The sequence below is a fragment of the Primulina eburnea genome, chromosome 4 (assembly GCF_022965805.1).
Source record: "Primulina eburnea isolate SZY01 chromosome 4, ASM2296580v1, whole genome shotgun sequence".
Taxonomy (NCBI): Eukaryota; Viridiplantae; Streptophyta; class Magnoliopsida; order Lamiales; family Gesneriaceae; genus Primulina; species Primulina eburnea.
In genome coordinates, this window is record NC_133104.1 from 41794797 (window position 1) to 42075385 (window position 280589).

General features: G+C 35.6%; 36 protein-coding genes, 3 long non-coding RNA genes, 1 other non-coding gene and 5 pseudogenes across 68 annotated transcripts in view; 25 read left to right on the top strand and 20 right to left on the bottom strand.

Annotated features, from left to right (window-relative positions):
* The first annotated feature begins 1155 nt into the window (after positions 1-1155).
* On the top strand, positions 1156-10491 carry LOC140829910 (uncharacterized). Of its 2 annotated transcripts, none has more exons than XM_073193196.1 (10): positions 1156-1429; positions 1576-1673; positions 2303-2409; positions 2511-2962; positions 3280-3328; positions 3412-3514; positions 8743-8792; positions 8902-9009; positions 9670-9814; positions 10198-10491. In XM_073193196.1, the coding sequence occupies exons 1-10, from the start codon at positions 1404-1406 to the stop codon at positions 10203-10205; spliced, it is 1146 nt and encodes a 381-aa protein (XP_073049297.1). In that variant the 5' UTR covers positions 1156-1403; the 3' UTR covers positions 10206-10491. The 2 variants fall into 2 exon arrangements, with proteins under 2 accessions (XP_073049297.1, XP_073049298.1); XM_073193197.1 differs by having other exon boundaries at positions 8905-9009.
* A 376-nt stretch (positions 10492-10867) lies between these two features.
* Positions 10868-12942, bottom strand: LOC140829088 (small ribosomal subunit protein uS5c). 2 transcript variants are annotated; one of them, XM_073192069.1, is made up of 2 exons: positions 12235-12942; positions 10868-11252 (listed from the first exon to the last, which is right to left on the bottom strand). In XM_073192069.1, the coding sequence occupies exons 1-2, from the start codon at positions 12900-12902 to the stop codon at positions 10991-10993; spliced, it is 930 nt and encodes a 309-aa protein (XP_073048170.1). In that variant the 5' UTR covers positions 12903-12942; the 3' UTR covers positions 10868-10990. The 2 variants fall into 2 exon arrangements, with proteins under 2 accessions (XP_073048170.1, XP_073048171.1); XM_073192070.1 differs by having other exon boundaries at positions 10868-11240; positions 12235-12941.
* A 1546-nt stretch (positions 12943-14488) lies between these two features.
* LOC140829911 (uncharacterized) lies at positions 14489-15958 on the top strand. The gene has a single exon (XM_073193198.1). The coding sequence runs from the start codon at positions 14908-14910 to the stop codon at positions 15784-15786; it is 879 nt and encodes a 292-aa protein (XP_073049299.1). The 5' UTR covers positions 14489-14907; the 3' UTR covers positions 15787-15958.
* A 4900-nt stretch (positions 15959-20858) lies between these two features.
* LOC140829089 (squamosa promoter-binding protein 1) lies at positions 20859-23145 on the top strand. Its single transcript, XM_073192071.1, has 2 exons — positions 20859-21805; positions 22818-23145. The coding sequence occupies exons 1-2, from the start codon at positions 21504-21506 to the stop codon at positions 22918-22920; spliced, it is 405 nt and encodes a 134-aa protein (XP_073048172.1). The 5' UTR covers positions 20859-21503; the 3' UTR covers positions 22921-23145.
* A 198-nt stretch (positions 23146-23343) lies between these two features.
* On the bottom strand, positions 23344-31230 carry LOC140830302 (glyoxysomal processing protease, glyoxysomal-like; annotated as a pseudogene).
* A 3723-nt stretch (positions 31231-34953) lies between these two features.
* On the bottom strand, positions 34954-37234 carry LOC140829090 (uncharacterized). The gene is made up of 2 exons (XR_012117387.1): positions 36924-37234; positions 34954-35363 (listed from the first exon to the last, which is right to left on the bottom strand). It is a non-coding gene; the product is annotated as an uncharacterized lncRNA (long non-coding RNA).
* A 2810-nt stretch (positions 37235-40044) lies between these two features.
* LOC140829091 (protein DEHYDRATION-INDUCED 19-like) lies at positions 40045-43134 on the bottom strand. 2 transcript variants are annotated; one of them, XM_073192073.1, is made up of 5 exons: positions 42681-43134; positions 42453-42592; positions 41447-41524; positions 41055-41344; positions 40045-40390 (listed from the first exon to the last, which is right to left on the bottom strand). In XM_073192073.1, exons 1-5 carry the CDS (start codon positions 42781-42783, stop codon positions 40282-40284), a joined length of 720 nt encoding a protein of 239 aa, XP_073048174.1. In that variant the 5' UTR covers positions 42784-43134; the 3' UTR covers positions 40045-40281. The 2 variants fall into 2 exon arrangements, with proteins under 2 accessions (XP_073048174.1, XP_073048173.1); XM_073192072.1 differs by having other exon boundaries at positions 40045-40393; positions 42681-43133.
* Positions 43135-43761: 627 nt separating this feature from the next.
* On the top strand, positions 43762-45356 carry LOC140829092 (uncharacterized protein At4g28440-like). Its single transcript, XM_073192074.1, has 2 exons — positions 43762-44136; positions 44934-45356. Exons 1-2 carry the CDS (start codon positions 43857-43859, stop codon positions 45122-45124), a joined length of 471 nt encoding a protein of 156 aa, XP_073048175.1. The 5' UTR covers positions 43762-43856; the 3' UTR covers positions 45125-45356.
* A 1823-nt stretch (positions 45357-47179) lies between these two features.
* On the bottom strand, positions 47180-48380 carry LOC140829093 (uncharacterized; annotated as a pseudogene).
* Positions 48381-53245: 4865 nt separating this feature from the next.
* Positions 53246-57577, bottom strand: LOC140829094 (uncharacterized). 8 transcript variants are annotated; one of them, XM_073192079.1, is made up of 8 exons: positions 57311-57577; positions 57052-57224; positions 56732-56860; positions 56263-56331; positions 56108-56164; positions 55781-55924; positions 53687-53767; positions 53246-53577 (listed from the first exon to the last, which is right to left on the bottom strand). In XM_073192079.1, the coding sequence occupies exons 1-8, from the start codon at positions 57465-57467 to the stop codon at positions 53512-53514; spliced, it is 876 nt and encodes a 291-aa protein (XP_073048180.1). In that variant the 5' UTR covers positions 57468-57577; the 3' UTR covers positions 53246-53511. The 8 variants fall into 8 exon arrangements, with proteins under 8 accessions (XP_073048180.1, XP_073048179.1, XP_073048177.1 ...); XM_073192078.1 differs by having other exon boundaries at positions 56732-56844; positions 57036-57224; XM_073192076.1 differs by having other exon boundaries at positions 57037-57224; positions 57311-57576.
* Positions 57578-62355: 4778 nt separating this feature from the next.
* On the bottom strand, positions 62356-63174 carry LOC140829912 (protein DMP6-like). The gene has a single exon (XM_073193199.1). The coding sequence runs from the start codon at positions 63104-63106 to the stop codon at positions 62474-62476; it is 633 nt and encodes a 210-aa protein (XP_073049300.1). The 5' UTR covers positions 63107-63174; the 3' UTR covers positions 62356-62473.
* A 1122-nt stretch (positions 63175-64296) lies between these two features.
* LOC140830303 (uncharacterized) lies at positions 64297-68708 on the top strand. Its single transcript, XM_073193586.1, is given in 11 exon segments — positions 64297-64785; positions 65006-65209; positions 65344-65790; positions 65792-65836; positions 66229-66339; positions 66548-66651; positions 66735-66800; positions 66902-66998; positions 67331-67561; positions 67909-68029; positions 68186-68708. Coding segments are annotated over 11 exon segments (1956 nt in total). The 5' UTR covers positions 64297-64374; the 3' UTR covers positions 68305-68708.
* Positions 68709-70620: 1912 nt separating this feature from the next.
* LOC140829095 (uncharacterized) lies at positions 70621-72302 on the top strand. The gene is made up of 2 exons (XM_073192084.1): positions 70621-71126; positions 71965-72302. Exon 1 carries the CDS (start codon positions 70732-70734, stop codon positions 71116-71118), a length of 387 nt encoding a protein of 128 aa, XP_073048185.1. The 5' UTR covers positions 70621-70731; the 3' UTR covers positions 71119-71126; positions 71965-72302.
* A 509-nt stretch (positions 72303-72811) lies between these two features.
* On the bottom strand, positions 72812-75571 carry LOC140829913 (peroxidase 19). Its single transcript, XM_073193200.1, has 3 exons — positions 75051-75571; positions 74174-74374; positions 72812-73538 (listed from the first exon to the last, which is right to left on the bottom strand). The coding sequence occupies exons 1-3, from the start codon at positions 75312-75314 to the stop codon at positions 72954-72956; spliced, it is 1050 nt and encodes a 349-aa protein (XP_073049301.1). The 5' UTR covers positions 75315-75571; the 3' UTR covers positions 72812-72953.
* Positions 75572-76936: 1365 nt separating this feature from the next.
* Positions 76937-83401, top strand: LOC140829915 (uncharacterized). The gene is made up of 5 exons (XM_073193202.1): positions 76937-77086; positions 81804-82129; positions 82280-82359; positions 82440-82498; positions 82831-83401. Exons 2-5 carry the CDS (start codon positions 81815-81817, stop codon positions 83133-83135), a joined length of 759 nt encoding a protein of 252 aa, XP_073049303.1. The 5' UTR covers positions 76937-77086; positions 81804-81814; the 3' UTR covers positions 83136-83401.
* Positions 79705-81334, bottom strand: LOC140829914 (uncharacterized). The gene is made up of 2 exons (XM_073193201.1): positions 80156-81334; positions 79705-79841 (listed from the first exon to the last, which is right to left on the bottom strand). Exons 1-2 carry the CDS (start codon positions 81324-81326, stop codon positions 79807-79809), a joined length of 1206 nt encoding a protein of 401 aa, XP_073049302.1. The 5' UTR covers positions 81327-81334; the 3' UTR covers positions 79705-79806.
* Positions 83402-84111: 710 nt separating the features above from the next.
* On the bottom strand, positions 84112-87518 carry LOC140829097 (protein IQ-DOMAIN 9-like). Its single transcript, XM_073192085.1, has 6 exons — positions 87173-87518; positions 86491-86596; positions 86162-86320; positions 85599-85826; positions 85384-85497; positions 84112-84765 (listed from the first exon to the last, which is right to left on the bottom strand). The coding sequence occupies exons 2-6, from the start codon at positions 86563-86565 to the stop codon at positions 84415-84417; spliced, it is 927 nt and encodes a 308-aa protein (XP_073048186.1). The 5' UTR covers positions 86566-86596; positions 87173-87518; the 3' UTR covers positions 84112-84414.
* Positions 87519-104541: 17023 nt separating this feature from the next.
* LOC140829916 (GDSL esterase/lipase At5g45920-like) lies at positions 104542-106700 on the bottom strand. The gene is made up of 5 exons (XM_073193203.1): positions 106552-106700; positions 106246-106467; positions 105320-105387; positions 105066-105230; positions 104542-104868 (listed from the first exon to the last, which is right to left on the bottom strand). Exons 1-5 carry the CDS (start codon positions 106648-106650, stop codon positions 104646-104648), a joined length of 777 nt encoding a protein of 258 aa, XP_073049304.1. The 5' UTR covers positions 106651-106700; the 3' UTR covers positions 104542-104645.
* A 5228-nt stretch (positions 106701-111928) lies between these two features.
* Positions 111929-115685, top strand: LOC140829098 (protein INCREASED PETAL GROWTH ANISOTROPY 1-like). Its single transcript, XM_073192086.1, has 6 exons — positions 111929-113456; positions 113816-113947; positions 114051-114232; positions 114319-114430; positions 115052-115186; positions 115325-115685. The coding sequence occupies exons 1-6, from the start codon at positions 112158-112160 to the stop codon at positions 115454-115456; spliced, it is 1992 nt and encodes a 663-aa protein (XP_073048187.1). The 5' UTR covers positions 111929-112157; the 3' UTR covers positions 115457-115685.
* A 148-nt stretch (positions 115686-115833) lies between these two features.
* Positions 115834-118122, bottom strand: LOC140829099 (protein trichome birefringence-like 38). Its single transcript, XM_073192087.1, has 5 exons — positions 117757-118122; positions 117405-117576; positions 116829-117004; positions 116512-116670; positions 115834-116320 (listed from the first exon to the last, which is right to left on the bottom strand). The coding sequence occupies exons 1-5, from the start codon at positions 118059-118061 to the stop codon at positions 116029-116031; spliced, it is 1104 nt and encodes a 367-aa protein (XP_073048188.1). The 5' UTR covers positions 118062-118122; the 3' UTR covers positions 115834-116028.
* A 2111-nt stretch (positions 118123-120233) lies between these two features.
* Positions 120234-124247, bottom strand: LOC140829100 (UBP1-associated protein 2C-like; annotated as a pseudogene).
* A 2880-nt stretch (positions 124248-127127) lies between these two features.
* On the bottom strand, positions 127128-130431 carry LOC140829101 (trihelix transcription factor ENAP1-like). Its single transcript, XM_073192090.1, has 2 exons — positions 129296-130431; positions 127128-127509 (listed from the first exon to the last, which is right to left on the bottom strand). The coding sequence occupies exons 1-2, from the start codon at positions 130182-130184 to the stop codon at positions 127496-127498; spliced, it is 903 nt and encodes a 300-aa protein (XP_073048191.1). The 5' UTR covers positions 130185-130431; the 3' UTR covers positions 127128-127495.
* A 1144-nt stretch (positions 130432-131575) lies between these two features.
* Positions 131576-135616, bottom strand: LOC140829102 (uncharacterized). 2 transcript variants are annotated; one of them, XM_073192092.1, is made up of 4 exons: positions 134581-135614; positions 134200-134490; positions 132105-134099; positions 131576-132032 (listed from the first exon to the last, which is right to left on the bottom strand). In XM_073192092.1, exons 1-4 carry the CDS (start codon positions 135476-135478, stop codon positions 131686-131688), a joined length of 3531 nt encoding a protein of 1176 aa, XP_073048193.1. In that variant the 5' UTR covers positions 135479-135614; the 3' UTR covers positions 131576-131685. The 2 variants fall into 2 exon arrangements, with proteins under 2 accessions (XP_073048193.1, XP_073048192.1); XM_073192091.1 differs by having other exon boundaries at positions 131576-134099; positions 134581-135616.
* Positions 135617-137035: 1419 nt separating this feature from the next.
* On the top strand, positions 137036-137108 carry TRNAE-CUC (transfer RNA glutamic acid (anticodon CUC)). Its single transcript has one exon. It is a non-coding gene; the product is annotated as a tRNA-Glu (tRNA).
* A 42-nt stretch (positions 137109-137150) lies between these two features.
* On the top strand, positions 137151-138889 carry LOC140829917 (large ribosomal subunit protein uL5z-like). The gene is made up of 5 exons (XM_073193204.1): positions 137151-137289; positions 137381-137488; positions 137582-137624; positions 137721-137916; positions 138637-138889. The coding sequence occupies exons 1-5, from the start codon at positions 137287-137289 to the stop codon at positions 138833-138835; spliced, it is 549 nt and encodes a 182-aa protein (XP_073049305.1). The 5' UTR covers positions 137151-137286; the 3' UTR covers positions 138836-138889.
* Positions 138890-140219: 1330 nt separating this feature from the next.
* On the top strand, positions 140220-141035 carry LOC140829918 (uncharacterized). Its single transcript, XR_012117575.1, has 2 exons — positions 140220-140665; positions 140782-141035. It is a non-coding gene; the product is annotated as an uncharacterized lncRNA (long non-coding RNA).
* Positions 141036-149869: 8834 nt separating this feature from the next.
* LOC140829103 (U-box domain-containing protein 17-like) lies at positions 149870-152471 on the top strand. Its single transcript, XM_073192093.1, has 2 exons — positions 149870-150059; positions 150204-152471. Exons 1-2 carry the CDS (start codon positions 149988-149990, stop codon positions 152283-152285), a joined length of 2154 nt encoding a protein of 717 aa, XP_073048194.1. The 5' UTR covers positions 149870-149987; the 3' UTR covers positions 152286-152471.
* An 846-nt stretch (positions 152472-153317) lies between these two features.
* Positions 153318-158834, top strand: LOC140829104 (serine/threonine-protein kinase 12-like; annotated as a pseudogene).
* A 9309-nt stretch (positions 158835-168143) lies between these two features.
* Positions 168144-173504, top strand: LOC140829105 (floral homeotic protein AGAMOUS-like). Of its 2 annotated transcripts, none has more exons than XM_073192094.1 (8): positions 168144-168330; positions 168558-168796; positions 171894-172037; positions 172151-172250; positions 172377-172418; positions 172492-172536; positions 172709-172884; positions 173256-173504. In XM_073192094.1, the coding sequence occupies exons 2-8, from the start codon at positions 168564-168566 to the stop codon at positions 173257-173259; spliced, it is 744 nt and encodes a 247-aa protein (XP_073048195.1). In that variant the 5' UTR covers positions 168144-168330; positions 168558-168563; the 3' UTR covers positions 173260-173504. The 2 variants fall into 2 exon arrangements, with proteins under 2 accessions (XP_073048195.1, XP_073048196.1); XM_073192095.1 differs by having other exon boundaries at positions 172495-172536.
* A 385-nt stretch (positions 173505-173889) lies between these two features.
* Positions 173890-176062, bottom strand: LOC140829919 (GDSL esterase/lipase At5g45670-like). The gene is made up of 5 exons (XM_073193205.1): positions 175721-176062; positions 175288-175412; positions 174947-175192; positions 174624-174879; positions 173890-174167 (listed from the first exon to the last, which is right to left on the bottom strand). Exons 1-5 carry the CDS (start codon positions 175959-175961, stop codon positions 173938-173940), a joined length of 1098 nt encoding a protein of 365 aa, XP_073049306.1. The 5' UTR covers positions 175962-176062; the 3' UTR covers positions 173890-173937.
* Positions 176063-177182: 1120 nt separating this feature from the next.
* Positions 177183-181903, top strand: LOC140829107 (transcription factor GTE12-like). The gene is made up of 11 exons (XM_073192096.1): positions 177183-177382; positions 178353-179399; positions 179620-179680; positions 179825-179902; positions 179984-180033; positions 180109-180169; positions 180282-180335; positions 180748-180863; positions 180985-181051; positions 181334-181431; positions 181538-181903. Exons 2-11 carry the CDS (start codon positions 178446-178448, stop codon positions 181763-181765), a joined length of 1767 nt encoding a protein of 588 aa, XP_073048197.1. The 5' UTR covers positions 177183-177382; positions 178353-178445; the 3' UTR covers positions 181766-181903.
* A 419-nt stretch (positions 181904-182322) lies between these two features.
* Positions 182323-184400, bottom strand: LOC140829920 (codeine O-demethylase-like). Its single transcript, XM_073193206.1, has 4 exons — positions 184113-184400; positions 183794-184041; positions 182974-183298; positions 182323-182717 (listed from the first exon to the last, which is right to left on the bottom strand). Exons 1-4 carry the CDS (start codon positions 184332-184334, stop codon positions 182466-182468), a joined length of 1047 nt encoding a protein of 348 aa, XP_073049307.1. The 5' UTR covers positions 184335-184400; the 3' UTR covers positions 182323-182465.
* Positions 184401-195305: 10905 nt separating this feature from the next.
* On the top strand, positions 195306-198553 carry LOC140829109 (pentatricopeptide repeat-containing protein At5g46460, mitochondrial). 2 transcript variants are annotated; one of them, XM_073192100.1, is made up of 3 exons: positions 195306-197370; positions 197448-198177; positions 198398-198553. In XM_073192100.1, exon 1 carries the CDS (start codon positions 195513-195515, stop codon positions 197241-197243), a length of 1731 nt encoding a protein of 576 aa, XP_073048201.1. In that variant the 5' UTR covers positions 195306-195512; the 3' UTR covers positions 197244-197370; positions 197448-198177; positions 198398-198553. The 2 variants fall into 2 exon arrangements, with proteins under 2 accessions (XP_073048201.1, XP_073048202.1); XM_073192101.1 differs by having other exon boundaries at positions 197674-198177.
* On the bottom strand, positions 198237-203455 carry LOC140829108 (phytochrome E-like). Of its 2 annotated transcripts, none has more exons than XM_073192098.1 (4): positions 201200-203455; positions 199509-200304; positions 199119-199412; positions 198237-198690 (listed from the first exon to the last, which is right to left on the bottom strand). In XM_073192098.1, the coding sequence occupies exons 1-4, from the start codon at positions 203151-203153 to the stop codon at positions 198612-198614; spliced, it is 3123 nt and encodes a 1040-aa protein (XP_073048199.1). In that variant the 5' UTR covers positions 203154-203455; the 3' UTR covers positions 198237-198611. The 2 variants fall into 2 exon arrangements, with proteins under 2 accessions (XP_073048199.1, XP_073048198.1); XM_073192097.1 differs by having other exon boundaries at positions 198237-198670; positions 201200-203448.
* A 5537-nt stretch (positions 203456-208992) lies between these two features.
* On the top strand, positions 208993-214819 carry LOC140829110 (uncharacterized protein C2F7.02c-like). 7 transcript variants are annotated; one of them, XM_073192102.1, is made up of 7 exons: positions 208993-209144; positions 210214-210523; positions 211021-211154; positions 211354-211438; positions 211546-212070; positions 212406-212743; positions 213555-214819. In XM_073192102.1, the coding sequence occupies exons 2-7, from the start codon at positions 210355-210357 to the stop codon at positions 213711-213713; spliced, it is 1410 nt and encodes a 469-aa protein (XP_073048203.1). In that variant the 5' UTR covers positions 208993-209144; positions 210214-210354; the 3' UTR covers positions 213714-214819. The 7 variants fall into 7 exon arrangements, with proteins under 7 accessions (XP_073048203.1, XP_073048208.1, XP_073048209.1 ...); XM_073192107.1 differs by having other exon boundaries at positions 211039-211154; XM_073192108.1 differs by having other exon boundaries at positions 211060-211154.
* Positions 214820-224537: 9718 nt separating this feature from the next.
* On the top strand, positions 224538-228156 carry LOC140829112 (uncharacterized). Of its 5 annotated transcripts, XM_073192111.1 has the most exons (11): positions 224540-224754; positions 225017-225125; positions 225218-225476; positions 225609-225675; positions 225923-225951; positions 226030-226238; positions 226402-226520; positions 226759-226854; positions 226932-227007; positions 227451-227604; positions 227829-228156. In XM_073192111.1, exons 3-11 carry the CDS (start codon positions 225252-225254, stop codon positions 227964-227966), a joined length of 1113 nt encoding a protein of 370 aa, XP_073048212.1. In that variant the 5' UTR covers positions 224540-224754; positions 225017-225125; positions 225218-225251; the 3' UTR covers positions 227967-228156. The 5 variants fall into 5 exon arrangements, with proteins under 5 accessions (XP_073048213.1, XP_073048212.1, XP_073048210.1 ...); XM_073192112.1 differs by having other exon boundaries at positions 224538-224680; positions 225100-225476; XM_073192109.1 differs by having other exon boundaries at positions 224543-224754; positions 225017-225476.
* Positions 228157-229400: 1244 nt separating this feature from the next.
* On the top strand, positions 229401-231858 carry LOC140829113 (two-pore potassium channel 3-like). The gene is made up of 2 exons (XM_073192115.1): positions 229401-230748; positions 231419-231858. The coding sequence occupies exons 1-2, from the start codon at positions 229601-229603 to the stop codon at positions 231564-231566; spliced, it is 1296 nt and encodes a 431-aa protein (XP_073048216.1). The 5' UTR covers positions 229401-229600; the 3' UTR covers positions 231567-231858.
* A 5959-nt stretch (positions 231859-237817) lies between these two features.
* On the top strand, positions 237818-239511 carry LOC140829114 (WRKY transcription factor 71-like; annotated as a pseudogene).
* A 2203-nt stretch (positions 239512-241714) lies between these two features.
* Positions 241715-244584, top strand: LOC140830304 (protein FAR1-RELATED SEQUENCE 5-like). The gene is given in 5 exon segments (XM_073193587.1): positions 241715-243107; positions 243110-243955; positions 244029-244210; positions 244295-244372; positions 244446-244584. Coding segments are annotated over 5 exon segments (2520 nt in total). The 3' UTR covers positions 244467-244584.
* Positions 244585-247101: 2517 nt separating this feature from the next.
* Positions 247102-247988, top strand: LOC140829117 (glucan endo-1,3-beta-D-glucosidase-like). Its single transcript, XM_073192118.1, has 4 exons — positions 247102-247230; positions 247332-247369; positions 247461-247695; positions 247779-247988. The coding sequence occupies exons 1-4, from the start codon at positions 247140-247142 to the stop codon at positions 247811-247813; spliced, it is 399 nt and encodes a 132-aa protein (XP_073048219.1). The 5' UTR covers positions 247102-247139; the 3' UTR covers positions 247814-247988.
* Positions 247989-248129: 141 nt separating this feature from the next.
* Positions 248130-250460, bottom strand: LOC140829116 (transcription factor bHLH144-like). The gene is made up of 2 exons (XM_073192117.1): positions 249345-250460; positions 248130-249238 (listed from the first exon to the last, which is right to left on the bottom strand). The coding sequence occupies exon 2, from the start codon at positions 249043-249045 to the stop codon at positions 248338-248340; it is 708 nt and encodes a 235-aa protein (XP_073048218.1). The 5' UTR covers positions 249046-249238; positions 249345-250460; the 3' UTR covers positions 248130-248337.
* Positions 250461-250949: 489 nt separating this feature from the next.
* On the bottom strand, positions 250950-258279 carry LOC140829115 (tobamovirus multiplication protein 1-like). The gene is made up of 13 exons (XM_073192116.1): positions 257740-258279; positions 256597-256647; positions 256333-256366; positions 255037-255123; positions 254894-254945; positions 254041-254206; positions 253862-253957; positions 253693-253753; positions 252441-252505; positions 252013-252087; positions 251843-251918; positions 251408-251574; positions 250950-251324 (listed from the first exon to the last, which is right to left on the bottom strand). Exons 1-13 carry the CDS (start codon positions 257842-257844, stop codon positions 251301-251303), a joined length of 1059 nt encoding a protein of 352 aa, XP_073048217.1. The 5' UTR covers positions 257845-258279; the 3' UTR covers positions 250950-251300.
* Positions 258280-265890: 7611 nt separating this feature from the next.
* LOC140829921 (uncharacterized) lies at positions 265891-266949 on the top strand. Its single transcript, XR_012117576.1, has 3 exons — positions 265891-266184; positions 266258-266341; positions 266736-266949. It is a non-coding gene; the product is annotated as an uncharacterized lncRNA (long non-coding RNA).
* Positions 266950-268665: 1716 nt separating this feature from the next.
* LOC140829118 (3-oxoacyl-[acyl-carrier-protein] synthase I, chloroplastic-like) lies at positions 268666-277267 on the top strand. Its single transcript, XM_073192119.1, has 7 exons — positions 268666-269231; positions 274701-275132; positions 275710-275883; positions 276129-276242; positions 276513-276614; positions 276802-276868; positions 276980-277267. Exons 1-7 carry the CDS (start codon positions 268764-268766, stop codon positions 277045-277047), a joined length of 1425 nt encoding a protein of 474 aa, XP_073048220.1. The 5' UTR covers positions 268666-268763; the 3' UTR covers positions 277048-277267.
* Positions 277268-278680: 1413 nt separating this feature from the next.
* Positions 278681-280589, top strand: part of LOC140829119 (DNA replication licensing factor MCM3 homolog 2-like) — a 2639-nt gene continuing 730 nt past the window's right edge. For 3 of the 5 annotated variants that reach the window (XR_012117391.1, XR_012117390.1, XR_012117388.1), the window contains exons 1-8: positions 278681-278785; positions 278899-279101; positions 279299-279358; positions 279452-279541; positions 279766-279941; positions 280102-280164; positions 280258-280398; positions 280505-280589. The exon at positions 280505-280589 is cut by the window's right edge. Coding sequence is in view for 1 of the 5 variants with exons in the window: in XM_073192120.1 (XP_073048221.1) it covers positions 278749-278785; positions 278899-279101; positions 279299-279358; positions 279452-279541; positions 279766-279941; positions 280102-280164; positions 280258-280282 (654 nt within the window). In the remaining 4 variants the exon portion in view is untranslated. Of the gene's footprint in view, positions 278786-278898; positions 279102-279298; positions 279359-279451; positions 279542-279765; positions 279942-280101; positions 280165-280257; positions 280436-280504 lie in introns of those variants that run through there. The other 2 variants (XR_012117389.1, XM_073192120.1) reach the window with 2 other exon arrangements.

Here is a 280589-nt window from a genome sequence, read left to right on the forward strand (position 1 = left end):
CACTGTCTATAACGGAATTTTAATTCATCTGTTTTTTTAAGCGTATAGACCCTTGCCTCTGTGAAAAAAATATGTCAAATACTCATCGACGTTTTTTTCCTTGTGTTTTTCGTTCTTTTTTTTTCGCGTTCAATATATGATTAATTGATTCAATTAAATCAAAATAATTGTGAAAACTTTGATTTGTAGTAGAAGGACATTTATATAAATTAATTGGCAAAGATGTTTAACTAATATCTCATTTTTAATGATATTAGATCAACGAGAATTTGAAGTTAGTCAACATCTTAGCAAATTAATTCCAAAAAATTATGTTTTTCTACTACAAATCAAAGTTTCCCACAATTGTTTCAATTTAATTGTACCCATTAATCCTTTATTGAACGCAGAAAAAGAATGAAACACACGAAAAAAATATTGATGTTTATTTGTCGTAATTTTCTCATAGAGACAAGAGTTTAGGTCTGCATGTTCAAAAACATATAACAAAATGACTAAAATATTCAAATCTGTTATAGATGGGGTATATATTAGTTTAACAAAAATTTTCATAGGGGTGTTGACAAAATCTGCATATCAACGGAGAGACTGAAATGCTTAAATCTGTTATACAATGAGGTATTAGCTCAACAAAAATTTGTTATGATCAAACATTTACCACTAGGTCAAAAGTTATAGCTATAAATCAAGACGCAACCATATTTTCTTATACATGTGACAGAACAAAGTACACCTACTTGGGTGCTAATGGGTCGGGCTGTTAGGCTCACGAGTCTGGGGAGATGCGTATCTATCAGCTAGTCTTGTTTCATATCCTTTAGAGACCAGTCTTACCATTTCCCTACCGTTGATCATGTCCCCAATAGAGACAATATCTAGCGAAACAACGTCAGCAGCTTTGACGTACATGTCATTCATCATAGTACTATTCTAACTCATGCACATTTAATCCACCAGAATTCTAAGTATGGTTGATTCTAACTCATGCACATTTAATCCACCAGAATTCTAAGTATGGTTGATTCAATCAACGCGAAATAAAATCAAGTAAAAACACAAAAAAAAATACAAAACTCATTCAAAAAATGAATAAAAAAAAAGAAATATTTCATTATATTTTTCCTTTACATGTTCCACTGAGATAATTTGATGAAAAAGGCCATTTTTATGGAGAAATTAAAGAATTTGCTACTCTATTTTCTTTATTTAATGGGTGGCCCTCTTTCCTCCTCGGTTTCTTTTGCATGGCTTCGGCGCTGACTTCACTCGCATAAAGCACCGCCAAATCTCAGCCATCGCCCACTATTCATTCGCTCTCTACAAATCTCTCTCTCACTCGGTGTGAAATCCCAAGGGTTCTTCGATCTTCGTCCGCTCGAGACTTCTAGACATTGTTAATCATCATGGACGACTGGGATGCGCAGAAGATGTGAGCTTTACGCACGTTTTCGATGTTTTGCATAATTCTTCTTCAAAAAAATTTGTCTGTTTTTTTCCCTTTAATTTTATGCATTGGTCGTATTAAATGACTTTTGGGTTTGCGTTAGTTTGGATTTTGGGTTTGGGTTTTTGTAGGCTCGACAAATACATTCATGATTACATGATCAGGAAGAACTTGCACACGGCTGCTGAGATTTTCGCCAACGAGGCTGATATTTCCCCCGAACCTGCTGGTACATAGACCGATCTATAGTATACGCCACCCTTTTTTAAGATTCTTTGAATTTACTTGGAATTTTTTCTCTCTCTCATGATTGATATGACTATTAATGCAAGAAGTGAGCTTTCCGCAGATTTTTTTTGTTTTACTTGATTTCTCTTAATTTGTTTATTCACGTGCAGCAGCTTAATAGAAAATTTATATAATATATATGCAGTCACTATGATGAATCATGTCAAAATTGTTAATCTAATAAGTGAATGTCAAATCATTGGTAGATACAGTTGGTGGACAACGTAACAAAGCATATATATATATATATATAAAGTTTGTTCTTTTTACTGCTTTTAAGTAAAATTTTATGAAATGAGGTTATTGGAATTACTGATTGTTCTGATTCGTTGCTGTTGCATCAAAAATTAATTCATGACACTATTGGGAATTCGAGTCACTTTATCACAATACAAGGTATTATTTTTTTTAGCATTTTTGCATCTAATATTTTGTGATAGATTGCTGACAAAAGAATAATTGGGTTGTATTTCTCTATGATCATTGGAGTGGTTTGCTTTGTACTGGGAACATCTTGATTTCTTAGCCAAATCACCTGAAAGTGAGCTTTTATAGCAACATTTTTTTCAGCTGTCAATCCTCCTGAAGGATTTCTGACAGAATGGTGGTCCTTATTTTGGGATGTATACTCCGCCAAACTTCCAAATCCCGAGGAAACGAAAGACTCCTCTGACAAGGTCTTGTCTTACAAGCTTTGTTGAGATGTCGTTATATCACTGTCTTTTATGTCAGAATTAGGCACCAAGACTTAATCCATTATGAATACCATCTTATTCAGAACGTTGGTTCAGTGTCGCAAAGGCCAGATATGAATCATATGCTACCGAGTGTCTGTCCCCAACAGCCAACGCCGAGACTTCCTGATTTTCTACAAAATGTCTATTCAACAGTAATACCAAGGCTAGATATGGGGAATACGCTGCAAAGTGCTCCTCCAACAATGATATCAAGGCAAGAACTGAACTGGAATGGTCTTGGACTGCCTCCAGTGTTGGACACCACCATAGGCCAAGAGCAACCGGTAACAAATTGGATATCCGAAAATATGTCAGAGCAAAAGCGTCTCATGCTCTCTGCCAGGGACTTGAACTTTAACGCACGGCTTCTTAATGTTGATCGATTGTCAGAACAAGAGCGTCTCATGCTCTCTGCCGGGGACTTGAACTTTAACGCACGGCTTCTTAATGTTGATCAATTAGCAAGCTTGCCGCCATTTTCAATTAACTCCCGGTAACTTTTGTTGAGTTTATATTTGCCGCGAGATTTCAATTTTACTTATCTTTTTCCGCTTTATGCTTATTATTTTGTTTATCTAATTCAAATTAAGGAACCTATGTGGGGGAATCGTGTTAAGCTTTCTCTTAAATGATTAGACCGTGCTATTATGATATACGGAATTTATGATATAAAAACTTGTATGCTTTTTTATAATGTTTGTCATTCAATGACTTGTTCTAATTTATTTTACATGAAATTCTACGTAAACTTTGATGTGATACCCAGCAAGATAAAATAATATGTTATTTACTTTGCCATTCTGATTGCAGTTATCTCCAGAAGAGAGTACCACAGAAGCCTCAGCGCTCTGTTCTCACAGTAAGTAATTTCAAGAAATGGTCATGTAGGATCATAGGAACAAATAGTGAGGATTTTACAATATCATTCTAAATGTTTCGCAGAATGGCAGGTCTTGTACGTATGTGGGGGGCTCCTCAGCTGCAAAGGCAGTGCCTCATGGAGAGTTGAAACTGAAACGACCTAAAACCGAACCTGATGATGCTGGTTCGTTCATAACCTGGTCTTTTTTCCACTTTTATATTGCATTGGCTAATGAGCAGTATATTTGTTGTCTACTAATTGCTCAAATTCTTGTACAATTTTTGTTGTTTCCACTTTCCTCTATTAAACCTCTTGTTGGATTCTTGAGGCACCAACACACAACAGAGAATTAGAGGCCTCTAGACAGTAAATTGTTTGCATCTCTCATGTTTTTGTCAAAATGGTTTAAGAAGCTATGAAAAATTAGGCACCTTCATATTTTTTGAATATGAACCTTGTTCTGAAAGTGATATCTGAGTGTTGGCATTCATTTGAACTCTGACTCAAGGTCGTGTTTGAGATGCCAAACACCGAATGTGCAAGAAAACTCTTGCACAAATGACTATCTAAAAACGCCCTCTAGGAGCCCAGTATTGTGTCTTTCATACTGTAATGTCAAAAACATGTGAGGGACCAGTTTTGGCTTAATTCTTCCTGTAGGTCCACCAGCCTCCATATGGAGGTAGGTCTCTGCCTGTTGAATTTCCTGTAAATGTGATTCATTTTCAGGAACCTGTCTACAATGTTGGGATCCTGATACCATGCCTATGATTCATGATATTTTTTTGAAGCAAGATTTGTTACAAACATTCTCTTGCTATTTTCTTGAAGCAAGATTTGTTACAAACATTCTCTTGGCTCTTGCTAGAGATATTTCTCGTACACAAGTGAGTTGTTTCTAAGCTCAAATTCTCATATGATCATCACAGTATGATTACTCTAGGGGACAATACAGAGAACTCTTTTATCGTGGTTTAGGATTTTTCGGTTACTGAGTGTCCAAAAATTCTTGCTGCTGCCTCAAATTAGGCTCTTCAACAAGTTCCGAACTCTGCAACTTTTTCTACGGCTCCAGCTCCCAAGAACTTGATGCTGAATCATGAAGCAATACAAGTAGCTAATATTTCCTCAAGCATGGTGCAAAGGAACATGATCGCCTTTTGACACAAAGAAAGCTGTATAAACATTACTTGAAGAAGTTTTGTGTCAATCATACTATAGCGATATGGAAAGGGATCAATGGACATCGATACGAGGAAGACGATGACTTTTGATTCATCGTTTTTGGCTGAATGCTTGGATTTCATACACTTTGGTTTACAGTACATAAGTTGCAGATATTCAACTTTGGTAATCTAATTAAAGCAGTTGGGACTTGGATTTAGGTTTCAAAAGTTGTGACAGCTAAGCCAGGACTAATGCAGTCAATTATGACAAATAAGGGAAAACTTGAATGATTATAGGTTCTTGAAATTAGTTCTCGAACTTCGTCATCTCAATATATACTATAGTTTTGGTATGGGGTATATTTTTGGGATAAAATACTGTCAAATGGAGGTTGGACATACCCCTACAAGTGATATTTATATCGATTGTACAGTACAGAAAATGGCATTGCCTGATGACCTTTTCCAAATGGTGTCGGGAGGGTGCTACAGCATAGAAATGGAAAATATGTCAAATTCGGCAAGTCTATTCTTGTGCCTCACGTTTCCTAGCCTTTTTGTCCACCAAGATCCCTGAAAAAATAGCATGGCCAAGGTTTCTAAGGTTTATAAAGTGACGGGAACTCCTCAAAGCATATCAATGAAGAAGCAACAAGCCATCATTCAAATGACAGAAATGGGTGAATGTGTATTTGCGCAACAAAATATAACAAAGATGCAAATCATTTTGTCCACAAACACTTACAAGTTCGTATATTGAAATATAATGCTATTCGAAGTATCAAAACCATGTCATTGTAGCAATGAGCCAGTTATTATACCTGGTGGTAAATGTAGAACTCAAGCGCTGAATTTATATCGATATTCCATATAAGCAGCCACATAGAGCAGTATGAACAATTATTGTTCTTCAACAATCCTTCTTCTGTTGACTGAACAGATGAAAATTGGTGAAGTGAAATTAACTTTGATATCAATTGTAAGATCGAGTGTGTATCAATAGACGAAAAGCGTATAGCTGGTGTCAGCAATACAACTCAAGTCCCGTAAATGTCACAACAACGAAGACGCTATGCATGTGAAATTACTCTGGTATCACTTGTAAGATTGAGTGTGTATCGTTAGACAAAAAATGTATAGTTGGTGATGGACAATACAATTCAAATCCAGTAAATGGCACAACAACCAAGACGCCATGTTCATGACAATACTGATTCATTTGCTGAGACCCATGAATGATAATTCCATTTCCGACTTCACTTTGATACCGAGCAACGGAAAGGAATATCTATGCCATTCCATTCACACACTCATTCCGCTTTACGGCTAATTACATTGCCATGTTAGTTCATAACTACCTACCAAGCATGCGGGATCTTGGTAAGTCTTAAAGATTATTATGTGTGGCAAGACGTGAATAATGAGGATGGTGTTGCTAAGCTACCACAATTCACTTTATTGAATGAATTGAGAGTTCATTCATTTTTTTGGATCAATTAAATTTTTTATAGATTAAAGGAAAAAAATACAAATATTCTAGACATATCTAGGGATGAGTCCAGTTCATTAAAATAAAAGCCATAAAATTCTTGACTCAATACGTCAAAATGAATGTATAATGGAAACCTAGAGTATAATCGTCGAAGAACATAAGTTTATATCTTCTTAAAGATTTTGAGAACACGATATGTATTACTATTAAACAACCGGCTATTACGTTCATTCCAAACGCATTAAAATATACAAGAGATGGCCGAGAATGAACTTTCATGACCTGTGAGGAAACTTGATAAGCCTTTTTGAACCATTTCAAATATGCTCAAAGTCGACATAGTGAAGTTGATGTCAAGCCAATTGTGAACCCTCCACCAAAGATCTCTACTCAATGTGCATTCTAAATAAAAGTGGGTTATTTCATCGGCAAATGAACTTAAGACACAATATATTAGCGACAAGGCGAGTCGATCTAAAGTGAGAAGTTTACGAAGAGCTCTTGTCCATAGAGTAAATGAATGTTTTGGTGAAAGCCGGGGATTCTAGACTATAGATGCTCATGGAACACATGAGCAACCAAGACGGAAATAAAAATAATCATGATCAGCTCAGATATGAACTCATGGACCAGGAAGAAATAAGATATAAAGCACCATGCTGGGACCCATAGATGTAGTTTCTTGTCTCTAATACTCAAACTTTATGTGATGGTGATCCTCTCCAAAGGTTGATGAGCATCGACACCGATAGCTTTAATGCCAAAAAAGAGTTTGATATAATATTTTATATATGTGAGAACAATCAAGTGGATGATAGAGTCGCCAAAATAAGCAAGGTGATTTATTTGTTCATATTTCCCCTCGACAATTTCAAAATTTTCTTTTCATAACTTCTAGAAATCGTTGTCCCATAATTACTATTCAATAAATTCTATAGCATCATAAAACTATTACTATCATCACAGTTTTTGGGAAAGTTATGGTACACTAGAGTGTCAAAGTTATCTATTGCCCTGCCCGAAGCCTAGGCTCTCGCCAATGCGATGACACAATAACTTATGTATCAATTACTTTGTATCAATCATCGCCCTAAAAATTCTTAACTCAAGTTGTTATGGGAATCCATTGAAGCCAATTATTAATCATATCCAACATTCATTTCTAGCTCATATGGCATAAGAGCATCACATTTATGGTCATTAAAGATCATCAAAAATTGGAGCTGCTTAGCGAGTTCACCTTGATAAAAACATTTACAGCACTAATCATGGTTTTTACATCTGATTGGTGTTTCTTTATTTAGAATCAAAGTATGTTATTTGAAAAGTTTACTACCTTGTGTCACGACTACGAGAAATGGATCGAGTTATGGGTCGTTGCACTGGATAATCTTCAAGCTTCATGTCTCTACTCTTTTGTGTTTTTCTTCCTTGTTTGCCTATTTTGAACGAATATGTTGAGGCTCATTAAGAGAATCTCCGATCTTTGGAACAAGTAATTATGTTGAAATGAAGTTTGTTTATTGAATGCAGTCCAAGGGATATTTATACATGATTGCATTGTATCTTAATAAGGAGATAACAAACTAAAAAATCCTAAACGATAAAACATCTAAAACTTGAAAACAATCACCTAATAACTTGATAGAATCCTTACAGATAATGATCCATATTTTATTCAATTGACATAAAAGTAGACTTTTGATTTATTCAACTCCAGTAGCTTTATCCATTCGTACGGAACCGACCATGAGTGAATCTTCAATACTTGATATCTTTTTGGCTTGGTTCATTTGAAGTTCTTGGTTCGTCTGAATGTGGCGCGACACCTTGCTTGTGAGGCTGTCATGCTATTTCATAATCTGAATTTTGTTTATGTTGGCGTGTAAAATAGTGTATCATTACTATCAACCCGGTAAGCGGTGATGCATTTGAGCTTGCAGAATAGAGCCAATTGAAATATTGGGAATTCCCTGTTTTCTTTTTTTTTACGCGGTGGGAGTGGGGGTTGCGTTCACAGCAAACGTTAGTAAAGAAAGTGTATATTTTGAGTTTGCTAGGGAATTGAACAAAATATTTTTGCTACATTAACGAAATATTTCTGATAGGTAATCCGTTGTGTTTATATTATGGTATTGTAACATTAAATACAAAATGTTTTCTTACTCTTTTCTTTGAGCTTTTAATGAGCAATTTGTTGGTCAATTATGATGGCACAAGAGACATACTAGCATAGGTCATGCAATCATGCCTTTAACATACCCGTACGGTTTACAAAAGGTTCCACGTTAGCTTCATATAACGTGTAAATCTTGCGCATGAAGTCCATTTTAGAGAGGAGAAATATTACTGCTCTAACAGCCTCACGCTTATATACAAGGTCTTATTCAGTGTTTTTGAGTTTCTTAAATCTCTTTATCTGATCACATTTGTTTATTCAAATATTTGATGAACCAAAGGCTTGTATAAGTTAAAATCAAGCACGAGAGTTATATTATAACATTGCTCGGGAGCAGTTCACAAACGCATCCGGTACTAAGTTTAATAGGTATATATTTTTACCTTCAATAATATTTTGGAGCATCCATAGATTACAAATTAGACATAATATTTGTGGTTATGTAATGTCGACCTCCAATAAAGATGTGATATATTTCTCAATTTGGTCTATAATACTTGTGGAAGTTGTAAATCTTTGGGTGCTTGGCCTTTTTTGATGAGTTGTTTCATTGTTCCTTTTTAATTACCTTCAGGAAGGGACAATGAAAATGAACATGTTTCATCTGGTGGTTGGCCTTCCAGTGTAAGGACCTGCAAATTTAGTATCTCATTTAATTTCAGTAGTTTTTGCATTTGGTACTTAAAGGTTCCATTAACACCAGAAGGTTTCATCTTGTGCGACATGTGTGCAGCAGGATGATATATCTTACTCGGTGGAACAATCGGTGGGAAAGCATATATTTACCAATTTGGGTAGTTGTCCTCTTGTTGATGATGGCTTAAATGGAAAAGATTTGCAAGTAAGTTGAAAATAGGACAATCGGCAGGTCAAGTTTTACAGTATCTGTTTGTTTAAAAAATTGTTGTGCTTCATGGCAAATCTACCAGTCGGCTTCACAGTTCTACCTGACTAATTCTCCTTCAAATAAAATTCACTTGCTTATCATTTTAAATTGTTTCACTCTCTAGAAACTTTGTTTGATTTTTCACACGTTCACCTGCACTCTACGGTCTTTGCATCAGGTTTCTTTACTGCACTGCCTGGATCTCTCAACATCATATAGTAGTTTCCCAGAATGAAAATAAAGTTCTGCCTATTGACTCAATGATAAGAATATTTGCATAATCACTCTCTTTTGCTGGTCTTTTGAATGCTGCTTATCCTTGAAAAAAATTCCATGTTCTTGTATAAAAAGCACATGAGAGAAAATGACTTGCTCTTAAAGGGCTGCCAGGTTTCTTGGGAACATTAAATATTGGATATCATATCTCAGAGTTTGCATAAATGAGTATTGCCTACTTATATTTAACACATATATGCTACACTTTTAAGCAATGAACATCCACGCATTTCGATTCATGTGACATGTATTCTCTTAACTACACCTATTTTTTGTCGCAACAGATTTTGCTTGTTTCTACTCTTTCATCCAGCTTCGTCCTTATTATTTAATTTGTAGAGTCGTCAGATAGCAACAAGCATGGATCCTTTGGATAGTTACATCAAATCTTTTTTCTCAAATGAAGAAGTCCCGAATGACATAAGCTCTTCTTTTTGTACTTCGCAACGAAGTTCTCTATCTCGAGTAGAATTTCAGCCAAAAGGTTAGTATTATGTCATTAAAGTTATATATAGACTTGGAGTGATACACAGAAGGGTTTAAGAGGAATGATGCGTAGAAGTCGGACTAAATTTAATGAAAAATTACCACCCTGAGAAAAGGTTGCCTGTTTTATACAGATTCATGGCTCATCCTTAAGTGTTCTTGATTAATGAAATTAATAGTAACCTCTAGGCATTCCAGCAAAGAACACTAAGTGAAGGAAGATGTGAAGTTTTATGGCAACGTCAACAGCAACAAGGGAATGGAAAAGCTTAAGTTAGGATGAAATGATCTTATTTTGATCCTTGTGTGGTCTTTTAAAACTTTCGAGTTTCCATTTAGTTAAAAAAATTCTGTGATCCAAGTCTTTATTCGTTTCTGCAGCCAATTGAAATCTGGAAACCCTCTAGTTGGCCATTGCTGGATGTATCAAACCCAAGATTCTGCTTTTGCCATGGCAGTCAGCCATGATTAATATATATATATATATTTATGGAATACAGCTATTTTATAGAAACTACAGAGACTAGAGCTTTATGCACTCCTTATGTTGTGTGAATCGTATACATTTATGCACAGATTACTTGGCTCCTTTCCAGATGATTTCCTTTTTTCCTACAGAGCATGTAATATTATTATTGTAGTCTGTAGACTTGGGCAGAGTGGCAAAAGCTTGAAGAATATTTTCCAGTACTTCATTTTTTTTTTATATAAAATAATATAATTGTATAGCTGAAATTATACAATTTTAAAAATTTGTCGGGGCATATTTTTATTATTTTCATTTTTTTCTACAATTTTTTTTAAAAAAAATTTATTGATGAATTATACCATTTAAAAAAAATCCGATGGGGAAATGCACGGAGCCGCCCCATCAGAGCAACACCCCTGCTCGGCAAAAATGAGAGTAAAAGTTGGTTTAGCGTGTAAAAAGAACACAAGGCTATGATAAAGGACATAATTGCGGCAAAAATAAAGCGTGTGGTGACAAATTACTCCTAAAGAAACCATGTTGCAGAGAGTATGGAGTTATGATATGGAAACGATGAGGAGATCAACCAAAAAAGCACGAGTTAAAGGCATTAGTTTCTGAACAAAGTATTTATGGTGAAAATTTTACACGGGAAAATGTAGTGGCTACTTCAATGGTTTCATAAAGCAAGAACGATATATGTGATCACTTCCACAATTCTTCCATTGGGATGCCACGCTCTTCAGCGACTTCACTGAATTGTCTCATCTGTTGTACAGCAACAACCGTGGCTCTGGCATTGTTTAGAGCATTGTTGCTGCCAAGCTGCTTTCCCAGAGCGTTCTCAACACCAGCCATCTCTAAAACAATCCTCACCGAGCCTCCAGCAATGACACCTGTACCAGGGGAAGCAGGTCTAAGCATCACCTTAGCTGCCCCATAGTCTGCTTCTGATCTGCCATCGGAACTACAAGAGAATTAGACATTGTTTTGACGCAAACCCACTTGAGCTAAGATTATTTTAAAAAAGTCACAACATAGTGTGCTGCTGTAAACTTAGATAGAAACCCACCCAAAGTTCAACAAAATCTGATTATCCCAATACAAATTTGAAACTTGAATCTTATTTACTCGCTGATCACAAATATTTTTAAATGAGCAGAGGCAATATCTAGATTAACATATTCATATAACACGCTATGATGACTATGCCACTCATGCAAGTCACAATCAGGTTTATCTGCGTAAACAAGGCAGAACAAAAAATGCCATCTAGTTCAAATTAAAAGTCACTTTGGATTACATACCTAAGTTATTTTCATGTACCATTGAATATTGAGACAACTTATAAAATCTTACTGCATATTACCATCAAGATTCAGAGTGTCAGTAAAGTCCACATTCATACAGATGTAACAGAAAACGTAATTTACCAAACCACTAAAGAAATGACATTCACTGCGCTTGGATTTTATGGATTTCATTTTAAGTAAGGGACTTGATTGAGGATGAATTTCAATTGATACACATCTTGGGTTAATTCGAAATTGGAATTGCATAATTGATAAATCCACTCCAATTATAGGTTTTGATTTGAAAATTCCACTTCACTTTTGTCCGCCCAACCAAATCGAGGAATTTGAAATCTAAGCACAACCTTTATCAATCAAACTGCTAGTATATGTGATCTTGTGCAGCAAATTCTCAAATGCACACCTCGATAACAAAGTTTTGAAATTTCAAGGATAATTTTCCATAATGATTTCTATAAAGACGAGTACTGATCCAAAACTAGCTAACAAAGTGCATACGAACTTCTCAATAACTCAATCTTCTCCAATATAAAATCCCACAACATCAATACATACACATCAACCCAAAGCAAATTCTTGATCAAACAAAAAAACTCACTCCTATTTCATTATCTTTACTTGGAGTAAAGACATTACCTGTGAGGAAATGTCTTGTATTTGGTCATAGGCACTGTTATAATATTCCTGCGAGCATTAATAGCCGATTTCTGAACAGCAGCAACAACCTCCTTTGCCTTGCCCACACCAACTCCGACATTCCCTTGCTTATCGCCCACCACCACAACTGCCCTGAAATGCAGCTGTTTCCCTCCCTTGACCACCTTAGTCACCCTCCTAACCTGAACAACTCTCTCATCAAATCCATCTCTCACCTTCTCTTTCTTCGTCTGGGACCCGAGCCCAGTTCTTTTCTTCACCTTAGAGTCCATTACGTACACATCATTACCCAGGAACGTTTCGCCGCTATAAGCAGGCCCGTAAAGCTCCTCATAGGCTCTGGCGATGTCTTCTTCTGATTCGATGGGACCTTCATCAAATGAAGGTGGTGGTATGAAGCCTTCAGGGCGCTCGGGAGGACTGAATGTATAGACCCCGTCGGGATCATCGGTATCGAAGTACGTGGTTTCAGGGTCGGAGGCCTTGGGTGGAGTGAGGTTCTGAGATTTTGATTGGACGGAGAAAGATAGTTTTGAGGATTGGAAAAGAGGTCGTGAAAAAGAATCACGAGATGGAATTCGTTCACGATGGTAGTGGAGGGAGACAGAGGAGAGTGCGGCGGACAGGGAGGCCGCGGCGGCAGACATTGCGGGTGCTTTCAAGTTTGGATAATGGAGAAATGACGATGTCTAATGGAGTGGAGGTGAATTAATGTTGGAACGGGCCCCGGCCCATTTAATATTTTAATTGCCCAATTTTTTAAAAGCCTACTTAGAAAATGGGCTTAAAATTGAAGCCTGCCTATATTTATAATTAATTATTGGGCTTAAAACTACAGCATTATTTTCCCACATGTCCACATTCTATACACTACTAATAAAGCAGAAGTAACATAAAAATAAATAAATAAAATAAAGCAAAACTTTTTCTCAATACTACCTCAAAAATTAACTAAAATAAAAAAATTCAACTCATGATTTAATTTGAGTTTTTAAAGCTAAATTTAACATAGGTTATTAATTTTTTTTATAAATAGAAATATTTTCTAAGTTTATATAAATAACATATCGTATATGCTTTGACTGCTAAGTATATATAATATAATTATTGATACTAGTGGTTCATCATTTGGAAATTTATATGAAATAAATAACTAGATTTCATCTTTCAACCATAACAAGCCTTGTTTAAAAAATGTATAAACAACCTTTTCTATCCTACTATATTATTTGCAACATTTTTCATGATGCAGTAGATCTCGAATGAGATGATCTAAATGAAATATTTCCGTGAGACAGGATGACTCGGCTTACATTTGGTATGAAAAATAATATTTTTAACATAAAAATAGTATTTTTTCGTTGTTGAAATCAAATATGAGATATGTCTCATAAAATTGAACCGTACACGATCTCATTTGATTTTTTTTATTTACTGCTTGAATTATCATAATAGTGTGTTATAGAACAAAATTCACAATTCAACCCTATATTTTTTTATGTATGATTATAAGAACGGAATGGAATTATTTATTGGCCCTAAAAAATAAAAAAGTTTATAAAACCGAAACCAATTCGAACCGATTATCTAAATGGACCATTTTTTATTGCAATTGCCGATTGATATGTATATGAGAGAGTCTCATGTGAGACCGTCTGACGGATTCTAATCTGTGAGACGAGTCAACCCTACCAATATTCACAATAAAAAGTAATAATCTTGACATAAAAAGTAATACTTTTTCATGTATGATCCAAATTAAGATCTGTCTCACAAAATATGACCCGTTAGACCGTATCACACAAGTTTTTACTTATATATATATATATATATATATATATATATATATATATATAAAACAAAATTATTGATTTAAAATATTATGAAATACGTTCGCATGGTAGAAATTTTTTCTATTTTTTTAAAGAGTAAGTCTCATGTGAGACCGTCTCACGGATCATAATCGTGATACGGTTCAACCCTACTCATATTCACAATAAAAAGTAATACTCTTAGCATAAAAAATAATATATTTTCATGGGTAACCAAAATAAAAGATCTGTCTCACAAATATGGCCCAAGAGACCGTCTCACACAAGTTTTTGTCTTTTTTAAATATGAAATGTTTTAGGGCATACTGAAATTAATTATTTTCCTCACAAGGTTAATTAAACTAAATATAAGAAACAAGAAAATGGCAGGTGTGTGTGTCTTCTCCGTTCATACTCTTTCTGAGCTTTGACTTTTATTTTATCTCTTACTTCATTTAAGACAACACTAAAATCTGTTCAGATTTCTTAGGTTTCTACACCAGATTGCAACAAAGATTTTGGTCTTAAATTTTCTTTGCCCTTTTCAAGATTACAGTAAAATCGAATTATATCGGTTGCTTGAGTGATGTGGGTTGGTTAGGTGGAGAACAAATCAACTGTACTGTAAGATTTTCCTCATGAATATCCCACACTCAATTTCAGATTCTCGTAATCCCAACAAACATATCTTGATTACATACATATCCCTAGCATTGAATAATCTGTAAGTTAATCTCGAATGCAGTTAAAGCTTCTACACTCAAATCCCTTTGTTCGAAGCTTTGTACACGGATTGTATATATAGGCCTTGTTCTGCACTGGTTTCTTCGTTCATTCAGATATGGAGAAAAACAGTAGTGAAGGGGATTTGAAGCATGAGGAAGATCAGCAGCAGAATGATCCCAGGAGGCTTATGGCGGCGGTGAACCACCAAGAACACCCAACTCCATTGCCGCCCAAGAAATGCCCGCGGTGTGACTCGGGTAACACCAAGTTTTGTTATTACAACAATTACAGCCTCTCCCAGCCGCGCTATTTCTGCAAATCATGCAGGAGGTACTGGACAGACGGAGGGGCACTGAGGAATGTACCCGTCGGCGGTGGTTGCAGGAAGAACAAGCGCCCCAAGCCCTCTCACGCGGTTACGAGCAGCGGTGAGGCTCCAAGAACCGGATCTTCGTTGCCCTCGATATCGACCCATAATATGACTGGTATGATTTCGGGTCAACCTGTCAGGCCTTTCCCACCGGCACTTCCACCCATGAGTTCTTTCTACTCCGGGGGTCCGTTTTTGTCATCATTGGCTGCCATGCAATCCTTTATGCAGCAACCAATGATCGGGACCAGTCAAGGCCCGGGGGTGAATTTTGCTAGCAGCAGCCGATTCAGCGTAGGAGGCGGCCCTGCTGCTGGTTGCGGAAATGCTGCGCCTCTTCCAGGGATTTATCTTCCATCCTTGAAACCGCAGGCGCCGCAACAATTTAATGCACAAAATGGATTTTATCAATCGCATCAAAGCATGGTCAACCCTTCAAACCCTGTGCTGAATTCTTGGACCCAAGCCGTCACCCACAGAAAAGCAGGCAATATATCATCAGCGAGCCCCAGTTTCTGGGGTGGTGGTGCAGGAGACGTCACCGGAAATCTTATGGCCATTCCTTCCATGAATCCGAATCCTTGGTCTGAAAATGATCTTCCAGGCTACGATCCATCTCAATAAATTGAATAGCCATGCAAACGGATATTGTATGTATTTTCGAAGTTCTTCTACAGCAACAATAAATATATTATATATAGATTTTCATTTCAACTTTCCAAGTTTTTTGTATACAAACAATTTATGATCCTATATTTATATAATGTGATTAACAAATTTTAAACTTTGTTAGAAAAGATATTTGAAGAGTTTGGCTCGGTTATACATAATTGTTGTTGCAACTTGATGATCATTTAAAGATGATTAATGTAATTTTTAGTGTGATATACCTAGCTATATTGGTAAATTTTGATGTAAATTAAACATAAATACAAAATTTAATTAATAAGGTTGTACTATCAAGAGAGTATCAACTACTTTAATGAAAATGTAATTTTAATTTGACAAAAACTTGTTTGAGACGGTCTCACGGGTCGTATTTGTGAGACGAATCTCTTATTTGGGTCATCTATGAAAAAATACTACTTTTTATGCTAAGCGTATTACTTTTTATTGTGTATATCGGTAAGATTTACCCGTCTCACAGATTAGGATCCGTGAGATGGTCTCACATGATCAGACCCACTCTTTAATTTAACGTGTTATATGAGCAGAAATTAGTATACTTTTATTTTAAAAAATTTATATATAATATTTTATTTTTATTTATTAAAAAATGATATAATTTACGTAGCGGAAGGTGTGCATGAAACAAAAATGGATCCAAACGAGTTTAAATAATGCGAACTAATATCCACACGGATGTTTGGCCATTTCATTACAATAAAGATTGACAACAAAATTCCCCATATTTTTTATAAAGTAAGCGATTTTCTTGCATGATTTTTTTGGGTTGCAGCTAATTCATTTGACATTAAATTTGAAATTGAACAATGTTGTTCGATTTGCGAGGTTAAATCGGGTGGGTAACAATTACGACCCGTTTATATCGGTTTGGGCCAAACTTTGACTGGCCCAACTTAGGCTGTACAATTTAATATTGGGCCTAATGTTCATATGTACATCCCAACGAATAAGCTACGGCGTCCATCAGATGTTACGAGGAGTTCGATCTGAGATCGGAGTATTGATTCTTGATTTTTAATAATTTTTGTTAAATTTAAAAATTTAGAGTTATTTAATATAGATTTTTATATATTATAGAAAAGTTAAGTGATATTCAATATGAAGTTTAGTAGAGTTTTAAAAAGTCATGTGATATCCAAACTTGACTTTTAAAAATTCTACGAAAGTCTAAAAATATTAAAATGTCAATTAACTTTTAATGAATTCATGAAATTATATTAAATAAAAGAATTAAAGTTTATGATACAACTATAAAATGTAAAAAATGGTCTTTAATTCAACTTAAAAATTTGGATGGACAAACAACGACTTATTGTATTAAATCAAGTTGTCTTTGCATATAATACAAGTAATCGACTGTTCTATTGAACATTCAGAAGAAGTCATTCAACCAGGCTCAAGATACAAAGCTATCTAACCGTTTGATCTATTCAACCACTCGTGTTTACATGCCTGTGAAAAAGGATCACTCAATTGTTCACTCTATCAAAACATATTTGAAAATGATTGAGTAAGATATCTTCATATTCAAGTCATATATCTTACAAGGATTCTATTTACTTTGTCAGAAAAGTTAGCTGATTGATTATGTACTACAAATAAGACATAAGAAAATCAGAATATTTACCTTAAAAGACATAGCTCAGAGTCAATTACTTTTTGCTATGAACGAATGTTTCCTTATGCATTTGGAAAATGTCAAATTGCTCATTTATTGTATGTGTGCTATGAATCAAGAAAAGACAGAGACAACAGTGTTTTTGCATTAATGAGCTACAGTGGAACGTTGAAATTGTCAATATAAAGAGCACTACAAATAGCAAGAAAAGCTTTACAAGAAATTGATACAGATCCAGAGTAATTTTTCAAGCTTACATTTTCTGAAAGACTTCTGAGCACTCTTTATACTCACATAAACTATTGCTCAACAGTCATCGCTTCAAGAACATCTATCGGATTATCTAAAGCTTCTGTCAACTACTCAATCGTTTCTATCAGACCGTTTTAGGAGTTGCTCGAAAATTTGAATGTGATGATTTATTATTTTTGTATATTTGTGTTGGTTGTGAGATTTGTTGTCTCAATCTTTGGTGAAGGTTAAATGAGAGTTTCAACTTAAGTAGTTGATAAGTTCTAAAATTGAAATGAGTTGTTATAAAAAGTTGTAAAACTCAAATGAAGAATTGTAGACGTAGAAAGATATTGTCTTCGAACTTCCATATATCTTGTGTCATCTTGTTTAATACACTTATTTATCTTGTTGTCTTGTTATATTTGAATATAAAAGCTTCACAAGAACCCTTAGACCATTTTCCATACAATTTGTGATCTGACTATTTTTAAGTGATGGGAAAATTAGGTCTTGTAAAGCTAACCTATCAAAAATGGTTTATTATTTGTCAGTGTTTTAGGGAAAATATTAAAATTTTATTCACACTCTTCTAAACACATCACTGATTCTAACACTAATAATAATTTGAAATCAAAATTATTAACATCGTTAATTTTATTTTTTGAGTTGTGATTACACTACACAACAAAAAATTATAATATTTTATTGACTTATAAATTGAAAATAATAAATTATTTTTAATAATTAATTTTTTATTAATTATTATATAACATTATGTTTATTGTTTTTTTATAATTTTAGTTGATGTGCATCTTAATTTTGATTAAAACTTAAAATTCATATATATGAGTGAACAAAAAATTTATTCACTCGAATCCATGTATGTATGTATTTGTGCGCACGAGTGCATATATATGTGTGTGTGAATGTGATTGATTGATATCTTAAAATATTTTTAAATTTTTATGAACACACACGTATATAAGAATAATTGTCACGCCCCGAGTTCGAACCCGCGCCTGCGTGACTCGTCGCTTTTACGAAAATGATTAACCCAAGTTGCTATAGAAGTCCATTATAAGCTCATTATAAACTCATTTAAAATCTTTTATTTTTAAGATGTGAAACAAAGGTATCACAATAATTATATGAAATTAAATATATTAAAGTTTTATAAGGTTACACTAGTTTCAAATATTTTAAAATTATTATTGTATATTTCATGTACAAATAAATATTTTATTTATTTTGTTGTTAGACATATTGTCAAAAACAAAATTTGCATATTTTTTATATAAAAATTTATTTAAAATGAATGAAATTATTTTAAATTTGATTATTTATTATTATTAATTATTGTTACATATTAAAATCTATTAATTAATTAACTAAACATATTGAATTAACTTGAATAGTTGAAGATAATTATAATAAATTTAATATTGATTTATTTATGGTCCTTCGTAAATCAAATTATAAATAAAAACATATTTACATTGATATATAAATATTTTAAATAAATAAAAATTATCACGCTCAACTTCTAGTTCTAAAAATAATAATAAAAAAAATTCACAACCATAAATTACAAAATTCATATAGGCTTCTATGAAAGAGTTTGCAAATGTCTATAAAAGTTATGTAAAATAAATTTAAAAAATTCTGTGAAAATTTTTAGATATATTATGTAAAAGTCAGTATAAAGATATCAACTCTATAAAAGTCTATCATTTAAAAAAGTCAATAAATCTCTACAATGAATATACCCTTAAATGGGTCGCTAATTATCACTATTAAAAGAAATTATTTTATGCATAGTTTCTAAAAAAACAAAAAATTTAGATTGTGTTTTGAATCAGAAGATTTGACTTGAGAGAGTATCTGAATTAAGAATTTGAAATAGCTAACATTAGGTTGAACTTGAAACTCATCACAATGATTCAAAAAATAATTATTTAAGATTTCAATCTCATTGTAAAGTTGATTTACTAAAAAAAACGAATTCGAATATCTAACTTGACATCCATCAATTCGAATGTAACAATAGTTTATTTAAAACATTTCACAATGTGTCTAAAATTTTGAGATGTCTCGATAGACTTGCCACCCCACCACACTTAAATCAAAAAACCAATTTTATATATATACACACACACACACACACACACACACACACACACACATCATGCCAAAGTTCTATGTTTCATGGCACAATTTATGACAAAGATTTGTTACATCCCTAGTTTCTTGTAATGCGCTAATGATTAGTTCTTCATTAACTGATGATTTGTAATTCATGTTGTAAGCTGAAATATTATAAAGCTGAAATATAATAAAACAAGATCCGAGAACATACACATTTCAGTCATTCTTTAATTTGTATTATTCTTAATTAACAGTTGTAATTTTTTTTAACTATTTCTATAATAAATACATGTAAATATGTAATTTTCTATGACAAAATAATGTTACAGAAGATTTTTTCTCCGACCCAAGACATTCGTTAACGTAGAGTGTGGCTTCAGAATAATTAAAAGACCGGTGTCATAAATCAACGAAACAGCTGTCCTAGAACAAGCAGGGACCAAACAAGAAGTTAGGGAATATATTTAGCAATGTACGTACTGAGCTAAGGATTTGGATATGTGCACAAACCCATGTATTATGGGTGAAGATAAAACAGTTTCACAGCAAAAGCAAAGGTGCCCACTTTACCTCACATCCATTGGCTGCACTAAATCCAGCATAAAGAAGTTACTGTACTAGGGCAAATGGAGGTATACCAGGTGGCAATCCAAGATTGGTGCATGATTCTTTTATTTCTTGGCTTTCTTGCTTTCCAGCCATGCAGTCCCCCAAAAAAAGTTGAGCCGAACTTCCCACTTAGAAATCACAATGAAATAGTTACTGCATTAGTGCAAAAGTTGGGTGAAATCATGATGATCCCAATGTGGGCTACACATCTAGCATGGCTAGAACTCATAACTTTGCCCGGGAGATCATGACCATCTATCCATCATACCTTTTCAATCCCAGCGCTTTTTGGAATGGTAAGGTGATGTGTGCTAACTCCCAAGTTCCATGGTTGAGGAATAGTGTTGATGATCACAAGTAATCATCCTGGAGAGGGATCGAATTTGCATGGGAACGAGAACTTGGATCAAAATCTCTCCCAGCAACAGATTTGAACAGAGTATTTGCTAATGTTAAAAATGACTGATCTAACAGGAAATTTGTAGCAGGAAATTTGTAGCAACAGCAAAACCACCGAACTAGCATCGTATTGCCACTCTCAGAACAGAGTATTTGCTAATGTTAAAAAAGACTAATCCAACAGCCGCGCATGAACAGCCGCACATGCAGACATCATGACTGGCTGTTCTTCGTACATCTAAGAAGAATATTATAGTAAATTAAAGAAATGATATGTCATTATCTTGTGTTTGCGTTTGCCAATATTGATGTGAAAACCTGATCTCAACCACGTACAAAAGATAATGTGGGATCACAGCAGAGTTTTAAGTTTGATTCAAAAGCTAAGATTGGTTTCAATTGTTTTATGCACCCCACCAAATAATAAAATTATGGCACGTACTAACCTAACAATCCAACAACACATTATTAGACTAGACAATGAAGGAGGTGGGGGTGGGGCGGGAAGAATGGTACAGTGGTCCTATCATATTCTTTCTTTCATTTTCAACATCATTTCATGTTTCAATATCATCTTTTCTTCACCTAAAATCAACTGGTTCCACTTGGGCGAGCGTACGTTTCTCTCAACTTCTCCATCACCAAAAGAATGGAAACGAGCAGAGATGAAGGAAAGAGGATGATCAAAGTACCTGGATATGATGAGGAAGGTGAAGAAGAAATAGAAGCCGGCGATGATAACAAGAAAAAACGAGCTTCAAGTGCCTCAGGGAAAAAAGCATCGAGCTTGGGAGGATCATCACAGCGAACTTGTCAGGTCGAAGAGTGCACTTTTGACTTGACTAATGCCAAGTCTTACCATCGGCGGCATAAAGTTTGTGAATTTCATGCCAAGGCTCCAGTAGTTCTTATTTTTGGGCTTTATCAACGATTCTGCCAGCAGTGCAGCAGGTTCAAATCCTAAGATTTAAAATTCTTCATTTCATGTGGATTTGCTTATGCATTTCTAAATACGAGACTAGAAGGCTTGGATTTCATCATAAGACTGACCCAAATAAGTATAAATGTTCAGCAAATAGGAAATGACCACATTCAGTTTATCATAAGTAGCAAATGGAGAATGATGAAAAAATTAACATAGAAGCATAGATTTGATTAGGCAATTGCATTCCATTGATTACAGGGAGACACTAATAAGACAACAATTCATTTCTTTGAGCATCACACAAGGAGACATCACCTCACAATGATGTAAAAGATACAGGATTCTGACTTAATTTTGAGGAAAACCCATGATAAAACAGCAGTTTGGGAAGGTTGTTTTCTGCAAACATACTTCGTCGTAGTCCATCATGTGATATCGATTTATTATGCATCCGTATATATGACACAAATCCACAATCGTTTAAAATGTCTGTTCAGTAAAGAATGCATTGAGTTATCACGAAAACTAATTAGCATAACTGGTACGGCGTATGAAATCATCTCGACAATTTTAGCCGATCTCTACAGAGAAGTTGTCATTTTGTACGGATCATAATACTAATCAGCATATCAATTGATATCAGGACTTAATGAAACAGGACACTACATCCCCTTCTTAGCCACCTTTTTAGAGATAGAAAAGACAAACGATAACATCCTCGCAAGTGTCCTACCATATAGTCAGAAAATATTGAGATAACTAGATAATTACGATTGCTTATTTCTAAAGATGTCAATACTAAAATGATAGAGACTGATCCACTAATCTCACGCCATATTATTGGTGAAGATCTGAACTTAGCAATTTCTACAGCACTCTTTTCACTATGTGTATTTAAGCACTTCGAGTCGGTTATCTGAATTTTCAAAGGGTATTATTGCATGGAAACCAACTTAGCCAGGATAGGGCGAATCCATGATGCAGGGCATAGTGCATATTAATCGTTAACCTTCGTTTTGTGGCTGCCATCTTCTGCAGGTTCCACGAGCTGTCGGAGTTTGATGAAGCTAAAAGAAGTTGCCGCAGGCGTCTGGCAGGACATAATGAGCGCCGCCGCAAGAGCTCATTAGATTCTCACTGACAAAACTGACACTAAAAGGTCACTAGATTTGAAAGAAACCAGTGAATTTCATCAAAAGTGAACTATCTCTAAAGTCTTCAAGAATGCAGAACTCACGTTTTGATCACTTGAATGCTCTCTATCTTCTGTCAATTGCTGGATTTCTATTTCTATTTCTGAGTATAGCTACGTCTAACTTGAACAATTAATTACTTGAACAATGGATCTGATGGCCTATGTTTTACATTTTTATTTTTTCATTTGATCTTAGAGTTGTGGTAAGGACACAGCCATGAGGATCGATTCCACCAAAATTCCCGTAAAACTTTTCTTTGTGCTCATGTCTCGATCATCTGTCGTGATATCAAGGAACAGTTTTTGCAAATGTGAATAGCCCAAGATCACTCCACACCAAGTCAAGTCTTCACGGTTATGAGCAGTTCTTTCATCTTTGCATGCAGTTGTAACTTCGAAGTCGACATGCTAAAAAGAATAAACTCAAGTATGGCTTCCATCCTTACATCCCTTGCACAAGCACATGCCATGATCTAGAACCCAAACTAAGTCGAAGAAACCAAACACTCCCCCACTGAATGGCTAATAAATGAGGGGTTTTATTGCCGATGACTATTATAATTCGATTAACAAAAAAAGAACATACGATGCACTTCTATGATACATTAAAAAAAAGTTGAGTTTTTTAAGAGAATCACAGACGGTTGAATTAAATAACAATTACATTAGAAATAATTATTTGTAATAAAAATGTAGAAAATTATGTGAAAACATGTAGTTCATACCTCCAAAGCACAAAAACAAGGTTTTGAAAATGAAACGGAGCATAGCCATTGCTTTTGTATCCAAACTTCTCAGGCTCAGGAGGGCAATGTGTTTAGGACACAAAACCTGATGCAGTCCAACCTATTTGGAGCAAGTTTAGGCAAGTTAAATGGATATCAGAAAGAACAACAGGAATTGGTTTTCTTTATTTCAACGTGTTTCGGTCGGTAATGGGTTTTATGAAAGGCATATAAATGACAATCTATCATATCACACATTCTACTTTATCGCAATATATTAAATATCGTTTTAAATAGTTTCCATCATTCTTTTGTTATTACTTTATTATAGATAATTATCCAAACAGTTATCGATTTGTCCTATTGTATCAAAGCACTGAGATTACACTTGCATAAAGAAATATTTTATTTAAAAGGACGAATTTGAATAATAGATTTTATATGACATTGATGACTTGAAATTCCTTCAACATAAAGTTATCAAAACAAACAAATAGATATAAAATTCACGACTTCAAATCTCTGGTTCCAAGTTCATCCTAAGTTACCAGGAAAAGGATAGGAACGAGTTTACAATTTATCCAAAAAGACAAGCAGCAGAACACAAGTCATACAGAGCAATATGAGCTGCTTAACAGCAATGTATGATACACCGTATGAATGCAATAAAAGACAGGATTACCCTCATCAGAACACGAAATGTTGTTGATTCTTCAGCCTCTGAAGTATAGTAATCAGTTTATAGTATATTACCAGTCATTTGCTCAAACAGCGTTTACCCAGACCATCACAACTTACTGCACATGAGTTCACTGGAATAGCTGCTGGTTGTGCTGGGCAGCGCTATATTTTTCAACTTGTTTCTTTCTGCCACAAATTTGGAAAATCGAGAACCCTTTGTTATTTGCTATTGTCTTCTGTGAGGATTTGAGATGGCTCGTGTAATACGGGTGCCAGCTTTGGATACAGTGGTGGCATCAATGCCCATATAGAAGAAAGGTGTTCATTTGGCTTGTCAAGTTCTTCCAAAATCCAAAACTTCTGCAAATCATGAATCATGAGATCATAGATTATTACCAGAAACTTCATTCGCTTAGGAAGTCAATAATAAGACACTGAAATCTTTTACAGGAGCATCATTCAAGCGACACCCTTCTTATTACGCACACATTTCCTGGAATTTACTTGGTTGATCTATACCCGTTTCGCATTTTTGCCACCACTATTTTCTCAGATGCTAATTGGGTACTCAAGAAAGAGAGGATAACCTTCGGAGAACTTGAACACCAGCTCCAGAGCAGCACACGGCATGTTTAAGTTCAAATGTGGTACGACAGTCCCTCCACCGTGCTTAGCAGTTGCTATGTAACATGAACAACTAAAAGTTAGATATCAAGCTCCATCTATCTATAACAAGGAAACACTCAAGATGCACGGGTGCCAAAAACTCAGTGTACAAATATGCATGTGTGTATATTGTGTGTATTTATATAGATGGAGGAGGAAGAAAGATTTCGATAAAGGAATATTAAGTTCCCAAAATGATTGCAATCTAGAATGGATTTTTATATTTTACCAAGTAATGGTATACCAGGTGTTGCTCAAATTGATTACACATTTATCACATAAAATTATCATTACCTAGTGACAAGACCATGTGACCATCTGAATTGACAACAGCACCGCCACTACTGCCAGGATACAACGTAGCCGTTGATTCAAGCATAGCTGGAAAACGCTTTTGCATATTAGGTTCGTACGATCCATGCTTCCAAGCCCCCTTTGCTTCAATCACTTTGGCTATCACACCAAAGCAGACAGACGGCAGGAAGTCTAAACAACTCATAAAACGTGGAACCCTGTAAATAAACTGTAACTGAAATTACAATGATAAAAGAGAATGACATCAACATAGCTTGAAATATTTATCAAGCAGTGGAGTTGCAAAGAACACATCCAAGAGGTACATGAAAATGGTAATTGCTTCATAATAGAGCATTTCGCCCCTTATGTCGAAATGAAATTTTGATGTGGTGGCTCACATTATTAGTAACAAATTTAACACTAAACTTCCGATCTGTTTGCTATTGTAAAAAGGTAAAATAACTTGTTTTTGGTAACTACCAGTCTACCACAATGATTCTTCGAAATAAATATATTAGAATTCTCATTAAAAACACAATTGAAATAAACTAACTCAATCTTCTTTATCGCACAAGAGAAATGGTCAACTGAGAATGCTAACACCACCAACAAGACATGTATTAATAATAGATCTTACTTCAGAAGACCAAACCTCATTTAAAATGGTAATCAGTAAAAGAATTTCAAACAACGCCGTAAACTTTGCTAGCAACAACAATATCTATACTTGTATAAACAGGGTAACAATCCCATTGTAATTAACATCCAGATAGCAGGAAATGAGGAAAACATGAACCATCAAGTAACAGAACTGCCATGAAGACTAGATGGAACTTACCACATCGAGGCCCAAAAAGCCCGTGCCCAATTACATATGCCTTTGATCCAGGTGAAGGACAACTGAAGTCCATCACTATAGGACAGAGTTGATCAGAAGTAAACTCAATCTGCAGCAATGCAATATCTAAAGGCCCTTTCGATATACAAACTATGCTAGCATTAGTCCACAGCCAAGGGTCCATAAAATCTAATCGCGCACGTATGCCCCTTTGGCCTATGCCCGTCGAGCTGTGTCTAGATAACGTATTTTCGTTGGTAAGATAATTTGTTGGCAGCAGATTCTGATTGGACTTATAAAATGTTTTAAGCGTCCGTGACTTGGTCATATTTCTTTCACTATTTACAGAAGTCTTGCCAAACCTCCATGGCTCCAGGAGATGAGCATTGTAAGAACCAGACCTTTGTTATTAAGCACAATTCCAGAAGCCCATGATCCATCATCACTGGTAATCAGACAAATTGAAGCCATTGCCTTCTCAACACGAGATGGAATCTGGAAACCTGAATGGATAGATAATGCAAATTAGTTAAGAACTCAACTGAGCAACGTTCAAATGCCTTCTTCACTGTAGTATCCAGCTTACCATTGTTCAAGTTGATTCCATTATGTGGAAAAAGAGTCTCATCCTGCAGCAAGTCACTGCAAGAAATTGCAATTGCTTCCCATGGAATAACCAGCTGTCAATAAAAGCTACAGTTTTTGTAAAGCAGACATGAAGCAATCAAAGACAAAAAAGATTTCCTGGGAAACCTGATTATCTCTATGTATCATGTGAATAATCTTTGATGCAAAGAACACATTTAACATGTCTAGGAAAACACTCTTTACAAGACACGGAAGAAAGTTGCGCTTAGGGTACTTTAAAATATTAAAATAACAGATGCATAAATAAAGTTCACATTTAAAATCTCAAAAGGTCAATGATTTTACAGAAGACCAGCGTAAATTGACAGTGTCATAGATGATTCATCATTGTATATCAAACAATAGATTCAGTTTTTCCCAAAGACTACATTCAGTTTTCATCAGATCTCGTTCATATCAAATAAAACCAACACCAACATTTGAAAGTAATGTTTATCTGGCATACCTGAATCTCAGTACCACTAATTTTTTGTCGCAGTGGTCTAGTCAAAAGACCAACAAATTGAGCTTGTTCATCAAAAACTGGGCTACCTTCCTTTCCTGAGATACATAAAGCAACAAAGCTGTCATGAAAGACAGGACAAATAGAGCATAATAAGAACTTCAGAGTTCAGACTAGACACTCACCAGGAAGGCATCTAATATCAGCCATCAATAAAGATCTACTGAAGGAACTGGATGGATAGGTATTGGCAACTGACCCAATCGAAATACTGAATCCCAAAGAAACAAGATGAGAAAGAGCATCTCAAACACAAATGGGAATATATAAAGATATTATGATAATACGGCCCTAGGCTAGCAGTATGACAGTCTTTTAGTTCAAAGAAAGCAACCATAAGTAACTTGGGATTGCCTAAATTTAGATTATACAATCAATGCAGCAACAAAGAAAGCAGAAACCTTCATATCTGGTCAACAAATATATATGCATTTAGTCGTTCCCTTCTAAGTTGCATTACAGGAAAAATAAACAAGAATTGAGGAGAAAATCAAGCAAAGCAGCAGCAATTACTTGTCAAAGAAGTGAACAGGAGACAATATGCCAAAAGGAGAACCCAATACTAGAAGAAGATCTCCTCTCTTTGGGACAGATGTTAGAAACTTTGGCAAATTCTGAGGAAAAAAGAAGGCTTGCCATCATTTTCAGTGCTTCGGAATAGATTGTAGCAAAAAAAAAAAAGTAAATTTAATGACAATATATGGCAAACCTATAACTTGTTAAAGATATGTGATTCCACCAACATAAGGTACAAAATTAATACCACCATGGACTGTTTAAAAGGAAATGCTAGCAACGCAATCCTCGTAGCTGATTGTCCCATGAGACTTGGATTGCTTGAATCGGTCCCCAGCACAAGCCACTGACTCTGGAAGGATGAATTCTCAACCTGAAATGATCATTTGATAGTTCCTGTTACAATTGTGCCAGTATGGGTCCAGAATTTATCCAGATTGTAGGAGCAAAGTCATTCACATCAAGCAAACTTACATCCCAAAAGAAATTGAAATATAAATTCAAAGCATATCAGAACATAGCGGAATTAAATTTTAACGAACTATGCACACAAAAAACCTATAAATCTTGGCAATCTGTTGTTTACTTTTCTGCCGCCGTTATTTCTAAAACAATCTTATTTGAACCTTCATACTCTGACGTCCTTAAGATCTTCATCATCAGACTATAATTTCCATAAGAACCTTGCTAATGCATTTCTTAAAACTGTCTGTTGTAACTAAAAGAAAATACAGAAATTTCACATATTGACATTTAGCTAAAAATAATTGTACTGGTACGCAGTCTTCACATGCCAATGTAACTATGTCCATTCAAGGTTACGGACATGCATCAATAGCATATATATTTCGTTTTTATGCTACTATACAAATAGGAAAAGTAATAAACAATATCATAATCAGACAGGTAGGCAGATGTTGAGATGTGATTATACACCTGTGCATGGGAATTGCCAATAATATGTTGAGGACCGCGGCTATGAGATGCTAGAGACCAACCAACTTCCCAAGCATTTTCCATTAAACCACAAGAAGCTACAATTAGTGACTGAACGGCAGCAGATGATTGTGGAATGTCAACCTTCACAGAAAGTTATCATCAACCAAGTCACATTATTCATAATGCTTTAACCATGATTGAGCAGGAAGATACGCGTGATAGTATCCCAAATATGAAAGGATATAAATCATGAGAAGCCCAGCAGTATAATATGAAAGAAAGACTCATGCTATGTGCTTATAAGATTTAATGCTATTGTATTTGCTACCAGTGTGAAAAGGAATGATAAAAATGGTTAGCTTCACAATTCAGAGGCTCACTTAGGTTCTAATTCCACCAGTGTTGAATAAAATGCTTACTATTCATCAGTGTTCTAAAAGGTGCTAGGCGGCGCCTAGGCTGTGGGCGGTTGCCCACCGCCTCGATTTTTGGCTGGGCGACGGGGCTGGGCGCTGCCACATTAAGCGGCCGCCTAGGCGGCCCGGGCGCCGCCTAGGCGGGATGGTCGCCGCCTGGGCGGATAGCCTAGGCGGATCTGTTAATATCTATATATTTTGTCGGAAAAATGTTGAAGTATCATGGATGATACGAAGGTTGTAGCAAACATATGATAGTGATTGACCAATATTAGTAATATATAAAAACGTATTAATATCTATATACTAAATATTATTAATTTATTATTGCATAGAAAATCATAGTTTTAGACATAAAAGTTGTATTTTATAGTAAAACTCGTATATGTCACAAGATTTTTGGGCTTAAAAAAAAACCGCCTAAACGCTTAGGCGCTAGGCGGTAAGTGACCGCCCGCCTACCGCCTACCGCTTTTTAGAACACTGCTATTCATATGAGTTCAGCAGTCAGCCAAGGTAAAGACTCCTTGTCCGGACGGTCATCATTATCTTCTGCATCATATTTTCCCTAGTCATAAAAAAGTACGAAATCTTGAGATCTCGCATGCATCCATTCTCATTCACCATCGGTATAGGTGTTACAAAACTAAGAAATTTCTGAGAGCTAATCATACCTCCGCCAATATATCAATTTTAGCACCTTGTGTCAGATGAGCCTTGTCATAAAGAATTAAAGCACAAGAGTTAACAGGGGAAAGAGCATAGAAATGCCCATGAACCACCCCAAAGAAATATAATACATGCAATCTCTGGGTACATGAGAATAAGTAAAAAGACCCAACCTGTACTGCATTGTCCCTATATTGTGACGATAAAAATGGTTCAATCACAGATGCAACTGTCGAAACAAATACTGTCCCAGAATCTTTTGTCTCGGTGGGAACCCATAAAAAGCGGTTCATTCGACCCTATCCTGCGGGCACTGCCCGCAGAGGTCGATCAAACTGCTCGGATTTTTCCGAGTCAATTTTTTTTTTTTTACATGGAGGTGGGCCCAGATCACTCATGTGAAGTGATCCGAGCCGTTCATTGCCCGTGCAGGCACTACCTGCACGGGCAGGGTGAACAGAACCATAAAAAGCATTCCTGACGCTGAGAGTGTTGTCCTGCCTGAACTACAACAGCACAATAACAAGCTTTCAGTTCAATGAATACGTCAAAACACAAATCCATCACAACTTACTTGTAATGGTGAAATGCCTGATTTATCATTTTCAAACCCTTTGGGTCCTGATAGTCATGAAGAACAAAACATCCATTACCATAACGATATAAGCATCAACTTCCACACACACACAAAAAACTTCAAGAATCTTCACACGAGAAGTTAAAGAGTCCGAAAATCAAGTTAAAAGCACAACAATCTAGAATCTTCAAACAGAGATGAAATAGCATAAACAATTCGTGAAACGAAATATAAAACCTCGAGAATCTTGAAATCCGGATTACAATTCAAGAAATTATCAATAAATAAGCTTAATCGAGCTCTCGAAAGGGCAAAAAGACAATATAAGGGATGACTTACAGGGCCTTGAACGCGAACCATAACCGCGAAGTTTCGCGCAAAATCAGCAACCTCAGGAAGACCCATGAAGACATCTTTCAACGAAGTTCCACACTGTGATTGAATACCACAATATATATCCCCTTTATCAATTAAGGTTTGCTAGAAAATTAAATGGTTTTGCAGAGCATGGAAGCGTGATGACACAACAGACAGGATATCTGTTTCCGAATTAGGAGGTATCTAAAGATAAATTGAAGCCGTCACCCGGTCCGCCGCCACTACCATTCTTAAACACTTGTTCCACACTTCCGTTTTCGCCTTCTGGTGTCGAAATATTCTCCGTGGAATTAGAGTTAGGAACTCGGAATGTTGCAACGGCTGTCAGGTTGTGGTCTAATATTTCGAAGGTTTTTGCAATAATCTGAGAAAAATCCCACAAGTCGGTTGCTGACTTGTGTTGATTGAATTTTACACTGTTTTTGCTAAAAATTTGTGTGAGAAGATCTCATGAATCGACGGGTCTTTTATTTAGGTCATCCATAAAAAATTATTATTTTTTATTGTGAACATCAGTAGGATTGACCTGTCTCACAAATAAAGATTCGTGAAATCGTCTCACCATAAATCTACTCTTTCATTTAAATCCACGTACATGTCCAATGATTGAATTGTATACTTTACTCAAATATCGTATTACCACCTATAACTGTATTTTTCAAATTTGAATTATTTCGAATAAATTATATGTATTTACTAAGTTGATGAGAACAATAAGGAAAAATGTATAAAAATTAACAAATTAAACATTATACAAAAATAATAAAATATTAGAAACAATTATCTTGAGATCATATCCAACAAAAATATTATCAACTATATACTAATAATTTTCCTCATTTTATCCAACTAATATCATTAAAAAAACATATTAAAATTAACATCGTAGAAAAATCATATCTATATATATATATATTAATCTGCTCGAGTATTCATTTAAAATTAGACAAGTTAATTACTAAGAACAATGATGTGATGTTAATGGTGGTGAATGATATGGAGAAACAAAGTAAGACTTAAAAAAACAAGAGGAAACAAAATGGAGTAAAACCCGAAATATGAACGATTCATAAGGAAAAAAATAAGAAAACCATCGAAGAGATGAATCAACATCAAATCCGATGATAAAAAAGAAACATAAAAATTAGATGGGATTACGGAATTTAATCGAAAAATAAGCGAGAAACATGAAATAAAAAAGAAAAATATATTGAATGATTAAAAAAACAAAAAAAATATTTGAGAAATTAAATAATAGTTGTTTGAAATGATAGATAAATGTGGAATAATATTTTTTATTGAATAATTTGTGGAAAAAAAATTATGTGTTTATATTGATTCACAAATATAATAGAATACTCAAGTTCATGTAAGTACTTTGCTACAAGTACATAACAAAACTAGGAGATGGACGGATGAGATAAACTTTAAATTTATTTTATTATACTATACAAAACATTTGAAATCTTAAAAAAAATTGAAAAAGTAAAGACTATTTTTTTTATAAGAAGAAGGAGATTTTGTTCCACACCCCACCCTGCCCATCCATGCAAGACCACCGACTCCGGGTCGGTCCTACCGAAGCAAATGTTGTCGCACAAAACCAACACACAAATTACATTGGAATATTCATCATGATAGACTCGGCAAGTGTGTGTGTGTGTATAAAGTGAAAATGACATGGTCAACAAGTTCAAATGGGTGCACCAATACTTGATGTCCTTGTCTTGGAGTATCCGACAAGTTTAACCTTGAACGCATCGGCCAAATCCCTGTAAGCGGATCATTTATAACGAAGAGATGAACTTTAAGAGAATGATTCGGCCTTCTTGCAAAGTGGATCCATAAAAGAAATAGTGAGATAGGCATGTCAATGTCACAATGGCCGGTTGAGACTTTAGAATGAGTACAAATGCACAACAATCCATATAAAAGATAAGCATTTCACCCAATCACCATCTCCACGGTTCGCATATAAATTCTTGGAAATCCGGCAAGGCTTTCTGCGTACTTGCTACAAGTCTATACCAACATGCCAAAGAAAATGTCACCAGACGTGGCTGCCGAAGTCGCCTCCAGTGAGTCTCTGTCCTTCGCGGGGCTCGTATGCATTCAAGACCAGCCTTCGGACCCTGTAAAAGAAGGTTCCAAAGTGAAGAAACAACAGCCTGAGTTTGAATTTAAATCTATGGCTCAATACCCAAACGAGGAATACGAGAAGGGATCCCTGTTTCCCAATGGTCAGCATTTATCACATGAGGCAACTGCAGTTCTTTCAGATCAACCTCGATTTCTAAAGCGAATGGAATTAGAAGATTTCTTATCACCAATTCAGGGCAATCGGAGACGATCAGAAAAGAAAAACAAAACACGCACTGCGAGAAAAAGTTTTAGCCAGAAACTATTCCAGTCATTTGTCAAGCCATGCAATAACTGTCGGACTGTCCAGACAACACCATCAGTAAAAGTATGAGCATTACAACGAGGAAAAAAACGATCCCAGGCCTCAATCTACTTCATTTTATTACTGTCATTCATTTATTTTTCCAATATAGCCTATTGTTTGTTACGTCCAATCCTTCTAATTTTTCCAGCACAAATATGTTAGATTGAATTGAGCAGCGTACTTCGGCTTCAATTTTTCGAACAAGAACTTATATGAAACTTAAGATCTTCTAAATCTGTCTTCGCAAAACAATTAGCAATTAAACCGATGCGCATACATAATGTTTGATTGAAAAATATCACGAGTTCATTCAATACTCGTTTGTGAACAGAAATGTTTGTTAATATGCATTATTGAATAAATTTTGAATTTTTACAGATATTGTTGTGAGAAACTCTGGAGTATTTGCCATTACAAAGATCTAAATCTTGTGGCGTTAAATGAGAAATATGTCTTCGAGTTGTCGGAGAAATGGCAGCAAAAAGCAATCAATTTCCGGTGAAGTTTGGTCTACTTTACATTTGCGTATGCACAACGTCCTGGTTGGATTTCCAACACAAAAGACATCTAGTTTTTTTCTGCTCACGGAATAAATGTCAGTTTGGTGTAGTAATGTTTATGAATTAATTAAATACATCAAGAAGAACTTGTTATAATGTTACATGGTCCTTTCTGGATAGCATCTGGGTACTCACCAGGAGGTAAAGTGAATCGTTAGGTATATATGAAATGTGACAGTGAGATGTGAAAGTTCAACTTGTATGATTTTAGGTTGGTAATGTGCGTAAGCTTGAGCATCTCTATGATTCTAACGTGCTCTTGGGTGTTTCTTGGATGTGTTTGCCTAACCTGCACGGGTACACCTCATCTTGATTACACTCCTATGAGCTAATTATATGGGAGCGATTCCGACAACTTTCAAGAAATCTATTCTCGTTAGCTAGGTGATAATGAAATGAATTGGAATTGCAGAGAGATCCCTTTGTAGCAATATTTTGGGGTCAAAAGGCACCTCCTTTCATGTTCCGAAATAAGTGGGAGAATCGCAAAGGTTTTTTGGTGGAGGTGGATAAAAATTGGAACATTGATGTTTCCGGTCTTGGATTGGTCGAGCTTGCCCTGAAACTTAAGATACTGGATTCACATCTTAAACGGTAGAGTGATACCATTTTTGCGAATATCTTTGATGAAGTTAGAGCAACATCGTCCGAGGCTGCCAAGGTAATCTCGTCGAAGTGAACAAGAGATGCAGTTTCGAAAAAAAAATGTGCGTTTTGAAGAAGCATTTTGGGAACAAAAAGAAATTTGTAGGTGCTAGTGGACCAGGAACGCAACACTGAATTGTCGTGATAGTGATCAAGAAGCGACCAGTTTTGTCAACTATTTGGCCTCCTAGCTGCGGTGATGGATTTCTTTGGCGGTACTGAACTGCTTCAAGTACAAATCACGATAGAATAATTAAGAGAGAATGGGCCTTCAGACACATCTATCTTTACAAATCATATTTATGATGATTTATTCGTTGCGCTAAGACCTTTTAAATTAATATTCTTATCAACTATGCTCAAGCATACACCAGAACGAGTTAACAAGCATACATTAAGTATGCATGGCAAAAAAGCCTTGATATTGGTTACGTGCAAGTGATCAAACATCTAATTGAATAGCATGGACATCCATAAATCTTAAAAGATTTGAGTGCTTTCAACCTCTGATTCTTTTTTAGAGGTTGAAAACACTACTTAAATTCTTGAAATTGATTCATTAAAAATAAGTAACAGGTTTTACATGAGATGTAGTAGTACCCAAGTAAAAACTAGCTACAGTTTTCACCTGGGATCACTTTAGAAATTTAGAAAGGTGGTCGTTTTTGAATAATTATAACACTATACATTTATATAGAGTATAAACAACTCACAATTTACCTAGTAACATAGATAATACTAGTGGAAATAACTAAAATAAACGTAGACATGCAAACAAATACCCTCCCATTCCGTTAGCAAGCTTATCCTGTTTCCCCTGGATTGGATACTTCAAGAAATCAATTATCATCCTGCGACAATCTACCATGCAGCAAAACCCAAGAAACTGTTGCAAAACACCAACAAACGAATCAACAAGTTATGGCTTATCAGTAAGCTCAATAAAGAAACAATTAATTTTTCATAGCCAAGCTCGATTTCAAAGAAGTATATTTGACTATTCTTAATGGGGAAGATCCATTGACCTCATTGTGCCATTGTTGTTTTCACGACGAGACCCCTTAGACCTTTTCTATTTTGGTGCAACCTAGCATGTTAGTTATGGGGTTTTTTTGGATGACCTTTTCGCCAATCATAGCCATAAAGCTTCGAGTAACAGTACTTCAAATCAGATGTAATGTGGATAAGGGTCATATTAACGATATTGACTCGATGGTGGCCATTTATAGGTCGTCCCTTCCATTGTGTCGATTCTCCGTGAGCGCCCCAATGTTAGATAATAAGTTCAGCAGGAGAAATCGAATTGGAAAAGACTAGCTTCTTAGGGAAAAGAATCCTTCAGATTTATTAGCCACCCAGTATTTTATCACAAAGCCCATATGTACGTAATATATTATCATCGAGCCAAAATTCTTATTTACAGCTACTTCGTAAAAAAGATGCACTCCACAGTTAAACAAATCTAGCAATTCCATTGACGTTGATCAGGAGAATATCCAAGAATCGGGTCAAAATTATTTAAAAATCCATGTAATACACAGATACATATTATACATTTAGTTGATTTTATCTTATTCCGTTGCCGTTCGAAATGTAACAAAAAAAAGTGTGACAAACCATTAAACAAATGCAACCATGGAAAAGAAAAACGCTTAAATCGCTCGTGACAAATGACTGGGATTATTTGAGTTTCAGTTTCAATTAAATAATTGTTATTGCAGCATCGCTTCGTGACTTTGTCCAAACAAATTTAAATAGTGACTGGTTTGAGCTGAAAGACGAAGATTCTTCTATTTCTTATTAGAAATTATCAAAATGTATACGTAACTAATTATTTTTAGAAAATCAAAGCATTTGATGATGTAAAAAAGTTTGATAAGAAAGTAAGCGAGTGGACCAGGAACCACATACGGCTACTGACATATAATAAATACAAAAATAATTCCAAAACCACGAATCTTGTAAATTTTTACTTGGCCTTTTCCCCACAACAGATAGCGTAAAACGGTAAAAGGCGAACATTAAATTACACAATCTTGGCTCCTCCACTATGATTTATGTTCAAAATTAGAGATTGCTTTCTTACTAAAAATCAGAACTAAAGGCCTACTCAACCAAGTAAGCAGGATAGATGAAAAAAATGAATAAATAAATTTTACATGGTTTATGAAAAAGTACATATGCAATTTACCCACCAAACTAAACAATAATATACTCCACAGTTTTTCGTGATCCAAAAACAGGATTTCAAATCTTAAATTTAATTTATTTTAAAAGGACATGGATCAACCAAAAATTTACTAATCGACCGCCACAGAAAATTTGGTTTGCGCTGGAGAAGAAGATCAATGTGGAAGAAGTACCAATTAAAGCACAAGGCGATCAAAGTAAAATGGAGATGAAATTATCGTAAACATAAAATCGAAGCAAGGAGTCGAGATCATGCCTGATCGCACGGATGTTCATATGAGAAATAAGAGAATGGAAGAAGAAATTGGCTCCGTGAAGGAATACCACCAATCCCGTGCAACCCAACAGGAAAAGCTCCAGCATCTTCGATTCTTCCTCCTCAAAACAGTATGAGAATCCACGATTTATAATCCAAAATGTTCAATTATATGAAGACAGAGTGTGAACAAAAGGGGGAATATATTAATTTTTAGGGCATTCTTTAAAGCGAAGCTGCTGCGTATCCAAAACTGGGCTTTGCCGTTGGTTATATGGAATGAACTGAAAGCTAGCGACGGGAAAGAGGACTCAAAATTATATTAATTAATACACTTTGATATTTAATACACTTTGATTTGAATAAAAAAATTAATTTTTATAATAAATATATTGTTTTTTATTATAAATATAAATCAAATAAAATCTCATTAAAAAAAATTATATTTATAAAACTATTGCACAAGAAACCTTCTAAATTATCCTCTGACGAAACCTTCTTGTGTGACGCACCAACTTGATTTGTTTCGCTTCTATTGTGATTTATCTCTCTCCAATAATTAACTTTATTAAATTATTTTTAAGAGATTAATCTTAAAATAATATGTAAGAACTTATCTTATAAATTTTACTATATTATAAAAATATTTAAGATAAATTTAAGCACCGTACGTCCGTCATTTTGTAGTTTTTTAAATTTTATAAAAAAATTGTGCGACCATATCACATATCAGTTTTATAAAATTGATATTTTATTTAGGTTATTTATAAAAAAATATTATTTATAAATTAAAAATAAAAAAGATTAATTTATTTCATAAAAAAATACTTGAGATTGTCTTAAAAAAAAATATGTTATTTTATTTTTCACTTAATTTAATATAATATAATGCCCAATGTTTTCTCGCCATTAAGATGCTGATGTAACAATGCTGTCCTGCTACCGACCGCCACCAGCCGCCCAGTTGGCATTGTTAGGCCGTGCTTTATCAGGCGGTGCAATTCTCCGAGTCGATTATTTTATTTTGTTGGCCTCATTTTATCTCGTGGTTGCCACTTGAAAATATTTTGATAGCCAAAATTTTGAGATATTTAGTTCACATTTTAAATAAAATAGTAAAAACACATTAATTACATAAAATTTATTATCTTCATTATAAAAATTTCAATAAATAGAGTTTGACATTTTGATCTCTACCTTGATATTTTTTATCGGTTTTCTCAATAAATAGAGTTTGATATTTGACCTGGAATTTACAATAAAATTTACAAGCTACTAATTTGTTCATATATCATATCATATTGTGCATGTCACAATTTATTGATTATGTTGTATTGCATATTTGAATTTCAAGAATTGTTTGTTCTTGATTGGTTACGATCGCTATTATTGTTTGGGTGACTTTGATGAATGAATGAATGACTTGAGCCTCGACAACAATCTATTTGACGGACTGCTAGTCAACTGCACAATGCAGTCTTCGTCCCAGAAAACCAATCTAATGACCAACATGTTTAAAATCTGGTGTATAGTTTATTTGAACACGTGGCTTCGGTCCAAAAATATGAGTTCACTTTGGCTCGTAAATGATCGATTGTACAGATCTTATTTAAATACATGAGGAAAAGTGTTACACAAAATGTTGGTGTAGTCATCTCTTTAGCTTACAATATTTATTTCAAAGTCATGAATAGTCACTGCATGTCACTTGACATGATATTTTCATAATCATACGTCGTTACTGATATATGTCATTTCATATTGAATTATTTCACTCATATATTAACATTTGATTTGTTAACTATATATAAGCTCAATTTATTCTCTCACCAAGCCTCTAAAGACTTAGTTTCTATTTTCTTTCTATTTATTGTAAATTCCAGATATATGATTTCAGGACTCCGAATATGATGAAAATTGAGAATAAAATTGTTGGTTTAACAAGATCGTGACTGTTATATTGAATTTATATTTTTGTTATCTTTTATAAAATAAAAAATTATATACGCTTCCGCTACTATAAGTAAAAATAACGATGATATTACAATTTGGAACCACAACCAAAAACAATATTTAGATTTCCTGTACTCCTAGGGGTGTGTTTGGTTGAGTGGATTAAATAAGGATAGATTAATAGTCCAATATTTATCGTTAAAATTTTAAGTTGTTTTAATAATCATTTTGACCCGGTTTAAGATCCAATTTTATGGATAACTAATTGATTAATAAAATTGAATCTTAAACCGGGTCAAAATTATTATTAAAACATCTTAAAATTTTAACGATATATATTTGACTATTAATCTATCCTTATCTAATCCACTCAACCAAACACACCCTATAGTTTTTTCTTTTAACATAAGAATCGAAATCCCCCGCCTCACATTTGTTAAAATATCAGCATAATCCTGTGTAAAATCTTGAATATCATAGTTCTACAATCTATGTATGGTTTTTAGAAAACATAAATTCAAAATCCAAAATTATTTAGGAATTGTTTGCGATCACTGGAAAAATGATTATTGGCCATTTGTTTTAAAAAATCAGTTTTGTGAGTTTTTTATACCAAATTTTTCATTAATATCTGTTTGATTTAATTGCAATCTAGAAGATGGTGAAATGTTGTTTTTGGTTCTAGGAAAGTAATTCTCGTTAAACAACGTTAGAATCACTTATTTATCAAACATCATTTCTTCTAATTTTCAACATTTATCTTTTGTTTTCGAACATTACTTACATTTTTTTTCATAAATTACAAATTAATTACTTTCTTAAAAGCAATTTGCAGAAGTGGTTGCAAATACAACTTTAATATTCTTGCGATTTTTAAAAACTTTTGCAGTAAATAGAAGTGTAAGAGGATTCATATGCCCAGAAATCCTTTTTTTCTTTCTTTTCTTTTTAAAAAATAAGGAACCTAAATAAAAGTTTTCCTCTGTAGCTTTCTAAAGTTGAATTCAATTTCTATTATTGGACCTGTTTCTCAACCCCCGCTTCCGATGTTTATGATTGAAATGTAAATATTTCCCAGTACTGTTCTTGGATTGTATCCGTTCTCAATAATTGAACCGAATCAAACAGACAAATGGGGTGGGAACCGGGAAAGGTAAATAGCATCTGCTGTTCATAAGAAATTACTGTATAAAATTTAGGAGTAAATTCAAGTTTGCTGAGGCAATGTACAAACTCTATGAGTACAAAGACTACAATGTTAAAGCAACCTGATTAAATACTATACTATTCGTTATTAGAATCTTATACAACAACCATCAAACAAATCCAATATTGAGGCAAGGGAACCGGCTTAGTTCCCCAACCAGAACTAAACATAGTTTCGAGTGAGACTTTGCCCTTTTTGCTAATCAGAAGACAGAGCAGAGACAAGTAAATCTTGGAGAAAGACGGCTCTCCCTGCTGCCTGTCGCGTTCTTTCTTCACGTTCTTCGCGACTCAATGATGAATCCAAACTGCTGCAAGCAAGGAAAAGGGTTAGGATAGAAGTTGTAAATAACTTCGTTAAATGTTAACATCGGTATCAAATATCTCTTATCAAATGAAAGGACTTTGTAATCTCATGAAGTCATTTTTCAAGGTGTTGTCCCATCAGAATATGCCGGGTAGCCCCTTTCCCAGTGTTCCCGATTCTCTCAAGAGAACTTATAGTCCATATACTTCACCATTGTACAGGGTGACTTCTCTCATGTCTTCGTAACCATTTGACATGAATATTACCATGTTCCTGTACAATGTTCCTTTACATGTTTACACCCTCAACGTGATTCAATGTCTGAAAGCATGTATAATTTCTGCAGATCAAAGAACCAATTCCCGATCACTATGCTACAAACAGTTCTCAGGAAATGCAAAAATTTGGTTGAGTCTATACAAGCAACTGCGGAGGCAGAGACGATCCACAGGACAGTCGGTCTCCTACATTACCCTCTGTATATACATATTTTTTCTTTAGTGCAAATAGCAGAGTTTTTGCCTCCCTAATTGTAATTCTTTGTAGTTTCTCATTTCGCCTCCCATATTCAATTTTCGACTCAACAAGGACAGTTGACTCATCACAAAGAAAACTAAAAGAGTTAAAATGTTCAATTTCACAAAGGGAAAAAATTGGCTCTTTACCTCGACTTCCACATAGGTAGTGATGCATCACTTTTTGAGGAGATTTCCTCAATACTCGACATCACAGATTTTGAAATCTCCTCACTTTCAGAACCCGTAAAGTTCAAAACAAGAGATGACAGGAAAGGATCAGCAACAGCATTAGCATTGGATGAAGCTGCATTGTTGGATCGGTACGTACTGCTTCCAAGAAGCGCCTGAAGATGGGCTTCACGAAGATCCTTACCCAGCAGAGACAGCGCTTGATTGTTTGGAATGGGAACTCTACGCAATCTGCGCCGTCTCTGAAAGTGACTGTTAGTTAAAGAAATCATTGACATGGTTTGAATTGGAGTTGATAAAATAAAATCATGCAATAATATACTGGAATCTTCTTTTCACACAAAGGATATCTTGAATAGGTGTCCATGTTGTAGAGTTATGTGACTTAATACGTCTCGGATGACTTTAGCCGAACAAACGGGGCAGATCTGCATGAAAGGAATAATCAAGGTTAAGTCACTCATAATATTTACGACACCAATTATCAAAGCACATGTAGCTGGATTTTTATTAAGTGAATTGGCATTAAAGAGAGTTGGTGGCAACTCAAGCACACAGAAGTTTCAATTTTCTCATGGAACGGAAGAGCATGATCAAATGTGGAAATTGGGATGATTTTGCACCACCAAGTCAATCCAACTACAGCAATATAGGATTGCAGAACTATGACATCTAACCGAAGGCGCACGACGATCAAAATACAATAACAAACCTTACAATATCAATAAACAAACAAATATTGGTCAGAGCACGAAAAAGTTTCATCTTCTGAAATGTATTATGCCGTCCTCGAACAGATCACCCTCGAACCAAATGGGGTCTGCCACTGCGTCAGTTGCATAATTCCAAGTTCGTTCTAGTGAACACGGGCTCAATAATTAACTGGTCTAAATTATCAAATTTAGCTGTACAATCCATGTCAAGAAGAATACACTAAAAATCTTGAATTCTAATATCATTCAAATGGAGCAAAAAAGAATAGTTAAAAGATAAAAACTAGAAGTAAAACTTGAGAAAAATCTCAAAAATCTGAAAAAAGAAGTTTAAAGGTGGTGCCTCTCACCACCCCCACAAAACTAACACACGTCCTTTTCAATTCATTCACCAAACAATCCCTAAATCAGAAATGATAATGTGGACAAAGAAAATATAATTTTACAGAAAATCGAATTAACTATTTGCCGAAAAAAAAAAAATCAAACTTTCCACCAGATTAAGCAATTCTAGAACCAGTTATAAACAGAAAACATTATAAAATGGGATCAGAACCAAATATAACACACTTTATGCAACACAAAGCAATCGAAAGTATAAATTGAAATACATACACGTATGCAAATGCAAAGAGAATCTCACCGCGGGTTTGGATTCACAAGGATGTTCATCTTCAAGATGTTGGCAAAGGGACGCTATATCAAACTCCTCGAAACAATAGGGGCATGGGAAATCGGATCGGATTTCTTCTTCCAGCTCGAAACCATCCCTGCCAAATCGATCTACAAAACCCAGAAAAAAAACAAAAGAAAACTTGCAGATCAATCGAGAGAAGCACATACACAACAAATTATAGACAATGAAACGAACCAAATTGAGAGAAGCCATGGGTATGCGAGAGATGGCGGTGATGCTGCAGATTGAACTGCCTTTTCGCAGCGGGCAGGCGAGTGGTCCAGAAATCAGAATCCATGGATTATGATACCAGCGAAATCGATAAATTTGGGAAAAGAAAATATAGACGGATCGAAACAGTGAGGTTCAATCAAATTTAGAAGGCGCCGGTGGTTGTCTGATAAAATAAATTGGATATATTTCTTGTTTAGAATAATGAATCGATTTCGATTTGGCTTTACGGTTGAGTATTGGACTTTTCTTGATGGTTTTTAAATATGTGTCCGACGAACATGGATTCCCAAAATCAGACAAATGAAAAAAAATTCCCTGTTGTGATTCTTGTGAACGTGCGACAAATGGAGAGAAGCTCCGCAAAAACGTTGGTTCGTTCGGACATGCTGATCTGCTCTAAAACGGGTCGGGTAAATCGAATTCATATTTAGTTTTTAATGACTAACTGAATTCATATTTTGTTTTTATATTAATAAAAAATAATTTACAAATGGATAACTAGGCAGACCGGCTCTCATTGTCATATTTCTATGTAGAAAGTATTTTAAATTTATTTATCGTTCACAAATATAATTCTACCATACTTTGTATTTTATTGTTTTTAAAAATTTTCAATAAAACACATAAATGATTAAAATTAAAGAAGTAATGCATTTACATCATAAAAACTTTTCTAAAACCATATCACATATTTCATATCCGATCAAACTTATGAAAATTATCATTAGTATGTCAAAGATATTATTTTTTATTATATATATAAATCAGGTCGATTCATCTCATTAATATAAACAATTGGACTAATCCATTGCACCATCATTATATATACATTCATGAAACGCTGCAAAACGTGAAAGTAACAAAACGATCTTATATGTTTGGTTTTAGTTTCTTACAATGGAGATATAATGATGGTGCAGTGGATCAGTCCAATTGGGCCTTAGTTTCGTCTATCTTATTGGGCCTGAAATGAACCGGTAAACAGTAGGATAGAACTAAAAACCGAACCTAAACGGGCGGCGTCGTTTTAAATTCCACCACCAAGTCAACAATTAGGGTTCCCATTTCACACTACTGAGTACTAAAACCCCAGAACAAAATCTCATTTCTCCTCCTCCGTTTGGGAAATCTCAGCTAATGGCGACTAAGGCTCCTCCGAAAATATCGCAGCAAAGTGGAGCCGCCGCTGTAGAAAAGCCTGGACTTAGGAAGCCGGTGTTTGTCAAAGTCGATTCCTTGAAGCCGGGGACAACCGGGCATACAATCATTGTCAAAGTGGTGAACTCGACTACTGTCCTCAACAAGAAACCCCGGAACGCCAATTTCCGTGGGCCGCAGAACCAGAATACCAAAATCGCTGAATGCCTTATCGGGGATGAAACTGGGACTATACTATTCACTGCTCGTAACGAGCAAGGTACAACTCCCCCCACCCAATCCCCCATTTCTCATGGTGTTTACAGACTCTTATGTTCTAGGTGAATGGATTTTTAAAAATTCGCTGAAAAATGTTGGATCAGACTATTAAGCATTAATTTATGATTTAATTTACAAATACTGTTACTGAAATTAGAGGTCTGTTTGTTTAATCCTTTTGTTTGCATTTGCTTGCGTAATTTAAGTTCTTGGTCAAATTTCCACTTTAAGCTGTCCTATGCACAATGATGTCTGATCCCAAGGTCTATATTTGTTGTACGGGAACTCCCTTTTCATTATGATCCCAATATGAGTAACACTTGCGTTCCAAAACTTGAGAAGGGCTAATGTAACACCCCCCCCCCCCCCCTCTCTCTCTCTCTCATGCTTTGAAAGCTGTAGTTTTATTGTTCTTGTTTCTCTGAAGGAAGATGGGTGGAGACCGTTTTAGTTTTTTTATATATATTAATATTAATAATTTATGTTGGTTTGGTGGAGGCATCCCTGTACGTCTCTTTAAAGCTTACATGCATTGAATATATCTAGCTAGACTTTCTTACTTCCCTATCAGATTGCACCTTTTGATCGTGGTGCTTTCCATGCTCAGATTTTTTTCCCTGATGTCGGATCATTCAGAAATATGTTTGAAAACATTTTCAAGGTTTTTATTATCCATTTTTATTTCATATTATTTTATCTCTTTGAATTTGTAATTTTGTTTGGCTGTTTTATGTGGCCACAACTCTCTGCATATTGTGTACTTGTATTTCTAGATGAAAAGCTTTAATTTCTTTGCAGTTGAGCTGATGAAGCCAGGTAATACTGTGATTCTTCGGAATTCAAAGATCGACATGTTCAAAGGGTCCATGAGGCTGGCTGTTGATAAGTGGGGACTCGTCGAAGTTACTGAACCAGCAAATTTTGTGGTCAAAGAGGACAATAATCTGTCCCTAGTCGAATACGAGTTGGTTAATGTGGAAGAATCTTGAAAAGGATATATTTTGCCTGGATGGTGTTGGAGTTCAATTTAATTGTGACTATGGGGTTTTGGTATACAGGTTTATGGGATTAGGTGGTTTTATTTTTCATTTAAGTTAATTGGCATGTGATGGGACTAATCTAATTTTCGGTTCACGTACTGGTGTGTATAAAAGATTGTCTTTTAGCTCCACCGCGAATGGCTACAATCAAAATGTGGAAGAATGAAATTCTTAAGGTTTAGTGGTTGTGTCTGTACTCTACTCAATATGCTTCTGTTCGCTTGTTGTTTGCTTCTACTATATGAAGATGTGATAATCGTTTCTCATAAATTGTGAGATAATAGCTTCTGTATATTAAATGGGCCATACTGCAGCACAATTCCTATTGTTGTTTAAATGGGTAATAGCTTGTTTTGTGCCGATGGAATCTTAAGAGGGCAGCTTTATTTTCTTCTAACACTGCTGTTTTGGGGAGGGTGATTGTATCATTCAACTACAAGGGGAAGCCTGGTGTTTGTGTCGGCAAAAGAAGGCGGCTGATGAAGTATCGAGGCTGGACACGTCGTCGGTCGGATATTGTTTATAGTTGTCGGTAGTTGATTTGATTAGATTCGGATTCAAAAATAATTCATTTTGATTCATAAAATGACAGATAGTAAGTTAAAATAAGCGACTCTGAAATCTTGTCCCGCAAAGCCGACTGTAGTCTTGTTTGTGATTGACAGAGTTATCTGTACGGACGATGTAATAATTTGTTGTGTTATATGCATTTTGCGCCGAGGAAAATGAACGAAGAATTAATTATGTTAAAGGCTCACAAGACAGTTCAAGATAGGAATTGTCTCAAAAAACTCGCGAATCGGCTCAAACAATCACGTTTGATAACCAAGGTTTTCCATTAGTTTACTTGTAAACAATGAGTGATTTTTCTAGTTGGTGCAAAATAAACGAAGGAAGGGTGCCTATCACTCTCAAAAAAACTGTCATGAACAACCGTGGCACCTTTTTACCACTGGGGTTCCCCTGTACCGTCCAAGTTCTGCTCATCAACTTTCAATTTCTTAACCCCATCAAGATTCTCAAATCTCTTTGAAAAAACACCACACGTTGTATTTTTTAACTTTTTCATAAGCTTTTAGAAACGAACCCAAACACAAGGAACTATTTTTTTTAGTTGGGGGAGGGAGTTGGACAATTGAGTCTCGAACCGAAAACTTCGTCTCAAATTTGCATATTTTTGTAAAATAAAATCGGTTTATTGATCCAAGAAATAATTGGATATAGATTAAAATGATTTTTCAAACAGTATAACTTTAGGGCAAGAATTTGGTGAATAAAGCAGTAAGCGGTGGGGGCAGCTGCCGGCCAATTAATTACTCATACGAGAATGGAACTGTAATAATTATAATGAAAGTCATGTCGAGCCACCCGCAGAAACCACTCACTCGTTTTTACGTGTTTTGCTCCAAACACAATGAGTACCTCGCATTTCTTGATTCTATTTATAGAATCGCGATTTCATTTATGAAAATTGAAAACCCTTGCGAAATGGGCATCCATGCCCTCGGGACAAATTATTTCCACACCCTATAATTAATAATCATCATTTCATAAGATGATGGATTTGGCCAAATAGACGGATAACTTCCCCAAATCAAATTTTTATATAATTTTTTTCTTCAAGATCATTATTTATGTGCCTTTTTTTTTTTTTGTTATCACGGAGACAGACCTTGGGTTATAGCTCCTACTAGCACTAGAAAGACATCGAAGTAAGGGGGTTTTGATTTGTTCTCTTCAGACAGTTTTCTTGTGAGACGATCTCACGTATCTTTATTTGTAAGACAGGTCAGTTTTATCGATATTCATAATAAAAAATAATATTTTTTCATGTGTAACCCAAATAAGAGATCCGTCTCATAAAATACAACCCGTGAAATCGTCTCATACAAGTTTTTACCTTCTCTATTATGTAAATTATGTATCCGACTTTTGAACCTGACCAGATTTAAAGTAAGTTTGTATTGATTTTACAGCAAAGAAATATAGATATGAAATTGAATCTACACTGACTCAAAACCATAGACCTTAATATAAAATTTATAACGACTAATATACAATTTATTCAACTAAAGTCTTCAAGCCATTACAGAAATCAAAACCTCAAACTCCAAGAATTCATCCACGCATTTCAACTTTGGAGAATCAAAAGAAAAACAAGGAAAAATAAACTGAAAAACACATTTGTAGTTTCAATATGAATCAAACCTATACGTTTGAAACCCATTAATGGCGAGACTGTAAATTATCTATATATTATCATTTCACCCTCATCCATTCAAATTAATTTCAAGGTAAATTCTGCTCATTTGGGAATTCATACTTGTTCTGATAGCTGTTTCCGTAGTAATTCCTGTCATTGTATTCGTTCCTAGTTCGAGACCCCTTCAAGCTTTCGTACGGGTGGTTTTCGCTGAATTTCTCGTTGCTTACGTCGTAAAAATATTCACCATTTTCCAAGGATCTCGTGTCGCTCATTCCCTGCGGCCGGAAGCTGCTTTCTTCCTCGCCAGTTGTAGAAGTTATTCTCGCGTCCGCTGAACCTTGTGTCGGATAATCCTTGTGGGCCGCTGTTGAAACTGCTTCCACCGTTATAGTTGAAGTTGTTGTTTTTGTATCTGTTGTTTGCGGTGTAGCTTCTGTACTGCGGTTCTCCTGTCTGGTATTCTTGCTGCTGCGCCTGGTTGTCGTAGTAGTTTTGGGCATCATTGTAGTTGTTTCCGCGGTTGTTGAGGTTTTTGGTGTAAGTATCCTCTGAGAACGTCGAATCGCTGTCATCTACGTTTTCCGGCTCTGTTACATAGGCCACGGGGTTGTAGTTCTTTGGGAGGTGTTTATAGAGGGGTTCTTTGGAGACAGCAGTTGTGGAGGTGGTGGTAGGTTCGGCTGTTGTAGTGGCACTGGTGGTGGTGGTTGGTTCGGTGGCGGAAGTAGGAAGTCGGTCAGATTCTTGGCCGTAAAGGCCGTAGCCGTTGTCATTTTCCGGCAGGAAATTGGGTTCTTGTTGTTGGTGGTTGTTCAGAGGTTGCTCTTTGTTTGGAACAACAGTGGTGGTGGAGGACACTTTGTTAAAGAATTGGCTGTCTCTTGCTTGTGTTTTCATGGAGGAAAAGAGGGCCGTAAGGAGGAGGATGAATGAAAGTTTCATGGCCATTGAGGAAGCCATTGAAGAACAGGATGTTTTGTGTTATTAGCTCATTGAGTTGTGTTTTTATAGAGAGGTGTCTCTGTGTCGGATTTATTTGTTTTTAAAATTTGAAACTTATTTGGTCCAGACCTGGGTACTGTTGAAGATCAGGTTAAAGATAATTACATGAGACCGGAGTTTAGCCCTACTTGTCTCATCCCGAAGCGGCTCGAACTCGAACCGCTCGAAAAATAAAATCGTCTTATTTTAATATTTTTATTACATACTTCATCTATACATTTGAGTAGCTCGATCAAATCAAACTCAAGTCAAATTTTGATCGAGTCGATCACGAATTACTCACGAGTCTCACTTGCACTATCACCTCTCTCTCTTCATTTTTTTAACCTTGTTGCAGTTGAAAATGTTTAATTTAGGGAAAGGACGCAAATCTGATATTGCAACTGGTACGGTTACTGTTAAATCTGGTTGGGGTTGTTACGTGCAGTTAATGGAGTCACACTTACTTACTTACGCAAATCACAGAGGACAAAATCAATCTAAGTATTGCTAAAACATCTTTAAAATCCTCGGATATCAAACATATCTAATTCAATAAAATTCTTAATTTAAAATAATAATGTTCAGACATGTACACTAATACGAGGTAATGGAAAACAATTAAGCTAAATCCATTTAAAAATATATATCAGAAGAAGAATGGAGAAGGCCGGATTATGATGCGTGGATTGTGGATTGGGTGGGACATACAAAAACATGTGCCCTCTAAATTGGTACAATACATGGACCCTTTTTTGCTCTATGCCAATGGCATGCCTATCAAATACCATCCCCCCTTCCAATTTTAAATATATAATTTTTTTCTTTATCAAAATTAAAATTACCACCGCGATTCTTGGTTGGTTGGTTGGTTGGCTCTAAAAAAGTATTGTTTTATTCTAATATCCAATGTTGTACATAAAAAAAAATATAAATAAATAATAAGTCTGTTGAGAGAGATATCAATTCTAACCATATTTCCAATAACAAGTAATATTATTTTTCAATGGTGATTCAAATAAAATATCTATCTCACAAAATTGACCCGTGATACCGTCTCACAAAAATCTTTACTATGGTGTTTGATAAGTCAAGATTCTGGAAAATTGTGTGATTTTATATATTTTAATTCGAAACCATGCCTATAAAGTTTACTTCAAATAGCAATCCGATTTTCTTTTCTTTTTTTAAAAATAAAATAAATCCATGAAGTTAAATGTCATATATTTTTAGTATAACTAACATCTTTTTGAGTTTTATTTATTTATTATTTTATTAGGAAAAGCAAAAGAAGCTCCATCTCCTTTGTTCTTTCTTTCTTTTTTAATATTTTATTTGCCTTTTATTTTCTCTCAAAGCAAATATAATTAATTACATGGGGTGTGGCGGGGTTTGGGTCCGCCAGCAAGAAAGACAACTTGAGTAAATTCCAAATGATATATATATATATATATATATATATATATATATATATATATATATATATATATATATATATATATATATATATATATATATTGTGTTTCTTGATAAACGAAATGTTTTGATTAAAAAATAAAAAATATTTTTCTAACTTTAATTAATAATAAACTAAAAAACTAATTTATATTATTGGACATAAAACCGCAAGAAAATAAACGGCAGTTTTTCAGTTTATTTGGTTTAAAGAACCTGTTTTAGCTACCATCAATTTATTATTTCCATCCTGCTTTTTTTTTTTCATCCATCATATTTAATGTTTTTTTTTACTATCCATTATATTAAATGTTTGAGTAGGTTTTTTTGTGAGATGCTCTCACGAATCTTTATCTGTGAGACGGGTCAACCTTACCGATATTCACAATAAAAAGTAGTTGGATGACCCAAATAAGAGAGCTATCTCACAAATACTACTCGTGAGACCATCTCACACAAGTTTTGTCTAATCCTTTTATGTAAACATTTGGGGATTGAAATGCAGTAAAACCATTAAATTGGTAGGCAAAGTGGCTAACTCAATAATCTGTATTAAAATATTGCATGTGGTTTATTAAAATAGATATCAAAGTTATGGGGTTTCTTCGAAATTAATTCTACCATCTTGTTATGAATTATGATTGAAAATGATGATAGTTGACAAGGAAACAACATGATTAAAGGATATGAAGAATGAGCCATCATCATTGTATGTTATTTTGATTCAATGTATTTTGTCGCTTTGAGATTACTTTCTATTATCAAATTTCAGTCATATTTCAGTTATATATTTTTTTATTTCGACTCTAATCATTTTCTGACTTGTGTACTAACACATCAATATTAGATTTGAAAAATTACTAATACAAAAACCTGACTATATAAATGATAAAATCGCAAAGTAGGATAAATACATGACCAACTTTGTAACTTTTCTTGATTTTATTCATACACGCATTTTTTTCCCCTGAAAGGATAAAAAGAAAAGTATGTCTCTTATGAGACAGTCTCACGAATCTTTATCTATCAGACGGATCAACCCTACCGATATTTACAATAAAAAGTAATACTCTTAGCATAAAAAGTAATGGTTTATCACAGATGATCTGAAAAATTAAAATAGGATTGGCTGTGTTTAAATGTATGCCATTTACATTTAAAAAAAAATAACTATTTTATTTAATTTTATAACACGATTTTATGTATTTTATGAGATCCATTATCAGTAAAAGGGCAATGGTTTGTTCATCAAATCAAAGAAGTAAGACAATGGGTTGGTTAGCTTAGGGATTCCAATTATCTTTCCCTTTGTCAAACTCCTTTACCTTTGTCCTTTGTTGGGTTCCATAAAATTCTCACGTGATTGGCGGAAGAAAGCATGGTTTTCAAATTGTTGAATATTATATACCCTCTTTAATATTTTTGTATTGCTCATTAAATTTCGAATTCAAATAGTATCCGACCCCCCTTAGTTAACTATTCAGAAACTAAAGTGGCTTCTAAATGAATCTTTGTAAAAACTTGTTTGAGACAGTCTCACGGGTCGTATTTGTGAGATAGATCTTTTATTTGAGTCATCCATGAAAAATTATTACTTTTTATTGAAAATTTGACTCGTCTCACAGATTAAAATTCATGAGACGACGTGAGACCCACTCATGAATCTTCCATTCCAAACTTGAAACTTTCAAATAGTCCATATAAACTTTTCCACCGACATTTGAGTTTCCTAGAATATTATATATAAAGACTATTATCGATCGAAATATATGATTAGTTATTTTTTGTAATAGAATTATTTGTTTCACGTGGAAAAAGAAATTTACTAAATAACCCTCTCAACTACCACGATAAAATCTACTAAATTTGTATAACTGTGACGAAAATCATACGAAGTTTTGTCCTAAATGGAACATGTTTAAAGAGAGTGAATAGTTTTTTGTAATAAGGCTGGATTTAGTCGGAGTCAATTCACATCGTTTAATATTTGTCTTGACACCATTGAATACGGGCATGTGCATTTCTTGTTCTTTTTTCCAACTAAATCACATGACTCGCCCCCACTCTATACACTCCCATCACTGTAACAACAAGACATCAGAGGTCCACTTAGCCTTTCTCGAATCTTTCAATTAATAATATTTCTCGTGTTTTCCTTTTTCTCTTTGAATTGGTTCGAGTTAATTTAATCCACGGTCATTTTTATAGGAAAAAAAATAATAACTTAGTAGGAGTTTTTGATATGCTGTATATCTATCGTGGACTCTTATGTGAGCACCGATGATGTGTCACTCATCCATTTGATATGATGAAATATAGAAAAATTTGCATTGATCCAATGAGTGAGTGACAACTCATCGTTGCTCACATAGGTGTGCACGGTAGGTGTGCAGTATATCAAAACTAACAACTCATCGGTGCACACATAGGTGTGCACGGTAGGTGTGCAGTATATCAAAACTATATATATATATATAGTATATGATTGTAAGGGGCGAGTGGTGGTTGAAATGTTATTGGCACACTTAACTCTAGTTTTAAAGCGTGGGAGCACTTCATCAAGTTGCATGTACGTATATATGATCTACGATCAAGAAACATGTGAAAAGGGGACCAGTCATCTTTTTCTAAAGGGAAAAAAAATTCAAATTTGTAAAATTTAATTCGTCAAGTCTTTCTGGGACATGAACTCCCGATGTTCTATTACGCTTAATCATCTGTCGTCTACTAAGAATAGTGATTTATGTTAATGTGTTTCATTATTTTCATATATCTTTCCAGATTTCATATCTTTTATGTAAGTGAATTTTTATATCAAGTACCGATTAAAAGAGAAAATTTGAATCGGTTAGAGTGGCGATTCCGATCTTTGAAACGTCTCCACTCGAAATCTGACATTCGAAGCAATGTTCTAACATCAACAAGGATAAAAACCATTGCTCTAATCATATATATTTTTACATAATATTTTAGTTTCCAGTCTCGTGTACTTGAGTAACCCAAATTGCAATAGTTAAGCACGAGGAACTTATTGAATGGAAACAAGAGATTTTAGGGAGTGGCAAAGAAAGAAGGATGAATATTAACCGTACACAACAAGCGTCCAACCAATAAACGAGATAAAATGTACAAAATCACTAGGAAACAACATCGACCATATAATTTCCGGGGGATAGATTACTGTATTTGATTTCCAATCAAGGAGGCAGTATATTTGTTGGGTTAGTTTAGAGGTGGGCCAAGACATGGAAATGTGGCATCGAAAAATTCTTTGGCCTCAATAAATGACATGCATCAAGAAAAAAAATGTACTAAAAACCAAATGAAGATGGAAATAAAAGATAAAAAAAAAAGCCATTCACATAGTAGCTTGGGGAAGCAGCAGCTGACCAATAAATGGAATCGATGAATGAGAGAACCTGCTGTGCTATAGGATATCAAAATTTATTTTTGTAAAAAATTATATACAAAATCTGAAATCAAATTCAAGATAAGCCCACTTGAACCGCAATTGACATTGACGTCCCGAAATTAAAACGAGTCCCTTGAGAGCTCAGACCATTATAGCAAAGAGGAGCCGAACCGCTACCATGTTCATTACAGGTAACCACCAAAAGAGCTTTGATTAATCCTCGTAAGAGGTTTGGATGGGAACCATCTCCACCTCACGATGGATTAGGCTAATGACGTCCAGCTAACTAAAATGTGATAGGAGTAACATGCAGGCACTCATTATTGGAAAAGCAACAAGGACTGATGCCTGAAGGGTCACAGTTAGCTAAGAATTAGAGCAAGAGGAAGAAAAAAACGTTAAGGGTGTGTGAGCCCGGGAAGAAAACTGACAGTGAAAGACAAGGAATAGAACAAACCACAATAAAGATAAGCTCCTCATGAGCGAGAACAGCAGTAACTTCATTGCTTTCCATTGCCTGCTTGACGTGACCTTGCAGCTGTAAAACAAAACAGCATCAAATTTATGATAGTATTATAATTAAATGCTGGTTTTACCGAGGTCCAGGCAAAAAGGACTACAATGAACTGGAAATTTCTCACTACAGTAATGCTTCAAGGATTTAATTCAAATATTATTTTGGTTCCAAATTTTGTTAAGTACTAAAGGCAGAACTAATTTAATTGAAATGTTCACAAAAACTGTTAAAAAACAAAAACTCATGACAAATAACAGAATTCAACTTTAACCTTGGTCAAATCAGAAGAGGGTCGTCGTGTCTGCGGGTTTTCAAACCCATGACTTCTGTACCGATATTACAAAAGAAAATAATGGTTCCAACATTTATTATAAATGGGGGTTGACAATAATATTATAATGTAACAGAACTGATGTCATTGGGTGAATTCAAATTCATTTTAACCCATCGCAGTAAGAAAAATGAGCTCGGCAGAAAACAACCAATCGATATTCACCTTTCAGTTCTCTGCAAGTTTTGTTTCTTGAAAATAATGTAACATCGACACAACAGTGCTAGCATTACGAATCACCAAACCGAGTAGGTTGATAATTATGAAGCCCAAGTGAAGTTTTAAACATATTTAAGGAAAACAGACAGATCAGATTGCGTCTCCATTATCTGGTGGGCCAAGCAGGGAGCATTGGGGGGACATAAACACGATTTTGTCCCAAGTCCTAAGTGACTAGCATCTTCATCTGCATCCCTTAAACAAGATCTTTAGAAGGTTTTCAGCAAAAAGAACAGCCTTGAAGTCTGGTCCCATTTGATTACTCAATTAAAATGTAGAACTTATCCATCCAACAATGGGAAAAAAAAGCAAAAAGTGAAAGAAAACAATCTCCTCGGTTGAGCTATTATTGAATTATTAAATCAGCCAATACATCACATTCATGTAATTATTTACAATTGACCTTTTTGTTAGAACAGTTATATATTCATGTACTCACAACCATACTGGAAATTCGTGGATCCATCATCCAGGTCTCTTTATCCTTACTCTTTCATTTTGGAAACGCCTGTGACTCATCACTTTTCTACATAAATTCTTTCAATCCAATACACGTCGTGGGTTTTCAATTCTATTGAAACAGTATTAATCTATATTTGCAATATTATCCTACAAACTATGAATGAGCATAAGTTTGGTAGGGATGATGTTGGTGTTGTAACAATCGAAATTGTTCGTTTCAATTTATGTATTTCCCAAACAAAATCAAAATGACAATTGTGCTTTCCTTTTGATTTACAACGAATTATTTTTCTATTGTTGCCTAATACTTTCTTTATTTTAAGCCAATAACACACTGTATTAGAGAAATTCAAATAATCTTAACATGATGAGATAACAATTGAGTAAACTGCATATTCACATAGATCTTGGTCTTTAATAGCATAAAAATTGTATAAAATCTAATAAATTTATACAAAGCTCAAACACACACAGACATATATAAATGAAAATGAAAATGACATAGCTTAACCAGTTAAAAGGCATAAGGTTTGGTTTTTTAACTAATGGCATATACATGCATTCTTTTCTGTTAGAACTGGTGATAAAAAGAGTTGCAAACGGCAAACCAAACAATATTTCAAAATTCAGTAGGAAACTTGGAGATCAAGCACAATTTCAAAAAACAATCAACCTCAAAAAACAATCAACCTCATTACTTCTTTGTTTCAATAATTTAGTTTTGGATTTGTTTTGCAGTTTTTGGTCTATTATGTACATTGTAGCCCAAGTACGAAGTGTATGTGTAGTCCTGTTATTTTCTCAAGATTGTAGTCAATTTATCCATAATCTATCAACACAGAATCATATATTCTTCAGAGATGAAACTGGATCACCGCCGCCTCAGGACACAGAAGGAAAACCCAAATAAAAAAATAAAATTGAAGCAAGGGTGTTGAAAGCAGACACCATACAGCTTTGTGTCAGAAAGGCTTTTATAACTCAACATGCGACAGAGGGGGAAGTCGAATAATACATCTAACCTGGTGATGATAGCTCTTCGTGGCAGAGAATAGTTGCAAAGCTTGAGACTTGAAGAAAACTAACATAGACCCTGCTGCTGGAGCATAAGGATTCAGAATCCCCTCTAACTTGTTAAACCATTTGCCTAGCAGGATTTTAGAGGACTACGGAACAAAAAGTAACTTGGTCACCATTTTTTATTTCTGAAGAAATCCGTAGGAAATAAAAAATATTATGATTGTACAAGCTATGAAGCAGCTGTTTGTGAATTTAATTTCTAAAGTACCGCATAAAACGGAAAGAAATGGATCAACCTATACAGATCAAATGTTAAATGGGCACTGTACCTTTACCATCTGACATGTCATCCAGCCAGATTCCCTTTTAAGCTTCCATGTTCTAATCTGAAAAAAAATTCAAATTCATCCGAAGCTTAATCCAATCAAGGTTTTCATTTAGTATTTTGCAAATGTACCCCGCCAGAAAGGGAGCTTAAAAATACCTCTGCCATGTGAACAGCCTGCTCAAGTCGCTGAATTTGAATCCACTGTTCAGATACAACTTCGGCCAGCTACATGCCAAAAATGACAACGGAGAATATAAGACAAATACAGCGGGGCATTTTGCTACTAAAAGGGGATACTTGTTCCAACAAGTGGATCCTCTAATGGAGTCAAAAAACCTTTTTTGTTCACAATAAATTTATGTTATCCTTGTATCTCTTTTTTTTTCAACTGGCGATCACTCATTTCACGATAGAGAAGTCAATCAGGAAATTTTATGTCGTGAAAAGAAAAGTTTATCAAAGTGAATTACATGATAATAGAAAGTATTAAAGTTTCTTCTAGAAAGCAAATTGCAGCATTCACAGTCCCAGTGAAACAATCATGGTTCAGGAACTAACAATCTGAGATTTTGGTTACATGAAAGCTAGCGGTGAAATGAAATTTTGAATAAAATTAGTTAGTTACCCCTTCGACTTGATCGACAATTTCTCGTAATCTTCTTTCGGCATCAGCTGCCTTGTACTCCAACTCATGAATCTCAAAGTTATTCTTCCGGGAGGCTGCCCAAAGAAGTTGTGCGTACAGTTCCAGTATCTATATATTATCAGTAACAATCTGTAAGGGGTGATTTGTCACCGCTCCAAGATTAAAAACGTACTTTGTAATTTCAAGTCGATTTTTGAAAAATGATAGGATTGGCTACTCAAGCTGGACTAACTAAATCCTAAATGTGTAGCTCAAAGTTTCAAACAATTTTAACAGCAGTTTACCTCTTCATCAAGAACATCGAGCTTTTGATTTTCACTTGATGAATCGACCAGAAAACTCGACATTACCGCTCTGAGTCGATCGATCTCTACCTCCAACTCTTCAATTTTCCTCTGGCGTTCACTGACATACTTGTTTTTCGCATTTACATCTCGGATTCTTTCCTCCAGGATGGATTCTGCGGTCACAACTGAAGGAAATCAGCAAGTAGGCCAATCATTTCAACCATGAATTGACAAAATAGGGATTTTCACGCTATTGAAGCAAACAGAATACCAAGTCGAGAGATTCTGAGCTTGGCCTCTCCCAGCTCATACGCGACGCGATCGGAACAACAAGACGACATTTGACAACCAATAAGAGCATTCGATTGGGCGAGATAGACAGAGAGAAACAGGACTACGGGTAGAAGAAGAAACTCCGATACCGCCATTGCTAGCTCAGCCCACCGATCACTATCCTACGGCGACGTCTTTTTACCGGCTTTTCGGGTGATTTAATTCACTAATATAACAAATCAATCAAAATATTGTTTTTTCAGAGAATAAAAATTGAATTACAGGAGCCGGGACTTATTTTTTATTTCAGTCGCTACTTCCTATTATTATTATTCTTATTATAAATATTATTATTATTATAAATATTATTATATTGTTCCTATTTTCATTAATTTAGTTAATTTTATTTTTTTTCAACATTGTTGCCATTAATCTATTTCATATTATTTATTGTTAATATTTTTATCAATATTATTATTTAAAAAAAAACAATACAAAAATAATTATATTTATTAAAAAACTATATATATATATGATTTTTGCTAAATTAGTAGTTTCCCGCCTAAAATAATATGTTATAAAAAATAATAATATGCTATAAAATAAAAATTTATCAATATTAATATATTCACATTAAAATTTAAAATGACTTTCGAAATATAAAATACATTTAAATGTATGTATCGATTATGTCATTTCATTACATTTCGACTTTGGTTTTTTGTTTTTCTATTTGAGTGGGTCTCATGTTAGAACGTCTCACGAATCTAAATTGTGAGACGGGTTAGTCCTACCGATATTTGTAATAAAAATTAATATTCTTAGCATAAAAAATAATATTTTTTCATGGATGAGCCAAATAAGAGATTCGTCTCACAAATACTACCTGTAAGACCGTCTTACACAAGTTTCTGCCTTTTTACTTATATATTTAGCTCTGCATGATCTTTAATTCACATTAAGTCATGCATCATCTAATACATTTAGGCAATCAGAGACAGAAAATGGCTTATTTTTTGATAGGAAATGCATCTAGCTTTGCTTAAAGCCTTAAATCGAACATTTAATAGATAAATATGTATGATTTTTAATGTGTTGTCTCGCCATCTTGATTTTTATTTGAAAAACCATGTTAATCATTATACATTTTGCAAAGTTGAACTAAAAAAAATTAAGTTCCAGAAAAAAATAAAAAAATTTCGTGTTTTGATTAGATCGATTTTTTAAAAGAATTATTCATTGATAAAATTAATGCAAAAAGTTTAAAACTTTTTACAATCTATAAACGAACAATTCATTTGAATTTTTGATATGTTGAAACAACATAAAAGTAAATTATTATTTATATTAAGAATTTGAATTTGGGTATTTTGAAACAACATAAAATTGAATTATTTAAAGTTTGTACTCCTTTACACGAGGTTATTATATGAGGTTATTATGTAATAATATGTTTTATGTTTGAATAAAAGAACCATGACTTATTGTCTTCTCTCATATATTATTTCAAAACTAAAATTATTTGTATACACAACAAAGTAGGAAACAATATATGATTGTGCTTAGTACTGTTGAAAAGATCTACGTTATGAAGGGTTTTTTTTAAAACTAATTTAAATTTTAATTTTTTTTCAAAAATAATGCAAAAAAAAAAGTTTTGCAAAAATACGGCAAACCGTGCTTACAAAGCACGGACGCTGCACACGTGGAGCAGCGTCCGTGCTTTGTAAGCACGGAAAAAGTCCACGTTAGCTTATTAGCGGCGATTTTTATATCCGTCGCTCTTTGCGACGGTTAGAAACCGTCGCTACTTGCGACGGTTTATAAACCGTCGCCGATTCAAAGGTTGAGACAACTTTGTTGATACCGTCGCTATATAACAACTCCTTCGCCATTGCCGTGCATAATAACATTGACGGCGTGCGATTAATGTACGTCGTTAATGTCCAGACATGATGTTTTTAAAAATATTTTACTATTAACAGCACACATAAACATGCACGCTGTTATTAGTACTATTAAAGGCGTGTCTTTATTGTGCATTGCGAAAATTGCATATGTTATTAACAGCACACATAAATGAAAGCTGCAGATACTACTATCCGCAGCGTGCTTTTAATGCAACAATATTAACCGTGCTTTTAAATTGTTGCACTTGACAGAAATAACGTCGTGCATAAAAGCACGCTGCGCATAGTACTATCCGCGGCGTGCATTAAAAGGACGCTGCGGATAGTAATATTTACAGCATGCATTTATGTGTGTTGTTAATAACATATGCAATTTTCGCAGCACACAATAAAGACACGCCGTTCATAGTTTAATCAATGGCGTGCATGTTTATGTGTGCTGTTAATAGTAAAATATTTTTAAAAACATCATGTCTGGTACATTAATCGTACGCCGTCATTTATTATTCACGGCTAGGGCTACGAAAAAATACCGAAATATCGAAAAATCGTACCGAAAAAAATACCGAACTTATCGAAAAAATCGGTATACCGAAAATTTCGGTATCGGTATGAAATATATTTTTTTCGGTATTTCGATATATACCGAAATATCGAAAATAATTTTTTATTATTATTATTTTTTAAATTTAAGTTCGGTATACCGAAAATATTTCGGTATACCGACAAAATTTTCGGTGTCGGTATGGTACCGGTATAAAATTTTTTCACATTCGGTATACCGAATTTTCGGTATCGGTATGGAAAAATTACATACCGATATTTTCGGTACGGTATACGGTATCGTAGTTCGGTACCGGGTTGAGTAAGTCCCTTAGGCAAATATAGCGACGGTTTTACAACAACGGTCGCAACATTTGAATCGGCGACAGTTTTGTAAACCGTCGCTATTAGCGACAGAAGGTTAACCGTCGCTAACAGCGACGGAATGTTAAAACCGTCGCTAATAAGCCAACGTGGACTCAATCTGTCCTTACTAAGCACGGACGCTGCTCCACCTGTGCAGCGTCCGTGCTTTGTAATCACGGTTTGCCGTAATTTTGCAAATGTTTTTTTTTTTACATTATTTTTGAAAAAAAATTTAAAATTTAAAATAGTTAAAAAAAACCCCGTTATGAACCATCTGTTGCTACTGTATTATTTGGCTTTGAAAATAGTTGTAAAACCTGATAGATACAACCAGGGGCGGAGCCAGGATTCAAAATTACCTGGGGCTGGCTCCGTCCCATAGTGTATTTAATAAATTAAATAATTAACTAAAAAATTTAAATTAAAAATATGTAAACATTGATTTCATGAAAGCATAGAACACAAATATTTAATATTTAATATTTTCAAAACATGGAGCTAAAACACTATTGAAGTTGTGTTCTTCGATTTTTTTTAGAATAAAACTCCTTAATTATTAATTCAGTTCGATAAGTTATTTGGGTTGAAATCGATATTTTGTTCAACCATAGGCTGAATTGATGTATTGCCTTATCTTAATTCCAACAAAGATTTTTCAAATATTTTACTCTTAAGAATTATTGCGGTCAAAAGTCAAAGTTATTTCACATCATTTTTTGAAGCTCATGGTAAAAAAAAATAATGACATTGACAAACATCAAAGAATAATATGGACATTAATAGAAAATAAAAAGTTTGATACACAATTTAAGTCATTATGCACAAAATTTAAATCATTGATAAATCATATAATATCACATACTATGATTCATATGGAAAATATGCGCAATTTATCAAAATCATTACTTTATTTTTCTCTAAATCAATTATTATAAACATATACTAGTTTATATTAAAAAATTAAAATCCTATAAAACTTTTAGTATTAATAAAAATTAAATAAAGATATAATAAAATATGTAGCAACTGCATAATTCTATTATCATATTAGCTAAATTTAATATATTTTTGTGTTATTCTAATATAATCTAAAATTATATTTGAAACTTAAAGTTAATTTTAAAAATCAACTGACATCAAGTTCTTCAATCTTTTGAGCAAAATACGAAAAAAAGTCAAATTTGATTATATATATTTACATAAAATCATTTTAAAAAAGTAATCATGGTTAAATTTTTTTCAAATTTGCATCAATAAAATAAAGGAAAAAAACACTAAAATAAGACAAAAATAAAAAAATGTAGAAAAACTAAAAAAAAATTATAAAATTTAGGTGGGGCTGGAGCCCACCCTAGCCCAAGGGTGGCTCCGCCCTTGGATACAACCTCATGACATTCCGGTCAAAGAAGTAAAATGTTTAATTTATTATACGGAAGCATGATGAGCTCTCTTTCTATGTATATATAAATCTCTTCATATTCTTGGTATATAGATTGGAAACTTTGTGTAGTTTTATATTTTTGGATAGACTCGATAGGTATAACAACAGCATGTAAAAAAAAAAAAAAACTCAATGATATTTTGATTTTTTCAATAAAATAGGATGCTTAAACTAATTTTTATGGGTAAGAGAATAAAGTTAAAATGAAAATAAGATTTGAGAATTTATTTGAAATTTACTCTTATTTATATCATGATTTAATTGATTTATAATTTGTGGATGGAAATTGTTTTCTGCATGGTTAGGGAACAGTAACCCCATTTGTGACTTAGGGTATATATATAGGCATATAGCCCATTTTTTGATAGGGCAATATTTTGAAGTTAGACAACAACTTGTGTGAGACAGTTTTACTGATCGTATTTGTGAGAAAGATCTCTTATTTGGGTCATTCATTAAAAAATATTACTTTTTATGCTAAGAGTATTATTTTTTATTGTGATATTGATAGGGTTAACCGTCTCACAGATAAAGATCCGTGAGACCGTCTCACAAAATACCTACTCTTGAAGTTAAAGGCATGCGGAAAAAAAAGAACTAAGTGATCATATTTATAAAGTTATATTCAAAGCTTCCAATACAATTTTCCGAACACTTCTCAGTTTTTTTCTCTAATCCAACGATGAATAATCCATATATCAATTTTTTTTAAATACTTTCACGATAAATTAATAATTATAAATTGATCAATTTTGTTATAAATAAATCTACGAAATTGTTTCACAAATAACTATTCTTTACAAATATATTTTATTTGGAATTCTGAGATGTCCAAGAATATTGCTAATCCATTACAAATACAGATGCGATAATTAAAATCCACCATTAATACGTAAGTTACTCAACTTGGCGCGAGAGGGAAACCGATTCCATGTCGCCTCGTCGGGAAAACGACGAATAACATGCTGCAGATGATCCCAATCGCCACAGGCAGTGCGGTAACTATCTCTTGCATTTCAACCGAAGGATTCGGGTAAAAGCACCCCACCACATTCTGATCAAACAAAGCGATGGCTCCGAATACCAGCATCGACATCCACGCATGCACAAAATCGATAAACTCGAGCCTATACTTTGCCGCAACCTGGGGTTGTAAATTCATCGATCCATCGATGATCCAAAAGCCGTGAAACGTGGCCAAACCGTAGCACACGTTCCCCTTCTGATCCTTGATGCTATCCGTAAAACACAACAAGAAACAAGACAGCCCGCATAGGGAAACTAAGCCCGCTGTCAAGATACGGCTAACTGGATCACATTGGCCTTGGTTCGTGAATATTGGAGAAAGAAGTTGGAAAGCTAGGACAGTTCCTGTTGGTAGAAGGTTGGCTAAGTGAGCCGTGCTTTCAAACGTTTGGCTAATGGCTTGTTGAATGAGGTTTCTTTCGATTTCGGGTGGTCCTTTGTCGACGAGTAAAGGTAGTTCTTGCTCGTTACGATCGTGGGATGATTCGTTTTCGAGGTTAATCTCCATTTCTTGGGAGTTTTTAGCTGGTTTTGGCAGATTTTCTCGCTTCTTTGGGGGTATATATATGGGTGAAGGAGAGATTTGTTTGAGTGCAAGCGAAGGAAGTGTTTTATGCTAAGATAGTTTTTCCCTTTCAAGAAACGAAACGCTACATGCAAGGCTGCTTTAAGCAGAATTTTGGATTTGGGAGTTTCCTTTTTTCGGGTTGCGCTAATGAAAAGTGTGAGTTTTCTCAACTTGTAAATTTTGGGAAGGGTTCGATTAAAGCTCACTTACATTAATTTATATTTTTTTAATCAAATATAAAACTATCCGTGAAAAGAAATAAATATCTTATTACTAAATAACAATTTTGTACGTAATTGATAAAAAAAATTTGCACCAAAGTGTACGTCTAGCATTACTAAAAAATTTGATCGTGTGTTGCAATTTTTTCCCCAAAATCAAACGTATATATAAATAAAGCGAATTTCTCGAGGACTAATTTCTTAACGATTGAGATAGAGAATGGGGAGTTTCGGTGGTGTTTTCCTTGTTTTATAAGCAATAAGTTTTCTAGGCGGACAAAGTTGTAAATTTGCTATTTTTAGGAATGGCTGTTACCATTGCAACATCATGATACGTGGTTCAGATTTTATAAATCCACTTTTAGGGAATACAAATCCACTTTTTTAAATATAAAAATGAAATTGAAATAAGGTAAAAATTTGTGTGAGACGTTGTCACAGGTCGTATTTTATGAGACGAATCTCTTAATTGAGACATCCATGAAAAAATATTAACGAGTAGTTAATTTTTATTGTGAATATCGGTAGGATTGACACGTCTCACAAATAAAGATTCGCGAGACTTTATTTAGAGATCAAATATTTTTCACTTTTGAATCAAATCATACTTTTGTAAGGTTTTAATAGATGATGGTAAACTTTTTATATGAGTCAGAGATCTTTTAACACAAACAAGAGATAAAATCAAAGATTTGTGACGTTGAATGAATCGTTGTATGACTTAAAAAATAAACATTAGTCATACAAAAAGTTAATATAGTCTGAATTACTACTTTTTAATGAAATATAATTTCATGTTTAAATAATAATAATGTGAATATAAATTGTTATTTTTTTAATCTTATTTGTTCAAAATATTTGAACAACTCTAATAAACACAGAGGCATTTTTTTATCAAATAAAAATAAACACAGAAGCTTTACTTGCTCCCTTTTCGGGGGAGCTTATTCCTTCAACATAAACCCTACCGCGAGGATTTGAAATCCTATGGCATTTTCATCCCTTGGTTTCCCTCTTTCGTCCTTCTTCCCTTCTCATTCTTCCTCGTTGAAATTCTCAAATAAGCTGTACCCCAATTCGCTCCTCAAGCTGCAGGGAAATACCCTTCTCCTTTCATCATCTTCCAGTTCACAATTTTCGCCTGCTTCCGAGCAAGCACTTCTTGAAGCCGTAGTAGAATCCGACGCGAAATCGCTCCCAGCTGTAAGGACGTACGAGAACGACTTGGCTCGCCTGACGGTGGTTGGCTCTGTGGATTTACAGCAAGCCCTCACCGCCGCCGCTGCCGATGGAGGCGAAGCTGCCGATGAGCATATTTCGTCTGGAACCGCCGCCATGGTTGTGGAGACCATATTCCCGGGGCCATTTGACGAGCACAGTACCATCTCCACACGACTGGTTAGTTCGTAGTTTATACTTTGTTAAGTAAAGTTTATTTCTTGTGAGATGTGAAGTCTTCTGCTCTTCAAATTATGTCTAACTAACGTACGTTGTTTTCCCATTTTTGTAGCACCCGAGATGCTCTTTTCTTGGTCATTGGACCTTCTGACTTACTCTGTTTAAGCTTAACTCGTTCGTTTACTTTTAACTTCTGATGTTCTTGTTTATTTTTTTCCAGTTTTTACCCGCTAGGAAAGTTAAAGAGAAAGCTATAAAGCTGAAGAAATCTATGACGAAAGATATCTTTGCTAGCACAACTTCTAAGAACATACTTGCCATGACCTTCAGACAAGTAGTTCTGCAGCAACTTTGGAATTTTGAATTGGAAATTTTTAGCCCTGGAAGGGACAGAGATATGAACAACCTTGAAAATCCGAAAGAGGTAGATATGAGTTTTCTCTACCTGCACTAATTACATTAAGGTTTACCTGTCGTAATACTATATTTAATGTCTCTGATATGCAGGTGTCACACATATTGATGGGTTGAATTATCTTATCCATTTACTATCGGCAGGTACCTGCAATTTTAAACTTCAGCTCGTCGGACAAACAGATCATTTCTGTAATTGCAGAAGTTATTTGCCTTGCTGCCCTTGAAAACACTGAAAGAATTTTTCTTCGTGGCTCGACAAACAGAGCGTCAAATAAGCTTTTCCATTGGTTTAACAAACCCAAAGAGATGTCATCTAGAGATTCCTCTGTCATTCTGTATAATCTCCTGGACCATCATGTACTTGCAAATGCCAAGACTCTAGCAGAAAAATTTAATCTAGAAAGGTCAAATTACAAGCTTAAGGAGTCAAAATTGAAGAAAACTTGCTGGAGGTCCCTCACATTCTCAAAACTGGAAACGATTGGTGGTCCCGAGTTTTGTTCTTGGATAAGTGAATGCGTACCTTCCTACATTTTAAAAATTGATGCTTGTAAATTCAGCGATGTAAAGATTGATGGCTGGAAAAAACCAGAGGCAACCGAAGTGGGAAGTCTTTCTTACTCATTCCCAACTGGTAATCACATCTGTATTCTTACATTTATCTTTGGACTTGGTGGCTTGTGCGATCTCATTCATAAGGTTTTTTATTCTTGCAATGACAAATGCTGTTAGAAGTAGTTGTTTATTTGATGGTAGTTGCACTGAGCGATACAGGGGCATTCTTTAGGGCCGGGAATGAGATTTAAGAGCATATTCTTGTTAATTTCTTTGGATGTGGCATCTTTCTTGACTTGATGAGTTAAATAGTTTACTACTGTTGAGGTAGATTGACAACATTATTTCTAACTGCTTATTTTAATTTGGGTGTATGTTGATCAGGTACTTTCTTCTCCTCCTGTCTGGTGAAGTGCTTTCATGCCGGTTGAGTTATTTGCTCATGTTAATTTATTTCTGCCGTGTCCGCAGATTAGTTTGGCTGATACGCTTGATATGTACTACGAGGATGTGTTCACTCTGCCAAGCAAGAGATTATCATGTTCTGCAGTTGCAAGCCCTTCCAACTTGGCATTAAATAAGGCATTCTACTGAACTTTTATTCTTGGTCACATATTTTTCTTCATCTTCCATTATGTACCTGTACTTCTTTTACGATGATGTTTCAGGTAGGAAGCACATGAATTTACATATGTTGTCTGATAAAAATAAAACATATACCAATGTCAGTTTCAATTTGATTTGTTTCGAGCTCTAATGCTTATCTCCCACTGTGAATGTTTTCTTACAGAGAAGTTCTATGTTGAATTTGTTTTCCGTTGCACTTGCTAGCGGGATTTTTCTTGTCGCCATTAGTGTTGTGGCGAAGATCAATTTACCTCATCTGCCTAGCATGTAAGAGAGATTTTCTGAAGGAATCCCCACCCCAGTCAATTGATGTGGATTCTGTACCAGGCCATTCCATGGAATCTTTTAAGGTTCGCAGGCAATAAGAGTAATTCATTCTCTTGTTTGCAAATTGTTATGCAAAAGTCTTCCCTGGGGTAACATTTCTGTTGGTTGACACTTGACACAATTCAGAATTCTGTTTTCTGTTGGTTGACACAATTCAGAATTCTGTTTTCTGTTGGTTGACACAATTCAGAATTGATCGAGGGCTGAGATTTGTAGAGCCTCGTGTGATCTTACTATTCTATAGGAAGATGCCCGTTTTTTCATTCGTTTTCAAGATTAATCAAGAGGTTTTGAAAATAGTACATATTGCCCGAATGTCTGTCTCTGTTCTTTATTATGTTGAACTTGCGTAGTATTGGAAAATTTGTTATTGGCCTTCAATTTTGGCTTTCGATCATGCCATCAATGTTACTCTGGAGTCTGGATTAAGATGTTGAGCTGCCTTACTGTATATTGAGATGGAAAAAATTACGATCTTGAATTGTTTTTGCATCTTAGTGGGTTATGCTTGTCTAATGTCTATTACTATCTTCCTCACTATGGGAATTTGTGTGGTTGCTTGGGTTCTGTTGATACTCTCTGGTCCATGGTCTTATTTTTTTATAGTTTTCTGTATCAGGTAGAATCTTGTTGTGTTGAAATAATTAGAAGACTCAAGAATTATTTTGGTTGGCCTGGAGATGTGAGTTGGATGAACCATGGTCACTACGCATGGATCGGAAAACTCCCTTCATACTTGAGTGTAATGGATAATGTAGAATCCAATATAATTGGCACACCATCCATTTCTAAATCAGAAGAAGCAGGTAGTGGAGATATGAAAGCATTGCAAGATATTGCTAGCTATCAGGTAATTTTGCAAACTAGTGCATCCTGATCCGTTCGTTCTCTTTTGATTTAAACTGTTGAAGTTAAACCTTGCGGGCGTAACTTGTTTCCGACTTCATGAATATTGGATAACAACCTAATTACTCCTTTTGGTCTTCCTGCCCAAAAAAAATTGTGCTTTGGTTTTTCTTCGTTAACTCAGACTAAGGTGGTTTTTATAGGCAAAGCTTGATTTTTTCGTCTCCCCCTGTATTTCACATTGTTCTTTTTACAGTATTTCATAAATCATTTGGTCCACTATCGACTGCCTCTTGGTTTGATATGGACTATTTTCCTAATTTTTTGGCCTTTGGGCTCTGGAGTAATCAGGTGGTGTTGTCTCCCAATGGAAATATATTAGGATTTCAACCTACAAATCGAGTTGCTGTCAATAATTGGGCAGCAAACCCATTAGCCAAAGAGCTATATGGTGGAAAGAATCTTTCTCCGGGTAAATTTTACGCAACTCCTCTCTCTTTTTTTGGAGTCGTGTGGCATTATGTGCTACATGGGATAGACATAAACCTCGCATTTCACTTTATCCAACATAGCTGTTTAAGTCTTGCTATATGACTTGGCCATTGAGATGTAAGATATTGCAATGCAGGACTTTTTGAACCTGGGCTTCAGATCAGTTATCCAAATGATGTTCTGGTACTGAAGTTGCTGATGTCAGCAAATCCTGAATCGTGTTTTGCACTGGTCAGGACCGATGATAGTAGCTGAGAACATTAAACACTAATATAGTAGCCAAAAAAAAAAAAAACCAGCAGCTACTTGATTTTCTTATTCCGCCTCTCAAAATGGTTTGTCATCCACAGAACTCGCTGGTTTTGGTTGCCAAACATGTACTTTTTTTTTATGTAATCAAACTCGTACCGTTGTCACACATTCTCAATGAAGTCACGATTCCTTGTGCATTGTTTGTCTTTACCTATGTTTTCTCCAAATCTCCTTTTCTTTTATTTTTTTGTGGAATTTAAGATTATGCAATAAGATTACTCTAGCTCAACCCGAAATCTGTTGTAAAAATCGTCTAAATTGCACTTTTTGTTGGGCTTCCGACTTGTTTAGTTTTAACCCATGTATCTACGTCCCTCTGATGTTTTCAGGGACTTAATTATCAACTGAACCAATATAAAAATAGTCTCTAAAAAAGACAAAGGGGTGAAAGCAGCATAAAGTCTCTTGTATTCATTGTTCGCGCGTGCCATCTTCGTCCTCACTAGTTAACAAAAGCTGTCTGATGAATTATATTTTTCAAAATCCGATATTTATATACTATATTGTTTAATAATTTATTACGAGTTATTTCAAAAATGATAAAATAAGATTAACTTGCAAATATTTTCATCATCTTAGTTTGTGTTATTTCTGGATACTTTAAAGTTTAATCATTTTTGGCTAAAATTCTGATCAGTGAGAGTGTTTTTATGTTATTTTGAGTTTTTTTTTTGTTTCTGATGTAAAATAGAAACACAGGCGATTGGTTTCTGATGTACAATAGATTATTGTACGTTCCTTCTTTTGTTTCTCTTTTTTATGTCCAGTAAATATTAAAGATGTAATTATTAAGAAATAATTGACTAGAGACCATAACCAACTGCAACGCTGGTCGGCTTTTTACCACAATGGGAAATGCATGCTGCCATGATTGTTCCTTTTCTTTTAATGTGATTGCAGCTGGTGCTTATTACTCCTTGTGGTTGCTTCCCTGATATTAACTTTTTTAGAATTTTTTTTGTCCATTTCGTTTGAAATTAATTTCTGGGAAAGACTCTTTTATGTCCTTTTACTTGGTAGAGTGAGGGATCTTTAAGTTCCCCTTTCGCAGCAGCATGGATGAGTTTTGTTCTCCTTTTTAAATCTTGAAGTAAGAATAATGTTAAAGCTGATATATAACTTGTCTCGCAGAATGAACTGCAAATTCGGCCCCTAATAACTTGATCTAATCATGTGCTATTTTAAGATGAGCTACTCTCTACCTGTTATTGTTGTATTTCGGTTCTTATATATCGATTTTCATGCCTTTGGAGCAATATTCTTATCTCTATTACTTGCAGATCGTCTGGCTTTTATACGTGAACAAAGCTGGTAACTGTCTGAAACTATCTTGTTTATTTAATGATCAATTTACTCCCCCATTGCCGACCGCATTCGCATCTTATCTGATTTTTCTGAAGATTGAATGAGTTTGAAGTTTTAGAATAAGTGCATTTGGGTACATGGAAACCACTTCTAGCTACCAACAGTTTATTCTTGTGTTGGTGATTGTCTGCTCATGGATCTCCGTTTCTCATCTGTTACTTGTTATCGTGTTTCGAGAGAGCGTTTTATGTTCAAGCACTGCAAGCACGTATAATCGGTTCTCATTTTAGTTATGCTGAATCTTAATGAGAATATATAGTGATGATACTCGGTTAGGGGATTATGCTAGTTGCATTTTTTAACATGATTTTCGTACCAGTTTTTGACTCCGGAAAAATCCTTAGATTAGACAATCATGTTCGTTCATTATAGTTTTTTTTAGATAAATAGTTTTTTTTTTTTTTTTTTAAAGTTGGAGTTAAGGTTTTGTCACAATTGAGTTGGAGTTAAGGTTTGGTTCATTTGTCGATATTGGAATTATAATGATGTTGGATAGACTAGAAGTCATCGGTAATTTGATTTTAATTATGCAAACAATGTAGGCAAGTATATGAAAATTTGAGTTTAATTTGAAATATATATTGAAAAAAATTATTGAGAATATTTAAGTAATACTTTTTACTTTATCTTCAATTTTTTTATTTGACTCACATAATAACTTTGCTGTTAAAGTTGTGAACAACTCGTTGGCCTGTATAAACTGTTGATATTATAATTAACTGAATTTGTTGAAATTAAAACTATATTCATTTTTCTATTCAATTTTTAATTAATTATACACCAGAACAAATCTTAATTTAAAAAACCTCAATTAAAATAATAATAATAATAATAATAATAATAATAATAATAATAATAATAATAATAATAATAATAAGGAAGTAGAAGGAAAAAATTCAAGCGTTTCTTCTATATGCGACGCCGTATTGAGTAGTTCGAAGCAAGCAGTTGAGACTGACGGGAGAGGCACCGTAAACTTAGCTCGCCCAGTGAAAAGCCACACCGATGACCGACAAGAGAGTTAAAGATACCAAGCCCGCCGTGAAAGTGGTGCCTACGGCTGAGCCATCCAAAGTTCACGGCGGTGGAGAGCACTCACACAGACCTCACTATCCGAACCCTCCGGATTCGGTGAATCCGGACGTGGCGACACTGAGAGATCAGTGGCGTTTCGCGATTAGACAGTACAGCAGGTGGTACTCTCAAGCTTGGGGGTCAGCCATTCTCGCAGGTCTTTCCTTTTTCGCTCTCGGTTGGATTATCAAAGGTTCCAATCCTCTACCTTCCTTCAACGCGGGGACTACCTCTAGTAATAATAGAGAACAGGAGCCCGCCTCTTCCTCTAGTAGCGGCGGGGATAGAGTTGCCTCATCGGTCAATCGACCTGGATGATTACGATGGTTTTTCTTTCACAACCCCTTTCACTTGTATTTTTGCGATGCAATTGATGGATTCTACTTCTGTTTAAACTGTGTCTCCACGTCCCGTCATGGTTTTGAACACATTGGTATTTGATTATCGCATTGGCCGAACGTCTTCCTTTAACTCATCAGTTCGAAAAAGTTCAGATTTTAGGTTATCGATTGAATTATTTGCCTACACATAAAGAATAAATTTCATTAGCTTTGAATCTACATGGAAAAAATAACGATTAAGAAAGTGTCAGGAACAAAATATTTTAGCCACTTGTTAGCTTTAATATCTTCAGAAATCAGAATCTTGTTCCAATAGGAGGACGATGGAAATGGAACACTTTTTATAATGTTGTTCGGTTGAACGTGTTTTCGATGAACATTAGTTTCGCCCTCTTTCAAACTATCATGGCTTTCGTCCTGGCCGATTTCGTGTATGTCATATGGTAAATGTGGCATAATTTTTTATTTGCTAACTAGCAGAATTGTGTCATTGATGATTGACCTAATGCTTTCAAAATACTAGATTTATTGCCTTTATTTTTGAGAGACATCTGCATATATATGAATGAAAATAACTTGAAGTGTGAAGGCATTTTTGAAGCCGCTTGGTTTGGTTTTTTGGTCTTTTGTTCCTTGTTTCTGCATTCTAAGTAGCAGTGGATTGAAGGAAACTAGCAAGTGACCAAATTATGTTGGAGTCGGAAGAGTTTGTTTCTTCAAAGGGTCTTGGATGCCCGAGAGGAAATCAAAGAACTATAGTTTTATGGATTTACTAAGTTGATTTTGCAACATTTCTTAGCTTTTTTTATTTATATTCTTTTAGGTAATCACCAGAGGTTTGGAGCATGGTTCCTTGCCAATCAATATCTGAAGCAGCTGGAACTACGAATGGGAGTATGCCTAAGTGGGAGTATGCCTAACCATGTCTGAAGTGATTGTAGATGAGAGATACTCTATGGTCTTGTGGTTCCTTCTCTTGTGCCTTCAAAGTGATATTCACTTCTGTTTTCCTTTACGTCTTCTTTCGCATCAAAACAAACCACACAATTATATGGCATGGCAATGTATGATTTGTATTTAGTCCTCCCCCAACTTGTTTTCAGTGACAGTTAAATAGTGGTATAATATTTTGGGGAGGTGAGGATTTTGTTAGTTTGATCATTTGAATGCCATAAAATACCATCGATAAATAGGTAATTGGTTGCCAACGAACCACAGTTACTACCTAAGTGCACCCACTCGTGTGTAATTCTACGCCTCTGTTAGGCTTCTACATATCAAATAATATTTAAATTTTATAGTTTATATCTTAGTGTGTTTTGACCTTTACGAAAATTAGGCTCAATTGGTGACATCTATTTGAAATTGCAATATGTCCGGATTTTATGTGTCGTCGAGTGCAGGGATAACATGGGAGTGGACAAGGGAAGGATGTTTTGTTTGGCAGTGATGCTTCCTTGCAACATTAACGTATGCTCAATATATGTTATAGACCAAAAAAAAAAAAGATTCCCGCTACAACAAATAGCCAACATGAAGTTATTGATTAAACAAAAAGTTCTCAATAAACATATATCTGATATCACAGCATATGATTCCAACTCACGAAGAATCAAGACATTGCAACAAACAAACAATAACCAAACCTACAAGCATTAAATGCCAAAGAATTAAAAGGAAAGTATGCCCGCAAACCAGAAAGTAGCAATCTCAGTTAATTCTGTGTCACACGAATAATCATCCCAATTAGTTAAATGTGATTCTATATGTAATTCATTACCTACTGGCAATTAAAAAAAATAACTCGAGCGATCACAAATGTTCATGCATGCTGCAATCTATCCTTTTCTCCCCATGTCTTCTTCCTCTCTTAACTCCAATGGACCCCATTTTATCCATAGCCACCGCGAAATCTTGAAAAAACTTCTCTTTATCCTTAGCCAACGCCTGCACCAGAGGCTTTGTTCTTGGATCCAAAAACAGCGCTTGATCAGAAGCTAAAACTCCCAGTTGACTCTCCAAATTTCCATAATAAGCATTGTCAAACAAGAACGGTGTCGTCACATCACATGGTGCTACAATGTCAGTGTTCCCACCAAATCGCGGGCACGACATTGTTAAGGCCTTTAGGAGCCTTGGATCAATCAAAGGATCGGGTTTCATCGTGTTCTTGTAGTTGTACAGTCGTGTAAGAAAGTTCTTGCAGTGAGCAAAACCAATGGTGTGTGCACCTGAGAGGGTTACTAGGTCTTTAAATGACAGGCCTTTGGATTTGAAGAGCTGAATTAGGTCGTCTATGGTGGAGTTGGTGCGGGGGAGATTGGGGTTTACTCTAGTTGCCATTGATATTTTTCCATCCCATCTTCCTTTCTTTACTTGGTAGTATGGACCTCCAGCCTACGAAAAAAACAAACACTTCAATCTGATAATTACAAATTAATAAATAGTTTGTCTTTTTTTATCCATTCAAGTCTTTCCTAGAAACTAATCCATCTACAACTGATTTGACTTGTTAAATTTGTTTATTATGCGGTTTTACCTATATTTACCCGAAAGTTGGTTGAATCTTGTTCTGTAATTGACCAGCTGTTAATACGATTTTAATATGTCCTAAATCTACATCAGTTGGAATGTTGTTGGTTGTAAGTTCAATTATGGAGCCAGAAGTTTTGTCTTTAGTTTAGTATATAAGAAATATATAAATCTATAATAAAATTTAAGACAGAGGAATGCGATACCTCCTTTAGCTGCGAATCCCAAGTTCTTTATTGGGCAACTTAGCATATCAGACGAATAGAGTCAACTTTTGTAAGAATTATATTTAATATGCGTTTTATTAAAAAAATCCCAGAGAAAAAAATATATCAATTAGTATAAGTTGTTTATCTTGATATTAAATTTGAAGTTTACATGTCATTATCAAAGATTCAAAGAACATGTGAAGCACATATATTGCCAAGGCAAAAGATGAAGGAAAGGCAACAAATAATGGTGGGGAAAGGCAGTATTTTGGGAAAAAAAATTGTACATACCCAATGGATAAAGTCTCTAGCAGCAATTGCAAGGATATCTGCACATGATACGACTCCAGGGCACTTGCTCTCCACTAACATTTTGGCCTTATTTATGCTATCAAACGCTTCCACTGCCAGCTCCTTGTTGTCATCCGCATCCCTTTCTGCCAACTCTTTGCTTCCTTGTTTCGTCGAAATAAGTATGGATCCATCGCAACCCTTTTAGAAGCACCACAAAAAGAGAATATTCAAGGATGATTTATATTACATTGGATTAATTAGAAAATATTGTTCATGCAAACAATTCCAGACTCTTTCATGGTGCTCGTGTAAGTTTTGGCGAATTCGGGCACTTATTATCTCACGGGCTCTACGGTAGATGATTTGCAGAATTACTTATGATTATGGTGACGACAAGAGGCTAGACGTCGCAACTTCTTGGGCACATATCATGACAATATGCAGAATTATACTAAATATTATATCGACAATTTGGCAGTGAGCACCAAGAATCGATTAATCATATGCTATGTAAGTTGCAATAATATTCCTTCAAGGGCTTGTGGGCTTCAGGCATGGCAATTTCTGGAATCACCTCTGGTGGTGAGCCTGAGGAACAAATTAATCAAACGTTACATTTAAGCTGCCATATGCTTTAATAGGCTCGTCGGCTTGTAGCATGGCTCAAAATTGTTTTTAAGATTTTGGTAGTGAACCACCAAGGATGAACCATATGCTATCACAGGCTCATGACACGAAGTGAGATGTATCACTCAAAAGCATTCAATATTTTGGCAGTGAACCAACAAGAATGATCTGAGTAATGCAATATTCAGTAATTAAGGGATTACTTCATGGAAGATATTTCACTTTAATGCAGAAGTTAGGGGCTTACTTCGACAAAGCAATCATGGAAGAAGAGGCGAATTGTGGCAGGGCCGGAGATGGGGACCTCTTTGAACTGCTGCGAGGTTACGGATGCAACAAGCTGATCAACCTGAGGGCAAGTCTTGGAGTAATAATCTACCGAAATTTGGCGTTGCGGCCTGGGCCGGCTGGTTGAATTTGCTGTAATATTGGCTGAAGAGTGTGTGGCCAATTGGTGGAGGAAAATAATGGTGAAAGAAATGGCAGCAACAGTAGGGGAGAGGAAAGACATGAGAACTTGTTATTGGTTATAGTTTGTGGGATGTAGAAGTTGCTAAGGGACAAATTGCGTGACAGTAAATGCAGAGAACTTGCTCATAGTCAATGCTACATTATATATATTGCCTTTAAATAGCAGAAGTGACCATATTAAAAAGGGAGAATCAACACCCGTGAAGTCTACATTAATGAAAATTTATAGGCGTATTTTCTTTTATTCAACCTTTTTCCCCAACAAAAAGCTATGAGTTTCCTCACATGCTGCTGCTACACACCTTGTGTAGTGTGACTGAGCGTAAATCGAGCTCAAGCACTGCTTGATTTCTAATAGTACTATCCAAATTCGAATTATGTATGCATCGACTTTGCGAGACTTGTAGAAATTTTGATAAACTTGAAAGCAAGTTTCATACGTTCAAAGCCTTGATCAAATTCTATAAGCCCACTCGACTTTAAGCTTTCTCTTGCGTCGTACTCGTTATCCCCTTTCCCATGCTAGAGCTTGCAACAACATAATTTAATACACGCATGTGCAGTTAATTCGTATCATATTTAGCACATACCAATAAAGTTCATGAGTCCTTTTACCATTCATTTCGAGCAATAGTCATTAATAAGTCTTGTCTCAGAATTCAGAGCCCCCTCAAACAATACACACAGCTTATCTTTTTTCTAAAGAAATTGTCGATATCATGATAGGAATATGAGTTAAATAATTTCGTTAACACTTCCCTAATATGTGTACATGCATGAATTCTAACATTGCTCCCCACCAAATCCCATTCATGATCGCAACACAAGTTGCTTTCTCTGCAAAATATGCTCATTCAATTGCCTTTCTGGTTTCTCTTTGCCTAAAAGACAAAAACTTGTGTGAGACGGTATCACGTGTCATGTTTTGTAAGACGAATGATCTCTTATTTGGGTCATCCATGAAAATGTATTACTTTTTATGATAAGAATATTACTTTTTATTGTGAATATCGGTATAGTTGACTTGTCTCACAGATAAAGATTCGTGAGATCGTAGAGACCTACTATGCCTAAAAAGAGTTGCATTTTGTAAAAGATACACGTGGACCAACTCCATTCGTCTCCAAATTTTTATTTGGGACTGCCACATTCTATGGTCATGGAAAATGGACCTTTTATCTTTTATTTTTCTAGATCCAAAACGTCATAATTCATTTGACATCAAAGTTTTAAATTTAGGACGAAATCCTCACTCTTAAATCAAAAAACAATTTAAAACATAGTTTAATCCACATCTTTATTTGTTCTAGGTTGAGCAGAACTCCAATTCAGCAGGATTATTCCATATGGTGAAATTAATGGAGTTATTAATTCTTAAAAACATGGATTAGTTTTGGTATAAATTGATTATTTTCTCTCAGGATCAAATTAATCAAATGTTATGAAAATGAAATTCTTTTGTTGTATATTTCAGCTTTGACGATTAAGTTATTTTGACTATAGTAATTTGGAAGGTCTCATGTTTATATTTTTTTTCCTTTGGATGGGTTAGAAAAAAAAGGTTTTGTTTTCGTACTTTTTTTCCTTCATTAAAAAAAAAATTACATATAAATTGCATGCTGGATTGTAAGCCCAAACAGCCAGTGGTCAATCTAGAAATGGGCTTACGCCCGTTAAGTTTGGGCTTTACATACTTTTGGGCCTTTTGTACACGCACTTTCGACGACGATCGATCGATCTCTATATCGGCGAACAATATTTCTGGTCCACAATTTTCAGGATTCACGTTCTTGATCTTCGCCTTAATTGCAGGTCAGTTGATTGTATTATCTTGAAATGCAAGAAAATTAAGTAATGCAATTGCATTGGTTCGGTGGATGGTGCATATGGTTCGGTGAAAAGCACGATTTTTTTATAGCTATTTCATCCATCAAATGTTTGATGAAAAGTCCTCTTGAAAGTCCCAGATTAGCTAGCTTACCCCCTGTCATGATTTGATTTATTCGACCTATTTGTATGTAGTGATTCTTAACAGAAGCTAAGAAAATAATGGCGGAAGCTAAAAGAAATGGGACTTCATTCAATACTCAAAATGGAAGTCTCGAAGAAGTAAAAGTACAATAACCGTAATGTGCTGCTTTTATATCAATACAAAATAGAAATGAAGAAACACGCTTATGCTTAAAGGAAGAAATAAAGGAAACGTGTTTTGCTTGTTAATACACCCCCTCAAGATGGAGCATGGATGTTGTGAATCCCCATCTTGGACAATAACATGCGGAAGCGAGTCGGTAGTAGCGACTTGGTAAACAAATCAGCAAGCTGCAAATGTGTTGAAAGATGCAGGATCTTGATGAGTCCACTGTGAAGTTTTTCTCGAACAATATGGCAATCTATTTCAATATGCTTCGTTCGCTCATGAAAAACAGGGTTGGATGCAATGTGAATAGCCGATTGACTGTCACAGAACAACACAGCAGGTTCATCGCAAGAAATGCAGAGGTCATTCAACAATGATAACAGCCAAATCACCTCACAAGTAGCATTGGCCATCGACCTGTATTCTGCTTCAGCGGATGACCTGGAAACGGTTTGTTGTTTCTTGGATTTCCACGATATTAAGGACTCACCAAGAAGGACACAATATCCAGAAATTGATCGCCGAGTGTCTTGACAAGCTGCCCAATCCGAGTCAGAAAAGAAACTAAGTTTGAGTGGGGTTGACTGTCCATAAAAGAGACCTTGACCAACCGTGCCTTTCACATACTTGAGCACTGAATATACGGCTTGAAGATGTGGAGTTCGAGGCTTGGACACGAACTGACTTAGCTTGTTGACTGAATAAGCAAGATCAGGTCTTGTGATGGTTAAATACAAGAGGTTTCCCATCAACCTTCGATATAGAGAGGGATCACTTAATAAGTCACCATCTTCATTGTTTAGCTTTGAATTGACATCCAACGGTGTTGTGCGAGGCTTGCATCCTAAGAGACCCGCCTCAGTAAGTAGTTGAAGTGCATAGTGTCGTTGACAAATGGAGATGCCACGAGAAGATCTTGCAACTTCTATTCCCAGAAAATACTTCAAACTACCCAAATCTTTCAATTTAAAATGACTATTCAAGAACAGCTTCAAATCTAAGGCGTCCTGCTCATTATTCGTGGCAATAACAATGTCGTCCACATAATCCAATAAAGCCAAAAAACATCACCCCGTGTTCGAATAAACAAAGAGCTATCAGCATGTGACTGATGAAAACCAATGATGAGCAACGTAGATGAAAATTTGGAAAACCATTGACGTAAAGCATGTTTAAGGCCATACAAAGATTTGTGGAGCTTGCAAACTGCATTCATGGGAAGATTTACCCCCTTTTGTTGATATCCCGGAGGCAATGACATGTACACCTCCTCATCTAAATCACCATGTAGGAAGGCATTATTGACATCAAGTTGGGTAAGAGACCAACCACGGATGGCAGCCAACGCCATCAATGTTCTGACCGTGACAATCTTGGCCACAGGTGAGAATGTTTCAAAATAGTCCACCCCCTCCTGTTGTGTGTATCCCTTAGCAACCAACCGTGCTTTATATCTTTCTAGTGTGCCATCAGCTCGAAACTTAGCCTTATATACCCAACGACATCCCACAGTACTCTTCCCATGTGGTAAGGAAACAATAGACCAAGTTCGATTGCTTTCCAGAGCTTGCAATTCAGCATCCATGGCTTCACGCCACTCTGGTTTCACAACAGCTTGGGAGAAAGTATTTGGTTCAACAATGGAAGATATGTTGTGAACAAGGGCTTGGTAAGGAATATAAAGTTTATGGTTGCTAAGAACAGAAGATAAAGGGTTAGTTGTGGAGGCATGAGAAGAAGATGCAGTGGCATAACATTGATAATCAGTCAACCATGTAGGTTTAGTTGGAACTCGATGTGGACGGGCAGCAACATCATTATTGGAGCTTGCAGCCGGAGTGTTTAAAGGCTGTGAAGGGGCCTGGGTTGGTAGAACAGAATCAGAGAAGAAGGTAGTGTCCATAGAAGAAGATTCACATTGGAAAGAGAAAATATTCTCATGAAATATTACATCTCGAGATATATAAATCTCATTTGTGAGAAGATTAAGCAATTTATATGCTTTGTAGCCAGGGGGGTAACCAAGGAAAACATATTTGATTGCACGGGGAGAGAATTTGGTACGATGACTAAGGAGAGTTGAACCATAGCACAGGCAACCAAACACCTTTAAATGAGAGAATGAGGGACTTTTATGAAAAAGTAGATCAAAGGGAGATTTATTTGACAAAAGGGATGTAGGTGTGCGGTTAATAAGATATACGGAAGTGAGAATGCAATCACTCCAGTATAATAAAGGAATATGGGATTGATATCCAAAGCCTTTCCCAAAACAGATAACTTGGGAAAAGAAGCATGTCCAAATCTATAATGCCAAAGTTGAGACTTGGAAAGGGAAACATTACAAATTGTAGCTGGAAAATGACATAGAATGTATAGGTCGCCCACTCTTCTACCCATCCCAATCATCTTGTCCTGGTTGAGAACCTGGATTTGACAAGAATCATGAAGAAAAGATACTGAGCAAGGAATTTGTTTGGTTAAAGAACTGATGGACAGCAAGTTAAATTTGAAATGAGGGACATAAAGAACATCTTTCAGGATTAGTTCACGTGACAACTTAACTGTCCCTATGTGGGTAACCGATGCAATTGAATTATTAGGCAATGTGACACTAGAATGAAACGGTTTGAAGGCATGGTAAGACTTCAAGGAACAACAAATATGGTGTGTGGCACCTGTGTCTATGATCCAAGATAAGGTAAGAGCAGAAGTAGAGGTAGTGAATAATGAGGATGTACCGGTGAAACAAAGTGTAGTATCAGGTTGGTGTTGTGAAACCAAAGTGTTGCCACCAAGCTGAAGTTGCGAGCTTAAAAATGCAATAAGCTGTCGGCAATGTTCTGGATTCAGATTTTCAGTAGTTGGCATTGGCGCATCAGAATAGCTGCGAGTATGATTAACATGGACTCTTCCTTCACTCTCTGCACCAATAGTTGGCAGTGGCACATCAGAATAACTACGAGCATGATTAACATGGACTTTTCCGTCACTCTGTTTCTGCTTATATCTTGGATGACTTGGAGGATATCTGTGCAATTTGTAACATTTATCAACAGTGTGATTGGGAAAATGGCAATGTGAACAAACAGAAACAGGCCTATCAAACTTGGTTCCCTTAATGATAGGAGCACCTCTTACAGCTGCAACGTTCGGAGTATTGAATTGATCAGGTAGATTTACAGAAGCATCATGATGTATCGATCTTTGCCTCTCCTCCTGAACAACCAAAGAGAAAGTCTTCGAAATCACTGGCAGTGGCTCCATCATCAAGATCTGAGCACGGATTTGAGCATATGACTCATTTAAACCCATTAAGAACTGCATCACACACTCCTGATTATGATAATCCAGCCATTCCTTTATCGAACCACAGTGACACACGGAAATCGGCTGGAAATCTTTCAATTCGTCCCACAAAGTTCTCATTCTAGTGTAATATGAACTAATATCCATCGAGCCTTGGTGTAATCCAGTCAAGAGTTTCTTAATTTGAAAAACTCTTGGAGCATTACTTTGATGAAATCTATCTCTTAGATCATTCCAAATTTCATATGCCGTGGACATGTATAATAAGCTATCCGCAATCTCTCGGCTGACAGAATTCAAAATCCACGAGATCACCATGCTATTACATCGAATCCACGCAGCATACAACAAATCACCAGATGCAGGGCGTAATTGCGTACCATCAACAAACAAAAGCTTATTCTTAGCAGTCAAAGCCATTGACATTGCTCTGCTCCAGGTATTATAATTGTTACCTGCAAGTAAATGAGAAACCAAGACCAAACCAGGATGATCGCCATTTTGCAGATAGAATGGGCTACTCGAATCTTCGTAAGATACTCGGCCACCTGAGTTGTTTGAGCTTGTAGCTTGAGAAATTGGTACTGGATTTCCTCTCGCCATTGAAGATAATCAGAGTTTCAGCTTAGAAAATATGCTCTGATACCATAACAGAAGCTAAGAAAATAATGGCGGAAGCTAAAAGAAATGGGACTTCATTCAATACTCAAAATGGAAGTCTCGAAGAAGTAAAAGTACAATAACCGTAATGTGCTGCTTTTATATCAATACAAAATAGAAATGAAGAAACACGCTTATGCTTAAAGGAAGAGATAAAGGAAACGTGTTTTGCTTGTTAATAATTCTGCTGGCTGAAACAGTGTCTCAACAGAAGTTACTGGAGAGAGACTGTGGAATTTTGTATTCGATATTGTATGTATGTGCGTGCTTGTTTGTGTTTGGATGAGCTAGTTATAAAGTTCTTCAACGTTTCTCAAATCAAGATTCACCTGGGAAGAGAAATGGACTCTCCCTTCTCTTTGTGTGTTTTCCCATTTGACTGAATGAAAACATTGAAAGTTTTAGATTGTTATGCTGCAGATAAACATACCATGTGGTTTGTGACGTCCAAGGTTGCAAGGAGGGTATGTTCTTCAGTGGCGGCTCTCTGTGGCAATGCTTCATGTTCTTTTATATCCCCTGAACATACTTATATTTCCATCTCAACTACGGGAAGATTATTTGAGAATATGCACAAGCCTGCGATTTCAGATGATTTCTTGAAGTGGGGTTCACTTGGCTTCCATAGGACATTGAGCTTCGCGACTGGATTTACCCCATTACAATTAAAGCCTTTGGAGGAAATTATTGATGTCCAGAGGGTAAAGAATAAATCATCTGAGGAAATTGCCGCAATTTGGGACGATGTAATTTCCTTAAACCGTTAGTATTTTGCTTCCACTCAATAAAATTAGTCACTTTTTTTCTGCATCGGTTAGATTATGAAAAACACCTTTCTGTGTGGAATATCCAAATGTTGTTAATAGTTTGCCAACGTTGATTTTTTGTTGTACAAGTATCACTTGGGAAGGGGCCATATTGGTGCATCAATGAAAGCAAAAGTGTACCATTTGGTGGAGCACAGAGCAGTAGATTGGTAAGTAGTAATCTACTTTATTTTTGTTCATAAACATTTATTCTTCAAGTTGACGATTGTAATTTTTCACTTTTTTGCAGCCGTTATTTTGTAATTCCCTTGTGGAAAGGAAGCGGCTATACAACAATGTTTGTGCAAGGTCATTTCTGAATTTTCCATTTTTTTATCATGTATGACATGGGCGTGAATAAAGACAGAGGAGGATTTCACAGAACTGTGAACTATTTAACCTGATATAATCTCCATACAAATTGGTGGAAGCATAATCTTTACTTGCACAAAACATAATGAAGGATTGGATTGCTTAATATAAGTTGAAGCCTTTAATAATGTTAACTTTTGAAGAGTACGTGAAGGGACTTAGCTAGGCTACTTTTTAAAAATGCACGATTATTCGAAAAGGGCTGATTATTACTATTACAAGAATATATATCTCATGTTGCTTGATTGTGTATCAAACTTGTGGTGCAGTTCAAATGCCACACATGCTTTTCACTGGTCTTGAAGATTATAAAGCGAGAGGAACCCAAGCCGCTCCGTACTTTACCGTTTCATGCTACACAGAATTTGCAGACAGCAAAGACCTGGTGCTTACTCGTGGCAATGTAGTGCTTCCTAGCAAGCTGAGTGACTCAGAGGCAAAATGGCTTTTGGAAACTGCTCATTCTTTTTACCTTAACGATCAAAGGTATAAACTGGTGGAGCGATTCAACAAAGAAACTCGTGAATTCGAGTTCAAAGATGTTTTGAAAGCATTAGATATGCCCATCATGTAGCTAAATAAACGTAATGGGATTTTTGAAGCTATATATAGATGCAGAAGATGAATGAAGTGCGTGATCAGTTCAAACAGATGATCTTCCATTGTGTTGTTAATCTTTTGTATACATACATTGGTTTGGTTTCGTAACAATATTTTCTTCGTTTTGTATGCATGGCAGAGTTCAATAGGATCAATAAATGTCGGCCTCTCCAACTAGCTTTTGTGTTCGGTTGGGTTGGACAAATAACTAATATAAGCAAATTAACTCTTTTTTCGTTATCTTGTCGGAATTTATGGATGAATGTTAAGCGATTGTCACAATTGTTAAGCCTATATACACGCTAGTGCTGCCATTTTCAGCGGACAGATTTTTTCTCCACGATCCTGACTTTCTCTCAGACAGCCAATATTTTTAAAAATTATCATGGTTTTAGGTATTCAAATTTTGCGAAATTTTCGGGGTTCACACAAGATTTTTGTTTAGAAAGAGAGAATATCTGACTATGAATCGAACTAAAAACTAGACTTGAATGCGAGAAGACAATTTTTTGCAGATTTGATAACTTTGAGCTTTTGATTTTTTCTGAAAATTGTGTAGAGCTTCTACGTTGAATGATTCCGATCCCTTCATTTATAGACGATTTCCATATTACCTGGTACATCCTCCCCACTCTACGTTCTTCAACTGCTCGTCTGCTCCCCCATTATTTGCAGGTACTTTGGTACTTTATAACTTTCCTCCATGTTTGCTCTTCACTTGCTCAACTTCCATCTCCATTCTCATGAAAAATCTGGAATAATGGCGTAGGCTATTTGTGTTTATAATTGGCATTTTGGCTTATTTATCTTTAAAGACACTTCTTGACATGTTTGTTTACTCCATTTCTTCTTAGAAATAGAATTATTTTTTATCCAATTTTTTTGGAGATGGAATGACCCATTTTCTGTGTTTTCAACTTGTGTTTGCTTTACCTGTTACTCCATTGAAATAAATCCACGCAACTCTTTGAACTTGACTAAAATTTTGGAAAGTAGGAGTACAGAACAGTGACTTTATACAAACCAGAAATAGCAGAATACCAGGTCCACCATATACTTTACAGAATACTCCGATGATAAATTACACTCTTCCAAATGTACAGTAAATCCAGAATCACACCCAAATCCAAATGTTCTTTGCTGCTGATAAGCACAGTTGCTCAAGCTCAACGGGCAAAGAATGCCAAGGCCGAATGGCTAATTTTTTCAGCACTTTGATGCTGCACACTCTTCTTTAATCTGAAAAATTGACTTTAGGATCCATCCTGTTCATTCTTGGCCTCATCATTTTCCGCTTTGGCATTCACTTTCAGAATAGTTGTTTTCTCGGAATCCTCATAAGACAGTTTTCGGGATCTTCTAGCAGCCTTTCCATTAGAAGAAACTAACTTGACTTTAACTGATGCTTTGATCATGAGAGGAGTATTGCTTCTAGGATTCTTGCTTGCCTGGCTACTCGATGCTTTCTTTGGACTTGCTGATGTTGGAACTCGGCTCTCCCAAGGTCGAGCAGCAATCCACCTGTCCATCCAGCTCCAGCCCCAATTTTCTTTGCCAAGTTCATAGTTTCCTGATCCAAAATTCGGATTGGAGTTGGCCCTCCACTGAAAAAAAAAATGGTTTCAGTCATCACTCTTGGATAGCAAAGACAACATGCAACACGACACAGGATTTATGTGCTTACTATTCGAGCTCGACTCGATTAAAATTTTATAAGCTCACTCGATCTAATATTTATTTTTTAAACTCAAGCTCGACTCGGGAAAATGTCGATTTACTCGAGCTCGAAAAGCTCGATAGTGTTTGTAGCATAATTTTAGGATTTAAATTTTGTATTTACTACTCGAGTAAAAAACAATTAAAACTCGAACTTCACTCGAGTGAACGGTCGAGTTACTCGAACTCGACTTGGGCTCGATCAAATCAAGCTCGAGTTGAGTTTTGACCGAGCTGCTCACGAGCTACTTTCGAGTAACTTGACTTGCTTGCATGACTAGATTCGGCTACAAAGGCCCACATCCATGACACAATGCCCAAATGACTAAAACTTTTATTAATTTAGAATATAATAATCACCCACCATTTTCATGGGAAGAATATGGTTGGAAATATTTCATAAAACTAAATTAAAAAATAGAATAAAAGAACCATATATAAAAAGATATATTGTAATCAGAATAACATCTAATCTGATTCAAGATGTTATTTTTCGTTTTTCACACCTGATGAGAAAAGGCATATGCCATTGCTCGCTCTCGCCTAACTGCTGCTTCTTCTCTTTGATGTATTCTTGCAAGAGCTTCATCCATTGTCTCAGAACCTCCACTCCAGTCCACCTGTCAGGTAATCCATCCACGAAGATATAGCAGAGTCAAGTTCAATATACAATTTTGAAACATTTAAATGCAGGCCACATAGAGGAAGCGCGCAGTCTTACCTCGAGGTCATGAAGCTTTGCTTCTAGCTTCATCTTATTCTCGAGGTTCTTCTGTCTGAGACGACCTTCAGCAACCATATAAACTCTTCGAGCTCTAACCTGGGCTTGAATTCTGCTCCATGAGTGGAGATGATGTAGTGTAGTTGATGCTTGCTTCTTGACAGAATCACGTTGCACCAGATCCTTGAACCTTGTCATTTCTTTCATTTGGCGATACTTTTTCCGAGCCTAAAACAAATGTTGTGTTTAAAATAGAGAGATATATATTGACCATTGCGTTGTTCGACCATAAAGAGCTTCATCCATGACAAAATAACCACGAGACCGAAGTCCGTTTTTGTCCCGCCACTTCAGAATATAACATCCTCTTTATATAGATGAAATACATTGGAATAAATACACATGGAAGCTTTTCTTATAGCTAAATCACAATAAAATCATATTAACAATTACATCTCCATTTTATTATTCGATTTTTTACAATATGATAAAAATACACATCTGTGAATAAACAAGAGTAAGATTAACAAGTAGGTTACTCAGAACATTGAGGTATCTCATACCCTGTATGCTCGATACGCAGTCTGAATTCGAGCTGCTGCCATATTCTCAACACGGATCCGTATATGGTCTCCCTCAGAATCCCCATTGGCCAATAGAGGACAATTTTTCCCAAAGACTTTCTCATTATGGCCATTTGACTTGTCAGATGCCGAATGTTTCTGCTCATTAGTGAAAACAATAACTCAAAATGCATTAAATTCAGATATCCAGAATCCAGGCAGCTACATGTCAAAAGTCAAAAAAGGAAAATGATTGAATAATCTTTGAGTTCTAAATGCCCACTTATAATTGCAAATAAGTAAAAGAAGACAGATCCAGAACTTCTAACCTGCAATTTTTGTGATTTACCATCCTTGGCTTTCTTTCTAGTGATTATATTCTTAAACCAAACCCCTGAACCCATTCCAGATACTTACTGTAGACAACAAAAGTACCTGCAGATGGCCGTATCCCATGAATATCGTTGAAGACATATCTAGCATTCACGGGATTAAAAATAACTAAACAAGCCTACATATCAACCGTGCAATGCTGTAAATTTATTCCATTTCATGCTATTGTAGTCAATTATTGAAAATGTTTGAGATTAGCCGACGAGGCAAGAATTTGTGCTATCACGTAGTAGAACATCGAAAACGAGCATGTGAAAACAAAATATCAGAAAATTTAATGGAAAAATTTGTGTTCTATCTTGGAACAAGATGGAGTCAATTTGGTAGTTAAACTATTTATGCTCTCATTGCTACCCTTTGTTCGAATATTCCACACCATATGAACCAAGATCAAGCATCACAATTTGACAATCTTTACCACAACCTCTCACTATCTCAAATCACAATCTAACAATGTAAAACTATTGTCAAGAACTAATTCAAGAGTACACAAAGGCCCATTCTGTTTCTCAAGATTTTACACCAAAAAAAGAAATCATATTCACATCCATTACTTGAATCGGCGAAACAATATGAAGAAACACATTAAGAGCAAAGGGTAATCCAAGAATCACATACCAGGTAAAAGAACCCCACATAAAGTCAGTGACCTTCCCCTTTTGAGCAGAAGGGTATCTCCAAAACTTGAAGAAACACCAAGAAAATAGGTGCAAATGCAGCGACGTAGAGAAATGCGATCGAGGCAGGCAATATTAATTATGTTGTGAGTAAAATCGAAGAAACATGAACATATTGACTTAAATGGGAAGGCAAAAGGAAAATTAAAGAACAAAAAGTGGGTGGATGGCTTGTCTACTCTTGCAATGGCCCACGACTGTTGACTTCCCAAAAACAGATGATCAATTATTGTCATCGTCATTAAAGGCAAGTATAATCAAGAAACAAAGAATCAGAGCCACCCTTAATTCTTCAAGAAATAATTTAAAAACTTCACTAAATCAAATTCAAACCGACGCATCCAATTAAATTTAAGAATTGTAATGTATCATTATCCAAGAAAATAGAAAATATATGTGGCTATTGTGACAACAGCACCAAACGTGACAACCTCTTGACAATGATATTTTGACGGGTTCCTGTATCATTTACTACATATCAGCGTCAAATTCACTGCAAAAATTTAATCATGTTTGGTCTGCAGTCTACTAAATGCGTGTCATGCAGGCAACTACCACTCTGGGCCAACTGGAATTCTGGAATTCTGAATTTTATGCCAAATCAATTTCTTTATTATTTTTTTGGAATGTGATGACCATTTATTTCACTTGTTATTTTTTTGGGAAAAAATGAGGTGGTGGGACAATTATATTTTACTTTTTTTGGCAACAATTATTATTGAGAGTGAGTCTCATGTGAGACCGTCTCACGGATCTTAATCCGTGAGACGGGTCAACCCAACCCATATTCATAATAAAAGTAATACTCTTAGCATAAAAAGTTATACTTTTTCATGGATAACCCAAATAAAAGATCCGTCTCACAGATATGACCCGTGAGACCGTCTCACACAAGTATTTGCCTATTATTGATATATGACAAAACATACTGACAGGCCAAGATGAGACGGCCTCTTTTTTTTATTGGGTTAATTGGGTATCAGTACCCAAAATATATGAAATTTGGTTTTAGTATCTGGAGAGAGAAAAATTTTCTAAAAATGTCAAATATACCCTTGTCTTCTATTTTGATTTTAATTGATCCCCGCGCTCCCGAAAATGGTATCAGAACATGGTTAATTTATTTCAAACACAAAAATTTTATTATTACTAGCAACTAAATGTATGAGAAGGAGAATTTCGAAAATTATGAATCCGAACTTTAGTTCGAGAAAAATAATTTACAAGAACTATTCCAATATTTTGGAATATACACAAGTTTATCTAACTATTGTTAGAGATCAGAAACGGGGGAACAGAAAAACTCATCCCCTGATAAAAGAAAGCAGTGTTTGCAAAACGTTGCATACACAAAAGGTAGACTCTTACAGGCCAAAAAGACCAGATCTTCATTGATCTGTTAAATATGTCAGGAACTACCATCCAGTTCGAAATTGAACTTATTTCGCTAGAAATAATTCAATTAGAGCAAGAATTACAGCGAAGTACATGCTTCACTGAACTCAGCACAAAAGGTATGCGTTTACAAGGTCTAAAGAACCGTAAAAACATACTTCAAAATCTACTCAGAAGAAATTCTTCAGAGAACAATGTATCTGTATAGACAACAGATTTACGAAGGGAAGCTACTGCACCCTCAGGTAAAATCTCAGGTAAACTTATGATACAAAATAATAAGTTTCTGGAGATAGTTCCAGACTCCTCTAAGCTCTCTTTAGATCTTAGAGAAATTCAAAAGACAGTCCAAAATTATGGCAATATGCTGTATTTTGTACCACAACGAGTTGAGAAAATCCTTGAAACCCAAGAAGAAATTCTGGGATTAATAAAGGATATTCAAACAAGAATTCAGAAACTAGAACAACAACCAAGTTCTAGTAGAAGAACTTCAGGAGGATGGTTACCACCATCTTTTGGCACTGAACCTTTGCTACATCAACAAGGGAAGGCCAGAGTGGTGTCAAAACCTTTGACTGAAGAAGAAAAGATGATCAATCTAATCAAGTCTGTCTCAGAAAAGAAATTCATCTGATGACAACTTTAGAAAGGATTGGTTTGGAGGATCTACAAGAACTGGCGGAATCTTTCGCCAATCTCAAGGTAGTAGATCTAAAGATGAATACAGCAGTAGGTGAAACACCACCTGCAATAACCTGGTCATCTTCTCAGGAACCAAGGGAAAGTATGGGATCTCATAATGTAAATATGAGAGAATCTCAAACTGATTTCCATACTGGTGGATGATCACACCCAGCAGGGACAAGGGTAAGGAGAAGTCAAATTCCCTTGCACCAAACACCCTATGGAAAAACTGTTTTAGATCCTATACATCCTTACGGGGTTATGCTTAACCTTGATGTATTAGACTTCAAAAACAGAGAAGATCTCATAGACGATTGGACATCTGCTATGAGAATTGCAGCAGGAACACTTGATCTCAACAAAGAAGGATTCATTAAACTTTTGGAAATGAGTCTTATGGGATCAGTGAAAATTTCTTGGGACATGACTTCATCAGACATGAAAGAGTCAGTCTTAGTTGGAGAATCTCTTAGTGAGATCGCGGGAAAAATGGCTACCCTATTTAAAGCACACTTTATAGGGGTAGACTATTTCAACAGTCAAGATACAGAGAAGAAGAAGAAATACACTCAAGCTCTGTATAGTCTTGAATTACATGACATATGTTTGGTGGATGAATACATTATGTTATTCACTAAATACAGATGGAATTCAGGAGTCGAAGAGGATATAGCTATGCAGCTTTTCTTCGCAAAAATGCCGAGCCCTTGGAGAGAAATGCTCATAAGGGAATACGTACCTGGTAATCCAGATACGTTGGCAAGAAGAGCCTCTTTCCTTAAAGGAAAATTGGCAGAATGGTGCCATATGGCAGCATTACAAAAGAATTACAAACGCTTAAGGGGTATCAACAAAAGAACTCCTTTATGTTGTAAAGAAAATGATCTTCCAACAATTATTGGAAGTAAACCACAAAAGCATAAAAGGAAAAGCTTTAGAACTCATCCTTATGCACGAAGTGGGAGAAGTTCTTGGAAACCAAGAACCGTATGGTCTAGACAGAAAGCCAGATTTTATAAATCTGGACAAAGAAGCGGACCGTCGAGAAGTAGGATATCATCCCAAGCATCGAGTTCAACTCGAAGCACAGGAAGAACACCTACAAAGAAAACTTTCAGAAGAGCTCATACTAGAGCCAATGAAAATTTCAAGGACTGCAATTGCTGGACATGTGGAGCAAGAGGTCATATCTCGACCAACTGTCCAGAAAATGAAAAAAGAGGTATTAAACGCTTCGACCCGACTCCGGATATTGAAGATGCAGTTTATTACCAAGATCTCATTCAGGTATACCGATTTGAGGACATTGCCTCAGATGAAAGTATATATGAAGAAGAGGAAGTCTTAAGTCAGGAAGAATCTGATGGAACAGAATCGGAATCTGACTGAAGACGAGGTGTTTCGACACGAAACACATGAGGATTTGTCTGGGTTTTTCAGCCAGACAACTATATCTCATAACATGGTTCAAAGAATCATGAGAGAAAATCCGAGTCTACAGAGATATCAAGGTTTCCCCGCAGGACAGGTAGAAAAGTTCTTAGGAAGTCTTGGCCTAAGAAACAGAAAGCATCATCTAATCTATAAAGTTTCTAGAAGGGAAATGGCAATCCCAATGGAACTTACAGGAAATAGAATGGAGATGCAGTTAATTCCTTCCGAAGAAATTAAGGAGGAATTACAAAAACTAAAGATAGAAGTAGCAAGGACTATGTCCTGGATTCATATCGGAGCAATCCAGATTATGATAAAGGCTACTTTCAAAGAAGGAATAGATTCACCAATTGATATTGCTATATGCGATAAAAGAATGGGGAATCTACAAGATTCAGTACTAGGAACAATCTCAGGAAATCTCTGTGCAGGAAAGATTGTAGGAGTAATCTATCTAAGGATAGCCTACAACCTGGCAGATCGAGATTTCAGCCGAGCCTTGACATTGCATCAGAACTTCAAGGAAAAAAGGCTGATGAAAGAAGGTAATAGGCCATATTCTATTACCTATCAAATTTCATATGCTCTATCTAATACACATCATTCTGAATTGTTTATTAGAAACGAGTTTATAGAAATCCCTGAGATATTTGGAAAAGTTGCTCAGGCAATTTATCCAGAAAGAGTCGAGTTTCCTTTGATACAGGAAACAGATATCCAGATCCAAGACAAACCGATTCTACAAAGGAATCAAAGTCTTAGATTGGAATCGAGAAGACTATCTTTTCAAGGAGATAGAATTACAAGTTACAGGTGGGGAAAAACACCTGTCATAGAAACCCAACAGGAGCCAAAAAGTTTTTCTACAGTAGGAAAACTTAGATGCCCAGAAGGTTGGAAGGAAATAGAAATAGTATTTGATATTACAAAACAAAGGAATCGATTTCCTTGTAATACCATATACTATTTGGAACAACCTACGATAGGAACTTACCAAGGATTGATTAATATCGGAGAATTGGAAGTCCATATCCAAGGGATTCCAGGGAGAGAATCAGATCGACTGATTCTTGGACTAGAGTTTCTTGAGGAACACAAACCTTGGAAACGTCTAGAGTATGGAATGGAGTTTATGGCAGAGGATAAGATGTGGAAAATCCAATGACCACAAGTCCATTCTCCATATACATTCCAGTAGGAATGTTGTATGAACAATATAAGGCAGAATATTTTGCTGCCTATATTGATTCAGGTGCTGGAATATGTACAGCAAAACGAGGAATTTTTCCAAGTAATTTGGAAGAAGAGTTACCCAAGATTGCTGGAAGAGACTTTTCCAGGAGAATCTTAATCCTATGTAAAGGGATTAAGATGACTGAAATTATGATTGGCGGTGCGGGACAAACACCTTGGTACAAGGTAAAGACACCACCAATTTATTTTCATGATACATGAGCTGACATATTGTTAGGAAATAATTTCCTACAAATGTTCAAGTCCTATACACAAGAAAATGAGACTAGAAGATTAGTGTTCACAACACCATGTGCTCACAAGATCATAGTCCAGCGACTTCGAGAGGCATTTTACAGAAAATTGCCGATCCAGTTTCGCAGCAAGCGTGGTGATTCAGGACAACTTCTGAACCCAAAAATGAAGGATTCTAGACGGTTTGGAGAAACAATGCTCCAGTTGAGAGCTGATAAAAACCTCCAACCAGAAGATATAGAATGCCTTAAGATAACTCTACAAACAAATGAAGTAGAGTTCGAATCTAAGGTATCATTGGAAGATGTCAAGAAGAGGATCAGAGAAAATTACAATGAAGATCCCTTGGCATGGTGGGACAGAAATCAACTCAGGGCTTGCCTTAAGATTAAGGAAGGCAAAGAGTATGAATTTGTCCGTTGTAAACCCATCCCAATGAACATCATTGATCAGAGGGATATGCAGATTATAATCAAGGAACATTTGGACCTTGGATTGATCAAAGCAGGAATATCACCATATAGCAGTCCAGGTTTTCTGGTAAGAAATCATGGTGAGATTAAACGAGGGAAACCCAGATTGGTTATTAATTATCAAGAAATTAATAAGATTCTGGAGTTTGATGGGTATTTTATACCTAGTAGAGAACACTTGATTAGTTGCATACGCAACGCCAAGATATTCTCTAAGTTTGATTGCAAGTCCGGATTCTATCAGATTCGGATGCAGGAAGAAAGCAAGAAATTCACAGCTTTCTCCACACCTCAAGGACATTATATCTGGGAGGTATTACCAATGGGATTGGCTAATTCACCACAGATATTTCAAAGAAAGATGGATAATCTTTTTAAAGATTATTTTAAGTTTATATTTGTTTATATTGATGATGTTTTAATAGCATCTAAAGATATGAATGAACACGTTAAACATTTGGAGATTTTCTCTGATGTTTGCAAAAAAGAAGGACTGGTTTTATCAGAAAAGAAAGCAGTCATTGCTACAAGGAAGATTGAATTCCTCGGAATTGAAATCGATGAGTCAGGAATAATTCTGCAAGAACACATAGTGGAAAAGGTGCAGAATTCTCCAGAAAAACTTAAAGACAAGAAACAACTTCAAAGTTTCTTAGGAGTTGTTAATTTTGCTGGGATGTTTATCAAAAACCTAGCAAAACACAGGAAGGTGTTCAGTCCATTGTTGAAGAAAGATGCTAGATTTATATGGACAGACGAACACACAAAAGGACTTATCCATTTAAAGGAAATTTGCAAGAATCTTCCGAAAATGGCAATTCCTCAAGATGAAGATGATCTGGTATTATATACTGATGCCAGTGATCATTGGTGGGCAGCAGTTCTTACTAAGCTCACCCCAGATGGAGAACAACCATGCAGATATTGTAGTGGGTTATTCTCAGAAGCCGAAGCCATAAGATGGCATATCAACGAAAAGGAATTTTATGCAGTAAAAAGGGCCTTTGAAAAATGGCCATTATTTCTACTTGCAAAGAAATTCACTTTGAAAGTTGATAACACACAAGTTAAAGCTTTTTTAAGGAATAGAATTGAGTCTAAACCCGAGAAGGCTAGATTACTACGATGGCAAGCTTTATGTCAAAATTATATTTTTGATATTATGATAATAAAATCTCATGAAAATATTCTTGCAGATTTTTTAACAAGAGATGGACAACATTGACATAGATGCTATTATCAAGATGCAGAGGCATTTGAGGGAACACCTTGAAATGCTTCAAAACGAATTCAACAGGCTGATCTTAAACGCAGAAATTGCGGGAAGACTACAACAAGCAGATAAGAGAGTTGTCTCTGATCGCATTACAGGATGCTTACAGGCATATACTCAGTTATGGTCTGTAACACAACGGCCTATCCTCCAGGGCATTGAGAAGCCATTGGTTTCCCAAATGGAGAGTTTTCGAGTACAGGACTCTATACCTGTAGCGGGGGATTCAAATACCCCTTGCACAAGTGTTAAGTCGGGATCATCATCAGATGAGTCGGCCAAAACAAAAATTGAGACTCCTGATCCTTATCTTGAGTCTTCAAGTCAACCCTTCACCTCGGGGATTGAAGAGGGAGAGATTACCTTAGGCCTCGTATTGACAAAGGCAAAACTAAGGTTGATACTAATGAAAGTGTAATTTCTCCATTTCAGGTTTATCAGCAGAACTGGGAGAAATTAAAAACACGAATTGGCATTAACCCAGCTACAAACAGGGTTGACGTCTCAGGAAAATATCCAAGGGTATGGATGAAACAAAATTCATATCCAAAGGAAGTTAAAGCATGGTATGAATTTGGGGCTCTTGCCTCAGTTTATACTACATCACCCAGCTTTCCAGAAATTTCAGGTCTACCAAAATGGATCCAGGAAGCTGTTCACGAAACTTGGGCGAATAATGATTATTTGTCCAGAGGAGATGTAGTAGCCCGAATTCCAAATTGGGTAATTAACGGAGTAATGGTGATTAAGAAGGTTTAAGGTGTAATTTTGACTATGGTCATGATCGGACGGACCGAAGAGGGTTCGGAAGCACCGAAGAGTTCGGACGATCCGAAGTGTAGTTCGGTGAATCCGATCATAGGTGTCAAGTGTTGATCGACACGTCATTTTCCATGCATGTTCGGACGGTCCGAAGTGTATGATCGGAGGATCCGATCATGAGCTGTCAAGAGCCAATGGACACGTAGCGTTCGGACGTTCCGAAGTGTTGTTCGGAGGATCCGAACATGGCCTATAAATAGTGCTCGGATTTCCTCATTTTGACTTGCCAATTTCTTGAGTTTTGCCTCATAGTTGAGAGGATTTGGAAGGTTTCTAGGGTTAGTTGTTGGTCGAGCGATAGCCAAGAGCTGCCAGGAGTAGTAGCGTAGCGGCGCCTGAGTTTCGAGGCAATCGACATCAAAGGGCTGTCGACGGACGAAGGTAAACCCTAAACCTTTGGTAGTACTAGGGAGTACTGGTTTTGCTAGTCGAGCATGGTAGTATTGATTGAGTATGCTTTTGATGCGTAGGCTTGGGCTAGACTTGATTAGCGGTGTTGCGTAAGGCTAGGCTTGCTGTGATAGAGGTACGAAAGTACTATCCGAGATATCCTGGTTGAGTATACATTCTTATATGTGTTGCATGAGTATTTGCTGCATTGTTATATGTCATATGATGCATGCTATTATGTCACGTTTATTACTGCACGTTGCATTTCATGTTGAGCCGTATCTTCTTCGAGATAGCTTTTACTGTTGAGCTGTATCTCTTTCGAGATAAGCTATATCTTGGGGCCGCTCAGCCCTGTCTTGTGGACGCATGGACACCGAGAGTACACAGTGGCCGACGGGTCGGGAGGGCTTCGGTGGTCCGGGACATTTTAGGTCCACGTCTGTCTTGTAGTGGATGCAGTGACCCAGAGGTTGGACCGCGCGGCACTATCCACTTGGCGCCTCTAGACTGAGCATTGTTGAGATCCTTTTGTGACTCCTGTTTCTTGACTACCCCGGTATCATGATCATAGCATGTGCATTTCATATAGGTCTGTATACTCATACTTTTGTACTGGGCGTTCTTATCGCTCACGTCCTCGGTTTTGTTTATTCTTGGACACCCCATTCCCACGGGGCAGGCCTCAGGTTGGATGGCTCAGGAGGAGCAGGAGGAGGACGTTGAGTAGCTGGTTGGTTTAGTTTTCAGTGTTTTCCATTTGATTCGATATGGTTGTACTGGATATTTCATTTTGAGTTAGTCTAGACTTCGATTTCGATTGGGTTGTATAACTATTGTTGTTGGCCATATTTCCGCTGTTATCTCTGATTATAATTGATTAGGTTAATTGCATGCTTAGTTTTTGATTAGTAGGTGATTCTGGAACGGGTCACTACATTTATGGTATCAGAGCATGCGTACGATTTTGGGATATAGATTCTGTTTTGGGATTTCCGTTGACCATTTTACCATTTTCCCTATTCTATCTTGTAGCGATGGCTGACCATTTTGATGACGGGAGTAGTCAGGGGAGCGTAGGTCGATGGGGTGACCAGGACGATCATAGACGTCATCGTGAGCATCGTCATCGTCGGGATGGTCCTAGGCGTTTCGATATGCATCGTTTCATGCAGATGGGGCCTAAGCCTTTAGTTGGCGGTGAGACTCCCGATGATGCGGAGGATTGGTTAGAGCGCATGGAGAGTTGTTTCCGCGCATTCCAGTGCACCGATGAGCAGAAGATGGAGACCCTTAGTTTTCTTCTCGAGGGCCGTGCTCGCAGGTGGTGGCGATCGACTTCTGCGCCGATAGTTCAGTTGCAGGGTAGAGCGACTTGGGTCGATTTCCGTGCAGCGTTCATGCAGCTGTACTTTCCTCCAGCCCTTCGCCAGGCCAAGACGATTGAGCTCCTGAACCTTAAGCAGGGGAGTATGTCTGTTGATGAGTATCAGCAGAAATTCTTTGAGTTGTTACCCTTCGCTCCTCATATCAGTGGCAGTTCTGAGGCCAAGTATGATCATTTCCTCCAGGGCCTTAATCAGGAGATCTTTGATCGAGTCACTGTCTGTGATAATCCTACTTCTTATGATGGGTTAGTGAACCGGTGTCGCCAGGCAGAGATCAGTCTCCAGCGTGGTAGGGTTATTCTTTCTTCTTCTAGACCTCCGAGTACTTTGAGGCCTCGATCTCAGTCATTCAAGAAATCTGGTTCATCTTCTTCTGGATCTGGATCTCGATCTAGTGGTGTTTTCCGCTTTGGTAAGAAGAAGGAGTCTTGTGCGCATTGTGGGAAGAACCATCCAACGGAGCAATGTCGAGTAGCCGCAGGAGCTTGTTATCAGTGCGGAGAGATGGGGCATATTAAGAAGAATTGTCCTCAGTTGCGAGGTGGAGCAGGATCTGGTTCTGGATCCCAGACGACTGTTCAGCAGAGGAGACAGGGTCAGGCAGTGGGTAGTTCGAATCTTCGACCTCGTGCCCAAGGTCAGGTTTTTGCGCTGAACCAGGATCAGGCTGCAGATGAGACGGAGAGAGTCATAGCAGGTACTTTTCATTTATGCGGTATTCCTGCTTTTGTTCTTATTGATACAGGAGCCTCTCATTCCTTCATTTCTGCACGATTTGTTAAGCGTCATAGGTTACCCTATGTTTCTCTAGACGTCATTCTTTCTGTTTCTACTCCGATGGGTCATTCGGTGTTAGCAAAGCGTCTAGTGATGGGTTGTCCTTTAGATTTTGAGGGTAACGAGTTGACTGCGAATCTTATGATCCTAGAGATGGAAGATTTTGATTGTATCTTGGGTATAGACTTATTGACTACCTACCGAGCTACTGTGGATTGTTACCAGAAGCTTGTTCAGTTTCGTACGACTGAAAGCTCTAGTTGGTTTTTCTATGGTGAGGGAGCGCGACCTCCGATGCCAGTGGTATCTGCTCTGAAAGCCTGTCGTGCTTTAGAGTCGGGCGGGGAAGGCTACCTCATCTATGCGATTGATTCATCCACAGGTAGTGTTGGTCTAGAGGATATTCCAGTGGTTTGTGAATTTCCTGATGTTTTCCCAGATGAGATTCCTGGTTTTCCTCCGGTTAGAGAGGTGGAATTTGGCATAGATTTAATGCCAGGGACTGCACCTATTTCTCGTGCCCCCTATCGTCTTGCTTCGTCAGAGATGAGAGAGCTGAAGCAGCAATTGCAGGATCTTCTTGATAAGGGTTATATTCGCCCGAGTGTTTCGCCTTGGGGAGCTCCAGTCTTGTTTGTCAAGAAGAAGGATGGATCGATGCGGTTGTGCATTGATTATCGCCAGCTGAATCGGGTGACGATCAAAAACAAGTACCCTTTACCCCGTATTGATGACTTGTTCGATCAGCTTCAGGGTACTTCTGTTTACTCCAAGATCGACTTGCGATCGGGTTATCATCAGATGAGAGTCAGAGATGATGATATTTCCAAGACTGCATTTCGTACTCGTTATGGGCATTACGAGTTTCTAGTTATGCCATTTGGATTGACGAATGCGCCAGCGGTGTTCATGGATCTGATGAACCGAGTCTTCCAAGATTTTCTGGATCAGTTTGTGGTGGTTTTCATTGACGATATCTTGATCTATTCCCACAGTGTGGAAGAGCATGCCCAACACTTGAGGATTGTGTTGCAGATTCTTCGCGAGAAGCAATTGTATGCTAAGCTGAGTAAGTGCGAGTTCTGGATTGATCGTGTGGTATTCCTTGGTCATGTGATTTCCAAGGAAGGAGTTTCTGTGGATCCCAGCAAGATTGAAGCAGTGCTGAATTGGTCACGTCCGACGACGGTGGCTGAGATCCGTAGTTTTCTAGGTCTGGCAGGGTATTATCGTCGCTTCATCGTGAATTTCTCTCAGATAGCCAGACCATTGACGCAACTTACTCGGAGGGATGTTCCATTTGAGTGGTCATCCGAGTGCGAAGATAGTTTCAGAGAGCTTCGTCGACTTCTGACTTCTGCACCTGTTTTGGCGTTACCGTCAGGATCTGATGGTTTCAGTGTTTACACCGATGCCTCCACTCAAGGCTTAGGGTGTGTATTGACGCAAAACGGTCATGTGATTGCTTATGCTTCCAGACAGCTGAAATCTCACGAGGAGAAGTATCCCACTCATGATCTGGAATTGGCAGCTATTGTGTTTGCGCTGAAGATTTGGCGTCATTATTTGTACGGTGTTCAGTTTGAAATCTTTACTGATCATAAGAGTCTGAAATATCTGTTCACTCAGGCTGAGTTGAACATGAGGCAACGTCGTTGGATGGATTTGCTGAAGGATTATGATTGCGAGATCAAGTACCATCCAGGTTCTGCGAATCTCACAGCTGATGCGCTTAGTCGCAAGGTGAGAGCCTCTGCACTTCAGACTTGTGCTATGACTAGTGCCATCCAGGATAGTTGCTCGTTGGGGTTTAACTTCAAGCATCGGAAAGGTATGGAGAGCATTCGTGTTGCTACCATTTTATCTGAGCCCAATTTGTTCACTCGGATTCGAGAAGCTCAGATGTCTGATCTCAAGACTCAGAGATTAGCTCGGTTAGTTGGTGGTGATAGTAATTTCCATTATCAGTCCAATGGTCTTCTGTGCTTATCTAATCGGGTTGTAGTACCAGAGGATGACACTTTGAGGGACGAGATATTGTCTCAGGCGCATCGAAGCAAGTTAAGTGTTCATCCAGGAAGCAACAAGATGTATAGAGACTTGAGGATGCGGTTTTGGTGGAAAGGGATGAAGCGCAGCGTGTATCAGTTTGTCTCCAAGTGTCTAGTTTGCCAACAGGTTAAGACAGAGCACCGTCGACCGGGAGGATTGTTGTTGAACTTACCTATTCCAGAATGGAAGTGGGAGCATATTACGATGGATTTCATTACTCACTTGCCATTATCTTCGAGGAACAGCGATGCTATCTGGGTAGTGGTGGATCGACTCACCAAGTCTGCTCATTTTCTGCCGTATAATCGTGATTTCACTTTCGATCGTATGGCTCGATTGTACATTCAGGAGATTGTACGTTTGCATGGAGTGCCTGTCAGTATTGTTAGTGACAGAGATCCTCGTTTTACCTCACGGTTTTGGGGTAGTTTCCAGTCAGCTTTGGGTACTACACTGAGTCTGAGTACTGCTTATCATCCGGAGACTGACGGTCAATCAGAGAGGACTATCCGTACGCTTGAGGATATGTTGCGAGCCTGTGTTATGGATTTCGGACCCGCTTGGCAGGATCATTTGCCTTTGATTGAGTTCGCGTACAACAACAGCTATCATCGTAGTATTGGTATGGCACCATTTGAGGCGTTGTACGGGCGACGTTGTCGTACTCCATTATTCTGGGATGAAGTCGGGGAACGACAGGTAGAGGGACCGGAGTTAGTCCAGCAGGCTATAGATAAGGTTGCAGTAATCAAGAAGCGGATTAAGACTGCTCAGGATCGACAGGCTAGTTATGCGAACACAAAGCGTCGACCTCTTCATTTTCAGCCAGGTGAGAAGGTGTTTCTCCGAGTTTCGCCTTTTCGCAGGATTTTGAGATTTGGTCTCAAGGATAAGCTGTCTCCGAGATTTATTGGTCCATTCGAGATACTGGAATGTGTGGGAGATTTAGCTTACAGACTTGCGTTGCCGCCGTACCTATCAAGTATTCATGATGTGTTCCACGTATCCTTGTTAAGACGTTATGTAGCAGATGAGTCGCACATCTTACATCCATCTGAAGTTCAACTTGATACGGATTTGTCTTACGTGGAGCGACCAGTTCAGATTCTAGATCGCAAAGCTAAGGTGTTGCGGAATAAGATCATTCCTCTTGTCTTAGTGCAGTGGCAGCGTCGAGGCACTGAAGAAGCCACTTGGGAGTTAGAGAGTCGTATGCGTTCGGAGCATCCAGAGCTCTTTTGAGTTGTGCTTTGTATAAGTTTGTGTTTTCAGTTGTAATCATAGTATCAGTTGTATTCAACAACAATTGAGATGTATTAATGATGTTGTTATTTCATTTTGTTCATTCTCTAAGCCTGATTTCGAGGACGAAATCTTTTGAGGGGGGGAGAATGTAGTAGCCCGAATTCCAAATTGGGTAATTAACGGAGTAATGGTGATTAAGAAGGTTTAAGGTGTAATTTTGACTATGGTCATGATCGGACGGACCGAAGAGGGTTCGGAAGCACCGAAGAGTTCGGACGATCCGAAGTGTAGTTCGGTGAATCCGATCATAGGTGTCAAGTGTTGATCGACACGTCATTTTCCATGCATGTTCGGACGGTCCGAAGTGTATGATCGGAGGATCCGATCATGAGCTGTCAAGAGCCAATGGACACGTAGCGTTCGGACGTTCCGAAGTGTTGTTCGGAGGATCCGAACATGGCCTATAAATAGTGCTCGGATTTCCTCATTTTGACTTGCCAATTTCTTGAGTTTTGCCTCATAGTTGAGAGGATTTGGAAGGTTTCTAGGGTTAGTTGTTGGTCGAGTGATAGCCAAGAGCTGCCAGGAGTAGTAGCGTAGCGGCGCCTGAGTTTCGAGGCAATCGACATCAAAGGGCTGTCGACGGACGAAGGTAAACCCTAAACCTTTGGTAGTACTAGGGAGTACTGGTTTTGCTAGTCGAGCATGGTAGTATTGATTGAGTATGCTTTTGATGCGTAGGCTTGGGCTAGACTTGATTAGCGGTGTTGCGTAAGGCTAGGCTTGCTGTGATAGAGGTACGAAAGTACTATCCGAGATATCCTGGTTGAGTATACATTCTTATATGTGTTGCATGAGTATTTGCTGCATTGTTATATGTCATATGATGCATGCTATTATGTCACGTTTATTACTGCACGTTGCATTTCATGTTGAGCCGTATCTTCTTCGAGATAGCTTTTACTGTTGAGCTGTATCTCTTTCGAGATAAGCTATATCTTGGGGCCGCTCAGCCCTGTCTTGTGGACGCATGGACACCGAGAGTACACAGTGGCCGACGGGTCGGGAGGGCTTCGGTGGTCCGGGACATTTTAGGTCCACGTCTGTCTTGTAGTGGATGCAGTGACCCAGAGGTTGGACCGCGCGGCACTATCCACTTGGCGCCTCTAGACTGAGCATTGTTGAGATCCTTTTGTGACTCCTGTTTCTTGACTACCCCGGTATCATGATCATAGCATGTGCATTTCATATAGGTCTGTATACTCATACTTTTGTACTGGGCGTTCTTATCGCTCACGTCCTCGGTTTTGTTTATTCTTGGACACCCCATTCCCACGGGGCAGGCCTCAGGTTGGATGGCTCAGGAGGAGCAGGAGGAGGACGTTGAGTAGCTGGTTGGTTTAGTTTTCAGTGTTTTCCATTTGATTCGATATGGTTGTACTGGATATTTCATTTTGAGTTAGTCTAGACTTCGATTTCGATTGGGTTGTATAACTATTGTTGTTGGCCATATTTCCGCTGTTATCTCTGATTATAATTGATTAGGTTAATTGCATGCTTAGTTTTTGATTAGTAGGTGATTCTGGAACGGGTCACTACAGGAGATGTTTTGGAACTATATTTTTTTAGTACAGCACCAGAACCAGCAGGGAAAGGTTCTCACGAAGCCTTTCATTTCATCAAGCTAAGGAGGCCAGATTCAAATGTCCAGAAATTTATCAAGGACCCTCCGACAGAAGAAACACCCCTGGTGTCTTCAATAACTGAAGATGACATTTCTACCAGAAGAGCTTGGGGTATTTGGGTCTGTCTCACTGAGATGGACAAAGTCAAGTTTCCGTTCAAATTCTACAATCATTCAGTGAACGGATCATTCCTGTTAAATACCATTACAGGAAAAACAACAAGTTTTGCAGAAGATCTATTTGAAAAGAAAAGAAATCTTTTGTGGAATAGCAAGCTACCGGCAAGTAAAGAAACTCGTCGTAAATTCTGTAATATGGCACATGTAGGAAGATGGTCTGAAAACATCTGTCCAGAATGCCAAAACCAGAAGGAACCGGAATTTGGTAAAGGATTCAAGCCGAGATCTGATCGGAAACACTTTACCGATACCAGCACAAGTGGGGATGGACCACATTCACGATTTCCTCGAGGAAGCCGAAAGCCGAAGATTCCTCGACAAAATTAAAAGGGACATGTGACCCTCCATTACAAAAGCAGGACCATTACCATGTGAGTGGTAGAAACAAGACAACCACTAATTAGTGGAAAAGGACAAATAGACCATCAATAATAGATGGTGGATGACACATTGGATACCACAAAAGGAATCCAATGAATAAAAAGTAAGATAACTGGTCCCGAAAATTCATCTATAAATAAAGATAGAATGGAAACCAGTTAACACACCAGAATCAAAACTTAAAAATGTACAGGGCATATTTGAAAGTTTTGAAAAGAAGATTAACATACAAGAGAAAAGAGGCAGAAGCTCTTAAATGGTTAGTAAATCATTTCCAAGAATATAAAAAGGATGAAATTACTGCCGATATATTGGAAACTCATCGTCAATGGTATCTGAAAGAGATAAAGGAGGATGAGAAGTTAATGTCAAGATTAATAATCTAGACAGGGACCCCTCAACCACCAAATGGTCCCCAATGCAAGCTGTAAAGGCTTATGAAGATTTGAAATCCGAAGTTCAAATCCGAAGGAGCCTTCTATAAATAAGGCAGGAAGAAGGAAGTGAAGATTATCAAATATTTTCTCCATTTCTTTCATACAAGGTTGTAATATTTTCTTTTCAAGTTTTATGAGTGTTAAGAGTTCAGCTACGATAAGTAGCTAAACAAGTTTCTCCTCCTCTACAGGAGGTTACTATGTAATAAATAAATGTTTGTGTTTGAATAAAAGAGATCTTTGCTCTAAGCCCCTCTCATGTATTATTTTCAAAATTTTATTTTATACCGTACACTCTAAGGTAGGAAACGAATTAGAGTTGTGCCAAGTGCTGCTGAAGGAATCTACGTCTGTAACCATCGGTTGCGATCGTGTGGTTGAACTGTGAGGAGCAGTTCGTAAAATACGATGGATATAACCCGGTGGTACTCCGGTCAAAGAGGTATAAGATTTTATTTTATTTTACGGAAGCATGATGGGCCTTTATTTATAAAAGAAAAATCAATTATTTAAAAATTAAAAGATGAAGGGTATTATGGGAAGCTGGGTACTAGATTTATAGTTTGAAAGATTCTTGTACTGATACGTAAGTTGCCCTTTTTTATTCGTTCCACCTAATTGTTTATTTTAAACCAGAAAAAAAATTCTATTCGGCTTTAATCCTCTAAAAATATAAAAATAATACGGTTTTATTGGATCAATTTTATAAAATAAATATTTTATTTCGATTATTTATAAAAAAAATATATTATTTTATATAAATATGACCATAATTGATTTTTATAAGATATGTATTCTATTTGAGTTATTTATAATAAAAAAAATTAATTTTTATGTTAAAAGTTTTACTTTTAAACATAAATATGAACACGACTGATTCATATCACAGATAAAAATCTATGAAATCGTCTCATAAAAAAACATATTCTCTTAGAAGATACCCATCCTGAAATAGAATTTCAAATTTGACCCACTTTGAACTAAATGGAGCAGGAAGTTTCTTTTGGAAAAAAAAATTGTTAGTTCATTTTGATATTTATGATGAGTTTGGTGTTCTTATACTTTCAATAAGAAAGGGCTAACAAGTAACAGTTCGTAGAATTAATATGTTCCTATATAAATTACAATTTATACTGCAATTAATTTGTTTATTTATAAAATCCATATACTAAAAAATTAAATATCTTATCATATAAAAGGAATATATGAAAATTTAACATGGGGTGCCATTCTATTGTACCATACTAATGGATATTGTTAACTATCATACTAAATCCCATGTAAATAACACCTTAAATCCCATACAATCTATGTATCTACTTCAGCCACAGAACACTTGCCAAAGCGACCCTCCTCCTCCATCGTAGATGAGTCATTCTCAAAAGACTTGAGAGGATCTTTAGGATTGATATCAGAAAGGAGAGGTTGATCCACAGGCAGACTTTCCAGGCTCATGCCTTCTTCCCTGAGGCGGGCGACCACTTCCTCAAACACAACATCGTTCCCATTCTCGGTTAGATGCAAACCATCTCTGCATTTCAAAGAACAGGATCGAATATTACATGAGATAATGATTCTGATTATATATCACCGAAGAAATAGAGTGATCCAATAAAGGGCGAGGGGGTCAAACGACTTTTATTATTATTATTTTTTATCTTTTTTCATCTGCCTCAAAATATTCTGTCACCCCATTTTGAGTTTGAACAAAACAAGAAGCACATGTACACTAAATAAGCCTTTTTCCATCCAGGAAACTGCTGCATTTTCGTCCAGAGGTCTATAGCTGCAACTCCACATTCAGATGCAACAGTTAGGCATGCTTTGGCATAGTTTCCGGCAGCTTCATTTGTCCTCTCAGGTAGGTCCGAAGGGTTGTCGCTAAACAGATGCCTGAATTATTTTTACACGTTAAAAGCACGGTGACTTTAAGAACGTCAAAGTTGAAAGTTTGAAAGTAGTAGATATATTAAAAGTATTACAGGAGACGCGCAGCTTCATCGATTGGAGGAGGAGTGATGAGGAGAATAAAAGACGAAGGCCATTGCTTCTGAAGCCATGGAAAAGAGGTGGTAAATGGTAATGTTAGACAGAGCATTACGACAAAAGCACAAACAAGGATATTATGTTCAGACTAGAAAGTAAAAGCAGACGCCTGACCGAGAGATAACAGTTGATTCTTCGTTTTGAATAACGAGAACCACTATCATAATTGAATAATTAACATGACAAAACTGTAACTCTGTAAGTGAGCTAACAAGATTAATGCACCGATATCAAGTTTGTCAAAATCTAAAAGCAACTGGCACGAAACAATTAACAAGATCAAACGAGGGGAAGAACTGCTATACTACATCCCCTGCCTATCATTTGCGTCCATGCATGAGCAGCCATAACTTACAGGCATGAATGGTACCCAGATCGCTAAAATTTTGTGGGCTTCATGACTTTCATACAAGACTTTTTTTTATTTTTTTTATGGTGACTTTCATACAAAACTTTTAACATTACAAAAAAACTAATAAAAAGACTCAAACTTTACCCCTGAAATGTTTCACGCAGCTGCCTACCCCGATTCTTGGACATGCTCCCTTTAGTTACATTTTTAAGTGAAGAAACAAACAAATTTGAAGAGGACACCTACAAACATATGAAAACGACCATCCCTTTCTTCAACGGGGAGGTGGTTTGGCATCATGTCTTTAGGTAAAGAGATATGACAACACAAGCAGCCACTGTAATAAATCAGACGAATTTAACAGCCAAACTTAATTGTTATTCTAAATAATGTGGTTGAAAAAGTACATATGCCAATATTCAAGTAGATTTTCCCATCTTTGTCAAATTTCTGGAACCAATCTCTTAGAACTAGTGTGTTGGTGGGGCCGTGCACACTTTTCAACTTTACCTTGAGGAAGGCGACAATAGCGTGGAGATTCTGCTTGTACTCCTCAAGCGGCACGTGTTGGAAAGCACTAGATCTGTCGGGGAGACACGCGTCGTTCGCGCCGAAGAAAACCACCACCGCCGCCGGAGAACGGCTGCTATCAGACGGATGCAGCACCTTCTCTTTCACCTTCAAAGCCCATCTCGTGTTGTACCCACTGTACCCTCTCAACACCACATCCGCCTAATATCATCAACCAATGTCTCTATCAAATCAAAGCTAAAGAAAAAACCACCCAAATCAAACAAAAACAAGTCTGAATCTCACCGTGCGAGAGAAGTGATTCGCCAGAGAAGAACCCCACCCACCATTTGCGAACGCTCCTTCCGTAATGGAGTCTCCAAACAGATAAATCTTTGGTCTCATTTTCTTCTTGCAGATTCTCAAGAACAAGAATTGCCATGTGCGATATATATATAAAAAGACGGTCTCATGGTCGTATTTGTGAGACAGATCTTTTATTTGGGTTATCCATGAAAAACTATTATTTTTTATGCTAAGAGTATTACTTTTTATTGTGAATATAGGTAAGGTTGACCCGTCTCACATATTAAGATCCGTGAGACGGTCACACACGACACTCACTCTATATAAAATACCAATAGGTTCAAACATATGACAGATGTTGTGAGCAGTGACGAAAACATTATCATAAAATAATATTTTTATAATTATAATTGGCGCTATGAATCCATTCCAAAAATTTAAAGCTGCCGTGTGTTTTCGGAGCTAGTTACTCGAAAATAGCAATATTTCTTTCAATTTCAATATGTGCTGATAATTTTCTAATTGATACGTGAACTTTCTTTTGTGCAAATTGCATGTGAAGTTGATTTTTCTACCATCACTCTTGTTGAAAATAAAATTTAATTTTGTAAAATATTAGTAAGTTATAAAATATTTTACATAAATTTAATTTGTCATTTGGAAAAAAGTGTACTGGGGATTGAAAAAATTGTATGACATTAATTTATTTTTATTAGACCCAAATTTAATATACAGTGCAAAATGTAAATTTTTAGTTGCATCAGGAAACCCACCGTATGGGTGTTGTTATTATTATTATTATTCTTATATTGAAAAAAAAATTAATTTTAATCTTTTATGTATTGGTTAATGATAGTTTTAATCATGCATGTTTTATTAAATCAATTATGGTCATGTATTATTTTTTTTTTAATTTTAGTTTTTTTCGTCAAAATCATGTAACTATATAACTAATATCGTTGCTATACACACATATATATATAGTTACAAGATTATAAATGATTTAACTAAACGTATAAGATTAAAAATATCGAACATCAATCCATACAAAATTACAATTGATATTGTGCCATATATGCTCAATTAAAATGGGAGTGAGTCTCATGTGAGACCGTCTCACGGATCTTAATCTGTGAGACGGAACAATTCTAACCATATTCACAATAAAAAGTAATACTCTTAGCATAAAAAGTAATATTTTTTCATGGGTGGTCCAAATAATAGATATGTCTCACAAATACGACCTATGAGACCGTCTCACACAAATTTTTGACTTAAAAAAATGGATTATTGGTCGAGCTTTCCAACGCAGAATGGCCGTTGAAATTTGAGAAGCAGTCCAACCACCGTTTCTTCCTTCGTCGGGAGGTTTGTTCCATCAACTGGCAATGTCTTTTTTATTCTATTATTATTAAATTACTTCCTTTCCACTTTCTTTTGATTTTTGACCTTCTTTACCTTAAACTTCTTTTAGAATTGTGTTCCCAAATTTGCCCTGGCCTTCTAAAACCCATTTAACCTATTCAAAATCCTAAATTTTTTTTTCCTCCTTCAACTATTATCTCTCTTATCCTTTGCATTACCAATATTTAATTATTCCCTTCTGTCAAAAAGAAATATTTGTATATTCCTCAATAAATTATATGTTAATTCGTGTCCATCTTCTCTAGTATGTATTGTTTCTGACAATCTACCCATGAAGAAAAACAAATAATAATAATAATAATAATAATAATAATAATAATAATAGATTAAATGTTCAGATATGAGAATGCAGTGATTTAAGATTTTGGATGCAAGAGACAAATTGAAGTAAATAAATGAAATCAATTTTATAATTCCCTTTAAATGAATAATTCTTACAGTGGCAGACTCAATTTTGGTAACAATGTTAAAGTTCGCAAAGGCATAGCAAAGGAAAACGAATTGCTTGACTAGAGAATTTACAAGCAAAAGAGAGAATTGATGATTTAAAACCTCGTCCAAAATTTGTGTCTCTGTTAGCACGTGCATAATGTTTTAAATACTCGTGCTACTTAAATATAAAAATGATCATTTTTAGTGTCAAATATAGATGCAAAAAAATTAAACACGTGATTTTTGAAATATAAAACTAATTTTTTTGTTGGAATATTTAGTAGTGTGTCTTTCTATCTTCTATGTATAATTTTCAAACATGTCATTAGATTAAAGCGTCTAAACACTTAAAATAATCTCTTACAAACACAACCTTGAAATAAAAATTTGTGTATAACATATACAATAAATCAAACTTAAAACTAATAATAATCTTAAAAAACAAGCATAATAAATCGAGGGTAAACTTTTTTTAATCTCCGAAATAAAACTCAAAATTGAATTCAGCTTATGTGAGAAAAAAATGTGTTTGAACTCCTTGATCTACAAAAATGTTTATGTACTCTCTGAGCCCATATCTTTTCAATGGTGAAAATTAGTTCAAAACATTAAAAATATTATATCGATATATGATATTTGAGCATTAAATGATTTAGATATGATACAAAAGATATGATTTTGAGTATAAAATTTGAACAAATGTATTAATATCAACGCTTGTAATATATGTTTGAATTCTCAAAAATCATATATTAGTACATGATCTATAATATTTGGTACTCAAATATCTTATATTAATATCATATTTTCAACTTTTTATATCGAATTTCATTTTTTTTTTTAAAAAGAGACAAATTTGTCATTAATATCAGTAGTTACATATATGTTGAGTACTACAAAATCATACATTAATTTCATATTTGAAATAATTTATGCTCAAATATAATATATTAATGTCATATTCATGACCTTCTGATACATAAACCCATATATATATAAATAAAAAGTGTAGGGGACGTTCCAACAGGTGGTGCAAGAGGTTGACGAACCCAATGGGACCACTTACATTGATTCATTTAGACCATCTCCAACCCACTGCACTACATTATGCACTATATTCTGCACTACAATAGTGTAACACTAAATTCATCTCCAACCTATCTACACTACATTCTACACTAAAAAAGAATATTCTCAGAATATTCTTATAATATTAATTTTAATTCAATAATAACTATTTATAATTTCATTACACAATTATACATAATAAATGTAATTATATTATTTCATTATTTATTAGAAAATCGATTAAAAAAAATAGAATTATACAATCTATTTAATTTTTAAAAAATTTTAAAACAATTTAAATTATTATTTATGTTTCAAGAATAAATTATTTTAAAAATTTAAAAATAAAAATATTAATTATATAATTAATATATAATAGAATATTAAATATTTATAATTATTAAAAAACAAAAAAAAATTAAAAAAACATAAAATAGATGTGGCGCAGCACAAAGTAGAGTTGCTTTTAGAGCAACTCTAGTCCAGCACCATTTTTGGTGCTGGATTGGAGTGAAAATCCTTAGCTCCACAATGGAGCAACTCCATTGTGGAGCAAGGATTGGAGATGGTCTTATTCCCCCAACCCCTGTCACACTCCCTACATATACCCTTCACACATTGCCACGTTCTTGATAAATTAATTGCTTTCTCTATACTTCTCGTTCTTCTTATTTCCCCCCATAATTCAGGTCTTTCTAGCTCAGGAATTATTAACACATTACTTACTTTTAGATGAAGAGAAAATGAGGGTTTCGTTTTTTTGTTTTGGATTAGTTCAGCTTAAATACCAAAGAATTTAAAATTGGTATATGATTGGTTTACCTGATTGGGTCAAAAGACAAGAACTGTATGAAACAAAAGACAAAAAATGTATGAAAAAGGAGGAGCAGAGTTGGGTAATGGTCACATTCATTTTGCTCATCCCCTTGTATTGATGGTGATTTATCAGCCTTCAAAATTATTTGTGATTCTCCACCTGTATTTCTAAATCAGATCTATTTTCTTTTTTCCCTATGCACACACACTGATAACTTTTCTCGTAAGTATATCATATATTATCTAAATCGTCATGTTTTATGTTTTGGTCATCTAATTTATCAAAGTTGTGTTTTAGTGTATTGCATTTGTTTATTTTAGTTCTATTTCGTCGTAGTGCTGACTTGACACTAGAAATACTGATGTGATATAGAAAATGATGATCTATCTATCATCATGTCAACGTTTGGACTAAATATGTCTAAAACCAAAGTTTCATGACTATAAACACGAATTCGCCAAATTATAAGTGGAAAAGAAAACATGACAAAATTATGTTTATTGTATATCATACATAAATTCATCATCCCCTTATCCCAACATTCAAACGCTCTCATAATAAGCATGTTAAACAAATTTTATGTTCGAGTCTTGAGACAAATATATTGTATTAACCTCTTTATTTATTTTCGGTTCTCATTTTCTAGTTTTAGCAAGAAATTGCTTAATATTATTTTGATGTAGTAAGAAATTTTCACTCTATTAAAAATTTATAACTGGATTCTTTTTTCCTCAGTTAAACAATTAGTCGATTCATGTATGGCGAGTGAGTCCAAGACTTGTTACCTTGTATTACAATACAAATTATAGTACATATGGGAGGATACCTAGTGAATTCAAAAACTTTGCTTAGGTGAAACTCACCCTTTATACAATGGTAGTTATTCACGCATTCCAGCGTGTGACTAAAAATAAAAATGAGTGGGTCTCACGTGAGATCGTCTCACGAATTTTAATCTATGAGACATGTCAACTCTACCGATATTCGCAATAAAAATTTAACACTCTTAGCATAAAAAGTAATATTTTTTCATGGATGACTCAAATAAGAGATCCGTCTCATAAATACGACCATGTGAGACCATCTCACATAAGTTTTTACCAATAGAAATAGATATATATGTAATTTAAATGCTTTGAAAATCATTAGGCATATTATATTACATTATATTATATATAGATATTTTGTGAGACAATCTCATTAATCTTAATTCGTGAGATGAGTCAATCATACTCATATTTACAATAAAAAGTAAAACTTTTAACAAAAAAAAAATATTTTTTATGATGAGCCAAATAGAATATCAGTCTCACAAATTGACTCATAAAATCGTTTTACATAAAGCTCCCATGATTTTTTATGTATATATATTGTAAATCTCATCAAGGGGTCAAAGTCAAAAACGGGACATAATCATAATTCAATTCGGATTACCCACTTTAAATTAAAAAAAGCCCACGATATTATATACCAAGATCTCGGGTTGGGTCGAATCAAGTTATCGAGATTCTACAATTCGACCGTTAGAAGGACCTTTCGATTTTCTAAATTATTTAACGTTTTCAAGATTGGAGTACATTTAAGTTTTTAACAAATTCAATTCTTACAACTACAGGCCAAGCATGAAAAGAGACAAAAGCAAACTTCAACTTCGGAGTGAGCGCGTGAACATCACCCGCAGTGGACACGTTCGAAGAAATAAGAACGACTCCAGTTTTTCTACATGCTCAGTACACATATATACAGATAACGAGAGAGTGACGCAATGAAGTCTGGTCCTTCTCTGTACAGATTTCAAATAATGGCGCTGTAAAAATTTCAATGTAAGAGCGATAAGGTGAGTTTTCTTTGAGAAGAAGCGATAATGGTGGCTGGGAAAGTAAAAGTTGCGATGGGCTTGCAGAAATCGCCGGCGAATACGAAGATAAATCCTGATGTCTCCCCTAAGACACCATCGATATCCACACCAAGCTCAGCTAAGCAGCAGCAAGCGCAGAAGGGATCCAACGCCTCCTACTCACGTTCTTTCGGCGTTTACTTCCCACGCTCCTCCGCCCAGGTGCAGCCTCGGCCCCCAGACGTCGCCGATCTCCTCCGTCTCGTGGAAGAACTACGAGAACGAGAGTCCCGCTTGAAAACAGAAATTTTGGAGCACAAACTGCTTAAAGAGTCCGTTGCCATTGTTCCTGTGCTTGAGAGCGAGATTTTGAGCAAGAATTCAGAACTCGAACGATCCGGTAAGAAAATCGATTGCTTGGAAACGGAAAATGAAAGACTCAGGGATGAGAATGAGTATCTACACATGCAACTCACCAAACAAAACCAGAAGTATGAGGCAAAAATTAAATCCATGCAGGCTGATCTATCCGATATCAAGAAAGCCGTTGAAGAAAGCGAGCGGGAGCAAGAAGAGGCGTCATCTTCATCAACCACTACGAGGTTTAACGATGCGGCGAATAATCATAAATCTAGTGCCACAACAAAATTCTTGAGAAAATGCATGACTCAAAACAGTATTAACTTGGGTGGTTTCGAAACTGGTACGATTACTTCGAAGCCAGAAATGGAGATAAAGAAAGAGGTAAATATTGGTGCAATGGAGATTTCTGAAAGACCGAGGCATTCTCGGAGTAATTCTGAAGAAATTCCAGACGTTTCCGATGGGTTAATGGGGCTGAGACCCCGCGTTCCTCGTGTTCCTAAGCCGCCACCGAGGCCATCCGCCTCAATCTTGTCGTCATCATCTTCTTCTTCCTCTTTGTTATCTTCTTCTATGTCTTCGCCTTCGTATGGCTCTTTATCCGAATCAGCTGACCGCGCGTTGGCGGAGATTTCCAACATCCCTCCTCCGCCACCGCCGCCCCCTCCTCCGTTGAAAGTTTCTTCACTGAAAGGTCCACCACCACCTCCTCCTCCACCACGTTCGACAGCTGCGCCACCTCCTCCGCCGCCTCCTCCGAAAGGGGAAGCAAGGCCTGTCCAGGCTAAAGTTACAAGGGTCCCGGAGGTTGTCGAATTTTATCATTCCCTTATGAGGAGGGACACTTATTCGAGGCGTGATCCCGGGGGCGGAGGTGGTGGCTCCGTCGATACACAGGCGGCTGGAGCTGCGGCCAAGGATATGATAGGGGAGATTGCGAACCGTTCTTCCCATTTACTGGCAGTAAGCTTTACAATATTTACCATATTCTTCATTTTGTGTGAGTTTATTTACTCCTGCCACTGAATTATACCAAGCTGGCGCTGACAATGACCGGCCCTGGTGCGCTTTTACTTGGAATTTTGCTGGGTTGCTTCCAAAATATGACAGGGACTACTTAGATTCTAAATCCTAATTGGTAATACAAAAATTTAAAAACTGAATGAAACCATGAGGACATTTATGAAAATTTAATGTTGTTTTCATTGTGCTAATGAATTCAAATATTACCTTTAATATATAGTTTTTAAGGACATATTACTGATCCAAAAAGACTAAGTCTTTATCTTATGACGATTGTTTTACATTATTTTAAATAACAGATTAAGACAGATGTGGAAACTCAAGGTGATTTCATCAGCTTTTTGATTAAAGAAGTTGAAGGAGCGGCCTTCACAGATATTGAAGATGTAGTGCCTTTTGTTAAATGGCTTGATGACGAGCTCTCTTTCTTGGTACATATTTTCAATACTTTTATTGTAATCTGTGGCATTTCTTTATATTCTATTTTTTGGGTTATTTTTGGTCTGCTTTGTGATCTAGATTGTCTTGGATCAGGTTGATGAAAGGGCGGTTTTGAAGCACTTTGAATGGCCTGAGCAGAAGGCAGATGTTTTAAGAGAAGCAGCATTCGGGTACTGTGATTTGAAAAAGCTCGAATCCGAAGCCTCGACATTTCGAGATGATCCCAGACAACCTTGTTCTCATGCTCTCAAGAAAATGCAGTCTTTGTTTGAGAAGTAAACCTAAATGAGTACTACCTTTTTCATTTAATTTGTCTGGATTATTTTGCTTTTAGATTCAAATGGTTGAAATATTGTAACAGATTGGAGCATGGAGTATATAACTTGTCAAGAATGAGAGAATCAGCTGTGAAACGATACAAAGCCTTTAAAATTCCTATGAACTGGATGCTAGACACAGGTTATGTCAGCCAGGTAAACTTCATCTTTTCTTAAATTAAAACATATGAACCTAGCTGCAAACTTTCTACCAAGTGATATTTCCTGGTTTTGAATCCACCAGGTTGTATATAAATGCTAATCCACAGTGATTGGAATGAATCTGTGATTTATCTGCCTTTTGAATTCTAACTTTGTCTAGTGCTCTCGAGTCATTTGAATCATTGGATGATTCTAGCTCACTTGAATCCTCTGGTAACACAATCATGTCAAATTCAGGATCGACTAAGAAGAAACACAGAGGGTGATTTTTCACCGCAAGAACATGAAAAGTTTGTTTTTTTTTCTCTGGGCTAATCAATTTATTAGCTACTAATTGATTAGATATAAAGTCTGTGTGGTGGTCCCTTTTAGGTTATCTTTACGACCATAAAGTTGTGGGAAGCGAAGGAAACTGAATGGAGAGGGCACAACCTGCCAAGTCTTTATTTAAACTCAATTTTATTAAAATAAATTGAAATTATGTGACAAAAGGGATGGAGAGATTTTGCCTTTTTTTTGTTTGCCCCACTCTTGGTTTCCTTGTCTGTATTTATTACTTTATTGAATTCGTCCCTCCTCTTTCGGTCACTTACTCACGGTCTCCTATAACTGCAGATCAAGCTGGCATCAGTGAAACTGGCCATGAAGTACATGAAAAGGATATCCGCTGAGCTCGAAATGATTTGGGGCTGTCCAGAAGAAGAAGAGCTTATTCTTCAAGGTGTAAAGTTTGCGTTCCGGGTTCATCAGGTACATAAATTCTTGTGTCTTTACATACATCTTTTGTAACAAAAACTTGAGTGTTTTTCATTGATCAAAGAAAACTTTAAAATGCTTTTTGTCATCTCTTATAGCTGCGCTCACGTTTCGGGTTTTTGGGTTTCTTAGTTTGCGGGTGGTTTTGATGTGGAGACAATGAAAGCATTTCAAGAACTGAGGGATAAAGCTCGATCCTGCAACGTGCAATACCATAATCAGCATCAACAGAAGCTTGTTTACAGGTCCTCTGTTTCTTACTGATCTGCAGAAAATCAGCTTCAGAACTGATACCCCCACCACACTTCTTGTAAAAAAATTGATATAAACGACCATCTGTGAATACACTTGCGGGAAGAAATTTTCTCTGAGAAGATTGAATGTGATCGTTTAGAATCTAAAATCTGTAATACAGTTATTGTTCCCGCATTGTTAATCTTTGTTCTCTATGTTAGATCAAAGATGGAAAGGAAACTACAAATTTGTCTCGGGCCCCTTCACTTGTTGAATGCATCATGAAACTTAGCAATTTGAAGTACCTTCAAACTCTTTTTCCAGTACATATCCGACCGAATATTCAGAATCAATTACACTCTTGAATATATGAGCATGTTGAATATAAGAGTTGTCTGAAAAAGGCCTTGTTCCTGGATATCCAAAACTGCTCTGATTATTTTATACAAAGCTTGTAAGGTGTTCAAATTTGAGTATTTTGAGATTTGATGTAAATTACATAATGTAGAGACTTGATCCAATAACACCCCAATTTTTTTAAATAAATGTAGAGACTTGATCCCATAACACCCCAATTTTTTTAAATAAAACAATCTTAATAGTCACGCAGTGAGAACTGCATATAGTAACTGGTTCCAAGTATCTGGCAATCCAGGGAGGCACCAATGGCTGCAATCGACCCCCGAATGAGTACCACCATAGGCGGACGGATGAGCATCTTTTCTCAACTGTGATAATGTTGTAATGTCTAGTAAATACACCGGTTTTGAGATTCCGGCCAGTACTTTCTTCACAACATCTACCTGCGGGGGTGTACCTGCTGGGTATGACGACCCTGTCAATGGTTGTTGTTCGCCGTAGCAGTTTTTTGATCCCGACTTCCAGTCCTTACCCCTATAAGTAAATTTTTATGCAGATTCAAGAAGTGACGATGATTGTAGGAAATGGCGAGATTCATGAATTTATCAAAGGAAGTTGCTTTAATATATTTCAGAACGATAAAATCTCCGGTTAAGAGATTTTTTTTAATGTTTTTATTCCAAAGAAAGACTACTAGTTTGCTCGTCTCTACATTACTTGATTACCGATAGTGAGTTGGAGAAATCCCTTGGAAGAAAACTTGGGTCTTTGTAGGATCAACGTTAAGATCAACCCAACGAGCCCAAGTCGTCAAACCTTTGTAAAACGCCGTCAAACGATCCATGTCTTTACTTATGGTGGAACCATCTTGTATATAATCCCAACTGCAAGCAAATAGCAACATTCACATGTTGCATAGGAATATATAACAAGCATTCAACCGATACAACAGATGATTTATCTCCCAATGACATACTTTCCATTACTTTCGGTGTTGTGTCAGTAGAAATTAAAGTTAGAAAAGAACAAAAGTGATGCATACGGTTGTTTTTTGCCTTTGTGCGTCCACCAATGCCATGTATTGAATAAAAGCACATCCATTCCTTTCCATGCATTTCCTTGTTGAATGGAGTCCAATTTCAATACTCTCCCAATGCTTTCTCGAGTTATGTCTACTAAATATGTGGAATGGTATAATAATAACGTAACCCCGTAGTCCTACAATTAAAGAAAAAGGAATAAGTATAAATGTTCGTTTACTCGATTAGCTTAAAGGATTATATATAATTTAAGCAACGAAAAATGAGCATAACGATGGATGATATTTCAGTATTATCAGTGTTAACAGTTGCAGATAAGAACTTTCAAAAAAAGAATATTTAAATTTCAATTTTCAACATTAGATTTTTAAAAATAAAAGAGTTGAAGTTCTTTAATTGCCAATGCCATTGGACGGTAGGTGACGACCCAAGAAATAGATACGGGTTAAATTCATGTACGCAATAAAGGCCTAGATCAAGAAGCATAACGGATCATGACCCATTAAATTTGTTACTGGGTACCCGTTCCGTTTGACTGGAAATTAGTTGACTTCGAAACAAGAATGCAACTTTGATACCTGAAACGTAGCAGAAGAAAGCGAATCACGTCTAAGGAAGGAGATCTTAGTATTGGGGACGGACGCATGGAGCATACAGGCTAGAGATTCCCACTGATTCAAACTCAATGAATCGCCCACAAACATGATCTTTTTCCCCCTCCAACTCTCCAACAATCCCACCCCATCAAATCTGCAGAGAATCAACCATCAAGATTACATTAAAAAAGGTTGAGATTTCATATTAATACTATATTTTCAGTTCTTGTATCAGATAGAACTAGTCGTTTCTGTGAAAAGAACAGGGATTGTTACTAACAAAGCTATAAATGAAGGTGTAACAATGAAGCCCAAGCACTCTACTGTGCGTTACCTGGGCAAGGTGCAGGCATCTGGTACCCAAGAAAACTTGAGGAACTCTTTATCTGGGCGACCATATTTTATGCAGTTGAAATCTGGGTCTATAAACGGGCATGATGAGGATTCGTAGAAGGGATTCGAATCATCGACGACCCATTTTCCCTGAAAGAAATTGCAGCCGCTGGCTAGCTGTCTTCCTTCGGGAGTGGTGAAATTATTTTGCAGCTCTGAGCTAGCACCTGGCGCTTGTAGCAGCAGCGGCATAAAGACAAAAACCAGGACTTCAAGAAACCTGTGTGGGTACCCGGTATTCGCCATGATGACAGGCTTGGTTATAACTAAGCAAGTATCAAGAAATGTTGCATTGAAATCCGTCCACACCTTGGCATTATATAGTCATGATCATGGATGTAAACGACTTATTCAGAACTCATTTGAGTTTGTTTATTAATTATATCAAGTCAAGCTCGAGCTCAACAATTTAATCAAAACATACTCAAATCTAAGAATATTCGGTTCGTGAGCTCGCAAACATGTTCGTTAATAGGTTCACGAGCTCGAGCTCAACTTGTTTACGTGGTTTGTAAGCTCGACCTCTAGCTCGGCTTGTTTATGTATTTCTAATTGTTATGTTTGTCGTTTTGATTAATTATGAATGAATTTACACTTTTATGTTTGATTTAAAATTAGTTCATAGATATTTTTAATTTTTAACAAGTTCAAATCACTCAAATTCGAGCTCAGTTGTATGTTTTACGGAGCTCGAAACCGAGCACGAGCTCAAGTTAGACTTGTTAAGTAGATAAACGAGCTATTAATAAACCGAAGTCGAGCCCGACTTGATTAACATCATAAACGAGTTTTTAACGAGCCGAACTCGAGCTTTTCACGAACTTAATAATTTTAAGATAAATCGAGCCTCTATCAATCTTAAACGAGTCAAGTTCAAATCAGATATTATTTGATTTGGTTTGGATCCTTTACATATCTGATAATGATAATAAAAAAGCACACATTAAATTTAAAAAATACATAAAATCATAATTATTTGCTAAAATATCACCTAAGTACAAGCATTCTAGCTAGTAAAAGATTTACTAGTATGTAAAAATTGAATCTTTGACAAGGGTCCAGCATTGAATGTACCTTGCATTCATTATGTTTTCTATCATGTTAACTCCAGAGAATGTTGAAAATAATTACATTTCTAAGTGCCTTAAAAAACAACAAATCTACAATTTGAGATATTACACCTAATTTTTTGGTTGTTACCCTAATTTAACAGACTGTGGTACATAAAAATGGTCCAACTGTTGATTTGCACTTATTGAACATTTGTATTGATTTCATTACATCACATATTGTATTTACAAAAGCGCACGTAACCATCATTATCCAACTAACACAACAATTATGTAAAATTGATAGCTAACCATTAATTAAAGGTTTAAAATGTCAGACTATGGCCCAACATTGAATTATTTAAGTTAAAAGTGCACCACGAGGTGAGATGTGTGGGGCACGGCACACTCTCGTGGTTGGATGTTTGTTTGTTGAAGACGAGAGGGTCACAATCCTATATTTAATTTTATATGTATGTTTAGACAGATCAATTTTTTGAAATAAATATTCAACATTATCTTATTCATGAAAAAAAATTATTTTTTATACTAAAAAGTATTACTTTTTACCTAAAATATAAATTGTATTTTTGTGTATAAATACATCACAGTGTGTGTCCATTACATTTAAGTATGATGGTTCCTTTTTCTTTAAAGGCGTGGGCAAGTTTTATATATTTTTTAATGGAGCCTCGCAATTCACTCATAAATGTAGTATGCAAGAACGTTCTATTAGAAACAAAAAACAAATAAAGGCGAACTCGGACCACATTAGCGCTAGCTGTCTATCATTCGAAAAGGATAAGAGACTATTTCAAATTATTAAGTAATCAATTTGATTATGTCACTTCCACATCAACCAAACCATCCAAAGACTATTCATTTTGTAAAACAGTTAAGAATATCAACTCACGTCATCAAATCAATCTAAACTTTATCAATTTGCATGTGCTCCTAGCACCCTCCAAAGACATTCATGTTTCCATGCTCATTTGGTTCGTCACATTTTCTATGGGAATCCGATCTAACTAAATATAAGTAAATATCCGATTGGGTACTGGAAACCCGGATCCCAATTACTACACCTATATTAAATCCGAGAAACAATAAAATTTATACTATATTTTGATATATCTAATTATCAACACAATCATAAAAAAAATATACAAAATAGTTCAATCTAAAACTTCAGTTACAAAATCGACTTCAGCTAATTATTTTAGGTCACATATTCCTAGTAAAGTTCCTTATCGTCATCAAATATTGTAGCACTACTGATATATTTTTTAGATTCGAGTCTTTATCTAAAATAAACAAAAAAATAATGAAACAAAATTTGTTAAATGATATAGTAGCATGCTATATCATCATGAGAATAGAATTAAAATATATTTATTTGCATTGTTCCAGATTTTACAATTATGAAACCATGCAAATACATTGCCTATATATACACACACACACATATACACATTAGTATTAATTAAAACCCCCTAAAGCGTCGGGTACGCTGTACTGGATATGGGTCAGGTCCCATAAGACATGTTACCGACCCGTACCCGTACACAGCCCGACCCAATATCGTCTTTAAAACTGTATAAATGACATCCAATAGTAAACAACCTGATACTTCAATTCTTATACAGAAGCTTTGCCACCGTACTATAGCCCAAAAGGTGACCATATCTCAAAATGGTGCAAACAGTTGTGAATGAACACGACCCACCTATTGATCAAAGCATATCTCTCTTTATCTTCCATTCAGGCGCCTATCACTTTCATGATACACGAGCGCACAGGGATTAGCATTAATTACTCCATTCAATCCCAGTTTCCTTGGATATGATCAATGAATCACCTCGACCATCAATATGCAGAAGGGGGGGAAATGCATGCAAAGTCGAGTGAAGAGCAACAATCTTACCTCAGAACCATAGGCAGACATTGCTGCAATGCTGCCAAATCAGGCCAGGGCTTCTTTTCAGCTAGATCTTCAGGGGATCTCAAAGAGAAAAAACCAACCTTGCAGGCTTCCCTATACTTATAAATCAAGTATGTTGTCTTTGAGAAATGATAAGTTAAAACATAATCTCATAGTGTCAGAGAATGCAAAAAAAAAAAACACGCAAGGAATCAACTTCCAACACCTCGAGAATTTTCAAGTTAACAATGAGTAATCAGGAGAGAAGATATGCATACACCACCATTTATGTCATTTTAGAATCTTGCTCAATATTATCAGAAACATACAAATTATAGTAGTAAATCGAGACAATTTATTAACTTGACAAAAATAATTACAAAAAATATAGTAGTAGAAACGTGTTTAAACAATAGCCTCAATATTAAATACGAAGCAACAGAAGATTGAAGTGAACCCCTAACCCAAAAACAATTGAATGTCTTTACAGAAAGCCAGATGTCATTATACTTGATAAAACTCAAGACAAGATAGATAAATTTTAAAAATGGGTAAATCTTAATAACTTTGGGATCAGGAATGCTTTTGATTTGTGAAAAGCACAAATATATGCTTTTGACACCAATGAAAAAATTAGAATTTATGAATACACAACTATTTGAAAGGAAGAGCAACTATAGTATTCTAAACCATATGTTGTACATGTAGATCAACATTCTTTTTAGACCAAACCACTTCATTTCTTAGAATAAACAGCTCAAAAGTAATCACATATTGTTCTGTATCAACTACAGAGCCAACAAGTGCCAGAATCTTTCTTCCTCAACATACATCAAGCACTTCGCAACCATTTTCAACACAAAATAATGATAAATAGTTTGAGGTTCCCACAGTTTCAGAATTTCAAGAAGTTCCCTAAATCCAAGACAAGAAGAGTAAAGCAAGTTTTCCCATGAGAACTGCAACCTGCCACTATATGATCGAGAAAGTGGAAATCATTTAGACCACAGAATTTATCTAGTCACTCAAAGATTACAGAGAAACCATATCATGAAAAGACCATCACCCCATGTCAGCATCAAAAATTGGAATTACCGACTTTCACCAATCGCAAGAGGCATAGGCTAATTCAGATATCCCAGAACCATCTCAAAGGCCATAATTATGCAGAAAAAAATAAAGACACCAACTAAAGTACAATTATGGAAAGCTAGATAAAAATATAGAAGATAAATAAAGGGTATGTAACAGCTAAAATAACAAGGCTAAAACCAAACAATTTAAGAAAACTTCAGTCACTTATCAAATTACAAAGCAACGTTTCAAGTAAAAACTTCGAGCTCATCCTAGCGAATAGACATTTAATCCACAACTTTATTGGAGCACATAGAGATTAAAGCAGCCAAAGATCTACAGCAGTCCATTAATCAGCCAAAGATTTCATAGTCTTGCAATCACGTAATCACCACAACCATTTAAAGCATTTGCGTCCAAGAAGCTGTCAAAATACCTGAACATACACCCACATGTAACATAATCCATTATTCAAATCAAAACATAAACATGCAATATATGAATGCAGTATTCCACTGACTCACAGATTATAAACATATAAATCAACATTTCAGCATGAAAATGCACTTTACTAAATAAATCTTTCCTTTTTGCTTCTTCATAACCTCTTATGAGTAAGTGAAGAAAAAGAAAACTTCAGTTGCTATGACGTACGGGCGTACGGCTAGAAAGAAGTAGCAATTGTTTCCCAACGTAAAATCAGCTGAAACCGAGGAAGCAAGGGAAACAGAAATCTGGGTTACTATGCTCATAAGGAGAAGATTCTCTCCTGAATCTACAAAACCTTCACGTATTTAACCTATCATCACTTTGCCATGCCATGCAACCTCCAAAGCACATCTTTCTAATTACTGACTGGCTTTGAGTTTTAGTTTTCCACAAGGTGGCCAAACAAAAGGTTCAAGTATCGAAACAGGACATATAATCAAGCAGAAACATCTAAAAGAATGTCACAAGCTGGAAATACCATCATTACCAAGCATCATAGCAGCAAATATGCAAACGAGGTTTCGATAGCGCCTATTGTCCCCGTGACATGCAAAATTATGCAAATGGTGACTTTAAGTAGCTCATTAAAAAAATTCAACAAGGAATTACCTCAATAATATGGTGGTGCACCATGATACGAGGGAAACCTGGGCCCAGTTCCAGGCTGGTTCTGATAAGATGGATATGCAGGTTGAAACCCATAATTCCCACCGTCTGGATAGCTTCCCTGAGCTCTGCAGCCCATGAGTACTAGGAGGCATTCTGTATCCTCCATTGTTGCTCAGTCCTCCGCCAAATTCCCCTGGAGCAGCCCCATTAACACCATACCCTTGCCCACCCATAGCAGCATTAAACCCCGTATTTTGATGCATCTGCTGTGGCTGCTGAGGCATGTTTGGGCCCTGACCATAGCCCATGTAACCACCTGTTCCATAGTTCGAAGCAGGCATCCCTTCACCAGGAAAGCCCATGGGACCTGCATTTGGCATTCCAGTGACCATTCCTCCCATGTTAGGCTTCTGCTTCCTATTGTCAGTGGCCAACTTACAAACCAATTGATGACCGTCAATAGTTTTCATAGGATCAACCAACGAGGCCCTCGCTCCCTCTTCAGTCTTATAGACAAAAAAGGCGAAACCCTTGGGTTTACCATTCTGCTTGTCAAAACCTAATGGCCCTTCCTCAATCTCACCATACATCGAAAAGTGAGCCAACAATCTCTCCGAAGTAATCTCAAACGGAATATTACCAACATAAATCTTCCTCGTCGACACATCTACCGAGTGGGAGTTACCTGAACTGCCAGTAGACGCAAGCTGTGTCACCGTGATGCGGCCATCAATCTTTTTGTTCGGATCCTTCAGGGCTAATACAGCAGCATCAATGTGCTTAAATGTCACAAATCCATAACCCTTGGACTTTCCAGTGTTCTTATCAGTAATAACAATACTGTTACCCTCGTCAATTTCTCCGTAGGCAGAGAAAACCTCCCGAAGCTTTTCGGTGGAGGTCTCCCAACCGAGTCCGCGAACAAAGAGCTTCCGCTGTACGGGGTCCGCATCAGCCACTGCCCGCACGGCCTCCAACACGTCAGGGTGACGGACTATTGCGGCGCGAAGGATAGGGAGGATCTGCTCCTTCGTGAAGGGTTCGATTATTTTCTCCGCGTCCTCCGGGGACATGCTGGGAGACAGTTGCGCAGAAAAAGTGTCGCTGTTAAGGTCGATGGGTGCGAAATACGCGCCGCCGTTCTCGTCGGCCTTACGTTTCTTGGCAAGATCCATGGGTCAGAATTGATTCCTCACAATTTGACCTAAACAGATAGAAGGAAGAAGAAACCTCCAAAAATCAATTTCTAGAAAACCCTAACGCGACGCCTATTTATAAAGATAAATATCTCACCCCCACCGACTTATTGGGCTCGGTTTATATCTGCCTCCATGGGGCCGCATTATTGTTTGGGCCTCTGTTATCTTTCTTATTGGGTTAATGAATATTTTCCGGGATGGGCTGCAAGCAAAGTTGTACTTGGGATATTATTATTTCGAATTTAGGACAATTTTTTTTTTTTCTTTTTTTTAAAAAAACTCTTCCTTCCCAGAAAATACACTTGTAAAAAATAAGACAAGAAATCTTATTCTATGTACATATTCAAAAACTTACCCCATTACGTACAACAGAAACACATAACAAAATAACATATTGACTTCTTCAAGGGGGTAACATCATAGCTTGATCACTGCCTGGCAGCAAAAGCCTCGACCGGGAATGTCTTGGTGATACTAGTAAAATGGTGATCACACTGACGGGTGGCCACAGCATCAGCTCCTTTGAGTTTCTTGATCGTCTTATTCGAGACGTATCCGGTAATGTTGGATGTACCCTTTGGCCCTCACAAATTCTCTACTTCAAGAACATCGGCTAGGGGAAGTAGCCCGGAGGGGCCCCGAGGAGTGGGAGTCACATTTTTCAGTAATTACGTTGCAATAGTGCAGGTCTTAGATTTTATGCGTAGTCTCATTTAAAATATTGCATGTGACACTATATCACCATATAATTAACAAATCATTCGATTTTTATAATATATACTACACTTATTAATGCTAGAAAGTGATTTTTATAATTTGATATGTGTTCAGATATTTTTATTAGTGATTTTAAAAGCGTTGAAATTAGAATTTTCAAAAAGCTCAAATTTGGAGTTATCATGGATTTTAAAAAATCTTTTATATATTTATCCAAACACAAAAATCTCACAATTTTTATTCAGGAAAAAAAACACTTAAAAATCAAATTAAAAAAAAAACATTTTTAAAAGCAAAAGCTTTTAAATCGAGAGGAGCCTGAATAAAACTACATTCTCTATTTTTATATATAATGGATTGTCGTTTTGAGTTGGACTTTGCTAATTGTGACAAAACCCCGATCTGCTCATCGACATAAATTGCCGTCCTTAGATTAAATCCGCCTACCAAGTATTAATAGCTATACATATAAGAGAACTAACATTAATATAATGTCCATTTAACATCCCTTCTCTATTGCTTAGTTAAAGGCAGTTGGAATATCTAGAAAATGATTTAAATTTTGTACACTTTTTTTATTTAATATGAAATTTTTTAAGATGATTGAGTGGACTGTCGGACCCATAAATAATGAGTTTTAATATTAAAAAGAATATGTGTGAAAGAGATATGTTGTTATAATAAATATGTGGCAGTTGATCCCACGATTTTTGACGAGTCAGTAACATCCACCATTGCGGATGTCCTAATAAACCACCATGATTATCCAGGAACGGATAATCATTTCGATTCACGTCGATCCCAAGTCCCTAACAGAAAAAATAATGTATGACCTATCAAGAGAAAATTATGGTGAATGGACGTACTGTGTGTTTTATTTTTGAATTGGTGTTGAGTATAATTTTAGTACGCAACCGACTTCAGAACCAATATATAATGTCCTGGAAAGGCCCGAGTCATCTTTGTGTTCGGGTAAGAAAAGAGGACAAAAGCAAGACCAGATTCTAAGTTGTTCTCGGGAAACTGTGTAGAGCTCGGATAGAAGTTAGCCAGGGTTCATGTCATCCGACCAGGTTTCATCTTCCCTGACCAAGCTTTAGGTCACTCGACAAGGGTTCAGGTCAACCAAACAGGGTTCATATCGTCCGAACATGGTTCATCTCACTTAATCACCAGCAAATATCTTTCCAGATCATGTTCTTCTCACTTGGGGGATCGCAAGGAGACATGCCATCAGTATGGGTCACCATATATCGAAATCATTAGCTTGAAATCAATGCCCATGACAAGACCAGAACAATATGGGTCGTCATGCCATCCGAGCTCTTCCTATCAAGCGAAAAATCTTCACCGAAAAAGTAAACACTTCTGTTCAGTAGATTGCTCACCCAGCTCACCAAATCTACTCGGACATCAACATATATTGACAATATTTTTTTAAGTTTCAGAATTTTAAGCCAAAAAAAAAAGTGAGAGACCGAACCCGAAAAACATGTCCCCTCGAAAACCCGACTTGTCGTCCAGCCCTAGCCTCCACTATGTATTGAAATACATTGAAAAATACTCATCTATAAAATTGACCGAATAATCTACCATATAGAAGTTATTGTATATAGAAAAATGATTGTCATATCACGTGATCATCACATGTGAGACAAATTTTTTTTAAAGACAAATAATTCTTTTTTGCCTCAACTTCAAATTTCCTAACATGATTTATACATGTTTAGACGCCTCGACATTGTGCTCATCTTTTTTAAAATAAAAAATCAGCTCTCTTTTATTTGTTTGAAATGCATATATAGCTTGTGGAGTGAATCTATCGGTGGAGTAACACTTCATTCACACATGCACGCACAAAATCATCAAATTTTACTTATGATTTCTTCAAAAATTTAATTTTTGTAACTTAATTTTTTTTTTAAATACTTTAAATGCAATGATGAATTTTAACATCCAAATCACATCTCCAATATCTCATCAAACAGAAACATGATATTATTCTTTGAAGCCAGGCAAAGAATTTGAGTTGTTTGTTGCAGCTAGCGTAACTAATAGATGTAGGTTGCAATTTTCGATGAAAGGAAACATCGACTCCACAGCTTGTTGAAAGAAAATTACAAGGTACCACAAGCTGCCATAGTATTGTTGTGTGTAAATTATGCATTGATTATTTTATTTTAATAGACAACCTCGGGTGCAGATATAAACAAGAAATTGTTGGTACAATTCTAAGATTTAAAAGATACAAGACTAAGATAAAATCAATACCCATTGTTGGTCAACCATGGGAGTTTAACACGTCAACAAAAGGCCAATCAAACGGCACATTATCAGACAAGGCCTTACGAGGTAACACCGAACTATGGTGTGATTAGTTTGCACTAAATATTCAAATGAAGGTAAAAACACATACTTCTATTGTGGTAAGAGTTTCTTGAACACTAACGACGTGCTGTACAGGTGGGAAGGGAATGCATTTAGAAAATAAATCTTATGAATTTGAGGCCAATATGAAGGCTTCTAACGATAATAGGTATTATGTTAAAGTAAGTGAAAGGGGCAAACAGCTCTGGTGCCTCGACCATCGCAAAGGATGTCTATCAAGTTCTTTCCTCATGGCTAGCTGTACACATCTGCAGCATTGACAGCAAATATAAACATAAAGGGAATTAATAGAAAATGGCAAGATTAAAAACATGGGTGCCAGAGAATGCCCACTATATTGTTCAATGAAGGTTAGGATTGCACCGTCCATCTATGTTCGATTAAAACACCTTAAAGAACATAAAAAAAACTAGAAGAAAGACTACATCCACACAATGAAAAATTTAACCTTAAACCAAAAGAACAGTAAACAACAGCTCGCCTCCACAACATAATAAAAGCTACAAGAGCAAGAGAAGAAAAATCTAAGTGAGAATGAGGAACAAAGCAAGGTATCTTTAGCTCATGATAAATAATTCAAAAAGAACCTTAGTCAGCACTAATTCGCCATCTAACTGCTTTAGTTCATCCAAATTCTGCTACGTTTTCAACCATACGTAAAATCCATTTTTTGGGCAGGTTGTTACCTGATATTTTTTTGCAAGCTGATGGTGGATATTGCAGTTAAACATCTATTTTATGAGAGTGAAAGTGCTCCCTCAATATTAAATTAAATCATTATAATACCGTTGCAAATAAGAAAAGAGGATAAAAACTTTCAAAGGAAGCAGCTAACCAGAAATAAAATGATGAGAAAAAATGGATGATACGAGCGATTAAATATAGATACCAGAGGTAGCCAATTCTTTCAATAACTAGCAAAATCAGGTATAACCCAAGTCAATGGACAATATGGAAATTTAATCATATAAAGAGATTGAAGGACATGTTCAAACTCCAAGGAGTAGGTCTCTTGAAACGGTCTCACGGATTTTTACTCGTGAGATGAGTCAATCATGTTTGTATTTACAATAAAAAGTAATATTTTTGACAGAAAAAATAATATTTTTTCATAGGTGACCTAAATAGAATATTTGTACCACATAATTGGACCCATGACACCGTCTCACAAGAGTTTTTGTGAACTCGAGGTGTGTCAATGACCATAACAGATCTTGTTTGCCAGGTCTTGTGACATAACACAATTTCGCTCAATTTTCAAGACAAAGTTGCAATAAATCAGCATCAACACTCATGCAATGATAACATTAACAAAATTAACACAGCAAAAGATTGTCAATAACCTTAAATTGTTATCTCCAGGTAATATACTTTATCCAACAAATAAATGCACAAATACAAATAACTAACACAATTAAAGAGGCAAAAGACTGTGGATAACCTTAAATTGTTATCTTCCAGGTAATGTAGTTCAGCTTGGAAAGCACAAACACAAATAGCAACACATAGATGCCATATGACACGACGTTAATTTTACAGTTACCGGCAAGTTGTCATCATCAGCCATCATACACCACTCCAACCAAATCCACCAAAGATAAACTTTTTAAAACTCAGAAAATACCAGCCAAAAAACAATGCAACCTTTTACTATTTAACTGAAATTAAAAAAGATCCAGTAAAATCTCAATATACATCAGACTAAGTTTTTTTTTTTTTGACTCCAAGTGATTGTTTTAGCATAGGAGATTTCAAAAGTTGTCAGAATTCCAGATCGCCAGTTCTCAAAATAAAAGAACGTCCAACCTCAGAAACATTTTCATGCTAAGAACTTCAACTCTCTAATCCAAGAAACCTCAATTAGCAAAAGAATTCATTGCAAAACAAACCAATCTTAGCTATCAGCTTTATCTTTATCATCATACTAGAAAATAATAATGATAAAAAAATACATAATCAAATCAAACGTACTAATGTTTCATGACCATATTACAAGCTAGTTTAATGAAAAGAAAATCAGGTGGTGTAGCATACCATCAGAAGATACAGATCTTCTGGCTTGTTTCATCTTCTCGAGCTGGACTTGAGTATCCATAAACAATTGCATCCTCTGAACCTCCAAATCTTTAGCAAACTGCATCCTCTGCTTCTCCAACTCAACCATCTGCCTCTGCTTCATACCCTCCACCTTCTCGTATATCTCCCCAAACCTCTCAATCGCCTTGGCTAATCTTCCTATCCCCTCATCCCCTTCCTCTTCCGCCTCAACGCCCCTACCCTCGCTCCCATCAACTTCAGCCCCTTCAGATTCTACATCATCATCATCATCATCCGGTGCCGCAGCAGCAGCCGCGATAGCAGAAAAGTTTCTCTTGAAATACGATTGGTCCATCGAAAGCGAAGACAACGGACGTTTCTGAGGCAAAGTCACCGGGGTCATCATCGCGGATGAGGGAGAACTACGATAGGACAACGGCACGGCCATGGGTGGAGACGGCAGAGATAAAAGAGGAGTAGAATCACCCATCTCCACTAGAGACTTACTATTCTGATGCTTATTGGAATTAGCTACGATCAAATACTCCATACGAGGGAAGAATGGCCATGACGACGTTAAAGCCCCGTCAGATTCGGCGATCTTAGTCTTCTCAATCTTGTACTTCTTCTTGAGAGTATCGATCCGATTTTTGCACTGAACATCGGTGCGGCGAGACTTCTTCGTGTGTCCGTGATGCGCGTTGACGACGTCAGCCACCTCCTGCCAGTCCTTCTGACGTAGGTTCCCGCGGTTGAGTTCTACATAACGGCGACCCCAAGTTTCAACCAATGTCCAAGTAGCCTCTTCCGTCCAACAGTCCTCACGGACAGGTGGTTGCCTCGTCGGCGGCGTTTGAAGAGTCGAAGATTCCGTCAAATCGCCCATAGATCTAGATCCTGAGGTAGTGATTTATGCGTGAAGAACGAAAAAGTCGGTGAAATAAAAGGAAGTGCGGCGAAGGGGGCGCCGTATGGAGAAAGGCGCGTGATTCGCCGGTGGAGCGATCTCGACAAGGTCGTCAGACTTGGCACACACTCAACTTCAGGTCTAAGAATTAACATTCTGAATAATAACGGAAAAAAAGTTAATAATTCTTTTTAAAATAATAATAGCTTGGAATTGTTTCTACAATATTGTAATTGCAAAATTTTCTAAATGTCTCGAAGCCGTTTTGGGTAAGACAACATGCCCCAATTGAAATCGCATCAAAGGTTTAAATTTCTTCCTATTTTGTAAATTTACCCTCACTGATCGACATAATTAAAATGATTTTATTATCATACTCTAGAATATAATTCAACATTATTATCATCCTAGTGGTACAGTTTCATTAAGAGAAATAAAGTTGTGTTTTTAATTCATAGATTTTACATTTTTATTAAAAAATTATTTTACAGAGATTTCGACGTAGACAGAAGTTTGTGAATACGTGATTATTTGATAATGAAGATTCTGAATAAATTTTTCAAATTTTTTTAGGAAACAAATTCAAGGTTGGATTCGGAATAAATTATTTTAAAGGATTTAATTTCACCATATTTCTTTGGCTCGACATTAGAATTGAGAATTTGAAATCTTTTTATATTTTTATGCTGTCAAGTATATTTTTTTTAAGTTTAATTTTAAGCGAATTTCAAATCCAATAAATTTTAAAGTAAATATTTTTAATAATAGTTGTTATAGATTTAAAAAACAAATCAAATATCTCAATCCAAACACAATGTGAATTAATCTTATATAATTATTTGTGATAAAATAATCGAGAATAAAAAATACAAAATTTTTTTTTCCTCAGCCTCTGATTGAAGTGATGACATCACATTAATCAATATTATTGTCACCTCTCGGGCCAGGACGGAGCCAGAAAAACAGAATTGGCGGACGACAACAAAAGCACATTTTAGAGAAGAAAAAAATATAATTATTTATAGCTTTCTACTATTTTTTAAAAAATTAGACTCCGTCTCTGGTCCCTGGCACATGCTGGCATATTCACGATTGTACAATAAGTCTCTTTAACAACTACTTTGTATCCGTTCTCGTTTTACGAAAATGACTAACTCAAATTGCTAGAGCTGACTCACATCATGTTACACGATCCACAAGTGTCAGGAATCTAAAAAAGATGGCTCCAATCATTTAATACTTTTTTTCCGACATATTCAATAGGTTGCTTGCTCTCACGCACATAACAATTTATCTCGTATAACATTTATTTCTTTGCATTTTTGCTGATGATCGTCTTTGATACCGTTATGTCGATCCCGAGCCTAAACTCATTACATTTGTTTACAAATATGACTAGTACAAAGTTGCTACCAGAGTCATTATATCCCTTTATAAATCACTTTAAACGTATTTCTTTCTTATGGATGGGGTATCGCAATTAGTTCCTTGGAAAGAAGTGGTTTTTTATTTTCTGCAGAGTTGCCTGAGCTTCTCTCATGTTGGTCCTCTCTCCAGGTAATTCCTCAGAGCAGTCCAAAGCCAATTTCATGATTAACGACACACACTCAACAATTTTGTTGGTGTTTACTTCCTCATTTTTGAGTAGATTGGCATCTATCACCTCATGTATAGAGTCAGGATACGAGTCTTTTATCCAACCCCTGAGGCTCCCTCCTTCTGTGAACAAATCATCAGTTGGCCTTATTCTTGTGAACGTTTCCATCAACACAATGCCATAACTGTATGCATCACATTTTCTTGAAACTAGTCCTTCTAATCCGTACTCTGCATAAACCAACCACAAAGAATCAATGTATGAAGAATCAAAAACAAGAACTGGAAAGTAGGGAGATTCACCTGGTGCAATATAGCCATATGTCGCCAGAGTCCTAGTGTGGGTCATGGTATCATCTGCATCTATTAATTTTGCTACCCCAAAGTCACTCACACGTGCCACCATGTTTTCGTCTAGGAGGATATTACCGGGCTTCAAATCACAATGTATTATAGGAATTGAGTAGCCGTGGTGGAGATAGTCCATTGCAGATGCAACATCTATCATTATGTTTAATCTTTGTAAAAGATCCAATGGTTCATGATCAGAGTACAAACACTTATCTAGACTCCCATTAGGCATGAATTCGAGTACTAAAGCTCGAAAATCAGTGTTGGTGCAGCTGCTAAGGACTTTTGTCAGGTTACGATGGCGAACGTTGCGTAGCACTTCACATTCTGTATCAAAACTCTTGAATGCTCCTTCTTTCTGTAAATTGAATACCTTCACAGCCAAGGTCGTGCCATCAGTTAAAACCCCTTTGTAAACAGAACCAAAACTACCAGTTCCTAGCAAGTTATCTTCACTAAATCCATTAGTTGCTCTTTGAAGCTCAAGGAATGTGACCCTGTCAATTGTTACAGAAGGAAGCAATTCCATATTATTGGGAACCTTATTTTTCCTTCGGCGTTCTATAAGAATTAAGGAAAGTGTCAAGGCAGAAATTGTTAAAACAACCACCAGTGTTATGACTAAAACAAGGAACTTCTTTAGTTTCCTATGTTTATGGTGATCGTTAATATGGCATTCTGGAACCTGGAACCGAGGCGCACCACACAGTGCATCATTTGACATGAAGGATTGATAGTTGAAATATGCAAAAGGCCCTCCGTCAGGAATTTCTCCTCTTAAACTGTTAAAGGAGAGGTTGAGATACAAGAGATGCTGAAGTGCCTCCATTGATTTCGGAATCATACCTGTGAGATTGTTACCAGAAAGATCCAATCTTTCCAAACTCAACATTTTGCCAACTGAACCAGGGATGGATTCATTCAATTGATTGTGTGCCATGGACAGATTGATCAAGTTTATCAGCTTGCCAACTATGCTAGGAATACCACCTGATAACTCATTTGATGACAAGTCGAGTGATATTACTTTCTCCAAGTTACCAATTTCCTGGGGTAGCTGGCCACTCAATAAATTTGAGAACAGGTTCAATTTCAGGAGATCCTTGAGCCCACCTATACTTGGAGATATTCTCGAATTTAGTTCATTGGAATCAAGATTAAGATATCTCAAAGAAGTAACATTCCCTAAACACGTTGGAAGTGCACCATGAAGCTTGTTTTTGCTCAATGTGAGCTCCACTAGTCGGGTTAAAGTACAGATGCCATCTGGGATTACTCCATTGAATGAATTACCAATGAGGCTCAATGCTTGTAAATTCAGTATACCTTTGATTGTGATGGGAATGAACCCTGTTAAATCATTGTTATCCAGATATAAAGATTCCAAATTACTAATATTCCCAATTTCTTGTGGAATGCTTCCCTTGAGATTAGATTTACTCGCATCAATTGTCTCAAGATTAGAAGAGAGATTACCAATCGAAACTGGAAGGTTACCATTAAAGGAGTTATTCTGAATCCAAAGTATTCTTAGAAGCCGGCAGTTTGCTAAAGAAGTTATGAAACTCAATTCTGAAGACTCGGTAGTTAAGTCATTTTCTCCTAGATTTAAAAAATCAAGAAACCTCAACTCCCCAAGCGACTCAGGAATGGGGCCAGAAAACTTGTTAGCAACCAAGCTTAAACGTGTGAGAGCGGAAGCATTTGAAATTGAACTTGGTATGAAACCGGTGAGATTGTTCTGTCCAAGCAAAATTGCTCCAAGGTTAGGTAGCTCATTCCCCATGGTTGGTGGAAGACTCCCGTATAGATGATTTTCTCGGAATGAAAGTGTTCTCAAAGCAGACATATTGAAGATTGTCTCTGGAATACGACCTGTTAAATAGTTTGTACCTAGAACTAAAATTTCCAGATTCCAAAGCTTGCCAATCTCTGATGGTATTTCACCTGCCACAGAATGCATACATTTAATTATAGTGCAAATCCCAGTCTTTAGTTTTGTGCAAATCCTAATTTATCAGAGAGTAGTCATATATTTTCTTGGTACCTGTATATTTATTGTCATCCATGTACAACTCCACAAGTGAAGAACAGTTGCCAAGTTCCCTTGGAATGCTTCCAGTCAAATGATTTTGTCCAAGGTAAAGTCCTTGTAATACCGGAAGGTTAGAGCATACATCAATCGGTGTTTTGCCTGTTAGGTTATTTTGTCCAAGATAAAGCCATTGCAGAGTAGACATGTTGTAAATGAAAGAAGGTATTGGACCACTGAGGCCAATTGCATCCAAGGTCAAGTACTCTAACTCAAGAAGGTTGCCTATGTCTTTTGGAATTTCACCTGCACACACAACATAAATTGTCAGTATGTTTCAAAGTGTACTTTTCAAGACTTCTATAATTCAGTTGCTCACTTTGAAATTGGACGTACCTTTCAGATTGTTGTCTCCAAGATATAGGTACACAAGTCTAGTTAAGTTCCCTATCTGATTTGGTACTGGTCCAGTGAATTGGTTGAACTGAAGCATCAAATACTGAAGCTTCGAGCATTCGTCTATAGTTGATGGAATTTGACCATCGAACTGGTTGGAATACACAGAAAAATACGTGAGATTATGGAGATGTCGACACATGTTTGCTGGAAGAGTACCCGAGAGGCTATTCTCCGTGAAATCAACTTTTTCCAGCGATGATATATTGAAGAAGGTCGCCGGTATGGATCCCGCAAGACGGTTCTCTCTTACAATTAGACGCTTCAACTTATAAAGATTGCCAATATTGGCGGGGATCGTTCCTTCTAGCAGATTATACTGCAGATTCAGGGTCTCTAGCTTTGATAAGTTGGAAAGAGAAGAAGGGATTGACCCCGTAAAACTGTTGTTATCAAGAAGTAGATGTTGAAGACTATGCAATTCTCCGAACCATGATGGAATCTCCCCACTGAAGCTATTAAAGCTAAAGCTAATAAACCTGAGTCTTTTCAGCATGGTAATCTCCTCAGGTATATCTCCTTTGAACATATTGCCACTTATATCCAGAGAAACAAGAAAGGAAAGATTTCCCAGTCGTGGAGGGACTTTGCCTGAAAGATCCATGTTCGAAATATTTAAAGCCGCGACTCTTTGGTGACGCGAGTTGCAAGTGACTCCGACCCAGTTGCATACATGAGTATTAGAGGACCAATTTCTGGCCAAAAGATTATCAGGGCTGGTCTCAACTTGTGATTTGAGCGCAAGCAGAGCATATTGATCAGTACTGATGTCTAAGGCCGAGCAAAGAATAAAGAAATGTGCGGACATGGAAAGCAAAACAAGAAAAGTACTTTCCATCTTTAATGGACCAACTCAGTTAAACTATCGAGTTCTTCTTTTTCAACTAAATTGTTGCTTGTTTAGCTTTTGCTTCCACACCTAAGGCCAATTGCTTGTCGTTGAGGTAATGTAAAAGAGCCCACCACTTTCATAATATGTTTTGTTTTAAGCGCTGACATTGGATCAAAATTATTTATATGATCTTATATTTGAATAACTAGAAGATACACACGTGTAGAATATACAAAGATGATAGAGTAGGTTAGGTCTCTTATGAGACATTCTCGTGAATCTTTATCTGAGACGGGTCAACACTACCGATATTCACAATAAAAAGTAATATTTTTTCATGGATGACCCAAATAAGATATCTGTCTCACAAAATACGACCCATGAGACCGTCTCGCACAAGTTTTTGCCAAGATGATATGAAGAGAACAATTCTCACTTTACTCATTATCTTTATTTTTCAACAATTAATTCAATCTACCATACATCGATAAAATTCATTATTTATTTTTACTTGAATGATTGAATATTAATATAATTGAGTTGTTTTAGGTTTAATATACATTTAAATATATAATGTTGTAATATTCTGTCTAAATATAAAAAATTTATTATGTGATCGATTCAGAACCATATTCTTATTATTACTGTGACTCTTATTTTAATAATATCGCAACCTTAAAATTGTAAAAATAACATAGTTAGATCATGAGTATTCAAAATTAAAATTTGACTCGTTTAAGTTTTCTTTTTCCGTCCAAATCTAAGAATGACTCGAGCCTTTTCCAAAATATCATCACAATGGTTTGCCATTTTGGTTCAGATGTTGCAACATAGAGACGTGATCGTTTCTTTTATATAGGCCATGACAGAAAATTCAAACTCATCAGCTGCAAAGTCAAAACGGACTTTGAGGTTTCATATTTACTTTAGATAATATGTGGATGATGGAACACTTTCCTATCATACGTCTTTATGCAAGAATACCACTTTCCATCTTGAATCTGGATACGATAAATAAAAATAAATAATGTAAATAATTCAAGTTCAAATTATTGTTTTCGAGCTGAAGTTAAGTAAAACCTAGATTTTTACATACAACATTTCACTCGATATTTAATATAAAACCGTTAGTTTGATTTTTCTAGCCATGCTAAAGTTATTATTGCTCCAATTCCGACCAGGTTGCAAGCATACATATATCTATACTATTTATACTATATTATTAAGTATGAGGACATGATAATTACTACCTAGAGAGGACACCAATTTTTTTTTTCAATTTTACTCGTATACGATATTAATATTACACTTTTGTTTTTTTTTAAATCTCAACACACACTTTTATTATTATTATTTTTTTCAACCATTCAAATATCAATTTAGTCCCTCCATAATTTTTCAAATTTCACTTTAGTCCATCGATAATAATAAAAAAATTATACACACATAAGAATAACTAGTATCTATTAATCCATAATCCCAACTGCCACGAGCGTATCATTTTAATAAATCTTAATAATAAGATTTCTAATTTCATATTAATTGAAGCCATTATATGGAGAATCCGTTGTAGTCTAGTTGGTTAGGATATTCGGCTCTCACCCGAAAGACCCGGGTTCAAGTCCCGGCAACGGAAATTTATTTTTGCAAATCTTTCGGCTGTGTAATTTTTCAGGGGCATGTTCGTCAAATCATTTTGTTCCCTCACACCAAGTATGGAACCACAAAAACCCTAATTTGCAGATGCACAAGAAAAAAACCTGCAAATCCAGAACCAATTTACGCTCTCCGCCGCGACCGTGGAAATACTCACGATGGTACATTTTAGTTCTATGAAATTTCTTAGAGCCTCCAACATTTGTCTACTCTTGTATGTTTTTCGTTTCTTGATCCCTGAGATGGCCGCAGGCTTCAGAGAAGAAGCTTTCCAACCCAATGAGAGAGATTAAAGTTCAGAAGCTCGTCCTCAACATTTCTGTCGGTGAGAGTGGTGATCGCCTTACACGCGCCGCCAAGGTCACACATTTGTCCAGTATTCATTAAAGTTTCATTATATTCTTAATTAAACTTTAAATTGATTAGTTTGAATTTTGATTTGCGTGAATTAAGGTTTTGGAACAGTTGAGTGGCCAAACACCCGTCTTCTCCAAGGGTATTGCTCTATATTTCACTGCTTCTAATTTGATTTATTTAGTTTTTTTTTTTAATTTTCTGAAAAGTGGCATGTTATGTTATTGATGGGAATCAGCGAGGTACACGGTACGTTCATTTGGTATTAGGAGAAATGAGAAGATCGCGTGCTATGTTACTGTTAGGGGTGAGAAGGCGATGCAACTGTTGGAGAGCGGGTTGAAGGTGAAGGAGTATGAGCTGCTGAGACGTAATTTCAGTGAGACTGGATGCTTCGGATTCGGTATTCAGGAGCATATTGACCTTGGTATCAAGTGAGTGTTGTTTCATTTATCTCAAAAATTTGAGGCTGAAATAAATGATTTCCTTTCTTTTTCCTTGTGGATCATCATCTATGCATCAGTTTTGGTGAGTTATTGCCGGAAATGATGATGGTCAGAAAGCTAGATAACTTCTGCACGTTGTCCTGATATTTACTTATGATTAGTGCATGTATGCCACAGAGCCATTTACCTCGTTTAATTTTATTTTTCCTGTAGCTGGTGCCCAGAAGTTTGAAAGCACAGTTAGAGAAGATTGAAGAGTTGAAAATAATATGACCTCTTAGACGAGACTGGATGGGTTGATGTTTGCTTGTAAATCAATGAAATTTACTTCTTTTTATTTCATGGCACAGATAATGTTTTGTCTGATGGATTTCATCTGTTTCTTTGATAAGTTTTGACCGAAACCATGTAATTCAACTGTGTGTATTTTTCCTTTGGTGTGGACAAATAATGTCTTATGTACTCAGATGTTGCACTGTTTTATGTCACTGACTCATGTTCACGGGGAGGTTATAGCCTTATCTGTCATCTTTGCTCATGTGGCATGTTTAATTTTTTAGTTGCATGAGATTTTGTGGCTAGAACATTGATTATGTATGAAGTTTTTGACGACAACTGTCTTTTGTTATGTATTTATATTCACTTGCTGTTGGTTCAAATTGACTTCAATAGTTTGCTACTCAGTTTTATCCATGACTATCATTGCAGGTACGACCCTTCAACTGGCATCTATGGTATGGACTTCTATGTTGTTCTAGAACGCCCAGGATACCGTGTTGGTCGCCGCCGAAGGTGTAAATCTCGTGTTGGAATTCAGCATAGGGTTACAAAGGAAGACTCAATGAAATGGTTCCAGGTGAAATACGAGGGGGTGATCCTCAACAAAGCCTCGAACATTGCAGCTTAGAAAAGTTTTATGGGTTTCGAAAGTCTGATATTGTTTAGCCTAATTTCGGGGATCGTTTAATTTCAATTGCAACGTTCTGAAAATTAAGTCCATTTTTGTTTGCTGTGATTTTCATTTTTGTTTAATTCATTCGCTTAATATCCATTTCACCCGTACCTTCCAACTGGATTATTCTTTTTTAACATATTAATTCAATCAACAATTTTTTCTCATTCACTATGTATGGTTTGAACTACACTTTCTTGAACAGGAGGTTCTTCGGCAGCCCAAACACTCCTAGGAATTGCTAACCCACTTGGTTGGGTCATAAGGGCCCTTTGATCCAAGATTTGAAAGTGGTTTACAAAGGTTTTGTGTCAGTTTTTTTGTATATATAGGTTTAATTCTCCTAATTTTTCCATCCTTAATTTCGTAACCATAACTTTTTTTACTGCACAGTCATAACAGTAAACTAATTTTAGATACCCTTTTTCAAACTTTGTTCCTTGCTGACTTCGGCAATGTGTTGTAGCCAGTACTGAAAATTCCAATTCAATTGGTTCGAACAAATGTGTCAAAATATGCCGAATTGTGGGATTTGCGATTATTGACCACAAGATATTTCGAACTTTGATTGGCCACCTCCCCGACATTTCGCTGAGGGACCTATAATTTCCAAACCCGACAATTATTATAAGAGTATGAACTCCTACAATTCGAGAAGTCAAATAAAAAGCATGTTGCGTTATTTGTCATGCCACTGTGAAATCCCCCACAGAATTCCCATATGATTAACTAGATCAAGACCAAGTTAACAGTACCAGTTGAAACCCAAAGGTTCCGGACTTCAAATCAACTTCTTGTGTATATATATATATATATATATATATGTACATATATATATATATATATAATGTTTTATGTTAATTAAGATGAATTCATGTTCATCTAATAATAGAGATATTGGAAATTTATTCTATTTTTGTGTAACTAATGTGTAAATAAGTAAAATATGGATTTAAAATTTTATCTATTGTTTCATTATTAACAATAAAACTATAATCGAAATTAATAGATTTTAAATTCATCAAACTAAATGCAACTTTAGAGTACCATCTTAAGTGCATCTAAAGATAAATATATATCAAGTCTTTAATTTCTTGTGTGGGCTTGGCATGTGAGGAGAAGTATTCATTTTAATATTCGAACTTAGGAAATGGTGTGATGAATCTTACATGTAACAATCAAGGTAACAACACCAAGAGTGATGTGCATCATACCCTACCAAAAATGATCTCATATTCATGTTAAATCAACTTTTATAAAGACAAAGCACAAGTTAGCCCAATAAAAAACATCACATGTATCTCCAATCTCAACACATGAAAAATCATCAAATGTTGATTCAAAATCATGCTATCCATGTCCACTCCATGATTGCAAAAATCCAGAAATGTCTCCATCAAACTACTCTTTTATATTCATTCCAAGATTCCCAACTAGTTATAATTCAAATAACTTCATTAAATTATATATTCTACATATCCTACAAGGTATGATCAAAATCAGATGTCTGTCTCTGAAATCTCATCCCCGGCTCAAATCTTGGTCGATTCCTCGCAGAGGATTCAATTGGTGTCTAAATCTGTATCAGAAAGACTGCTTTCCAAGTTTTATGATGTTTCAGAATTCAACTTTGATTACACACAAAGTGGGCTGTGGTCTCCTCCCGTGCGAAGAGGCGCCTTTCTAACCTCGCCGGGCCGGATTTTCAGCGAACAAGATATGGTGGTTAAGCTAAGAAGAGCCCTGGAAGTTCATCAGAGACGAAGATCCAGGCTTTCTTTTAATGTCAGTATACGCTTGATTTCTTTTTTCTTTGTTTTCTTCAATAAAAAATGCAAGAAAAGTAATTGGAGAAAATGGTGCTATATTAATGTGAAATGGATTTTTGCCACTTTGCGCAGGCATGCTTGTGTTCTCCAAAGAGATGCTGATGAAAAAGAAGGCGGGCATACATAATTCTATCTATATTCTGCGTACACTAGCCAGATTTAAGTTGATGGGAATGAAAATTTGCTCTTCTGCACTTAACTTGTGTCAAGAAAATTGAGAAAATATCATTGTGTTTGTGGAAGCATTTATGCTGAATGTTGTGGTCAAGCCAGAGGTTAAATTCGAAACAAGAAACAAAAAAAAAACCCAGAAAGTTTAGATCATACGTACATTGTCCAGTTTTAATGCATTAATGATCCATGTGAATTGGTCCCATCAATTATGTTAGTATTCTGCTTGGAATGTGGAATCTAGTCAATCTCTGATCCATCGACAAACCAGTATGTGACCCAAAGGAACAATATAAATATAGAAGAATCACTTTTTCAGGTGGGGTGGAGAAGAAATTACGGTATACATATTTTTTCGAACATGTACTTAAGATGTATCCTTTTCTTTCTTATGCAAGGGGCTGTTAGCCAAGCTCTCCTTTCGGCCTCCGCCAAGTCACCCTCACCTTGCTAATACCGTAGAAAATTTTGGACACAAGAGCTAAAGCCGCAATGAATTCTTTTAGCAATATGAATTAGTCACAATTTAAAGCGAACTTATATCAATCCTCGCATCAAAACTATCTAAGTTGTGGTTAAAATTCTCTTGACTGGCAAGAATCTGGCCTGCAGTAATCCCAACAAACTTTACAGATGTGTCCTTTTTGCATAGCCTTGCCTTTAGCCAAAAGGACTGATGATCCCACCACCCTCTTCGCAGGGGCGTTCTTTCTGCACTTGGACCAAAGTTTATATGTTTCCGTCATGTCATTTTCGCTAGCAGAAATTTCAAAATTGGCAAACAAAACCCATGTCTTATTTCAGATATCACATCGATAGAATTGCCTATGAATGGCGTAATGATATTTCCTACACATATTTCAAGAAAATAACAATGACATTCCCTGGTTTGTTCGACCAAATGACCCGCTGTTAAAATTTTATGCGGACCTTACATTACACACAGCTCGGGTAAACACGTGTCGTTGATTTGCACCAAGTGTAGTGTCGAATTTTCCCGTGAAAAATCAACCCTGGGTACAAACATCGCAGCGTATAGTACCTGAATAGGACAATTGCTTTTATATCCAACCTTGCATTAATTGGGCTTGATATTAAATCGCAATCGGTCGCAAGATATGTTGGGTCAAATTGAATTAAAATTGTTTGGTTTGTTATATTATTTATTTATATTTTTATTTAATTTAATATTATATTTAATGAATATTTTATCTATTCATCTATCAAAAATTTATTTTATATAAAACAAATCAACAATCACTTATCTCATATCAATCAAATAATTGAAATAAAAATTACAATATTACCCTTAATAAATAATATTATAAATATTTTATTAATATTTTCAAAAATCAATCATATCAAACATTATATTAAGTATTAACAATTTATATATTTTATTATTAAAAATATTTCTTATCTCTGTATTATTTGTCTCATACCACGAACCAAATGATACCTCATACAATTAAAATTTTCAAAACTTATTTATAGTATATAATTTAATTTTATTATAAAATATTTTAAAAAATTAATGTTATTATATAAAATTACACTTGAAAATATAAATTTAGACAAATAAAATTATATATATATAGTAACAGCGGATGATAAATATATATATATATATATATATATATATATATATATATATATATATATATATATATATATATATATATATATAGTAACAGCGGAATACACGATGAGTAATTTAAAAACATGAGATTACATCAATGTGGCACGATGAGTAATTTAAAAACATGAGATTACATCAAAGTGGGCACTCTATCAACTTTATATTATTTTTCATAGGCTTAATTTTGATGTTAATATAATATTTAGACGGTGGGAATAAATCCAAGAAATTGGTAAGTACTCTGTCCGGCGCCGCCGGCCATGATCGTCCCCACATAAATTAGCTCTGACCCGGCGGTTCATATAACAAAAGTCCCATAAAATCGATAATGTTAGTCCCCCCATTCACACATTATTACATGTTCATTTTTCAAGTTGAAACAATATTATATTACATTATAATAAATATAGAGTAGATTTCCATGTATAAAAAAATATGAGACAAAATTATATGTTGGAAATCGTATAAAAAATATAAAAAAATAATAATTTATAAAAACTATAAAAAAAAAATTTAAACTCATCTCCAACATGATTGAACTGAATTTTAAACATCAACGAGATATATATATATATATATTTTTTTAAAAATAAAATATTGGTCTAAAGATCCATGACTATGTGTTCTCCACTATTCAGCACTTTGGTCGTTGACTTGGCTAAACCTTGGGAATGGTACATTTAATGTAAATGTGTCCGAAAACATGACATGATCACTAAACACATTCCCAATATTCAAATGTAAGAAAACACTACTTTGACCTCTTCAAGTACCCAACGCGTCGTACTGAATTTTCCTTCTAATAATAAGTGTTCGAATACCTCATACTCAAATCAAATCCTCATTCGGACAAAAAAAAAAAAAGGTTTCTCTTAATTATCGTCTCCACTTTCCGCCTCGGAATCAATATTTTATAGAACTATTGATTTGTAAACCTTCAATGGCTCGAAAAAGATGGAGTGTCTTGGTTTTCTTGATCATTTTTTCTACTTTCAGTTCGTCGTTGCATGGGCGAAAGGTTTTGATGGAAGTGCCGCAAGATAAGGTTCCATCTCCAGCAGATATGTTGTATCTTCCGGCGCTGCCGAAGGGCCGGGTTCGGGCGTCAACGCCCAGCAAGAAAGGTCACGCTGTTTCTGTTGATGAAAAGCTCATTGCTCGCCATCTCGCCTACATGGACCACATTCTCCGATCGGTCCCAAGCCCCGGGGCAGGCCACTAGCCTTGCATAATTTTCCAATTTCCTGCTGCCATCTTATTCATTTTTCTCAAAAATTTCAAGTTTCCACCATAATTAAGGATTCTTTGGTTGATGATTATAAGTTCAAAGGGCGAGGCGACATTTAATCTGTAAAAACGGACGTGAGTGCATATATATAGTTTCTGTACATCTGATATTTGTTTTTTCAATTTTTGGGATCAATTATGAAATTGTGTTACCGGTACTCTCATTATTCAAAATTAAATAAACGTCTAACTGATCTTTCACGTAGATGTTAATTTTTTTTTTTATCTCACATCGGTTGCATAAAATTCATGAGAGTTGCATATATGATCTCAGGATATCCTCTTGAACTAGTTTTTAAAATTGAATTATGTTAAAATTTCAATATTAACAACATGTAATATAATTTCAGTATATATAAGCACATATAGATATTCTATAAGTTATATGATAGTTCTTCGTATTTTACACAAGATTTATAACTAAAATATATAAAAAAAAATTATTTATGTACCTTATTCTTCTTAATTATTATTGGGAGAGGACTTTTTCTAAGTTTTGACTATACTACACAAGTAGTGTTGCTCTGGATACACAATTATACAAGATATTCACACCATTCATATTAAAGATAAGTACTATCAAAGTCACAATACACTATACATCACAATTTAGAGTCTCGCCAGTTCAAGGAACAAATGCACACTATATAACCGTGACTGCGTGCATTGTTTCTTACCATAAAGATATCTATCTATACACATAAAGATCACAAAAGTAAACAACCTAACACAAAAATGTGATCTTCAGCATTTTTTTTCAAATGGCGATTTAGGGCGAGTTTTTTTTTTTTTTTAATGTAACCCATGAACTACATACATTTTTAATCGAGAGACTACATAAACTGAGAGTAATGGATCTCAACAAGAATGCAATTTTTTTTTTTTTTATTTCACATGACCATATGAGGAATACAAAAGATTGCCTCATGTAACCGATTCTTGATCACATCAATAGGTAAGACTGAATAGAAAGAAACTAAAATAAAACAGAATATCATTCAAAAGTTCACCTCCTAGTAGAGCCGATAAAATTTTAGGGCTGGTGTACACAGATCTATGTAGGCTAATGTCATTGTTGCTTGGACGATTTGATGGTGCTTTTGCTCTATGATTTGATGGTGTTTCTATTTTATGTAGATGACATGTTAGTTGTTAGCAAATATGCTTCTGAAATCAAAGGCCTAAAGAAGCAACTAAGCATAATATTTTCTATGAAAGACTTGGGGATCGCAAAAAGTTATTGGCATGGAAATCCATCGAGACAAATGTGCAGGAGAAGTATATTGAGAAGGTACTTAAGAGGTTCAACATGAACCGGGCCAAAGTGGTTGAACTTTCTCTTGCCAACTACTTCCAGTTGAACTCAAAATAGAGTTCTTATGGATGACGAAAAAGAAGAAATGAAAAGTGTATAATACGCTTCAGCATTTGGAAGTCTCATGTATGTCATGGTATGTATTCGATCATATTTAATTCATTTTGTAGGTGTAGAGAGTACATTCCTTTAAAAAACCGGAAAATGAACATTGGACTTCAGTAAAATGGATATTCAGATATCTACGAGGCATCTCTAAACATGGATAGAGTTTTTGAGGATCTAAACTCGAGCTTGTAGGCTACACATATGCAGACATGACATGAAATGTTGACTTTTGAAAGTCAACATCAGGATACCTGATTACATTTGCAGGTGGAGCTGTCGTGACAATCAAAGTTAAAAAAGTGTGTAGCATTGTCAACAATTGAAGTGAAATTCATATCGACAACTGAGGCATGCAATAAGTTGTTATGGATGAAAGGGTTTTTGGAGGAATTAAGTTTTGTGTAAGATCAATACAAGTTGTTATATGTCCATCAAAGTGCAATTCATATTGGAAAGAATTCTCAATGTATTTAAAATCAAAACATATTAATATTCGTTATCATTGGATACTGGATGTATTGGAGCAGAAGTTGCTAAAGTTTGAGAAGATTCACACATATTAAAACATATATGACATGATGTCAAGACATTGTCGAAATGAAAGTTGGAATATTACAAATCCGATCGAATTCACAGAACGCACTTGAGTAGAAGAATTGCGAATATTGAAGCCACTTTTGTAGAATTCAATAAGACACTTTGACAAATAATCAACACATAGTTTGAATTCAATAACACACTTTGACAAATAATTAGCACGATTTGGTGGCATAGATTTTGAGGAGGAGGACCAAAATACTTATCAAGTGCATCATGTCACCCGCAAATCTAAACACATTCATGCTGCTAAATCTCCAGAAAATCTGACAATTACGTAAGTTTCCTGATTCCTTCGCCCTGCAGAATTAGAAAATGGGAGAAGTTCGAAGTCGATCAGAAGGTCGTGGGGTTTTCGGGATTTAAATTTAAAAACAAAATGCAAAATAGGGAATTAAATTCTATTATACGGGATGCGATCCTGGAGTGGAAGTCCGAAACCGCTTCATGAACTTGAGTCCCTAAAACGAGCCACGTTTCTCCCAAATCGACATCATTCAATTTATTTTATTATCACACGAATATACTTATTTTACTGATTATTGTTTTAAGAAATTATCTTATTGATCAATTTCGTAAGACAGATTTTCAATTCGATTAAGTTTATAAAAAAGATAAAAATTTGTGTGAGACGATTTCACGGGTTATATGTTGTGAGACATATATTTGGGTTATCCATGAAAAAATATTACTTTTTATGCTAAGAGTATTGTTTTTTATTGTGAATATCGGTAGGTTGACCCGTCTCACATATAAAGATTCGTGAGGCCGTCTCACAAGAGACCTACTCTATGAAAAATTGTTATTTTTATTTATAAATATGAATTATGTCAACATGTCTCATAATATAAATCGATAAAACCGTCACAAGAATTTTGTTATTTATCTTTTGTTGAGAAGATAATGTTCTGAACCGAACCACAGATCTAATTAATTATTAATTAATTTCATAAATATCTCAGAATACCATATTGCATATAAAATGAATGAAATTTATCAAAATCATTATAAGGCAAATAAAGTAGTTGATAAACAATAAGCGGAACTTCCATTTTCTAGGGGATACGTTTTTCACAAGAAAAATTGGGAATGGAAATTTAAATGTAAGGAGTCGGGCTTTGTTTATTGAGGGTTCTATTTATAATAGAGTGAGTCTCATGTGAGACCGTCTCACGGATCTTAATCTGTGAGACGGGTCAACCCTACCCATATTCACAATAAAAAGTAATACTCTTAGCATAAAAAGTAATACTTTTTCGTGGATGACCCAATAAGAGATCCGTCTCACAAATACGACCCGTGAGACCGTCTCACACAAGTTTTTGCCTTTATAATAAATGTTAATATTTTTCATTTAATTTAATATTATTACATAATATATTTTTTACATGAAAAATAATATTTTTTTTACTCAAAACAATATATAATACATAATATTTATTAATAACACATCTAAGAAAAAATATAATTCGAAAATTAATATTTTAGATAAAAAAAAGAGAGTAATATTTTCATTGATCTAACATTTTTCGTTTAAATCATTATATATTACAATATCAATTCAAAATATTACTAACAAAAATGATATTTTGTAGTGGAAAATAATAATATTTTAGACATAAAATTAAAATTTTCATGTATTTGATCGGATCGAGTCGGATATTTATCTAATAAAATTGTTTTTAATTTTATGTATTTAATCGGATCGAGTCGGATATTTAATTATCTAATAAAATTGTTTTGTGAGGTTCTCTCACATAGTTGGATGCATGTTAAAAGCTGGACCAAAATTATTTTTTGTGAATTATATATTTTTTGAACCAAAATTAAAATAATTATAAATTTCAGTTTCTTTTTAATTAATTTGAATAACTGCACTCTTAGGTAACGTTTGGTTTGCTTGATTAACCCGGATAGACTATTTTATCCTACATAGTCTTGTGTTTGGTTCGGATGATTATTTAACCAACTCAATCCCTTCTATGAATGATTAGGTTATATTAGGTAGGTTAAAATAATACCTCCTCATCCCCTAGGATTATTTATCCCACTCTTAATACTTCATATTTTTCCAATTTTACCCTTCTCCTAAATTCAAACTCACCACCACTTCCCGCCACCGATCGCCGCCTCCACGACCTCCGCCGGCCGACCACCGACGGAACGCCGACCGCGGCCGAGCACCGGCAGACCGGCGACGTACTGCCGTCCGCCGGCCGAACACCGGCCTACTGCCTGTTAGCGACGGTTCGTTAAATACCGTCGCAAATAGCGACGGTTGTTTTAACAATCGTCGCAAATAGCGACGGTATTTGTATACACCGTCGCAAAATGTCAAATTTTTTTAGTAATTAAAATGATTCAAACCTAGATCGGCGACGGTTTCTAAAAAACCGTCGCTAATAGCGACGGAGTTTTAGAATCCGTCGGTAATTTTCCGGCCACCATTTTCGACCGTCCGCCGGCCGCCGCCGCCACTGTTGCCGTCGCGAGGGGAAAGGGCAATTTCGTCTTTCCATCAAAAAATTCAAAATTATCCTACACTTAAAAATCTTACCAAACATAATATTATTTTACACCATATATTACAATCCTACCACAATCATTTTCTTTATCATTTACGTACTAATCATTAGTTTATCCTATCCTTCCAACCAAACGCAGCCTTATTATATTGAGTCGTTACTTGAAATGCAGCGATGATCGCGATTATTTTTTAAAAAAAAAAAAGAAAAGAAAAGATTAATCTTCGACTGCAAAAATTAATAATAATTCTTTTAGGCAATGAGAAGGACACGTGTGGAAGTTTTGTGAGAATACGACAGTGCGAGAACTTGCGAACCAAATCGTACGTCCTGGGTGGCATCGTCGTATGGGAGCTTTGACCGTTGTCCGTCAAAGATAATTATGTCGACTATTGAAGTTTCCTTTCATTTGGCTATTTTTGGAGATATTATTAATATTACTAATTCGAAACTTTATAATTTAAAACTCCTCCTTTTTTTTATAGAAATATAAATTTAATAATTTCAATTTTAATCCCCAAAATTGATTAATATGTCTCTTATCCAACCTCATTTCTCGTCGAAATGAGTCATATTATATTACACCATGGATACATTTTCATACAAAATGTTCATGCAAACATCTGAATTCAAACAAAATAATAGAGATTTAGTAGTAATTTTTTTTTTTGAATTCAGATATTCTCCTGAATGTCTTGCACAAAAATGCACAACAATGTAAAATTGAAAAAACTCATTGAAATTCCTTGTATCATATCTTTACCTTGTTTTTTGTAAAAACATGCTAAAATTGGAACTTGGACTTAACTCAATCCCAAAAGCTAGTTCAAGGAGAGAGGATTGTCCAAACCATATATACAACTCCCAAGTTATTTATCCAACCGATGTGGGACAATTAACAAACCCCTCCCAGGTTATTTATCCAACCGATGTGGGACAATTAACAAACCCCTCTCACACCCAGGAATGAGCATCTGGAGCGTGGAGTTTATAAATAACCCAATTATGGGCAGAACGGGTGGTCCAACACATAACAGTAGAACCTGAGCTCTGATACCATGCTTACAAATAACCTAATTATAGGCAGAATGGGTGGTCCAACACATAACAGTGGAACCTGAGCTCTGATACCATGCTAAGATTGGAACTTAGGCTTAACTCAACATCAAAAGCTAGCTCAAGAAGGAAGATTGTCCATAACCAAACACAAAAATATATGTAAAAAAATGGAACTTGAAATAGAATTACCACGGACGCACACATTTTTGTTGGATTATTTCACCCCCACCCCTGCAGGCAGTGTCTCAGGGTACATCAAAGGGACAGAATTTTTTCGGGCCCAATTTTTTTTATTTTATTGTTTATTCCCCATGATATGAATCTCAACCCTTGATTCTGAAGTGTGGGCACTGGCCCCACATATGGATCGACCTTCCCATTTTTGTTGATGGAAGAACGTAGAAGGAATGATAACTAGACTAGGCACCCCATTCCAATGTTCTCATAGCTTGGGCCAACGTCGCTTTAAGGCATTGAATTTCCTCGAAGAAAAGTAAAATCAAGATTATTATATACTGAAATTCCAGTCAATTGATAAGTGTACACACACACACGCGCACAAAATCTACGCCGTTTTATGTCGCTGCCCTTTCGCTGCGTTCTTCTTCGGATTGCTTTTCCACCCTTTACGCGGATTCAGAATATGCAGGTATTCCTATTAATGTAAGATACACTACTGAAGATGATGTTCACACATCGTCTCACGTTCTAGAATTTGTTTGAGCGTAATGACCCTTTGAGTATTTGTCACATCTTTGTAATTTTTTGGTTTTGAATGTCATCGGCGGCGAAGTTTCCGTCGTTTTGGAGGAGATCGCTGTCGTTGGTGGTGTTTCCTTTACCCGGGGGTCTGTCGAATGCTTCACTTTTAGAAACCCTGCGGGCCTTTTCGTCAGAGCTGGTGTTAGCATTTTCCGATGGAATTGATGCGGTGCCTTTCTTTCAGCGAGGGAATTTCAGATCTCTGATTCGGAAAATTCAGGTGATTTCTGTTATGGTGGATGCTCTTCGCGATGTGGCGTTCTTGCAAGTGAACGCCACGATATTTTTATGCTTGAAGGAGTTGTACCTCTTTCTTTACAGGGCGAAAATCTTGCTTCATCATGTCAGATGTTCGAGTAAGTTGTGGTTGTTGCTTCAGAACCACTCAATTTCGGGTCATTTTCATGATTTGAATCAGGAAATATCGATCCTTTTGGATGTTTTGCCTCTTAGAGAATGTAACTTTCCTGTGGATGTTAAAGAACAAGTCGAGTTGTTAAGGAAACAATCAAAAAGTTCGATATTGATGATTGATAACCATGGTGATTTGTTAAGGTCGAAGTTTTATTATTTCCTGAGTGAATTTGAAGAGGGGAGGATTCCCCATATCAATGATTTGTACTCCTTTTTTGTAGAAAAATTGATGATTCGCAATGTAAGAAGTTGTAGAGTCGAGATTGAGTTCTTGGAGGAGCAGATTGTTAATCACGACGGGGATATTGAACCCACGAAATCCATTCTTAATGGATTCGTGGCTTTGATACGGTACAGTAGGTTCTTACTATTTAGATTTGAAGATGAGGAGGGTGAACTGGGAAGGTGGAACAAGAAAACGGAGAAATGCTTGAATTCAAAGGATGTTTCTGAAACACTTACAACGATCCCGAAGGATTTTTGTTGCCCGATATCACTCGAAATGATGAAGGATCCGGTGGTAGTATCAACTGGTCAGACGTATGATCGTGAGTACATTTCGAGATGGATGGAAGGACAATGTACTTGTCCCAAGACTGGACAGAAGCTTGTTCATACTCAGTTGGTGCCGAATAAACCTCTGAGAAATCTGATTCTACGGTGGTGCATGGCTAATGGTCTTTCATATGATCCACTTGAGAATGCATATTCATCTCCTGAAAGTGCTGTGGCTGCTTCATGGAGCAAAGCTGTTGCTGAAGCTACAAAAGCCACAGTGGGCCTACTCGTCGATCAACTAGCTAATGGGACGCCTAGGGCAAAGACGGTGGCTGCCTTGGAGATTAGATTGCTGGCGAAAACGGGGAAGGAGAGTAGGGCTTGCATAGGTGAGGCTGGTGTTATTCCTCTTCTGAAAATGCTACTTTTGTCTTTGGATGCTGTTGCACAAGAAAACTCCATAACTGCAATGCTAAACTTGTCTATCTATGACAAGAATAAAAGCAAAATCATGGATGTGGAAGGGTGTTTAGGAGCAATCGCTGAAGTTTTGAGATTCGGGCACACAACTGAGGCCAGGGAGAATGCTGCCGCAACATTATTCAGCCTCTCTGCTGTTCATGAATTCAAGAAAGAAATAGCCGAAAAACAAGGGGCAATTGAAGCCTTGGCTGGACTGGTGAGAAATGGAACTCCCAGAGGTAAAAAAGACGCTGTTACTGCTTTGTATAACCTATCAACTCACACTGAGAATTGTGCAAGAATGATAGACTCGGGGGCCGTATGCGTGCTAGTTGAAGCACTAGGAAATGAAGGCGTATCTGAAGAAGCAGCGGGTGCATTAGCCCTGATTGTTCGGCAACCAACAGGGGCTGAAGCTGTCGGAAATGAGGAAAGGGCGGTCAGCGGGTTGACTGAAATGATGCGATGTGGCACTCCGAGGGGTAAAGAAAACGCTGTGACCGCGCTGCTCGAATTATGTAGAGGGGGTGGCGCGGCTACCACAGAGAAGGTTGTGAATGCACCGGCATTGGCTAGTTTATTGCAGTGTATACTATTTACCGGCACGAAACGAGCCAGGAGAAAAGCAGCGTCACTGGCTAGGGTGTTCCAAAGGAGCGAGAACATGTTAGGAGTGAGGTATACAATTTTCGGGAACTCGACCGCAATGCCAGCATCCATCACTGTTCCTGTATTATAGTGTGGTGGTGTTTCAATCCATTTGTTATGTCTCATTTTTTCATTTGTGTTAATCTTTTGAATAGTAATTTGTAGAGGTATACAGGATCTCACGGGCAGTGCCAGTATTGACCCATGATTCTTTTTTTCTCTCGATTTTCTTATGTATTTGGTTCGTATAATGATCAATTCACCTCGCACTTAATTAGGTTCTTCGTGTTTTTCGGGATTCTCGGATCTTCAAATTCTAGCCATCTTGAGTAATTTTATTTTATAGATAATCTAATACAATTTATAAATATGTAATTTATGTGAATTTTATAATATATTTAATTATTAATTACTTAATTAATTAGTGCAACAACTTAATCCGTAAATAAATTATAGATTGAAGCATAAATAAATCTTATAATATGATATGGTGTCACGTATCTTTATTCATGAGACGAGTGAAAATCTTGCTCATATTTACAATTAAAGTATTATTTTTAACATAAAAATATTATTTTTTTAAAGATGACTTAAATAAAATATTAGTCTCACAAAATTGACTCGTTCGATAGTTCACCGGAATTTTTATGTAAATTATAATATTGAATTTATGATATTTATACTATATTATCATAATATTATCTTTAGAATAACTACCTTAAAAGACACCAAAAATTTTAATTCTATAATTATTTTTCTTACCCTACTAAAAATCGGTTCTTTCGATGCTACATGTAGGGGCACTGTCCCACATGATTTTAGCATGGGGTAGTGCCCCTACATGTAGATAGAATCAACCCTAAAAACCTCCTCAAACCACTCAATATTTTATATTGAAAAAAATCTAAACAAAACTTCCTTTTTAAATCGAACAAATCTTATAAATTCAAAATAATTTTGTGTTTGTTGTTTAGTATTATTTAATCAAATTAAAAATAATAATAACACATGCAATACGTGTGCATATTTTAATAATATATGTTATTTTTAAATGTATCATTGGACGGTGTCCGAAAAATAAAATTAATTTTCCGATAACACGGTAGAGTGAAAGTTCCCAGTAGAAAAGGAAAGTGAAATCCGGAAGGAAATAGGGAAAAAAATAATCCGAAAGCACGCCGCCAAGCACAACTGGCGACGCGCCACCACTTACCGCGTAAATTCCACTCTCGTTCCTTGTATTCGAATTTGTCAACGTCTGTCTACCTGTTCTCCATACTCGTAACGCTGGCGGTGCCACTATATACGCAAACAATGAAGAGTAAAAGCACTTCGTGGATGCTTAATTCTTGTCTATAATTCGCCGATCTTGACCTAAATTGCGCCTTTCGGGAGCTTCCCTAAATCATAGTTTAATATTCAGTCATGAATTATCCCTGATTTTCGATTCCAACTATTAGATTCCAAAAATATAGGGTGGGTTTGAATTTCCTTCTTTAATTCAACTATCTTTGAATTCTCAGGGCTGAAACTCAAATACTTGAACTCTTCTTGGCGGATTCTTGACGATTTCCAGGTATTGATCTTTTCTTGATCAGTTTATCTTTCCAGTTTTCTTTCATGATATTGACTTTTAATTCTGTTTCGCGTTATATATAGCCTTCCTTTTAAGAATTTGAAAATACTAATACTGCGTGAGCCACCATTTTCTTCAAAACTTTATTGATTCCAGTTATTTAAAAACTCGGTGATTAATATTTTACGTAAAGTTATTCTTGATTGCATATTTGCAGACCTGGGTTCGGTAGGATTGTAATTGATATTGGCTCGACAATTGAAAATTTCTTGTGACGAGGGATTCTTGATTGGATTTGTCCAATGGAATCCGACATGCCTCTGAGATTTACACTGTTGAAGCAGTCGTCCTTGGCTCCAGAGCGGCGCTCTGAGAGCCTGGACGATATGGATGATGAGCATGATTTCGGAGATGTGAGTGACATTGATCCTGGGTTGAGGCTGATGTTCTTGGCAAACGAGGGCGAATTAGGAAGGAATCAAAGAGCTTTTAGATTCCGGAGCAGATGTTAATTTCAAAGATATCGATTATCGCACTGCTCTTCATGTTGCTGCTTGCCAGGGAAACCATGATGTTGCCAAGTTGTTGATAGAAAGCGGGGCGGAGTTAGACCTTAAAGATCGATGGGGAAGTACGGTATGTCTTGACTCTGAGACAATAGAAGTTAATTTGTTCTTTCGGTAAGCAGGGTTTCTATTATGGAAGTTGTACTTGCTTTTCTATTGTTGGATTATTATTTCCTTTAGCTCTTGGAAATTCTTAGTAATGTAGAGTTTATTAATCATTAGTCTCATTGTATTTCTATGTATATGTCTGTGAAGAATCTTGAGTAATGCACCTTGTACAACATGGAAATGTCCTAGTCCTCAAGTGAAGACTTGCGAAATCTTCGTGATATAATTACAGTTCTCTATCTCAATTGTGCCACCTATTCTTGTTTAAACAGCCTCTTGCAGATGCAACACATTATAAGAGTTATGGTGTGATCAAACTGTTGGAGAAATATGGTGCTAAGCGTTTGGTAAGTGTCTTTATTTGTTTTTTGGTTACAATGTTTTTCGTGCATCAAGAATATTTTTGGAACTGGTAGCTGGTTTCTTCTCTTTACTGGCCTTTGTCCTTTGGGGTTAATGGCTTGCTGCGTTTTCTTCAGATGTCTCCTGCTCCTATGCATGTTCAAAATGCTCTTGACGTACCAGAGTATGAGATTAATCCAAGAGAACTCGATTTCTCGAACAGCGTTAAAATAACCAAGGTATATTTGGATAACTCTGGAACATTGCTTATTAGATACAGCAATTTTCTTTCGCCCATTGAATTATTGATAAATCAGCTGAACAGCCTCACCATTTGGAAATCTAAGATGCAATGGGTTGAAATTCAAGAAATATTATTGAAGCAGTCAATTTGATAGTAGTTAAAGCTGACATAGTTTTTATTCACTTTTTTGATGGAATATTTTTAGGGAACCTTCAGAATAGCTACATGGGGTGGAACACAAGTTGCTGTTAAACCATTTTGGGAGGGTATTGCTGATGAAGATAAAGTGTGAGTTCTTTGATAGATTACATACTATTTTAATTCTTTTCAACTTCACATTTTCTAAACTACTGTGATTTCCAGGCGGGCATTTAGAGACGAGCTTGCATTGCTTCAGAAAATAAGACATCCAAATGTTGTTCAATTTCTTGGTGCCGTGACACAAAGTAGTCCTATGATGATTGTTACTGAATACTTACCAAAGGTTTTCCTGAGAAACTGTTTTATATACTTCAGTGAACTAAATTCGTTTCATCTTTTTTCCTAGTTAACTTTTCTCATGAACTTATTTGTTCTGAAGTTTATTTGTTATGTTGTCTTGAATTTCTTCTACATGCATATATATTGCTTGTTATGTTGGAATATACTTTGTCTCAGCAGTTTTTTCAGGTTTAGCATAGTTTTGTTTTGGTTGCTTTTCTTCTATTTGAATTGATAGTTCTCAATTATTTTTAATGGTTTATACTGTATTAGACGTGTAGTTAGATGATTGATTTAATATCGGAAGATAGGCTTATCTTCCTTATAGTCCTTCGAGAATTTTGTTATCTGTTCTGAGCCATTCTTAAACCAGCATCTGATAAGTATACCCTGTATATTTTCAGGGTGACCTTCATGAGTATTTGAAAAGAAAAGGAGCTCTTAAACCCGTAACAGCTCTCAGATTTGCTATGGACATTGCAAGGTTTAATATGTTTCTGAGTTTCTTTAATAATGTGTTTTCTTACAGACTCATCTCTTTTAAATGGAAAGAAGTTGAGAACTCGGGTTATTTATCTTTTTTATTCAGTTTCTTATCACTTAGGATAATGATTGATACTGGCACGTGAATTGTTTTTCATAGAAATAAACTAACTTAGACTACAAATGTGACATTCAGAAAGTTTTATTCGTGTATGGCTAATTATTTTGTCACGGGAAACTTCAGAACAACAAATTAAAATTTGAAAGGAACACTATAGGTGAGAACACATAATTTTACTGAGAAAAACATTCTTAAATAAAATTTGGAAAACCATGGTTGCACAAAGAATCATCATTATTTGGAATTTTATGTGGTAATTACAAGAGATGTGTGATACACACATGCACAACACAATGAATTATTGGGATCACAAAAATGCGCCAAACTAACTCTATCAACCCGGGGTATATTATGTTGATACTAGTTCCTTCTTAATATCATTTAGCAAGTCACTTTTGTCTTGCAAATCTTGGTATGCAGGGGAATGAACTATCTACATGAACATAAACCTGAAGCAATTATTCACCGTGATCTTGAGCCTTCGTAAGTTTTTCCATTTGAACTTTTCTGCGTATTTTGCTAGAATACTAGGATGATTGTTGACATAGTCCCATTATGTTGCTTTAGTTTCTCAAAGAAGCCGCTTTTATTTTTTTACTGCAAAGCAGAAATATATTGAGGGATGACTCTGGATATCTGAAAGTTGCGGACTTTGGCGTTAGCAAGCTTCTAGAAGTTGCCAACAGAGTTAAAGAAGATAGGCCTCTTAGTTGTCAGGATTCTTCTTGTGAGTTTGCTGACTCTATGAAGATTCGTTTTTGCAAAACTTCAAGTTGAGGGTTAGGACATTATAATTTGGAAATGTCTAGTCTGCATAGGATTCATTTTGTCTTTGGTTCCACTCCTGGAAGGACCTTGTGGAACAAGATTCCATCATCACGTATATATGCATATAAACATCTACTAATTTTTCGCTTAGAACTAAATAATTATTTCACCTTTAGAAATATATAGTAAATAATTACTGATTCTGTGAAGATTACTTCTGTGTTGACAGGTCGGTACGTGGCTCCTGAAGTTTTCAGAAATGAGGAGTATGATACCAAAGTGGATGTTTTCTCATTCGCTTTGATTCTACAAGAGGTGATGTACCTAAATCCCTTGAACATGTCAGATTAGAAGGTATTTTCGTTTATTTGCATGGTCAGAACAAGTTTTTCAATTTAGTTATGAGTTGAGTTTCCCACTTACGTATCAAGGTTGTTGATGATAGCAGCATTGTTTTATCGAACAATATACAGGGTACTAGAGAAATACACGGAATTTAATTAGCATACCTGCAGAAATATACATGCAGATTCTGTTTGGAACTTAATTTGAATACGTGTTGATTGATTCATAGCACATATACCTGAATCAAGCAAAATATTAATTTATAATAGTTCTTAACTCTTCACTAAAGTAGCATTAAAATGTCTCGTCGGTATCTGGAGACCATATCAAGAATTCAGATAGTAGAATGAATTTGTTTTTTAATCCGGTATATTGACGAATTTTAAATTTAATATAATCCTGGCATCATGCCATTTATTTGGTGGACTGGTGTTATCTTTCCATTATGCACCTGTTGATTTGCTTTTGTATCATAAGTTTTGTCTTATTTGTTAATGTATTTTAACAAGAAACATAACGTATCCTTGTTGTCAAGCAGGTGTCACTTTGAAAAACTATGTCGTCTATTCCAGCTTTCCATTAACTCATCTGTCTGATGTGTTAAACTTAGATGATTGAAGGACACCGACCGTTATACGGAAAGAAAGATTATGAAGTTCCCGTATGTTATGCTGCAAAAGAACGGCCACCTTTTAGAGCCTCATCAAAATTATATGCCCATGGATTGAAGGAGTACGTACTCATGATTTCTTAAGTTATGCAAATGTTTTCTTGCACACCTATCATGGAGAAATGATACGGCTCATTGTGCTTTCTCGTTGTTTTATTTCGCTTGATTGTATTTCATACTCACGTCGCTGTATATTCTCACCTTTAATCTAAACATTTATGCCGATTCAAACTTGTTTTTGGCTTGCCCTACTCTCTTATAGGTTGATTGAACTGTGTTGGAGTGAAAATCCAGCTAAGAGGCCAACATTCAAGCAAATAATCCCAAGGCTCGAGTCCATCTACAATAAATTTGGCCACAGAAGGCGTTGGAAGGTCAGTTTTTCTACTTCCTCTCTCTCAATACTATCCCCCTTTCTTTTCATATGCCGCTTGTGTACATGTGCGTGGGATGAGTATCTAATATTGTTCAGATATAAATTATTTTACCACTTTAGATAAATTAGGAGAACTAGTTCATAACATGGTGTCCGAGCCTAAAAGTCATTTGTTCAAAACAATTTGATACAAAAAACCACCCCATATATTTCATTCACTTACTTTTGGGTGTTACACGAAGCAGTATTTTTAAAGTAAAAAAATTATTGTTTAGCCATCTCATTAGATCGAGATTTTTGAAAAATAATAACTTACCATAGTTGCAAGCGTATGGAGCATTATTAAGACAAGAACGAGCTTTATAATATTGAGCAAATGGAATGTGGCCCTTTCATGTCGACTTGTCGTTGTAGAAGTTATTTTCCTTGTTTCATATTTTTAAATACGATCGAATATACAGGTTAGACCATTGAAATGCTTTCAGAATCCTGATTGGAAGAAGGACCCTTCAAGTTTAAGCAGCCGAACTAGTTCATCCCGGTCCACATGGAGCAACTAGATAGTGCTGCAACAATAGGTGGTGCAAAAACATTAGTATTGGAGAATGTCTGTATAATAGTATTTGTTATCACCATCATTTGTAGTTACAAGTCCCTTTCTCTTGTTCTTTGATGAAAATCTTGATAAGTGACATAATTGTCACGATCCAAACCTTGACAGTGGATGTTTGAGTTAGTCGAGTAGGTAAGCGTTTGATCAATGATCATAAGTATGATTTTATCTACCACTTTTCAGATTAGTTTGCCACATATGTATTGTCTAATGCAGTTTACTTAGCTAACGTAATTTATATGCTAATGCGTTGGCATCTAGGTTTATTCAGTGGTGTGTACTGGATAAACCTATGGACCAACACATATATATGATGATGTGTGAACCAAAGTCGCTGTCATTTGGTGTGTACTGGATAAACCTACGAGCCAACACACACGTGTATCGAATCTTTCTATGTTGAGTTCAACTAAAGTTATATGTTAAGAAAAATTGGATCATAATGTAGTAAAGAGAGGAAAGAAGGAAGAGCGAACATCAACGATTGGGAAAATGATTTCTTGGAGCCAATTGTAGACTTTGAAAGAGACACTCTGTAGGCGTAGAACACATTAGAACATAGCAGACGGCATGAGTACTCCCAGGGCGCGTATCATAAGCTTAAAGTCGGTTGGTGGTAGGGATGTGAACGAACCAAACCGTTTGTGAGCTATTCGAAGCTCGATTCGATAAAAGCTCGTTTAATGAGGCTCGTTAAGATAAACAAACAAAAATCAAGCTTTACAGTATTTGGCTCGTTAGCTCGTGAACATGTTCGTTGGTAAGTTCGAGAGTAATTTTTTAGATGAAAAAATAATAGTTTTGATATTTGATTTATTTATTTTGCAATTTATTTATGAAATATATAGAAAAATCTATTAGATTTATTTATTATAATAAATTACAAATTTTTTAATAAGAACAATATATTTTTCTTTAAATATATAATTTACTTTTTAATTAATTTATTGAAAATTTAAATGTATAATTCATATTTATTAAGTTTGTTTAGGCTCGATAAAGGCTTGAATAAGCTCGTGAGATATGCATATATTCGTTAAATAAAACTCGAGCTCGGCTCGATTATAAACGAACCAAGCTCAAACATTCAAGAGTTCTGCTTGGCTCGACTCGATTACATCCCTAGTTGGTGGTTTGATTGTGTTGAGTTAGAGATGAAGTTTTATTATGATCTGGTTTCGAATCCGAGACTTTGTTCTAAATTTGAGATCGGTAGTTAGATAAGCTCCTGCCCATCTGCCAATTTTAATATTGTACTGTTCTTTCACATGATACCAGTTAAACATGTGTAATTTAATAAATATTATGTATTTTATATATTTTATTTTTCAAATTTTGATTTAATTGTGATATTTATAAAATTAAATATAAAAATTTAAACATAATCTATCAGACTAAATAAACAGTAATTCAATATATAAAATATAATTATTTTTATTTTTTTGAAATAATCCAATTCAAAAACGAAATTATATATACGCTAGAGTCAAATATGAACCAAAAGTTAGATAAGTTATAAGAGCATCTACATTGATTTATTATTTGACTGTTATAACACTGAATTTGAAAAAACAACCAATGTGAGCGAGAGTTAATAAATGCCACATCACCAACGCGTTAACATCTTTGAACGGATGTTCAATTTTATTTTTTTTACAAGTTATAAAACACATACTGGCTCGTGCTTACACGCGCCATACTCAAATCCATTGGCCATGCTTGCACGCTCTCTTACAGTGCGTGAGTTTGGGAATTGAGCCACTGTAGCTCTTCAATTTCTTGTTTTATTTTTCTTCTATTTTTTTTTTAAAAAAATCAATCTCAATTAAAAAATAGATATAAAATTCTTTTATAAAAAAACTAACGGCTATAATTTTTTATATACAAATTCAACGGCTAAATAATAAAAAAATACCAATGTGATTTTTTGTTATTTTTTAAAAAATTCCAATGTGATTTTTATTATTTTTAAAAAAGTTTTATCATTAATATAAAATAATAATGATTTAAATTTTGTAAATATTTTGAAATTGAATTTATTTAATGTAAAGTATAAATATGTCAGCGGGACCTACAAATAATGAGTGTTAATGTTAAAATGAGTGTGAGAGAATAAGTGTGTTAATATAATGTATATGTGGCATGTGGACCCTACGATTTTTGATTAGGTGGTAGATGTTATAACCATGACCAATGCGGATGCTCTAAGTGAGTCGTTCATCGGCGTTCATACAGATGAACGCCCCATGCCCTCTCTCCTGTGAATGGGCGTTATAACGCCCACTCACATTGGAGAGGGGTGTTAAATGGGTGTTATAACACCCATTTAACACCCCATTGTGGGTGCCCTAAGTAATACTAGCGACCATGAACACATGTTGCGTGCAATATTTGTGATAATTTTTGTGTTATTTTAAATTTTGTGTTTTCTTATAATAAGTTTTTTATATTATAAATGATTTTTCATTTAAAAATTTCAAATTTTGGATAAAGATTAAGAAAATATTTTAATAGTTTAAATTTTTGGAAAATGGATATGATAGTGATAAGAGAGTATAAAAATATATTAAAATATATTTTTATAAAATAAAAAATAGAGTACTTCTATAATTTCATAAGGGTATTGCTGGTAGTTTAAAAAATTCAGGATGATATCGAAATTAGTTAGTCTAGATGTCACAAACATAATAATAAAATATAAATAAAAAAATAGTATAGATAATTGAATGTGATCTCACTTATCAATTATAAATGTTTCAAATAACCGGATTTGGGATAAAATTCTATAATTTGAGTAGGTCTCATGTGAAACGGTATCACGAATCTTTATCTGTGAGATGAGCCAACCCTATCGATATTAACAATAAAAAGTAATACCCTTAACATAAAAAGTAATATTTTTTCATTGATAACCCAAATAAGATATCTATCTCACAAAATACGACTCGTGAGACCATCTCACACAAGTTTTTGTCCTATCATTTAGCATATTTTAAAAAATAATTAAAATTTTAGTCAAAATTATTCATCTAATATATGACAAAAAATTTGACTTTTTGAAAAATATTTTTTTATTGTTTAAAATCTTGAAAGACAAAATATTACATGATTTTTTAGATATCATTTTCTATTTTTTTTTTTATCAGTGACTGCTTCATTCAATCAAGATAAATAACATAAGTCTTTTATCTTCATTTAAACGTTCTCAAATTATATAAACATTTTTATATAATAATTTTTAAAATTTAAATATATTCATTATATTATATCAATAATTTTAATATTATTCAAATACTAATATTTAGTTATTTTAATTATTAATTATGTAAAATAACATTTCGTGTAGTAAGTAAAATACTAATTTAATATAACTACACACCCATAATATATATTCCGTTCGACCGAAGCATTTTCACACATCACGTACTACAGCAAACCGAATTGTTTTCCAAATCGAGTGTTTAAATCCATCTTTTGTCCAACAAAATATAAAATGCTTCTTACGTGCTTTATATTTCTAAATTTATAACATGTGTTCAGGACATTATTTAAAAGTCGTCTCCGTACCGTCTATTTAACATCAAGATCCCAGTTTGAGACGATATATCAGATTCAAAACTCATGAATTGTAACGAAATTTGTTTTCCAACTAAAAAAAAGAGATAATTCAGAATAAATAAATACTTTCATCACTTTCCCTCAATAAAGTGATTCCCAAATCAAAATTAATGGAAGAGAAATCCTCTAGTAAATAACAATACTTTTGGTTTTCTTTATATAGTTAAAATTTAGCAGAGGACCACAACACAAAAAGATGTTTAAAGATAAACAACTAGGCATGGATGGTTATAAAGTTTGAACAAAGTACTTAGAATTTATACCATTAGCACTACCTTCTTTTGCCCTATATTAATGCGTTGAATATATGATTTTTGAGTACCAATTGTTTCAGATATGATACTGATATATGATTTTAGAGTGGGTAGGTATCATGTGAGACCGTCTCACGGATCTTAATCTGTGATACGGGTCAACCCGACGGATAATACTTTTTCATGGATGACCCAAATAAGAGATCCGTCTCACAAATACGACCCGTGAAACCGTCTCAGACAAGTTTTTGCCATGATTTTAAAATACTCAAACATGTGTAGAAAATATTGATATTAATAAAATTGTTTTAATTTTATATTTAAAATCTTATCTTTCGTATCAGATCTAAAAGAGTTGATGCTCAAATATCATATATTAATAACGTATTTTCATTGTTTTATATCGATTTTCATCTGGAAATAACAAATGTCTTATTAATATAAGTATTTATTATATACGTTTGGGTACTTAAAAATCATATATCAGTATTAAATTTGAAACAATTTTACTCAAATATCATCTATTAATATCATATTTTTAATGTTTTGTACTAGTTTTCGTTCAAGAAAAAACATGTAGGCCGATGGAGTTCAAATATATTTTTCTTGGCATGGAAGCTGAAAAAAAAGGTTTAATTTTTAGGCTTTTTTAGGAATTTACCGGTTGAAGTAATCATGGATTGTTCCAAATAAATCCAAACCTTACACTCTTGATTATTGATATGATACTATTTCAGTTAAACTTGTCAATCAAGCTTGGACGCCAAATTGATTATGAGCCATTCATTAACTAAGTCGGGTCTTTGCATTTAATTCTTTCGTGTTTCAACATCAAGAAAGATCCAAACAAGACATATTTGGAAGTAAATAATTTAATTCCTAATAGAGTTTCAAGTTGGGTAAATAATTTTCCCCCATCAAATTTTGGGTTTTATAAGCACATTAACTTATTCGACTATTTTGGTCAAGTTACAGACATGGTGCTGGATAAATCAGTATTTTTTGAAGTCATGTTGTGGCTTCGGCGAAACAAGATCCAGAGCAAAAAAACTCAAAGTTAATGTAGTAAAACTGAACTTTAAACACTTATAAACCAAAATCTAAAATTGAACAAATCGTTGAAGAAGTGGATGTTGATCATTGTATTTTAAGGGGATCCTCCCCCATTCTATGGTATCAGCCGCGCTAAATGAAGTCAACGAGCGATGCATAGAATCCACATCTCCGAAATCGAACCCTTTTTAAACACCTAAAAATAATTATGAGTAGGGGGAGATGGATCCGACTATTGTTTTCTAGTCGAGTCTGGTCCTATAATCCATCCGTAGATCGGTCCCCTTTTACAAAGAACATTGTTTCAAAAATGGCTTTAAGGCATGCCACTTTTCGTATGTTTCCATTTCCTTCAAATTATCAAGTGTTCGGAAGCTTTCACTGTTACTTTGGGTGCATGTTGCATTGTGTTGCAAGGAATCTCAAACACATTTGTTAAATAGTTAGTTGGAAGGAAGTGATGTGAATAAGACACCCCACGCGTTTAAAGAAAGAAGAAATTAATCATGTACAAGGTTTCCTCTCCTATCTTATTTTACTAATAATGGTTCGTGTTGCATTTTGTCTTCTGATCATCTTTAAAAAAATAGTAATTTTTTTTAAAAAAAATACAAATTAGCTAAATGGATTATAAATAGCACAATTAGAAAACGAATAAATTATCTTACAAATTTTGAAAAAAAAATCTTCCTTAAATAAGACGTATGTCGTTGAATTTTTTTGTTGTTGTCACTATCACATATAAAATTATTTAGTCCACTAGGATTGGTAACTCTAAATACAACTATATATAATTGATCATGACTAAAAACAAGGTTATGTTGGACTTAATTACAATCTTCTTCTCTCATGATGGTTTAGACTTGAGAAATATCATGTATTCATTTATGAACTGAATGACATTAAGAGTCGTCACCAAAATAGCCATATGCTGAAAATATGCAATATCGTTGATAGTGATGTTTGAAGATGAATATATACTCTTGACTTTTGTTGCAATAGGATCATTACATTAATCTTCCAGCAAAAGTTTATCAGGAATAACAATTATCGCATAATCGTAATCTGGTCTCCGATTTTTCCATCTCCTATATTAGCAGTCCAATCCGAAAATTCCTCTGTTTTTAGGACATTCTTCGTCAGAACCTAAATTTTTTAGTAGCATGTTTTTCGTCAATCTCAAAATTGTGCAATGTCTCCAGATATACGAAGAATTGATGGTGGCGAGAACTATATCTTGCATACTGCCTTTTGGAATTACATATAATATTTGTCAAAATCACCACAAAAAACAATTGTTTAGCTTCCAAAAGTCAAACGAATGATTGATAAATCTCATTATATCTTTAATATTTTTATCCAAAACTTTAAACAAAACCTATGCATCATTGAAGCTTCATTCCAAATAAAAAGTTTAGATTTTTCAATCTGCAGAGAAATCCCTAGTTTGATATTGCATGTTTACTAATTCCTCATTAGGATTAAATGGAATTGTAAATTGGGAATGTCAGTTCTTCCACCATGCAGTATAAGAAATGTTATATCACTGGATGTCACATTCAATACAATTTCTCCCTTCGATCTCAAGAATGCAGATAGAATCTTCATTTTTTTTCCCAGTACACACCCTTAGCTACTTCGACCACTCGCCCTTAATTTAGCTAGGGATCAATGACGCAACGTAGCTTTTATTAGCACATTGTGGTCCACGAGGAATTTCAATTTAGAGAATTTTTACCAAAACCTCAAATAAATATTTTGACGTGCTTCTGAAACATTTTTCCTATAATGACAAATACATTTGTATTTTTTTCAAAAAGTTGTTTTTCTTCTTACCATAAATACAAGGAAATAAATCAACGGCATTTGCTCAATTGTAATGTGAACTGGAACAATATATATTGGCGTCCAAAACACACGCGATGCGTCTTCTTAATTTAATAATAACATTTTAATAATTGAAAAAATAATAATGGTAATTAAAATAATTGAATACATATAAATACAAAGGAAGCTTTAAAAATGTGAAAAATTACAATATGGGTAGGTCTCTTGTGAGACGGTCTCACGAATCTTTATCTGTGAGACAGGTCAACCCTACAGATATTCAAAATAAAAAGTAATACTTTTAGCATAAAAAATAATATTTTTCATGGATGACTCAAATAAGATATCTATCTCACAAAGTATGACCCGTGAGACTGTCTCACACAAGTTTTTTCCTTATAATATATATACTCTGCTCTATTTTTCAGTCATTCTTATTTTTAGAGTCAATTTTGGAAGCTCAATTAAAAATACCGAAGTTGGCTTTTATAAGGCCCTCTTGCTTTATTAAATAGTAAGAAATATTACTGAGAACCAAATATTTTTCTTTTTTATTTCTTTTTTATGAATACAATTGAGGAAGAATATATATGTCTTAACTTCTCCATAATTGATGTGGAAAATGAAAGTGTAACTGTAACAAAGCTTGTGTAAGTAATTGTAACTTCTTTGATGTCACTATTTTGTTCTTGTGGTCCTTAAATCCCTTTTAAAAAAAAACTATCTTTTGATGAAGCTGCTTTCCTATTTCAAATTTTACCCCACTCCAAATTTACAAGTACAATCTTTATTTTTAGTTAATTTACAATTTTTATTTTTAAGTCGTATGGCTTCCCATTTGTTATGTCTTGGCCAGAAAAATGCTTTGAGAATTATAATCCCTGCTTTATAATGAGAAAAAATTGATAAAAATACCAAACTTCACCCAAGCGTGTTCCCTTTTAAAAATTTATTTATCAAGAATTTCATAAATTACTTGGATCTAAATCTATTGTTTTTTCTAAAAAAATATATTTCCAAAAGTAACATGCATGTCTCGGTGCGCTTTTATTAAAATTATAGGTCGAAATAGTTTGTATTTTTTGAATTCTTAAACAAGTGACGTACAATTTTAATAAACCTTATCTAACGCGCACGAGCAATCACTATACAGACCGTGCTGGTTAAATTTTACAACATCGATCATCATCTAATCGAACGATCATGATCATGATCATGATCATGAAATTAAAAATTCTAAACACAACATATCTAGTCAGAAACCACAAACAAATTTAACACAGACAATAAAACCTAGTTATCAAGACAACGAGTTTCACAATAATGTGAAAAGGTCTCGGTAGGTAATATATCATAGGATGACCTATCTTTCAAGAAACATGAAATATCATACATAGCATGACAATATCCAAACCAATTCTCATGAAATGAGCGCCAGTCACCTTGCTAGGTCAACTCAAATCACAAGTCTTAGTTAAGTCATTGGAAATGTAAACGACCAAGTAAAAAGGAGAAATGAGATGCTAGTCTTAGGATACTATAAAATGCATCCAAGGGCGGATATTTATCAATACATGTGCGATTCAATTTTTTTTCCAGTGATCCCTGTACATGATAATGCACTATTTTATTAGGATATTTACTTAAGGGTATGTTGAATTTTTCCATAAAATATATAGATCCATCACCACAAAAACAAATAACCGAAACTCATTGAGAAAAACAATATTTATTGGTGAAGTTCACTACTCACACATAAAGGAGTTTTGAACAAGGGGAAAAAAGGGGAGATCGTAAAAATGATAGTAATATAAGTTAGTTTAATTTTGATTTTGGTCATCCATGTGACGAGCTAAATTAATATAATAATTTTGTATTTCTCATTTTTTAGGCATTGCCACACGCGAAACAAATATACTTTTAGAATGCCAATAGTTACCATGGAGTAACTAGCTTCCCATTCATTCACTATGACAAAAGAAACGATGTCACCATATTTCACACACAATGTAACCTCCGCCAAGCCAATCAACTAGTTCATGACTTCAAATCGATTCAATATTTCAGTTAACAGATATTCGCCTCTAGCAAACCTTGAATAATGTAGATGATGATTATATTCTACTATTTAAGTTTTAAGGCAATTTTCTGGAGGATCGAGTGCTTACTGATTTACCAAAAACTATAGTTGATGGTAACGATGCAACTCAAATCTTTTAAACTTCACGACAGCTCAAGCACCACGATTCGATCGCTCTACCTGGACAATTATTGCACCCAACATTTTCCGTGAAAAGTAGTAAAGAAAATATGGCCAAATAATTAGCTCCCTGGAGCATCTTATCAAGATCCAACAGTGATAGATCATTGATCGAACCGCCGAAAACCGAATATTTTTTGTACAAACATATCTTTAAACTAGACAAGACCTTGCTATTAGATTACAAGGAAAGATCACATTAATTAGTATGCATGAATTTCGCAGGGATACAAATTGTACAAGCAAACATTTGAGCTTTACTAATTAACTACAGAGATCAAGTACTTATCTATTATTATCATGTTATACGAGTCAACTTCACCTTATAAATACACAACTCCTAACATTTCTACATCGGTTCTTTACATCAATCAGAAATTTAATTTGTTTTCAGCTCTCAAGAAACCTTCAACCCTCTACTTCCTTTACCAGGTTAGAGAAGCCATAATAAATAATCTTACACATCAAGAAATAGATATATCCTATGCTAGATTGTTCACACATGTAACAATTCCTGATGAAGAATTAATTTGAAGCTTAGTTTGTTTTTTGCCGTCGTTTGATGTTTCTAGAGTCCAACAGAAGGTGCAAAGCTTGATTCGAACTTTTTTTTAGCATCACCTGCCAAGAATCACAAACTGGTGTTATTTTTGCTGCAGAAATAAATGGAATTCCACAATGACCAAGCAAGGGATTTGTCTCCAGCTCAGAGGAAGATCGCGAGGGGGAAGATCGAGATCAAGCGGATCGAAAACACAACAAATCGGCAGGTGACCTTCTGTAAACGCCGCAACGGTCTTCTGAAGAAGGCCTACGAATTGTCAGTGCTTTGTGATGCTGAGGTTGCTCTAATTGTCTTCTCCAACCGAGGCCGACTCTACGAGTATGCAAACAACAGGTAAAATTAATATACAATTTTTCCCGGCAAAAAAGATCAAACTAGAAAAAGAAGAGAAGGGTTTAATTTTTAACTATCTTGGGGGATCTGGGTTGGATTTACTTCTCTTGAAACTGTTTCCGGTGGCGCTTAGCTTTTAAGTCCTGCCTTTGTTTTTCTTGTTTTGTCTGTAAGGAAACAACGATGGATCTTGGATGCTTCTTTCTGTCGTTTTTTCGTGTCCACCTAAAAGGGTACTCAGATAAATTTGTGACCTCCTCTATTTGAGATCTTGCTAAATCAAATTTTGGGCAAGATTTTGATATCCAGGAGATAATCATGTTGCGTACAGTGAAAATATTTTAAGTTTTTTTTCTTGATATGGATTTATTTGTCTTTATTTATTTTCCTAATTTGTTCATTTCACTGTGCTTTATGAGGCTTTCTTTTAAATGCATAGATCTCTTGCAAAAGATAAATGTATAGTAGTTGTCAGCAAGAAATGGAAAAATTGAAGTCATATATTAATACAAAAAATTTACGATCAGCTCTCAAATATTTTTCTGCTAAATTTTCTCTTCTTTTCTTCATCCCAAAGGCTGTGGGAGGAATATTTTCAAGTTGTCAAGCTCTCATTTGCCAATTCATCCAATTCCTGTGAACCATTTTCTTTAATAGCAAGTCAGTTTTTAGCATCAGCAAGGTAAAGGAAAAAGGACTCTGTGAGAAAAGGTGTCAACAGTCCTATTACAACCCTTATTAGGGTTTCTTTTTCTTCTTATTTTTTTAAAAAAAATTGATTTGGTGTTTATTAGGTTTTCCAAAATCTCAAGCAAAGACCAAGATTGAGCTCAAATTAACCCTAAAATGGCTTACTTTACACCTATCATAAATGTTGATGGGCATAAATGTTATAAACTCAGAAGGGTTTAGTACTAGGCATTCTGACTGTGTAGTTGAAGAAATCAGTCTAATGTTGATGGGTTTTTCCTTAATTTTTTAACCCTATTTAATTCGAACATTAATAAATTCTAAATGAAACAAGTCTTCTTGTCTTTTCACACACCTAATCTGCGACTGCAAGAGGGGTCTTGCTTGTTAGCACAGATCAATCCCACGATCCCTGCAAACTTTAGCATTAATCCAACTTAATCTAATTCTTACTTTTGGTTCGATTTTCTTGCTCGTGGAATCTAACCATAGGTATCCTTTTTTTAGTTAGAACCGAAAGTCGAAGTAGATCGATAATTTATCTCAGTTGCAAGAATCTTTGTCACGTCACACTCGATTTTCTAGCTTGTTCTTGATTTTCTGACAAAATGCAGTTTTAATATGTCACGATACCTTTTTTTTATTACTATTTATTATTTAATTGGCATCTCTCCCTCTTCTTTTACAAATCAAAATTTCTCAGCGACGGCGAAAATTAAGTACTGAACCCATTTTCTTATGTCATCTCAGTTTAAGGCTTTCACTAAGCTTCTGAAAACTTCGTAACCAAAACAGGAAAGAAGTAATTGAACGGAACTGAAACAGAATAGCTAACCAATGAGAATGCCTGCCTTAGGTTCTGAAAAATATACGTACAAACTATATACACACACTCACACTCATCATAAACACAGAGATACGTAAGGTATGGCTTCTGTCAGCCAATAGGAGATTTCTGAATTTCCGATGTCTTTTTTGGTTTTCTTCAACTTGATTAATTTGTTACATATTCTGGGAACATAAAATATTGCAACCTTTTTGTAGAAAAGAAAATATCATACATGTATGTAAAACCACATGACTTAATAATTCCCATTTTTAGAATAAGTAGGTTTCTTGTGAGACGGTCTCACAAATCTTTAAATGTGATACGGGTCAACCACACCGATATTCACAATAAAAAGTAATACGCTTAGTATAAAAAGTAATATTATTTCATAGATGACACAAATAAGAGATTTTTCTCACAAAATACGACCCGTGAGACCGTCTCACATAAGTTTTGTCTTTTAGAATTATGTTTTCAGGTCATGGTTAATTTGATGAATGAATTTTTACAATATAATTTTGAATTATCGAATTTGTTTATCTTAAAATTATATTGAATAACAGATATTAAAATAAGAATTAAAATTTTGTTTTTCAAATTTTTTCAAATAATCGATAAATTAAATTATTATTATTTTTATTATTATTCTATTGAGAATGATGTTTGATAAATTAAAATATTTGATTGAATGCTGCAGGGATAGTTCAGTTCATGTCTGGATAATTCAGTTCCTTGATAGATAGATATATATTGCCATATTGGTATTGTTTTTACTTTTTAGTCATTCTATTTAACCAAGAATATTCACATCAAATCCCAAAAAAAAAAAAAATTGAACTATCGAACATATGTTACCTGAGCATAAATTTAACTTATGTTGTTAGTGCTCCAGCGAAACAGGATTAAAAACCAACCGAAAACAAAAATATAGGAATAAAACAAAATTTTAAAAAATAGCGTATCAAACCAAAAAAAATATGACAACTTTTGTATTATAAACAAGTGAAGTTTTATGTAAATAAAGATATAATAGGAGCTTTACTTAAACCACACTATTAAAACATAGAAAAATGAGCCAATCAATATTGAAGATTGAGTTCCAGCTTGGCATTGGCAGCCAATCAGTGCCTCGACAAAATTAAGGTAGCAGAAAGTAAGGAGTGAGCTAGCTGTATGTCTGTCTTGTTGGGTTCTTCAATTCATCAAAACATTTTGAATGGACTGCAGAATCAATCTGAACGAATTGACAAACTCCCTTTTGGATTAATGTTGTTCATGCCTTTTCCCCATTGGTTTTTGTTCATTGTACAAAAGGCTACGCTTGCTTCCCCCATAAAATCTCGAGTTAAAAGAAAATTTGGAAGAAATATCGTTGAAGATTTTTTTGTACATGCAAAAACCTCCATATTAGATCAATCTGGCGAAAAATCGTTTTAGAGATCGGATATGGTAACCAAATGATCGGAACTATATTCGTCTTCTATAATTTTTAATTCTGGTTTACTATGTTGTTAAATTTCAAAAGCTAGAATGTGCACATCGACCTATATATTCTGCCCTTTTCTTCGAATGGTGCAGCGTGAAAACGACCATCGATAGGTACAAGAAAGCATCCTCGGATTCGTCGAACAACGGGTCCGTTGCTGAAGCCAACACTCAGTATTACCAGCAAGAAGCATCAAAACTGCGTGCACAGATCAGTAATTTGCAGAACCATAACAGGTGGTGAACAATTAATAATAGCTTTACGTACATTTCCCACTAATATATATCATTGTTTTCACTTATATATATAATCACATTTTGGGCCATATTATGTTCATATTTTGATCCAGGAACATGATTGGTGAGTCTTTAGGAGGTTTAACCCTGAGGGAGCTCAAGAATCTGGAGACTAAAGTCGAAAGAGGCATTAGCAGAATTCGATCCAAAAAGGTCGATCCAATGAATATATGATCAATATGCATGAAGATAAATTTGTCTTTCGAATTTAACTCGATTTACAAGTGGACAATGAATTATTAGTACTATTGATCATATAATGTGCCCTCCGTGTTGCAGAATGAGCTGCTTTTCGCTGAAATCGAATACATGCAGAAAAGGGTAAGCAAGTGATCATATGTATTTTGCTGTTTCTAAAATGTATTTGAACTCTTAGCTTGCTGATGATTTGCAGCAGGAGATCGACTTACATCACAATAACCAGTACCTTCGAGCAAAGGTACATTAATTAATATATAACATCGTGACCATTTGTTTGCTAATGTTTGGGAGATGAACTGGTTCTACGTGAGTGACCGGATTCGTTTTTTCGAAAGAAAATATATTCGTGAAATTACATGATTGTATGTACATGGGATTGATTCACATTCGGTTTTGGATCAACTGAAAAGATAGCTGAAACTGAGAGAGCCCAACAACAGCACATGAATTTGATGCCTGCTAGTGCTTCCGATTATGAACTCGTTCCGCCCCAGCCGTATGATGCTCGAAACTACCTTCAAGTCAATGAATTGCATCAGAATGATGATCATTACCCTCGTCAAGACCCGCCATCTCTGCAGTTAGTGTAAGTATACGCAACGTTTACTCGTAATCAAAGTCCGCACAATATTAACTTTCCCCATTTTTTCAATCTAAAACACCATTATTTTTAGTGAAAGAAAGCCAGCTTGTGCTTTATATACATGTTCTTCAAATTTAAAGAAGCCCATTTCACTAACAAATTAAATACTTAATTGTTTTGGGAGGAAAAAAATAGCCCTTTCAAAAGCTTTCTAAAAGTTGGATGGACTTCTCAAACTCGTTTAAGTCGAATATTCTTGGATCCAAACACACATGCTATCTAACAGCTATATAATTTGCTTTTGAACACCAAAAAACTGAAGGAAGAAGATCAAGAAATGTTGTACTAACAACTTTTCTCGTATTTTCCGACAGCTGACGCTGTCACAGAAGACAATATTTCTCCTGTTTCTGTTCTTGCAAGTTATTCTGGCTTTTAAGTAAATTAAGAAGATGAGCAGATATCAATGAATGATCAGAAGTAAGTGTAGCTTGTTATAAATATTTGATCTATTTTACCATGATACTATGAAACAGATATTGTTTATTTTGTCAGTACTATGTTGTATTCTTGGACCTTATTTCTGTCTATGATGAATAAGAGATGACATGTTTCAAGTGTTATACTATGTGTCTAATACATATGTCATAAATATTTTTATATTGAAAACTCAAACTACCAAATTCGGCTCATAATGTTTCTATTACCTCGAATAACAAGGACAAATTAATTTTCATTTGAAATGCAGAAATTCAGTATGATTCAAAGGGAAGAATTCCATGCTACACAAGATTAACATAAACTTCATAAACTAAATGTATCCGATCGAAATGAGAACGAACGAGGAATGATATTCTGCGACAATCATTTGTAAACATGAACAGTTACTGTATTTTAAACAACGCCAATACAAGAAAGTCGCAAATAGTTTATATAGCATGAGGATCATCATATATATATATATATATATATATATATATATATATATATATATATATATATATATACATATATATATAGATTCATCTAGTTTATGTATATAAATCTAATTTTCTTTTAGAGTTGAGCCTGAGCTAAACGATTAATATCATGAGGATATGCATCGGATTCCTTTTCAGCATTGTATGATCTCCTTCCGATTATAATATTTGCAGCTTCCGAAGGATGGAAAGCATCCCAAAACAGATATTCGTTCCTATTCAGGCATGGAGTTTGCATTGGGAGACATGTCATTTGGCCATTGTTTCTCCCCACTCCACAGCATCCTGCATTTGCCACCCTAAACCCTGAACACAGTTTAAAAAAAAACATGATTTAGTAAGAATTCTTGGAAAGAATAAAGTTTTAGTTTTTCGATAATATTATATATAGTGTGATTTGCATATTTTTCATTTTGGTTACGATATCAATCAATTACGATTTTAGTCATGTAACTTGTAATTTTTTTTCAATTTTAGTTTGTTTAACCAATTTTTCTGAGGTGGTTTGGAAAATTCTTACGTGACATCTGAAAATACTGACATGACACCTGATATTGCTGACATGTTAGTCACATTATTACTCCAGTGAAAATGAGTAAAATTAAAAAAATACATGACTAAATTTAAAACAAAGTTTAAGTTATCTAACCAAAAATGTAATTTTCTCTATTATATATTATATTTAAAATTTTCATTTAAAAGTGAACGATTGGTAAGTAGGATACATGCCAAATTGAAGAAGTGGGGTGTTAATGTAATTACCGAAAGTTGAGGGGTTGTCGATTAAATCCTGGAAGATGCCATACGCATCAATGAAAATAAATCGTGCATCCAGCAAATTAGTGTTGAAAGTATCAACCAAGAATCTCAATCTGTTGTTAAATATCTGATCAGCCTCGTTAATTTTGCTTACACATGTGGAACCATCTGGGCTACTTTGGGCTAGTGCGTTTGGGCTGCACCCGATTTGGCCCACTCCAATTAAAGCAAACTTCCTCGCACCAAATTCGTACAAAGTCTATAGCAACGAGAATTCATCAACAACAAAAAAAGGAGTCAAACTCTACTAGAAATTAATTATTTACCTTTATTTGGTCGGAATATTGTTGGATGAGAGTATCGGCGTATTGTTCCGGCGAGTACTGCCGAGCGGTGGTGTAGTAAAGAGGCATGAAATAGTTGTTGAGATAGTCATTGCTGCCCACTCCGATGGAATAGATGCATTTGCTCAAGTACTTGGATGCTTCGTCTTCGTTACCCAATATATCGACTATTTGGGCAACTGTGTTCTTGTAGTTATTTACTTGTCCCGTGAAATCGATTCTTGCACCCTATAATTATTTTTCTTAATGTAAGTACCAATATTAGCATGCAAGAACGGAATTTGGAGGGCCGGATCAGATATTAAATTAGAGCAACTTCTTACCAATTGTCGGCCAGTTTCTTGTCTAATTCCGGCGGCGGCAGAAGCGTAGTTCACTCCTCTTACCACGTCTTGGCCTCCAGCGGTGGCGTAAGGGGGTATGTAATCTTCAAAGCCCAATAGCTCCGCTGCATGTGGCCAAATAATTGTGAATTCATGTACCTTGCACTAAATTTGCCATGTAAAAAATTAATAAATGTTAAAGTTAATCGGGAGGATTCTTGTCACATGGGTTTGTGGATAAACTTAGTAATTATTCGTCCCCACGTTGATTAATACGATCAAGACAATTTAACGAAAAAGACCAAGTTCATTAATAATTGGTTAAGTTAATATTTTAAATTATTTCGTTTTTGAAATATATGAATCTATCCGTGAACATGACATGTTTTCACAAATAAAGTTACCGGCAGGGAAGGGCTCCGAAGGAGCTTACCGATTACATCAACGGTTGTTTTACCGTTGCAGAACCTTCCTGTCGGGCCACCGGGGAAATCAATCCCATACGGAAAGTAATTAGCTCTGGCCAAGGATTGGATATAGTTGTTATTTCCATTATCCACCAGTGAATCACCAAAAATGAAGTAACATGGCACTTGAGGTTGTGCCGCCACCATCAACGCTGCCGCCACCGCCGCCACAACCACCGCCATCCATCTTCTAAACCCACCACCCATGTATATAATGAGGCAAGTAATAATTGCACTGCGTAGCTGCTAGGTAGAAGAAGAATGGAGTTTAAGGCAACTCTAGAGGTATTTGTTGAGGTGCTGTTTGGGTTGAGAACAGGCTGGACTACTGGTTTTATTAATAAAAAATATCAAAATTTTATATATTGATTCTGAAAATTAATAAGTTAATTATTTAGAAATATTTGCATGTAATAACTCCTCCAAGTTCTTTCAAATATCAAAATTTTATATATAGATTCTGAAAATAAATAAGTTAATTATTTAGAAATATTTGCATGTAATAACTCCTCCAAGTTCTTTCACTTGTGTGTGTATATATAGGCAAAAACTTGTGTGAGACGATCTTACAGGTCATATTTTGTTAGACGGGTCTCTTATTTGGGTCATCCTTGAAAAAGTATTACTTTTTTATGCTAAGAATATTACTTATTATTGTGATTATCGGTAAGGTTGACCCGTATCACATATTAAGATATGTGAGACGGTCTCACATGAGACTCGTTATATATATTCGGTCAAAATTGTAAGTTTCTTTCTAAATAGCATTAATCTATACGTTTGAATAATAAAACTAAATTTTCATACACAAAAACTCGTGAATCTGCTCTTAAAATTTTGAAAATAATTGTCTTGCCCAAATAATTTTTATATAAAATTAGGGTCTCTTTGTTTGGGTTAATTAATGAGATTGTATATATGAATAATATTGTGATTATTAAAATATTTGAGAAAGACGTGAAATAATATTGAATAATAACAGTATGTTTTGTTTGATTGATTAAATTTGAGAATTATATTTATATTATTTTTAATAATAAAATCAAAGAAATGTAAAAAAAGAATATATGAAAGATAATATTAAAATTTTTATTTCAATAATGTGATTAATATGAAATAAATAATTAATAATTGGAACGTAAGAATAAATAATCGACATATTAATTATTGAGCTTTGATTATCAGAAAGGACAGAAGAGTAAATGCCTTCCAAGAATTTGTCCAATTAAGGTAATATTTGGTTGCCTTCCGAGAATTTGTTTGATTTAAGGTAATATTTGGCTGGCCTAGACACATTTACTCTTCCGCCCTCCTTTGGATTAAGTGCTGAAGGGCAACAATTACTATCCTTTTCCCATTCTTCCCTCGGGGCAAATATGTCAATGCAAGAAACAATAAAATCGGCCTATTATTTTTATTTTAAAAAGCAATGACGCGTTGAGTTGCGAATCGAAGCAAAGAGATTGGGGGAAGAGGAGGGAGTAAAAACCCTAAAACCCCTTACCTCTTCGTTTGCTCTACTCCCACTCGATCTTATTGTCAACGCAAAGCCAATTTTATTCATTTTTTATGCGTTTGATCTTTCTATATCGGAAGCTTGCGTTGTAGAATTCGCGATTTCGTTTGGGGTGAGTATGTTCAACTTCAAGGAACCCTGTTTTGCGTCTTGTTCTTTATTTTTCTCGTTTAATTTAATTTTGGGTTCTTGAAAGTTCGGATTTTTGTCTATGATGGCAGCGTTTATCTTCACTATGTGGATGGAAATTTGAACTTTCACTGAACTTACTGATTTTTGTGTAATTCTCGTTTGATTAATCTATCTTATTTGTCAAATCTGTTCTCCTCGTTTGTGTATAATTGATTGGTTAATCTTCCCCTGGTTTTTTGCCTTTTTGGTAGTGAGTTCTTCTATGGGAAGTATTTTTATTTGTTTACTGGATTTAAAAATTTGTGTTTCTTAATGGCGTGAGTTTTTTTTTTTTTTTTTTTTTATATATTTGTGAGTTGTTAGACTTGATTTGTTCCTAAACCTGCTTATCTGTTTGTGATTATTATTATACACGATGTTCTGATTCTTGCATCTTGCAGACGTAATTGTGGGTTGACTTTTCTAGATTTTATATCATTGATTAGTTGTAGTTTCTTCTTTTCTTGTAATTGTCGATAATCTTATATTCGTTGGTATGTTCTGTGGTACTTTTACCTGCTCTGGTGTACCCTTATCGTTTTGTCTTACTCCGTGGTACTTTTCCTGCTCTGGAGTCCCCTTATCATCTTGTGCCACTCACTCACTCCGCAGTACTTTTACCTGTTCGGGTGTACCCGTATCATCTGTCTTATTCTGACTTTTCTCATGTATTGCCAATAAATTTTATAATCAAGAAATTTAGCTAAACTATTCCAATTGGCAGAAACTATTTTTTTTCTCTGCAATGTCTCGGTGTTATAAGCAAGTTATCCTAAATGGTTTTTGGCGGCTGAAATTATTTACTGTAACTTTTTGCTCTAAGTTCAGTATTTCAATGTCGTGGCTGTATTGCACATTTATGTTGCCGTTGTCAAATCAGAGTAATGTATCTTTTTTCCCTGTATGTGAAGTGAAACACGTCGCTGGGGCAAGTTGGCATGGTGGCTGACAATGACCATTACAATCTGATCCACTCCCTGTATCAGCTATTTTAGTTTTCCACGATGACAGCTGTGGATAACTCGTTGAAGAGCAGATTGAAGTTTAAAATAACTTCCAAAGGAATACGGAATGAATCAGATTTGAAACCATGCCAAAACATCATAAAGTTTGTAGTAACAAGTGGACACAAAAATGAACAGAGAATTACAGTAGTGAAAGATAAGCGTTCGGACGTAGATAATTCAGTGAGACCATGTATGCCGGTAGACTGCAACAAGCGAAGGCCTGAAACATGTCTTCATGTTCAGAGGGGGAAAAGGCAGAAGATGGACCATAGTATGAAGCAGCATTGTAGTAATGTTTTGAAAACATTGATGATGCATCGAGTTGGAAGTCATTTTAACAAACCGGTTGATCCAGTGGAGCTAAATATACCTGATTATTTATCAATAATCACCAAGCCTATGGATTTGGGAACAATAAAGCGCAAACTAGAGGGTGAATCAAACTATGGAGCAGAGGACTTTGCTGCTGATGTTAGGTTGACCTTTTCCAATGCAATGTCGTATAATCCTCCTGGGAACTGTTACCATCAATTTGCAAAAGCATTAGATGGAGTTTTTCACAAGAGGTGGAAAGTAATAGAAGCTAAATTAAAGGGTAACAGCTGGGACGTTGAAAACATTTTTGTTCATGAAAGAAATGGCCAAGATTCTGTGCGGACAGAAAAAGAGAATCCACTAGACACACACAAAATTGGACTTAACAAAGTTTCTTCACCTGTTAACGTTGCGGCTAGAAGGCTTATGTCATTGGAGGAAAAACAAAAGCTTAGATTAGAGTTTCTGGAGTTATCAAGCAGAGAGATGACGGGAAATTTGACAGCCGTGTTCCAAAAGTTTGGTTTGACTCTAAATGAAGGAAGGATTGCTTCCTTTTTTGATGCAGCTGAGGATGAAACTTTATGGAAGTTGAAAAAAGCAGTAAAATGTTTTCTGGGTACTAGAGCTGATAAGGTAAGACAATTTTTGTTGAGGAACGTAATTATTACGGTCTTTTGCTGTGTGAAAGAAACTTTCTTTTGGTGACCTTGTTGCATTCTATGGTAATTGGCAACCTTAAACCTTTACATGTGTATACCAGTTTTTTGTTATAGGTCATTATACTTCTATCTCACTTGAGTTTTCACCTGTACTGTTTGAGTGACATTCTCTAGTTCTGTGTTTGTTTAAACAGGTCAAACCTGCCAAAACGGAAAAAAGTGGGCACCTATTACTGAATAAAGCTGCCGTGAAAGGTACTGAGTGGAGTAGAAAAGAGTCTTCTTGTTGGCTCTTCTTTAGAGCTAATTAGCCATCACTTAATGGCACAAAAAAGTGTTGTCAAAGTTCTTTTGCTTGTGGGAATCACAAACAATTGCAATTGATCAATATTATTGCAGCCAAATGTTCTGCATGTGGTACCTTGTCATGCCATTGCAGGCGGCTTAAAATAGCTTCAGCTCTGTCAACTTCTAATGGTTGGTTCCGTTCTTATTTTTACTATTTCATGTACACGTAAATTTTGGTAGTCAAACAACTCATATTATTTTGTCTGGTAGAGAGAGCGATGGAAAGATCGTCAGAACTTGATAGTTGTGGTGATAAACCTGTAAGTATCATCGACTTTGGTAATTAGTGTATATCACTTGAAAAGTGGCTGATGCAACTTTGCTCGACATATCAGGATGGTGAGGTGAGATATCCCATGGAATCTCAATCGAGCAAAATAAGTCCAGATTTTGATGGTGAGAGCATTTGCTCCTTCAGTATATATCATCTCCACATATGAATGGCGCTGGTGATTTTTGCAATGATATGCTCATGTGATTTGAGATCTTGTATAATTTGATTCTGCAGGAAGCAGCCCTCCCAACATCTCAACCCCTGTTACAGCTGATGTTTCTGGTGAAGGTAGTTTATCTTATATAATATGTGCTCTATATTCCAATAATATGGCAAGACTCCAAGTTGTCTATCATTTCTTGTGTTAATTTAACAAGGAAACAATAACCAGTGCGAAAATTGAAATTAATCTATTTCTTGGATGTTGGTTGTAGGGACATTGACTATTTGTTTAGTTAAGTTTGGTTGTGAGAGAAAAACCTCAAAAATATTTAATTCTTGAGCATTTATGTTGAATGAAACATAACAGTGTTTCCTTTGGTATTGTTCAAGTATGTTTGCCAAAAATATATGACATCTGCCTGTTTGCACAGGCACTCAGGATAATCTGTGTGTGACTCCTTTTTACTTTGTTCCAGACATGGAATGAGTTTCATGGTCTAGGTTCTTAACATTCTAGTGTAATTTTGAATGTTTCTAGGATGGTCGTCACTCAATTTCCAAATGTCTCCAAAGAAGGCTTTGCGAGCTGCTATGCTTAAAAGTCGCTTTGCCGATACTATCTTCCGGGCTACGCATCAGATTCTACTGGATCATGTAACTGCTTATTTCTAGCCTCAGATGTTTTGAGGATTGATGATGATTTGTAACACGTTGGTAGTTTAAGCAGGTTGAGACTTGAGTTAATCGCTTGTATGTTGCTTATATAATTGTCTAGGGTGAGAAGTCAGACCCTACAAAGATGCTGCAAGAAAAAGAGAAAATGGAAAGACAACAACGTGAAGGTGGTCAGAACTTCTTTATTGAACTTTTGTTTTATGTGCACATCCAAGTCAATATTACCTTGCATGGTTTAAGTTGCCATGGCTTTTCCTCTTGATGATCAATTATAATTTATGAAACCTTTTGGTTTGGAACAGAGTTACTAATAAAATTAAGCTAATTATTTCAATGTTCTTCAATTGTGCATCTTCATCCACCAGGCCTTTTTTACAAGCCTATTGCTAATATGTGGGCCTTTATCTTTTCATAATATGTATTAAATTTACGTGTGATGTGATTTGCAGAGAAGACCAGAATTGAAGCAGAAATCAAAGCGGTTGAAGAAGCATCAAGATTGAGACGGGAGAGAGAAAGAGAAGCTGCCAGGATGGCATTGCAAAAGGTCTTACTGTAATTTATTCCCCGCCAGCCTATTTACCCAATCCACTTCTGTGAATAGGAATGGTTTTGACTTTGATTTATTGATATGGGGGGAGTATCTTTTGCAGATGGAAAAAACGGTTGAAATCAATGAAAATCAAGAGGTTTTGAACTTCCTAGAGATGTTAAGCCGTGACTCCCCATCTGATTGTCTCGATGGAGAGGGGTCCGACGTATCATTGGGAATAAGTTGGCACTCTGGAAACTTTCTGGAGCGTCTTGGCTTGTACATAAAGGATGATTATTGGGAAGAAGAAGAAATTTTGGGCGGGGAAGAAGGGGAGATTCTCTCTTAGGAAGAAATTTAACTTGTTGATATCTTGACATAGCATAGCATTGGACGGTAAGAGGCTTATCTCGTGTAACATGCCTGATTATTTTCCTGTTTTGTGGGTGTGTTGCACACTTTGTTGGTTATAACATTTGCTTGAGTTTATTTGATCCAATAATATGTAGAATCCGAGTTGCTTCTGGTAAGCGTAGAAGCTTCTCAAATTTTTACGATCAGCTTATAGAAATGATTTGGTGGGTTTTGAAGAGGACAAGGTAAAAAAATTAATCCAACTTTTCTTTAGGAAAATCAAAGTTTAATTCCTTTTAGATATGTTAAATCATATCTCCTCCATTTAATTCTCCTATGGTTTTGTTTGAATGGAAAAGGATTTTAAATTTATGGATTTAATCGTATTTTTAAGTAATCTTCTTATTATGGATTTCAAATCTTTGAAGACGGTAGTTATTTAAAATCTATTATGATGAATATAATTATAGCATAAGTATTTAGAGACGCATTTGAGTTTTTTCTATTTAACTCAATCCAACAACTTGCACAAATATATGGTTACACTATATGTATGATTTTGAAATGATAAAAATATCATCAATATATTTTTAAAAAAATTTCTTCTTTCCAAAGAAAATAGATCGAAATTAAAATTTCATATATACTCTATAAATTACACTCATTTCTCGTGCTAAAACACAAACGAGGTAGAACTAATTCCTTCGTGCTTTCATGTATTGGAGGAATGTTTTTCCATTGAGCCTCTGTGAAAAGAAATCTTTAACGTATTGCTCCATGATCATACGCCTATACAATGGGGGCTGATCATCTTGTACGAGGGAAGGCGATGGCCCTACTTGTGCTTCGAATTTTGGGTTGAAGAACATGGCAAACGAGATCCTCTCTTTTTCCGAGTTCACTACTGCCCTGTGCTCGATGCTCTTGTACAAGCCATTGCTTAATATCTGTATACAATCCATGCATAAATATTAAATGCATTGAAAAAACCTTAAAACGTATTGAATATAAAAAGGCCCTCGCAAGACTTCAGTTATCATGAGGAAAAAATCCAATGACAGTCTCAGGAAATTGATTGCAAGCCAATCAACTCACTGGTGGCGCTGTCAATCCCCGTTATTTATAGAATCTGCATAAGATCTAGTATAAACAAGAAAAAAGAAAGAAAAATACATGTAAAATCTAAAGTTTTTGGTGACAAACCTCGGCTACGTCTCCTAAATTAACAACAAAGGCATTTGGAAGGAACCGGACAGGCAACCAAACCCCATCTTTATTAACTTGGAATCCCTCCACGCCATTGACTTGAAGGAGAATGGTGAGTCCGCTGGCGTCCGAGTGAGGCGTCAGCCCGATGACCTTGTTCGGCTCTGGACATGGCGGATAGTAAGTCATCCGCATTGCTTGCATGCCATCTTCAAACATGTTCTCCACTTCTGCGAACTCTATTTTCAGGGCTTCTGCAACCAATCTAAAGACGGCCATGGAAAGTTTTTGTAGCTCTGATATGTAACTCTCTATGGTCTCCCTACATATTTTGCATAATATTGTATCATTAATCGTATGTATTCTAGAGATTGAGCCCATGCCATGCATGCCGTTCATGCTCGTGTTACATTGTAATGAAGTTGGACCCCTCCTTGATCATTGAATCCGTCGTTTTTAATTGCAATTATTTTATTAATAGTTTAGATTGATAATTCGTATATCATCTTTTTATTTATTTCGTCTAACTTAAGTTAAGTGATAAAAATTTTAGTAATTAAATATTATTCTATGTGAGATCGATACTTAATTTATCATCTATTTACTATAATTTGACCTAGTATACTTGTTAAATTTATTTCCAAACCGAAATCGTCGGCAAGTTAACTTTTAGACAATACCATTCCATTCATTCATTCGACGTTGATTTTGAGACTCTAGTATAATTTACTCATGGTTGAATGGTAAAATTCTCTTGAGAAAAAAAGACTGCACATGCACCAATCGGAACTCTAATTAGTACATATAAAACATATACCTGAGGGTTGAAGGAAGCTGAGGAAAGAGATGAGATTTCCTTCTGTGAATAGGGTTGCTGATGATGTATAATCTGTCTGCCCAATCAACCTTTTGTCCCTCAGATAGAATGATAGTATTGCCGTATCCCTCAAAATCCCCATCTCTTATCTTATATCTCAACCTTTCCTCCAATGGAAGCTTGTAAAACTCTTGAATCTCATGCTTTAGCTTCTCCACCAATGAACAGTCCACTCCATGGTTCACCAACTGCATGCAATTCACTTTTATTTTTTAAACTCTGCTATATTATTAATATATAAACCCGTGGAAACTGTTACCTGGAAGATTCCCCATTCTTTGCAGATCGAGTGAAACCTCTGGAGTTCGGAACTCTTGGTTTCTACAGAAAGCAGGCTGCTCATGTCGATTACAGGGATTACCGAGCCGGCAGAATGCTCCCCGTCCTGCGAAGATGGAACCCAAGGCTCTTGGTCGACGAGGTAACGCGTCGGGATCTCCGAAACGGGGTTCTTGACCATTTCTTGAATGCTGAAACCCATTTCGGCGTTTATTCTGCTTCAAATCTTGAATGGGCATTGATGAAACCAGTTGGTTGCTGCTTCTTATAGATGTGCGTTGTGCCCACCAAAACTCTGTCCACTCCAAAATATAATTTCACATGTGAAATTGATTGAACAATTTCAATTCTGGACTACTTCCCTTGTTCCCATTTGTCCACGCCGCAATTCCACGTTTTAATTATTAACGAAGTTTGATCTTACTTTTTGCCTACTTTTAAATCAAACCCAGTTCTACTTCTTTTCATACATGTATAAATTTATTTTGGAAATTGACCGACATGATATAAATTTATATATATATATATATATATATATATATATATATATATATATATATATATATATATATATAAATTTATTTTGGAAATCGACGAATATGATATTCTATATATAAAAATATCGGTTAATTCCCAAAATTAATTTTATATATAGAGTATCATGTCGGTAAAAATTAAATCATTTTTTCAAATAATTTTTTGAAATCCAAATTTTTCGATCCAAATGTGATGTAACGGGATTATTACTCGACCAAATGCTATTATAGTACTTATCACGACAATTAAAAAGTCGCCATCCCTTCAATCGAGATATTAAGTTATCCAGAAATTGAATTATATATGAGGCCGGTCCCCTGTTTAATTTATTGTGTCACATCAACTCGCATTTTCACCTACCGCACGTGCAATGTGTGCATGAATATTTAATCAATACTGGCCCCTCGTCTTATTAACGTAAGAGAAATTAGGACTTAAAACATATGATTAAAAAAAATTAAATAAATAGAGAATTAGTGGACAATATGGGTTCTGATTTTAAAAATATCCCTCCTCTATAAATAAGAGACGGCTACTTTTAAAAATTAAAAATAAAAAGTAGGAACAATATTAAAAGTTAGGCAAAAACTTTTGAGAGATGGTCTCACGGGTCGTATTTGTGAGACGGATCTCTTATTTGGGTCATCCATGAAAAAATATTACTTTTTATGCTAAAAGTATTACTTTTTATTGTGAATATGGGTAGGGTTGACCCATCTCACAGACTATGATCCGTGAGGCGGTCTCACATGAGACTCACTCTAATAGTGAATGTGTTTTTTAGATCAACCAAATACTAATTTAAGGGGAAATTATCATTCACTACCCGTTTGACCAGCTTCTTTATTTGAACTCCCTCTTTCCCAAACTACCCCTAAATCTTATTTTTCAAATAATTGATTTTTCTTTTAATTTTTAATAACCCATCATACTTCCGTAAAATAAATTAAATATTTTATCTCTTTGACCGGAGTACCATCGGGTTATATCCACCATTTTTTACGAACTTCTCCTCACAGTCCAACCACACGATCGCAACCGATGGTTACCGATGTAGATTCCTTCAGCAGTACTTGTCACAACTCTAATTCGTTTCCTACCTTATAGTGTACAGTAAAAGATAAAATTTTGAAAATAATACATGAGATGGATCAAGAGCAAATATCTCTTTATTCAAACATCAACATTTTATTAATACATAGTAACCTCTTGTAGAGGAGGAGAAACTTGTTTTAGCTACTAATAGTAGCTGAACTCACTACACACATACACTTGAAAGAAAATTATTACAAATGGTTTGAAGAAAAATGGAGAGGTTGATCGATGCATTCATCTTCCTTCTGCTTCCTTATTTATAGAAGGCTTTTTCGGATTTGAAACCCGGACTTCAAATCTTGATAAGCCTTTACAGCTGGCACATGGACCATGTAGTGGTTGAGTGGTCCCTTCTTGTCCTGTCTTTTTCTAGATTATTAATCTAGAAATTAACTTCTTGTCTTCTTTTATCTCCCTGAGATACCATTGACGATGAGTATACAAGATATATGCGGTAATTTCGTCTCCTTTTTCCTGAAAACGTTGGACTAGCCATTTAAGAGCATCCGCCTACTTTCTCTTGTAATTGATTCTTCTTTTCAAGACTTTCAGATATACACGGTACATCTTTAAGTTTTGATTTCGGTGTGTTTAACTGGTTCCAGTTTATCTTTATTTATAGTTGAAAAATTCGGGACCAGTTATTTGGCTTTTATTCATTGGATTCTTTTAGTCTTTTTTAAAGATATAATATCCAATGTTCTTTTGTCTTTTACCACTTATTGTTAGTGGTCCTTGTATTCTTTTCCACCGATTATTGGTGGTCATGTCCTTCCACTCACATGGTGGGTTTTCTTTTGTTAGTGGACTAGTCACATGTCCACCATCAACTTTGTCGAGGAATCTTTGTCTTTCGGTGTCCTCGAGGAAAACGTGAATGTGGTCCATCCCCACTTGTGCTTGTGTCGGTAAAGTGTTTCCGATCAGATCTCGGTTTGAATCCTTTACCGAATTCAGGTTCTTTCTGGTTTTGGCATTCAAGGCAGGTGTTTTCTGATCATTTTCCTATATGTGCCATGTTACAGAATTTTCGGCGAGTCTCTTCACTGGCCGGCAGCTTGCTATTCCACAAAAAGTTTCTGTTTTTCTCAAATAAATCTTCTGCAAAACTTGTGGTTTTTCCTGTCATAGTGTTTAACAGGAACGATCCGTTCACTGAATGATTATAAAATTTGAACGGGAAATTAACTTTGTCCATCTCAATTAGACAGACCCATAAACCTCAAGCTCTTCTGGTAGACATATCATCTTCACAAATTGAAATAACCAGGGGTGTTTCTTCTTTTGGAGGGTCCTTGATAAATTTTTGAACATTTATATCCGGCCTCCTTAACTTAATGAAATGAAAGGCTTCATAGGAGCCTTTTCCTGCTGGTTCTGGTGCTGCACTAAATAAGTATAGCTCCAAAACATCTCCTCTAGACAAATAATCATTATTCGCCCAAGTCTCGTGAACAGCTTCCTGGATCCACTTTGGTAGTCCTGAGATTTTCGGAAAACTGGGTGATGTAGTATAAACTGAGGCAAGAGCCCCGAATTCATACTATGCTTTAACCTCCTTTGGGTATGAATTTGGTTTCATCCATAACCTTGGATATTTTCCTGAAACATCAACCCTATTAGTAGCTCGGTTGATTCCAATTCTTGTTTTCAATTTCTCTCAATTCTGCTGATAAACCTGAAATGGAGAAATTGTTGCTTCGTTAGTACCAACCTTAGATTTTGCGTTTGTCAATACGAGGCATAAGGTTGATCTTTCCCTCTTCAATCCCCGAGGTGGAGGGTTGACTTGAAGACTCAAGATAAGGATCAGGAGTCTCAATTTTTGTTTCAGCCGACTCATCTGGTGATGATCCCAACTTAACACTTGTGCAAGGGGTATTTGAATCCCCCGCTACAGGTATAGAGTCCTGTACTCGAAAACTCTCCATTTGGGAAACCAATGGCTTCTCAATGCCTTGGAGGATAGGCATTTGCATTACAGACCATAACTGAGTATATGCCTGTAGACAACATGTAATTCGATCAGAGACAATTCTCTTATCACCTTGTTGTAGCGTTCCCGCAACTGCTGCGTTAACGGTCAACTTGTTGAACTCGGTTTGAAGCATTTCAAAGTGTTCCTTTAAATACCTCTGCATCTTGATAATAGCATCAATGTCAATGCTGTCCATCTCTTGTCAAAAAATCTGCAAGAATATTTTCATGAGATTTTATTATCACAGTATCAAAAATATAATCCTGACATAATGCTTGCCATATTAATAATCTGGATTTCTCTGGTTTAGATTCAATTCTATTCCTTAAGAAAGCTTTCACATGTGTATTATCAACTTTCAAAATGAATTTCTTTGCAAGTAAGAATAATGGCCATTTTTCAAAAGCCCTTTTTACTGCATAAAATTCTTTTTCATTGATATGCCATCTGATGGCTTCTGCTTCTGGGAATAACCCACTAAAATATCTACATGGTTGTTCTCCATCTGGTGTGAGCTTAGTAAGAACTGCTGTCCATCAATGATCACTTGCATCGGTATATAATACCAGATCATCTTCGTCTTGAGGAATAGCTATTTTTGAAAGATTTTTACAAACCTTCTTTAAATGGATAAGTCCTTATGTGTGTTCTTTTGTCCATATAAATCTTGCATCTTTTTTCAATAATGGACTGAACACCTTCCTGTGTTTTGTTAGGTTTTTTTTAAACATCCCATCAAAATTAACAACTCCTAAAAAACTTTAAAGTTGTTTCTTGTCTTTGAGATTTTCTGGAAAATTCTGCACATTTTCCACTATGTGTTCTTGCAGAATTATTCCTGACTCATCGATTTCAATTACGAGGAATTCAATCTTTCTTGTAGCAATGACTGCTTTCTTTTCAGATAAAAACAGTCATTCTTTCTTGCAAATATTAGAGAAAATCTCCAAATGTTTAACATGTTCATTCATATTTTTAGATGCTATTAAAAAATCATCAATATAAACAAACATAAACTTAAAATAATCTTTAAAAAGATTATCCATCTTTCTTTGAAATATTTGGGGCGAATTAGCCAATCCCATTGGTAATACTTCCCAAATATAATGTCTTTGAGGTGTAGAGAAAGCTGTGAATTTCTTGCTTTCTTCCTGCATCCGAATTTGATAGAATCCGGACTTGCAATCAAATTTAGAGAATATCTTGGCATTGCGAATGCAACTAATCAAGTGGTCTTGTTGCGTGTTTTCACTACCACAAGTGTACGGTGTCAAGTTTTAGTACTGGTTAGAGTACAGATATCGATCCCACGAGGAGTTTATATATAAATGTATATCAGTACTTGTAATTAAAATAGTCCAAACTTTATCTAGACAATTCGATAGAATGGTTGATTTACTTAAACAAATAGATTGAAAATAAATAATTAATCTAATACCGGATAGAAGAAAATATCAAGGAGAGAAAGTATCTAGAGAAATGATTTCACTCAGTTTCTACAATAATTCTTCCTGATTGTATTTAAATTCCTGAATTCCTATTATTTAATGGCCAAGAATACTTACGTATTTTATTCACCATTTCCCAAGTGACGAATAAATTGTACCAATTAAACTTCGATTCAATTATTCCTAATAAAATCTACGTTTAATTGGTAAAGGCAAAAAATGTTCTTACCTAAGCCTCGCTAAAATTATATACCTTCCGAACGATATAAACATTCAACGATGTGTCTCTAATAATCTATAATCCTAGTCCCTCTCCCGAGTTGTAGAACTAATTAGACAGCATACAATTTATGGCCAGTAAATTGCAGTCAACTCTGTACAAAGAAACACAATTAAACAGAAAGGAATTCAATCCTATAAATAACCGAGTCAAATTATCGTTTCCATAAAGCTACGTCATTCTCTAGACTAGAAAGTTAGTTCATGACGAAATTGAAATAAAAACAACGCATGTTCAAAGTTTTAGACATTGAAATACGAGAAATGATAAACACGAAAGACAAAAAACAAATCCAAGTGTCGTCTCTGTCCCCAGATTCGTCGCTCTTCGTCTTTGTAATTGATCTTCGCGTGTCTTGCCTTCGTCTTGCCTCCGCTCCCACTCTTCTCCCAGTATTTTTCGTCCCAAAACGGCATCCCCTTTCTCTAAACCCTCGTTTCTCTTTTTATATCCCTCTTTCGGGCCGTAAGTCGAAGCCAATTTAGTCTTGTTTCGCCGCCATTAGCGCTGCGGCGCTGAGTAAGTGCGTGAGCGTGAGCGTGAGCGCCGCGGCGCTTGTCCCTTAGCGCCTAGGCGCTTGTTCTTCGGCATTGAGGCGCCGCAGCGCTAGTCTTTCGCAAATTGTGGCGCTGCAGCGCTTGTTGTGGCGCTGCGGCTCTGATTCTTTCGTTATTTTACGCTCAAAAACATACCTGATAGCTCTCCAACATCCCAAAATTGTATATTCCCTACACTACACAAAAACAACAAAAACCAAGCATAAATCTGCTTGAAACCAGCATAGATCAAATGGATTAACGGTAAAATTAAGTGCAATTCTTGCACTTATCAGGTCTCTACTAGGTATAAAATACCCATGAAATTCCAGAATTTTATTAATTTCTTGATAATTAATAACCAATCTGGGTTTTCTTCGTTTAATCTCACCATGATTTCTTACCAGAAAACCTGGACTGCTATATGATGACATACCTGCTTTGATTAAACCAAGGTCCAAATGTTCCTTGATTATAATCTGCATATCCCTTTGATCAATGATATTCATTGGGATGGGCATACAACAGACAAATTCATACTCTTTGCCTTCCTTGATCTTAAGGCAAGCCCTGAGTTGATTTCTGTCCCACCATGCCAAGGGATCTTCATTATAATTTTCTCTGATCCTCTTCTTGACATCTTTCAATGATATCTTATCTTCAAACTCTACTTCATTTGTATGTAGAGATATCTTAAGGCATTCTATATTTTCTGGTTGGAGTTCTTTATCTGCTCTCAACTGGAGCATTGTTTCTCCAAACCGTCTTGAATCTTTCATTTTTGGGTTCAGAAGTTTTCCTGAATCAACACGCTTGCTGCGAAACTGGATTGACAATTTTCTGTAAAATGCCTCTCGTAGTCTCTGGACTATGATTTTGCGATCACAAGGTGTTGTAAACACTAATCGTCTAGTCTCATTTTCTTGAGTATAGCACTTAAACATTTGTAGGAAATTATTTTCTAACAATATGTCAGCTCCTGTATCATGAAAATAAATTGGTGGTATCTTTACCTTGTACCAAGGTGTTTGTCCAGCACCGTCAATCATAATTTCAGTCATCTTAATCCCTTTACATAAGATTAAGATTCTTCTGGAAAAATCTCTTCCAGCAATCTTTGGTAGTTCTTATTCCAAATTATTAGGAAAAACTCCTTGTTTTGCTGTGCAAATTCCACCACCTGAATCAATATAAGCAGCATAGTATTCTGCCTTATATTGTTCATACAGCATTCCTACTGGAATGTATATGGAGAATGGACTTGTAGTCATTGGATTTTCCACATTTTATCATCTGCCATAAACTCCATTCCATACTCTAGACGTTTCCAAGGTTTGTGTTCCTCGAGAAACTCTAGTCCAAGAACCAGTCGATCTGATTCTTTTCCTGGAATTCTTTGGATATGGACTTCCAATTCTCTGATATTAATCAGCCTTTGGTAAGTTTCTATCGTAGGTTGTTCAAAATAATATATGGTATTACAAGGAAATTGATTCTTCTGCTTCGTAATATCAAATATTATTTCTACTTCCTTCCACCCATCTGGGCATCTAAATTTTCCTATTGCAGAAAAACTTTTAAGCTCCTGTTGGGTTTCTATGACAGATGTTTTTCTCCATCTGTAACTTGTAATTCTATCTCCTGGAAAAGATAGTCTTCTTGATTCCAATCTAAGACTTTGATTCCTTTGTAGACTCGGTTTGTCTTGTATTTGGATATCTGTTTCATGTATTAAAGGAAACTCAACTCTTTCTGGATAAATTGCCTGAGCAACTTTTCCAAATATCTATAAACTCGTTTTTAATAAACAACTCTGAATGATGTGTATTAGATAGAGCATATGAAATCTGATAGGTAATGGAGTATGGTCTATTACCTTCTTTCATCAGCTTTTTTTCCTTGAAATTCTGATGCAATGTCAAGGCTCGGCTGAAATCTCGATATGCCAGGTTGTAGGCTATCCTTGGATAGATTACTCCTACAATATTTCCTGCACAGAGGTTTCTTGAAATTGTTCCCAGTATTGAATCTTGTAGATTCCTCATTCTTTTATCGCATATAGCAATATCAATATGTGAATCTATTCCTTCTTTGAAACTAGCCTTTATCATAATCTGGATTTTTCCGATATGAATCCAGGGCATGGTCCTTGCTACTTCTATCTTGAGTTTTTGTAATTCCTCCTTAATTTCTTCGGAAGGAATTAACTGCATCTCCATTCTATTTTCTATAAGTTCCATCGGGATTGTCATTCCCTTCTGGAAACTTTATAGATTAGATGATGCTTTCTGTTTCTTAGGCCAAGACTTCCTAAGAATTTTTCTACATGTCCTGCAGAGAAACCTTGATATCTCTGTAGACTCGGATTTTCTCTCATGATTCTTTGAACCATGTAATGAGATATTGTAGTCTGGCTGAAAAATCCAGACAGATCTTCGTTTGTTTTGTGTCGAAACACCTCGTCTTCAGTCAGATTCTGATTCTGTTCCATCAAATTCTTCCTGACTTAAGACTTCTTCTTCTTCATATATACTTTCATTTAAGGCAATATCCTCAAATCGGTATACTTGAATAAGATCTTGGTAATAAACTGCTTCTTCAATATCCGGGGTAGGATCAAAGTGTATAATACCTCTTTTTTCATTTTCTGGACAGTTTGTCGAGATATGACCTCTTGCTTCACATGTCCAGCAATTACAGTCCTTGAAACTTTCATTAGCCCGAGTATGAGCTCTTCTGAAAGTTTTCTTTGTAGGTGTTCTTCCTGCGATTTGAGATGAACTCGATGCTTGGGATGATATCCTACTTCTTGATGGTCCGCTTCTTTGTCCAGATTTGTAAGATCTGGCTTTCGTTCTAGACCATACTGTTCTTGGTTTCCAAGAACTTCTTCCACTTCGAGCATAAGATGAGTTCTAAAACTTTTCCTTTTATGCATCTGTGGTTTACTTCCAATTATTATTGGAAGATCATTTTCCTTACAACACAAAGGAGTTCCTGGTACGTATTCCCTTATGAGCATTTCTCTCCAAGGGCTTGACAGTTTTGCGAAGAAATGACTGCATAGCTATATCTTCTTCGACTCCTTAATTCCATCTATATTTAGTGAATAACATAATGTTTTCATCCACCAAACATATATCATGTAATTCCATACGATACAGAGCTTGAGTATATTTCTTCTTTTTCTTTGTATCTTGACTGTTGAAATATTCTACCCCTATGAAGTGTGCTTTAAATAGGGTAGCCATTTTTCCAGCGATCTCACTAAGAGATTCACCAGCTAGGACTGACTCCTTCATGTCAAATGAGGTCATGTCCCAAGCAATTTTCACTGATCTCATAAGACTCATTTCCAAAAGTTTAATGATTCCTTCTTTGTTGAGATCGAGTGTTCCTGTTACAATTCTCATAGCAGATGTCCAATCATCTATGAGATCTTCTCTGTTTTTGAAGTCTAATACATCAAGGTTAAGCATAACCTCGTAAGGATGTATAGGATCCAAAACAGTTTTCTCATAGGGTGTTTGGTGCAAAGTAATTTGATTTCTCCTTGCCCTTGTCCCTGCTGGGTGTGATCCTCCACCAGTATGGAAATCAGATTGAGATTCTCTCATGTTTACATTCTGAGATCTCACACTTTCCCTTGGTGGTTCTTTAGAAGATGACCATGTTATAGCAGGTGGTGTTTCACCTACTGCTGTGTTCATCTTTAGATCTACTACTTTGATATTTGCGAAAGATTCCGCAAGCTCTTGTAGATCTTTCAAACCAATCCTTTCTAAAGTTGTCATCAGATCAATTTCTTTTCTGAGACATGCTTGATTAGATTGATCATCTTTTCTTTTTCAGTCAAAGGATTTGACACTACTCTGGCTTCCCTTGTTGATGTAACAAAGGTTCAGTACCAAAAGATGGTGGAAACCAACCTCCTGAAGTTCTTCTACTAGAACTTGGTTGTTGTTCCAGTTTCTGAATTATTGTTTGAATATCCTTTAATATTCCAAGAATTTCTTTCTGTGTTTCAAGGATTTTCTCAACTCGTTGCGGTATAAAATATAACATGTTGCCATAATTTTGTACTGTCTTCTGAATTTCCTTAAGAACTGAAGAGAGCTTAGAGGAATCTGGAACTATCTCAAAAAACTTATTTGTTTGAATCATAAGTTTACCTGAAAGTTTACCTGAGGGTGCTGATACTTCCCTTTCTGTTCTTAATATTTAACAATAGTTAGATTAACTTGTGTATATTCCAAAATATTGGAATAAATCTTGTAAATTATTTTTCTTGAACCTAAGTTCGGATTCATAATTTTTCGAAATTCTCCTTGTCATACAATTAGTTACTAGTAATAATAAATCTGTGTTTGAAATAAATTAAACTTTCGCTCTGATATCATTTTGCGAAGCACGGGGATCAATTAAAATCAAATAAAGGATTGGGTAGTATTGGTATTTGGAAAATATTTTTCTCTCTCCAAGGAGCTATGCACAACATCATTCCTATTAGGTACTGAACACAAATTTACCCCTAATTTAATCTCTTGAATATGTTGTGTCAGTGAAATTAATGACAGTCAAATAAAACAATGAAATGACTGAAGTTTTGAAATATGTATTTTTGTGGTAGTCAAAAACTTGTGTGAGACGGTGACACGTGTCGTATTTTATGAGATAGATCTCTTATTTGGGCCATCTATGAAAAAGTATTACTTTTTATTATGAATATTGGTAGTGTTGACTCGTCTCACAGATAAAGATTCGTGAGATCGTTTCACAAGACACATACTCTTTGTGGTATATTTTGATCAAAATTTATTATAAAAATAATTTCAAAAATCTTCTCCTAATAAATTTATGCTCTAAGTTATGATGGATTCATGAATTCAAAATCCTAAGTTTTTTGGTGAATAAAGTTAAAGTAAATTTCAAATCAATCTTTTGTCAAATTATATAATTTCAATTCAAATACACATAAGATAAAATTAAATGTCATTCCGAAAACAATATATTCCAAACACAGTATTAGTATATTTCCAATATTTGATGATATTTTTTTCTCAAATCAAATCAATAATAAAAAAATATCAACTCCAACCGAACAATTAGATACATTCGTAAGTGGGCAATAAAAATTAGACAATTTATTTACAAGAAAATGAAACAAAATTCTCGAAATTATATTATATTTTTAAAATTTTAAAATAATAAATAATCTTAAAATTAAATATAATTTTGATAAGTGGTTCGTCACAGAATGAATGAATGAGCCAAAGTGAGTAGAAATCGTAATTAGTATATATACACAAAATTATCTATTCTTTGAAATTATTATATGATATTTATGATAGTAAACCATCAAAGTTAACGCAATGAATTTGTTCGTTGGTATCGCTTTTCCGTTGCTAATTTACTGTCATTGATCCCCCGAGCATAGTGTTGCTATTTTTCATCATAATCTAATGCTGCTCCGCCGTTCTTGGTGGTCGTCGTATCATAATGGACGATGATGTCGAAGTTTCAAGCTATTTACAGCAAGTTCCAGCTTTTACAAAAGTCTTGCACCACTCTCGCGTGCTCGTCAAAATCTTTCACTAGAGTGGTGGAATATTCGGAGTTCAGTACTCTAGACTATGGTGCTTATATCTCAATCGTTCCTGATCATTTGGAGAATAAAAGAGTGGATGAAGCTCGAAACTTATTCGATGGCATCCCATCACCCAATGTGCGTTTAGCTACAAAGATGATATCTTCGTACGTAGAAAATTATAGATTGGATGAAGCGTTGGAGATGTTTGATAAAATGCCCATTAAAGATGTTGTCACGTGGAATAATATGATCAAAGGTTGTGTCGATTGTGGAAATACGGAGATGGGTTTGAAGCTTTTTGATGAAATGCCCGAAAGAAATGTGATTTCTTGGACTACGGTGATGAATGCAATGTGGAAGTGTGGGAACGTCGAAGAGGCCGAAAAGTTGTTCTGCAAGATGCCAGCTAAGGATATAGCAGCATGGAATGGGATGATTCATGGATATTTCGAGAATAGTAGAGTGGAGGAGGCAATGAGGTTATTTGGGGTGATGCCTAGTAGAAATGTTATTTCTTGGACAACTGTGATTTCTGGGTTCGATCGGCTGGGGAGAAGTGATGAAGCTTTGTTGCTTTTAAAGAAAATGATGAGATTCGGGGTGCAACCTACATCAAGCACTCTTACTAGTGGCCAAACAGCTTGTGCTAAAATGGGTTATTTGCAGTTAGGTAGTCAAATTCACGGGCTTCTTCTGAAGCTTGGCTATGCTTTTGATGCCTATGTTACTGCTGCGCTGATAACTCTTTATGCGAATTGCAAACAAATAGAGGATTTTGTTAAGGCTTTTAATGAGAAGTTGCATCTCAATGTTGTAGTATGGACATCTTTTTTGACCGGATTTGGAGTAAATGGTAAGCATGAAGATGCATTAAGAGTTTTTTGTGGGATGATCAGGTTAGGAGTCTCTCCAAATCAAACTTCATTCACCAGTGCCTTGAATTCAAGCTGTGAAGTCGAATCTGTTGATTGGGGCAAAATAATTCATGGTGCGACCATCAAGGTAGGACTGGAAAAGGATAGCTATGTGGGTAATTCTCTTGTTGTGCTATACACAAAGTGTGGAAATATAAGTGATGGGATATTCACATTCAAGGAAATTTCAGACAAGAACATAGTTTCATGGAATGCAATTATTGTTGGGAGTGCACAACATGGTTGTGGCAACTGGGCAATAGCATTCTTTTCGCAAATGGCAAAAACAGGAACGGAACCAGATGAGATCACATTCACTGGGCTGCTTAATGCATGTAGCCATTCAGGCATGTTGCAGAAGGGAAGACACTTCTTTGCCTGTCTATCCCAATATTCAGCAATCAAGCCAAAGCTTGAGCACTATGCTTGCATGGTTGATATCCTGTGTCGAAATGGGAAATTAGATGATGCGGAAGATTTAGCCAAAAAGATGCCTATGGAACCGAATTTGTCTATATGGCTGGCTTTGCTTAGTGGATGCAGAGCCCAGTGTAACTTGGAAATGGCGGAACGAGTTGCTAAAAAGGTTTTTGAGGTAGATCCAAGTTGTAGTTCGGCTTATGTGTTGCTGTCTAACATGTATGCTCTTGCTGGTAGATGGACTGATGCTGCTAGAACGAGAATGAAAATGAAAAATGTAAAACAACTGGGATGCAGTTGGGTTACCCAATAAGGTATTCGGCATCTGTTTATTCAAGTTCTAGTATATGATCCAGGTTTTCTTCACAGGTATCATTATTCAATTACCTGGTGAAAGTCATGCTAGGCAAGCAGCTTGTGTTCGGACAATCCTGATTCTGGTAAGTCTGGTCTCTTTGAGAATATCCATGGAAAAAGTTAATGATTTTTGTATAATGACTGAAAAATCATATTCTAGGTGCTTTGAAGCCTTCGCTTACTAATGGTTTTAATCAAATGGGAGCTAGTTTTCGGGATATGTTTTTCCAATTTGGTTACTGTCATGCCTGAAGTGATACTTTTCTTTTTCTCAGGTTCCTTGCCTTTTCTTACCTGCAAGAATCGATGTATTTTTAAAAATGTTGATACATTTATTCCCGTATCGAGAAATTTTATTTTCCCTGCTTTCTTAATTTGGTTGATAGGAACTTGGATGAAGTGGGGAAAAGTTTTGTTCTGAGAACGAGAATTCTGAATGAGTTAAAAACTGCACGAATCTGATGAAAACCATGCGGTTTGAAGTGTGCTTCCTCACGATGAGGTTGCTCTTCTAGCTGGCGTAAAGGATGGTTTTGACCTTGGTTGGGAAGCCAATCCTGTGGATGACTTGCGAGAATGTGATATTTTTGCGACAAAGGAGTTTTGTGATATTTTGTGGTTTATCTTGGGAAACCCCAGTTTCATAAATCAAATGGTTTACACCCAATAGCTTGCCATGAAAGTGCGTCATAGAACATCGATAGAAATAGAAGTGCGTACGAAAGGATTGCTTATTTATCACATTGATGTAAAATGGAGGAGCAAGAAGCGTTTCCATCGGTGATGACAGTCTGATGGTAGATGTAATGAAGGAGGGGTGCCGCCAATGCATTCCATTTTCGACCTTCGCTTTTCTTTCAGAGTTTTTCGAGACATTTGAGTTTCCTAAGGTTGAATCTTTTTGTTTACTAGCTTTGAAGATGAATTTAATATAATTTTCTCAGTCTACTCAACAATCTAAAATCCATATTTATTGGCCATATTACTATTTTGTTCGTCCTAAACAATTTATCGAGAAAAACCGTGAATATCATTAATTACAGTTGTGTACTGATCACCAGCATACAGACACAAGTTCAAGATGAACTGATACTTCCCTACCCAGTTCAGGAACTCGGAAAACTCTGCTCTTACCACAAGATGGATCGGCTGCTGCACGTTCTGGTGAACTGTTATTGATCTGATTTCCGTGAAATGAGTTCAAGATCAACTAAGAAGTAACATCTACTCTGATCTCTGATATACCGGACATTACCATTCATCGTTTTGAGAAGTTTCTGAGCAATGTTGAGAGCAATTCCTGGCTGAGTTAACCAGTTACTTTTCACTGCATACATATCTTCAATAAGAGAAGAGGGAAGTCCCTGGCCAGGGTGTGCCATTCTGAAGAAACAGAATACAGACTATGATTGTAATCAGCACAAACACAGAAGCATAGTAAGTGAGAATATTTGAATAGGGAAGCGAAATGACTTAACAAGTTGAGTTATTAGAAACTTGGGGCTTAAACTTGAATTTAATCTGGCCGGCTCAAAGATGAGTTTTTTGGTACGTGAATTTATGCTCGAAACAATATCAAGTCTTTCTCAAGCTAAAACCCTCAAAAGCATTTAAAAACTCAAGTGCCATCCGTCCAAATAACTCAAATTGGCACCATCTAGCAAAATCTGAGGGCCACATAGGGAGGCATAAATTTTAAAAATATTATAAAACTTGTATAAAAAATTGTTGAAATCGAACTAAGCTCAAATTTGAGTAGCATTTAAATTGTTTACACACTCTTCTATGATGATGAGATCGAGCTCACCAGAAAAATTTAGTGCAAAAATACCTGAATTGTAGGTGAACAGACTCATTCCCGTCTTGCATCAGTTTCAAACCAGGGGATACCATAATTTCCACCCAACCATCAGGACAAGGTGTATGGTCCACCACACTGAGCAAGAAATCAGACAAGGCTAACTGAAGCTTTATTTGATCCCCATATAAACAAAGAGTTCTAATTCGCTCAGAGACATCCAGTACTAGTTTCAAATTCTTTTCATTCAACAATATCATAGCCTGACAAACAATAGCGTTGATAACATTCCCCAAGAAAAACTCTTCCATCTTAAGCTCCAGTTCACTGTGGGACCAAAAGAACATTGCATATAAACGAAAACCGTCCCTTCAATCGTAATTTTAGGTATTTTACGCAAAGAAGATAAGGAAAGGGACTTACCCTTCTTGTGAACTTCCAAAATGTGGATCGTCTAAAATAGATAAAATTTGTCTTTCACAAGCTTCGCTAGTCTCAATAAACCGTTTCTGGTCTTCTGTTAGAGCTGAATTTCCCAGGAGTCCATGTGTGAAGCGGATTCCATTTAGAGGATTCTTCATCTCCTGCCTAACGTAAGCCAACTCTTTAAGTTTTGAAAGCTGCTCCTTTCCTTCCGACTTATCTAACATGAACTGTTGCTGTTTCGGTACAGTCTGCAAGAAGCAGAAACACCCGTTCACATTCCCACCCTCCTCTGTTTTCTTATTTGCTGTCAAAAGCACATCGACAAACTCACCACTCCGGTCAAAAAAACCAAATGGGAGCGTTTGAGTGTCCTGGCCACTAATTGCTCGGTAAAAAAGAATCATGAATTTAGTCAGCTCGTCCTGACCTTTCAGCCGACAGAAGCTTCCAAAAATTTCACCAGGTAACATCTTTCCAATAATCTCGTGTTTCATCCAGCCAGTCAGCTTTTCCATGGCTGCATTCCATTCAGAACAACAGGCATTCTCGTCTGAAGCAAAAATAGGCGGAATCAGTGGACTTAGGCTTTGCATAATAATCTTGTAGTCCCCTTGCAAGCGGATGAACTTGTCCATCACTATTTTCTCAGCTGTGACATCTTGACCAATAAAGCAAACTCCAACAACATCATTTTTATAGTTCCTACTTGTACAAGCATTAGCAAGGATAACAGCGTTTGGAACATGTCCCCCAAAAGTCATTAGCTTCACTTCAACATTTTTTTCCTCCTCACCTGAAGCACATTGTGAAAACAGAAAAGGAATAAAATGAGTAACTCGAAATGAGATACTCCAGGATCATCGCAAATAAACATTAGTGAGGTTTTAGCAAGTTGCTCAGATGGATCTCACTCTGAGCCATTAACAGCTAGATATACAGCATCAAATTGCATTTTCAATTTCTTCATTCATAGATATTTTTGGTGGAAAATATCACGGCCGAGTGATTTTCTACGTTTAAATCGCCATATTTGTGACAGCAGGAAAAATTCCTCCCAATTTTGCGCACAGGATTGTTTGATTACATAGAGAAATAAGATGGAATAACATATTTTAACACATATTGAATCACAGAAGTGTGATGCCTTGCATATTCCATCGCTTGTTAAAAAAAGCAATGACCAGCTCCAAGGGAATAATGGAAGCGGGAGAATGAATAATTTTGATTATGGGAAGCGCCTCTTCAAGTTCGAAGCATAACGACTAAGCATGGGAGAAAGGAAGAGCAAATGGCTTGTACCAAAAATTCAAGGTTGGATTATGCTTCCTAGCCAACAAATATTAGAAAAACTTTACTCAAGTTCAAGCATATGGAATATTTAATATTTGTAAGTGTGGAAGGCAAAACAATCTCCAATATATTTTCCAATTTACCTACACAAATACGTCTTGATGCACAATACAAGTTTTTTTAACCAGCCAATAATTTTCACTTTCAAGAATAAAGGATACTGTTGTTAGAGGTTTTTTACTATTAGATCGATAGAAAAATATCGATCAACATTGTGATTATTTAAGACAGTATTAGCGTTGCACAACACAAATATTCTACAAATAATGTCGAGCCATTTCAGGAGTGTTTTGGAGTCATTTTAAATTGCTTTTAGCCAATGATGCAAGAATCATTACCGTGCAGAGCTCTTTGCAGCAGGATTTCAGTAGCTCCACGCGAGTCTTCATGAATGACATCCTTGATCAGAGACTTTCCCAAAGCTTCGGACAGAGTCAACCCCGTCAACTCATGCATCTTAGCATTCCACCCATTGATCCAACCGGATGCATCGACTCCAAAAATTGGAACAGTAGCTGTTTCTATCAGCCGGACCATTTCAGCAGCGGCCGAAGTAAGTTCATTCAGCTGTGGGTTCTCAGAATCATTTTGTTGAGAAAATATATCAGGTTTAGGACTGCCTTCTTCAATCTCCAGGAATGAATTTCTCAATATAAGTTGGAGAGAATGAATTGCATTAATCTCTGCAACCTCCCACTGCAAACTCCGGCTTTTCACTACTTCAAGAAAGGTATTGAATGAAGATCTGGGGTGCATTTTCCCACCGTCATCTTTGTCCTCCGGATGATGCTTAGCTCCTCCCCATTTGATTTCCTTTGCCGTGTGAGACCTAAACCAAAATAGAAAATCGGTGGATGTAATTTTTGCAGCAATCATACCACAAACTGCGTCACCAAGCAGTGGTGCACCTGGATAGCCAGCATCAGCAAGACTATCTGTACTTAACCCTGTGGAATCTTCAAGGCTGTTTAGTAGCCATTCAGCAATATCTCTCATTTGTGCCTCAGTCGGTGTGACACCAAGAAACCAACATTTCCCACGGTAATATAGTGCAGCCCCATCACAATTTACAAGATCCATGATATTGGGAGACTGATTCACAATCCCAAACGGAGCTCCGCGAAGAAGCATCTCGCACAATAAGGTTTGCATCCGAAGGGTTTTCTTTTCCACCAACTGTGATGCTAATTGAAGCTCCATATTAAGCTGCAGACCAAATGCCTGCATAAGGAACTCACAAGCGTACCGAAGTGGAAAAGGGACATAGCGCGATGAAGTGTGGTGGCACACCACCAATCCCCATAGTTTCATCGAATCACCGCTATTCACAACTACCGCCATCGCCAATGAAGCCATGGACCCCATGTTCTCCATGTACTGAGTGTGGCAGCCATGTGGTGAACGTAGGGTAGAATTAACCAAGCAAAGAGGCTGCTTTAGTTCTTTACTTTGGATTATCTTAACTGGCTTTGCCCTACAATCGCAAATCATTCTGACACGGTTCTGCATGAACAAGAAACGGGCTGCTTGAGGGATATCAGTAGATGGATAGTGCAGCCCCAAATAAGGTTCTAAGTCGGACCTTCTAATTTCTGACACTACCTCTCCATGATTATCTTCATGGAACTTATACACCATAACCCTATCATAACCAGTAAGTTTTTGGACATCTTCTACGACTGTATCACACAAAACTCCTACATCGCCCCCAGGAAGAGACTGCAGCCTAGATATGGCTCTCACAGCTAGTTTCTGCGATTGCACAGCACTAGCATGCAACATAGCAGGATCACAAGCACGAGCTGGCTCCAGATCAACCACAATGCCCACGTCAATTCTGTGTAATATAGCATAAAATGGTTTGTGGGTGGTGCAAGAATGAACCCAAATCGGGTTCAAAAATGAAATTTCCCTTGATGCCACAGCTTTATCCAATGAAGCCCTACTTGAAGAGGTAAAAAGCGTTCTTGCATCAACCCCAATAAGACCCATCAATTTTTTTGGCTCAACGACACTCTTCAAGCCCAGCATATCAAAGCAATTCTCACTATAACCTATGATCTTCAAACTGGGCTCCTCGACCGCAAGCATACAACCAAAGGCCTGCACAAGACTCCCCCTCTGGATTTTCGACAAATAAGCAGTCATCTCCTCCTCAGTGCTCAAAGTATTCGGAGCATGAGAAACTGACTTTGAGTAGTTAAAGAACTTACCAGACTTACCGGACTGCTCAAATTCAGCCATCAGCCTCGCATCGGCATTGTACTGAGCCATAGCTCTGTTGTTGTTCATGTTGCTAGCAGCAGAGGATGACAAAACAGTGTTGGCGGCGTTATTTTTTCCCTTGCTTTCGTCCAATTTTCGATTTGTGGCTGTCGAGTTTTTACCATATTCGGTTTCTAACTCAATTAAATGATGCTGTGTACTGTATAATTCACCCCCCTAACTTTCTCTTAGCTCGGATAATTTGTAGTGGGATCAATACAAGTACTATGAGTGGTAATAGCTGGATCTTTTATCATTAATTGTGTATGGCGAATGGTCCCCCCCTTCCCTCAATGGTTATATCCATCTCTTTCATTGAGGTACGGTTATCTTGCTGCCGTAATTGGGCACTTACAGGTTACAGCCAATTTCTTTTGTTAGAACACACAGCAACCGACCTTAATTGTCCATAGTTAGAATCAAATAAACGTGGGATGTGGACAAGTCTCGGATGAATGAATATCTATTGCTACTTGTATGTTTATCTATTACTATTTATTAATAAATTTAAATATTTTTACAACAAATCATAACTTAGTCTGTTCTGACTGTACACCTATCGTGCACACTTGTGTGAGCACCGATGAGGTGACTCACCAATTAGATGTGCAATTTTTCTATATTTCATCACATCCAATGTGAGTGACATCTCATCGATGCTTACATAGATGTTCAGATATCCAATGAGTGAGTGACACCTCATCGGTGCTCACATAGATGTGCACAGTAAATGTACAGCATATCAAAACTATATATATATATATATATATATATATATATATATATATATATATATTATATATATATATATATATGATGATACCCTCATAAGAGCCCGGGTCATGGATGACCCGGAATATCAAATGGATTCCCAAATCCGAGTGAGTCTGCAGATGGATTCTTCTGGAGCCGGGCAGGCGAAAGCCCATGCTCTACTCTCCGGGCAGTAATAGGTCCGGGATCTTGTATAAATCTCCCGGGAGGCATTTTACCCGAGCACCTCGATAACAGTGCCGCACTCGAGTGGTTCAGAAGATAAGGTCTTGTCTTGAGAAACGTGCCTGACAGAATCCTATTGATATGACACGATGGGAAAATAGGGTGGCTTGACAGGAGTCAACATCAAAGGCTATGAGTGGTAAGTGTACGCACAAATCGAGATAATCCTTGATTTTCCTTCCTATAAATAGCAGGTATGCATTTCTCATTGGGGGACCTCTCTCTGGTTTTCTGGAGAACTCACTCTCACACATATGTTAACACACATATTTATACCAGTAGTCTTTATTTCTTTAAAAGCTACACTGGTTATCATCTTTATCTGCTGACTTAAGCATCGGAGTGGCCACGCCGGACACACCTCCGGCGCCCATTCACGAGTTACTTTCTTGTTTGCAGGCCACGATCGAAGCCATCTACTTTGCTCAAATTTCCAACCATTATAAATTACTGATTTGATCCGTTGGAACTCCTTACCCGGCTCACCCATTTCAGCGAGATCACATCAATATATATATATATATATATATATATATATATATATATATATATATATATATATATATATTCAAAACAAAGTTTAATATTGTTAAAATAATATTTTTTAATAAAATTCAAAATCAAAATAATCATATATATATAATCAAAAAATAAACTTTTTAAAATAAAAAAAAAAATCAATCTTTTTAAAAAATAAATGCAAGAACAGTCAAATCGATTCTAGTTGGCTTTGACCTATCCCACAAGTTCTTGATTGATTTTGACCAACTAAATATTTTTGGATTGGACTGGTGAGTCGAACTGGTCAATCAGGTCCAATTTTTGAAAATACTAGTCATGATACGTTATTTTCTTGAGTCATCAAAGAGCTCGACGAGGAATTCAACGAATAAAGGTTTTTCAATTTTTTTAATTAGTTATTTCAAAGTATAATTTAGTCTCTTTTTAGTTTCTAATCTTTACGATTATTATATGACCTCATTTAAACATAATAATTTCATATTATGGTACGACCCTTCATATTTTTTTCAATTATAATATTACTCCGATATGAATATAAAACATCGAATTAATTATATGCATGCATTGCATGCACCGATACACTAGTGTATAATATATTTGACGCATGTTGTCGGGTGCGACGCAATTACTTCATAGTATCTGTAAATACATTAATTAAGTATCCACGGCTTCTTTGAGATAGTGAAGTAGGTGAACGATATGTCAAGTGATCATGAGTTTGATTCTTCTATTAACGTCAAGTTTGTTGCATATGACTTTGTCTAAATCGATTTATCCGACCGGTGTAGTTTCATATTATTGTGTTAAGCCTATTAATTTACTCAATTACATTAAAAGTTAACAAATACGAGTTCGGTTTAAAAAAAACATTAGTTAAAATATGACATTTTCATTATCAAATTAATGTTTTAGGCTATGTTTGGTATGTAGGATAGGATAACTAATTGGATTGATGACAAAACTCAAGATAAGGATATATAATGTGTTGTGATAAATCATGTTTTGTTTGGTAAGATTTTAATGAGTATGATAAATTTTACATTTTTTGTTGTTGAGACAAAAATATCCTAAACTAGCATTGATGACAATTGGGTATATAAAATGATATTGTAGCAATGTTTTCAAAATCATGTATTTTGTTAATAAATAAATATTTTATAAAATTTTCAATTATAGATTATGTATTTGTCTGATAATTTATTTTTTTAATAAAAATTAATATGATTTTGCATTTTATCTCATTTTTATTTTGATTTCTAATTATTTTTTTCTCAATTTTTTAAATTTTATTTAGTTTTATCACTATACAATTCAATGTCATATCAACACTACATTGATGAGACACGTCTATGTCAAGTAAAAAAAAGACCTATTTTGTTTTTTAAAAAAACGAAGTTGGATGACTAAAACTTAAATTTGACAAGATATATGGTCAAAATCGCAAATACAAACATATTGGATCACAAAAAACAATTTTTCCTAAAAATTAATTTTACCCAATGAATTAAATATTTTTTTCTATATTTATCCAAGTTACTTATATATATTTTTTTGAATTGACAAATTTTGTTGATGTCCGTACAATAAAAATATTAGACATATATATATATATATATATATTATATATATATATATATATATATATATATATATTTGATATGTGCACTATACCGCTGCACGTTAGGAGACCGATAGTGTCCTCACCCTGGATGTGATGAATATAAAAAAATACCATCCAATGGTGATTGCTTCTGGTGCTCACATATGTGTGCACAGTAGGTTGCATCTATCAAACTTTATTTTTATATTATATGATATATTATATTATTACTTATGTCTGTACTTATTAATTATTTCCAAACCCGTTTTATTACAAAACCAGTCTTGTGATTATGTCTTTCTTTTATTTTATTTTTGAGATGATTTTTTATTTGAATATTAATATAAAGAAGTCTTGTTACTTACATATTAATTAGTGATCTAAAAACAAAGAATTTTTGATTTCTCAAACCTGAACCGAGAGCATATCTAAAATTGCATATCTCTCATGTTGATTTTTCGTGGTTAAAATGGTAATTTATGTTATATTTTAGGAATTAGATTGTTAATCACTCCAAAACAATGGGATACATTTTCAACCAAATAGATTTTTTTTTATCATGGGCTTCATGATTAATTGAGCCTATAAAAAATGAGACAAACATGTGATTAATAATCTATCATTCACTTATCACCTACACCAAACATAGCCTTATTGTTTTATCTCTCACTCTCTACTGGGAAGTTATAAAATTTTGGTTATTAAATCAAAATACTTCGATAATTTGAAGTTTTGGGGGGAGATTTTATTTATTTATTTATTTTCGAGTCCCTCGATAAAAAATTATAATTAAACCTTTTTAAAAATCAAAATAGGACAGGTTAGTTTATTTTTTACTTTTTTGTCATGCAATATTCAGCAAAATTCTATTATTATTTTGACAGTAATACCGATTAAGTTGATGTTTGATTATTATATTAAATCATAATATGTACGATGATTCATTGTTTCTAAACAATTAAATTCTATTATTAGTTTGACAACTTTACATTGTTGTAAAAATCTACATTAAAACTGTCTCAAAACACAATATACTTGTCCAAGAACTAGTTTTTCTTTAACATGATATTAGTTTCGAGTTATTTGAAATTCATGATTTTCAATTTATTTTAATTTTTACATAAATTAATACTTAAATTCATTTTTTTTGCTTATTTACATTATCATTATTATTATACATATAATAATGAATTTCACATTATTAGAATATTTTTTGTTTACTTATTTACACTATGATTATACATGTAAGAATTAATTTCAAATTATTCAAATATTCTAAATACTTGGAATTCTAAATTTTATCCATGAATTTCAAATCATTTCATCTAAAGATGACATTAATAAATTCTCTTATGCTTTTTTTAATATTTAAAATAAAATGATTAGATTATATATGTATTTTTATCAAGCATAAAATTTAAAAACATAAGTATGTGTGATTATATAAAGATTTACTAGTGCATCGACATATACATTACGTGTTCGTACAATTTTTTATAATCAGTTTAATTTATATTCAAATAAAACTTAAAAACATAAATATGTGTGATTATATAAAGACTTACTAATGTATTGACGTATGTGTTACATGTTTGAACAATTTTTTTATAATCAATTTAATTTATATTTAAATATAACTAATATCATATCGATAAAAAAAAAGTGACGAACAATTGTATATAATTTGACATGATTATATTTAAATTATAATAATGCAATAATTCTAAAAGTTAATGAGAAAACAAATTGTAATTTGAAATAATGAAACAAAGGAAAAAAATAAAATGGGTAAATTGTAACTCGAAATAATGAAATAAAAAAAAATTCCACGTCATTTTTTTAAATCTCTTGTAGATTTCTGAATCAATAGTTAAAGAATTGTTTCTAAAATTTATGATTTAAAAAATGAAGTAAAAAATAAAAGAAACTAAAGACCAAGAGACCTGTCGACAGAGCGTTTCGACACGCGCCGTCCCTGTTGGTAGCGTAGTCATTTTATTTTACATACGCCATGCTTACGCATATCAACTGTAAACGTGGCACTTTACTACCGGTCCAACCTCAATTTGCATCCCAGCCGTCACTCATGGTTTAAATCGTCTACGATCGGTTCTCATGGTACCATAACCGCCCTGCTTCATAGTTTGTACCGCAATTTTTTTGCACAATTTAATTAGAATCTAAAGCTAGATTCACATGTTTCAAAAAGATTATAATATTTTGATAAATAAAAAAATATTTTTTTGGACAATCTTAATCTCAATATTTTTGTTTAATCTAATAATGACATTTCCACTCATTCAATAAATGAAGACATAAATATATTATGTAACGAGGATATGAGTAAATATATTGTGAGACGATGTCGCGAATTTTTATCTGTTAGACAGATAATTCTACCGATATTCAAAATAAAAAGTAATAATTTTTTATAGATAATCTAAATAAGAGATTCGACCTACGAAATTGATCCGTGAGATCGACAGATCGGCTCACAAGAGTTTTTGTGTAAAGATATATATTATTGAACTTTTAAAAAACTTCATTTTTGTTTTTAAATACAACTCGTTTTTTATTATTTTTTTTCCGTTTTCCATAATCTATAAGTTATACTTATGTAAAACAATATTATCTTTCGAAAACAATCCATAAATCTACCTGCCAACATTAAAATATGTCTCAAAATTTCGTAGAGAATTGACAGAATAATTAATTCTGAATTAGAATACTATAATTATCAATTGGCTTGGGTACAACTTTTTATTGCTGCGGTTGTAGATTACGTAAGTACACCTATCCAGCACGCTGCCATCTGGGTATAAATACCCGAGTGCCGACCAATCTATACAGTGGGAAAGCGCGTCGTGAAGGGGGAGAGGAGACTTGGTGTTCCACAGGTAAAACGGGGGGCAATATCAAACTTTTGATTTGCCAAAGAAAGATGTTTTTGGCTGTACACCAAATAATTTAGTTGCATGATATACACGAGTAAAGTGGAAACGATTTTTTGTTTGTGAATTACTGTGATCGCCGAGTTCTGGATCACGAGTGTTGAATTTCCTGTATGCTGATGTTCTAGTTTCTCGGGTTTTTAATTGTGGAGTAAGTGTCTGAATTGTGGATTCTACGTTGTAGCTGTTTTGTGGACTTGTTGTTTGTTCTGAAGGAAGTGTTTGGAGGAGTTGACTTCCATCTTCTCAGGGTTTCTGGAATAATTGGGGTTTTATGGGAAAGATCTTTGAGAGTTTTACGGGTTTGCTTCGTATTCTCGTGCTTTGCGAATTCTGATTCGTTGATGTTTTGAATTTTTAGGGGTTTGTCACCGGACAGAGATATATTTAATTTCTAATTCTGTTATTAATTTCAATTTTATTCTCTGTGATTAAAGTGCTAGAGTTGTGTTGAATTCATTTTCTTGGGGGTTTTTTCTCGAATAATTTGGGTTTTCTCGGAAGGAACTTGAATTTTTTTACTGCTCTGCTTCGGATTCTTATGCTTTCTGGAAAAAAACTTTTGGTTTTCCGACTAGATATGTTAAGGTGTTCTCTTATTTACGTTAAGATTGTACCAATTATTCGAGTCAAGCATATGGTCCAAATTGGGTGAAAATATGTAATTCGTTGACTTTTTTTTTTATCACCTTTATCTAATACTGTGATGTCCTTCAGATCTGCTATTTTTGTGTAAGCTGAATTTTTCTAGGGTCTCTTTGATTTGAAAGTAGTCAACCTAGAGATAGATTTCTTTATTTTCCTTCATCTAATGATGGGCGTAATTAGTATTCTGTTTCGACAATTGTCAATCACAGGTTTGCAACGTTAGCTTCACCTACTATATCAGGCCATTTCTATTATACTTGGGATGAGTTAAATTTTTTTTTTCTGGATTATTCGATTTTCCATCAACCGCTATTTATTTGGTTTATAATGTGAAACATCTGTTAATGGAAACTTGTTTTGCTTGCAGTCATTTGTTGCTGATCTGATCATATATGAAAGTGTTTGTTTCCCCTTGCAGTCTTCTGTGATTCTGATGAACTTGAAAGAGTGTGTTCACCACTGATGGTTTTGATCCAGTATCGTTATACGTATCATAAATTCAGATCAAATGCCATCATTAAGAATGAAAACCAAGTCCACCACTGGCTGTTTAACAGAAAAAAATTGTCTCCATGTCTGTCGAAAGTCATGTATGATATCCAAGAATCCTCTCTCTCCTGCCAGAATTTATCAAAATGTAGAAGAAATTGGAACTTGTATTCAGAATAGTTTTCATGGTAAGCATGAGCCTATCCTGAATTTTGCTAGCTCTTTTTCAGGTGGGATTTGTTTCCAACTAATCTTGTATCAGTGTTTGCCATGAAATAATCATGTGGTGACTATGAATGATATACAAAATGGACCTATCTAAAATCAGTTAACAGAAAAACAGAAAGGAGAAAGAAAAGTTGACAAGTTCCCCCAATTGAGACCACACCCATTCTGGTGCCTCATATAACCCACGGCTGGATGTGTCTATGTGGTATCACCTGTCTAAGATTTATGGGGCACCGATGATGTGGAGATTGAAAGGTTGATTTACCAAACACAATGTTATTTTACTTCCCTGGCTGTTCTTCCATTTCTTGTTTGTCCTCTGCAATTGTTGACTGTGAACCTCCTTTAAGATTCTATCTCGTGCTGATATTTCTACTGTTAATTCATGATATACTTAGATTCTTAAGTAGCCAAGTGTATATGCGTATGGCTTGATGCATATCGGTTTATAATGCAGCTTCATTTTATGATAAAGCATATGCTCTGGAAACTGCAGGGACTGAGACCAACCATGACGAATATTTTGATGTAGAACATTTTTTGCAGAAGCAGCAATTCAATAAACCTGATTCTTCAGCTGCAGATAATTTGGTAAACACATTCTTTGTTCCATAATTCAGCATTAATAATGCCATTTGTTACTACTATACATTTTACTGTTTTTATTAGTCTAGGGTTTTGATATAAGCTTCTGAGAAGTCCTCCCGGAGCCTTATTCACGATAATCGCATAAAAGAATTTGCTAATATACTAGTCTCACACTTAATTGTGTTGTATGAAACACACGCAGGATACTAAACCATCCCCCTGCTCATCAAATGTGGATACAATTTTTTCTTCCATCCTAGAGTCTCTAGAATTCCGAAATGATGAAGGTATATACTACAGTTTTTTTTTACATCGATACTTACAATCGAGGGAGTATGCATGCACGCCATAAAGTTTATCGATATCATATCTTACTCGTCTCACTGCTCTGCAGGAATTGATCATCTTTATGTGCTACAGTTAGATATCAAAGAAAGTGGTGATGCTAGCAGCAGAAACCAATGTGAATCTCAAGCATGCGATGCTTCAGATTTATACACCTCTGAGATTATTTTTCCTGGTCCATATGTTGAAAGCAATTCAATATATGATGATAAAACAGAAAATATGTCCTGGCTTGATTACAAACGCAAAGAGTCTAGTCTACTTTCTGATGTGGCTGAAGAGTACATGATATTACCTTTTTTAGAGGATACTTTTGATGTTGGACAGGACCATGATAGCAGAGCATCCGGAGAAGCCATCTTAGATGCAGGAAATTCAAATTTATGCGATGTTATCCATCAATTAAGACCTTGTGATCTGGAGGCTGACATAAATAAATGTCATGACCCAGATTATGAGTGCTTTGATCCACAGATGTATATCAGAAATATACCAGGCCAGTCAGACGTGTCTTTATGTTATTCATCTGATACGAAGGAAACTCGGCGGATCACTTTAGTACTTGACTTGGATGGTAATTACATTGTCTTAATACCTGTAAGCATTTTATGTAACTTTAGATGAGTTTTACACTTTTGAAAATTTCATGCATTTTGTGCCAACCTTGATTGGGTACATCGATAGTTAGATGTGAATAAGCTAAGTGCAATTTCACGCTTTAAGCTCTAGACTCTAGAGAATGTTTCAATCTTATGAAATCGTGCAATTTTTTAGTTGTCTGTATTTTTGTGCTTTATTGAGTGGTCTAAAAGTTGGCGGACACAAGTATTTGCTCGAGTTACTTCCAGGAGGAATCAATCAATTTTAAAAAAAAAATTAATTTAAGAAACTTTCCTTGGCTGTGTACAGAAACGCTTGTGCATTCTACATTGGATTATTGTGAGGATGCAGACTTCACATTTCCAGTTATCTTCAACATGAAAGAGCATACTGTGTATGTGAAAAAAAGGCCTCACCTCAATGTTTTTCTGAAAAGAGTGGGAGAGTTGTTTGATATCATGGTGTTCACAGCTAGCCAAAGCATCTATGCCAAACAACTTCTAGATATCCTGGATCCAGAAGGAAAGCTTCTATCAAAACGGGCATATCGGGAATCGTGCATCATTTTAGAGGGAAATTATGTGAAAGACCTAACTGTTTTAGGTGTTGATCTTGCAAAGGTTGCCATAATTGATAACTCCCCACAGGTGGAAACTATATTCCTAGTGCTTCATTAAATTCTCAGCATCGCTTGATTTCTTTGATTCAGCTCTTACCTTGAAATTTTGATTAAAAAGTAATTTTTTTAATACAAAGTTTCAACTTGTTGCCAGTGATCTTACCCATATTTAGCACCTAATTGGTTAATCAATACTCCTTTGCATTAATTATCTTGTAAGGACACTGGGTGCTCCATTTAGTTAAGGTTGTGCGCTCCATCTAGGTAGTATCAAGGGTATCCTAAGTACAGCCTCCGACATCCTCCTAGATGATTAATATAAATATAAGTTAATTCACTAATTTAGCATACTAGATTAGTTAATAGTAGTAAACATACTTTAGGTGAGAATAAACCGGCAATAAATTGATTCAAATAAAATTTCGATTAACCAACAGAAACAGTCCATAATTGAAAGTACGAGCTGATTCAATTTGTACGCCAAGCCTAAACCAACAAATGATCTGATCTTAAGCATCCTCACCCCCCTCACCTTCTCCCTCTCCCGTGTCTGTTTCCCCTAGAAGTCACTTTACTGGGTTAGCTGAGGTTTAAATCTTTAAAAAGTTACAAATTCCTATTTGTGGCAGTGAAGACAATCCTAATTTATTTTTAACTGAATGAGATTGTTCTGCTACGCTTATATTTTTTGTATCGTACAAGTATTCATTTGTTATGCCTGCATCACCAACACTTTGGAAGGTTTAAAACAGCTGGCTGCATCCTCCTTAGATGTTAGATGCTAAATATGTCATAAGTATATCCTTGGTATTGAACATTATGCTTGTGATGGTTTTCAGGTTTTCAAGCTGCAGGTAAATAATGGCATTCCTATTAGGAGTTGGTTTGATGACCCGACAGATTGTGCCCTCATTTCACTCCTTCCATTTTTAGAGACTTTGGTTGATGCGGATGATGTACGGCCCATCATTGCTATGAAATTTGGTAACAAGGAATAAGGGCTCCTCGTCTATTCTTACTGGTTCTTTTGCTGCTCTCGGTCTCTTCAACTTTTTAGGACAGTCTTTGATTTTGTTTTTGTGCTTCCTATACCCTTTTTGAGTTGATAGAATTTCTTTACTGATAAAAGATAGTCCTCCTAATCGATTCAACTCATGCACATATTTTCTTCCTACCTATCTGTAAATCTCTCTAATTCAGATAGAGGCTTGGGCTTTGTGTTGGGTTTTCCACTCACGTTATTTCGTGAGGTTGTCTCTAGCTGTTTAGGTTAGTTTATGCCAGAAGTTAGGGCCACAAGGTTCCTTTTTTTTAAACTTGTACAACTATAGACACAGTGCTTCTCAGTTCTCACAATGTGTATGAATTGATTTCTATGCAATAAATTATGTTTCTTGAGTGAAATATTGCAAAACTTGCATGCAACAAAATGTATGACTTCCCGCCTGAGTAACGTAAAGTGTCCAGCATTAACCATGTATGCAGAGGCTATTCAAAGATGGACAGGGGCAAAATGGCAATGCTTTATATCCAGTGGTCAATGCATAATGGCACCTGGACAGTGAGATTGTTATCTGGCTTAGTTAAATTATTCCGTTCAATAAACATCTGATACGGTTTGAAGTAAACCTAAGGTTGCTGTCCTCATGTTTGTTGGAACTTACGCCTGTCTTTACTTAGTGGCATGATTTGAACTTTTGGGACATAGTCGATAACACTCTCCGTCAAAAATTTGTTAACTTAAAAGCTGCTGTTGGAAAAAAAATTGCTTTCATATCAATCTCAACTAAAAATATATATATATTTTTATAACCTTGTGTTAACAAAACGAGTAAATAATTGAGTTTTCAAGGGAAAATATGAGGGTGGTTATACCCCTTTTAATCTCCATCTTTTAATCATGTTTTAAGTTGACCAGTAAAATGAACGGAAGTATATTATGTAACTGTTTATAAAGTTTGCATGGGGGAGTAATAATGGTTCTGATTCTCTCTATTCCTTCTTTCCACCATGGAAAGCTACTTTTAAGTTTCTCAGTACATAGCATTCAGAAGTTAACATTGTGTGAGATATCTTGTGATATTGTTATATCAATTGTATATGTCCCCCCGCCCCTCATCTTCTACTTTATTTTTGCAGCCATATGTTGTAGTTTTTATCTGCTTTCCAAAGATTTTAATAATATTAGCCGATGAACATAGCATGTTTTCAGTTAATTGTAGTAGATAGATTTATTTCGAAATCTTTTAGTTATATTTAACATGTGTGGAGGTGGGAGGATAGACAAAGTGAAAGATTAGGGCGATGGAAAATGTTTGAGTGCCTTTCCCCACATTGTTTTTCTCATCATCTTGAGGCAGCTTAACTAAAGCGAGGTTGTGCTTTTTGACTTAGAAAGAGGTTAGTAAAGCATCTGTCCAAATTCTTTTGGGTTTAATACATTATATGGTCAGTACATATGCACCAAGTTTCTGCCGTATAGGTCGATCACCAGATGATTTGGTGTATCTAAGCATTATATTTTACTTCCTAATGTGTGCACCAAGTTTCACGACCCAGGTTCTTTAGTTCATCAATAGATTCTTATTAAATATTTTGCTTGGCACTTATTTTCGGGTCATATAGGTAAGCAAACTGTTTTATGAAATAATGAATGACTAACTATTTTGAACACCAGAATACTATCTTAGCATGTTAATGCTCTGCATCACAATATACGAGTAACCTACTTTTCTCTTGGCATAGTGTACTTGTTTCTTATTTTCAGAAATATACTTTTAGCATTGAGGACCTTAGTAAACTTGCTGATGTAACTTGTAAGTGAAACTGTTGATCTTTAAACAGTTTATATTTCAGATCATAGATAATGTAGTGACCCGTTCCAGAATCACCTACTAATCAAGAACTAAGCATGCAATTAACTTAATTAATAATAATCAGAGATAACAGCGGAAATATGGCCGACGACAATAGTTATACAACCCAATCGAAATCAGAACAACTCAAAATATATTCGGTACAACCATATCGAATAGAATAGTACTGAAAACTAAACCAACCAGCTACTCACTGTCCTCCTCCTGCTCTTCCTGAGCCATCCAACCTGAGGCCTGCCCCATGGGAATGGGGTGTCCAAGATAAACAAAACCGAGGACGTGAGCGATAAGAACGCCCAGTACAAAAGCATGAGTATACAAGCCTATATGAAATGCACATGCTAAGATATGATACCAGGGTAGTCAAGAAACAGGAGTAACAAAGGATCTCAAAATGCTCAGTCTAGAGGCGCCAAGTGGATAGTGCCGCGCGGTACTCCTCTGGGTCACTGCATCCACTACAAGAACAGACGTGGACCTAAAATGTCCCGGATCACCGAAGCCCTCCGGACCCGTCGGCCACTGTGTACTCTCGGTGTCCATGCGTCCACAAGACAAGACAGGGCTGAGCGGCCCCACAAGATATAGCTTATCTCGAAAGAGATACAGCTCAACAGTAAAGGCTATCTCGAAGGAGATACGGCTCAACATGAAATGCAACATGCATCATAAAACGTGACATAATAGCATGCATCATATGACATATATCAATGCACCACATAATCATGCAACACATATAAGGATGTATACTCGACCAGGATATCTCGGATAGTACTTTCGTACCTCTATCACAGCAAGCCTAGCCTTACGCAACACCGCTAATCAGGTCTAGAACAAGTCTACGCATCAAAAGCATACCCAATGAACAATACTACCATGCTCGACTAGCAAAACCAGTACTACCAAAGGTTTAGGGTTTACCTGCGTCCGTCGACAGCCCTTTGATGTCGATTGCCTCGTAACTCAGGCGTCGCTACGCTACCAATCCTGGCAGCTCTTGGCTATCGCTCGACCGACAACTAACCCTAGAAACCTTCCAAACCTCTCAAATATGAGACACAACTCAAGAATTGGCAATGCAAAATGAGGAAATCCGAGCACTATTTATAGGCTATGTTCGGATCCACCGAACCCACTTCGGATCATCCGAACTCCTACGTGTCCATCGGCTCTTGACACCTCATGATCGGATCCACCGAACCTACACTTCGGATCATCCGAACTTGCATGTAAACTGACGTGTCGATCAACTCTTGACACCTCATGATCGGATCCACCGAACCCACTTCGGATCGTCCGAACTCTTCGGTGCTACCGAACCATCTTCGGTCCGTCCGATCATGACCACGGTCAAAATTACACATTAAACCTTCTTAATCACCATTAATCCGTTAATTACCCAATTTGGAATTCGGGCTACTACATTCTCCCCCCTTAAAAGATTTCGTCCTCGAAATCAGGCTTAGAGGATGAACAAAACGAAATAACAACATCGTTATTACATCTCAATTGTTGTTGAATACAACTGATATTTCGATTACAACTGAAAACACAAACATATACAAAGCATAACTCAAAAGAGCTCTGGATGCTCCGAACGCATACGACTCTCTAGCTCCCAAGTGGCTTCTTCAGTGCCTCTGCGCTGCCACTGAACTAAGACAAGAGGAATGATCTTATTCCGCAACACCTTGTCTTTGCGATCGAGGATCCGCACTGGTCGTTCCACGTAAGACAAATCTGAATTTAGTTGAACTTCAGAGGGATGCAAAATGTGAGACTCATCTGCTACGTATCGTCTCAACAAAGATACGTGGAACACATCATGAATACTTGATAGGTACGGCGGCAATGCAAGTCTGTAAGCCAAATCTCCCACGCTTTCAAATATTTCAAATGGACCAATAAATCTCGGAGACAGCTTACCCTTGAGACCAAATCTCAAAATCCTGCGAAAAGGCGAAACTCGGAGAAACACTTTCTCACCTGGCTGAAAATAAAGAGGTCGCCGCTTGGTGTTCGCATGACTAGCCTGTCGATCCTGAGCGATCTTAATCCGTTTCTTGATTATTGCAACCTTATAAATAGCCTGCTGGACTAACTCCGGTCCCTCAACATGTCGTTCCCCAACTTCATCCCAAAATAATGGAGTACGACAACGTCGCCCATACAACGCCTCAAATGGTGCCATACCAATACTACGATGATAGCTGTTGTTGTACGCGAACTCAATCAAAGGCAAATGATCCTGCCAAGCGGGTCCGAAATCCATAACACAAGCTCGCATCATATCCTCAAGTGTACGGATAGTCCTCTCTGTCTGACCGTCGGTCTCTGGATGATAAGCCGTACTCAAACTTAGTGAAGTGCCCAATGCTGACTGGAAACTACCCCAAAATCGTGAGGTAAAACGAGGATCTCTGTCACTAACAATACTGACTGGCACTCCATGCAGACGTAAAATCTCTTGAATATACAAGCGAGCCATACGATCGAAAGTGAAATCACGGTTATATGGCAGAAAATGAGCAGACTTGGTGAGTCGATCCACCACTACCCAAATAGCATCACTGTTCCTCGAAGACAATGGCAAGTGCGTAATGAAATCCATCGCGATATGCTCCCACTTCCATTCGGGAATAGGTAAGTTCAGCAATAATCCTCCCGGTCGACGGTGCTCTGCCTTAACCTGCTGACAAACAAGACACTTGGAAACAAACTGATAAACGCTGCGCTTCATCCCTTTCCACCAAAATCGTGTTCTCAAATCTTTATACATCTTACTGCTTCCCGGATGAACACTCAACTTGCTTCGATGGGCCTGAGATAAGATCTCTTCCCTCAAAGTATCATCCTCTGGTACTACAACCCGATTAGACAAACACAGAAGACCATTAGACTGATAATGGAAATTACTATCTCCACCAGCCAACCGAGCTAATCTCTGAGTCTTGAGATCAGACATCTGAGCATCTCGAATCCGAGCGAACAAAATTGGCTCAGATAAAATGGTAGCAACACGAATGCTCTCCATACCTTTCCGATGTTTGAAATTAAATCCCAATGAACAACAATCCTGGATAGTACTAATCATAGCACTGGTCTGAAGTGCAGAGGCTCTCACCTTGCGACTAAGAGCATCGGCTGTGAGATTCGCAGAACCTGGATGGTACTTGATCTCGCAGTCATAATCTTTAAGTAGATCCATCCAACGACGTTGTCTCATGTTCAACTCAGCCTGAGTGAACAGATACTTCAGACTCTTATGATCAGTAAAAATTTCAAACTTAACCCCGTACAAGTAATGACGCCAGATTTTTAGCGCAAACACAATAGCAGCTAATTCTAGATCATGAATAGGGTACTTCTCCTCGTGAGGTTTTAACTGCCTGGATGCGTAAGCGATCACATGATCATTCTGCGTCAACACACACCCTAAGCCTTGAAAAGAGGCATCGGTGTAAACACTGAAACCATCAGATCCTGACGGTAACGCCAAAACAGGTGCAGAAGTAAATAGTCGACGAAGCTCTCTGAAACTATCTTCGCACTCAGATGACCACTCGAATGGAACATCCTTCCGAGTAAGTTGCGTCAATGGTCTAGCTACCTAAGAGAAATTCACGATGAAGCGACGATAATACCCTGCCAGACCTAGGAAACTACGGATCTCAGCCACCGTCGTAGGACGTGACCAATTCAGCACTGCCTCAATCTTGCTGGGATCCACAGAAATTCCTTCCTTGGAAATCACATGACCAAGAAATACTACACGATCAATCCAGAACTCGCACTTACTCAGCTTAGCATACAATTGCTTCTCGCGAAGAATCTGCAACACAATCCTCAAGTGCTGGATATGCTCTTCCACACTGTGAGAATAAATCAAGATATCATCGATGAAAACCACAACAAACTGATCCAGAAAATCACAAAAGACTCGGTTCATTAGATCCATGAACACCGCTGGCGCATTCGTCAATCCGAATGGCATAACTAGAAACTCGTAATGCCCATATCGAGTACGAAATGCAGTCTTGGAAATATCATCATCTCTGACTCTCATCTGATGATAACCCGATCGCAAGTCAATCTTGGAGTAAACAGAGGTACCCTGAAGCTGATCGAACAAGTCATCAATACGAGGTAATGGATACTTGTTTTTGATCGTCACACGATTCAGCTGGCGATAATCAATACACAATCGCATCGATCCATCCTTTTTCTTGACAAACAAGACTGGAGCTCCCCAAGGTGAAACACTCGGGCGAATATAACCTTTATCAAGAAGATCCTGCAATTGCTGCTTCAATTCTCTCATCTCTGACGGAGCAAGACGATAGGGGGCACGAGAAATCGGTGCAGTCCCTGGCATTAACTCAATGCCAAATTCCACCTCTCTAACCGGAGGAAAACCAGGAATCTCATCTGGAAAAACATCAGGAAATTCACAAACCACTGGAATATCATCTATACCAACACTACCTGTGGAGGAATCAATCGCATAGATGAGGTAGCCTTCCCCGCCCGCCTCTAAAGCACGACAGGATTTCAGAGCAGATACCACTGGCATCGGAGGTCGCGCTCCCTCACCATAGAAAAACCAACTAGAGCTCTCAGTCGTACGAAACTGAACAAGCTTCTGGTAACAATCCACGGTAGCTCGGTATGTAGTCAATAGGTCTATACCTAGAATACAATCAAAATCTTCCATCTCCAGGATCATAAGATTCGCAATCAATTCGTTACCCTCAAAATCTAAGGGACAACCCATCACTAGACGCTTTGCTAACACCGAATGACCCATCGGAGTAGAAACAGAAAGAATGACGTCTAGAGAAACATACGGTAACTTATGACGCTTAACAAATCGTGCAGAAATGAATGAATGTGATGCTCCGGTATCAATAAGAACAAAAGCAGGAATACCGCATAAACGAAAAGTACCTGCTATGACTCTCTCCGTTTCATCTGCAGCCTGATCCTGGTTCAGCGCAAAAACCTGACCTTGGGCACGAGGTCGAAGATTTGAACTACCCACTGCCTGACCCTGCCTCCTCTGCTGAACAGTCGTTTGAGATCCGGAACCAGATCCTGCTCCACCTCGCAACTGAGGACAATTCTTCTTGAGATGACCCATCTCTCCGCACTGAAAACAAGCTCCCGCGGCTGATCGGCATTGCTCCGATGGATGGTTCTTCCCGCAATGCACACAAGAAACCTTCTTCTTACCAAAGCGAAAAACACCGCTAGACCGAGATCCAGATCCAGAAGAAGAAGAACCAGATTTCTTGAAAGACTGAGATCGAGGGCTCAAAGTACTCGGAGGTCTAGAAGAAAGAATAGCCCTACCACGCTGGAGACTGATCTCTGCCTGGCGACACCTGTTCACTAATCCATCATAAGAAGTAGGATTATCACAGACAGTGACTCGATCAAAAATCTCCTGGTTAAGACCCTGGAGGAAATGGTCATACTTGGCCTCAGAACTGCCACTGATATGAGGGGCAAAGGGTAACAACTCGAAGAACTTCTGCTGATATTCATCAACAGACATACTCCCCTGCTTAAGATTCAGGAGCTCAATCGTCTTTGCCTGGCGAAGGGCTGGAGGAAAGTATAGCTGCATGAAAGCTGCACGGAAATCGGCCCAAGTCACCCTACCCTGAGACTGGACTATCGGCGCAGAAGTCGATCGCCACCACTTGCGCGCACGGCCCTCGAGAAGAAAACTAAGGGTCTCCATCCTCTGCTCCTCGGTGCACTGGAATGCACGGAAACAACTCTCCATGCGCTCTAACCAATCCTCAGCATCATCGGGAGTCTCACCGCCGACTAAAGGCTTAGGCCCCATCTGAATGAAACGGTGCAAATCAAAACGCCTAGGACCATCGCGACGATGACGATGTTCACGATGACGCCTACGATCGTCCTGGTCACCCCAACGACCTACACTTCCCTGACTACTCTCATCACCAAAGTGGTCAGCCATCGCTACAAGATAGAATGGGGAAAATGGTAAAATGGTCAACGAAAATCCCAAAACAGAATCTATATCCCAAAATCGTAAGCATGCTCTGATACCATAAATGTAGTGACCCGTTCCAGAATCACCTACTAATCAAGAACTAAGCATGCAATTAACTTAATTAATAATAATCAGAGATAACAGCGGAAATATGGCCGACGACAATAGTTATACAACCCAATCGAAATCAGAACAACTCAAAATATATTCGGTACAACCATATCGAATAGAATAGTACTGAAAACTAAACCAACCAGCTACTCACTGTCCTCCTCCTGCTCTTCCTGAGCCATCCAACCTGAGGCCTGCCCCATGGGAATGGGGTGTCCAAGATAAACAAAACCGAGGACGTGAGCGATAAGAACGCCCAGTACAAAAGCATGAGTATACAAGCCTATATGAAATGCACATGCTAAGATATGATACCAGGGTAGTCAAGAAACAGGAGTAACAAAGGATCTCAAAATGCTCAGTCTAGAGGCGCCAAGTGGATAGTGCCGCGCGGTACTCCTCTGGGTCACTGCATCCACTACAAGAACAGACGTGGACCTAAAATGTCCCGGATCACCGAAGCCCTCCGGACCCGTCGGCCACTGTGTACTCTCGGTGTCCATGCGTCCACAAGACAAGACAGGGCTGAGCGGCCCCACAAGATATAGCTTATCTCGAAAGAGATACAGCTCAACAGTAAAGGCTATCTCGAAGGAGATACGGCTCAACATGAAATGCAACATGCATCATAAAACGTGACATAATAGCATGCATCATATGACATATATCAATGCACCACATAATCATGCAACACATATAAGGATGTATACTCGACCAGGATATCTCGGATAGTACTTTCGTACCTCTATCACAGCAAGCCTAGCCTTACGCAACACCGCTAATCAGGTCTAGAACAAGTCTACGCATCAAAAGCATACCCAATGAACAATACTACCATGCTCGACTAGCAAAACCAGTACTACCAAAGGTTTAGGGTTTACCTGCGTCCGTCGACAGCCCTTTGATGTCGATTGCCTCGTAACTCAGGCGTCGCTACGCTACCAATCCTGGTAGCTCTTGGCTATCGCTCGACCGACAACTAACCCTAGAAACCTTCCAAACCTCTCAAATATGAGACACAACTCAAGAATTTGCAATGCAAAATGAGGAAATCCGAGCACTATTTATAGGATATGTTCGGATCCACCGAACCCACTTCGGATCATCCGAACTCCTACGTGTCCATCGGCTCTTGACACCTCATGATCGGATCCACCGAACCTACACTTCGGATCATCCGAACTTGCATGTAAACTGACGTGTCGATCAACTCTTGACACCTCATGATCGGATCCACCGAACCCACTTCGGATCGTCCGAACTCTTCGGTGCTACCGAACCATCTTCGGTCCGTCCGATCATGACCACGGTCAAAATTACACATTAAACCTTCTTAATCACCATTAATCCGTTAATTACCCAATTTGGAATTCGAACTACTACAGATAATGACGATATTGAAATTGGAAAACCTTGATTAAGGCTGGTTATTGGTAATAGAGCATGCCTGTGAAAGCTTTGGTTTTAAGGCTACCAACAGCTTTGGAAAATGACTGGCTGAATAATATCCTGTGATCAATGTAACTTATGGGTCAAGAAGCTTATTCTTACTATCCGTCTGTCTTTCACAGTTTTTGAATTCCTTGCTGCAGGTTGTTTGAAGAAGCTTAATGTTTTGCCAGACAATACAACATTAGGCATGTTTGGTAAAGGTTCTTTTATTTTCTATCAAATCTGAGTCTTCTTTCTGATTTTATCATTAGAGTTTCCGGTATGGACCTTTTAATCCATCAAGTCTTGTTTTGAAGTATTAGTTCAAATCTCCTAGCACCTTATTTAGATTGAATTTTGGAATGTTTGATAACATACGGATACTAGATTTCTAACGTGAGAATACCAGACTGCTTTTTGAAGACTGAACATTTTGATGTAGTGGAATATTGTTTTGTTCCAGTCGACCAAGACTTTGATGATGAATGGCGTATCAGTTGCATGTTTTGTTGGTTATCCATTATTCACGCGAATGTTTATTTAAAAAGTGGTTGCGCTTTACGTGAAAATTGGCTAGATTCGCGTTGCGGTTGACTCAAACTTTTAATGAGCCAAAGTGATTTGGTGTACTTTGAATTAGCAATCTTTGTATGGATAATATATGTTGCACCTAGTTAGGGTGTCAACTTGTGTGAGTTCAGTTGATACATGATATTATTAAAAAAATGTTCGACCCACCCAAACCTCAATCAACGAGAAAATCCGAATCTAAACTTGAATTTGAACCTGACTAACTATAGAAAATGTAGTTTTATATTATCTAAATTTGAAAGTTTAATTGTAGAAAATAAAAAATATATTTTCAAATCAATTAAGCAATTGTTATAAAAAATAAAAAGTTGTATGAAATAGATAGATCTTAAATGATGAAAATTATGATATCAATATATACTAATTTTTTTTCAAACCTATAAGTAAAATGTAGGTGATATTATATAGATATTTCGTAAAAAAATAATCTAAAATAACTAAAAAAATCTTAAACTGAACCTATCTATATATGTTGTGTGTTTATATTTTACAAAATTTCCAAAAAAAAGTGATCATCCAAATCTTTTAAAAGTTCGAGATAAAATATAAAAAACATAAGAATAAAAGTTCACTTCATAGGAAAATTTGAAAACAAATAAAAGTAAGATGATATATAATTAGCAATGAGTTTAATTAGAAATAATTTTATTATATTTTATGGATATTTATAAATTTAAAATAATTTTTTGAATAAGTGGATTAAAAGTGGATTTCATGTATGTGTCAATTTTTACCACAATCAATGGGAGGTTACAATTGTCAATTTTTACCACAAAATTAAAAGTGGATTTCATGTAACAAAAATTAATAAAACTCCCGTGCAATTACACTTTTTTCAAAACATACAAAGCAGTGCGGGCGAAGCAACAAGCCAAACACAAGAGAGTGAAGACCAGAAAATCACACCGCACGCGGCAGCGGTCTGGCGGTTGCCGTCGCCGAGGAGCAATGATTTTGATTGAGAAAAACACAAAATGACCTTCTCAACTCTTGCTTTTCCGAGTAATTTAATTTGTGTTTTTCAATAATGTTAGTTTCGTGCTTGGAATTATGTAAAAATCGTTAGATTTTGTATATCGCTGTCGTTTCTAAGTGATTGTTGGATATCTTTATGATTTTTAGGTTGATACGATGATGCATGATTTATTCCTGTTGAGAAACTAGTGCATACGATTTGTATTTTTCGCAGCTTCTAATGTGTTTTGGAGCTTTTTATGTTTACTAGATTATAATCTTCATTCATGTGAATAAAACTCGATTTTAGGTATTCGAGGAATTCATCGAGTGCTTGCTCTGTGGTACTGAGAGACGTTTCATACTCGTGCAAGTTAACCAATATTTATACAGCAATGACGGTCTAAAAGTCTCCTCAAGTGAGAAATTTCAGATTTTGTTATATCCTGTGGGTGCGATTACTTCCTCTGTAACGTAAAAGAGAAGGTTGAATTCTTCTTTGCTTAGTCAGTTTGTAGACTTCTCAAAGCGTTGGAGAGTAAAGGATGAAAGTGGTGAAGGCGGTGACAGAGGCTTTTCAGTTTATACGCACTGTGCAATTCTGGAGGATGGCAGTCCTTTGGACTCTATCTCTCATTTTTTCCTTCTTGAAGTTGTTCTCCCGTACCCTTTTCTTGTCAAAATCGAAAATTTATTCTGGCGGTCCTCCCCAAGAACCCAAATCCGAGGCAGCGACTCTGAGGGGGCTCCCCATCTGCGTAATAACAGGGGTAAATTGATCATCATTGTCCTTCTATAAGATCGTAATGATTGTGAATGCATATGGTTCTGATACAATGCAATAAGCAGTTATAAATGCTAGAATTGAGGCAAATATATTGTTTTGGCTGATTGATTTACAGGCCACATCTGGTCTGGGCGCTGCTGCGGCACATGCTCTCTCAAAAGAGGGATTTTATGTTGTTCTTGGTATTCTCTTTTCTACTCTTCCTTTATAAGAAATTTATAATCACATAGCGTGCTTAATATTTCAACTTATTGCATAGTTTTTTTTTTCATTTTTTAAAATGTGGAAGATCGCTCTTTTTGAAAATCAATTTATTATTCCATGCTAGGATTCTTATTGAGAAAATCATCCTCTTTCATGTTGATTAACAAAAAAATAGTAGTCTATCTTTTTTCTCAGCTGAATTATAATTTATTCTCATACTTGCAGTTGGACGGTCATCTGAACTGCTGTCAAAGGTGTTGCACCTGCTTTTTACATCAGCAATGCACATCCTACTTTACAATGAATGATTTTTCAATAGTTTTATTTTTCAGGTTTTGTCTGCTATCAGAAGTCAAAACAATGACGCGTGTTTGAAAGCTTTTCAGCTTGATTTATCTTCCTTAAAATCGATCATCAAATTCAAAAGCTCTATTCAGCACTGGCTAATAGATTCAAACATTCATCCTTCTATTCAGCTCCTGATAAATAATGCTGGGATCCTGGCAACTTCTTGTAGAATCACCTCAGAAGGATATGATCAGTTATTACCGAGTATTTCCCTATAATTGTCATAGCATCACATAATTTGTAGTAGACTGGCTTGACTACTTGTAAAATTAAAGCCAAGATAGGAAGAGAATAAAATAGTCTGTTGTTTATGTATCTGAAAATAAGCAAATAATTAAATTTGCTTAATTTTTCAGGATGATGGCTATTAATTATATTGGTGCATTTTGTCTTACCAAAGTTTTACTTCCTCTTCTGGAAAATAGCCCCATTCCTTCTCGTGTGGTCAATGTCTCATCCTTTACACATTGGAATGGTAAGTTTGTTTATAACCTGCACTATATGAAGTCGTGACAATCTCATGATGTTGTAATTTAGCCTCCGTTTCCACTTCGATTACCGTGTCAACTGGCTGTTTCTAATGATCCATGTGTATACCATGTCCATGCCCTTCCCATTTGATGAAAATTTCTCACTCTGATGATGGTCGCACTTTCTGAACAAAATAAACTCTAATGGTCTTTCATGAGCATCGTTGTTTCTTTTGGGTTCAGTTTGGGACATGCCGGCAGACAGAGAAACTGTTTCAGGAACGTGTTTTTTGAAATCTAGGTGCTACCCCTATGCTCAAATATACGAGTATTCTAAATGTGAGAAGCTTCTTTTGAAACTCGGGTTAATTTGATTGTTTGCCATTTTGATTGCTAAGAGCATTTTCGATCGACAGTATGCCTTCTACTTTTCACGTATGAACTTCATCGACAAGCTGGCAGAGCAGAGAAATCTCATCACCTCTCTGTTGTGTAAGCAATTTTCATTAATTCGGTTGTATCATCTTGTTTCATTTCAAACTTCTTTTGTTCCTAGCTGAGTATTGTGACGTACCTTATGATATTATGATTTTAGTGCATGTTGCGAAAGTGACACAATAAGAGCATCAAATGATTGTTACAAGTCTAGACTTAAAAAATTGTGCTAAGTTGTAGAGATTCCATTGGATTATGGATGTATGTATAGAACTTTGATAATTGTGGATGAATTTTAATCATTGTTGTTTGGTTTCTTGTCATTTTTTGGCTGTGGAAAAAAGTCGTGTTATGATTAAATTATATGGTTTACTGCACAATTTTCAGTCTATTACTCATTTACATTGCTGAATGTTCATAGCACGAGTGTGATAATTGTCGTGATTCCAAGTCATGCTTTCAATGTTTTCTAATTGATTTTGGCTTTTTTGATACTCAAGTGCCGTAGATCCTGGAGCCGTGAAAACCAATATCATGCGAGAAATTCCCTCATGCATCTCCCAGATGGCTTATATAGTCTTGAATCTTTTGGGTCTGCTCCACTCTTCTGAAACCGGTGTACGCGCAATAGTTGATGGAGCGCTTGCGCCTCCAGTAAGCTTCTGACATTCTAATTGTGTACTGCTTATTGAATGCATAGTTTAGTTTTTTACCAATTGTTTCTATTGTGAATGATACTCGAGGTTTTAGACGCCAAAGCATCAATTATAATCAATAATCAAGGAAGCTATATGGTGTCTTCGAGCTACGAACTTGTTTGGCTCCTTCTAATTTAAGAAATCGCCCCTAATTTTATTTCGCTCCTCAATTTATTTCAGGAAATATCAGGAGTATACTTTTTCGGAGGAAGTGGGTGTTGTCTGAAATCTTCGGCGCTCTCTCGCAATGTGAAGCTTGCTGAGGATTTATGGGCTACTTCCTGCGATCTGTTTCAAGAATTGCAGTTGGCTTCCTGATATATTTTGTCAGCAAAGGTTCTGAATTAGAATAAAAAATGCATTTACATTCACTCGGTAACACAAAGTTGTGAACATACATAGAACGTTTGTGTAACATTACAATCATGCTGATTGTCATAACATTTTTTCTTCTAAAATACTCTTAATAATATACTTGAATATAATATTTTGAATTTAAAATAATTTATTTTGACTTTTAAAATTTTTTACTTTAATTATTTTGTGTTAATTTTTTCGAGAATTTAATTTTTCTACTCCTAAATACTATTGTGAGCTTTTATATCTCTCTTCTTTTTTCTTAATTACATATTTAGTCTCAAATATCATTTTACAATATACATTCTAGTTATATATTTAACGTAGGGTGGACAGTTTCTTTTGAACATGATGAAAATACGATACTCGTCACGAATAGAGGAGGATATAAAGAAGATTTTTTATTCGATTAAATAAATGAGTAACAAGATATGAGGATTTTCAGATATGAGGATTTTCAGATATTAGGATGAAGACGGGTTTTAATGAATCCTACCTATATCCAAGCAGAATATTTTTTGGCTATGATGTGAATTTTAATATGATTTTTTGAATTAGTCGGATGAAAAAAAAATTATTAATATAAAGTTGATGTAATTTGTGTAGCATAATTATGTTAAAATAAATTGTTTCTAATATTTTGTTATTTTTCTATAATATTTAATTGATAATTTTTATATTTATTTTTCCATAACGTTCTCGTCGTTTTAGTAAATATACGTATCTTACATGAAACAATTCAAATTTGAGATTATGGATATAATAAATAAGGTGATGGAGTATATAAATCTTACTCAAATTCAAATTTGAGATTATGGATATAATAAATAAGGTGATGGAGTATATAAATCTTACTCAAATCCGATTTATTATCATCTTTAATTGAACGGAGAGACCTTGACATTGATCACCTTTTGCATGTCATTTTTCCTAAAATTTTTATTTTTTTTGAAGCAGCGTGAGTCATTTAAATTTCTTTTCCATGTATCATAATTATTAAATTATCCATTAATTTAATAGTCAATTCAAAGCTTTTGAATTTATAAAGTGAAATGCTGACCATATCTTAAGATGTAAAAAAATTTCTAAATTGAATTGAAATCCATATATTATTTATCCAAAATCCGATGCGTTTTGATATTTTCCTAGAAGACGAGATTACCAGGTTCGGTGGCAGTGTAATGACAGTATATACATAAAGTTGAATTATTTTAATTTAATGCTTCGTCAACGATCCATCCCCATTTTAATCGAATTTCCAGTTTCATTTAGTACGGCATAAATCATTTTCGTCTAATTTTTTTTTATATAAAAATCAATTACATATACACATATATATATATATATATATATATATACATACACATATATATATGACCGACTTGTTTCCTTAATTTTGCTCACGATCATTACCTAATAGCTTACAATGTAGGCACATCCAAGAATCACAGATCCCAAACCGAACCATTTGACCTTTTGTAAGGATTCTCAAAGTGCTTGCATCCTCACCATCGCCACCGCTGCCACCACCGGGAATCTTGGAACATTAACGGCAATTCACCAAGCTTCAACGCCTATTCCCCCGCGCAACCCAAATGGAAAAAGAACCCCTCCTCCCTTATATCAGCCCCAGAATGTCACAACCATCACCGCCACCACCGCTTTGCCCTGTACCAGAAAACGCTGAAATTACGGTTCCGCCGATGCCCCTCACCCCTTCCTCTAAAGAACTCAAAGACATGCTCATCTTTGGTTCCCCTTCATCTTCATCATCCCTTCTGAAGGAGACTTCCTCTTCAAGCATTCTCGAGGCCTTGACTTTAAGCCTCACCTCCCCCAAACCTTCTATCACCAATATTGACGATGAAAGATCCAATCTTGATCCAGAAAACCAAAAATCTTGGTTGCGTGATCCCAACTATTCAGCTTCCAAAAGCAATCTCCACAGGTCCAAGACTGCGCCTGCCATGGCTACCATCAATGAGATTGACCATTCTTCTTGCACAAAGAAGCCACAGTTTGGTAAATCTTCAATTGTGAGACAGGGTTTTCTGCTTTTGATCGTGTATTTGGCTCTTGGTGTGGTTATTTACTTTGTCAACAAGGATAAATTCAGGGGGGTTGAGACACATCCTGTGGTTGATGCTTTGTACTTTTGCATTGTGACAATGTGTACGATTGGGTATGGCGACATAACCCCTGATAGTACTTTAACTAAGCTGTTTTCTATTGCATTTGTACTTGTGGGGTTTGGGTTTATTGATATTTTGTTATCTGGGATGGTTAGTTATGTGCTTGATTTACAAGAGAACTATCTTTTAAGGACTATCAAGGGTAGGGGATCTCATGATCCTGGATCTTATATTATTGATGTGAAAAAGGGGAGGATGAGGATTCGGATGAAAGTGACACTGGCCTTGGGGGTTGTGGTTCTTTGTATTGGAATTGGGGTTGCTGTTTTGCATTTTGTTGAGAAGATGAATTTATTGGATTCATTCTATTTGTCGGTTATGTCTGTCACAACCGTTGGATATGGTGACAGGGCATTTAATTCTGTAACGGGTCGGATTTTTGCATCGGTTTGGTTGCTTGTGTCTACACTTGCGGTTGCTAGAGCCTTTCTTTACTTGGCTGAGGCCAGAGTCGATAAGCGGCATAGAAGGATGGCAAAGTGGGTGCTTGGACAAGATATGACTGTAGCTCAATTTCTTGCTGCTGATATTGATAACAATGGTTTTGTGAGGTATGTTCTTAATTATCTGTCAGTAATTTAGTTAACTGGAAATTGTAGTTGATACAAGTATGTGTTGACATATTTAAATCGAGATGGTTTACTAGGTTCTAGTTTAGCACCTGTGTATCCATTTTGAACCTCCAAACTATGCAAGAACTAAACTATAGTTTCCGAACTTATGTGCGTCTTTATATACAGGTCCAAGAACCAACCAGTGTACCTCCTTTTCATGAACCTGCCCTGAACTTAGGAATTTCACTTAAATAGGCAATTGAGATCTTTTCGTGTTCATTGCTTCTTGAAAATTATTTTTGTTCTTTAATTGTTAAGATGACCTTTTTAGTTTCTCGATTATGAGACGGATTATATGCATATACAATTTAACTTTTCTCACATTTCGAGGCGCAGTAATAACTTTATCCTGTGTACTGGTAACAATTGCACCAGGGTATTCCCATCAAATTCGTCTGATGGATACAAATTTTATGGTTCGAGTGAAAAATTCTCTGTATATTTTAACACTTTACATACTTCTATTTGCATATCGACTCCCCTAGGAATGAAATCTAATTATGAAATTCCATATTTTTGTTTCGACTATATATTTTATCTCTCTCTTTCTTGACATAGTGCTCGGTTTTTTTAAAAAATGATTTGTTCCTTCTCGTGTTATGTGCAGTAAATCCGAGTACGTAATATACAAGCTTAAAGAAATGTGCAAGGTTTCGGAAAAAGACATCTTGCAGATATGCAGACAGTTTGATCGTTTGGATCCTGGAAACTGTGGTAAGATCACCCTAGGCGATCTTATTGAAAGTCACCACTGATCAAAAAGATGCAGTTCATCTACAGATTGTACGAAGCTATGATATTATCTGTTGTTTTCTGCTACACAATGGTGGTTCCTCTCCAGAACTCTTGAAAATATTATTAGCATACAAGAGATCATTAAATACAAAGGAGCCGTGTGACCTCTGTTTTGGTTTGCAACGATCGTGGGACAACAGATGAGACCAGTTTTTCTACCTAAAGTTCAAAGCATCGGGGTCTTTCAGGATACATGGCTCGTCTCGGGTGGAAATACGTCAGCCAGTTAGTGCTAACAAAGTATGGAAGTTCGACATGTTCATTTCGTTGTATATATGATAGCGGTTCTTGTTTCTTCTATAAGTTGCTTAGATATGGAGTGCCGAGGCAAAGGCGATCAGATGAGGGAAACTTGAAAAGTATGAACTAAAATATGATGAGGAATTAATATAACAATGATTTTTTTCTGACTGATCAACTAATATATATAGTCTTGTAACGTAGCAAGACAGTTCAGAGTTGTTTTTCTTTTTTTCCATTTTATTTTGATGGAAGGATTGGAATTTGAATTTACGTTAGTTTTATTTCTTTACTTGATTTCATATTATCGCTTGTCAAAATTTTCAATTTTAGTTTTAAATTTGGTGTTTCAAATTTCCAATTACAGGAATCGTTTTTTCAATTTTTTTTTAATTCATTTCCACTTTTCGAATAAAATGATCTGACGTAAACACAACCTTTGTTTTCGAAACTGCTGGTAAAATCTCAACTGACAAATTTTATGTACATGCTGAATGTGTTTTTTCAATGCTTACACATCAAGTTATTCCGAAACTAAGGTTCTTCAAGTTATAAAACTATCATTTTAAATAGATATTAGTAAAAGCATAAACTATTTGAATCACACAAAAACTGATTGTCTTGTTGATCAATTTTGTAAGATGAATCTCCAATCCGACGTGTTCTATAAAAAATATTACATTTTTATGTTCAAAATATTTTTTTTGGGTCGACAAGATCTGTGAGATTATTTATCAGAAGTTTTAACTATAAACTTAAAAACATTTAGAATTTTGTCCTTTTAAACTTTAAACTAAGATGAGGCAGGGAGCCATCAGCCACATGGTTTATTCCATTTCCCTTTGTTGAAATAGATCGACATGGTCATAAATCAAATAGTGACTCAAAAGATATTGAAAGACTGTTGGTTGCATAATATATAATTTAAAAAAATGATTTAGAAAACTAATGACAAATCGGGGGTTGTTGGACCAAGTCAAGTCTTGCACGATCATCATTTAAAAACAATACTTACCTAGTATCAACTTACTTAATCCACTAATGTCTCGGGAGGCGTGAATATATATATATATATATATATATATATATATATATATATATATAAAGATTTCTTATCGAAATATTTATCGGTAAAAAGGTATAATTGCTATGTTAGTTTAGGTAAAAATTTGTGTGAGACGATCTCACGAATCGTATTTATGAGACAGATCTCTTATTTGAGTTATCCAAGATGAGACTGAGTCATTATTTTATTGGTGCATAGTTTGTGGGATTTCAGTGTAATTTTAAGTCAAAATCACTATTCTATCTCTTCCCATCGTCAAGTTAATTGAAAATCTAATGCTTCAATTAGAGTTGGCATGAGACGTAAATTCCGAAGTTTAAAAATGTTCAAAAAATTTGTTGACTCGTTCAATATATACATTCCAAATGGAGTAGATGGGATATAATGATTGGGAAATTGACTTTGCTTCCCTCTTCCAATTGTCTATAGATAAGGCATCAAATATAATTTAATTATATGATTTTTTGAATGCCAAATGTATAATCCTATGTATTACAATTTATCAAATATATCATAATGTATACAAACAAAAAATTTGAATTATGATTAACTATATTCTACAATTTATATTATATTTTAAAATAATTTCATTATAAAAAATTAAATTTAAAAATATTAATAATATATAGCTTAAAATAAATACACGGAATAATAGTGAGATTAAATTTAAATAAGTTGTTGATAATACTGGATTAAAATTATTTCATTTTATTAAAAATTTATTTTGGATACACAATTAAAAATATAATTAAGGATTTATAATATCATTATGTATTGTATAATACAGTTAATCAATAAATAATTACAATAAAATTCTCAAAAATTCAAATCCTAAATAATTAAGAGTTGTCGATTTACTTAATTGAAAGCCACATCACAATTCTAATTGTCAAATTTTAATATTTGATCAGTTAATTATTCTTTTGACTAGATTAAATTTATATATAAATAAAAATCAAATATGTCATCTATATTATTATTATTATATTATTATTAAGTTTGACACTTTTAAAATAATTATCTTAGAATAGAAAAAAATCTAAACAAAACTTCCATTTTAAATTAAAGAACTCTTCTAAATCGAAAATAATTCTATGTTAATTTTTTAATATTATTTGATCAAATTAAAAATTATAATAACAGATGTAATTCGTGTGTATCTTTTATTAATATATAACGGTAGGAGAAAATGGCGACGTAATAGTACTAGAAAAGGGAATATAATTAAAATATGTTGTCTTATTCGTTATTTATTTATTTTTGTTGGAAAGTGAGACCATTGAATCAGTCAACAGCTGACTTAATCACGTTTTTCGACTCAGAACTTTAGACTTTGTGGTCCAATATTTATCAAATTGCAACATGGTAAACTTTTGATACATGAATGTCCCCTTTAATCATAATTTTTATTAAATAAAAATACACACCAAATATTATAAAATTATTGATACCAATGACATAACTTAAAATCTTAAATTGTACTAATTAAAATTAACAATTTTACGTATGGTTTGCGTATGAATTTCGTGGATAGGTCAATATCTAGAGTTCATGGACATGTCACTGAAATTATGCATATAAATTTTGATACGACGAACGTTCACCGTATTCTTTATGTGAGCATCGATGACGACCAACTCACTTATTGGAAGTATAATTTTGATATATTTCACTACATTCAATATGTGAGTAACTCATCAGCGATGCTAGTAGAGATAACATGATGTGTATGTAGCATATCTGAAATGAATATTTGATTCCGAATCAATTAATAGTCTCTATTTTGTATTTCGAGACTAATTTGAATTGACTTGATCATTCATAAGATTTGTTTTCCTAAATATAGATAATCTTATTCTTGAGAATTATTCAAGATAATTTGTGAACTCATCTATAAGATATAATATAATTTAAATAGAGTGAGATCCTATTAAAATTCAGGTTTCCTTGTTTATAGGTGGGAAAATCTATGAAAATCTTGATCAAGAAGAGTTTTATATATTGTGAAAGTTAGGTCGATTAAAGCAGAAAAGACGACGAGAGAAGAGTTGCTTACGGCTAATGAAGTTTTTGCTGAAACTGATCAAATTCGATTTTGAAGATTCACGTAAAGAGTTTGAGTGATTGACTCACATCGTGATCGTGTTGCTGTCTAGTGTTGACAACACTCCAAGAACAACACTGACGCAGAATGTTGATCGAAGAGTGATTGTGTTTGGCTTTGTGCTATATGTGTCAATTTTATGCATCTAGTTTTTAGTAGCGATTTGTTTTGATGTATTTTGGTGTCTTTGAGTGTCAAGAAATTTAGGTTTGTTAGTCTCACAAGTATTGGTTTGTTAAAATGAGTTACATAATTTTCTTGTGAATTTTCTTGCCATGAGTCGTCACACAAGTATTCTTACTTGTGCATGATTTAAATAACTGGTGTTCATTTATTAAAGTTACGTGTGTGTTAATTATTAATTTGTGCCAAGTATTATGTGCTGATGTTAACAATGTAAAGCACAACATCAAATTCCGATATACTAATTTACAGTTATGTACTGTAAGTTTATGTGCAACAACCCTTTCAATATCAAAACAGATATATATTAGATGCCACCTTTGAATTCTGCAGTGATCGGGACTTGGTTGGAATCAAATATCAAAGGCCATTTACGGCCTTACGTACACTTGTCGACGCTACTAAGGTCAACAATCTCATGCCCCTTTTTTTTGTCATGGAAAATTCTTACATATTCAATCATATCGTTTCACTTAACAAATTTTTAACTTATTAAGATTATTTCTTTTTTCAGATTTCACTATTTATAAATTTATTAAAATATAGACTCATTCGATATTCTTTTTCAAAAGAGAAAAATCGATATATCGTGTGACTGATATTATATCTCTATAAAAAAAGGGAAAAATTCTAAATCACAACCTTTCTGCAGTTAATGGTGTGCATGCATTTGTACTCAACTTATCTCATAGTAGGTCTCTTGTGCGATGGTCTTTCAAATTTTTATCTATGAGACAAGTCAACACTACTGATATTTACGATCAAAAGTAATACTCTTAGCATAAAAAGTAATATTTTTTCATGGATGACACAAATAAGAGATACGTGAGATAGTCTCACACAAATTTTTGTCATATATAATATATTCGCCATTTTCAATAAATTAAAATACATTTTTATATAGAGTATTTATAATTTATATTTTTTCCTATTTTCAAAAATATTTCTACTATATAAAATCGAATTATTACTTTTACTATGTACGTAAAAAAAGTATATTATGGTTCGTATATGTATATAATATATAAAACAACCTATATGGTCATTTTCTACTCGTTCTTTATGCAATGCATGGATACTAAATAAACATTATCATTAACTTTATTCAAGCAATTATTTATTGACAGTCATTTTTTAAAAAAAGTTCAAGAAATAACAAAAATTGAAGGAATTGAAGAATTTATTAATCTGAAAATGTAATTAAATGTAAATAATTGAGTAGCCAAAACGTTCATATATAATAGTTCTCCTTTAATTGTCGGTACAGATCCCTCCAAACGAGTAACACTAACTGGTAAGAAGATTAGCAGTGATTTGGTTTTGACCAAACCTTATACTTTAGGATTATTACATGTGAAGTCGAAATAATATATAAATTTCTCCAATTTCCATTCGAACAGATTAAATTCAAATCGCATATTATATACGAGAAGACGGTCTCAAAGATATATTTTCGTTAAATGTATCGACGTGATCTATATTTAAATTGAAAAATTATAAATTTGATATAAAAATATAATCTTTTTAATGAATTGAGTTAAATAGAAAACACGTGTCAAAAAAAAAATTCCTTATTTGATTTATAGTGAGCATGTTAATTGGGATGTGACATGGCAAGCCGGTCATACTTGCCCGTCTGAATGTAAACATATTACTATATTATCATGCTTCAATTATAAGATATTTCATTAATTTTTTTTAGATATTTATTTAATTAAGTTAAATATTAATTTAAAAACAAAAATAAAACATAAAAAGGCTTATGTTTTGAGAGAGTAATATCGAAAAATAGTATTTGTTCTAGGGTTATTTTTGTCAAATTATTAAGTTATTTACAAAAATGCGAGCTTTCTAAAAGAATAATGCTTCACATGTTTTTGTTTTTTTATAGCAAAATAACAACACAACAGTATGTTTTTTGGTCGGCAAGTAGAGAGGACCATATGATATATCATGTGCTTTGATTTTGAACAAAGCGCCATAGATTGTTAAATTTATCATTTTCGACACCAACGTTAGTTAATCTTTCGACGGAATTCCGCGAATAGATTTTAAACGACTTCAATACATAAAATTTTGAAATCTATAAATTTCAAAACCATTTATTCAGAAATTATCCAAATACATGTTAGGCATTCTCATTGCCACAAAAAAAAAAAATTAGTTCACGGTAATAATAATAATAAGTGCATCTCTTCTTTATGGAACCATTTTTTAGGTTTCAAATAATGAAAAATGTGAAAAGGAGAATGGAAAGTTGACATGTAATTAAGGGACAATGGGGGGCAAAGAGATACCAAACTCCGGAGAATTAACCAAAGAACATCTCCCACGTGCCAGCGAAGTGTCGCTTTTGGTCAAAATGGCGGTGGATCAGTGGGGACACGTGCCAGGCCACTCGTTCTTGCCAGGTTAACCAATTTTTTGAAACATTGACGTTTCGTAAACAAAGACTACTTCACTGAACTGCTGACACAACTCACATACAATTTATACCCATTGTGTCACAATTTTATTTTATTACAATATGCTCATTTTCCTATATTATATTTTCATTAATTTTGTCAATCAAAAAACTGTATTAAATGGGACCCGTATAAAAGTAATAGGATACATCGTCAAAGCTTAAATATAAAGACTTCACAAGCAAAATTTGCCCAAATTGTCAAATCCTGTTCTTCCTTTGCAACCCTACTTAATTTCTTCTTTCCTCAATCTCCATGTCTGAAAATTTCAGCGACTACTACTATCACCACCCCTTTCAAGATCATGTTGATAATGGCCGCAACAACACCGCCGGAAACACTTTTGCTTATATGCAGAACCCATCTGTTCAGAATCTGCTAATGATTGACCAGTCTAATAGTTACATGAGTTTCACCGGCGGGATTTTGCATGGAAGCTTTGGACAGAACGTTCCGGATTCATTTGGGTCGTCTTCTGAGGTGTTTTACACAGCGAAGGATGAGCAGAAACCGGTGGTGGACGGTGGTGAAAACCCTACTACGCCCAACTCATCGATTTCCTCTTCTTCCACTGAGGCAGCTGCAGGTGAGGAAGATGTGAGCAAGAACAAGAAAGCAGATGGTAAAAAAGAGAACCCTGAAGATGGAGAAGACAGCAGCTCTAAGAAAGAGTTAGATTCTTATTTTTTATTTATTCTTTGTCGAAATTAAAGTTAATTATTAATGTTATCAATTGATGAATGAAGGGGTACCAAAGGTAAGAAGAAAGGAGAGAAGAAGCAAAGGGAGCCCATATTTGCTTTCATGACGAAGAGTGAAGTTGATCATTTGGAAGATGGATACAGATGGAGAAAATATGGACAAAAAGCAGTCAAGAATAGCCCATATCCAAGGTTTATTCGATGTTAATTTCCTCGAAATTTATCGAGTTTCCTGGTACAATAATTACAAGCTAATTAATATTCATGATTCGCAATCCACTTGCTTGTATTCAACCTTAAACGTAACGTACCTAATAACAACTTGCATGCATATACACTCAGATTTATATGTATACATTTGTACTTTAGTCGGTATATGTTGGAAGAACCAAATTTATGTACTACTTTTAAAAATGACTCTTTGAACACCTTTAATTTGCACGTAGTTTGAACACAACAACCCTAGTGTGAATTGAATTCAGGATCTCAGGCAACCGTAGTCAACGATGTTATTTTCTAAAAACAACCCCTTTTTTTGAAGAATATTCCGCACTACTTAATAACAAAAGCTGCTAATGCCCCTTGCAGAAGCTACTACAGATGCACGACTCAGAAATGTCCGGTCAAGAAACGCGTCGAAAGATCCTACCAAGACCCATCGATCGTCATCACGACCTACGAAGGCCAACACAACCACCATCTTCCGACAAGTCTCCGGGGAACTGTGGCCACAATATTCCCTCCCTCCATGCTAACTCCGCCGTTGACAATGGACTGCCCTCCGACCAACTATCCTGATCAAGAAATGTTTATTCATCAAATGCCTTACAATGTATACGGATACGGAGGCGGCGGCTCCAGCAATGTGTATCATCAGCAAACTTTAAACACACGCTGACAATCAACAGTACCAGATTTCTGATTATGGGACGCTGCAAGATATATTCCCCTCAGTCTTCCCGAAGCAGGAGACCTGATGAGACATTCTAGGTCTAACCCGTTCCGAGGTTTCTTTATATTTTCCTCTCTTTAGGCATTTTTTTTAAAGTATCTTCTCCCGTGTGTCCTAATTATTTTCCCAAAACCTACGAATCGCACGCATTTGTACTTAATATAATACTATGAAGTTCACTATCATCTTAATTTACATATATATGGAGTAGCTAGCGACCTCATCTGCCATTGTTGTTTGATGTACTAATTAATTAATCGGGTATGGTATGAAAAATTACTGCGCAAATTAAATAATATAGTTTACATCTTATCAGAAAATTAACACTGCAAACTCTCGCACTCCATGCTTTAAATAATCTAGCTACGTTCAATATCCAAAATTCATTCATAAGATTAATATATATGTGGTATGTTTAGATTTCAAGTCTAAAAGAATCGGTTCAGAAGTTACTTTTTTTTTAAAAATTTGTTGAATATTTCTGAATGATATGAATAACTACGCCAGACATAAATTTAATCAGTGTAACAATGATATATTTTTATTTTAAAAAATACATTTACAACAATGAGACAGATCTATATCAGATTACCTGAAGAACAGTACTGCAACCAAAGATCTAACATTTTGTACAATACGTAGTCAAAATACTACCATTATTTTCAACACTTGAAATAACATTTTGAACAGAAATTTGGAAGATCCGAACAAATTAGGGGTGAGTCTGTCACGGCATATTGTATGGACATTATTTAGTTTGACTATACATAATTGAGAATTGAGCAGGTCTCTTATGAGACGGTCTCACGAATATTTATCTGTGAGACGAGGTCAACCTTACTGATACTCACAATAAAAAGTAATACTCTTAACATAAAAAGTAATATTTTTTCATGGATCACCCAAATAAGAGATACGTCTCACAAAATACGACCTGTTAGACCGTCTCACATAAGTTTTTGCCTACATAATTCATACTAATATTGGCGCGTGTGAAAAATTAACTACTTAGTTAAAAATGTTTTATACACCAATTAAAGATTAGATGGAGGTTTTCTCAATTTTTTAAGTTTTATGTGAGTTAAAACATACATAGAATAACTTCTAAAATGCTTAAAAATAGGTTTTGTTTTTGTCATCATAAGTAAATGAATATACCAATAGTAGGTAGTTACTATAATAGTCACATTCTTAATATAGGATAGTGATGACAAAAAAAGTCAAAATGTTAGGTTGATGCTATACATTATCATGCATGAAGAAACATATAGATTAGATTTGTTTGTTGGGATTGCTATCTAAATATGTTATTTAAGTTGACGAAAGAATTAAGTAATGCCTCAAGTTCCACTACGAAAATTCTTTGAATAGTGGAGATATTCTAAATTAAAGGGTCATCAGATATCATCGGATCTTGTTAGAAGCTTCGTTAAAGTTTGTCAGAACTAACTCAAAGCCTGATCACATACACTACCTCGAATTAGCTCCCTATCATTTGTCAAATGTTAGGGAGCAATTTCGAGCGAGGTTGCCAATCTCCTATAGAACAAGAGCATGAACAGAGAAGAATGGGAGGGAAAGAAGACTCGAGAGGAAGCTGAAGTTTTTGTTACTAATCTCGATAAATGTTTACATTCCTCGTTCTTTAGTGTGTATAAAAATCACCAACTGATTCATTAATCATTATACTTCAACTTTCTATTCTTTACATTCCTCGTTCTTTAATTGATTTATTTTCATTCTTCCATGGTATCAACATTCGAGCTAGGCAGGAATAAGATTCACTTGAAGACCTCCAAATTCCCATTGCTCAAATAACTCATAGTAATTTTACATCTACTTAAAAAGTGGGTGCATTAGTTTGTAGCAGAGGCCCATCATGCATGCGTTGCTGTCTACGAAGGTTTTTGTGTACGTTCCATCTGGAATTATGCATTTCTAAACTCTTAGATGATATAAATCTCCCGTATTTAATTTTATAGAAACTTGCACCGTATTGGAAATCTAAAGCCCAAACGTTACAATTTGCACATTACGAGGAGAATTACTCCAAGTAGAAACTTGCCTAACCGTATGAGAACAGTATTCAAAACCCACTTCCATTTGCACTAACATGAGATTTATTCTAAGTCGTTTACTTATTGTTGCTTCTTGTTGTATTCGATGATTTAAGGACAAACAAGGGGATTTTTTATGCGTTTTTTCATTTTATATTATATTATATTTTACTAATTAAGTTTTAATGATTGTAATTTCTTTTAAAGTAAAATACAGTAGAGTATCCTCTTGTTTATGTCCATATTTTTGTAATATGTGGTACTTGAATATATGTATGTTTCCTTCATCTAATTTGTTTTTTTTTTTTAAATTAGATCCAGTTGGTCTTTTTTTTGGGAAATGGAAGATGACAAATCGGATGCATTTGAAGAGTTGGAGGAAGACTACGGGGAAGAAACCGAAATTGATCAGATTCCAAAAAAACAACATGGACTCCCTAATTTTTCTATGCAAGAAAATAGAGAGGTACAAACTGAAAACTTCATTGTCAATGTTTTGAAGAGCAAATTAGAAGTGGGTAAGATTGTGAACACTCTTGAAGAAGCTTATTTATTGTATTGTCAATACGCACATGCCAAGGGATTTAGTGTAAGGAAGGGTGAACAACGATGTTTTTCCCATACGGATGAACTTCAATCAAAGGAATTCAATTGCTCATGTGAAGGTTTGAAAGATGAAAAAAGATCTAGTAAAAAGATTCCAATTTATCAAAAACTGCTCACTAGAACTAATTGTAAAGCCAAATTGAAGATTTCAAGAGAAAATGGGGGACAATGGATAGTGAGTAGATTTGTGGAAGAGCATAACCATGAGATGTTTGCACACGATCAAACTCACTTGTTAAGATCGGCACGCAATATATCACATGCAAAAAAGTCTACTCTAGAAGCTATGGTAAATGCTGGAATATCTGTCTCTGCTGCTGTTTCTTTCATGGAAAATGAAGCATGTGGGTCAGAAAATTTGGGTTTTACTAGAAAGGATGCATATGATCATATGAGTCGACTGAAAAAACATACCAAAGTTGATAATGGAGATGCCACTGCGCTTATTAAATATTTTATAAATACAGCGAATAAAGAGAATTACTTTTACTGGAACGTGCAATTGGATGATGACGATAGGGTGATGAACTTTTTCTTTAGGGACTATAGAAGTGCGGTTGATTATGAAAATTTTGGTGATGTTTTGTCGATTGATACAACATATAGAACAAATAAGTATAATTTGATCTGTGCTCCATTTGTTGGTATAAATCACCATATGCAGAATGTGATGTTTGGCTTGGCCTTTATGTCAGATGAAACCGAAAGTTCTTTTGAATGGTTGTTTACAACATTTCTTGATTCTATGAATGGAAAGCAACCTCAAACTATTTTTTCAGATCAATGTCAAGCTATGATGAATGCCATCGAAACAGTTTTTCCATATTCACATCATCGTTTATGTCAGTGGCATATAAATCAAAATGCTCCTTCACACTTTGGGAGTTTAAATGGAGATTCAACTTTTAAACAGTTATGGTATAAATGCATGACTTATTGTGAATCTGAAGATGAATTTGAGGCCACATGGAAATATATGATTGATACATATAATTTGGATGATCATAGATGGTTGAATGGGATGTACAGACTCAGGGAAAAATGGGCTACTGCCTTTAGTAGTGGAAGGTTTAGTGCAGGACTTTTGGCTACTTCGAGGAGTGAGGCCACAAATATGACTTTGAAAAGGCATGTAACAAAATGAGTTCTTTGTATGAATTTGTGATGAATTATGCGAAAATTCAAAATGATTGGCGGAATAAGGAAAAGACAGAGGATACTCGTTGTCGTCATGGTAAGCCTGCACAGATTTTGAAAAATCATCCATTGTTGATTAATGCTGCCGAGGTTTACACGATTTTCATATACCAGTTATTTGAAATTGAATTGGTTAATTCTTTGAATTGCAAATTTGTTGAACCACCATCTTGTTTTGGCAATGACTGGAATTGGCTTGAGGTCAAAGTAAAATCTCATGATGAAAACTCGAGGGTTAGACATGTGGTGTTCAATAAGCAGAGTCATGAAATAAAATGTAGTTGTCATAAGTTTGAGACAATGGGGATTTTGTGTAAGCATGCTTTGATGATGTTTAACTGTATGGATGTCACTGTTTTGCCCGATAGTTATATTTTGAAAAGGTGGATGAAGAATGTAAGAAATAGAATTAAATATGATTTTGAAGAATGTTGTAGTGGTGGTGGTGGTGATCATGTATCTGAGATGGTGTTTGTCAACCAAATAATGAGATCGATGTATGATCTAACTCAACTGAGCAAACCTCAAGAGGATGCGAGAAAAATATTATATAGATTGGTTGCCATAGCAAAAGATGAAATCTCTAATCTTGTCCAGAATTTGAGTGTCGATGATGAGACACCGTGTGATGATATTACAAGTAATGGTTACATGGCTAAAGTATGCGTACGTAACCCACTTACTGCTAAAGAAAAAGGAGTTACAAATGCAAATATCACACGACACTGGGATACTAAGAGAAACAAAAGAAAAGAAAAGGGAAAAACTAAAATTTCAAGTAAGTTTTCATTTCATATACTTGTTATATAGTTAATATACTTTTAAGTTTGTAATTTTCTTCTATTTGCTAGGCACAAAAGGAGCCAAAAGAAAGGGGCAAAGTTCACAAGATGCCATCAACATACAGGAAAGTAAATCTATACCATCACAACAACATTCAAATGTCTCACTATCACAATATCCGTTTGCATATCCTCAATTTCCATCTCAATTTGGGCACGATCAACATTTTTTCCAGTATTCAAATCAAATGGTAACCGAGTTTTTTTTTTTAATTTTTACTATTGAAGAAAAATGTGCATTATATCTTCTTTTTTTTTTTGTATTTGAATTACAGAAAGACAATACAAACTTCTCTTCAAGTGGTATGATGAATTTATTTTCGTATCAATTTGGGAGTCATCATTCATCACAAGTAAGATATATTTTTCAAGAAAATTAAACGTTCTTACAATTTGATTTCTCATAAAAAAATTTATATTGTGCAGGGACAGGATTGTGATAATTGAAGGAGCATTAAATTATTGATGCGCATACTATTGCCGAATATGACTGTTTTTGTGGCATTCACATTTTTTTTGTATTTTTTTGGATTTTCGATGAATGATCGGTCCACATTGAGGTAACTGAAATGGAAATTTGTTTGACAAATTAGTGGAAGATTGAAACTGTTATAATTAATGTTTTATAAAATCGTTAGCAACAATTTAGCATTTTGGTAGTAGACTTAGAAGATAATTATCTAAACTTGCCGCACCATCATCTAAACTGTCACTTGACAGATCATGAACAACCTGGATAAAAGAAAGAAAGTTAAAAAGAAGAAAGAGCACGTTATTTTCTTGTGGAAATTGAATTATTAGAAAACTAAACATTTGTTTATTTCGCAAAAGATGTTATTCGAAGAAAATTTTGATTGTTTAACAATAATGTAATCATATTTTGTGTCTGTTTTCTCGATGAAATCTGTTTTCTTACCAATCAAAATATTAAGGTTCAAAAAACAAACCTTTCATTAAAAATTATTGATTTGCCGTCATAATTATTTTGCCTTATTTTATTTTCTTGTTATTTATATATTAATATTAACAAAAAAAAGATTGGGAAAAAAACTTAAAAATAAAGGTGGAAAAAAGAGCCTCGAATTTGACGAATTCTCATTTTAAAAAGTGAACCATGGTTAGTGAACCGTTTTTTGAGATAACACTTAAGTTTTCATAAATTTTTATTTATTTAAAAAGTTTGAAATTAAGTGTCACTTGGCAGCTAATAAATGGGTAAGGGCAGTGCCCTTAGGGGCAGCATCGACGAAGCCAAGTAAAACATAAGCAAAACCAGGTTTGCTAGATAATCAGCGAGGTCTACGATGGACCGGACAGTTTCCAGTTGCAATACCCTGCACAAAGAATCCAAACATGGAGTATATGGCTAAGTCTACCATTCTTTAGTTTTTCGAGTTTTTCATTTTATTGGAAATGAGTAACTAAGTATGAAGAATAAGAACAGAAACAGGGGAAGCAAAGACGTGCGCACTTCTAATGCGATCTATATAAGCGCTAGGCCGGTGATTTTTGGCGTTGCATTTACTTCACTTACCCAAATCTTTTATCATCCATCCATAGAACCCTAATTGCACCAATCTCCAGTTGAAATTTAGAATTACACGCTAGAAAAAGAATGCAAAAGAATTCACCATCTCTCCATTCGCAGTTTTTCTCTTCTTTAAGACAAGCGGAGAAAAGACTCAAACTTGAAGACAGTGCGCAACAATCCTCCACCCTTTCGCCGCCGCCGATTCTTCCTGTGGAACACCATGAAAACACGGAACAAACAGATTCTCTAGGTACACCCATTTACCTCGACTACGAACATCCGCCCCCCACCACCGATGCGAACATCTCAACTCTCCAAGAAAGTGAAGTCCCCCGCGAGTTTCTTACAGATTCCACTGATTTCCCATCAATTCATCGCAGCCCGCCCGAGGAAAATCATCTAAGTGCGGAAAAAACCGTTGATCATGATGAAAGAAGTAATCTTGGTGATGACATTGAGCTGTTGATGCAGCTTTTGCAGCTGTCGGATTCTGGGGAGCAGATAGAGAGAGTCAACCTGATTAATGTGGGTTGTGATGATGGGTTTTATAGGAAGATCGCCGGGTTGAAGGGCCCTAAGAGTCTGAAAGAATTAGAGAGGCTGGAGGGGTGGATTAAGCATTTCTTGAACAGTGAGGAGAGAGAGCCATTTGTATTGGCCCATTTGCTATTGGCTAAAGCTGCTTTATGGCATTCAGATGATAACTGTGATGGATTTGCAGGCCTTGAATTTCCCTCTACCGTTGATGAGTTCTTGGAGAAAGATCCACCCTTAGATTAGGCTTATCATTGGATCATAATTCATATACAGAATTTACAGGAGCATGATTTCTTGCTCGTGTTTTTGTTATTCTTCACTGTTTATTGTTCCGGTGCAAAGCTAATGCTTAGTTTTGATGTATTGGTTGATCTGATGCTACACAAAGAGAAACTCTTCCCTTTGCGCCAGAACTCCAACAAAATACACGGATCCATGTGCAGCGATCATCGGTCTTTTCATTGTGTAGTTATGATAATATCTTTTGTTGGGGCATTGGGTATTCGGGACTAAGAAGGCGATTGATTATCTCATAGGCATTGCATAAATTTCTGTTCATACAGCTATCCTTTTTTGGCTTTTGCCATTTGTATGGGAAATTCTACTGACATAACAAAAGCTCCCAAGGAACGGGTATGGAATTGGAAAACTTCATTGATCAACCCACTCTTTTCCTGTCCTAAATCTTATTTATCAAACACGTTATAAAAAATCGTCTTGTTTTCTGATTTACAAGACCCCCTTCAAAATAATAAATATGAGAGTTCAAAACAATGGGTCACTTGCATAAGAGACTATTAGTTGACCAACTCACTCACCAATATAGAACAAAATTCATAAGTTCCTGGAATTACACAATCTTTAGGTGATAACACAATCTAAAGGTTTCACTCTCTTGAATCAAAGAAAATGCCAAACGAATGACACTATGTGATAAACTAAATACATCTTTCTACTAGGCTATTAGATGAATTCTTTTGGCATTTGAACTCTATAAATTTCCATAGCATTTTCCCACACCCAACAATAATTTTCCACCATTCCCCAACTGTATGCTGATCACACAATTATTATTTATGGCCAATTCAGTTATTTTCCTTCCCCTTCTTGGTTCGTCTCTTATCATCTTGCTCTTTGTATCAGGTATGTTTATGATTTTTCTTCTCAATATTCATTCAAGAAGTTTGATGGTCAAAATAAATTAAGGTTCCCACTGAGGCTACTGACAAGTTTTTGTGAATCAGGTGGAATTCTGAAGCCTGCAATGGGTGCATCTGAACAGGTAAGAACATAAAGAGATTCAAAAAATATTAAAACAGCGTATCAATTCTTCGGAGCATCATCGAGAGATATGTTTCTTCCATTCATTTCAGGGAACTTGGTGCATTCCAAGGCCCTCGACCTCAGAACAGACGTTAGTGGATAACATAAACTTTGTGTGCACTGTAGTGGACTGCAGTTTGATCCAAGAGGGAGGCGCCTGTTTTTATCCTAGCAATCTTCTAAATCATGCCTCAGTTGCCATGAATCTTTACTACCAGAAACAGGGAAGGCATTCTTGGAATTGCGATTTCAAGAAATCCGGTGTCATTGTTGTCACTGACCCTAGTAAGTATCCTACGGCTACTTTTACAAATGGACAAAAACATAAACACACGCTCCATTACCTCCATTTTTCATGGATGTTGCAGGCTACGGGAAATGCAAATTCGAGTTTTCCTATTAAGGGTGACTGCTGCAATTGAGCATTCTGAATAATTATGCGTTCGTTAACCTGAGACTGAAGATTTCCATTTCTGTTATTTTCCTTGGTCTGCCAAATCAATTAAATCTCGTTGAGCTGTTCAATGGTACAAGGATGGTTTTTCGTATGATATTTTATATTTTCTGCTTTAGTTAGTTTACAAAATTACCATTTCGTTGTCTACAAACTACATGCACTTCATCTGCCAGCCGTTGGAACATAAAAAAATCATGATTTCACATATAATGGAGATCAACACCTTCGGTTACAGAGAGTCGATCAAGATGCACGAAAATAGTTGAGAATGATTAGCATTAAACCCTGCTTACAAGACAAGGAATAATTTCAATAACAAGTAGCAAAACCTGGCGATTCAGAACTAAAACTAATAAATAACTGATTATCAGCTTCAAGAGTGGCCGTAAAGAAATGACTTGCACGAAAACAAATTACGGGCCACAACCTGGGGCAATGAAATGTTTCTTGCAGCTGATTTGGTAGGTGAATCAGCTCTGAGCAAGGGTTTTCGAATTCTCAGTTTCCAGATTACGCACTTGTGCCTCAAGGGACTTAAGGTATCGAACAGCCTCATCAAGGACGGTCACAGTACTCATCCGTTTGGCTCCAGGAACCATTCTTCTTAGTACTTTCACCATCGTCCTCATTCTCTCACGCTTTTTGTAATTGAAGCGAATCAAAGAAGATGTCCCAAAAACTGACCTTTTTCTTGGGGGTGACTCATAATTAGAGCACGAATCTGGAGAGTCGCGTTCATATACAGCATTTGTTCGTGCTGTGCTCACCTCATCATCATCACATTCTTCGTTTTCTACATCTTCCATGTTCAAAAGTGCATCAATATCGTCTGAATCTTCTTTCAGAAGAGAGAAAAACTTTCCCTCATAGTTTGCATCCTTCCTATTATCTTCGTCTTTCATGATCGATGCACCATCAGCAAGACCAAAATCAAAGAATTTGGAACGTATTTCGGGATGGAAAATTATCTGGCTTCTGGTATTAGATTTATCAAAGATAACAAAATTTCTAGGGCAGGCTTCAGAGGGTTGGATATCAACACCATCGAAGGGCCTGAGAGGTTCAATACCCGAGGGCACAGGCATTATTCTACTGTTAAATGCAGGGGCCATATGAGCATTTTGCACAAAATAGCCCACTTGACCAGCCAGATGGAAGTATGGCTGATCACTATGCATGAGTTATGACTTCCAAAGAATTCCAAGGTCAAAGTAAGTGGCAGCTTCAAGGAGGTAACATTTGGGCTTGGTAACCCACGAGCATGAAATTTCTCTTACACGACCAGAACTCGAGGCAGTGAATTAATGTCCTAATGCTCGTACCGAACCTAGATTACGTGACTGGTTTAAGCAACTGACGGAAATACTCAGCCTGTATGCAAAAACATCCAAGTGTACTTGAGAATTTGAACATACAGCGGAAATGCCACAAATCATGCATTGTGGGCATGCATAGTGATGAAATACGAAGCACTGACCTGACGAACTTGCATCAATTGGTAAAAAGCAATGCCCCCAACGCTCATTCTATGTTTTCCCAGTTCTTAAACTTTTGTATTTTTCTTTCTTGCAACAGCAGTGTGCATTCTAACTCTCCCAACCAAAACAAACTATAGGAATATAGAAGTCAGTCCAAATCTGGAAAATCTACAAACTTTAACTTGCAAAGATTACAAACTCAAGAAGGTCATGGCAACAACAGCAGTCAAAATTACGATCCTCAACGTGTCATTTGTCCGCTACAAGTCATACTACGTACCAGCGTAGAATACACACAAAATTCTAAATGTAGAGTCATTTCACCATTATTATGTGCAAGTGTTTAACGTCTACCTATGATTTACTGAACATCCCTTGAGGCAGTTTCAAATATGGGATTGAACTCATCAGCATATAGCACTGAAAAAAAAATCTGTAAATTATGTATTCTGCCTAGCATATTATCCACACGCATAACTTTCAACGGGTCTAAATTGTTGATGTGGTGATGGAACGTTAGAAGTGATAAGATCTCAAGGGAGGAGAGCAGAGCAACTCACCGAATCAAATTAAAAATCACTGAATAACATGAAAGACGGCGACCAATTGTACGCACTTCCCATGATAGTTCGGAGATTCCCGAGGCATGTTCCCGTCTTTAGCAGAACTTATAAAACTTGAAACAAAATCCTGTCATCAAAATGATAAAAAAAAAAGATTCGAATGAACGTAGGAAGAAGGCATTAAAATTCGAATAAAACATCTGATCATACCCTTCTTAGCTAGCACTTAAACAAGAAAACAAACAGGAAAAGAAAAGAGATGATTAAAGAAAGAGGAAGACTGAGACAGCAAATTCTGAAGATACCCAACAAGGAATCACAAACCCATCACAAGATCCAAAGCCACCAAATTTGAATCTCTCTATCTTAAGGAAGTCGGCATTTTTCCGTATTATTAGTAGCTCGGTGTGTGGGTGCTATGTTTATAGATCAAATGAGGGCCGTCAGATTGTGGGCGGATGGGTTTGGTGGCCGTAGGATCGGAGAGTGCGCGTGACTAGAAAAGGTGAGCCTTCACGAGGTTTGACAAAATGTGTACCTCTTATTGGAATTTGTTCGGAAAAACCTGTTTTGACATTTTAATCTGCTAAGTTCATTGATAATCTAAGGCAACCTATTTATTTATTTTTCTTAAAAAGAAGTGAAACTTTACCTTAATTCAAGATTTCGAATTTATTGTATACGTGAACTAAAAATTAAGACTGTGAACAAGTTGGATCATGTGAATTTCTCATATTTTTATAACAAGTTCGGAAATAGCCGCCGGTGATCATACATCCAATTTTACCTCAATTCATGTTTCTAATTTTCTAATCTACTTGATGGAAATTTTTTGCTGCAAGGTGGCCCGACAATGAGACTAGAAATATTTATTATTACATTTGTTTTCGAAAATCTTGATGAAAAAGGTGAAGGGCCCTCGCAATAAATGCTTCAAAAATGGTGGCTTCTGTTTTCAAGCAGTTACGGTGCTTTCCTGACGCGCATGCTTAAAAGCACGCTTTCTGTTGTGACAGCTCCATTTTTCTGGCGTCGTGCGAATAACAATTAATGTTGGCTCTTTGTTTTTTTCGCACTTCAAGATTTTTGTATCTCCACAGTGAACTTGGCCTACGAGTGATCAATTGATGGAAAATTTACAGATTAATCGAGCATCATGAAATGAGAATAAACAGAAATCTACGCCATATGTATTTGATTCTTGTCACTGTATACGCAAGCCAATATATTTCTCAAATGCAAGTCCAGTCTAGCGGCTGCACCCCGAATGTGACATTCTCCGTTGAGCTTCGTCCTACTTTAATGATTTCATCGTTTTTAGGCGGATCATCCCCCCAAATTTATTCTTACAAATCATTGTTTTATCATGTGATAACAGATCCGAGTATGATATCATATGGGGCTTGCTCTTGATATCTACATTCAAGAAACAAAATCTCAAACCAAGGAAACAAAATGGTCCATAAAATCCAGTCAATGCTAAAAGCAAGCATTGGAACCTGATTCTGCAAGCTCGTTGCAGCAGTCCACCGCTGCTGTGGTTGGGAAGAAAATGAGCCATCGCTAATGAAAGCTATCGCCCTTGATTCTTCTTGTCTGTTGGTCAAAATTGGGGGTGGTAGTTCTCTCATCACATAAAGTACAAATGCCGAAGGCACCGATGAACCTGGAAAAATATTCTAACCTTAAAATATGTAGCAACACTTCACATATCGTTATTCAATCCATAAAAATAAAATGAAAGACCATTCTTCCAATAAACATAAAACGATTTTGACCGAATAAACACACACAACCTTAATCTCCACAATATTCAGAGAACATCATTGCATTTAAAATGGTTAGAACGAGGACATGTAGCCATCTTGAACAGTAGATTAAATTAATATTCAAGTGAAAGAGTTGCATTATGATGAAAAAGTTGCGAGAGTTACCCACGAAAAAGTACAGAACAAGTAAAAGGGATGTATAGGCACCGTCTATCTGTCTCACAGACCAGTGATAAAACAGCTGCAATAATGAAACACCATTTGCCTCTGAAACCCTTTTTATCAGAAATATGAATTTAGGGGAACATGTAAGAGAATCGGCAAGAAGAACATACGGGTATATTTGTTGCTAAAGCAACAACAGCACTTAACGTAAAGCATACAACAGATACAATGGCCAATCCAGCAACCTGTTACCTCGTAAAGGAAATCAATCACATTAATGGTAAGAGAAATCAATCATTTTAATGGTAAGAAAAAGAAAAAAGAAACTACCATTCCACACATAATCAAACCAGCAACACGATTCCGTACAAAAAGGAATAAGAATTATAGATACACATCTAAAAAGAATCGATCCCATTGAATAGATTAAACATAGTTATGGCAAATAATGATACGCCTTAACTGATGCATCACTTTTTAAATGTCAGATGACTTAGGAAACATGTAATTTCAGAAACTTCTCTGGCTGCCAATTGTCTTATAAAATAATTATTTGAACGGAACCATGATAAACCACCAGAGTAAATTGAGTAACTACCTTCCACACCTCTGAGGATGCCCGCTCAGATCTCACTCTTCTCATTTTCAAGAACAAAATAAGACCTGAATATCAAATTTAATTGATGAACAAGAAAATACATATATATAGCAGGGAAAATAATACAAATCATGAGGTGAAATTACCCAGATCAAATAAATAATAGCAAAGATTGTTCACAATTTTTGGTCACCAACTTCTTGAATTACTTTTTTAAACTTACTTTATCGCTAAAGAGAAGGCAGTTGTTTACAAGAGTTCATTTATAGGTTCATGAGCATTTGAAACACATAGCATGTAGAGATTTAAAAATTTAGGAGGGGTTGAAAAATACTATCTTAAGTGATTGGGTCTGATCACAAATTTCTCAACTTACCTACTTTGATGGAAAAATATGCGAACGATGATTCTAGTATGAGGTATTGTACTCATAACTCAATATAGTAATAAATAGACACAGCATACTTAAGCCATATCTACTCCATTTAGTAGTAGTTACAAAAACATAACTATAGTAAAATCTTAGAACGGGCTATTTATGTGCAAGACATTTTAGAAATTTTTTCCATTCCCCCTCCCCTCTTTGGTTTCTCGGTACAATGCTAGGCAAGTGCTGAAGGTATGCCCTAGTGCATGTCCATGTCTACAATGTGTCCGACATGACACCTGTTCATTTTCAAGATTCTAGAAGCAATATAACTGCCAAAATCGGCTGGATGGAAAGAAAAAAGACTTCCACCGAGAAGCCAACCATATGAATCAAGTCACAGTATCAGTAAGAATGGGTAATCTAGAAGTTTATCCCTTCGATATGCCTTACAGTTGACGGGTGGTCACATTGGATTTACATTAATAGTCTGTTCAACAAATTCAGTTGTGTGATGTGTCATTGACAACAGTTTATGGCAAAAGTCCCATGGTCAGGTTGTTATGAAATAAATGTATCTACAATCAATAAATATTCAATGATATAAGATGGTTTGGCCTCATTTGTTGAACTCAGATAGTTTGTAAGCTATAGTGATATCTCTCTCGTTCGTCTTTATGAATACCCTAATGAATATGCATATTTGCTTTCTTTTGGTTTAAATCTTTTAGATACAAATCGACCCATAACTCTCAACTCCTAGTTCATACAATGGGATGTTGGGTTTAATTCCAGATATTAAAAGCATAGACAGGGAAAAATTAATCCTAGCACCAAAAACAGGGGGAAAACAATCAAGTTGTGTGTGAGGCTGTAGGCACTCACCATAGCATGCCAACGCTCCTCCGAGCAAAAGAACGGCTATGGCAATGAGATCTACATATACCTGAAATATAATTACAAACTTTCGGTTATTCGAGAGCCCTCTGGAATTATATATGGTAATAGGTCAAACATATTTGACACAAAAAACCAAATGGCAATGCATACATGCCTGCGCCACAACTGCTGAATCAATTGTATTCTTTCCCATGCCAATCCAGATAAGCACAGAAGAGGCGGCCATTATTGCAAAAACCAAGAGAGTAACCTGTTGAAAGTTTGAGATCAGACAAAGCAGAAGATGGCTGCAATATAGATTACAAGAATGTGGTGCTCAAATTGCTTGTATACCAAAATCACAACTTTCTGTCGGCTTCCTACATGAATCAACCTAAAGGAGCAACAATTTCTACTACCATTTGCAGTAGGATCGGCTTTATTCCTTTTATCCAGAAGAACTTCTTGAGGGCTTTCTTCATCTTCATCATCATCATTTGACTGATGACAAAGGTCAACCCTGCAAATCCCAACAATTGATGTTTATCTTCCCATCGTGAAATATTATCATATCCGTTCACATTAAACACATGTTGGACCCTCACAACATTAATGCGAGATTCATCAACGTACTATAAATAACAAAAGCACAATCCACTAGAGGGTAACAGAATGTCAGAGAATCCATCAAAAGAATGAAATTGCAAATAAACAATTTCTTGTCCAAGAGGCTCTTAAACCAACTGAACACAATCTAATACTCTCTGTTATACGTAAAATGTTAGTTGATCTCTTTGAGAAATTTTGATGCACGACAAAATAATAATAATAATAATAATAACAATAATAATAATAATAATAATAATAATAATAATAATAATAATAATATCAGAAGGTAATTGTTTATGAACAGATTTCTCACTGTGTAAATATAATAAACACTAGCTGTAATTTTTTTTGAACAGATACCGTTTTAGCATTCCCTAAAAGCATGTGTAGAAAGGTATCAGTTTTAGTTATGATAAATATAATGCTACTTTTTTGCATTGTGCTGAGGGTTCACATCCGCATTGGAAATGCTAGATTGTGGATATTGCAAACACAATTATATATTCCACTGAAATTGTGATCCCATGGAAATATTATGCACCATAATAATACAGCGACTGGACTCAAGTCATAATTTATCAATCGAACATCAGCTTACCAGAATGAAAAGAGTAGAAGAAATGCTGCAACAAATAGAATTTTGGGGAGAGCTGAAAAGGAAATTTGGAAGTAAACAACCCTTGTACAGTTATCATGTATCTAAACTTTATTGATCACCCAAGTAGAGAGTAATTTTCTTACCCATGACAATGAAACCACAAGAATGTGACCAGCAACTCCAACCCTTACAAGCAGCAACAAGATTTAACACAAAATAAACAAAATAGCCTGCCAAGAAATGTCGAATACCAAAACTCGTCATAATCCAGAAAGCTATGTAGCACGGATACCTTAAAAAAAAAAAATTTGAAGTATCGGATACGGATACGACACGGATACGGATACGACACGCGGATACGCGTGTCGGATACCTCAAAATCCGTATCGTTGACTTTGTTTAGGGTTGACCAGCCGGATACGTTTTGGACACGGCGAGGACACGCCATGGATACGGCGTGGATACGTTTTTCGGATACGTTTGGGCAAAATTGTAAATATTTAAAAGTTTTAGGGGTTAATTTAAAAAAATTAAAATTTCTAGGGACTAGAAGGAAAATAATTTAAAATAAATTAGGTTGGGCTTTTAAATCCCTAAATACATTTGTTTATCTCTTTCATTCCATTTAAGTTCAAGCGGCTTTCAATTCAACCGATATGGATGTTTGATTTCTTTTTAATTGCTTAAGATGGATTTTATATTTAATATTTTGTAATTAAGATATTATGGTTAATAAAATATTACAACTATCTCTATAATTTTTACTCTTCAATACTAAATTTATATAAATATAAATATATATAATATTTATATATATTTTAATGATTGTCGTATCTTAGGCGTATCGTATCTTATATTTTCAAAATTTGACGTATCGCCGTATCCGTATCGTATTCGATACGATACTCGTATCCGTATCCATGCAACATAGCCAGAAAGAGAAGCTGCTCAAATTAAGAGAAACTTCAAGACAGGGATAAATAATTTATCCCAGATAGAAGGCAAGGTCATTGTTGGGACATTTTTACAATCAAAACCATCATTATTGTAAAATAGAAGTACCCACAGCACCCTGACTACTAGGAGAATCTATAAGTGCTAGCATTCATTTTCCCCTCTTATTGCTATTCTACTAACAAACTGGCGAAGTCCCAAATATACCCTAGCATTAATTGTTTCAGATATTCCTCGCCCAGCCTACTACAGTTGAAGCAATAGATGAGAACCTTTTGAACAGAATTAGTACAGATTTCTGCATAATAATTTAAATTTACTGTACAAAACAAACCGTACATATAAATTGAGATGAGAAATGCACTCCATATATGTAAAAAATGAGATTGCAAGCATTCAGCTTTCATATATATAGCACATCAAAACTGCATCTACCAAAAGACATGGTAAAACAAAAATGTAATCCCAAAGCTAATTTTTCTAACCCAAATTGCAGGATCCAATCATTAGATGAAAGACCTGCAATCAAAAATACATTCTAATCAGCCAACATCTAAAAATAAAAATAAAGAGACAATCATGGAGCCATAGTATAGATTATAGACATCTAAACCACAAAACTAAAACTAATATTTTTGAGAACAATGTTTGCTTTTACTGAAATTTTCGTGGTCAAGTCATGTTTGCATTATATAGTGAAAGAGATAGACGACAAGATAAAGAGTCGTGTAAATCATATTATTACTCACTTTTTGGCGGGTGCAGCCAGCCACTGAATTCCTTGAATGAATCCTCATCAACTGGTAAAATGTTGGAGGAAAGACAAGTGAGAAATAAGGATATGCTAAAGAGTATATAAGATCAGAATAAATGAAACATGCATAAACAAAAAAAATGGTCGATTATAAACTCGTTTTTATTCTTAAATCATGTTTGGCATCACCTGCAAAATTTAAAAGATATAAAGCCCTATCTAAAAGATAAGTCATTGCTACATACTGAGGTATTTTGCCAGACATCATGCCACAAATTAAATGTATATTAGGAATTTTGACAGATATCACTAACTTCCTGAGATATTTTGGAAGCTATAAAGTGTTTGAGTGAAATATTCAGCAGAAAACACCCACCAAATTTCCTAGATACGAATGGCATCATACAGAACAATCTGCAGCACACAACTAATAATACTCTTCTTTTCTGAATTCCAACCAGTCATAACATTAGCATGAAAATGGCTTCTGATGCTTTCTTAGACACGTCTTTAATGTTTGATTGTACTGTTAAAATTTAAGGGCAGAATTCAGCAAATCGATTAACAGCTTTGCTCTTTCTTAACTAAAAAACTGTTAGTGAAAAAGATGTAGACAGTAGACACCATTCACATGGAAAAACTTACATGGTAAGAATCCTATGATAAAAAGCAAGAATTGAAATCACCCGGTCAATTTAACTTATTAAGTTGGCTGAAACTTGGATTTTCAGAGTTCCTACACGTTAAATTATAAGAAATTTTCATGTGAGGTCTGGGGCCTCCACTGCTAGACTCACAAACCATCCCACCGCAGTCTTTGGGTGGAAACTCACCTCTCCCAATTCCCACATGGTTCTGAAAACCTTTCATTTTCATGTCATTCAAACAAACACGCGTTTCTTATTTATTTGTATCGCACATTACTCCTCAGGAAAACCCAATGCAAGAAGCAAATTTAGGACAATGCGTAATACACATCTATCCTGGTCCAAGACTTGAAAGAATTCAGATGCCAGATTTTCAAGAACACCACATCACGCACTGTAGCAACAAAATCATCATCACATACATAAAAAAAACAAGAATTATCGGAACTAGAACACAACCCAAAAATTAAAACAAAAAAAATAAAAAATACCTGACCAAAGGCAAGAATTGCAATCACGCAATCAACAGAAGCCAGACCCACGTTGACTCCCACCACAGCCTTCGGATAGCAACCTCCATCTCTCAATTCCAACATCTTCTTTCTCACGATTCTCTCTATTTTCCACTCTCACTCCACAGCATCGTGTGTGTTTGTCTGTATCTCCCAGATACACTTCAAGAAAGTCCAAATGCAAGGGACAAGATTTTGCAAACTGTGTGTGACTGACTATATGGATTTATCCTCGTTCCAAACCGAGGTATGAATGACAGAATGGTGCTACGGCAGGTATCGAAAGGGATACCCTTTCTCTTTATATATGAAATGTCAATGGCGCCTCAACAGAGTACAGATCTATGTTGGTATTCCTCCTTCACACCCTACAATACATATATATCTGTCTTGTATCTATACATTGTACGTCTCTTCTTTGATGAAAATATGTCTTGGCATACGCGGTACAGATGTGATAATACTAAGTATTGTGATTTTTTTAATATTTGAGATTGACCCAGAAAGTGAGTCACATCGTAAATTTGACACGGTCGTTTCCTTCTATGATCCCAGCTTTTTCGAGAAATTATTCATGTTTTTTGAACGGGCAATATATGGTCGGGTTTATGCTTCTCAAAGCATTCTTTCAACTATTCATAACTTGTTTGTCTATTAAAAGAAGAGCGAGTCTTACGTGAGACCGTATCACGGATCTTAATTTGTGAGATCGTTGTCAACCTTACTCATATTCACAATAAAAAATAACACTCTTAGCATAAAAAATTATGGCAAAAATTTGTGTGAGACGCTCTTACGGATCGTATTTTGTGAGACGGATATCTTATTTTTGGTCATCCATGAAAAAATATTACTTTTTATGCTAAGAGTATTACTTTTTATTTTGAATATCGGTAAGGTTGACCAGTCTCACAGATTATGATCCGTGAGACGGTCTCACATGAGAACTACTCAAAATACGGATCGTATTTTATGATACGGATATCTTATTTAGGTCATCCATGAAAAAGTATTATTTTTTATGCTGAGAGTATTACTTTTTATTTTGAATATCGGTAGGGTTGACACGTCTCACAGATTATGATCTGTGAGACGGTCTCATATGAGACCTACTCAAAAATTATACATTTTCATGGATAACTCAAATAAGAGATCTGTCTCATAAACACGACCCGTGAGACCATCTCACACAAATTTTTACATTAAAAAAATCAGAAATTGAACAAGTAATGTATGCCCTAGTAACACGTGTATGTATATATACATACATACACATATACAAAGTTATATACAACTTTTTCGGTTTAAAATTAGGTTTGTTCAATTTTAAAATTGAAATACAAAATATATGAGATATAGCGAAAAGTCGTTTGAGGATTTTTTGGATTGTGGATAGATGAATGATGTTTTTTCTTATTGACATTATAGAGTGAGAACCATAAAAAAGTTCTGAATGTGTTTCTATCAATGCAAATGCCTTAATTTGACATTGTATATGTCAGCACCATGTTGATATCACATCAATGATGTATTAGTGTCGCTCGAGCACGAAGTTAGAAAAAAAAATCTAAATTATTTTTTATACATAAATATTACATTTTTCTATAAACATGAGTATAGTTGATCCGTCTCACAATAAATATATATGAGAGCATCTCACAAGAGACATATTCTTATTTTATTAGCTTTTTTTGGTTTGTGATTGATTTGATTTTCCCAGAAATACATTAAGTACGTTGAAATTACACGTTTTGATCCATGAATTTTTATTTAACGATAAAATAATATCTGAATTTAAAATAAACTTAAGCGTCCATTGTTGCAGCTGTTAATTGCTAATATTCGGAATACTCTAGCTAATAGATTGTAACAAAAGTGTTACATATTCCCCTGCCCCTTGTATGCATGAGTAGCACACAAATTGATAGATTCGAAAAACGACGGTTCACCATGTACAAAGAATTCGTTGTACGGAGGCTTCGGCTTTTGGAGAGTATATCAGTATAGTGGGTTTAAAAAGTACTTGTTCTTTCCTATGCAATAATTCATTGATTCCGCCAAGTCTCGATAAAAAATGAATATTTTGATGCGGGATTGAAAGTGCTAGTGTGAAATCTGTATAAAAGTTGTGATATATAATGGTCAGACTTCGTGATATCAATTAGTTTTTATGAAAATATATTATTCATTTAGATAGATAATGTTTTTCATATAATTTACTCAAAATTATAATATATAATCCACTTAAGAATTCAAAATATGACATTTATCTATACAAATTAGATATTTAATATAATTGTATAATCGTTATCCAAATAATAATTAAAAATCATAAAAAAAAAATTATGAATCAAATTGAACTATTAATAATCATGATTCATATACGTAATACATATATCGAGTGTGTGCGATTAGTGAATAATAATGGGCAATAGGATATTAGGTTTGTGGCTTGAACATAGCATCGGTGAAATGGCGTCTTTCACTTTAAAATCATGTTATAACGTTTTTTTTTTTAAAAAAAAGAAAATAATAATACTTTTATCAAATGGCACATCCTTTGTTCCTTACAAGAAGAACTACGAAGTAGCTGTCAACCAACCATATTTTTCACATGACAATAAAAGTTATTTCAAAAATTTTTTATTTTACCAAAAAAATATTTTATAAGTCGATTTCGTATATTGTGTTAATTATCAAATACTTGTTTATTCGTTTATTTCTCAAATTTAAAAAATATATATATACTCGTTTATTCGTTTATTTCTCAAATTTAAATATATATATATTTATATTATATATATATATATATATATATATATATATATATATATATCTACATATCTAAAAGAGGGAATAATGTGTTTTTGGCCAGTTTGTTGCAAGTTCCCGGTTGCTCTCATTACACGTGTCATGAGCATGTTCCTCCACCACATCACATACAAGGGCCATCAGCACGTGGGATGGGCTCTTCTCACCACAACACACACCTGTGGGTTACAGGTTACAGTGTCGATTTGTTTCTTCTTCCCTCTTCGTTTTCCTCTACTTCCTTTGTTTTGAAGCCTTGGTTCTCTCCACCGCAACAGAGAAGAGCCGGCAACAAAGTGTGTCTGCTCCTTTCGGATGGGCTGTTCTCTCCACCACAACACCGAACTGTAGTTTACAGTGAGGGTTCGTCTCCTTCTTCCCTCTCCGTTTTCCCAACAAAAAAAGTTTGCTTGGTGTGTTATCCGCCAAATACGGTCACAGGAAAAATAAAAAAGCAACTCTTGACGTTTTTGGTACCCGGGGTTCTATTAGCATCAAGAAATGTGAGCAAGAACGAGCTCCGCCCCATATTTGCTTTCATTTATTCACTATCCCTCCCTCCTTCCTTAGCCAGAATTTTTTTTCCTCAATCTTCATATTCGTGTAAGTTCTTTCAAATATTTTCTGTCCGACCGCTCTTATTCACCTTAAATATTATTTTGTTCTTTAGTTATTGTGGTCAGTTAATATGTGAACTGGTCTTTACGAATTCTTCTGCGCTTCTCCTCATAATTATTGAAATTTGGCTATTAAAATTTAAAATTGCTGCTGTGGTGGTGATGGTGGTATTTAAGTATATTTCAATGAATGAGCTTATTATAAGAAGTGAATTAATCTTGATGAGGAAAAACCGTCGAACCCATTATTTCTCACATTGTAAAACGAACTTAATACTAATTAAATATAGTTTCTACTGATATTCTGGTGTTTAGCTGATTGGGTAGCGTTTTTCCATAGAATGGATATCAGACTTTGACTGTAGCAATCCATTTTCCAATTTAGTGTCCACCATGAATATAACCGAGTATGGTCCAAGTACTCTGACATCCTACTCTGGTTTTCTCTTTACATTTTGACATCTGAGTCCATGTTTTCAAGTCCTTGGTACTGATGGCTTCGTTAAATTTTCTTCAAGAAAGCTGAATAGATTCTTCTATCATTGTAGTGAAAACAACAGTTCCCAAGAATTGTGAAGCCTAGATATTTACGTGGTCTCAAATATTTTATGTAACATCTCTAATCTCTATTTTTAAGGGCGATTCATGAAACAAGTTGATCCAATAAGAATATTTGAACATCGTGACTTGGTGTGTTATTTGTTAGGCACTTTTTTCAGACATTTATATCACTAATACTTTCTGAATTATTGAACCTTATGGTCAAAATACACAAGAGGCCTTTTTGTTGATGAGAGTGTCTCATTTCAAGCTGGTGGTGATGGCAGCTACTTTTTCACAGAATGTTATTGGGAGGCACCACAGTTGTATTTGAGGAGAAGAACAATCAAGGCAAATTTATTTAGTTTTGGAACTGGATCTGGGGATATGAAAAAAATCAAGAAAATCACAATGAAAGTTTCCACAGTGGCGGAGCTTACATTATTCCTTCTTCTAAAACGTTTGTGATCTTCAGTGTTCTTTCTTTGACAATTTTTTGTTAGCAGTGACATTATTTTAGGAAAAGACCTTGTGAAGTTGATGGCACAGTTGAATAAAATCTTGAAAAAACTCATTTTTCTGAAAAACTCTCTTTACCGAATTATACTAGATGTTTAATGGATTGTTTCCAGGAAGTTAAGTATCTATTTTTTTCCTTCGTTCGCACATTTTGTATCAACAGTCACTCATTGAAACAAAAAATTGACTTTCTTAATGCATTACTCAATTTAACGAAAATTGTTTTTGCCTCGGTTTTTTTTTTGCTCGCTTTAACATTCTTCTGTTTTCATTTACCTTGCCCTTGCTTTGGGTTTCTGATATCTTGACATGTTTCCCTTTTGTTGTCCTTATTCCTTGGAGTTGCTTCGTTTTTGGTTGGTCAGTATTTTTAAGTTTTATTGATGTACATAAAATGAGGTGCTATTTAATCCACTATTTAAATGAAATATTTGCATTCAATCCACTGTTTTATCCCCTATCTAGATTTTATATCTACTTGTACGCATCTACTCATAAGTAGCATCACTATATCATTTTGTTATGTTTAAATGTTTGTTTAGTTCACTCGGGCTTCTTTAGGTCTGACGGTTTAATGTTTCTTTCTTGATTTCTAAACATGATTCCTTGATTTGCAGTAGTTGTGAATTCCTTGTGAATTAAGTAAACGATATCTATGTTTATTTGATATCAATTTGATTGCTTTCTGGTAAATTATGTACTTGTTTCAAAAAATTTGATCAGTTTTGTTTCATTTATGTGTTTTTTTTTTTCAAACCATGTAGATTGGACAAACTGCATTTTCATAGTAGAGTTGTTTTGATATATTTTAATTTTGGTTGGTTTATTTAGTTCTATTATTTCCGTGTTGGATTTTATTCTTTTAGAAGTTTTAGTGATTATGTCCAACAATTTAGCATTCAAATTAATCGGTAAGCAAGAGCAAATGTGATATTCAAGTGAAAATAATGGGAGCAAATGTGCCTTATTTTATGTTATTAACATATCTTTTCGAATTTTATATGCTTTTTTTATGCGTTTAGAAATGGTTTCTTAAAATCTATGGGAAATGGAGACTTGTGGTATTGAAATCTCAGACAGGTTCTGAATCTTAATCGGTTTAGAGTTTTTTTTCTACGTGCCAAAATAAAAGAATTTGTTGGCTAAAAGGAGGAGAGAAAATGGAATCAGGCTTTAGATTACAATATAAAAAAGTTTGATCCAACTAACGTATCATCTTACTTGGACAACCACAGAATCATCGCTTCCCGGGGACGAGTTTATTCCTACTACAGAAATATTTGGCGTCTTTTTGCTTTATTTTCTATTTTGTTTTTTTAGATTTATTTGAATATATGTAATATAGTTATTGCTATGAAAGCTATATAGTAGTTTGTTTCAGATTTATTTGAATATATGTAATATAGTTATTGCTACCAAAGCTATATAATAGTGTACAGGTATAAATTAATCAATATTTGATTCGTTTAAATTCCTCGTTTTCCAAATTTTTTTATTTTGTTAGCCCGATTTCATTTGAAATATTAAATGTATGTATATTGTTATAGAAAGTAAAAAATTGATGTACTCATAATACATATAGTTTTTAAAATTACAATGTTAAATAAAACTTGTACAAATATAAACACATAATTAATTATTTTATAAAAACAATATAAATACTCATATATTAATCTATTAATCTGGATAAAACACCTCAAGAATTGAGTTAACTATACTTAATATATATATATATATATATATATATATATATATATATATATATATATATATATATATATATATATATAAAATTAGAAGCCCTAAATCCCTGAAACGCGGACCCCACTCTCTAAGCCCAATAAATCGGATTATTTCATCCTACCTTCCTCCCTCCCATGTTGAATCCTTCAAACTAGTGCAACACTCAAGTCCATCGAACGCTATATAATTACATCTAATAGTTGGTACGGGGTCACAGATTCACGATGAAGAAGCCTTCGATCAGTTTTCTCTACTTCTTCAAGACGCTGAACAAGAACAGAACCAGCGTACACGGCGGCGCGTGGCCGTGGAAGATCAAAAGATTCAACTTACACCACTGGTTCATGGATAGTTTCGTTTTCAAGATTGTTTCTGTTCTCGAAGCCGTCGCCCTCATCTCCACCGCCTGTTTCTTCTGCTGTTGCTGCGGGTGCGGCCACTTCTGAACATTCTTGCAGTTTTCCAACAAAATTTGCTTTTTGCCACGGAGTGATTAATTATGCACACAGAGGATTGTGACTTTTCATTCTTTTTACATTGGATTATCTCACTTGATTCGTTCGCATTATCTCACGGTTTCTTGTGTTTATAAATTGAATGAAAGGAATAGTTGCATTTATGATGATATAAAGATCTTTAGCTAATAATATATATCTTGTTATTATGGATTAAAAGATTGGTTTTTTGAACGAGTTTCAGATCCTGTGAACGTTTCAAAATATTCAAATTGTAGTTTATTATAAATTCATTCAAATATTTTTTTAAAGCGTGAGATGCATCACGAAAAAACAGTTCGAGTCACTACAAAGACAATAGGAGTTAGTGACGGTTGTTAGCTTGCAGTACATGTCGTTTTCCAGTTAATTTTTTTGTGTGTACACGATGATCCGGCGTCTTTTATGGTCAGATTGTAATTTTGTTGTAGATTTATACACAATTTAATTTGTTTTTATTGTATGTTATTTAGAAATTAAATAAATAAATTAAATGTTTGTTCAAATTGAATAAATATTTTATGAATTTCCAAATTACTAACATTTTAGTTTTGGAAATTTTCAAATATACAAACACCTTAACATATATATATATATAAAACCTTTTTATTGGCTGTGATGGATAATTGGGAAACACAGCGAGAAAATTAGAATATTGCTTTAGGAAGCTTCCGAATTAATGCATCTCTTGGTTGTACGTCACTTGTTGGTCAACTTCTTCCGGATGATCTATACGAATAAAGGATTGAAGGATCCAATTGCATTGACCCCTCTTATTTCAATATTATTTATTTTGATATTGAAAATATAATTAAAATAATTATTATTGACCCCTTCTATAAAAATTTAGAAATAATGGAAGGGGGTCAAAACTCTAAATTGAATATAATTTTCATATAATTTTAACTCGAATCAATATTTTAAAAGGCTATTACTTAAATTACGATTAAATTGTTGAGCAAAAAAAAATATATTTAGGACAATTAAAATTTTCTCACAAATCGGTCCAATTTTTTTTTCCTGAATGTCCTGAAATGGTTCATGGCACTAAATCAAGTGTGATTCAAGTCATACGGTTTTTCTATTTCGATATTACAAGTTGTTTTGCTTCCTTCCATCATATTAATTGGTTTTTCTTATGTCGATTTGATTTCATTAAATATTTATGTCCAAAGGAAATTTTGTGATTATTTTTAAATTGTGGTATATCTCTTTTATTACCCGTACCATACTATAAGATATGAGTTGAGTTCAATCTATTTTTTGGTATCGTATCCATCCATGATATATCCAACCACTAGTAATTATTCTTTTTATCTTATGGAAGTCATATATATTCATAATAGTATGATATTGTATTCTTTGAGCTCAAGCTTTCATGGATTTTTTTTTACTTTGGATCTTTATCCAAAAAGTCTCGTACCGATAGAGATATTCTTACATCTTATTAACGCATGGCCATCCACTTATATTTCCAATATGAGACTTTAGTTTTATTCTCAACAATCATAATTCTCTCCTCAAACAAAAGATCACAATTCTTCTCATGGTCTAGATATCCCCTCAATCACATTACCTGAAGCTACCCCGATATCGGATCGGGTTCGAGCCCGAACGACAACCCGAGATGTACGTACCCCGTGCGTATGCCCAGCCTCTTTGAATCTTGATTGCCTGATTTGCTTTCTGCATCGCTTCAGGTTGCTACGTAAGAAAAGAACAGTTACAAGAGTTTCAAGTTACATATCCTTGAATGAGATTTTTTTTATTTAGAAATTATCGCTCGAAGACAATAATTCTCGGGTTTTCATCTTTCTCGACAACGGTATTGTAAGTAGGAATCCTGAGTTTAAGTAGGTATCTGAATTTCTTCAATGAATGTTTTTTTTCCACTCTTAACGATTCGTCAACGACTCTGAATTTAATTTGGGTTCAGAAATTTTTGAACGACTTAAATGTTTAAAGCTAATATGCACTAAAATATGATGAAAAGGTTGCGGAGTACATAGGCTCCAAGATCCAAGGAAAATTCAAGAAATTATATAAAAGAAAAGAAAATAATTTGTTATTATCGTCTCAATTTGTATCCATTTCGACTCTTTCCAAGCTTGATTTTTTTTTTTATTACTAACGGGTTTTTTATGTCTACATAATTTCGGGCAATATAGTTTCAGTGGATAGTTACTGAAGTGTTTGTCTTCCTTGTTCAAAAAAACGTTTCTGTGACAAAATGCTACCATGTCTTGTCTAGTTTTCCAGTGAAGAGTTGTACATGGCGTGGTTGGTGATTCTATCATCGATACTTATGCTATGGGTTGCTTCTCTTTGCAAAATTTTGCACGGATCCCTTTTCGCCTCGAAGGTTACATTTTTAAACGATGGTAATTATAGTTCTCATGTTTGTACATCCAAGCACAAACATGGTCATCTTCAATGTCCAGAACCATGTTTTCTGATAATTGTGCTGCGCCAAACTTTACATAAAATTTAACTTGCATCATTATTTAATCCATCTAGTGAAAAAGTAACGGATTTACTAACTTGCATCATTATTTAATCCATCTAGTGAAAAAGTCTTTTTTTTTTTAATTAATTCATTGACGTTAGACCTCGATTTATGCCATTATTTCTCTATATCATTCCCTGGAAATTTTCGACATTCAAAATCATAAAAATTCAAAACATCACTTACCAAACATACCACAATTCTGGGTTTTCAAATTTAAAGAACGCTCTTTTACTGAAAATTCTTGTGAAATAGTTGAGCTATTGGATAGAGTAGAGCCAATTGTTGGCAACATAAAGGTTTTAAACGAATTGGACTGTGCTTCTGCAGGTTCTTTACTCCCACAATCAATTACCTGATTTCAGAGGGGCATCATCTGCATGTGCTATGCATGTCAACCAGTAATGCTTTTGCTTAATTGGATGAAACATTTTGGTATATTGTTTATTCACCTGAGTATACCCAATTTTCAAATTTTTTATGTTTGATTTTCTCTTCTTTTATCTTTTTCTTTTTTATTTAAAAAAACTCTTTTTGGGAAGAATACTTAAAAAATTTCAACTCTTTTTGGAAGAAAAAATATTCTTTATCTTCAAAACCACATCCTATGGAGTATGTTTTTTTAGAAAGGTGGTCCACCTAAATGTAACATTGTTTTTACGTTTATTAACTAATTCGTTACTTCTGGACTTTGGATTTTTCCCTAAGAACTGATGTTTTGTATATATTCAGAGTATACCTGCTTCTGTTTTAGGTGATGCTGAGGGCAAGGGAAACATTAGAAAAGAAGAACTTTATCTTGCCTCTGCCATACTCAGGGTTAGGGGTGAGCAAAATCTCGGTTAAACCGAAATAACCGACCGAACCGAGCCAATTCGGAAATTCGGTTTTGAAAGTTTAAAAAAATCGGTTAATTCGGTTCGGTTTCGGTTTTCGTTAAAAAAATCGGTTAACTGAATTAACCGAATAATAAATTAATTTTTTTAAAAAAATAGATTTATTATATAATTTATAATATTTTTAATGTTTTTATATTTAATTTTATTTTTTTTAAAAAAAAATCATTTTAATTCGGTTATTTATGATCGGTTATTAAAACTAGTTCAGTCAGTTCGATTAACAAAATAAAATTCGGTTGGATTCGATTATTGACAGACCGAACCCATCGAATGCACGCCCCTACCCAGGGTGATGTTATCTTTGACTTCATGTTCGTAATCTCTACACAGAGTGCCACACGCCCTTAGATTTGGCGGGATTTGTAGCACAGGAGTGTGATTTCCTAATTTACTATTACAATGGGCTGTAAACTTCAGGTAGGTGGTGGGTACATGAGTTGTAGCCAACTGTCCCTCTCAAAATTTTTTAAAGTTTTTATCATTATACAGACAAATTAAATAAAGTTGTTAAAATTAAAATAGAATGTATAATATATTTATATAGTCTTATTTGATTTCAATGTCGTTAAAAATTATTGAGAATTTCTGATTTTTTTTTATCTGAACAATACTATGATAAAATGTTCTTTTTTTTTTAAAAAAAATATTGTTATAGAAGAAGCCAAAACACTTTGTTTATATTTTAAATTTGAAAAACAAATAAAATGTGTAGCTCCGTCGATGTTCATTTTTGAGCTGTGGTGGGAACAAGATTAAATTGAGGAAAACGTATTTAATGATTAATAATAATTTGAGCCTGTATCCAACCTCAACTAGCTGAATCACCCGCCATTAATACCACATAGTTCTCATCGAAACGCCGGTCCCCACCTCCATGCATTCACTTCAGTCCACCGCCGCCCTCCGCCTCTCTCCGCTCGGTGCCCTCCGCCAACCACATTCCTCCACCCTTATACCCACTAACAATGCCAAGCCCCGCTCTCCAAAGAGCCGTCTCTTCACCATGTCCGCCTCCGCCACCACTGTTTCCGCGCCAAAGAGGGAGACTGACCCCAAGAAGCGTGTAGTCATAACTGGTATGGGTCTTGTATCCGTGTTTGGGAATGATGTGGACGCGTACTACGACAAGCTACTCGCTGGTGAGAGTGGTATTACTCCCATAGACCGCTTCGACGCGTCGAAATTTCCTACTCGATTTGGGGGTCAGATTCGGGGTTTCAAATCTGAGGGGTACATTGATGGGAAGAATGATCGGAGGCTTGACGATTGCTTAAGGTACTGCATTGTTGCTGGGAAGAAGGCTCTCGAATCTTCGGATCTTGGGGGCGAGAGACTCAACAAGGTATATTGGATTTTTTAAGCTGAATTAATTGTGGACAGAGGCTTTATGAGTGGTATTATTAGAACTAAGAACATTGCTCGTTTATGTACATGATAAATACGGTTGCGTGGGGTTAATGAATTAACCTCTATACCAACTATTCTAACCAACTAACTGTAAAACTCCCCTCAAGGTGGACGAAAAAGATCTTTGATGCCATCTTGGAGATGAGTGGAAGGAAAAGAGTTCTTGGAAGGGGTTTTGTGAAGACATCTGCGAGTTGAAGTTGTGAGCGAACATGAAGGAGTTTTATGGAAACATCACTGACACGATCACGAACAAAATGGCAATCTAGTTCGATATGTTTAGTACGATCGTGAAAAATCGGATTAGAAGCAATATAGATGGCTGCCTGATTATCGCAAACAGTAGAGCCGGTTGGGTACAAGATAAATGTAATTCTGAAAGAAGTTGTTGTATCCAAGTGAGTTCACTAGCAGTTGTAGCCAATCCGGTACCCAGCCTCGGGAGAAGAACAAGATATTGTCGTAGGCTTTTTATCTTTCCATGATGTTAAGGAATTTTTAAAGAAAACACAAAAACCAGTAGTGGATTTTCTTGTGTCGAGACAGGAGCCCCAATCAGCATCAGAAAATGCTCTGAGTTGCAAGGTCGAAGATGAAGAGAAAATAACCCCTAACTTGGAGTGCCTTTGAGATAACGTAGCAAATGATGGACAGCTTGTAAATGGGGTTTACGAGGATTAGACACAAACTGGCTTAGTTTGTGGACAGTGAAGGTGATATCTGGCCGAGAGATGTGGTGAGATATAATAGGCGACCAATGAGCCTACGATATTGAGAAATGTCAGTCAAAGCTTCGCCATCAATAGTATTGAGGTGAACTTTGGGATCCATGGGAACTTGAGCTAGCTTGCTAGACAAGAACCAAATGTCTTCTAGAAGTTGCAAAGCATAGTTCCTTTGAGATAACACAATGCCAGTACTATAATGAGCAATTTCAAGACCCAAGAAGTATTTAAGTTGACCAAGATCCTTGAGCTTAAATTGCTTATGTCGGATGTTCTTAACAAAGTTGATTTCTTGAATGGAGGGTCCGATGATTAGAATGTCGTCGACATAGACAATCATGGCCATGAAAGTGGATCCCCAAACCCTCAACGAACAGGATTAATCCAACTTTGAACGAACACGATTAAAAGATAATTTGCCATACCATTGGCGTGATGCTTGTTTTAACCCGTACATTGATTTGTGCAGTTGACAAACTAGCTTGTTTGGAGAAGATGTGGGCTCTCCCTGTCGAGAAAAGTCAAGAGAGAGATCCATATACACTTACTCAAACAAGTCACCATGGAGGAATGCATTATTGACGTCCAATTGGAATAAATGCCACTAATGAATGGCAGCAAGTGAAATAATAATCTTGACGGTGACAGGCTTGGCCACAAGCGAAAAGTCTCAAGAAAATTGATCCCTTCCCGTTGATTGTGACCTTTAGCCACCAACTGGGCTTTATAACAACCAATAGCTCCAGAGCCGTTATACTTTATCTTATAAATCCATTTTGAGCCAATAGTGTGCTTGCCGGGAGGTAAAGGCACAATTGTTAGACTCCATAGCCTTTACTCATCTTGCATCGCGAGACGCCACTCTGAAAATTTCACGGCCTGATGGTAGAATTGTGGTTCGTAGTTGGTAGTGACAGTGAGGACAAAGGTCTTAAATTTAGGACTCAATGCATCATAGGAGACATATTTGGACATTGGGTATGGACATGTGTATGGAATGACTTAGGTAGTATAATTATTAGCCAAGGGGTTGCAATGGAACTCACGAAGATAGAATGGAGTTCGAGAAACTCGCGTAATTCTTCGAAGAAGTGGTGAATTAGTTTGCTGTGAGACATATATTGGAGGGTCCGATGTGGGTGCAATATGTGGAGGAGGAAGATCGAGGTCTATCGAATAATGCATTATCACCATGTCAGGAAAAAGATCATCCGTAAAAATATCACCATTCTGAGAATGAAATGGGAAATCATCTTCATGAAAGATAACCTCTCGTGAGATAAAGACTTGTTTTGTAGTGATATCAAACAGTTTGTAAGCTTTCATCCTTAGTGGATAACCCATAAATACACAAGTTCGAGCTCGAGGTTCAAACTTTGTTCGAGATTAGAAAGCGTGGAGGCAAACACAAAGCAACCAAACACATGAAGACGATCATAACCCACTCCAGTTTTGTATAGCTTCTCAAAGGGTGATTTATTGAGAAGAACAGATGGTGTCCGATTGATGAAGAACACCGTAGTGACTATACAATCAGTCCAAAAGAAATAGGAACACGTGCCTGGAAATACAAGGCTCTAGCTACATTTAGTAAGTGTTGGTGCTTTTGTTAGACCACTGAATTCTGCTGGGGTCGCTCAACACAAGAAAAGAAGGATTTTTTGTACCTATATTTCCAATTTTTAGACTAGTTAGTTATGAAGATATGTCAAAGGGCATTTACCAGAGATTTCTAATCTACCCTTTTGTGATTCCTGTTGAAACATATACTTGGATAACTGGTGCATGACACCTTTTTGCTGGAAAAAATCAGTAAGGGCAAGTTCCTTTGCATTATCCAAGTGAAAGTTTTGATAGAGACTTGAAACTGAGTTACAATCATATTGAAGAACTGAGGGATAATTTGAGCAACATCAAATTTGTGCTGTAACAAATAAACCCACGTAAATCTTGTGAAATCATCGACTAGTGTAAGGAAATAGCGAAATCCACCATAGGAAGCTGTAGTAAAGGACCCTAAATGTCACAATGCACAAGTTCAAATTCATTTAAAGCTTTATGATTATTTGACACAAATGGTAATCTCTTTTGTTTAGCTGAAGGACAAATGTAACACAGAGTATGAATGCAAACTTTTGAATTATCAAGCTGTAGAGAATGTTTCAGAGTATGTAAACATTGAACAGATAGATGTTCTAGGCGATTATGCCAAGTATGTACAAAAATTTTGTTGACAATGGCATGAGTTTTATTCTGCAAAAAATCATCTTCATCTTGCTGACCACAAACACATATAGGTCACCAACACGTTCACCCCTGCCAATCTTCCTCTGGTTGGTAAGGTCCCGAAGAATAAAAAGTCAGGATAGAAGGTCGCTGTGAGGTGATGAGAACTCGCTAGAGCACTGATTGAAATCATATTAAATTTGAAGTGAGGCGCGTAGAGCACAACTCTTGATACTATACCCGAATCAAGAAGGATGTCACCAGTAAAATCCACAAAAATACAAGATTGATCGGGCAACATGACATAAAAACTTTGGACTTGCCGTAAACACGTAAATACAGTTATATCATAACATACATGCCTTGAGGCACCAGAATCGACAATCCAAACAGATGGATTGAGAGGACGGTGTTGGTCATAAAGAGAAGCAGACGCCTATGTGAAAGTCAGTAGATGTGTCTTCCTCTTGTTGTTGCGGAGCCATAGTTGAGTGGAGATGGCTCGAGATAAAAGTCACAAGTTGTTGGCAATATGGCATTGATAGTTATTGAGAGCGTGCAGAAAAGTACCCAAATTTCCACTTGATTGAGTTGAGTTGTGCTCAGTGCCAAAAACTTGATTCACTACATTAGATCGAGTTGGAGGAGCTGAATGGCGGGTTTTCTGGCGAAAACTTGGAGGATATCCATGGATTTTGTAGCATGTATCGATGGTATGACCATTGAACTTACATTTAGTGTAGTAAAGGCGCTCTTTCCTCGAGCCTTGCGGACCTCCAAAGTTCTTGGGACCCTTGTTATTCTTGACCATAAAGGCTACATTATTCACCGAATCAGAGGATAAAGAAACTCGAATGAAGCTTGGGCGTTCTTCTTGAGAGATGAACGAAAAACTTTGTTAATAGTCGGCAAAAAATCCATTAATATGATTTGGCCTCGAATGTGAGAAAAAGACTCATTCATTACCACGAGAAAAGAGAGCACATAATCATGTTCAAAGTGATCGTGAATGTTTTTGAGACCACCGCAAGTGCATTGTCCACGTGTGCAATTTGGTCGAAAGTTGTTTAGTTCTTCCTATAGCGTCTTCGGCTTTGTAGAGTAAACACTGATGGAATCCGAATCTTGAGTGACATTAAGAAGATCACGACGTAATTGAAATAAGTGAGGTCTGTTGCTTTGTAGGAATCGATCTCGGAGATCACTCTAGATGGCAGCAAGAGAGTCATAGAACAAAATGCTAGCAGAAATCTCCTTGCAGACTGAATTCAAAATCCAGGAAATAACAATGTTGTTATTTTGGATCCAATATGGAAAGAGTGTAAGATGAGTACCTTCGGGTTTGGAGATTGAGCCATCGACAAACCCTAGTTTGTTCTTGGATGATAGCACAATAATCATTGCTCTTCTCCATACAGCATAATTTTCGCCATTCAATTGTTTTGAAACCAGAATCATGCCAGGATTGTCAGAACAGTGAAGAAAAAACAAAATTAATGGATCATCATTAACGGACTTGTCGATTGACGCGGAAGGAGTCACCAAACCGAGATTTTGCATCAACGATCTGAGTATTGTATACCAGGGAATTTGAAATCGATCAACGATCGGGAATTGATCAGTGTGATCAGATGCAAGGAATCGTGCGATTGCGTGAGAATTCTTCAACTATATCATATTAAAACTAAGAACACGAAAAAATGAAGTATGTGAAGAATTTCTTCATTATGAAAAATTGTATTCTATTCTTTACATTGCTCATTTATATACATGATAAATTCAGTTACATGGGGTTAATGAATTAACCACCTGACTAACTATACTAACTAACTAACTAACCAACTGTAAAAGGTATTATTGGAAACTTGAGTTAGCATTTGGTTCTGTTATGCCTTTTGAGGTTGGTTAATTATGAGTCTGGATTGTTGTTTCACTAATCGGTAGCTCAGTTTTTGATGGGTTATTGATTTCTGAAGATTTTGAGATTTGTAATTGAATTTTGCGATGTATTGAATCCAGCTTGCTATTTCTGAACAGTGCTATTTGTTTTAAATGATAATTTCTTATGCGGCATTTCTTTGATCGAACCATGGATGTTTTCTATAATAAGCATAAGTTTCTGTTTTCATGTTTGGGTTTCATTGTGTTCATCATTATGATATGTTTTATGACTTTTACTCTCACTTTATTTTGTTGTATTATTTTGGACTTCTGTTTAGATGCTTACTGTGTGGATTGTCTTCTTTCTGAGTTAAATAATGTTGAATCGTGATTAAAATTCTTTAACTAGTGTATTATCTGATTATGACATCTTTAGAGTTTGTTCGAAAGCTACTCTGGTATCCTTTTATTGTGAGAAGTTTAGTTGTTTGCAAGATTGCTCCCTTTCTTCACTTCTTGGTATTTTATATACAGGCACATAGTTTGATATATTTGGTTTTCTATTGATGCAGATTGACAAAATTCGGGCTGGTGTACTGGTTGGAACTGGAATGGGTGGTCTTACAGTTTTTTCGGATGGTGTTCAGGCTCTAATAGATAAAGGTTACCGGAAGATAACTCCCTTTTTTATACCTTACACCATAACAAATATGGGGTCTGCGTTGCTGGCAATTGATCTTGGCTTGATGGGGCCAAATTATTCAATTTCTACTGCTTGTGCTACATCAAATTATTGCTTCTTTGCGGCTGCTAATCACATCCGTCGAGGCGAAGCTGATCTGATGATTGCTGGTGGAACTGAAGCTGCCATTATACCAGTTGGATTAGGAGGCTTTGTTGCTTGCAGAGCTTTGTCCCAGAGAAATGATGACCCACAAACTGCTTCTAGGCCTTGGGACAAAGATCGAGATGGATTTGTTATGGGCGAAGGAGCTGGTGTCCTGGTGAGTCTACTTTATGGTAATTATTGGCCGTGGTCCATAATATTGAAATTTTTGAAATTACTATGAATGAAAGATTGAGTGGCATGTTATTCATGTAATTGTCCAGTTTAGTGAGAGCATTAAAAACGGGATGGTGAAGTCCATATTGTGTCTCGTTCTCGTTATTCTAATCCAATCATTTGTTTTTCTATACGTATCCATAGTAGGAGTGATGTTGAGACAGAGCTAAAAGAAGTTCGTAAGTATTCAATTCCTCCTTTAGCTTGAAGGAAAAAAAAAGTGAACTCCATTGTCTGCTGGCCATACTTTTGAGAGAAAGTAATGATGAAAAAACAAAGGAAAAAGGGGCACCCATTAAATCAAAGATTCTCTTGTGGGCCTTTTGTTCCCCGCTTCTTTCAGCTTGTGTTTTTTGAACGGTGTGATCTGGAATTGGATAAATTTCTGGATTTGGAGTTGTGCAACTGTGAATCTTATCTGTTTACTTTAATTTTTCTTGGATTTTTTCCTCGTCGGAACATGCAAGCAATCTTGACAAATGAAAATTTGAAGTTCTTTTGTCTCTCTTCTTTAACAGGTAATGGAAAGTTTGGAACATGCAATGAAACGAGATGCGCCAATTATTGCTGAGTACTTGGGAGGTGCAATAAATTGTGATGCGTATCATATGACAGATCCCAGATCAGATGGACTTGGGGTGTCTTCATGTATTCTGAATGCTCTTGAAGATGCTGGTGTATCAACTGAAGAGGTATTGATTTATTCCTTCATTATGAGTAGTAGTTTGTCCATACTCGCTAAAATAAAAGAGCTGAGACTAATGTCGGGTTAAATTGCCTTCTCCCAGATTTCTAAGCTTCTTTTTTATCTTTATGATCTCAAATCTATATCTCTGTCGTACTTTTTTTGTAAACTTGATTTACATCAATCTCGAGATTAATGTCGGTGTCTCTGAGACAGTAACTTAACAGGTTTAAAACGTTGAATAATTTTCAGGTTAACTACATCAATGCCCATGCTACGTCCACCATAGTGGGCGATCTGGCTGAGGTAAATGCTGTTAAAAAGGTGTTTAAGAATACTTCAGAGATCAAAATGAATGCAACAAAGGTTACTTTCTCCCTACCTCTCTTACACACGCACAAAGCAGAAAATATTAAGTTTGAGCAGTTATTCGAGCTTGGCTCAAGCCTATCGAACTTGAACTTCAAGACAATCCTGTGGCAATGGCGGGAATTCAACATCTAGCACAAGAATAGGAGTCTAAAGAATTAAAAAAAAACACTCGCAAGAGGAGATATGAATTGACATAAAACTAAGAAGGATATCAGACTGAAGATTTACAGTTCATTATTAATCTCACTTTATATCTTGTTCCAGTCTATGATCGGGCATTGTCTTGGTGCTGCTGGTGGTTTGGAAGCCATTGCAACGGTTAAAGCCATCACAACTGGCTGGCTTCACCCTTCTATAAATCAATTTGTAAGTTAAAATGAATTTTTATGCCAGATTTTTTAATCCGGTGAAATCTTTGCATTTTTTTTCCCTTTACTGTTTCTTCATGCAAGAAGCGCATTCATGGCAGTCCTTTTCTGTATTTCAATTGCCTGGTGACAAGTCCCATCCTCTCAAAATTCAAACTCACGAACTTTGTTTTTATAACATTCAGAATCCTGAGGCTTCTGTGGAGTTTGACACAGTTGCAAACAAAAAGCAGCAACATCAAGTCAACGTCGGTACGGTGATTTGCATTCCAGAAAAAAAAAAAAGAAATATAGTGAATGCCATTATGAACAACCATCTTTCACTTTGTTGCTGATCCTAATTTACTTCGGTTACATATGCAGCCATCTCAAATTCATTTGGATTTGGTGGTCATAACTCTGTTGTGGCGTTCTCTGCATTCAGTCCTTGATCAAAACCTCTTGTTCATGCCAGAGCATTCTCGCTTATCCAGAGTGGCTGTGGCCACAATCTTTTATTTTTGGCTCCCATCTACTAGTTGCTCTGATCACCATTCGAGCAACTCGAATTAGGTTAGTGTAATAATATGAGTTTTCATCTCACTTAGTTTTAAGGAATCTTGTCTATTTCTTGGATGATTATTTTGTTAAATGTATCAATTTTTCTGTTAATCCCTTATTTAATGTAGGAGTTACCTTCCAATAATGACTACTAATTCACGTTATCTGAACTAAACTAAAATTACATTTAATAAAAGTCGCTATGCCGGCTGCCTGGCCATCACGTTAATAATTTATTTTATTTTTCTGAATAGCCTTTAGCCAATCACTTTTATTATTATTATATTTTGAACTTTTAAAACTCAACGTATTACAAACGATTATTTTAAGCGTTTTTAAATTTTTAATCAATGAAATATTTGGAAATTGTATGAAAAAGGTAAGAATCACATAAAATAAATTCTTGCAAAGGCTAACATATTGTGTGAAGAAACAAAATATTAGTAACATAGGCTCTCTGCTCTCAAAGGACAATGGTCTGTCATCACTCAAATTTTATAAGAAACTTCTCTGACTAAAATTTCAAGAATTTTTAGCTGAAAAAACAGAAATTAAGAAAACACAGCCTAAATTTTTTGATTCATAAAATTAATTTCAACAATATTCAATACGTGACACTCCATTGTAACTGTAAGTAAGCGGGCCCGATTCGAGTGTTTCATGTGATTTCCAGCCCATTATCCACATCCGGCCCAGTCCATTTTCTAATGCGCACAAACATCGTCTCTCCCCGCCACGCACAGTGAATTTCCCGCCAAAATAGAAAGCCCTAGAGATTGCATTCATTTTGTTATTGCTGTCTGTGGTTTGTGTTCCAACTTCCTAACATGGATGTTTCATAATTTCCAATTGTAAGATGCTTGATGACGCTCACCACTTTGGCATTATAGTGACATAAATATGATGATGTTTGGTGATCCTTCTGTTGCCAAGTCTCAGTTATTGAGAGCAATCATGAATATTGCTCCTCGAGCGATATCAACCACTGGCAGGGGGTCTTCTGGTGTTGGATTGACAGCGGCAGTTACTTCCGATCACAGGTAATTATCTTCTTGATGTTATTGAAGATAGATGTAGGCAATTTCTCAGAATACTGGATCCTTCAACGTAGGGGAACGAAGAATAGAAGCTAGCGCAATGGTTCTTGCTGATCGAGGAATCGTTTGTATTGACGAGTTCGAAAAAATGAATGACCAAGATCGTGTTGCTATACATGAGGTGATGGAACAGCAGACGGTAACAATTGCAAAAGCTGGTATTCACACATCATTGAATGCTCGCTGTAGTGTTGTAGCAGCTGCAAATCCAATATATGGAACTGTAAGTCTCTTGAAGCATTGGCAATGTTAGGCATGCCTACTTGCCTCTTCTTTTTCTCTAGCAGGATTTGACTCTTCTACTTCATTAATGCTTTATAATGGTAAACACAGTATGATCGTTCCTTAACCCCAACAAAGAATATCGGACTGCCGGACTCCCTGCTCTCTCGTTTTGATTCATTGTTCATCGTTTGGATCAAATGAATCCTGGCATTGACCGTGAAATTTCAAAACATGTGTTGCTTATGCATCGGTATCATTTGGTAAGAAAAAATGAAGATTTCAAAACATGTGTTGCTTTTGCATGGAGGTACGTGGACATTATAGTAAATTGTGGATGGTTAATGATCAAATGAAAAACAAGGGCTTGCGAGCTTGTCTATTGACTGAATATAAATATCAAAAAGTCATTTTATATTTCAGGCAGCACAGCATTAGATGATAATGCTTGGCGTGACAGAGAAGACAACACAGAGTCTGGCTCATCTGTTTTTGTTAAATACAACAGAATGCTACATGGGGAAAGATCTGATAAAGGCCGCAAAAATGACACACTCACTATCAATTTTCTGAAGAAGTTTATTCATTATGCGAAAAATAGGATTCAACCTGAGCTCACTGGAGAGGTTACTATTGTCTTCAATCTAATATAGACTTCACGAGTGCATACTTGTGCTGATGATTTTTAAACTTAAAATTCATATTTCATTCTTCACTTTGGTACATTAGGTGCAATCACTTATACACTCATTCTATTAAGGCTTCAAATAAGTATTTGCATTGCAATTTCGCCGATTTCTCTGTAATAAATCATTTTCTCCAGGCATCTGAACACATAGCGACTACATACGCTGAATTCAGAAGTGCAAGTTCAACCACAAAGGTTGATAAGTTATTCATCTGATAGCACAAAAATTATGTTCTTTTGTCTCACAGTCCCTGAAGATTCTTAAAATAAATCGTAAATATATTTTAGACTGGAGGGACTCTACCAATCACTGCTAGAACCTTGGAAACAATAATACGATTATCAACTGCTCATGCCAAACTGAAGCTGCGGAGACAGGTACTGTTCTTTATATGTTCATTACTCTTTGATGTACAATAGTAGAATGGCTGTATGTAAATTTTCTGATATTGAAAATTTTATTTTATCAATTGAAGAAATAAGCATCTCATTTGAAATATGACAGTAGTAGAAAGAGATATATCTATAGTTTGTTGAAAAATATTATTCTTTTGATTCCCGTTGGATAGCATCAAACAGTAATAAAAAATGTACTTCAACAGGTACTGAAGTCTGATGTCGAGGCAGCTCTTCAAGTTCTTAACTTTGCTATATATCATCAAGAGCTGAGTGAAATGGAAGAGGGTGAGCAAAGAGAAATGGCGAGAGAACAGGGATCTAACATGGACACTGGTAGCAGAAATATGACTGCAAATGGCGGATCTACTGTAAAAAGAGGGTAAGCGTACTGAACTTTAGCTGTTGTATATTTTGCATAACTTTTGCAGCTTCTTTATGTGCTTCACAATATCCATCCACTTGGGTTCTATCGTAGTAGTTGTTAGGTAGATAAGTTGATGTAATGTTGTTGATATACCTTCTTTTCTGTGTTTGGTAAGTGAAACGGAAGCCATGGAAGTGGATACACCTCCAGCTGGTGAAGTCAACATTTCACCAGAGAGGTAGGCGACTCCTAAACCTTATTTTTTCTGAAAAATATCTTTTCCCACTTTCTGATTCATGTTTATTTATTTATTTTTTAAAATTCTGTATAGGTTGGAAGCGTCAGTTCTGCACTAGGGTAGTACAGGCATGCACAAAATGTAGAACAGATGTCAATAGCTGATATAGAGGGTGGTGTTAACAGTGGGGCAGTTGAACCTTACTCAGCATCAGAAATTATGTCCCATTTGAAGGTAAGTTTTGAACTCTTCAATTAGCCATTTGGATCAATCATCTGGAGAAGTTTTGGCCTGGCATCAGCATAAAAAACCAACAGCAGAAATTTTTTTGAGTCCGCAGATAATGCAAGACAAAAGCATCTTAATGATAGTCAAGGACAAGAATCTCGTGTATTTCGTGTGAAACAGTGCAACTGAAGATTCAG

Excerpts from the sequence above, each read along its gene's own strand:
- LOC140829103 (XM_073192093.1), top strand. The coding sequence starts at position 149,988 with ATGTCGCTGCCCTTTCGCTGCGTTCTTCTTCGGATTGCTTTTCCACCC. Across the intron at positions 150,060-150,203 it reads CGCGGATTCAGAATATGCAG|TTTCCGTCGTTTTGGAGGAG; the intron begins GTATTCCTATTA and ends TCGGCGGCGAAG.
- LOC140829110 (XM_073192102.1), top strand. The coding sequence starts at position 210,355 with ATGCCATCATTAAGAATGAAAACCAAGTCCACCACTGGCTGTTTAACA. Across the intron at positions 210,524-211,020 it reads TATTCAGAATAGTTTTCATG|CTTCATTTTATGATAAAGCA; the intron begins GTAAGCATGAGC and ends TTTATAATGCAG. Across the intron at positions 211,155-211,353 it reads CTTCAGCTGCAGATAATTTG|GATACTAAACCATCCCCCTG; the intron begins GTAAACACATTC and ends AAACACACGCAG.
- LOC140829116 (XM_073192117.1), bottom strand. The coding sequence starts at position 249,045 with ATGCATAGTGATCAGCCATACTTCCATCTGGCTGGTCAAGTGGGCTAT.
- LOC140829912 (XM_073193199.1), bottom strand. The coding sequence starts at position 63,106 with ATGGAGATTAACCTCGAAAACGAATCATCCCACGATCGTAACGAGCAA.
- LOC140829108 (XM_073192097.1), bottom strand. The coding sequence starts at position 203,153 with ATGAACAACAACAGAGCTATGGCTCAGTACAATGCCGATGCGAGGCTG. Across the intron at positions 200,305-201,199 it reads GCTGCAAAGAGCTCTGCACG|GTGAGGAGGAAAAAAATGTT; the intron begins GTAATGATTCTT and ends AATGTGCTTCAG. Across the intron at positions 198,671-199,118 it reads TCTGTTCACCTACAATTCAG|AATGGCACACCCTGGCCAGG; the intron begins GTATTTTTGCAC and ends CTGTTTCTTCAG.
- LOC140829915 (XM_073193202.1), top strand. The coding sequence starts at position 81,815 with ATGTGGTTTGTGACGTCCAAGGTTGCAAGGAGGGTATGTTCTTCAGTG. Across the intron at positions 82,130-82,279 it reads TTGCCGCAATTTGGGACGAT|TATCACTTGGGAAGGGGCCA; the intron begins GTAATTTCCTTA and ends TTGTTGTACAAG. Across the intron at positions 82,360-82,439 it reads GAGCACAGAGCAGTAGATTG|CCGTTATTTTGTAATTCCCT; the intron begins GTAAGTAGTAAT and ends ACTTTTTTGCAG.
- LOC140829919 (XM_073193205.1), bottom strand. The coding sequence starts at position 175,961 with ATGGGTGGTGGGTTTAGAAGATGGATGGCGGTGGTTGTGGCGGCGGTG. Across the intron at positions 175,193-175,287 it reads AAGAAACTGGCCGACAATTG|GGTGCAAGAATCGATTTCAC; the intron begins GTAAGAAGTTGC and ends AAATAATTATAG. Across the intron at positions 174,168-174,623 it reads CGACAACCCCTCAACTTTCG|GGTTTAGGGTGGCAAATGCA; the intron begins GTAATTACATTA and ends AACTGTGTTCAG.
- LOC140829095 (XM_073192084.1), top strand. The coding sequence starts at position 70,732 with ATGACCGACAAGAGAGTTAAAGATACCAAGCCCGCCGTGAAAGTGGTG.
- LOC140829097 (XM_073192085.1), bottom strand. The coding sequence starts at position 86,565 with ATGGGTTCAGGGGTTTGGTTTAAGAATATAATCACTAGAAAGAAAGCC. Across the intron at positions 85,498-85,598 it reads CAAAGCTTCATGACCTCGAG|GTGGACTGGAGTGGAGGTTC; the intron begins GTAAGACTGCGC and ends ATTACCTGACAG. Across the intron at positions 84,766-85,383 it reads CATATGCCTTTTCTCATCAG|TGGAGGGCCAACTCCAATCC; the intron begins GTGTGAAAAACG and ends TTTTTTTTTCAG.
- LOC140829118 (XM_073192119.1), top strand. The coding sequence starts at position 268,764 with ATGCATTCACTTCAGTCCACCGCCGCCCTCCGCCTCTCTCCGCTCGGT. Across the intron at positions 269,232-274,700 it reads GGGGCGAGAGACTCAACAAG|ATTGACAAAATTCGGGCTGG; the intron begins GTATATTGGATT and ends CTATTGATGCAG. Across the intron at positions 276,869-276,979 it reads GCAACATCAAGTCAACGTCG|CCATCTCAAATTCATTTGGA; the intron begins GTACGGTGATTT and ends TTACATATGCAG.
- LOC140829091 (XM_073192072.1), bottom strand. The coding sequence starts at position 42,783 with ATGGATTCTGATTTCTGGACCACTCGCCTGCCCGCTGCGAAAAGGCAG. Across the intron at positions 42,593-42,680 it reads CCATGGCTTCTCTCAATTTG|ATCGATTTGGCAGGGATGGT; the intron begins GTTCGTTTCATT and ends TGGGTTTTGTAG. Across the intron at positions 40,394-41,054 it reads CTACCTATGTGGAAGTCGAG|CAGTTTGGATTCATCATTGA; the intron begins GTAAAGAGCCAA and ends CCTTGCTTGCAG.
- LOC140829109 (XM_073192100.1), top strand. The coding sequence starts at position 195,513 with ATGATGTCGAAGTTTCAAGCTATTTACAGCAAGTTCCAGCTTTTACAA.
- LOC140829916 (XM_073193203.1), bottom strand. The coding sequence starts at position 106,650 with ATGAGACCAAAGATTTATCTGTTTGGAGACTCCATTACGGAAGGAGCG. Across the intron at positions 106,468-106,551 it reads CGAATCACTTCTCTCGCACG|GCGGATGTGGTGTTGAGAGG; the intron begins GTGAGATTCAGA and ends TGATGATATTAG. Across the intron at positions 105,388-106,245 it reads CTATTGTCGCCTTCCTCAAG|AAGCAATGGCCTTCGTCTTT; the intron begins GTAAAGTTGAAA and ends CCATGGCTTCAG.
- LOC140829102 (XM_073192091.1), bottom strand. The coding sequence starts at position 135,478 with ATGGAAAGTACTTTTCTTGTTTTGCTTTCCATGTCCGCACATTTCTTT. Across the intron at positions 134,491-134,580 it reads TGGAGACAACAATCTGAAAG|GTGAAATTCCAAAAGACATA; the intron begins GTACGTCCAATT and ends TTGTGTGTGCAG. Across the intron at positions 134,100-134,199 it reads GGATGACAATAAATATACAG|GTGAAATACCATCAGAGATT; the intron begins GTACCAAGAAAA and ends ATTCTGTGGCAG.
- LOC140829115 (XM_073192116.1), bottom strand. The coding sequence starts at position 257,844 with ATGTTGGAATTGAGAGATGGAGGTTGCTATCCGAAGGCTGTGGTGGGA. Across the intron at positions 254,207-254,893 it reads CTTCTACTCTTTTCATTCTG|GGTTGACCTTTGTCATCAGT; the intron begins GTAAGCTGATGT and ends TGGGATTTGCAG. Across the intron at positions 251,919-252,012 it reads CTTTAGCAACAAATATACCC|CTGTTTTATCACTGGTCTGT; the intron begins GTATGTTCTTCT and ends TCATTATTGCAG.
- LOC140829098 (XM_073192086.1), top strand. The coding sequence starts at position 112,158 with ATGGTGGCTGGGAAAGTAAAAGTTGCGATGGGCTTGCAGAAATCGCCG. Across the intron at positions 113,457-113,815 it reads GTTCTTCCCATTTACTGGCA|ATTAAGACAGATGTGGAAAC; the intron begins GTAAGCTTTACA and ends TTTAAATAACAG. Across the intron at positions 113,948-114,050 it reads ATGACGAGCTCTCTTTCTTG|GTTGATGAAAGGGCGGTTTT; the intron begins GTACATATTTTC and ends GTCTTGGATCAG.
- LOC140829089 (XM_073192071.1), top strand. The coding sequence starts at position 21,504 with ATGGAAACGAGCAGAGATGAAGGAAAGAGGATGATCAAAGTACCTGGA. Across the intron at positions 21,806-22,817 it reads TTCTGCCAGCAGTGCAGCAG|GTTCCACGAGCTGTCGGAGT; the intron begins GTTCAAATCCTA and ends CATCTTCTGCAG.
- LOC140829920 (XM_073193206.1), bottom strand. The coding sequence starts at position 184,334 with ATGGGTTTCAGCATTCAAGAAATGGTCAAGAACCCCGTTTCGGAGATC. Across the intron at positions 183,299-183,793 it reads CAGCTTCCTTCAACCCTCAG|GGAGACCATAGAGAGTTACA; the intron begins GTATATGTTTTA and ends CAAAATATGTAG. Across the intron at positions 182,718-182,973 it reads ATTTAGGAGACGTAGCCGAG|ATATTAAGCAATGGCTTGTA; the intron begins GTTTGTCACCAA and ends GATTGTATACAG.
- LOC140829117 (XM_073192118.1), top strand. The coding sequence starts at position 247,140 with ATGCTGATCACACAATTATTATTTATGGCCAATTCAGTTATTTTCCTT. Across the intron at positions 247,231-247,331 it reads CATCTTGCTCTTTGTATCAG|GTGGAATTCTGAAGCCTGCA; the intron begins GTATGTTTATGA and ends TTTGTGAATCAG. Across the intron at positions 247,370-247,460 it reads CAATGGGTGCATCTGAACAG|GGAACTTGGTGCATTCCAAG; the intron begins GTAAGAACATAA and ends CATTCATTTCAG.
- LOC140829914 (XM_073193201.1), bottom strand. The coding sequence starts at position 81,326 with ATGGCGAGAGGAAATCCAGTACCAATTTCTCAAGCTACAAGCTCAAAC. Across the intron at positions 79,842-80,155 it reads TACTACACTTTGTTTCACCG|GTTCTCAACCAGGACAAGAT; the intron begins GTACATCCTCAT and ends TGTCAAATCCAG.
- LOC140829094 (XM_073192076.1), bottom strand. The coding sequence starts at position 57,467 with ATGGCGGTATCGGAGTTTCTTCTTCTACCCGTAGTCCTGTTTCTCTCT. Across the intron at positions 55,925-56,107 it reads TGACATGTCAGATGGTAAAG|TCCTCTAAAATCCTGCTAGG; the intron begins GTACAGTGCCCA and ends TTTGTTCCGTAG. Across the intron at positions 53,768-55,780 it reads CGAAGAGCTATCATCACCAG|CTGCAAGGTCACGTCAAGCA; the intron begins GTTAGATGTATT and ends TTTGTTTTACAG.
- LOC140829099 (XM_073192087.1), bottom strand. The coding sequence starts at position 118,061 with ATGGCGAATACCGGGTACCCACACAGGTTTCTTGAAGTCCTGGTTTTT. Across the intron at positions 117,577-117,756 it reads GATGCCTGCACCTTGCCCAG|ATTTGATGGGGTGGGATTGT; the intron begins GTAACGCACAGT and ends GATTCTCTGCAG. Across the intron at positions 116,321-116,511 it reads ATTTCTCCAACTCACTATCG|GGGTAAGGACTGGAAGTCGG; the intron begins GTAATCAAGTAA and ends ATTTACTTATAG.
- LOC140829112 (XM_073192112.1), top strand. The coding sequence starts at position 225,252 with ATGAAAGTGGTGAAGGCGGTGACAGAGGCTTTTCAGTTTATACGCACT. Across the intron at positions 225,952-226,029 it reads CATCTGAACTGCTGTCAAAG|GTTTTGTCTGCTATCAGAAG; the intron begins GTGTTGCACCTG and ends TTTATTTTTCAG. Across the intron at positions 227,008-227,450 it reads TCTCATCACCTCTCTGTTGT|TGCCGTAGATCCTGGAGCCG; the intron begins GTAAGCAATTTT and ends TTGATACTCAAG.
- LOC140829911 (XM_073193198.1), top strand. The coding sequence starts at position 14,908 with ATGGAGAAAAACAGTAGTGAAGGGGATTTGAAGCATGAGGAAGATCAG.
- LOC140829913 (XM_073193200.1), bottom strand. The coding sequence starts at position 75,314 with ATGTCTTTCCTCTCCCCTACTGTTGCTGCCATTTCTTTCACCATTATT. Across the intron at positions 74,375-75,050 it reads TCCATGATTGCTTTGTCGAA|GGTTGCGATGGATCCATACT; the intron begins GTAAGCCCCTAA and ends TGCTTCTAAAAG. Across the intron at positions 73,539-74,173 it reads CTAGAGACTTTATCCATTGG|GCTGGAGGTCCATACTACCA; the intron begins GTATGTACAATT and ends TTTTTTTCGTAG.
- LOC140829107 (XM_073192096.1), top strand. The coding sequence starts at position 178,446 with ATGACAGCTGTGGATAACTCGTTGAAGAGCAGATTGAAGTTTAAAATA. Across the intron at positions 180,034-180,108 it reads ATAGTTGTGGTGATAAACCT|GATGGTGAGGTGAGATATCC; the intron begins GTAAGTATCATC and ends TCGACATATCAG. Across the intron at positions 180,864-180,984 it reads ATCAGATTCTACTGGATCAT|GGTGAGAAGTCAGACCCTAC; the intron begins GTAACTGCTTAT and ends ATAATTGTCTAG.
- LOC140829113 (XM_073192115.1), top strand. The coding sequence starts at position 229,601 with ATGGAAAAAGAACCCCTCCTCCCTTATATCAGCCCCAGAATGTCACAA. Across the intron at positions 230,749-231,418 it reads GATAACAATGGTTTTGTGAG|TAAATCCGAGTACGTAATAT; the intron begins GTATGTTCTTAA and ends TGTTATGTGCAG.
- LOC140829105 (XM_073192094.1), top strand. The coding sequence starts at position 168,564 with ATGGAATTCCACAATGACCAAGCAAGGGATTTGTCTCCAGCTCAGAGG. Across the intron at positions 168,797-171,893 it reads TACGAGTATGCAAACAACAG|CGTGAAAACGACCATCGATA; the intron begins GTAAAATTAATA and ends CGAATGGTGCAG. Across the intron at positions 172,038-172,150 it reads AATTTGCAGAACCATAACAG|GAACATGATTGGTGAGTCTT; the intron begins GTGGTGAACAAT and ends ATTTTGATCCAG.
- LOC140829088 (XM_073192069.1), bottom strand. The coding sequence starts at position 12,902 with ATGTCTGCCGCCGCGGCCTCCCTGTCCGCCGCACTCTCCTCTGTCTCC. Across the intron at positions 11,253-12,234 it reads TACAAGACATTTCCTCACAG|TTCCGATGGCAGATCAGAAG; the intron begins GTAATGTCTTTA and ends ATTCTCTTGTAG.
- LOC140829917 (XM_073193204.1), top strand. Across the intron at positions 137,489-137,581 it reads GCCTTACACGCGCCGCCAAG|GTTTTGGAACAGTTGAGTGG; the intron begins GTCACACATTTG and ends GCGTGAATTAAG. Across the intron at positions 137,917-138,636 it reads CATATTGACCTTGGTATCAA|GTACGACCCTTCAACTGGCA; the intron begins GTGAGTGTTGTT and ends CTATCATTGCAG.
- LOC140829092 (XM_073192074.1), top strand. The coding sequence starts at position 43,857 with ATGGCGACTAAGGCTCCTCCGAAAATATCGCAGCAAAGTGGAGCCGCC. Across the intron at positions 44,137-44,933 it reads CACTGCTCGTAACGAGCAAG|TTGAGCTGATGAAGCCAGGT; the intron begins GTACAACTCCCC and ends ATTTCTTTGCAG.
- LOC140829910 (XM_073193196.1), top strand. The coding sequence starts at position 1,404 with ATGGACGACTGGGATGCGCAGAAGAT. Across the intron at positions 1,674-2,302 it reads TATTTCCCCCGAACCTGCTG|CTGTCAATCCTCCTGAAGGA; the intron begins GTACATAGACCG and ends CATTTTTTTCAG. Across the intron at positions 3,329-3,411 it reads CTCAGCGCTCTGTTCTCACA|AATGGCAGGTCTTGTACGTA; the intron begins GTAAGTAATTTC and ends AATGTTTCGCAG.
- LOC140829101 (XM_073192090.1), bottom strand. The coding sequence starts at position 130,184 with ATGGGCGATTTGACGGAATCTTCGACTCTTCAAACGCCGCCGACGAGG.